The 286,392-nt window shown below is 45.8% G+C and overlaps 5 protein-coding genes and 2 pseudogenes across 28 annotated transcripts; 5 read left to right on the top strand and 2 right to left on the bottom strand.

Annotated features, from left to right (window-relative positions):
• Nucleotides 1-18,361: 18,361 nt before the first annotated feature.
• Nucleotides 18,362-19,382, top strand: LOC118540689 (large ribosomal subunit protein eL8 pseudogene; annotated as a pseudogene).
• Nucleotides 19,383-55,475: 36,093 nt separating this feature from the next.
• On the bottom strand, nt 55,476-112,048 carry IWS1 (interacts with SUPT6H, CTD assembly factor 1). Of its 15 annotated transcripts, none has more exons than XR_013447067.1 (21): nt 111,660-111,988; nt 109,547-109,665; nt 92,613-93,762; nt 91,224-91,416; nt 90,625-90,682; nt 85,304-85,401; nt 84,356-84,506; nt 83,801-83,883; nt 82,569-82,698; nt 81,570-81,687; nt 79,761-79,872; nt 78,919-78,975; nt 76,081-76,192; nt 67,654-67,839; nt 63,535-63,660; nt 60,882-62,839; nt 59,858-60,049; nt 59,223-59,304; nt 59,018-59,107; nt 58,394-58,608; nt 55,476-57,222 (listed from the first exon to the last, which is right to left on the bottom strand). XR_013447067.1 is itself a non-coding variant. In XM_078070647.1 (14 exons), the coding sequence occupies exons 1-14, from the start codon at nt 111,691-111,693 to the stop codon at nt 71,337-71,339; spliced, it is 2,547 nt and encodes an 848-aa protein (XP_077926773.1). In that variant the 5' UTR covers nt 111,694-111,987; the 3' UTR covers nt 71,100-71,336. The 15 variants fall into 15 exon arrangements, 6 of the variants coding, with proteins under 6 accessions (XP_077926773.1, XP_077926774.1, XP_035955851.2 ...); XR_013447073.1 differs by having other exon boundaries at nt 55,476-56,546; XR_013447069.1 differs by having other exon boundaries at nt 55,476-58,608; nt 59,858-59,989; nt 60,843-62,839.
• Nucleotides 67,016-67,436, top strand: LOC118540692 (small ribosomal subunit protein eS12 pseudogene; annotated as a pseudogene).
• A 35,714-nt stretch (nt 112,049-147,762) lies between the features above and the next one.
• Nucleotides 147,763-216,072, top strand: MYO7B (myosin VIIB). Its single transcript, XM_078070021.1, has 47 exons — nt 147,763-147,786; nt 148,186-148,299; nt 149,393-149,545; nt 150,996-151,180; nt 154,033-154,154; nt 157,710-157,852; nt 158,564-158,677; nt 160,495-160,648; nt 163,118-163,194; nt 164,588-164,707; nt 165,015-165,157; nt 167,266-167,476; nt 168,183-168,318; nt 172,836-172,999; nt 175,288-175,425; nt 176,986-177,138; nt 177,842-177,940; nt 179,792-179,886; nt 185,735-185,819; nt 187,362-187,580; nt 188,640-188,810; nt 189,591-189,800; nt 189,936-190,103; nt 192,963-193,040; nt 193,195-193,322; nt 198,273-198,399; nt 199,673-199,792; nt 199,993-200,166; nt 200,800-201,027; nt 202,286-202,453; nt 205,229-205,346; nt 205,436-205,562; nt 206,587-206,753; nt 207,632-207,813; nt 209,081-209,211; nt 209,479-209,636; nt 209,837-209,990; nt 210,479-210,634; nt 211,509-211,614; nt 212,705-212,818; nt 213,122-213,209; nt 213,748-213,854; nt 214,316-214,501; nt 214,809-214,925; nt 215,106-215,189; nt 215,392-215,511; nt 215,937-216,072. The coding sequence occupies exons 1-47, from the start codon at nt 147,763-147,765 to the stop codon at nt 216,036-216,038; spliced, it is 6,438 nt and encodes a 2,145-aa protein (XP_077926147.1). The 3' UTR covers nt 216,039-216,072.
• On the bottom strand, nt 212,376-283,185 carry LIMS2 (LIM zinc finger domain containing 2). Of its 9 annotated transcripts, XM_036099970.2 has the most exons (13): nt 283,047-283,185; nt 281,774-281,962; nt 273,530-273,687; nt 269,362-269,550; nt 234,993-235,152; nt 232,764-232,830; nt 232,384-232,504; nt 221,416-221,565; nt 220,621-220,771; nt 219,586-219,678; nt 218,929-218,977; nt 218,705-218,780; nt 212,376-218,087 (listed from the first exon to the last, which is right to left on the bottom strand). In XM_036099970.2, the coding sequence occupies exons 5-13, from the start codon at nt 235,146-235,148 to the stop codon at nt 217,940-217,942; spliced, it is 1,011 nt and encodes a 336-aa protein (XP_035955863.1). In that variant the 5' UTR covers nt 235,149-235,152; nt 269,362-269,550; nt 273,530-273,687; nt 281,774-281,962; nt 283,047-283,185; the 3' UTR covers nt 212,376-217,939. The 9 variants fall into 9 exon arrangements, with proteins under 9 accessions (XP_035955863.1, XP_035955864.1, XP_077926772.1 ...); XM_036099971.2 differs by lacking the exons at nt 269,362-269,550; nt 273,530-273,687 and adding an exon at nt 259,482-259,532; XM_078070646.1 differs by lacking the exons at nt 269,362-269,550; nt 273,530-273,687.
• Nucleotides 224,716-229,910, top strand: GPR17 (G protein-coupled receptor 17). Of its 2 annotated transcripts, none has more exons than XM_036099977.2 (2): nt 224,716-225,006; nt 228,557-229,910. In XM_036099977.2, the coding sequence occupies exon 2, from the start codon at nt 228,627-228,629 to the stop codon at nt 229,644-229,646; it is 1,020 nt and encodes a 339-aa protein (XP_035955870.1). In that variant the 5' UTR covers nt 224,716-225,006; nt 228,557-228,626; the 3' UTR covers nt 229,647-229,910. The 2 variants fall into 2 exon arrangements, with proteins under 2 accessions (XP_035955870.1, XP_035955869.1); XM_036099976.2 differs by having other exon boundaries at nt 224,720-225,006; nt 228,595-229,910.
• Nucleotides 282,947-285,766, top strand: SFT2D3 (SFT2 domain containing 3). Its single transcript, XM_036099978.2, has one exon. It carries the CDS (start codon nt 283,014-283,016, stop codon nt 283,653-283,655), a length of 642 nt encoding a protein of 213 aa, XP_035955871.2. The 5' UTR covers nt 282,947-283,013; the 3' UTR covers nt 283,656-285,766.
• Nucleotides 285,767-286,392: the final 626 nt, after the last annotated feature.

The following is a 286,392-nucleotide window of genomic DNA, read 5'->3' as shown; positions in this document are numbered from 1 at the left end:
CCAGGGGAATTCCACCAAACATTCAAAGAATTACTACCTACTCTTCTTGAACTGTTCTAAAAAAAAGGAAGAAGAAAGAAAGAAATGGACGGAAAACTTCCAATCTCCTTCTACAAGGCCAGCATTACCTTGATTCCAAAATCAGACAAAGACCCCACTGAAAAGGAGAATTACAGGCCAATGTTCCTGATGAACATGGGTGCAAAAATTCTCAACAAGATACTAGCAAATCGAATCCAACAGTACATTAAAAGAATTATTCACCACGATCAAGTGGGACTTATTCCTGGCTGCAGGTGTGGTTCAATATTCACAAATCAATCAATGTGATATACCACATTACTAAAAGAAAGGATAAGAACTATATGATCCTCTTAATAGATGCAGAAACATCATTTGACAATATACAGTAGCTATTCTTGATAAAAACCTTCAACAAAGTAGGGATAGATGGAACATACCTCAACATCATACAGGCCATATATGAAAGACCCACAACTAATATCATCCTCAATGGGGAAAAGCTGAGGGCCACTTTCACCATTACTTTTTAACACAGTACTGGAAGTCTTAGCCTCAGCAGACAACAAAAAGAAACAAAAGGCATCCAAGTCAACAAGGAAGAAGTCAAACTTCCACTATTTACAGACAACATGTTACTCCATGTAGAAACCCAACAAACTCCACCAAAAAATTGCTATAACTAATAAGTGAATTCAGCAAAGTCACAGGATATAAAACCAATGCACAGAAATCTGTTGCATTTGTATTCACTAAAAATGAAGCAGCAGAAAGAGAAATCAAGGAATTGGTCCCATTTACCATTACACCAAGAACCAGAAGATACCTAGGAATAAACTTAACCAAAGATGTAAAATATCTGAACTCTGAAAACTAGAGAACACTTATGAAAGAAATTGAAGAGGGCACAAAGAAATGGAAAAGCACATGGATTGGAAGAAGAAACATTGTTAAAATGTCTATACTCCCCAAAGCAATCTACACATTTAGTGCAATCCCTGTCAAAATACTACCAACATTTTTCACAGAGCTAGAACACATAATCCTAAAATTTGTATGGAACCACGAAAGACCCTGAATAGCCAAAGCAATCCTGAAAAGAAAAGCAAAGCTGGAGGCATCACAATTCTGGATTTAAAGCTTTATTACAAAGCTGTAGTTATCAAGACGGTATGGTACTGGCACAAAAACAGACACATAGATCAAGGGAACAGAATAGAAAACCCAGAAATGGACCCACAACTACATGGTCAACTAATATTGGACAAAGCAGGAAAGAATATTCAATGGAAAAAAGACAGTCTCTTCCACAAATGGTGTTGGGAAAACTGGTCAGCAACATGCAGAAGAATGAAACTGGACCACTTTATTACACCATATACAAAAATAAATTCAAAATGAATGAAAGACCTAAATATGAGATAGGAAGCCATCAAAATCCTAGAGGAGAACACAGGCAACAACCTCTTTGACCTCAGCCATAGCAGCTTCTTACTAGACATGTCACTGGAGGCAAGGGAAACAAAAGCAAAAATGAACTATTGGGACTTCATCAAGATAAAAAGCTTCTGCACAGTGAAGGAAACAATCAACTAAACTAAACTGTACAGTGAAGGAAACAATCAACCAACTATACTGGGCCTATGGGAGAAGATATTTGCAAATGACATATCTGATAAAAGGTTAGTAGCCAAAATCTATAAAGAATTTATCAAACTCAACTCCCCAAAAAACAAATAATCCAGTTTAAAAATGGGCAGAAGACATGAATAGACATTTTTCCAAAGAAGACATACAAATGGTCAACAGACACATGAAAAAATGCTCATTATCACTTATCATCAGAGCAATACAAATCAAAGCCACAATGAGGTACCACCTCACACCTGTCAGAATGGCTAAAGTTAACAACACAGGAAACAACAGATGTTGGCAAGGATGTAGAGAAAGAGGAACCCTCTTACATTGTTGGCAGGAATACAAACTGGTACAGCCACTCTAGAAAACAGTATGAAATTTCCTCAAAAAGCTAAAACTAGAACAACCCTGAGATCCAGCAATTGCACTATTAGGTATTTACCCAAAGGATACAAGAATACAGATTTGAAGGGGTACATGCACTCTAATATTTATAGAAGTATTATCAACAATAGCCAAACTATGGAAAGAGCCCAACTGTCCATCAATTGATGACAAATGGATAAAGAAGATGTGGTTTATATATATATAAAAACATGGAATGGAATGGAATAAAATGGAATATTACTTGGCCATCAAAAGAATGAAATCTTGCCATTTGCAATGACATGGATGGAGCTAGAGTGTATTATGCTAAGTGAAATAAGTCAGTCAGAGAAAGACAAACACCATATGATTTCAGTCATATGTGGAACTTAAGAAACAAAGCAGATGAACATGTGGGAAGGAAAAGAGAGAGAGAGAGAGAGGGAAGCAAACCATAAGAGACCCTTAAAGATAAAGAATAAACTGAGGGTTGGTGGAGGGAGGTGGGTAGTGGCTGGGCTAAATGGGTGATGGGTATTAAGGAGGGCACTTGTTATGATGAGCACTGGGTGTTGTATGTAAGTGATGAATCACTAAATAAAATTTTAAAAAAAGAAAAGGGAGAACTCTCAGAATTAAAAAATTAATCTGGCCATATATTATTTACACACAACCTAAAAACAAAAACACTGAAATATTGAAAATAAATAATACTAGAAATTCCACATCATCTGGAATGAAAAGAAAGCTAAGACAGTGATTTTAATAATGGATAAAATGGAAATCATAAACAACAAAGATGGATATTAAATACTGATGAAAGAATCAATCATGTAATCATCATATGTGCCTCTAAAAATATAACCTCAAAATATATAAACTAACAATTGACAGAAGTGCAAGGAGAAATAAACAATTATATTGCAGATTTTAAAAACTCTCTCAGAAACCAACAAATCAAACAGATCTAAAAAATAAGTAGCAAATAGAATATCTGGACAATAAAATTAGTAAGCTTGAGTGATTCTTTTTTAGCATACTAGGAACATTTATAAAAATATACTGGGCCATGAAGGAAACCTGAATAAATTCCAAGGGCTCAATATGATCCAGAACATATCCTCTAGCCAAAAGGCAATGCAAATATAAATTAACAAAAAAATGTTTTAAAATCTCTTATGTTTTCAAAGTAACATATTAGTAAAAAATCGTAAGAAAAATTAAGAAATAGTAAGACAAATGTCAAATTGTGAGACACAGCTAAAGCAAGGCATAGAGGGAAATTATATCTTTAAACATACTTATCAAGAAACAAAAGTTAACAGCAAGGATATATATATAATAATTATAATACATATATATAATACACATATATAATTATATAATATATAATATTATAATATATATTATATATATATCCTTCATAGCCCAAGAGAGAGGAGAGAGAGGAAGGGAGAGAGAGACAGGAGAGAGAGAGAGATGGAGAAAGAGAGAAAGACAGAGAGAGATGGAGAGAGAGAGATTGATTGACTAATTGATTTTAACAAATTGACTTGTGTGATTATGAAGGCCTGGCCAGTCCGAAATCCGATGGGATAGACTGCCAGGATGGAGACTCAGGGGAGAATTGCAGTTCTAGTCCAAAGATCATCTGCTGGCAGAATTCCTTCTTGCACAGGGGAGGTCAGTCTTTGTCCTATTAAGGCCTTCAGCTGATTGAATGAGGCTGACCCACATTATGGAGGGTAATCTGCTTTACTCAGTCTACCAATTTAAACATTATTCTCATCTAAAAGTGCTCTTCAAAGATTTTATTTATTTATTTGACAGAGAGAGCACAAGCAGGGGGAGAGGCAGGCAGAGGGAAAAGCAGACTCCCCGCTGAACAGGGAGCCTGATGTGGAGCTCGATCCCAGGACCCTGGGATCATGACCTGAGCCAGGGGCAGACACTTAACCAACTGAGCCACCCAGGTGCCCCTAAAAGGGCTCTTCAAAGAAAACATTCAGAATAATGTTTACTAAATATCTGGGCACTATAGTCCTGCTAACTTGACACATAAAATTAACCATCAGCAAAAGGTTGAACTGTGCCACCCCTCACCGGAATTCAATTGTTGAAATCTTAATTCCCCAGAACCTCAGAGGGTAACCTTATTTGGAAATAGGGTTATTGCAGATGTAATTACCTAAGATGAGGCAATACAGGAGTAGGACGGACCCCTAATATGACTGGTGTTCCTAAAAAGGGGGAAATTTGAATATAGACACACCAAGAGCGAAAACAATGTGAACACACAGGGAGAATGCTAGGTGAACATAAAGTCAGACATTGGGGTGATGTGCCTACAGGCCAAGGAACTCCAAAGATTGTCATCAAGCCACTTCTAACCCCTAGAACTGTGAGACAATACATTTATGTGTTTAGGCTGCCCAGTTTGTGGTACTTTGTTACAGTAGCAAACTAATATATACAGCAAGTGACACAAGAATTCTACTTAAGAAGCTGTAAAAAGTAACACAAACCCAAAGGAACAAGAAGGAAGGAACTATAAAGACAAAGGAGCAGAAATCAGTGTAATGACAGAAAGGGAAATGGTGAACTGGAGATGAGAAACAAAAACTAAAACTGGTGCACTGAAAAGATTACTTCTAGCAAGGGTAAAAGTGGGAAGTGCAGATCAAAAAGATAAGAATGAAGAGAGCCTATCTGAGGTTCCAGTTCAAGACAGCAATGGAGAAGGATGTTGAACTCACTCCTACCCATATATGCATTGAATCTACAGCTACATATGGAACAATTTCCTCTGGGGGGGAAAAATAAACACACACACACACACACACACACAAAACAGACCAAAAGCTAGCTGAGTGTCTCCTACACATCAGCCAAATAAGAAAAAAATTCACATCGAAGTGGGTAGGAGACGCTGAGACACAGTCTTGCCATAAACCCCACCCCTGGTGCTGCAACCCACAACTGGGAGGGAATGCAAAGCCCTGAACTTCTCCCTGAGGAGTGAAGAGTCTGAACTCCACACCAGGCATCCCAACTTTTAAGACCTACACCTGAGAGATGAGCCCCCAAAACATCTACCTTTGAAAGCCAATGGGGCTTGTGTCCATAAGACCCATAAGGCTATAGCAAACTGAGAAACAGTTCCTAAAAAGGCTCCCATGCACAAATTCATCTACCCCAGAGCCCAACACAAAGGCAGCTGAATGAAAAGTGCCCAAACTTTCTGTGAAAGAGGATTGTTTGCTTATCTTAAAGCACTGGCCTGAGGGGCAGATGTCTAATTAAACACATGCCTGGGGGTCTGCTGAAATACTCTCCAAAGACAGAGGCCAATGGGCACCATCTTTGCACTTTCCTTCTGCCTTGCTCCAGCTCACCAGTATCTCCCTGAAAGGAGCTTGTACCCTCATCTGGCACCTTGATTTTTGCAGCTGCTACCCAGAGGACACCTCTAGATCATGTGGCTCTGATGGCCAATGGGCCTTATGCTCACAGGTCCTACAGGACTGTAACAAAGTGGGAGACAGTTCTTCGCTAGTTACCTCCCCCAGGGCACAGCTCAGAGACAGCAGACTGAAATATACCCCCAGTCTTTCTGTGAAAGAGGCCCATTTACTCGTCTCAAAGCTTCAGCGTAAAAGCAGGCTTCTGGTTTGGCACATATCTAGGAACTACTGAGGTGCTCTCTAGGGATGGAGGCTGGTGGGTACCACCTTTTTGCTCTCCCTCTGGCTCATTCTGGGTTGTTGGTACCTGTGAGAGGCCTAATTGCTTATTTTTATAGCTGTGGCCTGAGGGCAGGCTTCTAATTAAACACATTTCTAGGGGCTGATTGCAATCCTCTCCAGAGACAAAGGAAGCCAGCCATGCCATCTTCATGTTCTCCCTCTGCTCAGCCCTGGGTTGTACATGTCTTTGAGAAAGGAAAGTGTGTACAAGTCTGGTGCCCTGGCTTTTGTGTCTGCTACCCAGAGGATATATCCCTTGGTAGCCTGGCTCTGGTGGCCAATGGGGCTTGTGCTCATGGGTTCAGTGGGAGAGTAGCAAAAAAAAAAAAAGAAGAAGAAGAAAAGAAAAAGAAAAAAAAAACAGCTTTTAACTGGCTATCACCCCAGGGCTCAGCACAAAGGAAGCAGATAGAAATGTCCATCCCCCTGAAAAAGGTATATTTGCATACTTTAAAAGTTGCTGCTCGAGGGTCTGGTTTCCAACAACCTGAATCTAGGTGCTGACTGAGATCCTTCCCTTTGGGACATTGACAGTCTTGGCACACCCTCAACTACTGGGACACACTAAAAAATAAAATAGGCTGCTTAGAAAATTACAGGGGTTTGAGAGACAACTAAGATCTAGGGCAGGGTTAAATGATAAGATTTATCTCCCACACCAAGCCACCCCTTCAAAGCTGGGAGAGGTTGCTCTTATATTTAATGCATAAAAAACAACAAAGAGTGGAGTAAAATGAAGAAACACAGGAATATGTTCCAAAAAAAGAACAAGATAAAACCTCAGAAAAGTAGATTAATGAAATGGAGATAAGTGACTCATCTGATAGAATTCAAAATAATGTTCATAAAGATGCTTACTGAACTTGGGGGCAAAAAATGGAAGAAGAGACAGAAATTTTTTTTAAAGTACCAAACAGAAGTCACAGAGCTAAAGAATACAATAACTGACCTGAAAAATAGCCTACAGGGGCTCAACTGTATACTAGATGATGCAGAAGAAAGGACCAGTGAAATCAAAGATGGGGTAAGGAACTCATATAATCAGAACAGGAAAAAGAAAAAAGAATGAAAAAGAGCAAAGATAGCTTAAGGGACCTATGGAACAACATCAAGTGGATCAACATTTGCATTATAGGTGTCCTAGAAGAAGAGAGCGATTGAGTCAGAAAACATATGTGAAAAAATAATAGCTAAAAACTTTCCCAGCCCGGGAAAGGAAACAGACATCCAGATCTAGGAAGCCTAGAGGTGTGAAAAAAAATAAACCCAAAGAGACCCACACCAAAATATATTACAATTAAAGTGTTGAAAGTTAATGACAGAATCTTAAAAGCAACAAGAGAAAAACAACTTGTTAAGTATAAGGGAGCCCCCAAAAAGCTATCAGCCGATTTTTCACCAGAAACTTTGCAGGCCAGAAAGGAATGGCATGATATATTCAAAGTGTTGAAAGTTAAAAATTGCCAACTAAGAATACTCTATCTGGCAAAGCTGTCCTTAGAATTAAAGGAGAGATAAAGAGTTTTCCAGATATGCAAATGCTAAAGGAATTCATCACCATTAAAGCAGACTTACAGGGACATTTTTGAAGTGAAAGGGACTTCTTTAACCTGAAACAAAAGGGCACTAATTAGTGAAACATTAGGAAAACGTATGAATGTAAAAATCTCACTGCTAAAGGTAAATATATGGTAAAATTTAGAATAATGTTGTAAAAGTGGAGAATTAATCACTTATCATGCTAGTATAAAGGTTAAAAGACAGAAGCAGTAAAAATACAACTTCAATAATTATTTAATTGACACACAAGATAAAAAAAAAGATATAAATTGTGGCCTCCCCCCCAAACATAAAATGTGGTAGGTGGGTGAGTAAAAATGTAGAGCTTTAGAATGCATTCAACTTTAAGTTGTTATCAACTTAAAATAGGTTGTTACAAATATAACTTGTTTTATGTAAGTTTTATGATACCCACAAAACCTACAGTAGATACATAAAAAATAAAGAGAAAAGACTCTAACATACCACTACAGAAAATCATCAAATTACAAAAGAAAAGAGCAGAAGAAGAAGAAAGGAACAAAGGAATTACAAAACAGTCAGAAAACAATTAACAAAATGGAAATAAGTACATAACTTTCAATAACTGCTTTGAATATAAATGAACTAAATTTTCCAATAAAAAGATATAGAGTGACTGAATGGAATAAAAAAAAACAAGATCCATCTACATGCTGCCTACAAGAAATTCATGTCAGCTTTAAGGATACACACACACAGACTAAAAATGAAGAGATGGAAAAATATATTCTATACAAATGGAAACCAAAAGAAAGATGAGGCAGCTACACTTATATCAGACAAATAGACTTTAAGACAAAAACTAATGAGGGGCGCCTGGGTAGCTCAGTCATTAAGTGTCTGCCTTCGGCTCAGGTCATGATCGCAGGGTCCTGGGATCGAGCCCCACATCGGGCTCCCTGCTCCACTAGAAGCCTGCTTCTCCCTCTCCCTCTCCCACTCCCCCTGCTTGTGTTCCTGCTCTTGCTATCTCTCTCTCTGTCAAATAAATAAATAAATAATCTTTAAAAAAAAAAAAAAAAGACAAAAACTAATGAGACAAAAAATGTCATTACATAAAAATAAAGGGGTCAATCCAACAAGAGGATAAACATCTGTAAATATTTATTCACCAACATCAGAGCACCTAAATATATAAAGCAAACATTAACAAACATAAAGAGAGAAATAATGCAATAATAGTAGGGAACTTTAATACCCCACTTTCATCAATGTGATAGATCCTCCAAATAGAATATCAATAAGAAAACATTGGCCTTAAATGAAATGTTAGACCAGGTGGATTTAACAGACATATAAAACATTCTATCCAAATGCAACAGAATACACAGTCTTCTCAAGTGCTCAAGTGCAGGATAGATCATATGTTAGGACGCAAAACAAGTCTTAATAAATTTAAGAAGATTGAAATCATATTAAGCATCTTTTTTGACCACAATGGTATGAGACTAGAAATCAATTACAAAAAGAACTCTGGAAAATTCACAAAAATGTGGATATTAAACAATATGCTTCTGAACAACCAAGGGGTCAAAGAAGAAATCAAAAGAGAAAGAAAAAAAAATACCTTGACTCAAATGAAAATGGAAAGACAACATACCAAACTTATGGAATGTAGCAAAAGCAGTTCTAAGAGGGAAGTTCATAGTGATAAATGCCTACTTCAACAAACAAGAAAGATCTCAACCAACCTAACTTTACACCTTAAAAACTAGAAAAAGAACAAAGCCCAAAGTTAGTAGAAGAAAGGCAATATGTTATCAGAGAGGAAATAAATGAAATAGAGACTAAAAAGACAATAGAAAAGATCAATGAAACTAAGAACTATTTCTTTGAAAAGATAAATTCAACAAATACTTAGCTAGACTGCCAAAGAAAAAGAGAGGACTCAAATAAATAAAAATAGAAATGAAAGAAGAGATGTTACAAAGGTTACCAAAGAAATACAAAGGATAAGAGACTACTGTGAACTATTAGATGCCACCAAATTGGACAATCTACAAGAAATGGATAAATTCCTAAAAACATACAACTTACAAAGACTAAATCATGAAGAAATAGAAAGTCTGAACATAACAACTACTGGTAAGAAGATTGAATCAATAATCAAAAGCCTCCCAATAAAGAAAAGTTCAGGACTAGATGGCTTCACCAGTGAATTCTACCAAACATTTAAAGAAGAATCAATACCAATCTTTCTCAAACTCTTCCAAAAACTAGAAAAGGAGAAAACACTTCCAAATTCGTTTTATGAGGTCAGCATTAGCCTGGTACTAAAACCAGACAAGGACAACACTAAAGAAGAAAATTACCAGCCATTATCCCTCATGAACATAGATGCAGAAATCTTCAACAAAATATTAGCAAGCCAAAGTCAATAATACATTAAAAGGATCATATACAGTGATCAAGTGGGATTTATTCCAGGGATGTAAGGATAGTTCAACATCTGCAAATCAGTCAATGTGATACACCACATTAGCAAAATGAAGGATCAAAATCATATGATCATCTCAAGAGATGCAAAAAAAGCATTTGACAAAATTCAACATCCATCTCATCAAAGTGGATATAGAGAAAATGTACTTCAACATAATAAAGGCCATATATGGCAAACCCACAGCCGATGTCACTCAGTGATAAAAATCTGAGAGCTTTTCCTCTAAGATCAGGAAAAAGACAAGGATGTCCATTCTCCCCACTTCCATTCTGTATAATACTGGAAGTCCTAGTCACAGAATTAAGTAAGAAAAAGAAATAAAAGGCACCCAATTTGGGAAAGGAAGAAGTAAAACTGTCACTATATGCAGGTGACCTGATATATATAGAAAACCCTAAAGACTCCACCAGAAAACTGTTAGAACTAATCAATGAATCTGTAAATTTGCAGAATACAAAATCAATATATAAAAATCTGTTGCATTTCTATGTACTATAGTGAGCTATCAGAAAGAGAAATTAAGAGAACAACCCCATTTACAATTGTACCAAAAAGAATATTTCTTAGGAATAAATATAACCAAGGAGGCAAAAGACCTGTACACTAAAAACTGTAAGACACTGATGAAAAAAAGCAAAGATACAAATAAGTGGAAGCTGTTCCATGCTTATGATTTAAAGAATTAATATTTTTAGAATGTCCATATTACCCAAAGCAATGTAGAGATTCAATGTTATTCTTATCAAAATTCAAATTATATTTTTCACAGAAATAGAAAAAAACAATCCTAAAATTTGTATAGAACCACAGAAGACCTTGAATTGCCAAAGCAATCTTGAGGAAGAAGAACAAAGCTGGAGATATCACACTTCCTGATTTCAAACTACATAACAAAGCTACAGTAATCAAAACAGTACATACATGGCATAAAAACAGATTAATGGAACAGAAAAGAGAGCCCAGAAATAAACCCATACATACATGATCAATTAATTTACAAGAAGGCCAGAATATAGAGTGGAAAAAGGACAATCTATTCAATAAATAGTATTGGGAAAACTGGAGAGCCACATGCACAAGAATGAAACTGGACCACTATCTTACACCATACACAAATATTAATTCACAATGGATTAAAGTCTTAAGTGTAAGACCTGAAACCATAAAACTCCTAGAAGAAAACATAGGCAGTAAACTCCTTGACATGAGTCTCTGTGATGATTTTTTTTGGGATTTGACACCAAAAGTAAAAGTAGCAAAACCAAAAATAAACAAGTGGGACTACATAAAATTAAAAAGCATCTGCACAGCAAAGGACATCATCAACAAAATGAAAAGGCAACTACTGAATAGGAGAAAGTATTTGCTAATCATATGTCTGATAAGGGATTAATAGCCAAAATATATAAAGAGCTTATACAACTCAACAGCAAAAAACCCAACCTGATTAAAAATAGGCAGAGGATCTGAATAGACCTTTTCTCAAAGAAGACATACAGATAGCCAACAGGTATGTGAAAAGGTGCTCAACATCACTAATCATCAGAGAAATACAAATCAAAACCACAATGAGATAACACCTCATACCTGTTAGAATGGCTAGTATCAAAAAGATAAGAACTAATAAGTATTGGCAAAGATGTGGAGAAAAGGGAACCCTGTGTACTGTTGGGTGGGAATGCAAATTGCTGCAGCCACTGTGGAAAACATCATGGAGGTCCTCAAAAATTAAAAATAGAAATACCATATGATCCAGTAATTCCACTTCTGGGTATTTATCTGAAGGAAAGAAAACACTAACTTGAAAAGATATCTGTACCTCCATGTTTTTTGCAGCATTATTTATAATAGCCAAGAGCTAAAAGCAACCACATTGTCCCTCGATGGATGAACGGATAAAGATGTGATACACACACACTCACTCACTCACTCACACAAAATGGAATATTATTCAGCTTTAAAAAGGAAATCTTGCCATTTGTGCAACAATGAATGGACCCTGAGGTTATTATGCTAAGTGACATGAGTCAGACAAAGAAAGACAAATACTATAGTTTCTCACTTATATATGCAACCTAACTAACTAACTAACTAAACAACCAACTAACCAACTAAATTCATAGATACAGATTGGTGGTGGCCAGAGGAGGAGATTTGGGGGTGGGAAAAATGGGTGAAGGGGGTCAAAAGGCACAAACTTCCAGCTATAAAATAAATAAGTCTTGAGGATGTAAGTGCAACATGGTGACTATGGTTAATAATATTGTATTGTATTTGTACTTTTAGAAAGTAGATCTTGAATGTTCTCCTATAGTTTGTAACTATATATGGTGATGGATGTTAACTAGACTTATTGTGGTGATCATTTTAAAATATATACAAATAGTAAATCATTATTTTGTACATCTGAAACTAATATAATGTTAAATGTCAATAAAAAAATAAAATAGAAAGGAGAGGGAATTAGGAACTGTTTTGCTAGAACCTAATAAACTCGAAAACATAAATGAAATAGATACATTCTTGAAAACACAAGAAGAAAATTGAAGTGGTGCTGAAAGCCATCCCTTCTTCCCTTCCAAACCTCAGACACATGTTGTTCTGTGTCTGTGAATTCTACCAAACTTTTAAAGAACAGGCAGTTCCCATCTTAAACAAATTCGTACTTCAAACTGAACAACAACAAAAAAACCAGCAGCAGCTGCCCAGATCATTTTATATGTAGTGCCACAGATCTCCCAGTTGGTGCCTAAGGCTTGCTGCCTGACCCTGAACCTTCATATCCTCATCTAAGAACTTGGGTTTATATCCACTATATCCCCAGTGGTTGTTAGGATAAAACAAAATAAAAATCTGCAGGGTGCCTGGAGGTATCAGTGACTCTTCCTTCCCCTTCTGTCCTTACTCTATGCAAAGTCTAGGACTGAGGGTCACAGCAACTAAAACTTCTTCAGAGATGGAAGAGATCTGCACAGGCTGAGTCATCTATGAAAGTGGGAGTGCAGTTCTCCAGTGGAAGCCAGCCATGAGCAGAGAATCCTGCTCTGGGGTTGATGGGCTGAGGGGTTGGGGTTTCTGCTTCCTGAGGAGTCCTCCACCCAGCTTAACCAGGAGGCAGAGCAGAGGTGGAAGGACAGATAGGAAACTGCTAGCTAAACTGAGGCCAAGAGGACCAGGGAGAGATGGGGGGAGGTGGCAGGATGGTGGGGCTGGTGAGCTGGTGGGCACAGGTTCAGGAATAGGTGGATCAAGTCCCGAGGGAGGCCAGGAGAGGCTGAGCAAGGAGATGGGCCCCAGGGAAGAGATGGCTTCCCAACTCCAGCTGTCTCAGGGGAGGCTGCAGGCTGAGGGCAGGGATGAGAGTAGCTGTATTGATCACCCTCACTTAGCTAACCTTGTGATGACAGTTGTCTCACAGCAACTGGGGCGGGGGGGGGGGGGAGTCAGCAACTGCTGACTCTCCTCATATTGATGAGGAGGAAAGAGGCTCAGAGGGACTCCCTAAGTTGTTCCTAATGGGGGAGTCGGGTGGAATCTGTGGTAGGCCTCAAAGTCCCTGTTCTGTCCCCTGTGACATGGAGCCAATTTGCAGGTGGAAATCATGTATGGTTGGGCAATGGCAGGACCTGGGCTCTGTCAATATTTGGAATAGGTCAATCATTAGCCAATTTCAGCCTTGCCCCTTGGCAGGCTCCACTGGAAGGTGCTGGGCTAGGCCTGGTCCTGGCTGTAGCCCTTCTGGGGACTCCATGGGGCTTGGCCAGGAATGGATATGGAAGGGCAGGCAGGTGACAGTGCCTGCCCTCTCTGTTCAGGGTATTTCCCCATGGTAGGTGGTTCCTCATCTGTTCCCACCCAGAGGGCTGCAGTCCTGTCTCAGGGGACAAACAAGCAGATGCTTAGGTCACTGAAACAGTTGAAAAAGTGAGTTTTAAAAGGATCTGTCAAGAATGAAAAAAAGGCATTGAAAGTAGTCATTGTGGGGGCATTTGGTTGGCTTGGTCGGTAGAACATGTGACTTTTGAGCTTGGGGTTGTAAATTTGAGCCCACGTTGGATGAAGAGATTATTTAAAAATAAAAATCTTAAGAAAAAAGAATGTAGTCATCATGGGAAAGTCAGAATTTTAATGGAATTTTTTGCACTTATTTTGTGGTTTAGTATTATTTTTATTTTAAATTATAAATGGGGGGAGTAGGAACATACCATAATCTTTCTAGTTCCCAGAAATTCTCAAGTCAGACTCTGTTCTGGACCTGTGCTAAGAAAGAGGGATTTTTCTAGGCCTTTATATGCACTGTTTGATTTAATCTTCTAAGTGATCTTAAAAGATGCACGCTGTTGCTCTTCCACTTTACCCAGATGAGGAAACTGAAGCTCAGAGAGGTTAAATACTTTCCAAATGCACATGGTAAGTATGGAGAGAATGAAGATCTGCCCCCAAATTTGTCTGACTCCAGGTGAGGATTCTTACTTAATGTCAGTCCTGGAGATACCTCAGCAGAGCAAGGAATTAACAGGACAGGTGAGGGCATCCTTAGGTTCTGGCAGAGGCTGGAGCCGAATGGGGCTGGCTATGGCAACACAGGGTCCTAAAGGCTGACACATAACTGTTGTGTGGTCTCCACAGAGTCCTGCTTTTATTATAAAGTGAGATGTAGGACAGGGTGATAGCAGCTTTCCCAAGACAAGTTATGTGTGCTACAGCTGGGTTGCAGTAACTGGATAGTAACAAGTCTAACTTGGCTCTAGAGAATCTATGTTGTTTGGGGGCTAGTTACTTCAGCCCACTGGGCCACAGTACTCATCAGTTGTCCCTCATTCGGAAGGCAAGCAAACCCAGATCACACAGCAAGTTGATGGGAGAGCTAAGCCTGAAGCCCAGGTCCCCTGGTTTCTAGCCTATGTCCTTTCCCCTCCCACCACCCTATGTTATGAGCACAAGGGCCAATGTGGGCACTGAGTTCCCACAGAACCCCTCATCAGGCAGGAGAGCATTGCACATGTTTTAAAAAATCATGCATATGGTTAAACAATCACATGGTGCAGAGGACTTCATATGAGTAGTCACAGTCTGGCATCTCATCTCTCCTCATTTCTTTCTTTCTCTCTATGCTGATTTGAGGAATTTCTATCGATCTGTCTTCAAGTTCACTAATTCTGTCTTCTGTGTCCAATCTCTGTGAAAGTTGTACAATGAGTTATTAATTTCAGATATCAAAGTTTTCAGTTCTAGAATGTCCACATGATTTTTATTTGCATATTCCATTTCTCTGTAGAAAATCTCCACCTTTCCACCCATTTGGCCCACTGGTTTCTCTATCTTCTTTAATATATTGTGGGTCTATTTGTGGGTCTACATATATTGGCTCCTTTCTTGATTATTGGTTACATTTTTTGCTTTTTTCCTGTCTCATAATTTTTATAGAATGCTGATAATTATTTAAAAAGGAATCATAGCAGCTGAAGATTGTATTTTTTTCCTATCAGAAAATGTTTCTCCTTTCTGGTTCAATCAAGAACTAAGCTGGTATCAGCTGGTCTTTCAGCAGACATTGCAGGCCAGAAAGGAGTGGCATGATACATTCAAAGTGCTGACAGAAAAAAAAAAAAATTACAACCAAGAATACTCTATCTAGCAAGGTTATTATTCAGAATAGAAGGAGAGATAAACAGGGTAGGGGCAAAAAAAAAAAAAAAAGAAGAAGAAGAAGAAGAAGGAGGAGGAGGAGAGATAAAGTATTTCCCTGACAAGCAAAAGTTAAAGTTCATCAACACTAAACCAGCCTTACAGAAGAAATGTTAAAGGGAATTCTTTACATGGAAAGAGAAGGCCATGAGTAGAAGTAAAAAAAATATGAAAGGAAAAAATTCATAGGTAAAAGCAAACATACAGTAAGGTGGTAGGTTAATCATTTATAAAGCCAGTATGGAGGTTAAAACACAAAAGTAGTAAAATCAATTATATCTACAAAAATTAGTCATGGGATACACAAAATAAAAAGATGAAAAACATGACACCATATATATAAAATGTTGATGGGGGAGTAAAATTTAGTTATTTTAGAGTGTGCTTAAACCACTTGGACCATCAACTTAATATAGACTGTTACACACATATAATGTTCTATATGGACCCAATGATAACCACAAATTAAAAAAAAATTACACAAAAAATAAAAAGAAAGGAATCCAAGTATAACACTAAAGAAAGCCATCAAGCCACAAGGGAAGAAAGCAACAGAAGAAGAAACAGAGAAGAACTACAAACACAGCCAGAAAACAATTAACAAAATGGTGATAATTACTTTAATTATAAATGGACTAAATAAGTGCTCAAGTCAAAAGTCATAGGGTCACTAAATGGCTAGAAACAAAAACAAAAACAAAAGTCATCTATATGTTGCCTGCAAGAGACTCACTTCAGACCTACACAACACAGATTGAAAATAAAGGAATAGAAAAATATATACCATACAAATAAAAAAGGCTGGGATAGCAATACTTATATGAGACAAAATAGACTTTAAAATAAAGACTATAGCAAGAGACAAGGGCACTACATAATGATTAAAGGGTCAATCCAACAAGAGGATATAACAATTGTAAATATCTATACATCCAAAGTAAGAGCACCTAATACATAAAGCAAATGTTAGCAGACATAAAGGAAGAAATCAACAGTAATACAACAATAGTAGGGGACTTTAACATCCCACTTACATCAATGGATAGATCATTCAGACAGAAAATCAACAAGGAAACAGTGGTTTTGAATAACACATTACACTAGATAGACTTGACAGATATATACAGAACATTCCACCCAAAACAAATAGAATATACGTTCTTTTCATGTACATATGGAGCATTCCCCAGGATTGATCACATTAGGCCACAAAACAAGTCTCAATACATTTAAGAAGACGGAAATCATATCAAACATCTTTTCCAACCACAACTGTATGAATCTAGAAATCAGTTACAAAAAAATCTGGAAAGAACCCAAAAACATGGAGGCTAAACAACATGCTACTAAATCATGAATGTGTCAACTAAGAAATCAAAGAGGAAACCAACAAATACATGGAGACAAATGAAAATAAAAACATAAGGGTCTAATATCTTGGACCAGCAAAAGCAGTTCTAAGAGGGGAGTTTATAGCATTACAGAACTAACTAAAAAACAAGAAAAATCTCAAATAAACACCTAAAGGAGTTGGGAAAGGAGAACAAACAAAGCTAGCAGAAGGAAGGGAACAATAAAGATAAGAGCAGAAATAATGAAATAAAAATTAAAAACACAATAAAAAAGAACAATGAAACCAAGAGCTGGTTCTTTGAAAAGATAAACAAAACTGATCCACTTTTAGCAAGATTTATCAAGAAAAAGAACTCAAAATCAGAAATGAAGGAGGAGAAATAGCAGACACCACAGAATCACAAGATTATAAGAGAATATTATGAAAAACCATATGCCAACAAATTGGACAACCTAGAAAAAAGGATAAATTCCTAGAAACACACCATCTTCCAAAACTGAATCAGGAAGAAATAGAAAATTTGAACAGATTAATTACTAGTAATCAAATTGAATCAGTAATTAAAAAAAAAACTCCCAACAAAAAAAAGTCCAGGAACAGAAGTCTTCACTGATGAATTCTACCAACTTTTAGAGTTAATACCTATTCTTCTTAAACTATTGCAAAAAAATAGCAGAGGAAGGAAAATGTCCAAATTTATTCTATGAGACTGGCCTTACCCTAATACCAAAACCAGACAAAGACATGACAAAAAAAGAAAACTACAGGCCAATATCTCTGATGAACATAGATGCAAAAATCCTCAACCAAATATTAATAAACCAAATTTAACAATACATTAAAAAAGTCATCCACCACAATCAAATGGGATTTATTCCAGGTTGCAAGAGTGGTTCAATATTCATAAATCAATCAATGTGATAGATCACATTAACAAAGAGAAAGGATAAAAACTGTATGATCATCTCAATAAATTCAGAAGAAACATTTGAAAAAATACAACATATATTCATGAAAAGAACTCTCAACAAAGTGAGTTTAGAGGGAACATACCTCAACATAGTAATGGCCATATATGAAAAACCCATAGTAACAACATAATTAATGGTGAATAACTGAAACCTTATTATCTACGATAAGGAACAAGACAAGGATGTCCATACTCAACACTTCTATTCAACATAGTATTAGCAGTCTTGGCTGCAGCAATCAGAATAATAATAATAATAATAATAATAATAATAATAATAATAATAAATAAAAGGCATCCATCCACATTGGTAAAGAAGGAGTAAAACTGTTGCTATTTGCAGATGACAGATGACATGATACTATATATAGAAAACCCTAAAGACTCCACCAAAAATCTATTAGAACGGATAAATGAATTCAGTAAATTTGCAGGACACAGAATTAATATACAGAAATCTGTTCCATTTCTATACACCAATAATGAGGTAGCAGAAAGAGAAATTAAGAAAACACTCTCATTTAAAATTACACCACTCTCTCCTCCAGCCATCCAATATGCCAAAAGGAAAGAAGGCTAAGGGGAAGAAGGTGGTCCCGGCCCCTGCTTTTCTGAAGAGCAGGAGGCTAAGAAGGTTGTCAGGCCCCTGTTTGAGAAAGGACCCAAGAATTTTGGCATTGGACAAGACATCCAGCCCAAAAGTTACCTCACCTTCATTGTCAAATGTCCCTGCTACATCCGGCTGCAGTGGCAAAGGGCTATTTTCTATAAATGTCTAAAAGTGCCTCCTTCGAGGGGTACCTGGGTGGCTCAGTCATTGGGTGTCTGCCTTTGGCTCGGGTCATGATCCCGGGGTCCTGGGATCAAGCCCGGCATTGGTCTCCCTGCTCCGTGGGAAGCCTGCTTCTCCCTCTCCCACTCCCCCTGCTTATGTTCCCTCTCTCACTGTGTCTCTGTCAAATAAATAAAATCTTAAAAAAATAGAATTAAAAAAAAATAAAAGTGCCTCCTTCGATTAACCAGTTCACCCAGGTCTTAGACTGCTAAACGGCTACTCAACTGCGTAAGCTGGCCCACAAATACAGACCAGAGACAAAGCAAGAGAGGAAGCAGAGATTGTTGGCCTAGACTGAGAAGAAAGCTGCTGGCAAAAGGGATGTCCTCACTAAGAGGCCACCTGTCCTTCAAGCTAGGCTTAATACTGTCACCACCTTGGTGGAAAACAAGAAGGTTCAGCTGGTAGTGATTGCACATGATGTGGATCCCATTGAGCTGGTTGTCTTCCTGCCTGCCCTGTGTCATAAGATGGGGGTTTCTTACTGCATTATCAAGGGGAAGGCCAGGCTGGGGTTTCTGGTCCACAAGAAGACCTTCAGCACTGTTGCCTTCACAAAGGCTAACTTGGAAGACAAAGGAGCTCTGGCTAAGCTGGTGGAAGTTATTAAGACCAATTACAATGACAGATATGGTGAGATCCACTGCCATTGGGGAAGCAATGTCTTAGGTCCGAAGTCAGTAGCTCGCGTTGCCAAGTTGGAAAAAGCAAAGGCTAAAGAACTGGCCATCAAACTGGACTGAGTGGTTGCTGTTGAATTTTCTGTATTTACCACAAAGACACAGATGTAGTGAAAAGAAGGGCCATATACACCCCAATGTTCATAGCAGCAATGTCCGCAATAGCCAAACTGTGGAAAGAGCTGAGATGCCCTTCAACAGATGAATGGATAAAGAAGATGTGGTCCATATACACAATGGAATATTACTCAGCCATCAGAAAGGATGAATACCCAACTTTTACATCAACATGGATGGGACTGGAGGAGATTATGCTAAGTGAAATAAGTCAAGCAGAGAGAGTCAATTATCATATGGTTTTACTTATTTGTGGAACAAAAGGAATAGCATGGAGGACATTAGAAGAAAGAAGGGAAAAATGAAGGGGGGGGGATTTGGAGGGGGAGACAACCCATGAGAGACTATGGACTCCGAGAAACAAACTGAGGGTTTTAGAGGGGAGGGGGGTGGGGGGATGGGTTAGCCCGGTGATGGGTATTAAAGAGGGCATGTACTGCATGGAGCACTGGGTGTTGTATGAAAACAATGAATCGTGGATCACTGCATCAAAAACTGGTGATGTATTGTATGGTGACTAACATAACATAATAAAATAAAATAAAATAAAATAATTTTCTGTACATAAAAGTAATGAAAATTCTCTTTAAAAAGATAATAAATAAAATTACACCAAAAAAATACCTAAGAATAAATTAAACCAAAGAGGTGAAAGACCTATACTCTGAAAACTATAAGACACTGATGAAAGAAATTGAAGATGAACAGAACAAACAGAAAGGTATGCCATGGCCATGGATTAGAAGAATTAATATAATTAAAATGTCCATACTACCCAAAGCAATATACAGATTCAATGCAATCCTTATCAATACAAACAGCATCTTTCACAGAACTGCAGCAAATAATTATAAAATTTGTATAGAGATTATTATGCTATACAAAATAAGTCAGTCAGAGAAAGACAGATACCATATGATTTCACTCATATGTGGAATTTAAGAAACAAAACAAATGGGAGGGGGAAAAAGAGAGAGAGGCAGACAAAGAAGCAGACTCTTAACTATAGAGAACAAACTGATGGTTACCAGAGGGGAGGTGGGTGTTGGATGGGTTAAATAGGTGATGGGGATTAAAGATTGCATTTGTTGTGGTGAGCACTGGGTGTTGTATGAAAATGTTGAATCACTATATTGTACCCTTGAAATTAATATTACTCTGATGTGAACTAACTGGAATTTAAGTAAAAACTTTTCTTTTCAGTAGGCTACATGCCCAGCACAGAGCCCAATGGGGGGCTTGAACTCACAACCCTGAGATCAAGACCTAAACTGAGATTGAGTCCAATGCTTAACACACTGAGCCACCCAGGTGCCCCTTAAGTAAAAACTTTTAAAAAATATTTTAAATATTAAAAAATTGTATGGAACCACAAAAGACCTTGAATAGCTAAAGCAATCTTGAGAAAGAAGAACAATGCTGGAGGCATCACAATCTCAGATTTCATGATATACTACAAAGCTATAGTAGTCAAAACAGTATGATACTAACACAAAAATAGACACATAGATCAATAGTACAGGAGAGTGCCAAAATGGATCCACATCTATATGATCAATTAATCTACAGCAAGGGAGGCAAGAATATTGTATAATAGGAAAAAGACAGTCTTTTCAATAAATGGTGTTGGAGAAACTAGACAATTACCTGCAAAAGAATGAACCTGAGGCACCTGGGGAGCTCAGTCAGTTAAGTGGCTGACTTTTGATCTCAGCTCAGGTCTTGATCTCAGGGTTTTGAGTTCAAGCCCCACATTGGGTTCCACCCTGGGCATGGAGCCTATTTAAAAAAAAATTTTTTTTAATTAAGAAAAAAAAAAAAGAAGAATGAACCTGGACCACTATCTTACACCATGCACAAAAATTTAATCAATGGATTAAAGACTTCAATGTAAGACCTGAAACCATAAAACTCCTAGAAGAAACATAGGTAATAAACTCCTTGGCATTGGTCTTAGTGATGTTTTTTTTTTGGATCTTACTGCAAAGGCAAAGGAAACAAAAGCAAAACTAAACAAATGAAACTACACTGAACTAAGAAGCTTTCACACAGTGAAGGAAATTATCAAAAAACGAAGAAGCAACCTACTGAATGGGAGAAGATATTTGCAAATCATACATTCGATAAGTGGTTAATATCCAAAATATACAAAGAACTTATATAACTCAATGCCAAATAAACAATCTGATTTTTAAAAAATGGGTGGAGAATCTGAATAGAAATTTTTCAAAAGAAGACATACAGATATCCAACAGACATATGAAAAGGTGTTCAACATCACTAATCATCAGGGAAATACAATAAAAACCACAATGAGATGTATCACACCTGTCAGAATGGCTATCATCAAAAAGACAAGAAATAGCAAGTGTTGGCGAGAATGTGGAGAAAAGGGAACCCTGGTTTATTGTTGGTGGGAATGTAAATAGGTGCAGCCACTATGGGAAACAGTATAAGGTTCCTCAAATTAAAATAGAATTACTATATGATCTAGGAATTCCACTACTGGGTATCTATCTGAAGAAAATGAAAACACTAATTTAAAAAAGATATATTCACCCTTATGTTCACTGCAGCATTATTTACAATGGCCAAGATATGGAAACAACTTAAGTGTCCACGAATGAAGATGATGTGGCATATACACACAATAGAATACCACTTGGCCATAAAAAAGAATGAAATCTTACTATGTGCAACAACACAGATGGACCTAGTAGGTATTATTCTAAGTGAAATAAGTCAGAGAAAGACAAATACTGCATGATTTCACTTATAGGTGGGATCTACAAAACGAACAAACAAACAAAATAAAACCCAGACTCATAAATATAGAGAACAGATTGGTGACTGCCAGGGGGAAAGGGGATTTGTAGAAGCGTGCAATGGAGAAGGGGATCAAGAAGTACAAACTTCCAGTTATAGAATGAATAAGTAATGGGGATATAATGTACAACATGGGGAATATAGTCAATAACATTGTATTAACTCTGTGGTGACAGATAGTAACTACTCTTACTTTGGAGATAATTTTGTAATGTATGCAAATGTCAAATCACTATGTTCTATGCCTGAACATAATATTATATATCCATCATATCTCAATAATAAAAAAATAACTATGCTGGATGAAGCTTGACCTCAGTTGTAGTTAGAATCAGACCCCATCTTGTTTCAAATGATGGTAAGACACTCTCAGCTTTGGACTGAGAGCCTGACGGGTCTGCTTTGTCCCCACCCTAAAGACGCAGAAAGTTGTTCTTCTTGGCAGTTTTAAACTCTGCTCTTCTGTTTCCTACCCCAGGCTGCTTCCAAACTTGTCAAATATTTTATGAAAGAGACTGGCACTTTGCTTGAGCTAAGCCCTTTTTCTGGATAGGAGTTTGTCTCCCAGATACCAAAGACTAAGGGAGATTAGGTTCTACCATTTAAAAACACTCCAGTGTCCTGGGAAGCCTCCAGATGCAGCAAATCAGCAAATTAATTGAAGGGGGTATAAAATGGCTGCCACATTTAAAAATTTTAATAGGAGAGAGGGAAGATGGTGATGGAGTAGGAGGACCCAAGACTCACCTTGTCCCATGAACACAGCTAGATAACTATCAAATCATCCTAAATACCCCGTAAATCAACCTGAAGACTGGCAAAACAAACTCCACAACTAAAGGGAGAGAAGAGGGGTGCCTGGGTGGTTCAGTCAATTAAGTGTCTGCCGTCAGCTCAGGTCATGATCCCAGGGTCCTGGGATTGAGCCCCACATTGGGCTCCCTGCTCAGTGGGGAGTCTCCTTCTTCTTCTCCCTTGGCCCCTCCCCCCCACACATGATCTCTCTTACTCTCTCTCAAATAAATAAATAAATAAATAAATAAAATCTTTATAAACAAACAAATAAATGGAGAGAAGAGGTCGCATTGAATAAGGTAGGAAGTGCAGGGACATGGTTTGGGAGCGAAACAGATTGTGGTTATTGAGGAGAGCAAGACAGAGACTAACACACAGGAGAGTACACAGAGAAAATGAATCCCCATAGAAATTGGCTTGGAATGTGAGTGGGCCCAAATGTCAACCAGTAGGCCTTAAACCTGGAGTTTTAAGGTCAGTGGGCTTGGTGCCTAGGAAGAGCCCAGAGGCACTGAGGCTGCTCTTGGAGAAGGCAGGGCAAAAAGCCTGTAGACATACAATGTGGAAACAGGAATCTGAACAGCACCTGGGACACACAGTGGGGAGGTTATTTGCTCATTTTGGACCATGTCCCGGAGAGGCAGTGTTCATGAAGAGATCCTTCCGGGAACAAAGGAACTGGTAGGTGCCATTTCCCACCCCCACCCCTCAGCATAAGCACAGGGCCATCTGTGGGAACCAGCACGGCACTGACACTCGCTACCTAACTTGCTTATACCAAGCCCTGACCGCCCCCACCCCGCCCCACACTCTGGTGGAACCACCCTTCCTAGTCATGCTTGCCTCAGTCCCAGCACCATGGGCCACCTCCTCCAGAAGACTGGTCCAAACCCTGCTCACACCACACATCCAGATTTCAGAGTTTTGTGGAGCCTTGGTCCTTGTGGTGGTGGTGACACATCTCATTTCACAAGTAGACTGGAGCACACCTAGTTAAAATGCACCACATTCAGGCCAGGGACAAAAAACTGCCCACAACAGGCAAAGAGAGCCTTTGCTGACAACTGGCCTGAAGGATAAAGCAGCCAGGACAAAACAGTGGAGTGCATGCAGCAAACATTGGAGACACTCCTGGAAGCACCAGGCCTGGGGAACAGGGAACACTACATGTCAGGGGCACAATAGGACCTCTTCTCCATAAGGCCATTACCCTCAAGAACAGAAGATGTAGCTGACTGTTCTAACACAGAGAAACATGCACAGAGACTTAAATAAAATGAGAAGACAGAGAAATTCATCCCAAATGCAAGAAGAGGACAAGGCCGCAGCCAGAGACTGAAGTGAAATAGATAGAAGTAACATACCTGATGGAGTGTTTAAAGCAATGATCATAAGAGAAATCCACTAGGCTTGAGAAGAGTGGAAGACATCAGTGAGGCCCTTAACATAGAGATAAAAAAGAACCAATCAGAGGTGAAGAGTGCAACAAATGAGATTAGAAACACATTTGATGGAATAAAAAGCAGGCTGAAAGAACCAGAAGAGCGCATTAATGACCTAGAAGACAGAGTAATGGAAAGTAATCAAGCTGAACAAAAGAGAGAAAAAAAATTATGCAAATATAAGAATAGACTCCATCAAATGTAATAACATTCACATTATCGGAGTCCCAGAAAAAAAGAGAGAGAAAGGGGGGCAGAAAAATTATTTCAAGAAATAAAAGCTGAAAACTTACCTAATCTGGGGAAGGAAACAGATATCCTAGATCCAGGAGGCACAGGGAACCCCCCAGGAAATCAACAAAAGCAGATCTATGCCAAGACATATTGTAATTAAATGGGCAAAATATAGTGATAAAGAAAAAAATTTTAAAGTAAATTTTTAAAAAGTAACATACAAGGGAAACCCTCTAAGGCTATTGTGGGATTTTTCAGCAGAAACTTTCCAAGCCAGAAGGGAATGGCATAATATATTCAAAGTGCTGAATGGGAAAAATCTACAGCCAAGAATACTCTATCCAGCAAGGCTATCAGTCAGAATAGAAGGAGAGATAAAGAGCTTACCAGAAAAACAAAAACTAAAGGAGTTCACAACCACTCAACTAGCTTTGCAAGAAATATTAAAGGGTTCTCTGAATGGAAAGGAAAGAGCAAAAGTGACAGTATGAAGGTAGGAAACACAAAAGCAGTTAAAATGAATATCTCTGTAAAAAAAACCAGTCAAGGAACTCACAAAATAAAAGGATGTAAAACATGACACCATATACCTAAAACTTAGGGAGGAGTAAAGAATGGGTTCAAACTTTTTTTTTTGAAATTTTTTTATTGTTATGTTAATCACCATACATTACATCATTAGTTTTTTATATAGTGTTCCATGATTCATTGTTTGTGCATAACACCCAGTGCTCCATGCAGAACATGCCCTCTTCAATACCCATCACCAGGCTAACCCATCCTCCCACTCCCCTCCCCTCTAGAACCCTCAGTTTGTTTTTCAGAGTCCATCGTCTCTCATGGTTCGTCTCCCCCTCTGATTCCCCCCCTTCATTCTTCCCCTCCTGCTATCTTCTTCTTCTTTTTTTTTTCTTAACATATATTGCATCATATATTGCATCATTTGTTTCAGAGGTACAGATCTGTGATTCAACAGTCTTGCACAATTCACAGCACTCACCATAGCACATACCCTCCCCAGGGTCTATCACCCAGCCACCCCATCCCTCCCACCCCACCCCCCACCCCAGCAACCCTCAGTTTGTTTCCTGAGATCAAGAGTTCCTCGTATCAGTGAGGTCATATGATACATGTCTTTCTATGATTGACTTATTTCACTCAGCATAACACCCTCCAGTTCCATCCACATCATTGCAAATGGCAAGATCTCATTCCTTTTGATGGCTGCATAATATTCCATTGTATATATATACCACATCTTCTTTATCCAGAATGGGTTCAAACTTAAATGACCATCAACTGAATTTAGACTCTTATTTGCAGAAGAAGTTATATAAAAACCTAATGGTAACAATCAAAAACCACTACTAAATATGCAAATAATGAAGAGAAAGAAATCCAAATATATCACTAAAGGAAACGAATAAATCATGAAAAAGAGAAAGAAAAAGGATCAGAGAAAATCTTCAGAAACAGCCACAAAACTAGTAATAAAATGGCAATATATATCTATCAATGATTACTTTGAATGTAAATGGACTAAACACTCCAATCAAAAGACATAGAGGGACAGAATAGATTAAAAAACAAGACTCATCAATATGCTGCCTAAAAGACACTCAGTACAGGGGATGGAGAAATATATACCATGCAAATGGATATCAAAAGCAAGCCAGAGTAGCAATACTAATATCAGAGAAAACAGACTTTCAAAGGCGTAAAAAGAGACAAATGACACTATATAATAATAAAGGGAACAATCCAATAAGAAGATATAGCAATTGTAAATATTTATGCACCCCAACATGGGAGCATCCAAATATGTAGAACAGTTAATAGCATAAAAAAATGAATCCATAATAATACAATAATATAGGGAATTTTAACACTCTGCTTTCATCAATGGACAGTTCATCTAAACAGAAAATCAACAAGGAAACAGTGGCTTTCAATGACACAGTGGACCAGATGGATTTAACAGATATATTCAGAATATTCCATCCTAAAAAGGCAGAATACACATTCTTTTCAAGTGCACATGGAATGTTCTCTAGAATAGATCACATACTAACCTACAAAACAAGCTTCAACAAATTCAAGAAGACTGAAATCATACCATGCATCTTTTCTTTTTTTTTTTTTAAGATTTTATTTATTTATTTTGAGAGAGCTAGAGAGAGAGAGAGAGAGCACAAGCAGGGGGAGGGGCAGAGGGAGAGGGAGAAGCAGACTCCCTGTTGAGTTTGGAGCCTGAATACCATGCATCTTTTCTGACCACAATGTTATGAAACCAGAAGTCAACCACAAGAAAAAATCTGGAAAGACCACAAATACATAGAGGTTAAATAACATGCTACTAAACAATGAAGAGGTCAACCAGGAAATGAAAGAAGAAATTAAAAAGTACATGGAAACAAGTGAAAGTGAAACACAATGGTCCAAAACCTTTGGGATGCAGCAGAAGTGGTGCTAAGAGGAACTTTTATAGCAATACAGGCCTACCTCAAGAAGTAAGATAAATCTCAAATACACAACCTAACCTTACACCTAAAGGAGCTAGAAAAGGAACAAAAAAATGAAGCCTAAAGCTAGCAGAAGGAAGGAAATAATAAAGATTAGAGCAGAAAAGAAAAAAAAAACAGAATAAAACAAAATTTTTAAAACCCACAATAGAGTAGATCAATGAAACCAGGAATTGATTCCTTGAAAAAAATCAATAAAATTGATAAGCCCCTAGCCAGACTTATCAAGAAAAAAAGAGAAAGGATTCAAATAAATAAAATCACAAATGAGAGAGGAGAAAAAACAACTAACACCACAGAAATACAATTATAAGAGATTATTATAATAAACTATATGCCAGTAAATTGCACAACATGAAAGAAATGGATAAATTCCTAGAAACATATAACCTACCAAAACTGAAACAGAAAGAAATAGAAAATTTAAAGAGACTGACATCCAGCAAAGAAATTGAATCAGTAATCAAAAAACTTCCAACAAAGTCCAGGGCCAGACGGCTTCACAGGCAAATTCTAACAAACATTTAAAGAAGAGTTAATACCTATTCTTCCCAAACTATTCCAAAAAATAGAAAGGGAAGGAAAACTTCCAAATTCATTCTATGAAGCCAACATTACCCTGATACCAAAACCAGATAAAGAAACCACACACACACACATACACACACACATGCACACATGCACCCCCCCACACACACACACAAGAGAATTACAGGACACTATCTCTGATGAACATAGATGTGAAAACCCTCAACAAAATACTAGCACACATAATCCAACAATACATTTAAAGATTTTTTAAAAAGATTTTATTTATTTATTTGAGAGAGTACGAGCAAGTGGGGTGGGTGGGAGCAGAGTGAGAGGGAGAAGCAGACTCCCCACTGAGCAGGAAGCCAGATGCGGGGCTTGATCCCAGAACCCCAGGATCATGATCTGAGCTGAAGGCAGTCGCTTAACCAACTGAACCATCCAGGTGCCCCCAACAATACATTTTTAAAAATCATTCACCACAATCATATGGGATTTATTTCTGGGTTGCAAAGATGGTTCAATATTCACAGATCAATCAATGTGATAAGAGAAAGGATAAGAACCATTAGATCATTTCAATAGACACAGAAAAAGCATTTGACAAAGTACAACATCCATTCGTGATAAAAACCTCAACAAAGTAGGTTTAAAGATGACATATCTCAACATAATAAAGGCCATATATGAAAAATCCACAGCTAACATGATCCTTAATGGGGAAAAACCTGAGAATTTTTCTCCTAAGGTCAGGAACAAGAGAAGGTGTCCACTCTTACCACTTTTATTCAACACAGTACTGGAATTCCTAGCCACAGCAAACAGACAACAAAAAGAAATAAAAGGCATCCAAATCAGTAAGGAAGAAGCACAACTGTCACTATTTGCAGATGATATGCTACAATATATACAAAACCCAAAAGACTCCACCAAAAAACTGCTAGAACTGATAAACAAATTTAGTAAAGCCACAGGATACAAAATCAGTATACAGAAATCTGTTGCATTTCTATATAGCCATAATGAAGCAGCAGAAAAAGAAATTAAGAAAACAATCCCATTTACATCTGTACCAAAAATAATAAGATATCTAGGAATAAGCCTAACCAAAGAGGGGAAAAATCTCTACTCTGAAAACTATAAAACACTGATGAAAAAAATTGAAAAGGACACAAAAAATGGAAAGACATTCTATGCTCATGGATTAGAAGAACAAGTATTGTTAAAATGTCTATACTACCCAATGCAATCTACACAATTAAAGCAATCCCTAACAAAATACCAACAACATTTGTCACAGAGTTAGAACAAACAATTCTAAAATTTGTATGGAACCAAAAAAGACCCCAAATAGCCAAATCAGTCTTGAAAAAAAAAAAAAGCAAACCTGGAGGCATCACAATTCCATACATTGGGTTATATTATAAAGCTGTAGTAATCAAAATAGTATGATACTGGCACAAAATAGACACATAGATCAGTGCAACAGATTAGAAAATGCAGAAATAAGCCCACAGACACATGAAAAGATGCTCATCATCACTTATCATCAGGGAAAGGCAAACAAAACTACAATGAGGTATCACCTCACACCTGTCAGAATGGCTAAAATTAACAACACAGGAATCAACAGATGTTGGTGAAGATGCAGAGAAAGGGGAACTCTCTTGCACTGTTGGTGGGAATGCAAACTGGTGCAGCCACTCTAGAAAACAGTATGGAGGTTCTTCAAAATGTTTAAAAAATAGAACTACCTATGATCCAACAACTGCACTACTAGGTATTTACCCAAAGTATACAAAAATACAGATTAGAAGGGATACATGTAACCCAATGTTTATAGCAGCATTATCAACAATAGCCAAATCATGGAAAGAGCCCAAACATCCATTGAGTGAAGAATGGATAAAGATGTTGTATATATATGCAATGAAATATTACTCAGCCATAAGAAAGAATGAAATCTTGCCATTTGCAATGCCGTGTATGGAGCTAGAGAGTATTATGCTAAACAAAAATCAGCAATGCAAGAAACAACAGATGTTGGCAAGGATATGGAGAAAAAGGAACCCTGGTGCACTGTTCGTGGGAATGCAAACAGTATGGAGGTTCTTCAAAAAGTTAAAAATAGAACTACCCTATGACCCAGCAATCTCACTACTGGCTATTTACCCAAAGAATTAAAAAAACAAACAAACGATTAATTCAAAGGAATACATGTACCCCTATGTTTATTGCAGTATTATTTACAATAGCCAAATTATGGAAGCAGCCTAAGTGTCCACTGATTGATAAATGGATAAAGAAGATGTGGTGTATATATATACACAATGGAATATTTAGTCAGCCATATAAAAGAATGAATTCTTGCCATTTGCAATGACATAGATGGAGCTAGAGAGTATAACGCTAAGTGAAATAAGTCTGAGAAAGACAAATACTATATTTCACACATGTTAAGTCTAAGAAACAAAAGAATGAGCGGGGGGGGGGGGTAGGGAAGAGTGAGAGACAAGCCAAGAAACAGACTCTTAATTATAGAGAACAAACTGATGATTACCAGAGGGGAGGTAGGTGGGGTGATGGGTGAGATAGGTGATGGGGATTAAGGGCATTTGTAATGAGCACCAGGTGATGTATGGATTTGTTGAATCACTATATTGTACACCTGAAAATAATGTAACACTGTGTGTTAACTGGAATTAAAAACTTTAAAAAATAAAAACATTAACAAACTTTTTTTTAATTTTTTTAGATTTTATTTATTTATTTGACAAAGAGAGAAAAGAGAGAGAGGGAACACAAGCAGGGGGAGTGGGACAGGGAGAAGCAGGCTTCCCGCCAAGCAGGGAGCCTGATGCCAGGTTCGATCCCAGGATCCTGGGATCATGACCTGAGCCAAAGGCAGATGATTAACAAATGAGCCACCCAGGGGCCCATTAACAAACTTTTTAAGGAGTTTTTGTTTTACAGAAAAATTGAATGGAAGATACAGAGAGTTCCCATATATTTCTCTCCCCTCTCCCAGTTTCCCCTCTTATTAACATCTTGCATTGGCATGGTACATTTGTTACAACTGATGAGTCAATATTTATACATTATTATTAACTAAAGTCCATGGTTTACATGAGAGCTCAATCTTTGGGTTGTACATTGTATGGGTCTTGACAAATGTATAATGACATGTATTCAACATTACAGTATCATAGAAAATAGTTTCACTGCCCTAAAAAATCCCCTGTGGTTCACCAACGCATCCCTCCTCCCTCCCTTCCTCTGAGCCTTAGCAACCACTAATGTTTTTACTGTCTCCATATTTTTGCCTCTCTCAAAATGTCATATACTTGGAATCATACAGTATGCAACCTTTTCAAATTGGCTTCTTTCACTAAGCAATATCCATTTAAGTTTCCTCCATTTATTTTTGTGGCTTGATAGCTCATTTCTTTTTATTAATGAAGAATATTTGATTGTCTGGATGTCCCATGGTTTGTTTATCCATTCACCTTTTGAAGGAATTCTTGGTTGCTTCCAAGTTTTGGTAATTATATATTTTATTTTATTTTTATAGAGGGGGAGAAAGTGTGGGCAGGGGCAGAGGGAGAGAGAGCATCTTAAGCAGATTCCATGCCCAAAACAGAGCTTGACTTGGAGCTTGATTTCACAACCCTGAGATCAAGACCTAAGCTGAGATCAAGAGTGAGATGCTTGGGCGCCTGGGTGGCTCAGTTGGTTGAGCGACTGCCTTCGGCTCAGGTCATGATCCTGGAGTCCCTGGATGGAGTCCCGCGTCGGGCTCCCTGCTCGGCAGGGAGCCTGCTTCTCCCTCTGACCCTCCCCCCCTCTCATGTGCTCTCTCTCATTCTCTCTCTCTCAAATAAATAAATAAAATCTTTAAAAAAAAAAAAAAAAAGAGTGAGATGCTTAACTGACTGAACCACCCAGGCATCCTTGTATGCAGCTGTATTTAGTAGCTTTATTTATAATTACCGAAACTGGGGCACTTGGGTGGCTCAGTCCATTAGGCCTCTGACTCTTGATGTGGGCTCAGGTCATAATCTCAGGGTTGTGAGTTCAAGCCCTATATTGGGCTGTACACTGGGCATGGAGCCTACTTTAAAAAAGAAAAATCTGCATGCAGGTTTTTCTGTGAATATAAGTTAACATTTGGGAAAATACCAAGGAACATGATTGCTGGATTGTATGGTAAGATTATGTTTAGTTTGTAAGAAATTGCCAAACTGTCTTAAAAAGTGGCTGTAACAGTTCACATTTCCAGCAACAACAAATGAGAATTCCTGTTGTTGCACATCCTCATCAGCATATGGCGTTGCCAGTGTTTTAGATTTTTGCCATTCTCATAGGTGCATAGTGGTATCTCACTGTTGTTTTAATTTGCAATTCCCTATTTACATATATCTTTCAAATGCTTATTTGCCATCTGTATATCTTCCTTGATGAGGTATTTGTTCAGATCTTTTGCCCTTTTTTTTTTTTTCAATTTTATTTATTTATTTGACAGAGAGAGACACAGCGAGAGAGGGAACACAAGCAGGGGGAGTGGGAGAGGGAGAAGCAGGCTTCCCGCGGAGCAGGGAGCCCGATGCGGGGCTCGACCCCAGGATCCCGGGATCATGACCTGAGCCGAAGGCAGACGCTTAACGACTGAGCCACCCAGGCGCCGCCCTTTTTAATATATATATATATATACATAGAGAGAGAGAGAGAGATTTTTCTCTCAGTCTGCAGCTTGTCTTTTCATTGTCGTGGCAGTGTCTCTTGCAGAGCAGTTTTTAATTTTAATGAAGTCTACGTTATTGGTTATTTTTTCCATGCTTTTGCTATTGTATTTGAAAAGTCATCCCAAACCCAAGTTCACCCAGATTTTCTTCTAAATTATCTTCTAGATATTTTATAGCTTTAAGTTTTTCATTTAGGTCTATGATCCATTTTGAATTAAGTTTTGTAAAAGATGTATGGTTGCAGCCAAGAATACTTTATCCAGCTAGGCTGTCATTGAAAATAGAAGGAGAGATAAAAAGCTTCCAGGACAAACAAAAACTGAAAGAATTTGCAATCACCAAACCAGTCCTACAAGAAATATTGAAAGGGGTTCTCTAAGCAAAGAGAGAGCCCAAAAGTAACATAGACCAGAGAGGAGCACAGACAATATAGAGTAACAGTCACCTTACAGGCAATATAATGGCACTAAATTCATATCTTTCAATAGTTACCTTGAATATAAGTGGGCTAAATGCCCCTATCAAAAGACACAGGGTATCAGATTCAATAAAAAAGCAAGACCCATCAATATGCTGTCTGCAAGAGACTCATTTTAGACCCCAAGACACCTCCAGATTGAAAGTGAGAGAGTGGAAAACCATTTATCATGCCAATGGACATCCAAAGAAAGCTGGGGTGGCAATCCTTACATCAGACAAAGTAGATTTTAAACCAAAGACTGGAATAAGAGATGAGGAAGGACACTATATCATACTTAAAGGGTCTATCCAACAAGCAGATCTAACAATTGTAAATATTTATGCCCCTAACATGGGAGCAGCCAATTAATAAAAGCTGATTAATAACAAAATCAAAGAAACACATCTACACTAATACAATAATAGTAGGGGACTTTAACAGCCCCCCCTCACTGCAGTGGACAGATAATCTAAGCAAAAGATCAACAAGGAAATAAGAGCTTTAAATGACACACTGGACCAGATGGACTTCATAGATATATTCAGAACATTCCATCCCAAAGCAACAGAATACACATTCTTCTCTAGTGCCCATGGATCATTCTCCAGAATAGATCACATCCTTGGTCACAAATCAGGTCTCAACTGGTACCAAAAGATTGGGATTAAAAAAAAAAAAAAGATTGGGATCATTCCCTGCATATTTTTGGACCACAATGCTTTGAAACTAGAACTCAATCACAAGAGGAAAATTGGAAAGAACTCAAATACATGGAGGCTAAAGAGCATCCTACTAAAGAATGAATGGGTCAACCAGGAAACTAAAGAAGAAATTTAAAAATTCATGGAAACAAATGAAAATGAAAACACAACTGTTCAAAACCTTTGGGATGCAGCAAAGGCAGTCCTAAGAGGGAAGTGTATAGCACTACAAGCCTTTCTCAAGAAACAAGAAAGGTCTCAAATACACAACCTAACCCTACACCTAAAGGAGATGGAGAAAGAACAGCAAATAAAGCCTAAACCCAGGAGGAGAAGAAAAATAATAAAGATCAGAGCAGAAATCAATGAAACAGAAACCAAAAGAACAGTAGAACAGATCAACAAAACTAGGAGCTGGTCCTTTGAAAGAATTAAGAAGATTGATAAACCCCTGGCCAGACTTATCAAAAAGAAAGGACCCAAATAAATAAAATCATGAATGAAAGAGGAGAGATCACAACCAACACCAAAGAAATACAAACAATTATAAGAATATATTATGAGCAACTATATGCCAAAAAATTAGACAATCTGGAAGAAATGGATGCATTCCTAGAGACGTATAAAGTACCAAAACTGAACCAGGAAGAAATAGAAAACCTGAAAAGACCCATAACCAGCAAAGAAATTGAAGCAGTAATCAAAAATCTCCCAACAAACAAGAGCCCACGGCCAGATGGCTTCCTAGGGGAATTCTACCAAACATTTAAAGAAGAATTAATACCTATTTCTTCTGAAACTGTTCCAAAAATAGAAATGGAAGGAAAACTTCCAAACTCTTTTTATGAGGCCAGCATTACCTTGACCCCAAAACCAGACAAAGACCCCATCAAAAAGGAGAATTACAGACCAATATCCCTGATGAATATGGATGAAAAATTCTCACCAAAATACTAGCCAATAGGATCTAACAGTACATAAAAGGATTATTCACCACAACCAAGTGGGATTTATCCCTGGGATGCAAGTTTGGTTCAACATCTGCAAATCAATCAATGTGATATAATACATTAATAAAAGAAAGAACAAGAACCACATGATCCTCTCGATAGATGCAGAAAAAGCATTTGACAAAGTACAGCATCCTTTCTTGATCAAAACTCTTCACAGTGTAGGGATAGAGGGTACATACCTCAATATCATAAAAGCCATCTATGAAAAACCCACAGTGAATATCATACTCAATGGGGAAAAACTGAGAGCTTTTCCCCCAAGGTCAGGATCACAGCAGGGATGTCCACTATCACCACTGCTCTTCAACATAAGTCCTATAAGTCCTAGCCTCAGCAATCAGACAACAAAAAGAAATAAAATGCATCTGAATTGGCAAAGAAGTCAAACTTTTTGCAGATGATATGATACTTTATGTGGAAAACCCAAAAGACTCCACCCCAGAACTGCTAGAACTCACACAGGAATTCCGTAAAGTCACAGGATATAAAATCAATGAACAGAAATCAGTTGCATTTCTATACACCAACAATGAGACAGAAGAAAGAGAAATTAAGGAGTCGATCCCATTTACAATTGCACCCAAAACCATACGATACCTAGGAATAAATCTAACCAAAGAGGCAAAGGATCTGTACTCAGAAAACTATAGAATACTCTTGAAAGAAATTGAGGAAGACACAAAGAAATGGAAGAACTTTCCATGCTCATGGATTGGAAGAACAAATATTGTTAAAATGTCTATGCTACCTAGAGCAATCTACACATTCAATGCAATCTCTATCAAAATACCATCAACTTTTTTTCACAGAAATGGAACAAATAATCCTAAAATTTGTATGGAATCAGAAAAGACCCCGAATAGCCAGAGGAATGTTGAAAAAGAAAACCAAAGCTAGTGGCATCACAATTCCGGACTTCAAGCTCTATTACAAAGCTGTAATCATCAAGACAGTATGGACTGGCACAAAAACAGACACACAAATCAATGGAACATAATAGAGAGCCCAGAAATGGACCCTCAACTCTATGGTCAACTAATCTTCGACAAAGCAAGAAAGAATAGCCAATGGAAAAAAGACAGTGTCTTCAACAAATGGTGTTGGGAAAATTGGACAGTCACATGCAGAAGAATGAAACTGGACCATTTCCTTAAACCATACACAAAAATAGACTCAAAATGGATGAAAGACCTAAATGTGAGACAGGAATCCATCAAAATCCTAGAGGAGAACACAGGCAGAAATCTCTGTGACCTCGGGTGCAGCAACTTCTTGCTAGACACCTCTCCAAAGGCAAGGGAAACAAAGGCAAAAATTAACTATTCGGACATCATCAAGATAAAAAGGTTTTGCACAGCAAAGAAAACAGTCAACAAAACCAAAAGACAACCAACAGAATGGGAAAAGGTATTTGCAAATGACATATCAGATAAAAGGCTAGTATCCAAAATCTATAAAGAACTTCTCGAAAGAAGACATCCAAATGGCCAACTGACACATGAAAAAATGCTCAACATCACTCAGCATCAGGGAAATACAAATCAAAACCACAATGAGATACCACCTCACACCAGTCAGAATGGCTAAGACTAACAAGTCAGGAAATGAGAGATGTTGGCAATGATTCAGAGAAAGGAGAACCCATTCCCATCTTGTAGGTGGGAATGCAAGCTGGTGTAGCCACTCTAGAAAATAGTATGGAGGTTCCTCAGAAAGTTGAAAATAGAGCTACCCTACAACCCAGCACTTACACCACTGGGTATTTACCCCAAAGATACAAATGTAGTGATCCAAAGGGGCACCTGCACTCCAATGTTTATAGCAGCAATGTCCACAATAGCCAAACTATGGAAAGAGCCCAGACATCCATCGACAGATGAATGAATAAAAAAGATGTGGTATATATATATACAATGGAATATAATGCAGCCACCAAAAAAAAAAAAAAATGAAATCTTGCCATTTGCAACAATGTGGATGGAACTAGACGGTATTATGCTAAGTGAAATAAGTCAATCAGAGAAAGACAATTATCATATGATCTCACTGATATGTCGAATTTAAGAAACAAGGCAGAGGATCATAGGGGAAGAGAGGAAAAAATGAAACAAGACAAAACCAGAGAGGGAGAAAAACCATAAGAGACTCTTAATCTCAGGAAACAAACTGAGGGTTGCTGGAGGAGAGGTGGGTGGGGGGATGGTGTGCCTGGGTGATGGACATTGGAGAGGGTATGTGTTGTGGTGAGCACTGTGTATTGCATAAGACTGATGAATCACAGGCCTGTACCCCTGAAAATAATGAAATAAATGGAAATCATATTTGTCTAAAAAAAAGATGTATGGTCTATCTCTATATTAATTTTTTTTATATATGGATGTCCGGTTGTTCCAAAACCATCTGTTGAAAAAGATTATCCTTTATCCATCCAATTGCATTTGCTCCTTTGTCTACAATAAATAAATTACAGTTATGTGGATCTATTTCTGGGCTCTTTACTCTCTTCCATTGATCTATTTGTCTATTCACTAATACAAAACTGTTTTGATTACTGTAGCTTTATAGTAATTACTGAAGTCAGATAGTGATGATCTCCAATTTTGTTCTTTTCTTCTAATGTTGTATAGGCTATTCTGAGTTTTTTGCCTCTCCATATAAATTTTAGAATCAGTTTCCCAATATCCATAAAATAACTTGCTAGGATTTTAATTGGGATTGTGCTGAAAGTATAGATCAAGTTGGTAAGAACTGACATCTTGGCAATATTGAATCTTCCTATTCATGTAATGGAATGTCTCTTCATTTATTCAGATCCTTAACTTCTTTCATGAGAATTTTATAGTTTTTCTCATATAGATCTTATACATATCTATATACTAGATGTATACCTAAATATTTCATTTTGGGAGGCATTAATGTCAATGATATTACGTTCTAAATTTGAAATTCCAGTTGTTCAGTGCTGGTATATAAGAAAGCAATTGACTTTTGTTTTGTTTTGTTTTGTTTTGTTTTGTTTTTTTTAAAGATTTTATTTATTTATTTGAGAGAGAGAGAATGAGAGAGAGCACATGAGAGGGGGTACGGTCAGAGGGAGAAGCAGACTCCCTGCCGAGCAGGGAGCCCGATGTGGGACTCGATCCAGGGACTCCAGGATCATGACCTGAGCCGAAGGCAGTCGCTTAACCAACTGAGCCACCCAGGCGCCCCAGCAATTGACTTTTGTACATTAACTTTATATCCTGCAATCTTGCTATAATTCTTTATTCATTCAAGGAGGGTTTTTTGTTCTTGTTGATTCTTTGGGATTTTCTAGATAGGCAATCATGTCATCTGTGAACAAAGAAAGTTTTACGTCTTCCTTCCCAATCTATATTTTCTTGTCCTATTGCATTAACTAGGACTTCCAGTATGATGTTGAATATGGGTAGTGAGATTGGACATCCTTGCCTGTTCCTGATCTTAGTCAGAAAGCATCATTTCCCAAAATCAAGTATAATGTTAGCTTTAGGTTTTTTGTAGATGTTCTTTATCAAGTTGAGGAAGTTCCCCTGTACTCCTAGTTTACGGTTGGATTTTGTAAAGTATTCCCACAACTAGTGATATGATCATGTGATTTTTCTTCTTTAGAATGTTGATGTGATGAATTGCATTAATTGATCTTGCAATGTTGAAGCAGGCTTGCATACTGAGAATCAATCCCTCTTGGTTGTGGTGTGTAATTCTTTTTATGCATTGTTGGATTTGATTTTCTAATATTTTGTTGAGAATTTTTGCATCTATTTCATGGGACATATTGGTCTGTAGTTTTCCATTCTTGTAATATCTTTTATATCATAAAACCAGTTGTGAAGCATTCCGTCTTCTATTTGGGGAATATATTGTATATACATGGTATAATTTATTCATTAAGTGAATGGTAGAATTCAGCAGTGAGCCCATCTGAGTTTGGTGCTTTCTGTTTTGGAAGATTGGTAATTATTGATTCAATTTCTTTTTGAATATTAGCCTGTTGGGATTATATATGTCTCTTTGTGTGAGTTTTAGCAGATTGCATCCTTCAAGGAATTGGTCCATTTCATCTAGGTTATCAAATTTGTGAGCATAGAGTTGTTCATAGCATTTCTTTATTATTCCTTTAATGACCTTGGGATCAGTAAGTATGGCCCCTCTTTCATTTTTGTATTAGTTATTTGTGTCTTCTCTCTTTTTTCCTTAGTTAACCTGTCCAGAGGTTATCAATTTTGTTGCAAGAACGAACTTTTGGTTGTGTTGATTTTCTTCATTGATTTCCTGTTCTCAATTTCATGGATTTCTGCTCTAATTTTTATTATTTCTTTTATTCTGCTTAATTTGTATTTGATTTGCTCTTCTTTTTGTAGTTTTGTAAGGTATGAAGACTCAGATTTTGTTTTATATCTTTCTTATTTTCTAATATATGCATTCAGTGCTCTAAATTTCCCTCTAATACTGTTCTTGATACCTAACAAATTTTGATAAGTTGAATTTTCGTTTTCATTTAGTTGAAAATATTTTAAACCTCCCTTGAGACTCTTTGACCCATGTGGTATTTAGCAGTACACTGTTAATCTCCAAATATTTTGGGGTTTTCCAGTTATCTTTCTGTTATTAACTTCTGGTTTAATTCTACCATACTCTGAAAGCAAACATTGTATGATTTCTATTCTTTTAAAGTCTATTTTTAAGGTGTGTTTTATGGCAAAGAATGTGGTCTAACTTAGTGGAAATTCCATGTGAGCTTGAGAAGAATGTATATTCTGCAGTCATTGGATGAAGTATTCTATAGATGTCAATTAGGTCCAGTTGATTAATGGTACTATTCATTTCAACTATGTCCTTACTGATTTTATGCCTACTGGATCTGTCAGTCACTAATAGAAGGAATTTGAAATCTCCAACTGTAAAAGTGAACTCATCTATTTCTTACTGCATGTTTATCAAGTTTTTGCTTCACATAATTTGACACTCTGTTGTTAGGTACAAACATGTTAAGTATTGTCATGCCTTTTTATTTATTTATTTTTATTTTTTTTTAAGATTTTATTTATTTATTTAACACAGAGAGAGAGAGCCAGAGAGACAAGTGGGGGAAATAGCAGAGGGAGAGGGAGAAGCAGACTCCCCGCTGAACAAGGAGCCCCATGCGGGGCTCGATCCCAGGACCCTGAGATCATGACCTGAGCTGAAGGCAGCCGCTTAACCGACTGAGCCACCCAGGCGCCCCTGTCATGTCTTTTTAAAGTATTGACCCTTTTATCATTATGTAAGCCTCTCTTTATCCCTCATAATTTTCTTTGCTCTAAAGTCTGCTTTGTCTGAAATTAATGTAACTACTCCAGCTTTCTTTTGACTAGTCTTGGCATGGTATATCTTTCTTTATCCCTTTACTTTTACTCTGTCTGTGTCTTTATCTATTAAGTAGACCTTGTCTGTTTTCTATTCATTGCCCTTGTTCTTTGTTTCTTTTTTCCTTATAATATTTTTCTGCCTTCTGTGATTTTAACTGAGCATTTTTATGTTTCCCTTTTTCTTCTCTCTTAGCATATCAATTAGACTTTCTTGGAAATATATGTATTTATTGCCATTTTATTACTTGTTTTGTTGTTGTTTCTGGAGATTTCTCTGATCCTTTGTTTTTGTCACTTTTGGTCTTTCCTTTCCACTCAAAGAGTCCTTTTTAATATTTCTTGCAGGCCTGATTTAGTGGTCATGAATTCCTTTAGTTTTTATTTGTCTAGGAAAACTTTTTTATTGTGTTTCCCTTTAGTTTGTAATATACATTTACATCTAACCCAAATCATCTTCCAAATAATACTATAGCACTTCATGGAGAGTGCGAATACCTTATAAGAGATTATTCTCAATTCCTCTCTCTCATCTTTTATAACATTTTAGTCATTCATTTCACTTATCCATAAGCTACAATCACTATTATTATTTGGAACAAATGGTTACCTGTTAGATCAATTAAGAATTTAAAAATTAAATAATTTTAATCTTTTAATATAGACAAGAAATAACAAGTGTTGGCAAGGATGTGGAGGAAAGGGAACCCTTGTGCACTATTGGTGGGAAAGTGAATTGGTACAGCCACTCTGGAAGCCAGTATGGAGGCTCCTCAAAAAATTAAAAATAGAAAAATTCAGAAATTCCACTGCTGGGTATTTACCAAGAAAACTATACATATATGTGTGTGTGTGTGTGTGTGTGTGTGTGTGTGTGTGTGTGTACATAACTCAGCCATAAAAAAGAACGAAATCTTGCCATCCATAAGAACATGGATGGACCTAGAGTGTATTTTTTTTTAAGATTTTATTTATTTATTTGTCAGAGAGAGAGAGAGCACAAGCAGGGGGAGCAGCAGGCAGAGGGAGGGAGCCTGGTATGGAACTCAATCCCAGGACCCTGGGATCATGACCTGAGCCGAAGGCAGAAGGCAGACATTTAACGACTGAGCCACCCAGGCGTCCCGGACCTAGAGTGTATTATCCTAATGAAATAAGTCAGAGAAACACAAATACCATATGACTTCACTTATATATGGAATCTAAAAAACAAAACACACACATGCACATAAAACAGAAACAGTATCATAAATACAGGGGACAAACTAGTGGTTGCCAGAGGGGAGGGAGTGGAGGGTGGGTAAAATGGTGAAGGGAATTGAGAGGCACAAACTTCCAGTTATAAAATAAATAAGTCATAGGGATGAAAAGCACAGCATAGGCAATATAGTCAATAATACTGTAATAACTTTGTATAGTGACAGATGGTGACTACCATGACTTATCATGAGCACTGCTTAACATATAGAATTGTCAAATCAGGGGCGCCTGGGTGGCTCAGTCGTTAAGCGTCTGCCTTCGGCTCAGGTCATGATCCCAGGGTCCTGGGATCGAGCCCCGCATCGGGCTCCCTGCTCTGCGGGAAGCCTGCTTCTCCCTCTCCACTCCCCCCTGCTTGTGTTCCCTCTCTCGCTGTCTCTCTCTGACAAATAAATAAATAAAATCTTTAAAAAAAAAAAAAAAAAAAAAGAATTGTCAAATCACTATGTTGTACATCTGAAACTAATATAATACTGTATGTCAATTATACTCCAATTTATTTTTTATTACTTTTTAAAGATTTTATACTCCAATTTTAAAAATAAAGTAAAATTTAAAAATTTCATTTTACCTTGATTTATTTCTTCCCTTTCTTTATGTAGATTTGAGGTTCTGACTTACATACTTTTCCTTCTCTCTGAAGAATTTAACATTTCTTGCAAGGCAAGTGTACTGGTGACAACTTCTGTCAATTTTTTTCTAAGGAAGTGTCTATTTTTCCTTCATCTTTCAAGGATAATTTGCTGAATATGGAATTCTAGATTGGTAGTTCTTTTCTTTCAACAGTTTAAATATTTCATACCACTCTCTTCTTGCTTGCATGGTTTCTGAAAAGAAATTTGATGTAATTCTTACTCTTATTTCTGTATAGGTAAGGTGTTTTTCCCCTCTGGCTTCTTTCAAGATTTTCTCTTTGTGTTTGATTTCTGTGGTTTGAAATGTTATGCCTAGATGTATATTTTTGGTATTTATTATCCTTGGTGTTCTGTGGTATCTGAAATTAATTTTGAATAATTCTCAATCATTATTACTGAAACGGTATCTTCCTTCCTTCCTTCCTTCCTTCTTTCTTCTTTCTTTCTTCTTTCTTTCTTCCTTCCTTCCTTCCTTCTTTCTTCTTTCTTTCTTTCTTTCTTTCTTTCTTTCTTTCTTTCTTTCTTTCTTTCTTTCTTTCTTTCTTTCTTTCTTTCTTCCTTTCTTGTTTTGGTATTCCCATTATGCATATGTTACACCTTTTGGAATTTTCTCACAGTTCTTGGATATTCTGTTCCATCTTTTTCATTCTTGTTTCTCTTTGCATTTCAGTTTTGGAAGTTTCTATTGATGTATCTTTAAGCTAATTGAATCTTTCCTGGGCTAGTCTATTGACGAGTTCATCAAAGGCATTCTTCATTTTTTATTACAGTGCTTTTTGATTTCTAGTATATCCATTTGCTTCTATCTTTCTGCTTATATTGCCCATTTGTTCTTGCACACTTTTTCCATTAAAGATCATAGCATATGAGTCATGTTGTTTTAAATCCCCAGTTTGGCAATTTCAGTATCTCTGCCATAACTGAGTCTTATTCTGATCCTTGCTCTGTCTCTTCAAAATGTATTATTTCTTGTCTTTTAGTACAACTTGTAATTTTTTTGTTGGAAGCCAACATGATGCACTGAATAAAAACGAACTGAGGTAAATAGGGTTTCATGTGAGGTTTTATGTTTATATGGCTATAGGTTAGGCTGTGTTTATTGTTTGTTATGGATATCAGAGGATAAAATTTCGTCTGGTATTTTTGTTTTTATCTCTTCTATTGTCTTTGAGCTTCTCTGGAGCCTTTTTCTTTTTTCTTTTTTTTTTTTTTTTTTAAAGATTTTTTATTTATTTATTTGAGAGAGAGAGCACATGAGAGGGGGGAGGGTCAGAGGGAGAAGCAGACTCCCTGCTGAGCAGGGAGCCCGATGCGGGACTCGATCCCCGGACTCCAGGATCATGACCTGAGCCGAAGGCAGTCGCTTAACCAACTGAGCCACCCAGGCGCCCCTGGAGCCTTTTTCTTAAGTTAGGTCTGAGACACGCAGTTCTTTTAGTTGTGTCCCCCTGTTATTATACAGGAGCCCTACTGATATGGATGTGAGGTGTGAAGAGAGGTAAGTGTTCTATAGTCCTATGATTAAGCCTCAATCTTTTAATGAGCCTGTGATCCTGGGCTGTGACCCCCACAAGTGCTTTTCAATTGTTTCCCTCTTAGGTGAGACAGGAAGGCTAGAGGAGGCTGGAGTTGGGTATTTCCCTTCCCCCAGGTCAGTTAAGCTCTGGTAAAAACAGTTTCTGTTCATCTGGTAAAACAGATGAACGGAATGCTCTGAGTGTATTTCAGAATGGCTGTTTTCCCCTCCCCCTGCCAGAAGCATGAGGGGATTTTTTTCTGTCTCTAACTGTGAGAACTTGGTAGTTCTTTTGAAGATAAAGCTCAGATAAGCATGGGCAACCTTGAAAGACTGGCCTTCTTGGAGTTTTTAACTCAAACTTGTCCACACCAAATTTCCAGCAAACCATCAATTACAGTTTAGGTTTTCCTACCCTGGTACTTGTTCCTGTGGAGTTCCTTAATCCTATAAGTTGTGATTGTCTTTATCTGCTTCTCTGTCTCGCAAATTTGAGTGGGGGGGTGGGGCGTGCAGCACTTGTGATCTTGAAACTCTGATGCATCTAAGAACAGTTGCTAATTTTCAGTTTGCTCATCTTTTTTTCCTGTGGTGAGGTTGGCAATGATGACTTTCAAGCTCCTTACATGGCAGACTGAAAACTAACAGTGTTTTTGAAGAGCAAACGTTTTTAATTCTTAAGAAGTCAAATTTATTGATTTTTTTTCTTTTTATAGTGTCTGCTTTTTGTGTCATGTCTAAAAATCCTTGCCAAACCCAAGTTCACTAAGATTTTCTCCTAGAAGTTTTATAGTTTTATCTCTTACATATAGATCTACAATCCATTTTGAGTTATTTTTTGCATATGGTGTAAGGTAAGGTCAAAGGCTTAATTTTTTGCATATTCAGTTCTTGAAAAGATTTCTTGTAAAGATTTCTTTCTTGAAAACATTATCCTTCCTCATTTAAGTGTCTCAGCATCTTTGGCAAAAGTCATATGTGTGTGTCTAGAGATTCTATTCTGTTCCTTTGATCTCTTTGTCTCTATGCCTGGACCCCAGTTTTGATTCTGGAGCTTTATAGTAAGTCTTTAAATGGTGTAATTAATGTTAGTTATCCAAAATTCAACATTCTTTTTCAAAGTTGTTTTGGGTAGTCTAAGTCCTTTCCGTTTCTATATAAATTTTAGAATCCCTTTGTCAAATTTTATTAAAAAGTCTGCTGATATTTTTATTGGTATTGCAATAAATTTATAGATCAACTGGGGGGGGGAATTTATACTTTAGAAATAGTGAGTCTTGGGGCGCCTGGGTGGCTCAGATGGTTAAGCGTCTGCCTTCGGCTCAGGTCATGATCCCAGGGTCCTGGGATCGAGTCCCACATCGGGCTCCCTGCTAGGCAGGGAGCCTGCTTCTCCCTCTGCCTCTGCCTCTCTTTCTCTCTCTCTCTCTCTGACTCTCATGAATAAATAAATAAAACATTTAAAAAAAAAAAAAAGAAAGAAATAGTGAGTCTTCTGAAACATGAACATAGTATATCTCTCAGTTTATTTAGGTCTTAGTTTTTCCCAGCAATCGAAGATTTCAATGTACAAGACTTACACATCTTTTGTCAAAGTTATTCATAAATATTCAATAATTTCAATACTATTTTAACAATGCATTTAAAAATTAAACTTCTAAGTGTTTGTTCCTAATATGAAGACATATGAGTGAATTTTGATTTTGATAGTGTCCTGCGACTATGCTAACTTACTCATTGTTCTTTTTTTTTTTTGTAGTTTTATATTTTTATTAGCACATATACAATGTGCACATAATACTGTCTATTCATTTTCTTTGATGTGCAGCCTCAAAGATTGGTGACTCTCATGGCCATCTGGGCTGCTCTTTCCACAATGGCTCTGTGGTTCTTGGAGGAGACATTGTGAGCAATCGCTGCACAGTAAGATTTGTTGCACATCAGCAGCACCTCAAGCTCCTTGACGTTGCAGACTAGAAACTTCTGGAAGCCACTGGGCCGCATGTGCTTTGCTTTCTTGTTTCTCCCATAACCAATGTGGGGCATCAAGATCTGGCTCTTCTTCTGCACAGCCTATTGTCAATGCCTCTGATTTCCAATAGTTGCACTTAATTTTGACATAGCAGTCTGACTGGTACCAGATGAACTTCTTGGTCCCCTTTTTAACTATCTTGGGCTTCATCGGAAGTCTGAGGGCAGCCATGATGCTGAGTAGAGATGGCTGCCACCTCGGCAGGCAGTACCGAGGAAGAGCTAAACTTACTCATTAGTTCTAAAAGTTCTTCTGTACATTCCATGAAACTTTCTACATAGGTAATCAGTGTTTTTGAATGAAGACCATTTTATCCTTCTTCTCCATAACATATAAGTGACTTCAAAAATCTTAACTTACAGTACTGGCTAGAATCTCCAGCACAATGTTGAATAGAAGTGAGAATAAATATCCTTGCACTAAACACTAAGATTAGTGAAAAGTATTCAGTATTCAGTCTTGCACCCTTAAGTAGGGTGTCAGCTATACGTTTTTTAATAGATGCTCTTTATCAGATTGAAAAGTTCCCTTCTTTCTCCTAATTTGCTGAGAGTTTATATTGGGAATATATGGTGGGTTTTGTCAAATGCTTTTTCTGCATACATGAGAATATCCTATGGTTGCTCTATTTTAGTCTTTTTCATTGATTTTGAAATTCCAACCACCCTTGCATTCCTAGGATAAACTCTACTCGTTCATAGTGTACTATCTTCCTACACATTGTTAGATTCAATTTATTGAAATTTTGATAGTTCATGAAAGATAATTTTCAGTTTTGTCTTCTTTTCATGTCTTTCTTTCTGGTTTTGGTACCAGTATAATGCTGTCTCACATAATAAGTTTGCAAGTGTTCCTTCCTCTTCAATTTTCTGATAAAGTGTGTGTAGAATTAACATTATTTCTTTCCTTAAATGTTTACTAGAATTCACTAGTAAAGACTTTTGAGTCTGGAGTTTTCTTCTTGAAAAGGCTTTTCGCTCCAAAGTCTATTTTAAAAAACAGATATAGAGCTATTCAGATTGTCTGTTTCTTCTTGAGTAAGCTTTGGTGGTTTGTATTTTACAAGGAATTTGTCTAAGTTGTCAAATTTATTGGCATAAAATTATTTGTAATATTCCCTTTCTATTCTTTTAGTATATACAAAATAGTGCCATTCCCTCTGTCATTTCTGACATTGTTGATCTGTGTCTTTTCTGTTTCCTGATCAGGCTCTTCTATATAAATGAGCCAAAGATAACTTCTGTACATTAACCCTATATTGTTTCTTTAAAGCATGCTGGGACCTGTTTGCTCAGGTGCCAAAGTCAAATTTTACACATCTGGTTGTTTTAAATATAGCCCAAATGAACAGATTTTTAGCTTTTAGAGCCTTCTACTTTGCATACCCCAGGATACAGCACCCAACATCTGCTAGCCACAGATAAAATACCCCTGGAAATCTCTGATCCAAATACCCTCCATTGTGCTGCTGAGCGACACCCTGTGGACACATAAGTCCTCTCTTCAATTCTCCTCCTCCTCAGGAATTCTCTTGCCCTCCCCCCTTCTGGCATGTGGTCCCTGTATAGAAGACTCTGGATGGCCTCATGCAATAAGGGAATTCCCCATATGCCACCCAGTGTTGCCCAAATAAAGCTCATTGTGTGCTATTGCTACTTCATGGTCATTTCTTTTTTCTTATTTAGCCCCTAAATCTCTTGAACTCAATATAATTGGTGATAAAAAAAAAAAAAAAAAAGGCAGGGGGTGGGTAGAATTTTGGAAATGATGAAGAAATTGATATGGGGTCCATCCAGTCAGTGGGACAATCAAATGGCAAAATGATCATGGACAGCCTTAGTGGTTGGGACTCAAATTTTGGAACACTGCCACATCATTTTGGTGTGGCATTGCTCTGTGTCATATTGTACTCTATATTTTTTGTAGTCTCTCCCAGTGCCTCATCAGCTTGGACAAATGGTGCCACCAGTATTTGAGTGAACCCATGCCATTGGAACAGAATTCTGAGCCCAGAGGCCCAGAGCAGCCCCAAGAGGGAGGTCAGTCCACCCACCTGGTCTTCCACTAGGCAAGCACTGGACAATATAAGACTTTCGGGTCTGAATAGTAAAAAAGTCAGAACACAGCCTCTGGAGAAAAGGTGGGCTAATTCCAACTCCATAACAGGCTATAACAAGAGGGACTCCCCACAGTGGACTGGTGATTTAGGGAACGCCTGAGATGGGAGAGGGGCAGGTAAAAGTGATGAGGCCAAAATGTCAGGCTGGGCTGGTCTCCTTAGCACAGTGTTGGGAAGTGCCTTTGTAAAGAGCTAGCATGCCTCTGCTGCTTGGATCTGCAGTAGCCAACAGTTGGGCTGAGCTGGCTAAAGCATTACTTAATGTGACTAAAAATGCAAGGAAGTTTATATTCCTGCCCCTCCCAGGACTCCAAAGGAGGTGGTTATCCTAGGTGCTCCAAACCTTGGGAGGAGACACTTGTTGGGCTCTGTTTGCCACTGCTTCTCACGGAGACACTGTCTCTTCAGAATGCCACTGGTGAGTAGGCAGGAGCTGGAACTCCTAGGGAAATGACCTAAGGGAGGGTTCCCGGGAAGATGACTGGTGCCCTCTAGAGGAAAAGGCCGCACAATACCACCAGGATAGTCAAAAAGGGGTCTGCTTCTAAAGAAACAGAATAAACTAACCTGGGAGGATTAGGGCAGTTAGTGGAGATGTTGGCATCTCAGAGTTAAGTACTCCTCATTCTGGTATTCCTGATAAGGGCTGGCTTTTGCCTCATGACCCTAAAGCAAAGCCTGCCAGTCAGTGGGCTTTGCCAATGCATACAGCTTTCCCTGTATTTTAAAAAATTACCTCCTTCTTAAATTTTAAAAGATGACTGACTACCCAACTACAGTATTTATACATGCATATTTGCATGGTGTCAAAACTATTTTTTCAAAGGAGAGGATTATGGTTAGCCAGGATAGTAATTAGCTGATAGAGAGGAAGTTAGAGTATAATGATAGGCAAGAGGCATACAGAAGGCTTCCAGGGTGCTGGCAATGTTCTATTTATTGATCTGGACAAAAATTCATTCAGCTGAACATTTGTGTTTCATACTTCCTTTTTTCTGTACATGTGTTATTTATTTTCCACAATAAGAAGGTTTAAAGGAAAAAATATGAACTAAGACTCACTGGATATTTGAAGAAAACCCTTGATGTGAAAGTAAAAAACCCAAATAAAGAAAGAGAAAAACAGACTCCAGAGGAAAGACAGAAATTCAGGAAATGAAAGAACTTAAAACGAAAAAGTTAACTTTGCCAAAGAGATTCTTTTAAAAATTACATCCTTAAGCAAAAAGAAAATGCAATTAAAAATGAAATAGAGACCCAATTTTAAAAATGGGCAAAACATCTAAATAGACACCTCATCATAGAAAATATACAAGTGGCAAATAAGCATATGAAAGGGTGCTGAACATATATGCCATTAGTGAATTTCAAATTAAAACAACGAGATACCATTACACACCTATTAGAATGGCTAGAATCCAAAGCACTGACCATACCAAATGCTATCAAGGATGTGGAGCAACAGGAAATTTCATTCATTGCTGGTGGGAATGCAAAATAGTGCAGCCACTTTGGAAGGTAGATTGGCAGTTTCTTACAAAGCTAATCATAGCCTTACCACATGATCTAGCAATTGTGCTCCTAGATATTTACCCAACTGATTTGAAAACTTATGTCCAAACAAAACCTACATAGACATATTTATAGCAGCTTTATTTATATTTGCCAAAAAATAGAAACAACTAAGATATCCTTCAATAGGTAAACATATAAACAAATTGTGCTATGACCATAAATTGAATATTATTTTGGTATTTGAAAATGAGCTATCAAGCCATCAGAAGATATGGATGAACCTTAAATGCTAATTGAAATAAGTCAGTCTGAAAATGCTACTTACTGTATGAGTCCAACTAAGGAGTTTAAATGGATGAAGCAAAAGGGATTTTTTAGGGCTGTGAAACTACACTACTACTATAATACTGAAATGATGGATACATGACACTATTCATTTGTCAAAACCCATAGGACTTTACAGTATCCAAATTTAAAAAATTGTTTAGGAGGTTGGGAAAATCCTATGATGGAATACAGACTGTGACCAAAAAAATCTAATGTATTACTAATGTATGAAACAACCTCACTGAAGGGGGTTGGAGTAAAGGTGCTGACCTACATAACTTTGGAAATGAGTGGAGTCTGTAAGACTAAAGGCAAAAAGGACTGCATGTAAGCACTATACTTTTGTTGATAAAGTTGTTTCCTATAGGTGAATGAGTTAGCAATTCTGATATTGCTCTCTATATATTCTAGAATTGAACAGTAAAGGGATGACAGGGAGTGAAAGCCAGATTCCTCACTGGTAGACTTGGAGTTTACAGATAAGGAAGAGGAAAGGTTAGAATAATCCATATGGCAATAGAGTAGAGAACACCAGTATGAACTCATGCGTAGCTTAACACGGATACAGATGGTTACATACAGAAATATTTAGAGATCTGTTTATACAGACAGGTTAGTACATGCACACATATATCCTTGCTCTGTCAGCAGAGAAGACCTAGATGCAACAACACCCCAGTAGCAACAAGCACACTTAATGCCCAGATCTTAGTTTCTAATACCATCCTCCAATAACAAGAACCAGAGATCTTTGGAGAAATGGGTGATTCTACAGCTGGAGTAAGAAATATCCAAGATGAGCTTGCAGCATCTTACAGTGCCAGAAAGGAAGGAATTGCTCATCACACACACACACACACACACACACAGATGGGGTTATGTCAAAGGGACACAGGAGCCAACTGAAAGAGCTCCCAATGGCCAAAGCCAGATCAGTTGAACAACAAAATAAAGTAGTACTGGATTACAACCCAAAATATAAAATAAATACTCTGAGAGTCTACATTGACATAAATGATTAGATAAATTAAAAATGGGGGATACAAATCTCCTATGCAGAAAAATTCCAAATAATTTCTGTAGATACTTTACCCTCAGGAAGTGGAGCATAATTCCCCACTCCTAAAGTGTGGGCTGGAGATAGTGATTTCCTGCCCAAAAGTACACTATAGAAAAGGGAGAAAGGAATAGCTTTATAGTGGAAAACATGACATACACTATGTCAGCCAGGTGATCAAGATGATAACATGTTGCCTTGATATGATGTGATGAAAATGGTGCTTTACCTCCATGGCCTTCTTCCTCAAAACCAGTAACAGCAGCCTAACCATGAGGAAAACACCAGACAAATTCCAGTACAGGAACAGTCTACAAACACCTGACCAGCACTCCTCAAAACTGTCAAGGTCATCAAAAACAAAGGAAGTTTGAGAAACTATCATAGTCAAGAGGAGCCTAAGAAGACATGATGACTAACTGTAATGTATCCTGGATGGGATTCTGAAGCAGAAAAGGAGATTAGATAAAAAACTAAGGAAATCTGAATAAAGTATGGACTTCAGTTAACAATAATGTATCAAAATTGGTTCATTAAATATAACAAATGTACCACACTAATGTAAGATGTAAATAAACTGGGTGTGGAGTATGCAGGAACTGTCTGTACTATCTTCTCAGTTTTTCTGTAAATCTAAAATGGTTTTTGAAAATAAAGTCTGTTTGTAAAAAATGAAAGAGAGGACAACAAAGAGAACTTAGAAATAAAAAAATAATTACCATGAGTAAAGAGTTGAAAAATAAAGTTGAGGAAATCTCAATGTCCATAAGAAGAAAAAATGCATAAACGCAGATGTCCAGCATCTAATAGGCATACCAGAAAGAGAGAACAGAAAAAAAAAAAAAAAAAAAAATGAAAGACTGGAAGTCACTGAAGAAATAATAGAAGAAAATGTCCCAGAACTGAGGAGATGTCTTCAAATTGAAAGAGCCCTTCAAGCACCAAGCAAATGAATAGAAAAGGACCTAGGGCACCTGGGTGGCTCAGTTGGTTAAGCATCTGCCTTTGGCTCAGGTCATGATCCCAGAGTCTGGGATTGAGCTCCCTGCTGAGCAGGAAGCCCGCTTCTCCCTCTTTCAAAAAAAAAAAAAAAAAGACCCACACCTATACACACTCTTGTGAACTTTCTGATTAGAGACAAATAATCCAGAAAACTTCTAGAGAGATTTTTTTAAAAGGTCACCTTTAAAAGAATAAGTAAATTTCTTTTTACCAACATCGGATACTAGAAAAGATTGACAAGATCTTCAAAAATTTGGGGGAAAATTATCTTGTATCTTGAACTCTAAAACCTGCCAAATAATGAATCAGATTTGAAGGCAAACTAAAGTCATTTTCAGATGTGCAGGTCTCAGTTTTCTTCCCAAGACCTTTTCTCAAAGAAGTTACTATACTCTTGCAAAACAACCCTTTAAGGACAAGAAATAATCCTATAAGAACAAGAAAAATGTGGGATCCAAGATACACTGGAACTTTCAAGGGAGGAGACAAGGGTATTATATAAAGCTTTCATATAAAGGAAGCAAATAGAATGATAACACAAACTTTTATTAGTACCAAAAGAATTACAATAAAAAAACAAAAAAATATCTGTCAAATCAATAAAGGTAAGTGAATTTAATTCATCAATTAAGAGAAAAAAAATTCAGATTAGATCACAAAGTAAAACCCAATATTGTGCTGCGCATAAAGCAAAATGACACCAAAAGCACGAGAAACAAAAGAAAAAATAAACTGAATTCCATTAAAATTAAAACCTTTTATGCTTCAAAGTGAAATGATAACACATAGAATGGGAGAACATTTTGGCAAATCATATATCTGATAAGCGACTGATATCTAGAGCATATAAAGAACTTTTATAACTCCATAGAAAGACAAAAAACCCAATTAAAAATGTGCAAATTATCTGAATAGACATTTCTCCAAAGAAGATATACAAATGGTCAATAAGTCTCAAATATTATTAGCTATCAGGAAAATGCAAATCAAAAGCATTAAAAAGATAGTAACAACTGTTGGCAAGGATACGGAAAAATTGAAGCCCTCATACATTGTTGGTGGGAATGTGAAATTGTACAGCCACTGTAGAAAACAGTATGGCAGTTCCTCAGTAGTTAAATTATATGAGCCAGAAATTCTACTCTTATATATCTATCCAAGAGACATAAAAATACATGTCCTTGTACATAATAACTTGTACACAAATGTTCATAATAACATTATTCAAAATAGCTCAAAAGTGGAAACAACCCAAATATCCATATACTCTTGAATAAATTAAATGTGATACAGCCATTTAATAGAGTATTTATTTGGCAATTAAAAAGGTGAAGTGCTGACACTTGCAAGTACAAAATACTTTATTTCTTATTTTGAAGTTTCTTTAAAAAATAATGAGTTGTTTAAAGCAGTATAATAATAATATATTGTGTGCTGTTATGGGTTGAGAATTATGTTCTTCAAAATTCATATGCTGGGGCACCTGGGTGGCTCAGTTGTTAAGCGTCTGCCTTCGGCTCAGGTCATGATCCCAGGGTCCTGGGATCGAGCCCCACATTGGGCTCACTGCTCGGCGGGAAGCCTGCTTCTCCCACCCCCACTCCCCCTGCTTGTGTTCCCTCTCTGGCTGTGTCTCTCTGTTAAATAAATAAATAAAATCTTAAAAAAAAAAAAATTCATATGTTGAAGTACTAATCCCCAGTACCTCCAGAGGTAACCTTATCTGGAAACAGGATCATTGCTGATGTAATTAGTTAAGTTAGGATGAGGTCTTAACTGGATGGAATAGAGTGGGTCTCTAATCCAATATAACTGGCATCCTTATAAAAAGGGGAAATTTATTATTTTTTTTTTTAAAGATTTTATTTGAGAGAGTGAGCAAGAGAGAGAGCACGAGCAGGGGAGGAGCAGAAAGAGAGGGAGAAGCAGTCTCCCAGTTGAGCAGGGAGCCCAACCTGGGGCTTGATCCCTGGACTCGGGGATCATGACCTGAGCCAAAGGCAGACACTTAACCAACTGAGCCACCCAAAAAAGGGGAAATTTAGACAAAGAAATGCACACAGGAAGAATGACATGTGAAGACTGAGTTATGCTGCCACAGCAAAGGAGCTACCATAAACTGGGAAAGAGTCCTGGACCAGATCCTTCCCTAGCACCTTCAGAGGGTATATGGCCCTGTCCACACTTTGATCTTGGACTTCCAGCTTCCAGAACTGTGAGATGATAAATTTCTATGGTTTAAGTAACTCAGCTTGAAGTACTTTGTTATGGCAGTCTTACCAAACTAATACATGGAATTAAGAACATGTAAAAATAAAATGTATAACAATAGCACAAAGGCTGGGGGAAGAGAAAAAGACATATACTGTTAGAGTGCCATGTGTCAGCAGACTGACATAAATTAGGAATCTATACTCTAAATCCTAAAGAAGTGCCTCAAAAAGGTTATAGCTAATAAATCAACAAAGAAGATAATGTGGAATTATAAAACTATATTCAATTAATCTAAAACAAGTGTCCCCCCCACACACAAAAAGAGGAAAAAGAATAGATGAGATAAATAGCTAGAAAATAAATAGCACTATGGTAGATTTAAACCTCATCACATCAACTATCACATTAAATGTGAAGGTCTAAATATTCAAATGAAAAGGGCAGAGATTGTCAGATTGGATGAAAAGTAAGGCTCAAATTGCCTACAAGAGGCCTACTTTAAACACAAAAAAAACTGGTGCGTCTGGGTGGCTCAGTCAGTTAAGCGTCTGCCTTCAGCTCAGGTCATGATCCCAGGATCCTGGGATCAAGCCCCTCGTTGGGCTCTCCACTCACCGACGAGCCTGCTTCTCCCTCTCCTTCTGTGATCTCTCTTGCTTTCACTCTCTCTCAAATAAATAAATTTCAAAAAATTAAAAATAAACACAAAGAAACAAATAGGGTAAAAGTAAAAGAATGGAAAAATACACACCACAATAATATTATCAAAAGAAAATTGGGTGACTATATTAATAACAGACAAAGTAGATTTCAAAGCAAAGAATATAACCAGGGATAAGAAGGACAATTTCATAATGACAAAGAGAAAAGCCAATTTGTCAAGACGACATAATAATCCTAAACATTAATGCCCTAATAATAGAGCTTCAAAATACATAAAGCAAAAATTTATGTAATAGAAAGAAATAAACACATCCACAATTATAGTCAGAGATTTCAATACCCCTCTCAATATTTGACAGAACAAGTAGAATAAAAATCAGTAGATATACAAAACTAGAACAACACTACCAACCTACTTGACCTAGTTGACATTTGTGGAACACTCCTCCAACCACAGCAAATACACATTGTATTCAAGTACACAAAAAATCCTTACCATAGTAGATCCTATTCTATGCCCATAAAACAACTCAAAACTGTAAAGTTATTTATACCATACTAAGTACGTTCTCTGACTACAATGGCGTTAAATTATAAGTAAATGACAAAAATGTGGAAAATTCCCAAATATTGGAAACTAAATAACACACTTCTAAATAACATGTGAGTCAAATAAATTAATTCAAAAGGAAATGAGAAAGTATTTTCACTTGAATGAAAATGAAAACACAATATATCAAAATATGTGGGATGCAGCTGAAACAGTGTTTAGAGGGAAATTTTTATAACACTAAACACCTCTATTGGAAAAGAAGAAAGATCCCAAATCTATGATTGCTGTTCTACCTTAGGAAACTAAAGAAGGATAAATGAAATACAAATTAAGAAGAATAAGGAAATAATAAAGATTACAACAGAAGCCAATTAAATAGAAAACAGAAAAACAACAGAGAAAAATAATAAAACCCCAAACTGGTATTTGAAAAGATCCATAAAACTGGTAACTGTCTAGACCACGAGTTGGAGGAATTTGGGGGTTGAGCACAGAAAAAGATATGAACACCAGGTGGCAGTAGCACATAGTGAACTTTATTTGGCTAACACCTGGACAGGTTGGCATGATGAGGGAAGTCCTTCACAGGATGAAACTGTCCACCCAGAAGGAGAAGAGGAAGAGCAGAGAGCATGCTTGTGTGTTTAGATGATGTCACTCAGTAGCAACACAGAGAGTCTCTAGAACATGGTGCTCTGAAGGGCAGTCTTTTATAGCTACTGGGTTTATTTTATCTATGGCTAGCAGATGTTAGGTGTAGTTTCCTGGGGTATACAAAGCAGATAGCCTGCAAATGGCTAAAAATCTGCTTATTTGAGCTATGTTCAAAACTCTTGCAAGAGTAAAATCTGAGTTTGGCATCCACAGGCTTTTGAGCTAATGGGTCACAGGCTGCTATTAATAAGCTAGACAACACAGGGCCAATCTACAAGAGGTTATCTTTGGCTCATAATGTAATAATCCATCCCTCGGGCCCATGTTGCTTTAAAATTTTAGTTATATGTAAATGCATTATGCCTCAGTTTTTGCCCATGATAAAGCATTTTAAAGCCCCAGAATCCTATGAGAGTAAAAACAAGGATTTCAAAGCCCATTTGCAGCCAGTCTGTCAGGAGAGTAAGTTAGAAAATTCTGATTTGTTCAATTTGTTTAATCTGTAAACTGTCATTAAAGGGACATGCCCCTTTATTGCATGTCCCTGGCTATCTTTAAAACACGTAGCAAGTTGTGTTAAGTGTATAGATCCCACTGCCTTCAGCAGCCAATAAGTAATCTAGGACTATGTGTTGATACACCGGTGGCCGTGGAGTCGACACTGGCAAGGACAGGAACTTAGGTAAGGAAAGGACACAGCAACAGAGTAGGGGTTGAAGTCAGGAGTCATCTGCACCCAGCAGTAGAGGAATCTGTCTTCTGGGTATTGTCCAAATCGTGTTGCCCGTCTGGGATGACGAGTTCAAACCCACAGGTGTCCGTTGCAGATCCAGACTTGTTCCTCAGTGCCTTTAGTGGAGCAAAGTACGTGGGTGGCGGACGGCAGTGCCTTTCTCCCCAGATGGTGGTAGGTGGTCTGCTTAGCTAAATGCTGGATGGTGAGCGGACACAGGCCAAGGACAGTCACAGGGTTGGTTCATGTCAGGTCTTCATCCCACATTTTGCTGAAGTTCTGATTAAATAGTTAGCCCATTAACCCCCAACCAGGAGTGGTAAAAATATAAATCTTAGGAAAATGTTTGTCAAGGGCATATGCTATTTCTAGAAGTATTATACTCAGCTCAGACCATTGGACGCTTTGGTCTCTCCCCCATACAGAAATTGGAGTATCTGAATATGGGCCATAGGTTGAGGCTGCCCACTGTTTGGCTCCTTTAAGCCCTGTGCTCACGCCATTGGTAAAGAGACCTTTGATTTTCTCATTTTGTGAGTGCTGGCCACTCTACCTCTAATCCCCACTGGGCAAGGGATGAGACCCTGCTGGGGACTTTGGAAAGTTAACCTAGTGGCAGGGTATGTGGCCATTCCCTCATGGAGTTGTGACACTCCACAGGGCCAGGTTAGGCTTGCTCCTGTGGATAGCATTTCCATCTTCATAACGTTGCAGCTTCAGTTTTGCAGAGAGCTTTTCTCCATTTCCCAGAGCATAAGAATCTCACTCCATCAGTAACCGGCTCTGCTCCAGTGTGGGCTTCCGTTCTGGTAAGCCCCCAGAATCCCGCCCATGTTGCCTCTCCAGGGTGAGCACTTTAGGCTGAGTCTGGGAGCTGATGGCATGAAAAGACCCTGGGTAAGCGCTTACTGGTCCGTTTGGTTCAGAGATTCCAGGAAGCAAATTTTGGGGTGGCTGAACCCTCCAGTTTTACGTCTTGCCTTCAGTTTATCTAGCACCTGTTACTATTGCTCAGGTCCCCAGTGGGAAGTGGAAAACTTATGGGGACTCAATAGATGGGGACCAGCAAATACTGGAGGTGAGGAAGACGTCGGCACCAGCATCCAAACATTCCTGCTAAATCTTGGGCCTCCTTTCTGACGTGGGGGGTTTGAGTGCTAGCAGTTTGTCTTTTACCAGAGCATTAGTCAGCTAGGGCTGCCCTAACAAAGTGCCACAAACTGGGGGGCTTTAACAATGGACATTTGTCTCACAGTTCTGGAGGCTGGAAATCCAAGATCAAGGTGTCAGCAGGGTTGGTTCTGTTCATGCTTCTCTCCTAGTTTCTGATGCTTTGCTGGCAAGCTTTGGTGTCCTTGGCTTATAGAAACATGACCTTGATCTTTGTCTTCACCTTCACAATGTGTTCTCCCTGTGTGTGTGTCTATTTCCCAATTTCCCCTTTCTGTGAGTACACCAGTCATACTAGAGATCTGCCCTACTTTAGTGTGACCTAATCCTAACTTAACTAATTACATCATCAATGACCCTATTTCCAAATAAGATCACATTCTGGGGTACTGGGGGTTAGAACATCAACGTCTGCATTTGGAGGGAACACAGTTCAATCCATAACCACTAGAGAGCCATGAGTAAAAGACCCTCCCTTCCCCTCCCCTTTCCTCTCTTGTCTCCCCACTCCATTTCTTTTCTCTTTCTCCTCTTCCTCTCCTCCCTCTCTCTCTCTTCCTCCAAAAGACGTCCAACTATTAGTGCCGGCTATAGAAACGGAAAACGATTTAAAGTGGGAGAGTGGACAAATGGGAATTTCAGAGTAGAGAGCAGGGGCAGTCACATGCCCTGGTGCTATTTAAGTATCTAGGGAGCCCCAAAGGCCTTCCCTGGGCATTCCTTCAATAGCTGGTGCCTCTGTGTAGAGGGCAGTCCTTGAAAGTCACGCCCTCAGGAGAGCTTCGTGAGTGGGAAGGAAAAGGTACAGAGCAGTGGGCCTGCTGGGCCCCCATTTGCTGTTCTGAAAGGGACCGTATACAGCCACATACACTCACCGAAGACAGTGGAAACTGTAGATTGCCTCTGTGTGGTAGGGAGATTTTTCACTCCTACCCTTTGAAATGTTTCTTTTTTAACCATGGGCAGGTTTCGCTTTCCGATTAAAAAAACAGTAATAATGTGAAAACCATGCAGGACGAAGTGGGTAAGGAACCAAGTCGTGGCTCTGGAGGCTGTGTGAGCTGCTCCCCACACTGCTGGAAGGCCTCTCCTGGATGCATTGGCATGGGTTACAAGAAACACAATGTTTTTTACTGTAAGGATAATTATCTTAATCCACCAGCCATGTCAACCAGCAGATTTGCCTTTGAATATTTTATCAATCTTCCCCCAAACCTGCTCTTTCTTAAAAGTTTCTTACCAGTATAGGCATTCAAAGGACTCTGAAGATAATGTCAAGATTTGTTAAATATTTTGAACAATGGCAAGTGCTCAATTTTGGAATAAGTATATGCCTTCTCAGAGTGGCTATATTCACAAGACGGATACCAATACTTGAGTGTCTACTGTGTACCAAGCAGTTCCCATGCATGATCTTATTTCTTTCTAACAACTGCTCTCTCAGGGGAGTAGGGGTGCCATCGTTATCCCCACAGGGACTAATCAGTAAAGTTACTTACGCAAAGTCAAAAAGTGTGCTGGAGGATCCAGGATTTGAGGCTAGGCCTGGGCAAACTCTGCAGTCTGAGCATGTAATCCTTATACTGTTCCTAGGTGAGGTAAAGGAAATATAAAGCCACATATCACCAAATCCAATGCTAAATTAAGCAGTGAGATTGAAAACACATAGGAAACCGAAAAATAATCACAATGAAGTAGCCTCACCTATTAAGCTACCTACTATGTGCTGGGCATCCTTCTGAGCACTTCTATCCCCATGACCTCTCTGTGCAGTGGGCATCAATGCCTTCAAGGAGGAGGAAATCAAGGTTTAGTGAGTTGAAGTGACTTTTGCCCTGGACCACATAGTCCATGGGTGGCAGAAGGGGAACAGGACTTGGGATCACGTGACCCCAAAGCACCCTCTTGCCACTTCCATTCTCATTCCCATTCTGCCACTGTAAGTGATCTCAATATGTCCCTGAGTGAGCAGATGAAAAGAATACCACCATGAAGAGTACCCCCCTTCCCCACACCAATAACATCATGGCCCTGCGCTACCTGAGCTGGGATGTGGTTTGAGGTAAAATTCATTCTTCCCCTCTGCCTCCCCAACCAGAACCTGGGATAGTGCTGACCAAGGAGAGGAGAATAAAGGTAGTGAGTAGCTGGAGCTCTCCACCTTACCTCAGCCCTATTCCCTGGATCCTCCCACATGTAGATTTGCCCTTTGTGCACCTGGGCACTTGGCAAAGGTCTGCAACCAAGACCCTCACCACCAGTGTGCTCTGTCCTAGCTACCATTCTGGAGTGAAGGGCTCCTGCAGGGGTAACGGTCAGGAGGCCTGGCTGTGTTTCACCTGGACACTTAGTGAGTACTGTGAGCTGGAGGAAAGGCTGGGCTGAAATGGGTCTCCATCAAGCTTCTGATTCCATTTCATGGATGAGGGCGATCATTGTGGCTGTGACTCCAGATAGGGCTGTGGAAGCCACTGGGAAAAAACAGCTGGGTTGAGTGAACATGCTTCTAACCGGCCATTTTGCTCAGACATCTACAGAAGAAAATGGTGCAAAGAGACCTCATGTTCTCGAATACTTTTTTTTAAGCTAAGAAAATGTCAAAAACTTCCCTGAATGGTTTAGACATATGTGTCTGATGATGTCACAACAAATGATCTGAAAACAACATAATACCCATCCAAAGATGTCAATACCGAGAAGATTCCTAGCATTCACGTCTGGCATTCCCAAAGGTTCCACCCCAAGTCTAGTGCTTATCTTTCTTGGCAGCAATTTAAAGAAATACTTAGTAGCTGATGTCTGTCAGCTCTGTGACTCCATTCAGAACTCCAGCCATATGCATCCAGACCAGCACGGGGCATCTCCCTTGCTCAGGGAGCCACAGGTACTTCAGACCACCTTCACTCTTCATCTTCACCACTCCCATGGGGCTTTCCCCTAGATGCTCTGTCCTCATTAATGGTACCCTATCCTCCCATTCACCCAGGCTTAGCCTCTTCCTTCTCTGACTCTGGCAGCAAATGAGGAACAAGCTCTAGCAGTTCTCTCTCCGAAGATCTTCCTATCTGTTGTCTCCCCTTCATTCTCAAAGTAACTATCCTACTCAAGAACTCCATCTCCCATCAGGGATACTACAACCACACAGTCGAACCCCCCCCACCCCGCTTCAATCATGAAATTTTTCCTTCAGATCAAAGCATATTCAGAAGCCCAATATAGTAGCAAAAGGAAGCTACTCTGGAAGGAGAAAAGAGAAAGGAATCAGGCACAGGTATGAACACCTGTGTCCTCTAAGGCCACCTTCTAAGTGTCATACACTCTTACCTCATCTCTTTTCACACTTCCTGGAATCTCTGCAGTTACCTGAATACACATGGTAGAGTTTCAATCCTTGGGATATAGTGTTTCTTCTGTTCACAATGTCTTCCCCGCTTGTCTGCCCAGCACATAGTTAAAGCTTGAAATCTGGAAGCAGAAAAAGCCAAGTTTGAACCTCAGCTCCAAGTACTAGCTCTGTGACCTTGGTCCTTTCTGAGCCTGTTTCTGCATCCCTAAGATAAAGGTAATATCAGCATTTATGTCATAAAACTGTTAACAGCCTTAAATGATACTATATTCATTGCTTAGTGGAGAGATGGCACACAGTAAGCACTCAATAAATGTTCACCATCATCCTTGCCCTCAGCCGTCAACTCAGCATGCCTCCTTCATGAAGTTTTTCTTGATCCTCTCCAGTTGCACCCCCAATAAACCCACTACAATGCATTTCTAGTTAAGTTTGCTTTTCTGTGTCCCTCCTCACATTGTGACCTAATTAAGGACAGAAGCTAGCTTGTTCATCTTTGGTCCTCTGTTATCCAGCATATCCAGTACCTATAGGGCTCAGTGTTTGTTGAATGAATTGATTAATGAATGAAGAACGGAGGTAGTAGGGGCCATTCATGCACCAAGTTTACAGAGTATGTACCATGTGACACTGTTCTGGTTGCTGGGGATACATCAATAAATAAAACGGATGGAGTTCCTGCCCTCATGGAGCTCCCACTCTAATGAGGAAGGTGCGCTCAATAACAAACAAGTAAATATATAGTAAGTTAGATGGTGCAAAGTGCTTCAGGGAGAAATAAAGTGAGGGGCAGGTGTTGCTTTCTCATATAAGAAAGAGGCAATGTGTCACCAATAAGGTGACATTTGAACAGAGACCAAACGAAGTGAGAGAGCAAGGTTGGTGGATATTTGAGGAGACAGAGCAGGAAAATGTGATCCAGACTGAGAACAGCTGGGTGCACATGGCCAGTGGGCACCTGAGTGGAGTGAGTGAAGGGAAGAGTGGCATGACATGAGACCAGAGTGGCTATGGGGGCTGTGGAGTACAGACCATGGACCACGTGGGGTTCAACCAGTCCTTAATGAAGATACAAGCTATACTAGTTGGTTACTTTCTTGGGTGTCTCAAAAATCCTGTAGCAGAAAGGAAAACTTTCCAAGCCTTAATCAGCCATGAGTGCAAATGAAGTTGTTTCATATTAATATCTGAATCTCAATGGCTTTGAGTGCTCATCTATGCAAATGTAGGGAGTCCTACCTCAAGGAAAATCCTTCCTCCTCAAATGTTCTAGGAATCCTAAGGGTGCACGTGATCCTAAATGGGTTGCTATGGCCGCTCAGGTCAAGCTTTTGCAGCTTCGGGCTTGATTATTCCACAGATACACCCCAAGAGGGGGGACCACTCTTGTCACCATGCCCTAAATTGGTTGGCCAGAGGAGCTGCCATTCCAGGACTCCACAGGGCTATGAGGTGAGAGTGTTCCTTTTGTGTACGGATGACCAGGGCTGTTCCACAGCAGAACTTTTTGAACTCCAGTGTTATAGCATCTATCAACACAGCTTTCAGTTCACACCTACAGGATCAGGACATACTGGGACCTTCAGTTTGACTCCAACATTCTATCCTCTTGAGAAGAGGGGCTTGCCCTGTCAGACTGGTCCTTCTCTTACAGGGAATTTTCTCTTGGGGTTCCCACAATCTCTGCAGGTGGGTCTCTGCCTGGGCCATGTCAGCCTATGCGTCCTATCAATAATCAAACCCAATAGTGGAGAGAATTCAAGACTTTTCCCCAGGATCCTCAGCCCTAACAAACATCAGTGACTGTAACATCTGAAGAAGGTTATCATCGAACTATTTAGCAGTATGGCTGAATCCCAGCCCTTCCCCAGCCATGACCCTCTGAGGCCCTTCATTAGGATATTAGCGTTATCAGTGTCCTGAGGTCTTCCATGTATTATTCAAGGTATGGTATCTTGAGTGATAACAGCAAAACCTGGAAAAGAATGGACACAGGTGTTCACTTCAGATGGTACAAGTTTAAACAAGGTCCAAGAACAGCTACAGATCAATGTAAAAACTCTAAGCATCTATTTAAATCCCGGTATTTCACCCAGAAAACACCACAGCATAACTGAAAGCTTTGGAGGCAGAAAGAATGGACTCTGGATCCATGGGTGGTTTGCTACTTACAGTGTGACTTTGGGCAGTCATTTCACTTTGAACACATTTTTCTCACTTATGGAAAGATAAATGGTGGCTTCTTGTGAAACCTAAATAGATGATTAACTGAACACCACAAAGACATGAGGCCCAGCTGTGGTTCCTCTCCCTTTCAGCAGAGACATGCACAGGATGGTCCTTATAATACCATCTAGGCTATGGGATCAACTTACAAGGTTTTGCTGTTTTGCTTTAAAATTTTTTAAAAAGAAAGTTGGTTGATATGAGATCAATTTCATTCTGAATTCTGCTCTAAGAATAACATGATTATGCTGAAAGTCTACCAAATTTGATCCCTTTTTAAGTATCATACTGAACAACACTATTTCTTAGGAAACCCCTGAATGGTTTTTTCCACCTCAAGGTTTTTTCTGACTTCCTCAATAAAAACAGAATAGCAACACTTAGGAATGGCCAGAAAATATAAGCCAAGAACTAAAAGTCTGAACAATAAGAACTATCACATACTTCATGTGGAAAAAATCCAGCTGAAAAGGTGGCCAGGATCAGAAACCAGGAGACCTGACCTTGAATTCTGGCTCTGCCACTCACCAGTTGGGTGGCACCTTGATCTCTGTGCATCATTATCTTCATCTGTAAAACAGAGACAGTAACATCTCATAGAATTAAGTATAGGGCGCCTGGGTGGCTCAGTTGGTTAAGCGACTGCCTTCGGCTCAGGTCATGATCCTGGAGTCCCAGGATCGAGTCCCGCATCGGGCTCCCTGCTCAGCAGGGAGTCTGCTTCTCCCACTGACCCTCCCCCTCTCATGCTCTCTCTCTCTCATTCTCTCTCTCAAATAAATAAATAAAATCTTAAAAAAAAAAAAAAAGAATTAAGTATAATCAATGTCAAAATGTGAAGTGCCAGGGGCACCTGGGTGGCTCAGTCATTAAGCGTCTGCCTTCGGCTCAGGTCATGATCCCAGAGTCCTGGGATCGAGTCCCGCATCGGGCTCCCTGCTCTGCGGAAGCCTGCTTCTCCCTCTCCCACTCCCCCTGCTTGTGTTCCTGCTCTCGCTATGTCTCTCTCTGTCAAAAAAATAAATAAAATCTTTAAAAAAAAAAAAAAAAAAAAAATGTGAAGTGCCATATGTTAGGTCAGCTCAACAAACTGAATGGTGACAATCAGATGGACATGGTCCTTGACCCCTGGGAGCTCACAGCCTCTTTGATTTGGTCCTTCCTCCCAACATGGGTTTCAGAAGAGACCAGCTTGGAACAGCTGTCCATAACTACATTGGTCAACTTACCAGATAAGTTCCTCAAAAGACCAGTGTTTACTGACCTCTGCTGGTCTCACACAGAACTGGTCTGGGGAACTCTATTTCTGTACTATCTCTAGCCAAAAAAGTAACTTCTTTCTCAAAACACATACAAAAAAAAAAAAAAAAATTACAAAGAAATCACTCATTCGCCAAACTCAAAGGGCAGGAAAGCATAAACTCTCTTCTCTTCTCTCCCAACTCTCAAACCATGAGCACTGATTTCCCTCACCCACAGAGATCCTCACATGTTGGGAGACCAAACTCTCTTTACTTTCAATCCACTGCGTTTTTTTTGTTTTTGTTTTTGTTTTTTAAGGATTTTTATTTATTTATTGAGAGCGAGAGAGAATCATAGAGAGAGAGCATGAGAGGGAGGAGGGTCAGAGGGAGAAGCAGGCTCCCCGCTGAGCAGGGAGCCCAATGCGGGACTCGATCCCAAGACTCCAGGATCATGACCTGAGCCGAAGGCAGTCGCTTAACCAACTGAGCCACCCAGGCGCCCAATCCACTGCGTTTTTAACATGTCATCATCGTAAAACATTTACAAAGTATTTTATTTAAAGCCTCACCCATTGCTCTCTAGTCAAATAAACCCAAGGAATAACTAGCTGTCTTAGGGCCTGATGCACTTTGAACCTCCCTTGGTGCACCCATAACTGCAGCCCCACCATGGAAAGAACCTACAGGTTCAGGGCCCCAGGCTTTGTAAGAACTGAGCTAGTCCTGGGGAGCACAGACCCAAACCCTCATCTCATAGAGTGAGTGGTGTTTTCACTGGTTGCTCCTTCAAACCCTGCTTTAAAGCAGCAAGAATGTTTTTATTTTATTTAAGGTTTATTTTAGAGAGAGAGAGAAGTGGCAGAGGGAGTCTCAAGGAGACCCTGCACTGAGCACAGAGCCTGACATGGGGCTTGATCTCACAACCCTGAGATCAGGACCTGAGCCAAAACCAAGAGCCGAACACTTAACCAACTGTGCCACCCAGGTGCCCCAAAGCAGCAAGAATTTTTTTTTAAAAATCTTTTAAGTAAATCCTTTTACAAACTATCACCCCCAAGTTTTTGTCAGATCTTTACATTTATGTACTCAGCTTGCTTAAAACGAGGCATACAGGTAATGCTGTGACATAGCCCACCACTTTTTTTTTTAAAGATTTTATTTAATTATTTGACAGAGAGAGACACAGTGAGAGAGGGAACACAAGCAGGGGGAGTGGGAGGGGGAGAAGCAGGCTTCCCGCGGAGCAGGGAGCCTGATGCGGGGCTCGATTCCAGGACCCTGGGATCATGACCTGAGCCAAAGGCAGATGCTTAACAAATGAGCCACCCAGGCACCCCACCACTTTCTTTAAAAACCAATGAACATATGAAATGCACATGTGGAGCTCAATGGTACCAAAATCAGCCAACTTAAGACAACTTGCTACAGAATCACATGCATTTTTGTACCATTTCTAGCTCATGTCAACACTAGACAATTCCACCTCTCAGGACTTCTCTAACATCTCAGCAATTCTTTTATATACAAGTAATCTACACTCACTTCACTACACACTACACTCTACCTGTGCGTCTCAGGCTGGAAGACATCTGCTACCACAAGAGGGGAATATCACAAGAACAGAGGCAGTATGGAGCTTGGCCTGACAATCTCTGCCTGTCTGAGGAAGAGTAGTATGCAGGTGGGTGGGGAGAAGGCAATTTGGAAACAATGGTTAATCTGATGCCCTCCCCCAAAATTGTATTTTACTAGTAAGGGGTCTCTCTGGCTCCCAGGGCACAATCTCAGCAAGCCAGGAGGTAGTCAGATGATATAATTAAAATGATGCAAGAAAAAACCCCTGTCAATTGAGAATTCTGTATCTGGCAAAACTATCCTCCAAAAATGAGGGAGAAATTAAGCCAGATAAACAAACACTATGGAAATTCACTCACTAGAAAAGCGCTACAAGAAATGCTAAAGGTGGTCCTCCAGGTTGAAAGGATACTAGTAACTCAAAGCCATACAAAAATGTGAATTTTTCCAGTAGAGGTAAATACATGGACAAATATAAAACCCAGTATTATAACTTCTTTTACAGGATTTAAAGTAGAAAAGCATAAAAAATAACTGTAAATCTATGTTAGTGGGTACACAATATATATATTCTGTATATACATATAGTGATTTGTGACATCGATAACATAAAGGCAGGCAGACTACAAAGTAGTTTTTGTATGTGATTGAAATTATTTAAAAATATTTATAACTTAGGATGTTAGAAGTAATTGCCATAACTACAAAGAAAATGTCTATAGAATAGACACTGAAGTGTTGCTCAAAGAAATGAGATTATACAGAAAGACATCCTGTGTTCATAGACTGGAAGACTTCATATTGTTAAAATGTCAATACTACCCACAGTGATCTATAGAACCAATGCAGTCCTTGTCAACATCCCAATGATGTTTCTTGAAGAAACAATAATCCATCCTAAAATTCATATGAAATCTCAAAGGACCCCAAACAGCCAAAACAATCTTGAAAAAGAACAAAGTTGTAGGACTCACAATTCTGGATTTCAAAATTTACAAAGCTATAGTAGTCAAAACAGTGTCATGCTCTTTCCCTGCCACCACCAAGCTGCTCAGAGGCAGGGTTTCAGGTACACTCAAGATTGGGCTCTACCCTAGCCCACCACCATGGCTGAGGAAGGCATTGCTGCTGAAGGTGTAATGGATGTTAATACTGCTTTGCAAGAGGTGCTGAAAACCACCCTCATCCACAATGGCCTAGCACATGAAATTCACAAAGCTGCCAAAGCCTTAGTCAGGCGCTAAACCCATCTTTGTGTGCTTGCATCCCACTGTGATGAGTTTATGTATGTCAAGTTGGTGGAGGCCCTTTGTGCTGAACACCAAAATCAATCTAATTAAGGTTGATGACAAGAAATGAGGGGAATGGGTAGGCCTCTATGAAGAGAGAGGGAAACCCCATAAAGTAGTTGGTTACAGTTGTGTGGTGGTTAAGGACTACGGCAAAGAGTCTCAGGCCAAGGATGTCATCCAGGAATACTTCAAAATCAAGAAATGGACAAATAAAAAACTTGGTTCTTGTTCCTAAAAGTGTCACGCTAGTGCAAAGACAGCCGGATAGACTGATGGAAGTGAGCCCAGAAATAAACCCTTGTATACATGGCCAAATGATGTTTGACAAGGGTATCAAGACCATTCAGTGGGAATAAAGAGTGAAAAGGCAATCCACAAAATAGAAAAATATCCGCAAATCATTCATCTGATTAGTTATTATCCAGAATATATACAGAACTCCAACAACTTACTTTAAAAATGGGCAAAATATTTGGGGCGCCTGGGTGGCTCAGTCGGTTCAGCGTCTGCCTTCGGCTCAGGTCATGATCCCGGGGTCCTGGGATCGAGCCTCGCATTGGGCACCCTGCTTGGCGGGAAGCCTGCTTCTCCCTCTCCTACTCCCCCTGCTTGTGTTCCTTCTCTCGCTGTGTCTCTCTCTGTCAAATAAATAAAATCTTTAATAAATAAATAAAAATGGGCAAAATATTTGAATAGGTAATTCTCCAAAGAAGGCATCAAAAGCACTAATAAGAATATGGAAAGATGTTCAATGTCACTAATCATCAGAAAAATACAAATCAAAACCACAATGACATACCATCTTGCACCCATTAGGACGGCTACTATCAAAAAAACAGGAACAAACCCAAAAATAACCCAAAAAGCAAAACATAAGTAAGTGCTGATGTGGCTGTGGACAAATCAGAACCCTTTGCACTATCGGTAGAAATATAAAATGGTGCAGCCATTTTGGAAAACAGCATGGCAGTTCCATAAATTAGAATCGCCATATGATCCAATAATTCTAGGTCTGGGTATATACTTGAAAGAACTCACAGCAGGGTCTCAAAGAAATATTTGCACACCCATATTCATGGCAGCATTTTTCACAACAGCCAAAAGGTAAAAGCAACCCAAATATCCATCAACAGATGATGCATGAATAAACAAACCGTGGTATATACATATAATACAGTATTATCCAGCCTTAAAATAGAAGGAAATTCTGACCCATGCTTCAAAATGAATAAAACTTGAGGACATGATGCTAAGTGAATACACCAGTCAAAAGGATAAACAATGTATGATTTCATTTACATGAGACAGAGTAGCCAAAACCAGAGACAAAGTAGTATGGTGACTGCCAGGGCTGGGGCAGGTTACTATCCAATGAGTAGTTTCATTTTTTAAGATGAAAAGATTTCTGTAGAGGAAAGGCCATTGATGGTTGCAAACAAAAGTGAGTGGACTTAATGCCACCAACTGTACACTTAAAAACTGTCCTTTAAGATGTCAAATTTTATGTGTATTTTATGTATTTATAATTAATGTAAAATAATTAAAATTAGTCCACAATTAATTTTAACTGGAAAAAAATGATTCTGCATCATTCCATTCAAGTGGTCAAAGTTACCACCACCAACACTGGAACAAACTAAAGGTCTTTGTGGAGAGAAATATGCTTAAATATTTGGGGACCAAGAGGCAAGCTGTCAGCAAGTTACTCACATGTATAAAGTAAATGCTACAAATGTGAACAATTGGTTAAATATAGGCAAAGGGTCTACGGGAGTTTATTCTACCATTCTTGCAACATAATTCTAAGTTAGAAATATTTCCAAAATTAAAAATTAAAAAAAAAGCCATTCTGTTAGGCCAGGTTTGAGAGTTTCTAACCCATGGACCAAGAATCATTTATATAGAAACAACCTTTTCTTCAACATAGTATTAAGAGAACCTTCCGCATCATTTTGAATTCCTCACTTACGATTATCACTTTACTATCTGGCACCATGTTTTACCCCATATCGGTGAAATAATCAGATAATTGGAACCTACCCCATCAAATGGCAAAATGCTATATCAGTAAGTTTAAATCTTTTTTAAAAAGCACGACTCTTACCTTTCTTGTTTAGAATTTTTAATGACCAGGGTAATCAACATCTGCTTCAATAGGTGGCTGTACTTTTATTGCTCTCACAAGCTTTTTTAAAGGCTATTTATATAAAGCAAAATGACTGCAGAAAATAATTGTTTCCACCTCCACCTAGAGATTAGTAATCACCTGGTAACATTTTCATGCACCTGCCTTTTACAGCTCACTGTCCCATCTGTGCTAAGCATGTTGAGTGTAAATGCAGGGGCGCCTGGGTGGCTCAGCTGGTTAAGCATCTGCCTTTGGCTCAGGTCATGATTCCGGAGTCCCAGGATGTAGCTCGCCACCCCCACCCCCACCTCAGCCCCGGCTCAGCAGGGAGTCTGCTTCTCCCTCTCCCCTCTGCTACCCCCACCTCATGCTCTCTCTCTAATAAATAAATAAAATCTTTTAAAAAAAGAAAGTAAATGCAGAGATTCTGAGAGATTCTGAGAGATTCTTTTGAGTGAGTGCATACACTTCATGCCATTTTGGCTGTTCAAAGGCTTTTATGGCAAGTATGATTTTCACGTTTTTTTGAAAATCAAGGTTGTCAAAAACCCTATTCCAATTTGTATGAGTAGAATTTCTATAATTAAAATGAATTATTAGTTCTTGGATTTTGTCATTTTGACTAACTGGAGATTTTTCATAATTAAATCTGCAGAGACTATTAAGGTAAGTTTAAAGTATCACAAAAATAGAACAGTATAGCCATAAATATAATTATCTCTAACCCAACTGCCCAGCTGCCATCAGTAACTGGTACAGTGATTTTCAGTTACATCCACATTTCCTCTAAGGCAGTATTTCAGCACCTTTTTTTTTTTCATTATAGCACACTTCCCATGAGAAAACATCAATGTAATTTAATTAAAATCAAGTAATTAAAATTTCCCTAACAAGAGAAATAGTTAAGAATTAAGATTTTGTCATTATTTCATTTCAACCCCAACTAGAATATTGCAATTCAATTCTGACACTAACCACCTGGGGTTAGCACTGGACTCAACAGGTTTAAGGGCTCAGTCCTCCACAAGACTGTTCCCATTTTGGATGCCAGCTGCCAGTGGGTCCATTACCACTTCTGACTGACTGGTTACAAATCTGGGGGTTCCCATGATCCCCTTAGGTTCAAGAATTTGCTAAAATGACTGACAGAACTCAGGAAAGCACTATGTTTATGATTAGTTTTATTACAAAGGACTCAAAGTAGGAGGACCAGCCAAATGAAGAGACAAAGGGTGAGTTCTGGGAGGAAACAGAGCTTCCATACCCTCTTTGTGGAATGAAGGCACATCATCTCAGCTTATAACTGTGCTCACCAATCTGGAAGCCCCAGTGAGCTTGAGTGTCCAGAGTTTTTAACTGGGGTTTCACTATTCAGGCACGACCAATTACATCATTGGGCACATGACTGAACTCAATCCCCTCACTCCAACCCATCAGGCCTGCCCAAAATCCCAACCCTTGAATTACTTGGTAGATCTTTCTGGTGACAGCCCCCATTCTAAAGCTGTCTAGGGGCCTACCAAGAGTCACCTCATTAGCATCACAAAAACATTCTTATCATCCAGGAAATGCCAAGGGTTTTAGAAGCTCCTTGTCAGGAACCCAAAACAGAGACCAAATTCCTTATTGTACCACAGTCAGGAAGGCTGAACATGGAAGATGGAAGGGTCACAAACCACTGAAATATCTAAGATTTTTTTTTCCCCTCACCAAGAACCAATTTTCACCCCCACTGAGAATACATCCTCTAAGACAATGAAGAGACAGCCCCCCAAAACCAGAATGAAACTTTATTGTGTAAAGTTTGTAGAAGTATGACTAGTATTCTTCTGTACAAAGTACACAACAAACAGTTTTAAATACAAGTGAGAGAAATGCGAATCCTATGACAACATCTGATATAAGCAGAACCATTTACAGATACACTAAAAAATTTTTTAAAATATCATCTTTCTCCAAAGAGTCCATTGCGCATTTCTTAGAGATGGGGACACATCCCAGGCAAGGTCACAATGGCATTTTATTGCCCTCGATGCTGATTTTCACTGCGTGTGCAGATCTGCTTTTTTTCCTGATATCTGTGAACTTTCTCATCTGTTTATCCAGTCGACTGATACCCTTCTTGGAGGTCCCCTGAAACTAAGAGTGGGGTAAAAATTAAAGAGCAAATTACTGAAATACACAAATCTAGTTTTGTCTTTCATGTTCTTTTATCTGAAAGTTAACAGTCAGAAGAGCTTCAATCTCTGTAATAATCACAATATGCTTTGGTGACCTCAGGAACAACAGATCAAGTGTACACACCAGTGTTAGCCATGTACACATATTAAACTCTCTCAATGAAGATTAACAGTTGTCTGTGTCTTATTTTAAAATTCTGCCTCAGTCCATAGAAACCTCCTAGATGAAAGGGGGAAAATTTAAACTATGATCACCCCAATTCCATTAAATTACATTTTGACTATATGCTTTTCCCTTTCTAAGGTCAAACATAGACCAGACCACTTGAGATATTCACCTCCCAACAGTGCTGGCATGAAGAATAGTGATCTTCGAAAGTCATCTGAGAAAAAGCCTTAAGCATAATGAATGAGGTGAGAGGTGAGTAAAGTGAACCCATTAAGTGCTGAAGCTCTAGTTTCAGACTTGGGGTGAATCCCCACTTTGACTTAGCAAGTTCTAGAACCCTGGGCAAATCAGGCCCCTGGTCTGTACTCCTTTCAAGACTGCTGGGAGAAGTAAATGAGATAATAGTGTCAAATACCAGCACACAGTGCTCAAAATAAATATCAGCTATTACTACTATTACTACTACTTTGGAACCAATTAGATTTATGTTAAATAAGTACACCTGATACAAAAAGAAAAGTAAATGAAATCTTTTGATCCAAGGGGCTTACTACTTCTTGCATCTCTTCCTGCTTGCCTTGTATGTTTAAAGGTTTGTTATTAGGTTATTTCTTTTATATAAATTTGAAATGACTATGGGTCTTGAAAAGATGCAGTCTCCAAGAAATTGACCTTTAGAAATGATGAAAAGGTCTGCCACTTACGTCAAAGACCAGGGGGAACTCTTCTTGTTGACTATAGTGTTACTGACAATTCCTATCTTTAAGAATGTTTAGTGGTTTAAAAAGAGACTGAGTTTTTCTACTTCTCCCCAGATGTTTACTACTGAACCACCTGTGAAGCTCAATTCCAAGACTGCTCAAAGAAGGTAGGGCTCAGGAGGAGACACTCTGGGGTTGGTTACCAGTGTGGTGACGTTCCTTTTGAGTTGAGAACCCTCCCAAGTCTTATCCCACCTCTAGACCCAGCATGCACCTCAGACAAGGGCAAAGAACCCTAAGTCAGTCTTGAACAAGAGTGATCATCCACCCTAGATTTTCTAAAACAATCCCAAGTCCAAATAGTCATGTCAATTTAACACTTGGCACTAGTACTCTGAGTTAGCATAAACATTCATTATCAGATGAGAAGCAGCTATGCTACCATCACCCTATCAAATCCCCAGATTTCCTGGACAGTCCTAAACATGTGACCTCCTTTCAGACAATGTGCCCTGATTCTTAGTACTTATAGTCAGTCCACATCAGAAGCCTTACCCGCTCAGATCTCCAATTACCCAACTCCCAGCAGCTTTACACACCAGCAGGAATGTCTCCCAGCACCCTAACCATGTGAGCCCTCTAGCCTCTGCAAAAGGGACACACCCAGGTAACGCTGATCCATTCTCATTTATATAACTTTTAAGACTTGTAGCTGGCAGACGCCTAGTTTCCCCAAATCGGAGAACACATAGGATATAGTACCTGACATGCCAAATTCAATAACCTCTCTCCTGATTCAACTCTGTACCACCTCCTTAGGACATTAAAAGTGTATGCTGCACTGTTTTATCAGTGAAAAAACAAAACAGCTTAAAAGATTAGCAAGATGGGTGTGCTTAAAAAAAATTATGGTACAACTGTATTTTGACAGAATATTAAGTCACTGAAGAATGTTTACTTAAATGAATTTTTATCATGTTAAGTAAAACATAAATCCAACAAGTATAAAACAACAATTTTGCATAAAACAAAAACACCAAACCACCAAACCACAAAACTAGTAATGTTTATGTACAATATAAAAGGGACAAAAAGGAAATAACCCAAAATGTTAATATTAAGGTGTGGTGGAATTACAAGCGACATTAATTTTATTTGTGCTTTCTGCATTTAAACGTTTGTATAAAAACATACATTGCATTTGTCATTTTACTGTTATCTTAAAAGCACTCCATGGAATAAATTAACATATAAACATACAATGTAGGGTAGGTTACTGCATTATTTAGGAGTGAAAAATCAGAAACCACAGAGGAATAAATAAACAAATTATATATTCACAAGATAGACTAGTATGCAGCCATTATAAATGATAAATGATAAGGTGGTTTAATGAGGGGAAGCGACCAAAATTATATACAGTATAATTTTATGAAAGTATCAGTAGAAAAAAAAGGGCAAAAACTGTAACAAACTGCTTTTGAATGGTGGGTGATTTCTCTTTCTAATCTCAAAATTTTCTGTAATTATAACCAGAAAAAAACAAGTTTGAAGCATTGCTGGAAATACATTTAACACATCAAACTGTTAACAGTGGGGACTTCGAGGAAGGGCTTTGGGAATGGGATTATTCTATAGTGTTTTATATTTACTTATGTACTTTCAAAAATAAAAATGACATTTAAAACAAAGAGAGTTTCATTTGAAAGCCATTTACTCACTCCAATCTTCTTCTGGAAAATACATTTTCTAATAATACTCATTAGTGTCTGCAATGTGGAAGCCCTGAGTGAATTCGTAAGGACTCTTCCTGAACAGGAAAACAGCGTCAGGTGGTTTAAGGACAACACCCTAAACTGTAACATGAAACCACCTGCCCCCAAAACATGCCTAGACTCGGGCCTAGATAAATACTGGCACATTATGATCTTGGGAGTGCTAGGATGAAGGAAAGGAAAGCAGCTTGAATTTCCCTCTTCTCCTGCTAGTCATCTCTCTGCTCTAGCTGGGCCACTTGTTCCCACCTACCCATCACCTAGTGGGAGAATGGGATCAGAACCAGCAACACTGGCAGACGGACACATGCCCTTCGGGACACAGGCTTCCAAAGAAGACTGGCCACTGAGAGTTTTTTATTACATTTTCTCTGCCTTACTGTAGTTCTCAATTCTCAAACGTAAGTGTGCTGGGGAAGAAAAAATACTACTAAGAGAGGGATAGCAAGAGGGGAAAAGACAGTGAGAAAAGTAAAGATAAAAAGAAAAGAGGGGCGGTCGAGGAAGAGCAGGGGTATCAAGGGATGTGGATATGGGTAAAAGTACAAAAAAGGGGAAGGAAGTATGAAAAAGTTCTTGGCACTGAAGTAATGCTCTTCTATCTCTCATTTATTCTCAGTAAGTAAGAAAGTGTGCTTTGTTCTGATTGCAGCTTAACAGCAAAAATGAACTGGCACAAAGGTGAGTGTCGTCCGTGAAAACAGCTGCCCAAGCAGGGGTCATGGAGAAGTGACAAAGGGAAGGAAACACACTCAGACTCTCATTAAGAGCACACTGCTACAAAGGTAGCGCTATTCATCTCAGAGCACAGCAGGGAGTGAGTGTGGCTTTAAGGAATGGTCCCAATGTTTTCATTTCCAACCATGTATTAAATATGTAATAATCAAATTTATCTCTTAAATATTCAGTGTAAGGCTTTATGCAATGGGTCCTCTCAAATGCACACTGATAAGCCACTGACAATGGAGGGAAAAGTCACCTCCCTTCCACCAAGAAGCTACTCATTACTTGTGTACATGCCTGTAATGCAGACCACTATGATTCTGGACCCTAAAAAAGCCTTTTTAATAAAAATGGGTAACAGGAAGATCAAAATGCTTATCGGGGAATTAATTATGAGTTTCCGGGGTACTAATAAAGGAAGGGACTTCCATTTCAATTTCTAAATATTCAATAGGACTCGAAAGTCACGAAGTGTTTGTTAAGGTCATTATTTCAGTAACTGTAAGTGGGCCGGGCCTTTTCTGGTTAAGAAAGCACACGCACACTTGTTTCCACTCTAGCTGCTGACAATTCAAGCTCATGCACAGAGCATGCTTCCTTGGGGATACCTCCCGGATACACTCTGGTAGGGCCAGGACTACAGGGGCATCCTGTTGCCTTCAATGCTGAACTTGACAGCACGGTGCACTTTGCTGAGTCGTTTCTGTTCTGCAAATCGCCTCTTATGCTTTTCCAATCGGCTTAGGCCCTTTTTAAGAATACCAGGCTAGAAAGAGTAGTTTGAATGGAGAATAAAAAAAGATTACTGAAGAGCAATGAAGATCACGGAGTAGTATTTACAATGATGACAGAGGAAGTGTTTACCCTATATATTTCACAACAGAATTACTTAAAACAGTTGAAGAGAAAGGGAGGGGTAGATTGAAGAAGCAGGGAGTACTGTTTCTCATGGTTCTAAAAAATGACTGCATGAGAACACTCTAGGCTTCAAGATTCAGTTGAAATAAAGGGATCGATAATGCTGCTTTAAGTCTGAAGTAAAGCTCACAAGCAATGAATGATCTGGCTAGCTAAGACACCAGAAAACAGCTCTCTTTAAATCAGATAAACCTCAAGAGCTGTTAAGAGTTATTACACATGAAGTAAAAGACAAAATAGTAACTTTCACTTGAGATCCACCTCGCTATTTCCCTGCCTGCTTACCCTGGATGACTCCATTTCCACATTCCACTTAGGTCTGACAACGTAGTCCTTGTTTGAGGGCATGGGGACCCTCGCACGGGCACAGAATCCAGGATCTCCAGGTCTGAGAGCCCTGAGAATGGGAAGAAGAGCATGCTATTATGTAGCCAACCACAGCTGGGTCAGCTGATTCAGCTGCCCAGGTATTTCAAACTTCCTCTGCCTCCCCAGGTTACCCAATCCACCCTCCTGCTGTAGCTGACTTCGCCATCACTCACATTACTCTAAAAATTCTTCAACTTCCCTCCCAAAACCAACTTCCTCTGCATTTTCAGGAGTCCTTTTAGCCTCTCCTCAGCTTCAGATATAATCAAGCCTCTCTCCTTTCCAGGGCTGGTTCCCACATCAGAACCCCAAATTCCAATTTCTCTGGCCTAGTGGAGTCCCTCACGGGCTCACTTGTGAGGTGAAAAATCTGGTAGCCAAAATGATCCCCCAAAACTGAGTATGCCCATAAAGTAGTTTTTGTGGTGTTCCATACGCAATACAATAATTTTTCCTTCTTTTTAAAAGTTGAGATAATCAGAGATTCACATGTAGTTTTAAGAAATAATAGAGAGAGAGCCAGTGTCTCTCCCAATGGTCAAAGATGCAAAACTATCCTACAAGAACTAGGACACTGACGTTGATATAAGTCCATCGGTTTTTATTTACATTTCCCCAGTTTTACCTGCATTCATTTGTGTTTCTGTGTTTATTAGTTCTATGCAATTTTATCACATGTGCAGGTTCGTGTATTCACCACAAGGGTCCTTCCTATTGCCCTTTTATAAAAACACATCCACCCTCCTACCCCATCTGCCAGCCCCTAACCCCTGGTGACTACGAATTCTGTTCTTCATTTCTATAATTTTAGCATGTCAAGAATGTTATATAAATGGAATACACTACATAATCTTTAGAAACTGGCTTTATCCACTAAACACAATGCCCATGAGGATCCATCCAAGTTGTTACATCTAACAATATTTTATTCCTTTTAATTGCTCAGCAGTACTCTATGGTACCAATGTACCATAGTTTGACTATTCACCTGCTGAAGGACATCTAGGTTGTTTCCAGTTCTGGACTATTATGAATAAAGCTGTACACTCATATATAGGTTTTTTGCACAAACATAAGTGTTCATTTCTCTGGAAAAAATGCCCAGGAGTGCAAGTGCTGGGTCATATGGTGGTTGCATGTTTAACTTTATATGCAACTGCCAAACTGTTTTCCAGAGTAGCTGTATCATTTTACTTACAGCAAGGTATGAATGAGGTTTCTCAACATCCTTGCCAGCATTTGATGGTGTGACATACAGTTACTTTTATGTACAAATTTGAGACTAAATTAAGACTAGCATCCTTTAAAAGTAAAGCCTATTTGTAAATGTCTGGGTATTCCAATCACTCAACCTTTAGGTAACTATTCACCCTACCAGTAAATGAAGAGTGGGTATACAGTGTCTGTGTGGGGGACGGCTGGAGTGGGAGAGAAGGATAAAAAATTCTAAATAATTTCTATTCCCTTGTACAGAGTGCAATCTTTTTTTAAGAGAGAGACAGTGTGACAGAGAGCGAGGGAGTGGGGAGGGGAGAGGGGGGAATCTTAAGCAGGCTCCACCCCCAGTGCACAGCCCGATCTCACAACCCTGAGATCATGACCTGAGCCAAAATCTAGAGTCAGACGCTTAACTGATTGAGCCACCCAGGCACCCGAGTTTAATCTATTCTTAATATCAAATACATGAATAAATTAAGTGGCTAGCCAAAGAAAATTCTCATAACTTATTCTCCCCTAAAGCTGCCACCTGTCCCATCATCAAACCTATCCGTAAACCAACAACACTGGCGCCCTCTACCTCCTCTCCCTCTCTCTTGCAATCTGGGTGCTGCCTGACTGCCAACACTCACTGCACAAACTCCTCTGTAGCCTCTGCAATGGCCCATGCCCTTTGCCACTGCCCCTCTCCAGCATGGCCTCATTCTCTAGGGTCTCCTCCAACATGCAGGACAACACCCACTCACTTACCTTCACTGGTTACACCCAGTGGTGTGGTTTATTTCTTACTCTATACTTTCTCGATTCCATAATCGTTTCTGTGGAAATAACTATCAAATCTATTATGTTTCTAGCCCCAAATCCAAGTTTTAGACCCATGATATTTATAGGACTATTTCATTAGGCATCTCACATTTACTAATGCCCAAAGCAGAATGCACCTATGTCCAAAAAATCTACTCTTCTTCTCCACTTGAGCAAATGGTAATACCACTGTCTTGGTTACTTGGGGTAAAATTTTGATTGGTGTCTTCAACGTTAGCCAAACTCCTCGCCCACGGAGTCACCAACTCTTGGCAATTTTGCTCCTGCTAAGTCTCCTAACCTTCCGCTTCCCCATTACCACCTCAGTTTCACTACCTTCAGCTCCTCTGCACTCTAACCCACCCTACACCACAATGCCACCAGCACCAGCGTTCCAAATAAATCTGGAACTTCACATCTATGCCCACTTTCCAAGGAATCACAAAGAGAAGTGACAATTCCTCATCTTGATTTAAAGCCGTTCAAAATCTAGCCCACATCTATATTCTCAAACTCATCTTCCACCATCTCAATCTTTACTGAAGGAACTATTTCTAAATCTTATATCCTCCAGAGAACCACCTTATTTGTGGATATTCAATAAATGTTAAACTAAAAACCATCCCCCACCAACATAAACATAACATTGTTTCATTTGCCATTTTTCTTACAGCAGCAAGCAGAAGATTTTCTATTTGAAGTCTAAGAAGAACAATTAATAAAAAATCTTACTTCTCTTCTCCTGTCAGCACCTTTTCCAGGTCTCTTCGGGGTGTCTGACCGCCAGTGCTGTGAAAAAAGTAATCAATTACCAGGAACGTTAGAACCTTATAACTAAGAAAAAAAAAACAGAGAAGTGAAATATCAAACTTGGACCAAAACTAGGTCCTTTACACTGAATCTGGGAAAATTACTCCAAATCTTGTAGAAGTATGACTTCTTTTAATGATTGTTTGCATACCAGGTTTCATCATGGGTGAGCAGTAACTGCCATTTTTGTAACTTATAACCCTGCCAACCTGGATGCAACTGTATCCGGTTTGCTGATACAAACAACCAGCAACAATCTTTTTTCTCCTAAGAATCTGAAAATGGGCCTGAGAAAGTTTTTCTTGCAACTGGCTGGAACAACACAAGCAACCTCTGAAACTGTGGCAGAGACCATAATCTGCCAGATCAAACCAAAAAAGGAGGGAGTGTGGGCCCTCACTGTACAGTACCACATTTAAACTAAAAGGGTATGAATACACAGACATACCAAGCTGAAAGAAAAGACAAAATCCTATCACTTTGCAGGATTCTTTTTTTTTTTTTTAAGATTTTATTTATGTATTTGACAGAGAGAGACACAGCGAGAGAGGGAACACAAGTATGGGGAGAGGGAGAGGGAGAAGCAGGCCTCCCGCCTAGCAGGGAGCCCGATGTGGGGCTTGTTCCCAGGACCCTGGGACCATGACCTGAGCCGGAGGCAGACGCTTAACGACCAAGCCACCCAGGCGCCCCGCTTTGCAGGATTCTTAATGACCTTATTTACAAAACAACTGAGTTATGAGAACAATATTTACTCCTCATACCTGTTCATTCTCCGTCGTTGAGGCATTTGTTCTAGATCTCTCTGCTCTCTTTCTTCTCTTGTCATACCTTTGTAGTTTGAAGTAAGACCAAATATAGGCCGAGACCATTCATCTGTAACAAGGAAAAATCAATTGTTTAGACTAGAAAGTAGCATTTCTGCTACCGTTCTCTGAAATAATCACACCCTAGTGTGATGTAATATTCCAGGCATTTAGAATATACTTTCCCTAAAGATACCATTATTTCAGGACCATTTTAGGATAAACACAGCATGTAATACCAGTATCATAACCATCTTCAGCTGATTCAGAAAATTCAGTGTCTTAAAGTCATTTAAGCCTTCACCACAGAGGTTTAAAGAAAGTAGTATCTGACTCACTTTGACAGTCATCAGCTAACTGTGTTGGTATTTCATAGACAGCCTAATTTGTAAATTTACTCTACTGAAAACAGAAAATCTTGAACTTCTTCTAGCTTCCTATTCTAACCAAAAACAAGCTCGCTTATTTCTTGTCAAATGGTCTAAATCTTCAAGAATTGCATTTTAACAGTGCAGCGCAGAGTCTAGATTTCATTAAGTCTAAGGAAGCTGCTACAGTGATGTGACCATGAACCAAAGTACAACATGCCCACTGTTTAGTCAGTAAAAGTCCATGGGTGACAACGGATGTTTTTGTTCTCAAACATAATGTAGCTTACTGCTGCATTTAATACACCATCAAAACAAGCAAGAACCTTCACAGACAGAATATTAGGTGTTATCAAATAAGGAAGCAGGGAGTCTCAGGGAGTCTACATATCTTTACACATATAGTCTACCGACCCCACTATTAGATTCAGAATTACTGTTACAGTAAGTCATGGGTATTGGTGGGAATATTCTGCCTCTCTCAGATTAGGGCAAAATGAGAGTTGAGAACCACTGCATAAAAGCATTAGAAGTTTATCATATAATAGCGCACTGCAGATTAACAAGATCAAAAACGTTAATACTTCTCTGGTTCATAAAAAAAATAAATTTCTCTAAAAAATTTTGATAATCTCAAAAATCAGTAGAAAAATAATTACTGTATTCACATATAGGAGTATTTTTTGATATACCCTTGAAGTTTAAAAAATTCCTTTGCAACATGGAGCACAGGAAGAATTAAGAATGACGAAAACATACATGGTTTTCATTCTTAAAACTAAAGGATTTCATAAATGATACAGTAATTGATTAGATTAATTCCAGTTAGACTCCTGGATTTCTCGGTTATCTTTAAGTAAGAACATGCAGAACACTCTGGAGACCACTATAAAAGTAACAACAATAGCACTAGCGGCTAACATTTCTTGAGGCCTTACTATGTGCTAGGCCCTGTGCTTTACATATATCCTCTCATTTAATCTTTACAATTCAAAGTGAACACATCATTATTTTACAGAGGAGGAAACCAAGGCTTAGAGCTTAAATCACTTGCCTAAAGATACGCAGTAGGGTAGGTGGTGAATTCAGGATTCGAACCCAGGTATGACTGACTCTAGGGCCTGTACACTAACCCCGTCTCTGTACATGCTCTTGATCCAGGATTAGAAAACTTTTCACTTGCTATCCTTAATACTGATAGCATACTTAAATATGCTGAGGAACATTTTAAGTCTAAGGCTAAAAAAGCTGGTACCCACAAAAAATTGCCAAAAAAAATTTCTATTCTACTTCATGAACTCATTTTAAATGAATACTGGTAAAAATATAGTTTGTTTTTATACATACATGTCTTTCTGATATACACAAACACAACAAACAAAAAGCAAAATGTACATACTGATTAATTTCCCTGCCATATCCTTGTTGGACCTTGATTCCTTGGGGTGTTTATAGAGATACATCACTGCTCGTCCAATCCCACTATGCTTCAGGGTCTCCTGGCTCACACTAGGTAGCTGGGGAACACAAACACATACATACACATTAATCACTCAAAAGCTGGGAGTCCTGCCAATCTATTCTAGAGGACCTCCAACACCTGGTTCTTTCACAATAGAATAATGAAAATTCCATTTTCAGGATCTGCAGACATTGAACACAAAGATACTCTGTGTTCACACCAAGAGTTGAGAGTTCAGTATTACACCGAGTCAAAGTAAAACTTAACAATGTGGAAAGTGTAAACTAACCATACTCAGAGGTTAGCAGTTTAATCCAAGCGTCAGTACAGGCCTCTGAATCAAATAGACCTAAGTCTGAACCCAACCATAGCCATCTGCTAGGTATGTGACCTTGGACAAGTCATTTAACTTCTCTGAGTCTTCATTTCCTCATCTGTAGAATGAAAACAATACACCTACCTTGCAGGTTTGTTGTGAGGAATAAATGAAGCAATACATGTATAAACACCTAGCACACAGGAAGTTCCTTGGGAATTCCTTCAGAAGTTAAGTAGCCTGCCCAAGGTGTCACAGCCACATAAAGGTGGCCCAGCTCAAGATTCACAATAAGTTTATCTGAATCTGAAGTTGGTGCCTTTTCTACTTCAAGTGCCTCCCTAAAACATGTCCACTGCTGTACGCTTCATCTCAGATAAATAATAGCAACTCCAAGATCTTTTTCCTTCAATACTATAGTTACATGAAATTTTATAAGGCCTTCCTTTTTATGCTCATTTTATTTGGTATGTTTCTAATAGACATACATAATGAAACCCCTCTTCTGGCAGACTACGGCAGAGAGAATGTGTACGTACATGGTGACACAGAGGCTGTGATGATACAAACCACATCAGATAATTAATGAAGAACATATACTCAGATTATTTGCCTCTAACCTCTTGCAGAATCTTCAACAGCTCCTCTCGAATCTTTAATGCTGGCAAACTCCTATCTGGTAGAGGGGAGAGCCATTCTTTGATGGCAGACATCACACCACTGTCGATAAATGTTTCTTTAAGGTCCTGTCTATAGTTAATTTAAAAAAAAAAAAAAAAAAGTCAAGTCTATGAACCTTGGTTCTACCATAGCTTCCTCTGGATTTTCTTATATATTTAGTGGTATTTCAAAAAACTGCTTCTCAAGGTACTCATATACATTATTTACTGAGTACCTATTCATGTTTCAAAAGCAATATAAAATTTAGTTCCTACTTAAAAAAAAAAAAACAAACAGATTTGACAGGCAAAGATCATTTGTTAAAAACTTGAATTATACAAGATAGGTTAATGCTGATATGCATGGTACAGACAGTTAAGAATAAAGAGCTCCAATTATTACAACTAAAAAAAGTAATCTTTAATCTCTCAGAATAGAGATTCTCAAACTGGCTTAGGTGATAGAGAACCCAGAATTGTGCTATTCTTTGCAGGATACCTAACTTGGTTAGGTTCAAGGAGAAATCAGTTGCTCAGGAATATGAGTAAACCAATGAAAGAGCCTAGTATTAAGATCTATCAAAAAAAGGTCCTTATCCCAGAAGACCAGTGACATATTTCATGATATAACTGGTCATATAAGCCTCCTACAATACATGCTTCAAGTAGTCCCCCCAGAATTTGCTCTGGTGCTCAATCACACTAGGAAAGAGATGCAATTTTACCAGACTCAAGAGAGTCGATAACAAAAGTAGTGGTTTACATACTTTTCTTTCCTTAGTGTCAGTTTGCTGTTTGTTTTGTTGTTTGTAACAGGCATCAATCAAGGTTTAAGAAAAATTTGTGAGGGGGCACCTGGGTGGCTCAGTCGGTTAAGCACCAACTCTTGATTTCAGCTCAGGTCATCTCAGGGTTGTGAGATCAAGCCCTGCATCGGGCTCCAAGCTGGGCATGGAGCCTGCTTAAGATTCTCTCTCCCTCTGCCCCTCACCCACCTCTTAAAAAAAAAATTAATTTAATTTAATAAAAAGAAAAATTTGTGAGGAAGTAACATAATTTAGGAAATTCTATCATTATTTTTCTGTGAACTGATAAGCAGCAGTCATTACATGACATCTCTAGAACACCAGTACATAGTTTGAATATTATTCTATTAAAAGGAAAAAACTTTTTCAAGGAAACAGAATACTTACTTCTTAAGGTGCATGACCACAGTAGGTAATAATGTTAATTTTTTCAGTGCTGGCTTTTTTTGATTGTTCAACTGTCTGTCTTCCTATCCAGGAAGAAAAAGATTTTTTTAAAAAAGCAATACTTATTGTTAATAATGAATTGTAACCACTAAAGCAGCAGTGTCCCTGAGTAACAATTTTTTCTACAACAAAGGATAACCAAAAAATGAACTTTTTGTAGAACCCCAAATTCTGTCTGTGTTAATCAAACCCACAAAACTATTAGATTAGCTTAAAAAATTACTAATTTAGAGGAACAATGTTATTGTTACTAAAGAAGAGTTTCAATATTTACTTGGGTGCTTTTTCCTACTTTAATTATAGAAAATGTCAAATTCTACCAAGATAGAAAACAAACTAATATACTCCTATCACATACATTTCCACAATTAAACACCCATGACCAGTCTTATTTCAGCTATGTCTCCAGATACTTTTCCTTTCCCTTCCTTTAAAAGGCCACACAACCAATTAAGTAAGGAAAGAAAAGAGGAAGCAACCAGTGACCCATCTCACCTCAGCAGCTTCATTCATCTTGACAATCATGGCACTCACTACATCGTCAGCGTCACTAATAAAAGTGCCACCATCACGGTTACGCCTGCGCTTGCCACTCATGCTCTTTTTCCGCTGCAGCATCATCTCAAAATCCGACAGAAAGTCCATACTAAGCAGCAACACAAAATCAAGTGAAATACAAATTCCCTTTTAAATACATATTTCCTTTTGTCACAGTTAAGAACCACCCACTTTCTTAATTCTAACTCCACGAAATGCTACTTTCTTCCCAAGTGCAAATACTTACAACTTGGCACCTTTGCAGATATCAGACTTCTCTGAACACAGCTTCCAATCATCTCAACAAAAGTATGTGAAATTCAGTCAAGTAATATTTTGTAGTTAGAACTCTGCCTCATTGTCCCTGGGACCCCAAAGTCAGCTTTTCTCTCAAAAAATGTATTTTTATGTTATTTTTCAGTAACTCAAGAAGAGCTTACTCAGTGAGGGTAACACCATAGAACCCCACAAATTAAGAAGCTGAGCACAGGGCAAATGAATGAAAAATAGTAAGAGTGAATATATTTTCAGACAGAAAATACTATACTCTACTATAGAGAAGTAGAAGGGAGAAAAAAGGAACAGAGTCTTTGCTACACTTAGTAAGGAACCAAAATAAGTAAAAACAAAGTCTGATAGTCTCTACCTTCATTTTTAAAGTACTCTAACAAATTCCTTTTTTTATGATCTTTAAAATTTTTTAATTTAAATTCAATTAGTTAACATATATTATTAGTTTCAGAAGTAGAGTTTAGTGATTCATCAGTCTTATATAATACCCAGTGCTCATTACATCACATGCCTTCCTTAATGCCCATCACCCAGTTACCCCATCCCTCCACCCCCTCCCCTCCAGCAACCCTCAGTTTTTAACAAATTCCTTTTTAAAAAATAAAGCAAACTTACTGTTTTCCTCTCTTTATGTTATCATCAGAATCTGAATCTTCTGCTTCTTTTACCTGTGTTTCACTTTTTTCTTCTTCTAAATCTTCTTGGTTAAAACCCTACAGGCCAGGTAAATTTGCCAGGGTTATCACAACTTCCTTACAGATTTTCTTCGGTATAACTGCTCTTAATTTTTTTTTTTTTTTCATTTTTAAAGTAATACATTCACAAAGAACAAAAATTAAATAGGTATCAAAAGGTATACAGCAAAAAAGCTCCCTCCCACCAGGCCACTAGTGTTACTAGTTTTCTTATGTCTCCTTCCAGAAATAGCCTACATTTACACACATATTTCTACACATATGTATTTCTTTTCCCCTTTTATTATACAAATGACAGCATACTCTATACACTGGGTACAGTATATACTGGTCTGCACTTCCCACATTTAACAAAAGAATATGGAGATCAATTCATATTGGCATAAAGAATCCTCATTCATTTTAAGGCTTTAGACTATTTCACACTAGGACTGTAACCATAATTTGTATATTTTGCCACTGACATTTAGGTATACATATTTGAAATTTTGTGAAATATTTGCTAAACTTTTCATAGAGGTTATACTAATTAACTCTCTTTCCAGCAAAGCATAAGTACACCTGTTTCTCCAACTTCTCACTACTACAGGTTATCAAACATTGATTATTTGCCAATCTCTGGACCGAAAACTAAAAGGCATTTTTCTTTATATTCTCTTAAGAGTAAGGGTGGGTATTTTGTTCATGTTTAAAGGTCATTTTTAATTCTTTCTCTATGGAACTCCCAATATCCTACGTCCATTTTCCTGTTGGATCTTTGTCTTATTGGTATGGAAAGTCTCCTTAAAACTCTGGAAAATTAGCCCTTTGTGACAGGGACTGCACAGTCCTCACATATGTACAGTTTCATTTTGTTTATGGTAATGTTTTCTGCATAATTTTTTATTTTTATGTAATTAAAATGGTCACTCTTGGGGTGCCTGGGTGGCTCAGTCGTTAAGCATCTGCCTTCGGCTCAGGTCATGATCCCAAAGTCCTGGGATCGAGCCCCGCATCGGGCTCCCTGCTCCTCGGGAAGCCTGCTTCTCCCTCTCCCACTCCCCCGGCTTGTGTTCCCTCTCTCGCTGTGTCTCTGTCAAATAAATAAATAAAATCTTTAAAAAAAAAAAAAAAAAAAGGTCAGTCTTTTCTTTATAGCTTCTTCCATGTTGTACTTAGATCATTCCAATAGCTCACCTAGTATGTCGTTTTTCTCACTGAACTAAACCTATAATCAAGCTGATGTTAACTCTCTAGAGAAACACATTTTATTCTTGTAAAAATGCTGCTGAACTGAGTATGAACTCCATGAGGGCAATGTCCAAACAATCTCTGGCATACAGGCTCCCAAATATTTGTTGAATGAGTTATTCAACTCATATTACTCCTATTTTCCTGAGGTTCACTTTGTTATTTTTCTACCATCTTGAATCAGAATCTAAATTCACTAGTTTCACTCTCTTTAGTAATTAAAGTACTATTTCTTTTTCAATGCAAGAACTGTCTGACAAGGAAGTCTTAAATTTCTGGGTGGCGAGGATATTTTGCTGATTTTGTAATGAATTTCTAATTTCACTGCTCTGCATTCAGAAAATGTTGTTTATACTTTGTAATTTTTGCAAAAGCTTGGTTTAAAATTTATATGGGAATGTAAAAAAAGAAAGCCAAGGCAATCTTGAGGAATAACAAGCTTAGAGGACATAAACCACCAAATATCCACAGTTCTGTATTAATACTGCAAGGATAAAGAGACTAAAAGAACAGACAAGAAACTGCTAAAACAGACTGGAAATTACATGGACACTTCATTTATGACAAACATGGCACTAGAGAGGAGCAAGAAAGGATGACCTGGGTGAACTGGATATTCCAAATGGGGGAAAAAATTTTTTTAAACATTTTAATTTTAAATAACTCTATATACCCAACGTGGGGCTTGAACTTACAGTCCCAAGATGAAGAGTTGCATGCTCCACCAACTGAGCCAACTAGGAACTCCTTGACTGCTATCTCATACATACCCATTACAGGGGGATTGTACAACTAAATGTGAAATAAGCTTCTAGAGGATCATTCAAGAGAGTATCTTTATGACCTTAGGAATAAGCAAAAATTTGTGGGAATTCAAAAAGTTTCACCATAAAGGAAAAGGTGGATAAAGTTGATCTATAGTAAAATTAAAAACTTTTGTTCATCACAAGACTCCATTAAGAAAGTGAAAAGGAAAGCCAAAGAACAGAAAATAATTTTAACTTTTATAATCCCCAATCTTTTCTTTTGTATTCTTATTTGCATTTGTTTCCAGATTACATAAAAAGAGACTCTTCTGTGGCTTTTTGGTCTGCTTGTTCTATTGGTTACCTTCCACTCAGATAATAGATTTGTCCATTTCTCTTTGCAGTTCTGTCAATTTTTGTTTGTATATATGTATTTCAGCCACATTAGTATATATATACAATTCTAAAACCTTTTTATCAATATAAAATGACCCTCTTTTTTAAAAAATATTTATTTATTTGCGAGAGAGAGAATCTCAAGCAGACTCTGCATTGAGCACAGAGCCTAAGGGGGGGCCCGATCTCATGATCCTGAGATCATAACCTGACCGAAACCAAGAGTCGGATGCTTAACCAACTGTGCCACCCGAGCACCCCTTAAGTGACCCTCTTTATCTCAAATGTTTTTCTGCCTCAAAGTCTCATATTCATATAGCTGTGCCCGTTTTTTGATTACTGTTCACACACAGTTATCTTTTTCCATCCTTTTATTTTCACCTTTTCTTTATCTTCTTTCAGATGAATCATGAAATGAGTAAACAGTTACATTTTAAAATCCAATCTGACCATCTTTGTCCTTTAATTAGAGCACTTGATACACTTCAATTTAATGTAATCGGAGATATTATCAAAGCTTAAATCTGCTATCTTACCATATACTACTTTCTAATTATTCCCTGTTCTATACCTCTTTCTTTTTCTCTTGCCTTCTTTTGGACTGATAGCTTTTATTTATTTATTTTTTAAAGATTTTATTTATTTATCTGACAGACACCGAGACAGCGAGAGAGGGAACACAAACGGGGGGAGAGTGAGAGGGAGAAGCAGGCTTCCCACTGAACAGGGAGCCCAACACGGGACTCGATCCCAGGACCTTGGGATCATGACCTGAGCTGAAGGCAGACGCTTAACGACTGAGCCACTCAGGCACCACCCCCCCTTTTTTTTGGATTAATAGCTTTTATTATTCTGCTTTTCCCCCTCTACTGGTTGCAGGCTACATATTCCCATTGTCTTTTCAGTGGCCACTGTAGAGATTACAATGCAAAGTCTACTAATGTCCTTTTACACACATTTGCAAAGACCATGTATACTCCCCATTTATTACTGCTGTCATGTTTTAATTCTATACGTATTTCAATCCACACCAGACATGACTTTTTTTGTAGCATCAATACTCATTTAGACTTACCCACATTACTTCTGTTGCTTTTTTCTTCCTAAATCCCTGATTTTCTACCTGAGATTTTCTTTCTGCCTTTAAGACTATCTCTATCAACTGGTATATTGGTAACATGAATTAGGAGGAAATCTTCATTCTTGACAAGTGTTTTTGCTGAATGGAACAGAACACTAAGTTTGCAGTTACTGGATTCTACGGTTTCTGTTAAGAAGTCAGCTGTTAATCTGATTTTGCCTCTCTGAATGTAATATTTCCCCCCCCCCGGCTACTTTTAAGATTTCCCTGTCTTCTCTGGCTTCTTGCAATTTTACTATGATGTACTTAGGTATAGATTTTCACTGTATCATTGCATTTATCCTGCTTATAATTTGTACAACTTCTAGAAACTCTCGCTTTACATATCATTTCTTTAAATGCTTCTGCTACATATATTTTTCCCTCTCCTGAGATTCCAATTCACTATGTTAAACCTTCTCATGTATAATTTATATTTTATTTTTACATATCTCAATTCTTCATTCTAAATAGCTCCTTCTAACCTATCTTCCAGTTCACTCATTTTCTTTTCGAATGAATCTAATCTGTTGTTAAACTCACCCACCAAATTTTTAATTTGTTACTATAATTTTACAGTTCCAGAATTTCTACTTGGTTCTCTTCCAAATCTACCTTTTTAAAAATTGTTTGCTCTGGGGCGCCTGCCTGGCTCAGTTGGTAGACCATGCAACTCCTGATCTCAGGGTTGTGAGTTCAAGCCCCATGCTCGGTATAGAGATTACTTAAAAATAAAATCTTAAAATAAATTTTTTTTAATTAAAAAAAAAAAGAAAATTGTTTGCTCTGACAAAATTTCTCATCTTTCATCTCCCTGAACAGTTTTTTTGTTTTTTAAGGAAATATCTAAAATTACTGTAGCTAGAACCTCTAGGTCTGTTTCTATTATCTGTTGTCACTATTGTTTCTTTTTAACATTATCTATGATTGTGTACCACACTGTGTATCTGATAAACTACAGAAATAATCTGAGGCCTGTGATAACCTTTGTCCTAAAGGGATTTGTTTGCATACTCCAGGTGCCTGAGAGCACTAGCCAATGAGTTAAGAGACACTGTGATCGAATCTCTGGGACTGAGGTTCTCTGGGTTGTTAGAAGACTCAAAACTGGCCTAAAATCTGAGCAGAGACTATTATCACTTCCACGTCATCCTTAATCCAAGGAGTCCTAAATCAGAGCATTAGGTTTTCAGGGTCTCCAAACCTCAGCAGGCTCTGACCTTCAAATTTTGTCTCTTGAGTCCTGAGGCTGTCAAAAATATGACCAGCCTCTCAGCCTAAAACAGGCAAACATTCCAGAAAAAGCAGTTCTAAATGCTGAGCTTACCTCCTTAGATATCTGTCTGTTGCTGGGGTTTGGCTTAGTCATTCTTTGCTACCTTGTTCCTCTGCTGGTGAGATTTTTAAACCTTTGCCTGGCTTTTCTAGTTGTCGTTAGCAGAAGGGTTGGTCCAAATTACCTAGCCTGCCATTGCTAGAATTACAAGTTTCGTAAGTATTGTGAATCTTTCCCTTTAGCATTATAATGTACCTTCCATCATTTCTTAATATGTCCCCCCAATTAATTCAATTTTGCCTTTTATGCCTTTGTACACACTTTTATTTCATTTTCTGAATCCTCTGTTCTAGATTTTTCTACTGAATACATTATAATTGTTAATTTCTACTTATTGGAATTACCTATTTGGGAACCACTGCCACACAAACAAAAAAGCATAGTCAAAGAGGAAATAGCTCCTTTATACTTACTGTAAATTCTTCTTCCTCTTCATCACCAGATTCTCCAAATATGTCTGCAATAAGATTTCTAGAAGAGAAGGAAATCATTTGCTTTCTTCTCATTTGCACTATAAAATCTTTTTCTAATAAGGTACAATTTATGTATAGTAAAATGTGCAGATCTTAAGCATCCATTTCAGTGGGTTTTGAGAAAAGTACCTTTTTGAGAAAAGGTAATGTAACCATTACCCTAATCAAAATATAGAACAATTTGATCTCCCCAGAGAGGTCAGTTGTGGCCCTTTCTAGTCAGTCCCCTACAGGAACATCCTAGAGCCAACCACCATTCTGATTTCCATCACCGCAGATTAATTTTGCCTACTCCTGAACCTCACATTAGTAGACTCAGACACGTCCTCTTCACTTCTTTCACTTAATACTGTTGAGATTCATCTATGTTATAGTGTGCAGCAATAGTTCAGGATTCCTGAATCCCCCAAAATCATGCAATTAGGCAGGTATTACCTCTCATTATGAAATTTTAATACAAGTTTAAAAAACTTAAAAGACAAACCCCTCTCTACCACCTCATATGAACCCTTGAAAACTCATGTTATACTGTCACTTACTCTTCTTCATTCCCCGACTCACTATCACTCCCAAACAGATCCTTCTCTTCATTTTTCTTATCAGACAACTCTTCTTTCCCTACTTCTTCTTCACTGTCAGATGCTAGAGTCTTCTCTCTTTTGCCTGATTTGTCTGATATAACATCACTGTCAGAGTCATCTGCATCAGAGACAACACGACTCTTCTTTGCTGCTGTCAAAAAAGGTGCAAAATATCATTAATCTTATTTATCACGGTCATGATATTACTAAGAGGAACAGGTGCTTTAAAATGGCAATACTCGGCAAAAATCAAAGGGCTCCTAACACACAGCTTAGAATAATTAAAAATAAATAACCAGGGGCACCTGGCTGTCTCAATCAGACCATGTGACTCTTGATCTCCAGGTCGTGAGTTTGAGCCCCACACTGGGTATAGAGATTACTTAAATAAAAACTTTATTAAAAAAAATAATAATAACTAAAAGGTTCAGAGTCATCTTATAATTATGTTATTGTTTAGGAAAAAGTGACTAGAAGTTGAAGAACAAAATCATATTAAAAATGGACACCAAGAGCTACCTCTCCTTTGGTGGAATGGAGAAAATAAGACTACACTGATGTACAGAATTAGAGTCCCTTCTATTCTGCCGAGTATTAGCAGAACTGAAAAGGCTTAGATACACTTTTGTGGAATCCCCATACGCCCCCATCACTGCTGGTCAGTTTGGAATTTCTTATCTCCCTTAGTAAACTGGATGGCACATGTGTGATGGTCTTTTTTCTTCTTCTGTAACAACTGTCAGGTTATAAGGGAATAGGTCTCCCCACACTACCAAGGAAGTTTCATAAAAAACTAATCAAGTAAAAATTATTATCCATGAAAACAGGGTCCCAGGTAACAAAGACTAGAACATGCTACAGAGACAGAGTCTCTAAATACAGTCCCCCTCACAAACTTCATCGTATTTGGGTATTCAACCATGTTTCCCAAAAGACAGTTACCCAAAAAGACTTGGGAACGTAGTCACTATCTAGATGGAAACTACTGCACTGACTGTCACACCTGCAGCTAACTCTGGATACAGTTGGGTTTTCATGTAAACATATTTCTTTGAAATATTACCCTTCCCCCACAAAAAACTAAATCTTTCATATTCCCATTGAAACTCCCATTAGTTTACTATTTTGAACTAGTCAGATCTTAATACTCCTAGAACAAATCAAAGCAAATTTAATACTAAGATCAGCCACTGAAAACAAAGCAGAACTAGTGTCCTGGTAATATTTTAGAAGATCAAGTTGAATGAAGAGAATATAGATCTAACATTTCAGAAACACAGTGCTTCACAGTTACAAGCTTAGACAATAATTAAAACTACGCATAAACAGTCCAAAACAATGCCTTACATGCTTTCTCTTCATCTTCACTATCAGAAAGGACAGCAGCTTTTCGCTTCGCTACTTTCTCCTCCTCCCCCACCTTTTCTTCATCTTCATCACTGTCAATTTTTGGCCTTTTGGGTTCTTCTTCCTCGCTGTCAGAACTCTGGATCCTTTTTCTGTCTACATGGCTATCTGAATGAAAGGAGTCATTTTGCATTTCTATATCCTCTCCCTTATTCTCCCCATCACTGTCATCATCTGACTCTGGCTTCTGTTTGTGTCTGGAGGCATCCTCAGTTTCAGAATCACTGGCAGGTCCCTTCTGAGGCTCCTCACTCTCAGAGTCACTGACTCGGGGCTTGGGAAGCTCCTCATTTTCTGAATCACTGGCCTGGTTCCTTGGGGGCTCCTCACTTTCCGAATCGCTAATCTGGGGTTTGGGAAGCTCCTCATTTTCTGAGTCACTGGCTTGATGCCTTGGGGGACCCTCACTTTCTGAGTCACTGATACGGGGTTTGGGAAGCTCCTCATTTTCTGAGTCACTGGCTTGGTGCCTTGGCGGGTCCTCACTTTCTGAGTCACTGATACGGGGTTTGGGAAGCTCCTCATTTTCAGAGTCACTGGCCTGAGTCCTCTGAGGCTCCTCACTTTCCGAGTCACTGACCCGAGGCTTAGGAAGCTCCTCACTTTCAGAATCACTAATTCGAGGTTTGGGAAGCTCCTCGTTTTCAGAATCACTGGCTTGGTGCCGTGGAGGTTCCTCACTTTCAGAGTCACTGATTTGAGGTTTTAGAGCATCCTCTGTTTCAGAGTCACTGGCAGGACTTTTGGGGAGCTCTTCCATTTCTGAATCACTGGCAGGATGCTTTCTAACGTCTTCATTTTCTGAGTCACTTGCATGCCCATTAAGAAGTTCCTCATTTTCAGAGTCACTGGCAGGTAACTTCCTGGTCTCCTCACTCTCAGAGTCGCTCCCATGCTGATTAGTGTCCTCATTTTCAGAATCACTTGCAGGAGGCTCTGCGTGCTCTTCAGATTCAGAGTCACTGTCCTTCTGCCTTTGAAGCTCCTCACTTTCAGAGTCACTGGCATTAAGATTTGAGGGGTCATCATTCTCAGAATCGGTCACATGGTGCCTTTTGTTGAGGCCATCCTCTCGATCACTAGGTTCATTCTGAAAAATCAAGGGTGAAAAAATTAGGAAAGTGCAAAAATTTTTGGTGGTGAAATGTTAAAATTTCTCAACAATTTTTTAAAATGTAGGAATATGCACACTTCAATATAAAATTGTTGTTTTATACTTATATGGAAACATGCCACTTTAAAAAAGATCATCTACCTGTAAAATGGCTAACATGGTTTGGATTCCAAAATGGGAAAAGATAACCAATCTTCACCAAAACAAATCTGTAAAGTATACCCCCAGATTATTATATAGGAGACTTATATCTTGAAGAGCTGGACTTAAAAAACAAAACTCTAATGTTCTCACATAATTCTAGCTCCTAAATATATTTTTCAAAGAAATACAAGCAAACAGGTACCCAAGTTCTTTTTAAAAGAAACATTCTTGGGTTTTATAAAGTTAAAGTTATTTTAAGGAAAAGAACTATGAAACTATAAGGCCAAATGATATACGGGACACATTCTCCCAGGCAAATCTAAACAAACAAGGAGAGGGATAGCTCACATGTACGAAGTACCTATTAAGAGCCCAATGCCATTAGGCTCTCTCCTGTTAGTTCATTTACTCCTCATAACAGTACTTTTCATGATAACAAAACTGAGGCTTAGAGCAGTCTCAGTCATACATCTAATAAGCCTGGGACAAAAGTTTAAGTTTTAGGGAAACTAGTTGACCCTTCAACAACATTGAGGGGGTGGAATCTTTAGGGGCACTGACCCCCCCCCACAGTTGAAAATCATGTATAACTATTGACTTCCCAAAAACTTACACTACTAATTAGCCTCCTGTTGACTGGAAGCCTTACCAATAACATAACATGTCAACTAACACATATTTTGTATGTTATATGTATTATATACTATATTCTTACAATAAAGTAAGCTAGAAAAAAGTGCTATTAAGAAAGTCATAACAGAAAATACATTTACAGTACTGTACTGTATTTATTGGGGAAAAAAAATCCACAAATAAGTAGGCCTGCGCAGTTCAAACCCATATTGTTCAAGGGCCAACTATACTTTAAAGTGAGGAATAATTAACTCAACAAGCTATGTGCAAGTGCTGGAAGTTAAGGCTGAACATGTCTCAATGCCTGATCCTAAGAAGCTGCTTTCTAATGAGCCAGACAAATGTATCATAACAACATAAACTAATATGCACTATCATGAAGGTATGCATGTTATTTTGAAAGCCAACAGGAAGTGATCTATATGAGACTGAGCTATAAAAGGTGTGTAGACAACAGGTATTTGCAACTAGTTTGTGATAAAAGAGTTAAAAAAAATTAACAAGATTACTGAGGAGGGAAGGTGGGACATACAGGCACCAGCAGAAGAACTAAAGCAGGAGGCAAAAGGGAAAATTGTAACTGGCTTTTGGAATGCTGTCCATGACACACCCATAACATAATTCTAACAGCATGTTCGTGTGTGGCTCAATTTACTTTTACTGCAAACAACAGAAACCATCTCTGGCTATCTTCAGAAAAAAGAACAATATTCCCAGAATCAAAGTGGAATGAATGACTAAAGACTCAGAAAGGGTAGGAACCAAGGCAGCTCAGAGTTTAGAAAAGGGAACTCAAGGACCTTTCTACTAGAGCACTATCAATACCATGACTCACTCTAACCATGCTAAATTTCTGTGTCTAGGATCTAAATTTTAAACTCCCAGGACAGGTGATCTAAATGGCCAGATCAGATGTCATGACTCAGTATTCACTGGGTTATACAGCCAGAGCATGGACAGAGCACTGGGAGCCACTGCCAGAGAGGAAGAGAAATCATGAACTAGACAGTCATCCCAAAACTTATCTGCTATATTCTACCCTGGATTTCCAGACACATGGTGTATACATTCTAAAACAAGCAACCATGGTGCGCCTGGGTGACTCGGGAGGTTAAGCGTCTGCCTTCGGCTCAGGTCATGATCCCAGGGTCTGGGATCCAGGGTCTGGGATCCAGCCCCTTGTCGAGCTCCTGCTCAGCGGGGACTCTCCTCCCTCTCCCTCCCGCCTCTCCCTCCCCCCTCTTGCTCTCTCTCTCAAATAAATAAATAAATCTTTAAAAATAAATAAATAAAACAAGCAACCATGACAAAGACATTACATATGGTCAGGATTGTGAAACTTAGGAATTCTCATCAATTTTTGAGGAATTTCATAAAAACTGGGTATCTATTCATTATGTGTGATATGGTGAAGACAAAAAGGTAAGAAATCACTGCTAAGCACACTAAGAAAGTGCTTGTCAACAGACTCAAGTTGAAGAATGCACTTAGGCAGTGACACCACAGGACTCAGGAAAAGTGTATTAGAAGTCATACAGTTACACTTAAAAGTTATCAGAACAATATTCAAAACTTTTAGGCTGGTTTCAACAATTAGTTTAAACTGCAAACTTAAAAAACCCAAAATACAGTTTTTTAAAAAGTCAGATATGAGTATAACAAATCAATTGTAGGAACTGCCATTTAAATGCCATGTTCTTACTAATTTAAAAAATTCCCTAATTGTTAACTGTCAAAGAAACTGACCACTCTGAGGTTTTTTAGAATCTTTAAAAATGTCTATAATGCCTCGTACCTCCCTCTTATAATCGTTCACATTGTAGATACAAATAAATACTGGTTACCCGTTAAGGAATGATCTGGTTGTTTGGCTCAGCATACAAACAGAAACCACACTCCATATGGACCAGGGCCACAATACACGTACCCAGAGATGATTAACATTTAAGAGTTACAAAGTAAATAATAAAACTGACATAAAGCAAGTATTAATTTGTAAATTTCAAAGTGTATAAATGTCAAATAGAAATCCTTGTAAAGAACCAAACTCAGGACACTTGTTTCTTCCTAATCCATTAAAAGAGTCAAACAAAACTGTTGAACTTGCATACTAACCTACCATTATAAATTGGTAAAACATTCAATACCAAGTCACACAGTTAAATGCCATGAAGACATTTCTACAGGAGATTTCAAAAATATGTTTCACTGGACCTTAGTTCCAGAAGATGTATTTGAAAACCTCACCTTGGAAGTTGTCAATATGTATCATCTTTCCTAGCATATGAAAGAATCTAAGAAATCCAGCAACAAAATTACATAATGCTATTATACACAATGCTGTTTATCCAGTGTAGCTCCTGGAGTGGACTTTGAAAAACTCCAATTTTACAGCAAGCATACACATAATAAAATGAAGCTATATACAAGCATTCTTTGTCAAAACCTGGTTGACCTTAGAATCAGATAGTCAAAAATAAAAGCACTCCTGATGAGTAGCAGAAAAAGCAAGCTGCACACAAAGCTTAAGAGTTCATAATGATGAAGCAAACTCCTACTCCTGCCTACTACCTCTCCAGGCTCATTTCTGCCCTCTCTCCAATATCAACCCTGTGCACTGCACCAGCAGTTCCCAAACTTCCCAAATGATTCTATCTGCATTAGAATCATTTGGGGAGCTATTGATGAAAAAGCTCCAGATATTAATCCAGTAAGTCTGAAGAAGAGGTCACAGAATCTGCATTTTGACATCTAATCCAAGTGATTCTAACCACACATTAAAATTCTACTGCAGACACATGGAACTACTACTTCATTACCTCCATGCCTTTACAAATGCTGTTCCTTTTGCCTCGAATTCTTTCCCCCATCTTGCCTTTTTCATACCTCAAAACTGGGCAAAAATAGCCTCTTCCTGAGGACTCTTCCATTTTCCTCTCTAGACAGAATGGATTGTGTACAACATAACGTTAACAGTTAACAACACAGACTCTAGAATTGGAAAAATCTGGGGTCCAAACCCTAGCTCAGCCACCTTCTATTGTCATCTAGGAAAATTTTCTTAATTTCTCTAAGCCTCAGTGTTCTCAATCTCATGGAGTTAGGGATAGTACCAATACCTTAGAGGGATGTTTTGAGGATCATATGTATGAAAAGTAGTTAGCATAGTGCCTGTGAGCACTCAATAAATGCTATTAGCCATTCGTAACAAAATATCTTATTACTAATTAATTGCAAAACATTCACCCTTTAAGACTCAGCTCAAACACATCATCTGAAAAGGCTGAGCTGGTTTACCATTCCTTCATACCCCCATAGCATCTTGTACCTCTACCTCACTGAAAGGTGATGTTTATTTTTTTTTTTTTAAGATTTTATTTATTTATTTGACAGAGAGATAGAGAGCGCAAGCAGGGGGAGCAGCAGGCAGAGGGAGAGGGAGAAGCAGGCTCTCTGCTGAGCAAGGAGCCCAATGTGGGGCTTGATCCCAGGACCCTGGGATCATGACCTGAGCCACCTAGGCGCCCCGAAAGGTGATGTTTACACAATTATCTTTATAATACACTGACCTTAAGATCAGAGACCATTTTTTTAAAAAATGTATCTTTTACCTTTAGTATACAGAAGACACTTAAATTCACCAAAATGAAACAAAACCCCGTAAGACAATGCTTAACGGCAAAGAACCAACACAAAATAACGTTTTCTCCTCAATTTCGTAGACTCAATGGCAAAGCCTGAGACCTAACACAAAGAAAAGAAAGTGTAGATGGAACTAAAAGAACTGGCAAGAAATACGGTAAACAAGGACAGCAGTGCCAAAAGAATATTCTAGTTGCTCTAATGTAGTCTCTGTAGGAATGCTTCCCTTATATTAGGACAAACTCTTGTGGAAAGATCCAAGCAAGAGCAGACTGCAATTCAAAATGAGGCTGGGCTAATGGGACTATCCCCAACTTCAACAGTAGATGGATGTGGGCCCACTCTGCTTTGCCTACAGTTAGAAAACAATGAGAAGCCAGGCTCCATTTCCAAACAACCTCTATGTCAATAGTCCCACATACTATTTTCTTGTGTGAGACCCTCTTCTACCTTCTACACAGATGAAATCTACAGGCTTCTGGATTTTAAAATACGTATTTCCTCCAATATATTTTCCATGGAACAAAAACCAGCTGACCATAAACCACAAAGCTAATTTCATGCTGTCCAAGAAAATATTCAAGTAAAACAACAAAAATTAGAACTGGCAACTAGTTATAACCAGTCACATTCGTACTCAAATTGCTTTATTAAAAATGTATGGTTTTGGTGATAACTATTGAAAAAGATTTTTTTAAAAGCTTTCCCCTTTTCACTATCTGCCTGACCACAAAAGATATGTGAAGATTCTGAGTTTTCAACATGCACTACAAAGAACAAATACATCTGATGAAAATCCCACTGATGTTTATATCCCTTTTAGGAACCTAGTCAAAAAGATGTTAATAAGTCACAGTTGAATTCTATCAAACATTTAAAGAAGAATTAATACCAATCCTTCTCCAACTTTTCTAAAAAGTAGAAGACGAAGCTGAGGGAACACTTCCAAACTCATTTTATGAATCCATCATTACCCTAATAACAAAACCAGACAAAGATACTACAAGAAAAGAAAATTACCGGCCAATATCTCTGATGAACACAAGTGAAAAAATCCTCAACAAAACAGTAAACCGGGGTGCCTGGGTGGCTCAGTCGTTAGGCATCTGCCTTCGGCTCAGGTCATGATCCCAGGGTCCTGGGATCAAGCCCCACATCGGGCTCCCTGCTCCACCAGAAGCCTGCTTCTCCCTCTCCCACTGCCCCTGCTTGTGTTCCCTCTCTCACTGTGTCTCTCTCTGTCAAATAAATAAATAAAATCTTTAAAAAAAAAATTAGTAAACCAAATTCAACAGTACACCATGACTAAATGGTATTTATTCCAGTAATGCAAGGATAACTCAACAAATCAATCAATGCATTACATCACATTAACAAAATGAAGGCTAAAAATCATCATCTCAATAGATGCAGAAAAAGCATTTGACACAATCCAACATCCACTTATGATAAAACACCTCTCAACAAACTGGTAAAGAGGGAACTTATCTCAACATGATAGAAGCCATATATGACAAGCCCACAGATGACATCATAGTCAATGGGGAGAGCTAAAAGCTTTTCCTTTAAGATCAGGAAAAAGACAACATTCTCAACACTTTTATTCAACACAGTGGTGGCAGTCCTAGCTGCAGCAATTAGGCAAGAAAAAGAAATAAAGGCATCCAAATCAGAGGGGAAGAAGCAAAACTGTCATTATTTGCAGACATCATGTTATATATAGAAGACCACCAAAAACTGTTAGAACTAATCAATGCATTCAATAGTTTCAGGATACAAAATCAATATACAAAAATCTGTTGCATTTTTATACACTTACAACAAAACCTCAAAAAAAAGAAAATAAGAGGGGTGCCTGGGTGGCTCAGTCGTTAAGTGGCTTCGGCTCAGGTCATGATCCCAGGGTCCTGGGATCCAGCCCCGCATCGGGCTCCCCGCTCCATGGGAAGCCTGCTTCTCCCTCTCCCACTCCCACTGCTTGTGTTCCCTCTCTCACAGTGTCTCTCTCTGTCAGATAAATAAAATCTTTAAAAAAAGAAAATAAGAAAATAATCTCATTAATAATACATCAAAAAGAATAAAATACCTAGGAATAAACTTAACCAAAGAGGTGAAAGAGAACTAATCCAAGATGGTGGAAGAGTAGGAGACCTTAGTTTCATCTGGTCCCAGGAATTCAGCTAGATAGCTATCAAATCATTCTAAACACCTGTGAACTCAACCAGAGATCTAAGAAAATAGCTACAACTCTACAAATAGAAAAGCTACCGCTTTCTGCAAGGTAGGAGGTGCGGAAAAGTGAATCCTAGGGGACATATGGGAAGATAAACTGTGGGGGCGGGGGGGGGCTGCTCTGTAAGCTGGCCACTGGAAAGTGACATAGCAGGGAAGCATAAAGTCAGAACGTTTATAAGTCTGCTCTGGTGAGGGACTGCCCTGCCTGAAAGGCGCTCAGGTGGTGAAGAGGGTTGGAATCCTAGGTGGGACAGTATGGTCTCAGGATCCTTGGGGTCACAGGAAGACCAGGGGTGCCTGAGTGCAGCAGAGTTCCCAGGCATCAAAGCGGGGGAAACCGGCTGTAAACAGTGAGCCCAGGAGTGGGCTCTCAGCTCAGGGTTGCCATAAATCACAAACCTAGGCACAGTCAGGCAACTGCTCTCTGAGCTGGGGCCCAGCAAGTGGCAGAACCCCCGAGAGGCCCCCTTCCTCCCTTGGGAGGAACGGCATGCATGTGTGCCGCAGGAGTCTGCAGGGTTTGGAGATTCCAAACATGGTCACATGCCTGAGATAGAAACAGTCATAGGCTAGGTGAGCACAAGTGCGGAAGGAAACCAAGGAGACAGGAGTGATTGACTGCTTTTCCCTGGGGGCTCTGAGAAGTGGGATCCCAAGGTTTTTGGCTATGGGGCTGGAGATTGGGAGGCCGCCATTTTCATTCTCAGCCTCTAAAGCAGCACAGAAAGCCTTCAGGGAACAAAAGCCACATAGAGCAATCCAGAGCTGCTTACTTATTAGCCTGGCCCCCTGGCAAGGACAGTGCAATTCTGTCCGGGCAAAGACACTTGAGAATCAAGGCAACAGACCCCACCCACACACAAGAAGATCAGCAAGAACACCTGGCTAAGACCAAGTTTACCCATCACAGAGAACTGCAAAACTCCAGCACTAGCAGAAAATTGTATATAGAATTCATGGGTTTTTTCCCCATGATTCTTTAGTCTTTCAAATTTTTTTTCTCTTTCCTTTTTCAGCCAATTTCTTATTTTATCAATTCTTTTTAAAAATATTTTGTAATTTTCATTTTTACAGCTACATCATTGTAATTAATTTTGTTTTTGTATATATATTTTTCTTTCTTTACAATTTTGGGATGCAGTTCTTTTTTTTTTTTTTTTTAAAGATTTTATTTACTTATTTGACAGAGAGAGACACAGCGAGAGAGGGAACACAAGCAGGGGGAGTGGGAGAGGGAGAAGCAGGCTTCCCGCCGAGCAGGGAGCCCGATGTGGGACTTGATCCCAGGACCCTGGGATCATGACCTGAGCCGAAGGCAGACGCTTAACGACTGAGCCACCCAGGCGCCCTGGGATGCAGTTCTTCTAACAGACCAAAACAACCCAGAATCTAGTGTATGGCTCAGTTCTCTTCACCTATCTGATCATACTCTCCCTTTTTTTCTTCTTTTTTTTTTGTTTTGTTAAAGTCTTTTTAAATCTTCATCTTTACATTCTATCCTTCCAATGTATTTAATTTTAATTTTGTATATATAAAAGTTTTTCTTTCTTTACAATTTTGAGATGTAGTTTCTTCTAACAAACCGACCAAAATACACTCAGGATATAGTGTATTGTTCTATTCTGTTCACCTGTCTGTTTATATTCCTTCTGTTTTTCTCTCTTTTTATCTTTTAATTTTCATTTTACAGTTACATTCTATCCTTTCATTGTATTTAATTTTATTTTTGTACATATATAAGTTTTTCTTTCTTTACAATTTTGGGATCTCATTTTCTAACAAACAGACCAAAATACATACAGGATCCAGTGTATTGCTCTATTCTGTTCACTTGTCTAATTATATTCTCTTTTATTTATTTATTTTTTTTTCCCCCAGTTTCAGGTCTCTTTTGATTTGTTTAGGGTATACTTCCCTGAGGTCATTGTTGCCATTTTAGTATTTTGTTCCCTCATTCATTTAGCCTTCTCTGGACAGAATGACAAGACAGAAAAACTCACCTCAAAAAAGAACAAGAGGCAGAACTGACTGCCAGGGACCTAATCAGTCTGGATATAAGATGTTGGAACTAGAGTTCAGAAGAACAATTACAAAGATACTAGCTGGGCTTAGGAAAAAAGCATAGAAGACACTAGAGTATCCCTTTCTGGAGAAATAAAAGAACTAAAATCTAATCAAGTCGAAATAAGAGACTATTAATGAGATGTAATAAAAAAAATGGAGGCTCTCACTGCTAAGATAAATGAGGCAGAAGAGAGAATTAGTGATACAGAAGACCAAATGATGGAGAATAAAGAAGCTGAGAAAAAGAGAGATAAACAACTACTGGATAACGAGGGGAGAATTCGAGAGATAAGTGATGCCATAAAGCGAAACAATATTAGAATAATTGGGATCCTGGAAGAGAAAAGAGAGAGAGGGGCAGAAGATATACTGGAACAAATTACAGCAAAGAACTTCCCAAATCTGCGGAAGGAAACAGGCATTCAAGTCCAGGAGGCACAGAGAACCCCCCTCAAAATCAATAAAAATTGGTCAATGCCTCGACATATAATTGTGAAACTTGCAATCTCAGAGACAAAGAGGAAATCCTGAAAGCAGCTCGGGACAAGAGGTCCGTAACCTACAACGGTAGAAACATTACACTGGCAGCAGACCTATACCAGAGACCTGGCAGGCCAGAAAGGACTGGCATGATATATTTAGGGTGCTAAATGAGGTAAATATGCAGCCAAGAATACTTTACCCAGCAAGGAGGTCATTCAAAATAGGAGAGATAAAAAGCTTCCAGGTCAAACAAACGAAAAGAATTTGTGATCACTAAACCAGCCCTGCAAGTAATATTAAAAGGGATCCTTTAGGGGAAGAGATAGCCCAAAAGTAACATAGACCAGAAAGGAACAGAGACAATATACAGAAACAGTGACTTGTAAAATGGCACTAAATTCGTATCTTTAAATAGTTACTCTGCATGTAAATGAGCTAAATGACCCAATCAAAAGACACAGGGTATCAGATTCGATAAAAAAGGAAGACCATCTATATGCTGTATGCAAGAGACTCATTTTAGACCCAAAGACACCTCCAGATTTAAAGTGAGGGGGGTGGAAAACCATTTATCATGCTAATGGACATCAAAAGAAAGCTGGGGTGGCAATCCTTATATCAGACAAATTAGATTTTAAACCAAAGACTGTAATAAGAGATAAGACTATAGAAAACACACATTAAAGTGGCAGACTGCAACTCTATCAAAAACATTAGATTGTGGGGGCGCCTGGGTGGCTCAGTCGTTAAGCGTCTGCCTTCGGCTCAGGTCATGATCCCAGGGTCCTGGGATCGAGCCCCGCATCGGGCTCCCTGCTCCGCGGGAAGCCTGCTTCTCCCTCTCCCACTCCCCCTGCTTGTGTTCCCTCTCTCGCTGTGTCTCTGTCAAATAAATAAATAAAATCTTTAAAAAAAAAAACAAAAAACATTAGATTGTGAATGGATTAAACAAGTCAGTCAAGAGACAGAAACCAGAGGGGCACCTGGTGGCTCAGTCAGTTAAGTGCTGGACTCCTGATTTCAGATCAAGTCATGATCTCAGGGTTGTGAGATCGAGCCCTCCATCGGGCTCTGCACTGGGCGTCGAGCCTGCTTAAGATTCTCTCTCTCCCTCTCCCTCTGCCCCTCCCCACCCAAAAAGAGACAGAAACCAGATTAAAAAAAATACATATCCAACTATATGCTGAGTACAGGAGACACACTGTGGATGCAAAGACAGATTATACATTCTTCTCAAGTGCACATGAAACATTCTCCAGGACAGACCATACACTAGGCCATAAAACAAACCTCAATAAATTTAAAAGGATAGATATTATACAAAGCATGTTCTCAGACCATAATACGATTAATTAGAATAGGAAAAATGGTAACAATCTGAATATGAAATTAATAAAACAATTCCACTCACTAAACATCAAAGAGAAAAACACAGGAATAAAATTTTTTTAAAATGCAGCATTTGTATACTGAAAATTACAATGAATTGTTGAAAGAAACTGAAGACCTAAATAAATGAATAAATACCCTATATTCAGGGATCAGTAGCTTCACATTGTCAAGATAATGACACTACCCAAACTCATCTATAGATTCACTGCAATCCCTACTAGGACCCCAGCTAACTTCCTTGCAGAAATGGACAAGCTGATTCTAAAATACATATGTAATTGCAAGGGACCCAGAAGAGGTAAAACAATGTTGGAAAAGAACAAGTAGCACTCCCACTCCTTGATATCAAAACTTACTCAAGATACTATGGCACTGGTGTAAGTACAGACACAGATATGAATCAATTAGAACTGAAGATACAAAAATAAACCGTTAACATCTATGGCCAACTGATAGAGAAATCAGAACCTTCATACACTACTACTGGGAATGTAAAATGGTGCAGCCACTGCGGAAAACAGCCTGAGAGTTCCTCAAACAATTAAGAATAAAGTTACCATATGACCCAGTAATTCCACTCCTAGGCACATACCCAAGAGAAATAACATGTCCACACAAAAACTTCTATGTAAATGTTTATAGAAGCATTTCTTATAACAGCCAAAAGGCAAAAACTTAAATGTCCATCAACTGACAAATGGATAAACAAATGTGGTTTATCCACACAATGGAATATTACCCCAAAAAGAAATAAGTACTGATACATGCTACAACATATATGGGTATGGTGTATACATATATCCAACATATATGGTTTACAATGACTAAACCTTGAAAACATTAAGTGAACGAACCAGTCACAAAAGACCACATATTATGTAATTCCATTCACATGGAGTGTCCAGAAGGATGGGAAGGGGGGAAGGGTGTGAGTGATAAGCAGGTCATAGCTAAAGAGTTTCTTTTTGAAGTGACGAAAAGATTCTAAAATTGACTATGGTGATGGTTGCACTACTGTGAATATACTAAAGATGACTGACCTGCACATTTTAAATGGGCGAACTGTAGGGTATGTAAGTTTATCTCAATAAAGCGGTTTTTAAAAAAAGACAAGTGATAATTTTCAAGATCAGATGGTGTAGAAAAATCCATAATGAACAAGATATCAAGATTTTAAAAATACAGTATTACTGATTTTTCCTTTTGTAGGCTCCAATATGGACCAGCAAAGCACTGTTACTTATCTTGACTTTCCGTATTTTATATTTTTAATTTTAATTTTAAAAATATTATCTTGAATCAAAAACTAATGATGTAATGTATGGTGATTAACATAACAATAAAAAATTAAAAAAAAATTTAAAAAATTATCTTGAGTTTTTTCAAAACTTTCCTTAGAGATCTAAACAAATACATGCAGAGTGAATACTATTAAGTGAAATGGATTTTTTCAGAAACCAGCCTAAACTCTAAAATGCTAATGGGAAAAACCTTTTTTGCATTATTGGAGAACCATGTTTTGCGTACCATCTTGTGGTAGGCAAAATAATGCCTCTCCAAAAGATGTCCACATCCTAATCCCCAGAACTTGTGCATGTTAACTTTACATGCAAAAGGGGCTGTGCAGATGTAATTAAGGAACCTGAGATAAGAAGATTATCCTGGATTATCTGAGTAGGCCCAATATAACTATGAGGGTCCTTATAAGAGGGAGACGGACTCTGGAAAGCAGTATGGAGGATCCTCAAAAAGTTGAAAACAGAGCTATCCTACGACCCAGCAATTGCACTACTGGGTATTTACCCCAAAGATACAAATGTAGTGATCTGAAGGGGTATGTGCACCCCAACGTTTACAGCAGCAATGTCCACAATAGCCAAACTATGGAAAGTGCCAAGATGTCCATCAACAGATGAATGGATAAAGATGTGATACATACACACACACACACACACAGACACTGAGAGGAATATTATGCAGCCATCAAAAAAAAAAAAAAAAAAAAAAAACGAAACAAAATCTTGCCATTTGCAACAACACGGATGGAACTAGAGGGTATTATGCTAAGCAAAATACGTCAATCAGAGAAAGACAATTATCTTGAAAACATTAAGTGAACGAACTTAATTTTAATTTTAATTTTAAAAATATTGATATATATAAAATATATGATCTCACTGATATGAGGAATTTGAGAAACAAGATAGAGGATCATAGGGGAAGGGAGGGAAAAATGAAACAAGATAAAACCAGAGAGGGAGACAAACAACAAGAGACTTCGTAATCTCTGGAAACAAACTGAGAGTTGCTGGAGTGGAGGGGGGTGGGAGGGATGGGGTGGCTGGGTGATAGACATTGGGGAGGGTATGTACTATGGTGAGCACTGTCAATTATATAAGACTGATAAATCACAGACCTGTACCCCTGAAACAAATAATACATTATATGTTAATAAAAAATAAAAAATAAAAAATAAAAAGAGGGGGCAGGAGGATCAGAGTAAGAGACAGAGATGTGACCGCAGAGGTCAGAGAGATTTGAAGATGCTATGGTGCTGGCTTTGATGATGAAGGAACCACAAGCCAACGAATGCAACTGATCTACAGAGCTGGAGAAGGCAAGGAAATGGATTCTCCTTTAGAGAAGGAACATGGCCCTGGTAATAACTTGATTTTAACCCATTAACCCCTTGAGACCCATTTTAGACTTCCAATTTCCTTAGAATTATAAGATAATAAATCTCTTTTGTTTTAAGCCACCTGATTTGTGTCAAACTGTTATGGCAGCAAAAGGAAACTAATACACATTTTTTAGGTTTTGGGCCTGTCATCAGAATTGTTCAATTTAATACAAACGGTACTCTTTTAACATCCCACTATCTTCTAGAAAATATTTTTCATAGGAAAACAATCCAAAATTTCTCTTGAGAAGCCATTTTAAACAGCCAAAAGAGCATTAATGCAGCACTCAACACTTAATAAGGGTAAAATTGGCATTCTCAAACTACACCCTAGTAGTTTAAAAAATTAGGATAATCCTCCTGGAAGGGATTATCTATGGAAAGAATAAAAATATGTTCACAGCAGACTTCATTTTTAATATCGAAACACTCTAAAGGTCAACAATCAGGAAAGTGTTGAACAATTAATGGTGCATCCATTTTATGAAATATTATATAAGCAATAAAATTATGCTTAGTGAAACTCTTTAATGACATAGAGAAATTCTTAGGTACAACCTTAAGTGAACAGATAAAAAACATTATATAGATACAAAATATACAGTAAAATCTCAAGTAACTTAAAATGTACACACACATTATATATATGAGACAATAAAAATGCAGGACAAAAAATATAAAAAGTTAACAGTCATTTGTGATAACAGTATACCGATTTTAATTTTCTTCTTTAAGCTTTTAATACAGTTTCCAAATTTTCAGCATGCACATTTATTTAGAATCCACCTCATTACAAAAAAGTAGTTGAAGATGCTTAAAGGTAAGCCTACATTACATTTACAACTGAATCATGAAGCCCTGAGTCAATCATCTCATGCTATTTTCCTAAGTGGAAACATTAATAAAGCCCTACACACTAATAAACTGTAACAATGTTTACATTATCAAGTAATTTCTACCTATCAATTAATACATTATTAGAATTTAGTCTAAATACTTAAGAGCATACAAAAAACTGAGCGGCATCAAAATAACTAAAAGATATGTCTTTCTCCCAGTCCATTTAGCCTCCAATCTCATGTGCCCCCTCCTTACTCCCCTCTTGCCGCAGTGGCTCCTTGGCGTTCCTTGAACACATCAAGCACACTCACACCTTAGGGTCTTTGCCTGGAATAGTGTGTGTGTGTGTGTGTGTGTGTGTGTGTGTGTGTGTGTTCTTCTACACAGCCACAGGGCTATTCCACATCAAGCACACTCACACCTTAGGGTCTTTGCCTGGAATAGTGTGTGTGTGTGTGTGTGTGTGTGTGTGTTCTTCTACACAGCCACAGGGCTATTCCTTTACCTCCCTTCACGCCTTGATCAAAAGTCACTTTCTTAATAAGGCCTATGTGTACCTCCCTATTTAACAACAGAACCTGCCCTCTATTCTGGCACCCTTCAACCTTTTCTAACTTTCTTCTTTCTCCACAGCACTTATCATCTCCTAACAAACTACACAATTTTTAAAAAATACTGTTTAATGTCTTTCTCCCCCTTATGAAAAATAAATCCAAGTAGAGAAGCACTTTGGTGATGGTGAGACCTCATCTAGTCCTGGATAGTTCAAAAGAACCCAACACATAGCAGATGCTCAATAAATATTTGTTGGATGTCTAAACACACTCATGACATGTCAAAGAACAGAATCAATAATACAATCTCTAATTGTATCTCCTACTTAAAATTGGACAATTTTCTGTTCCCGTGTAATCAAACAAAATATATGAGACATGAACTTCTTAAAAGAAAAATCTCATCATCTTCATCATTCCTATGGGTTTCAGTTTGTTTACCAAAAACGTATAGCTGAATTACCGGAAAAATGTCCCAATTTTATTTTGTTAACACTGTGTAGTACAGACTGTGAAACCAGGGAAGCAAATTAAATAGTTTTTAAAATGTTTATTAGGCCAAATATGTTGAAATGCTGTACACAAGATCCAACATTACTCTGTATTATTAATCAAAAACAGCTTTTTAAATTCTATTTAATGTCATTACATACATTATATACACTGGAACAGTTCAGACTGAGAAAGCCAAATCCTGATAAGAATTCTGATAGGTGATAATCCCCATAACTTTCTATCCCAACTGATATTTCTTCAGCTTGCAAATGCTCATTGCCCCTATCAGACATCATTTTGGGATGGGGAGACCTACTCAAATATCAAAGGGCCTGGCCCATTTTCTGAATCAATATGCACATTTGAAAACTGCCTACTATCTGAAGAGGGACCCAATCAGAAATTCTTTCCCTGTGATTTCCTAAGAAACCAGACTACCCCTGTTTATTTTTAAAGCAGTTCTCTATTAATTTAAAATCCTTTACTCCCAGGGTTTGAAGCCTACAACATGTGACAGGATCTCTACAACTCCTAAATCAAAACACGTCTCACAGAATGCAAGGGAAAAGCCTCCCCAAAGATGTTGTTTAGCCAATACCTCTGAATGACGTTCTACACTTCCAGTGTCTGATCCAGAGTGCTGCTCATTTACATCATCCTCAACGTCTGACCCTGAATCCCGTTCATCCTGTACTGGGGTAGCGCCACCATCATCTGCTTAAAAATAAAACAAAAACCCACTTAAGGTGTAAGATGGATGACATCTACAACTGAAATGAACACAATGAATCAAGAATAATGTAAGAGCAAAGGTTACCACTGATGAAGCATGACTAATGATGCTAATGGTGTAAATAAGACAACGGTATAACGCTTATATATAAATACCAACAATCAGAACACATATTGTGACATATGTGGCAGCAAAAATACGTCATAAAAGAAATGTGAAGCTTAAGAAACATCACTAAGGACCAAGTCAACAACCTCTAAATAATAGTGTGCTCTTTAACTATTTCAACTTTACGTTAACACCTGAGTCTATTCTCTCCACACCACTTACCACCTTCTAATGTACTACATGACTTACCAAGTTATTTTGTTTAATGTGGGTCTTTTCTCACTTGAATGAAAGAGCCAAAAGAGCAAGGATTTTGGTTCACTGCTGATTCCCTGGAGCCCAGAACACTGCCTGGCACAGTACAGTAAATATCTGTTTATGAATGAAGAGCACAAGGAACTCCAGTACAGAAATAGTATAAACTTAAAATAAAGCATATACTGTACTGTTACAAAACGGTAAAAATGAATTGCTACCTACCTTTAACCAATACTTTAAAAATATAAAGTAAAATTGTATTTTGAGAGGGATTTAGGGCTGTTGGAGCATATGGCAAGACATGGTTAGAAGTTTAATAAAAATAAATGAAGCAGTCAACTACACAAAACCAAAAAGTTGTATAAGCATGAAATCACTATCATACTAACGAGCTACTCTACTTGGCTAAGAAGTAAAGAATATTTATACAAATTACAAATAATTCTGATGTAATGAATAAATATGCTGCAATAGTGAGAGTATGGGGGAGAAGAGGCTAAAATCCTGTCCTAGCACAAAAAGGAATCATTATGGAATGCCTAAAAATGATGCAACAAGAGCGAGCATAAATTAAGAATATGAAGGTAAAAATAAAAAAAAAACTGCTATAAGAATGAAAAGTCAGGGAACTGTTATTTTTTCAAGTCTTCCAGCACTTAACCCATAGACATGTATTACATATATTTATTTGAAAAATAATTTAATAATTTAGAAAGAACTATTTTGAAATCTATTTTGAAAATATCAGGCAAACATTCTAAGCAAAACAGCAGTGCATGCCTGGAAACGCGTTTTGTAGTCATCACTATTCGCTATCATATAGCGAATCGAAGTGAACCCAAAAACAGAAAAGAGATTAACATTCAGACATTTAGGCACTCCGGACAGAGAATACTTCATGGAAGTAGGACACAAAGTGAAAGGAAATGTAAAGTTCTTCCCCACTAGGTCATGCCTTATTCGTCCTTGTATCTCTGGTGCCTAGTACAGTGTTAGCAAAGGGGGTGCCCAGTGTTTACTGAATAAACAGGAAACAAAGATTAAGAGGAAAGGTCTCAAGATGAAGGAAAGGCACAAAATCACCAGTGCCAGAGCACACGCCTTACTCTAAAATATTTATGCAACTCAAACAAGGGTCCTACGTTTTCTTTACTTGAAAACCACTGTTACCGGCGAGATTAAACCAGCCCTAACTCCGTGTGAAAAGTCTAGGAAAGATACCGCACCCCCTACTGAACCGCTCCCTTGAATTCTCGCAAAACACTCGCAACTCCAGGGAAAAAAAAAAAAAAATCCGTAACTGGAAAGACCTTCCCTAGGACTTTACACATAGAAGCACTTAAAATGTGGAAGTGGCTTCCCAGTTTCAGCAAAAAACTTCGCCGATTCAGAAGACGGCTCTCCGTCTAGAATCCCCTCTCCAAGGTTCTAACTTTGGGGCCGCAGCGGGTCAGCGGGCTCTTCGCGCTCCGCTTCTCAGTCCACGGAGGGCCCAGTCGGGGGAGGGAACGTCTCCGGGGCCTCCCTCCCCTACCCCGCGAGGATGAGAGGCCAAGCCCCGCTGAATAACTGCTCCGCCCCCCAAGCCCTGTCCCCCAAGTCCCTGCCCCACCTGACTGGTCGCCGCTGTAATATTCCGAATCCATGGCAGGCGGGCTCTCGGCGGGGAGTGTCCGCGCCCCGCGCCACCCCCGTCACCTCCTTCCTGGCGATGTGACCCCCCGATGGCGCGGCCCGATGCTCAGAAGCTCCCGCTCGACTAGAGGGTTTCGAGAGTGCGGAGAGTAAAACAGCAGCTGCGGCAGGCACAAACACTTCGACCTAAAAGCCCCGGCACAAGAGGCCGTACCTGGCAAGCGGGCAGGCGTGTGGATCCGCGCTCTACTTCCCAGAAGCACCTCTGGGGCGAAAATGGCGTCTGCCCACGACCCTCAAAAGAATGCAGCGCGCAGGCGCCGTCCCCTATCATCTGGCCAATGAGAAGACGCAACGGCAATGACGCACAGCGTGGCCGGAAAAGAGACTACTGGGTAAATTGAGCGGGAGCTCTAGCTTCAGTTAAATACCTTCTTTTGCAGGAGCCGGTTATGTTCCCCACGGAGATGATAACGTTACTTTATTGGTTCTCTGCCCGTGCGCCTTGTTGGAAGATCTTCTTGAATTATGCTTCTGGAAAATGAAGACCCGCTACAACTACATTTTCATTATACGGCAAATTAAGTATGCTTCCCGTCATGCAGCTAGGCGCTTGATTCCCGCCCTTAGTACGGGACGGAAGTGGCGCACTGCTCTCTGGGGCTTGTAGTTCGAAGCTCTGGCAACTCTGGTGCGTTACTAACTGGCGTGATTGAAAGGGTCCCCTTTCAAGGCATTTTTCTTCCTTTTTTTAATCTTTTTAAAATAACAACTTGAGGCGCCTGGGTGGATCAGTCGGTTAAGCGTCGGACTGCTTCGGCTCAGGTCTTGCAGGGTTGTGAGTTCAAGCCCCACCTTGGGGCTGTGAGTTCAAGCCCAAGCATGGAGCCTACTTAAAAATAATAATGACTTAATTCCCATCTTAAGAAACCATTTGGTCAGTAATACGGAGTAGAAGTTTTTACTTCCAAAAGGGTCCCCTTATGAAAGACATTGTTAAACTTTACTTGAGCCCTGTGTCCCTGGTGAAGAGCAATGGTTAAGAAACCTCGTGACCTATCAGTTATCTTTGAAGGGCTTTCTGTAAAGAACCACCCTTCTGCCTATGACTTAGATAAAACTCACTCTCGACCCTTTTGTTAGCCTGTAACATAGGCCAGGCAAAGAAGACCTTTTGCCTTGTGTCTGAGCCTGCTCCTAAGGGCCACTCAGACCCTGCAACTTCCTGTTCTTTGTTTCATGAATAATTGGCTGAGATTAGAAGTCTGCCCTCCACACTGAAACTAGCTAGACACAGAGATAAACATTTTCCGTTCACCTGACTGACTGAAACTTCTTCTGATTGCAAATCATCCCACTTTCCTCCCTATGAAAGCCTAAGGCAAAAACAACCTCGGCAGGCACTCTGATCTTCATATCTGGAGAGCTCTCCCTATTACAATCTAAATAAAATCCATTTCCTTACTTGTTTGCTTTTGTCTCAGACAAAGCAGAGAATGTTCTTGCCTTTTGATTAGAGGAGGGCCAGTAGAGGTAAGCAAAGATTCCCCAGGATGCGTAGACCTGCATACATTGGGCCTTTTGTTAGCAAAGCATAGACTGGATTTCTAGGTATGCCTAGCCTGTTGTAAGGCCTCATTTGGTGCTCTGGAAAGTCCACCTCCTACCTTGGGCTTGAAAGATGTGGATTCTCTGATGCCATCTCTGCTATAAATTCTCAAAGTGCCCTTAGTCAAGACACATCCTTGCTTTGATATTCCTTGAACCCTTTGTTAGCCAGTCAGAATATGCTCGCAGAACCCAGTTCTAGGTTCCAGAAATGGGCATGGGAAGGGAAGGAAGAGAGAGGGGTGGTTTCTCTCTAGAAATTCTTATTTTCTTGTAAGAGAGTCCCTCCTTCTCCTGTGTAATAGAAACAGCTTTGAAATCTAAGCCTGCCCCCTACTGTGGGAATGACATCTCAGGCTGTTACAAGAATCATAAGAACAAGGAATTAACAGTGCCTGAAACCAAAGGTATAAAATTAAAATATTAACTTCCCTTCATTTGATAGAGGAAACCCTAGGATCTATGCTCTCTTCTAAAGAGAGTGGGTGAGAGTACACCTGTGTAAATAAGGCAAGATGAATAGGGGAGAAGTCCAGGAAGAGAGATTCAGTAGAGGGAACCCAATGCAAATCCTGCCATAAAGAGCTTGTAATTTCACTGGAGGTACAAGACCAACAGCCATGAAAGTGATTGGGCTAAACAATGCAATTGCAAGAGGATAATTACTGAATTTTTTTTTAAAGATTTTTTTTTATTTATTTGACAGAGAGAGAGAGAGAGTGAGAGAGGGAACACAAGCAGGGGGAGTGGGAGAGGGAGAAGCAGGCCCCCCGCGGAGCAGGGAGCCCGAAGCGGGGCTCGATCCCAGGACCCTGGGATCATGACCTGAGCCAAAGGCAGACGCTTAACGACTGAGCCACCCAGGCACCCCTAATTACTGAATTTTAACATAAAGATTCTAACTGTTCCAGTGGTTGGAAGAATGGAGAGACAGAAGCCAACTGAACATGCAGCAATGTGCTGAGACCCAGAAGGCTGCAAAGAAGCATCAGATCTAGTTTTTGTACTCAGGAAGCCAACTATGTACTTAGTGAGACAGGACACACCTTTTGAATTAAATAAACAGAGTCTTAGTTAAAGTAGTATGCTTGTCAATGCAAATACAGGTCCCAGAGAGTTACCCGCAGCTTTTTCACCAACTGGCTGTCCCTTAGAGCCCCCAATAGAGAAATGCTAGAGCAGCACAGATACGCCTTTCTGAGTCTCAGCTGCCTTGCATTTTAAGGACTGGCGTCTCTCCAATCTCCATGCCCTACTCCAGCCCCAGCACAGTTGGTCCATGCTGGTGGAGGTGGAGAGGCACCCAAAAGGGAGGCTGTTTTTCCCACAAAAGATACTAAGGACAGAGAAGAGATGAAGGGAGGGAGGGCTTGCAGCAGTTCACTTTTTCCCTTAACTGATAACCCAAAGACAGTTCCCTAAGTGAATGCAAGATTTATTCAGCCAGCCTTTTGAGAGATTGTACCTTGCCAAAAACGTGTCCGGGAATGAGAGGTCACACCATATAAGGAACAGCCTGGCACTGGCAGAGCTGCAACCTGGGGCTCAGAGATCTGGGTTCAGGGCCAACCTCTGGGGTTGTTGTGCTTGCTGAGCTGGGATGAGCTACTGTCCTCCTACATGAGTCTCAGTTTCCCTGTATGTCAAATGAGAGAGTTGAATCAGAAGATTTGAAGGCCCCTTAGTTTCATTATGCTGTATCACAGAAACCCAGGCTCCCAAGTCTGATCCTCCTTCTTACACTTGAGCCACTAGGGGGCCCTGCTAGTGAAAAAACAAATGGAACAAGTAGTCCTAAGCTTGCACCCCTGTGCTCTTTCTCACACATCCCAGCCTCACAACTCACTGGGACACATGCAAAATTTGTCCCGCCTAGTTGTTTGTAATACTGAAAACTGAGACTCACTTGAAAGCCATTAATAGTGGATAATCAATCACTAAACAACAGTATCATGGCATAGCACACTAATATAATTGAAGTGGATCTTTAGTTCTCACAGGGATATCCAGATTAAGTGAAAAAAAAAAAACCTACAGAATACTATAAATGGTATAATTTTATTTATGTGAACAACTAAAACAGCATACAAAAACCCAGCCTAATAATTCCTTAGTAAATATGGAGAGAAAAAGACTTTCCAACAAAGATTGAAAAGCCAAAAGCCATAAAAACCTGAAACATTTGACATTAAAATAAAAACTTTAAAAAAGTAATGAAATGAAAACTTAAATGTGTGCATGGCAAAAACAACACATTATTAGCCCAACCAAAATATAAATGATTAGGAGAAGAATTTTTTTTTCAACTCATTAGAGACCAAGGGCTAATCTCCCTAGAGAACACTATAGAAGAAATCAATGAGAAGACCAATAACTCAGGCACCTGGGTGGCTCAGTCGGTTAAGCATCTGGCTTCGGCTCAGGTCATGATCCCAGGGTCCTGGGATGGAGCCCCGCATAGGCCTCCTTGCTCAGCGGGGAGCTTGCTTCTCCCTCTCCCTCCGCCTCTCCCCCAACTCCTGCTCAGGCTCACGCACGCACTCTCTTTCACTCTCTGTCAAATAAATAAATAAAATCTTTTAAAAAAAGAAAATTGATAACAGAAAAATGGGTAACTAATATGACAATTCACAGAAGAGAAAATATCAGTGGCTCTAAGATACATGAAAAGATATTCACCCTAAAAGAAGATAAAAAATTAAAATCATATTGAGATATTATTTTTCACTTCTCAGATTGCAAAAATCTGGTAACATTCTACTGGTAAGGCCATAGAGAAAGAGGCCCTCTCAGTGCTGTGGGGGTATATTGGTACAGTCCTCTACAAACACAATTTGGAAATATTTATAAAAATTACAAATGCATATGGTCTTTGGCCCAGCACATGGGCCAATTTCACTTCAGCAAATGTATCCTACAAATACACTTGACCAGGTACAAATTACATATCTACAAAATTATTCATTGCAGCACTACTTGCAAAATATTGGAAATAACCGAAATATCCAAACAGGAATGATCACAAAATTATGATACATTTGTATAATGGAATGTTATGTAGCTGTAACAAAAAATGAGGAAACTCTCTTATATATTGATACAAAAGATATCTAAGCTGGATTCAGTGAAAAAATGCAAAATGCAGAACAGTGTTAGAGTATCCCATCTTTTGTGACAAGGGGAGGATAACATATATTTGTTGTTTCTTGTAACTATATTCTAAAAATTTGAAAAATAGTATAAAAAATGTATTTGTTGTCTGTTGGGGGAGGGAGGGAGAGGATGGGAATAAGCCGTTAAGTTTTTCTATAACACATAGTCCTTACTCTTGGTCCACATGATAGCGTCTATCTGATTCTATTTAATGTTGTCATGTCATATCAAATGATACAGCCCACTAATAGGTAGCCCACAATTTGAAAACTGGGAGTGCCAGTCTTTACTTGCCCATGGTGTGGAAGCCACCCAGGTCAATTTGCTATGATTGGGCTTCATCTCCAGTCCCGATGATCCAAGCAAAGATGTCTTTGTGGACTCACTCTGGTCTCACCTTGTAGAGAAACTGTAGATGTGTGCCTGGCCCTGAGCAAAGCCCCACTTCAATATGTAATTATGTGTGTGGTTGAATAATTATTCAAGTTACAAAAGAATTCTTTGTTTTTGTTTTGTTTTAGTTTGGTTTGGTTTTGGTTTGGGGTTTGGGTTTTTTTGTGGTGAGCTCCACATCACTGAACGTGTGTAAGCAGAGACTGCCAGTGTGTCAGAAAGGAATTCAGCTTTGGAACCATGGTTGCACCAAGTGACTTTCACATTTTTTTTAAACTATTTTTAAAAATTGTGGCAAAATACATATAACATAAAACTTGCCTTTTTAGTCATTTTTAAGTGCACGATTTAGTGGTATTAATTACATTCAGAATGTTATGCAACCATCACCCCTATCTATTTCCAAATTTTTCATCACCCCAAACAGAAACTCTGTATCCATTAAGCAATAATTGCCCATTTTCCCTTCCCCCACAGGCCCTGGTAGCTTCTAACCTTTCTTCTCAGTGAATTTGGTTATTCTAGATATCCCATGTAAGTGGGATCATATAATATTTTTCTTCTTATAACTGGTTTATTTCACTTAGCATATTTTCAGGGTTCATCAGTGTTGTAGCATGTGTCAGGACTTCATTCTTTTTTACAGCTAAATAATATTCCATTGTATGTCTATACCACATTTTACAAAATCCATTTTTCTGTTGATGGACACTTGAATAGTTTCCACCTTTTGGCTACTGTGAATATAGATAGCAAAGTTGCAGGAGACAAAATCAACACACAAACATTAATTTTATTTATGTACACTAGTAGTGAACAATCTGAAAAGAAAATTAAGATGACAGTCCCATTTACAATAGCATCAAAAAGAATTAAGTACCTGGGAATAAACTTAACCAAAGAAGTGCAAGACTTGTGCACTGAAAACTATAAAACATTGCCAAAAGGAATTAAAGAAGATATAAATAAATGAAAAGATATCTCACGTTCATGGATCAGAAGACTTAATGTTGTTAAGATGGGTAATACTACCCAAGATGCTCTTCAGACTCAATGCAATTCTATCAGAATCTCAATGACATTTTTATTTTGCAGAAATGGAAAAACCCATCCAAAAATTCATAGTAAATTTCAAGGAATTCCTGAAGAGTCAAAAATAATCTTGAATAAGAACAAAGTTGGAGGACTCACACTTCTTAATTTCAAAATTAACTACAAAACTACATTAATCAAAACAGTTTAGCATTGGCATAAGGATAGACATATAGACCAATAGAATACAATTAAGAGTCCAGAAATAAACCTTCACAACTATGGTCAATAGATTTTTTGACAAGGGTGCCAAGACCATTCAATGGGAAAAGAACAGTCTCTTTAATAAATGGTGCTGGGAAAACTGGATATCCACATACAAAAAAAAAAAAAAAAAAAATGAAGCTGGTCTCTTATCTTACACCACCAAAAATTAACTTAAAAAGGATTAGAGACCTAAATGTAAGAGCTAAAGCCATAAACTTTCAGAAGAAAACATAGAAGCAACTCTACATGACGTTCTATTTAGCAATGGTTTCTTGAATATGACACCAAAATCATAGGTAACAAAAGAGAAAATAAAGTGGACTTCCTTCAAACTAAAACCTTTTGTGCCTCAAAGGATCACTATCAAGAGTGAAAAGAGGGGCGCCTGGGTGGCTCAGTTGGTTAAGCGTCCAACTCTTGATTTTGGCTCAGGTCATGATCTCAGGGTCCTGAGATGGAGCCCCCATGTCGAGCCATGCATCGGCTCCGCGCTCAGAGGGGAGTCTGCTTCTCTTCTCCTCTGCTTGACACCCTGCTCGCACACTCACTCTCTCTCTCAAACAAACAAATCTTTTCTAAAAAAGTGAAAAGACAACCCACAGAATGGAAGAACATCACATATCTGATAAGGGCTTCTTGAATACATGAAGAACTTCTACAACTCAGTAACAAGAGGGCAAACAAACCAATTTTAAATATGGGCAAAGGACTCAAATAGACATTTTTCCAAAGAAGATCTACAAGTGGCTACTAAGCATACAAAAAGATGCTCAGCATCATTAGTCATTTTTAAAAAATGCAAATCAAAACCACAATGGGATACCACTTCATACCAACTAGAATGCCCATAATCAAAATGGTGGAAACTAACAAGTGTTGAGGACCTGGAGAAATTGAAATCATACAGTTGCTGGTGGGAATGTAAAATTGCGCAGCCACTGTGAAAAAGTTTGGCAGTTCCTCAAAAAGTTAAACATAGGATTCCGATATGACCCAACAATTCCACTCTTTGATATACATCCCAATGAAAATGGGGGCTCAAATGGAGTCTTTGTTTTTTAATACACTTTTAATTTTGGAATAATTTTAGAATTACAGAAAATTTGCAAAGATAGTGTAGTTTCATATATCCAGTGTCCCTGTGTCCCAGTGTCCCTGATGTTAACATCTTATATTGCCAGTTGTCATCACATTTGTCAAAATCAAGAAACCAACATTGGCATATACTATTAACAAAACTGTAGACTTTATTTAGATTTTGACTGTCTTTCTACAAATGCCCTTTTTCTGTCCCAGGACCCCATCCAGAATGCCACACTGCATTTAACTGTCATTTCTCCTTAGTTTCCTCTGGTCTGTGACAGTTTCTCAAACTTCCCTTGTCTTTCATGATCTTGACAGTTCTGAGGCATCCTTGACAGATATTTGGAGGAATGTCCCTCAGTTTGGTTTGCCTGATGTTTTTCTCATGATTAGACTGGGGTTGTGGCTTTGGGCAAGAATACTGCAGAGTAAAGCACCCTCCTTACCACAGCCTAGGGACATGTCTTATTGCAGGCGATGTTAAACTTGGTCACTTCGTAGATGAGGAACAATCAGTCTGCTAGGGCTGCTGTAATGAATACCACAGACTGGGCAGCTTAACCAACAGGGATTTGTTTCCTCACAGTTCTGGAAGCTGGAAGTCCATTATTAATATGGCCTCAAGGGTGGTTTCTCCTAAGGAGTCTCTCCCTGACTTGTAGATGGCCAGCTTCTCCCTCCCTCTTCACATGGTCTTTCCTTTGTGCATATCTGCAACCTCTTCTTTTCTTATAAGGACATGGGTCAGATTGAATTAGGGCCCAGCCGAATGACCTCATTTCACCTTAATTACCTCTTTAAAGGTCGTATCTCCAAATGCAGCACATGGCGAGGTACTGGGAGGATAGAAATTCAAAATATGAAATTTGACACACCTTTCAGCCCATAATACTTGGAGTTAGTTAGGGTAGTATCTTCTAGGTTTCTCTAATGTTAAGTTACTATTTCTCATTTTCCATTCTTTTTTTTTTTTTTAAAGATTTTATTTATTTATTTGAGAGAGAGAGAGAATGAGAGACAGAGAGCAGGAGAGGGAGGAGGGTCAGAGGGAGAAGCAGACTCCCTGCTGAGCAGGGAGCCCGATGCGGGACTCGATCCCAGGACTCCAGAATCATGACCCGAGCCGAAAGCAGTTGCTCAACCAACTGAGCCACCAGGTGCCCCTCATTTTCCATTCTTTATTCTTTGGAAGCAAGTCACGAAGTCCAGCCCACAGGGGAGATATGTGGAATTCTTTTATTAAAAACAAATAAGTAAACAGAAGATATCCTGGCAAGTTCCTTCCATCTCTCCTGTGTCTGTGGCATGGGGGCTGTGTGAGTCCCCCGTACCCTAAAACCCAGAATGATTTGCTGCAGAGCAGGGCTCAGTAAACACCCACCAAGCAAGTGACTAAGTGACTGTGTCAGGGAAAGCGTTGTACAACAGGCCACCTTGATTGAGATCCTGGCCTTCCTTTTGGCTCCAAACTCTGTTTGAAGATAGTTGATATTCTTGGGTCTAGGTTTAACAGGAAATGTAAAGCTGGAAAAATAATTTTTTTTAAAGATTTTATTTATTTGAGACGGAGACAGCACAAGTGGGGAGAGGGACAGAGGGAGAGGGAGAAGCAGACTCCCCACTGAGCATGGAGCCCGATGCGGGGCTTGACCCCAGGACCCCAAGATCATGACCTGAGCTGAAGTCAGACACTTAACCAACTGAGCCACCCAGGCACCCCTGGAAAGATAATTATATCAAGAGCAGATTCAGGAGAAATTTTGTTACTAGGGGTTGTAATCTCTACTTTTAGGGACTAGGCAAAAAAAAAAAAAAAAAAAAAAAAAGGTTGACTGACATTTTTTTCCAGGGCTCTGGGTAGTGAACACATACCAGCAACAAGAGCAAATCTTGCCCTGCCCTACCTACACAATTTGTTTCCAGCTGGCCTGCAGTTCCCTCAGCCAGCAGGTGTGGGTGACAGCTCCCCTGCATCTAGTCAGCTTCAGATACTAGAACACATGGGACTGACACCACTGCTCCCTGCCCAAAAGAGGCAGCAGTTTCAATTGGACATAACAAGCTAACATTCCTGGGACAATTACGGTTAAGATGGTATAGCTACTGGAAGCTCATTCATTACTCAGATTTATGGGTGGTTGTTTTTTTCTTTAAAGATTTTATTTATTTATTTGAGAGAGAGATGAGAGAGAGAGAGAGAGAGAAAGTGAGAGAGAGCACACAAGTAGGGGGGAGGGGAAGAGGGAGAGGGAGAAGCAGGCTCCCCACTAAGCGGGGAGCCAGATGCAGGGCTCGATCCCAGGACCCTGGGATCATGACCTGAGCTGAAGGCAGCCACGTAACTGACTGAGCCACCCAGGTTCCCCAAGTTTATGGGTTTGAATCCTGGCTCTGTCATATTCTAGCTGTATGACCTTGGACAAATTACTTAACCTCTCTGTGCTTCAATGTCCTCATCTATGAGTTGGGGATAATAGTATTTAACTCATAGAGTTGTTATGAGGATTAAATGTGTTTATATATAAATAATGGTTCCAGGGAAATAATATATATGATAGTTATTATTTTTATTAGGCACTGTGAAGATACAAAGAAATCTAACATGTGATTCTTGTCTTGAGAAGTTTATAGCCCATCAGGAAGTCCTACTTCAAAAAAAATACATGCTAAGGGGTAAATTATGTGATTTGAGTAACAAGTGCCATAGGTATTAAAGGCTAGAGTAAACTATAGCAGTCAGGGCCATCTTCCTGGAAGAAGAGTATTTGAGTTGGTATTTAAAATACAAAAGAAGATTTGGATGGGAGAAGGATCATGTTTTAATCATGGTAGGTTAACTATTATAACAACAACAAATTTCAGCGGCTTGACACAAAAATTTATTTCTTGCTCCTGTAAATAGGGTCAGTGAGGTCAGTGGTAGGGTAGAGATGGTACTCTGCTCCCAGGGGTCATTCAGGAACCCAGGCTCTTTCTGTATTGTGGCTTCACCTTAGGGCCTCGGAATCCACTGTTGGATGCTCTGCATGTCACCAGCAGAGGGAAGAAGAGAGCACAGGACATCACAGGGGCTGGAAGTGGAGCGTAGTACTTATCTTCATTTCGTGGCCACTCCTGTGAGTGAGGTTGGAAAGAGTATCTTAGCTATGGGACCAGAAGGAAAAGAAACTGGGCTTGATGCACACAGAGCATTGCAGTCAAGGGTAAAAACTCTATCCTGATGCTTCTCTTCTCAGAAAGGAAGCCCTTCACAAGGCACCCCTCACCCTCAACCTCTTCCAAGAGTGGGACAAGATATCATTACCATCATCATAGTCAGCATCATCAACATCATTTCCCTGGTTCCCTGGTTTATTGAACTGCCACATAATCAAGTTTTGCCTTCTCCTCCCATTACCTCAACCTCCCCAGGGCAATCAAATTAGTCACCAGGATGCCATTTGACCCTGATCATGGCAGAGGTCCCCTGTTTATGACCAGTGGTCCAGGTTTAAATACCAGGACCCAACACTGAGATTTATCCCTTGGATTTCCCACAGCACTCCAGAGGGGAAGAAAGGACTCTTTCATTTTGTGTCGCTGCTCTGGCCCTCCTGCTGCCTTGGCTAAACCCCTGCGTGGATCCCTCGGATGGGTTATAGTGATAAAGCACAATCAGAAATGAGTCATTTCCTCCATGACTGAGAAAGTGGATGCCTCCCTGGCTCATCAGGACTTTGGATCCAAGCTCTGCCCGGTCTAGCAATGTCTATCTCATAGTTGCTGATCCAAGGAGGATGAAGTACTTGGGCTGGCCTGAAGACAGTCATTTCCTTGGCATGTCCCCTGGGGGCACCAGTCCGATAGTCCCTTCTCTGCACCCTCCGTATCTTCTGAGCATATCTTCCTGCCATTCAAGGAGGCCATGTGCAGCATCACCTCTTCCAAGAGGATGTCCCCTTCTGGCCTTTGATGTTCTCCTCTTTCAGCCTCAGCTGCACCTGGACCTACTGGGAATGGTTTTGTCCCTCAGGAGACATTTGGCAATATTTGGACACATTTTGATTGCACCACTGGGGGAGTGCATCATAATGGGTAGAGGCCTAGGCAGCTGCTAAACATCCTACAGTGCATAGGACAGCTCTTCCCAAACCCCCAACAAAGAATAATCCAGCCCAAAATGTCAGTAGTGCCAAGATTGAGAAACCCTGAACTACACAGATAAAATGTGTCCTGTGATACACATTCCTGTCCTGTGCATAAATGTGTTGGCAGGAAGGCATTTAAGCCCCGCCCCGCCCCTTCCCAGATACTCCTCTGCCCTCGGAACCTCAGAGACCTCTGCCCTCAGAAGTGAAAGGCTCTTCTGATCCCCGGCCAGGGCGAGCAAGTTGGGGAAGCACCTTCCCTGAAAATTACTAAAAACACGATGTCTCCTCCGTCCCTGGGGGCTGGGGGAGGAGGGAGTCCAGGTTTGTGTGCGGGTTGGTGTGGCGTAAAGTAGGATGAGCCCAGGCCTTGGAGTCAGGTCGACCTCCATTCAAATCTTGTCCCTGCCATTTCTAGCTGTGTGACGTAAGCAAGTTTCTTAACCTCTTTGGTTTTCACTTCCTCACTATGAAATGAGGCTAAGCACCCCTAATTTGTGGGTTTTGATGAGGATGTGAGATGGCACCTGCAAAGAGCCCAGCACCTACAAACACTCGTTGAGTGCTAGTTCTCTGAGACTGGGAATTCTCACACTCTCTGAAGAGTGGCTCAGTCACAGAGACCTACGGGGCTGGCTGTGCCGTTTTACAGTGTTAATGGATAACTCGGCAGTTGTAGCCCAGAGGGGAAGGTTAGGGCCACCAGGAAACAAGTTGCTCTAGGATGTGTTGGTAGAGGTGAAACGAAGAGCAACTGTTTTCGTTGCTATGGTGATACAATGGGCTGGATGATTGGGCAGAAATGGAATGAAACATAAGTTGTCCTATGGAAGCATTTTGGCTCAGCTCAGAAACATTTATTTTTTAAGATTTTATTTATTTATTTAAGAGAGAGAGAGAGAGAGAGAGAAAGCACACACAAGCAGAGGGGAGGGGCAGAGGGAGAGGGAGAAGCATGTTCCCCTTCAAGCCCAAAGGCAGGGCTAGATCCCAGGAACCCCAAGATCACGACCTGAGCCAAAGTCAGACGCTTAACCGACTGAGCCACCCAGGCGCCCCTCAGAAACATATTTTTAAAGGTTAACAGAATATTTGCATCTTGAGGAGAATTGTGGCAGTCACATTAGGCTGCAGGAAAGCCAAGTTTGGTCACAGGTGTGACGGGGAAGAGCCTGCCCTGACTGCTGTCAGCCCCTCTCCCTGATTTCCAGGGCTTGGGGTACCTCAGCAATGGAACACCTGAGGCTGCAGGAGCAGTGTCCCTCAGGGTGTCCTCCTGCGAGCCCTGCCAACTCACACAGCAGCCAGGCCAGGTCCTTGCAGTAACAACATGCACACCTTTTGCTGGCAGGGAGGACTTGACGTACCACTCAAGAGAAGTTAGCAACTAAACACTCATGCCCCTTGCTTCAGTAAGTTCCCTTCTGGAACTTTCTTGTAGCGTCATAATGCAAAGAGAGCTGTGAGCACAGATTTGTTCATTGCAGTGTTGTGGATAATAGCAAAGGATTGGGTGCCTCCTGACGTCCATCCAGGGAGGGCGATTGCACAAATGATGGGGCATTTGTAGGAGGGACTAGAACACTGTCGTTAAAGACTGGTGGTTAGAGTTTGGTAGGGTGTAAGAAAATGCTTATGATATAAATGTGAAATGTAAAAAACAAAGTGGGAAACAAGTTTGTTTGTAGGTATCCAAAATGTGTTTCTGTCAAATTTTGTTTAAGACGGGCTCTGGCTAGAGATATCTTACAAATTTCTTTAATCTGCACACATATTCTATTCTGTTATTTATTTTGCACAAGGGCAGAGGAAGAGGACTGTTGAGGACTCAGCCTGGGGCCAGGGGTCCCAGAGCAAGGGGCTCACCATTTGTGGGAGCTGCCAGGAACAGCTGTGCCAATCCTCTGAGAGTGAGATGGTATCTTTCCAAACCAGAGAAGCCATGTGCCACAGGAGACCCCCTAAAACAAGTGTTGGCCCAGAAACTGGCTGAGATTTTAGGGAGCGAGAGGCCAGCTGGTGCCAAGGTAGGACTTGGGCAAGCACTCACAGGGAGCGGGTGTGGGGCTGGCTGAAAGTCTCAGATTACATGCTTCCTCCAAATGGCCCTTTGTTAAGTCATCCCCCAGCTCAGTCCCTGCCTCTGGCATGGGCTGCATGCTCATAAGAAAGAAACTCCTTCAAGCTGTTTCAGCAGAAGGGTTCAGCAGAAGGAAGTTGGGACTGCAAGGAACCCCCACGGAAGCACAGGCTGCTACTGGGCAATGGTGGCCTCTGCGTCCATCTGGGACCGTCTCCAGCTCTACAGCTCATCTACTTTACCCTTCTCTCTCCCACCAGTGCTTGCTTGTTTCCTGTCCCCAAAAGAGGTCAAGGTCAGGGTTGCTGCTCTGCTGGAGCCTCGATTCTATCTAAAAGAGGACAGCTGCTTCCCACACCTCGGCCTGCATTTCCCAAGTTCCTCCCAAGCCCTGGGCCCGGGAAGAAACCTAACTGGCTCTAGTTGGGCCAACCGTGAGCACCATCAAGCCAGGTCTCTCTTCACTCATGCTGAGCAGCTACCTCCTGTGGACTTACCTTCCACCTGCCTTCAGAGCCCTCACCCTCATACTTCCACGGATGGCCCGTCCCTTCCAGCAGGGCCTCCCCCAGGGTGCACCACCTGAAGGGTCTGTATTTGCCTCATCACAGAAACCCCCCTTCATTCGAGTCCCAGCCCAAGCCAGCTGCCTCTGCTTCCAGGGACCCTGCTGGAAATCTAGTTGCCCCGATGGCCTTTGGCTCTGATACAGGCTTCCTAGCATCTCCTGTGTGTGTGCCCCAATTAGGACATGGGGTGTTTGGGAGCGGAGGTCCTGCATGGGCTTCCTTGGGTCCCCATGATGCCTGGGAATATGCTGAACTCCCTGGATGATCAGCTGGTTGTCACCATAGGGCTTGGCTGGTGGCCAGCAATAGGTTCGTGGAGAGCAGACTCTGATGGCCGTGGGGACTCTGCTGAAGAGGCCAGGGTTAAAGATCAGGCTGCTGTGAAGCTCTGCTGGCTAGGGCTGCAGCAGCCATGTGGGAGTGGATGTGCCTGGAGCCCAAGGACAAAGTCCTGTAATAAATTACATGGGCCCAGACTGCTGGGCCATTTCCTCTTGGGGCCCTTCTGCCTCTTCCGCCTCTCCCTTACTCTCTGACACACCCAGAGCCCTGGCACTGCCTCCTTGCCCTGCTCTTTCAGAGTGCCTGGGGTGGAGGGGAAGGGAGTCAGCGAGACGCCCGTCCTGAGAAGGTAAGGGAGCACCAGAGGCTTCTTGGCCTGCCAGATGCACCCGGGCCTTTGGGATGGGACTAGAGAGTCACCGTCCAAGCTGGCTGGATGGAAGGTGGGAGGCATAGATCTGGGGAAGCACTGCAGGGCTCACCTGGAAACAAGGTGGGAAAGGCCTGTGAAGCAGAGAGCCGGAGATTCCTTTCAGGAGCCGGGAAACCAGGAACTCCAGCCCAGAAACTTGTTCCATCAGCACAGGGCCGGCCTGGAGGGCCGAGGAGGAGGAGGAGACACTGCCCTGGCCCTCTGCTGTAGGAAGGCAGACTCACTGGCACAGGGGATGGCCAGGGTCAGGGCTACCCTAGCCAGCAGGCTTCTCCTAGCAAGGGACTCACCAAGCAATCATGGGACGTGAGGGACAGCCTGGGTGCCGACGATCTGGTGCCTGGCAGATGTCAGCTCCGCCATATGTGCCATCTTACTGTGTCCTCACAGCACACTGGTGTTAGTACCTCCAATTTATGGACAAGGGAGACTGAGGACTGTGGAAGTTGGGGTGCCCACAGAAAGAAGCAGAGTCGAGACTGGACTCCAAAGCCCAGGCTCCTCTGTCTCACCTGTGTACCTTCTTGGACAACTGCGGGCAATTGTGTTAATCGCCTCTGAAAGGCCTAGGCCCCTGGGTGAGGCAGGACCCTTCCTCCCTGGCCTCAAAGCCTCCTGGAGTGGAGGATTGGGTTGCTGGGGGACAGGGTGTTTGGGGGAGGGACTCTGCCATGGGTTTCCATGAGTGGCCTCACTTGAGCTGCCAGCATGGTGGGCATCCATCCCCATTTCACAGATGAGGAAATTTGAGATGCAGAACTGGGAGGGTCTGGCCGCTGGCAGGTGTGGGACCCCATCCTAAATCTCCTAAATTGTGTGTGTTTGTTTCCCCACGACCAGGCCTCCCTCTAAGGCCATACTCTGTAACTCTGGACTTGAATTTTGTTCTGACCCATAAAATCCCTGAACTCCATTCAAGATTTTAGTTAAAAAAAGAAACAACACAATTCTTCATGTGGCCCTCCAGGCTTGGAACACACAGCCACAGTAAAACTGTTAAGAACCATTCAGCTCAATAGTGCTTTTGGTAGGAATCCTTCCCCATTGCCCAGGACCTGCTGGGCACCCTGCTGTCTGGTCTTCGGGTGCCCCTTCCCAGAGGACCTGTCCATGTGTGTCTTGGGTCTTGCTGCATCCTCACTTGGGCATGGGGCCAGGCGCTCAGAGTGTGCAGCTCTGTGGGGAGGTGGCTCGGCAGGATGAACACTCCCAGTTACCTAGATGCATTTATATCACTGTGTGCTTTTCATGTCTTCCACAAAGGCTCTTGCTTCCATGTTGTCACTCAGGGCACGCGACAAGCTGCAGGGAAGAAGAGCAAGAATTGTATGTTTTTCACAAAAGAGGACATGGAGATACAGGAGGGTAAAATTCTTTGCCCCAGGCCACTGGCTATGAGCACCTTGAGGGCACAGGCTGGATCTCCTCAGGATTTCTCTGTCCCCCACACCCACCCAGGGCATGGCAGAGAAGGGGCACTTGGGGAAGGAGGTGAAGGGCCAGGTGGGCTGTGTACTTGGGGAAGGAGGTGAAGGGACAAGTGGGCTGTATAGGAAAAGATGGTTCAATGACCAGGTGGAGAGCTGGGATGTTCCAGGCTAAGGAAAGGGCATCACAAAGTTGCAGAGGAAAGAAAGTACAAGTCCGTCTTGGGCGCTGCTGCCTGCTAGCAGGAACCAAGTGCGGGACTAGGGAAGCAGTAGATTCTCCTTCCGTGCTGTTAGAGATGTTCTCTTCTGCACTGTCCAGTACAGTAGCCACTAGCCACATGTGGCTACTGAGCACTTCAAGTGTGGCTGGGGTGACTGAGGAACTGAATTTTTAATTTTTTAAAAATATTTTATTTATTTATTTGAGAGAGACAGACAGACAGAGATAGTGAGAGAGAGCAGGAGCAGGGAGGAAAGGGAGAAGCAGGCTTCCCGCTGAGCAGGGAGCCCGATGTGGGGCTCGATCCCAGGACTCTGGGATCATGACCTGAGCCAAAGGCAGACGCTCAACGACTGAGCCACCCAGGCACCCCCTGAATTTTTAATTTTAACTAAAATGAATTTTTTTTGAGGTTATAGATGTTAACTAAATTTATTACAGTAATCATTTCACAATATATACGTATATCAAGTCATTATGCTGGACACTTAAGCTTAATATAGTGTTGTATGTCAATTATATCTCAATAAAACTGCAAGGGAGAAAAAACACTATGGATATTGTTGTAAAGATCTTATGGCATTAAAATACAGAATCTAACACCGTTTCAAAAGAAGTCTACCTATGATCAGAGGAATTCCATGCTTAGATCATGTATTAACAGGTTAAAGGAGAGAAAAATATATGGTCCAGTGGCTGGGAGTGGAGGGGTTGTAAAGAGTGACGGGGCCACAAGACAGGGCTCCCAGAGCCCTCAAAGGGCACTGCGATATTAAATAGGGAGTTGGCAATAGCCCTCTTGCAGGCTGGATGCACGAAGAATTAGGGATCAGCTCCAACCTAAGAGGAGCAAGGTAACTCCATGCCTAAATTTTGGGGGCTTGGTATATTCCCCCAAAACCCTGCCACCCCAGTAGCGTTAACTCCAGAGCTGGGGCAATGTGGCCAGAGGTCAGAAGGAGCCTCGGCAGCTATCGTATGATTGCTGAAGACTAGGGTGGGAGAAACGGCAGGGGCAGGGCAATAGGACATCACTGCCGACTCTGTTCTAACCCCCTAGTTGTCAAGGAGTGTTGGTCTTGAAGTCACCCAGCACTAGCAAGATCTGCTGAGGAGGGGTCTCCGAAAGGTGGTGCCCCCCGACACTTTTGGTAATGAGCAAACATTTTCTTTGCTGAGAATCTGTGTTCAATTAAGGAAAGTCTCATCTTGTGATGCCGAAGAGTGACAGGGGTGTAGGCATTAGGGTGTTCTGTAGCAATTGCTGGTCTCCTTCCGGCCAGCCTTCAGATCATCGAATTTCATGATAAACTTCCATTTAATCTGATGCTGCTGTTTTCACCTTGGGCTGGCGAGGCCTTGGAAGGCAGACCGTACGATGTAGGTTACAGTCTAGGGATATGAGTTGGTCAAATGAAAGCATGAATCTAAGATGTTGTCTTGTTAAGAATCTCAAAAGCAGGCATTCTTCATGAAATGGTTCAGGGAAAATCTTCCCAAGAGCAGAAGAAAGTAAGTCAGAGCTAACTAAAATGCATTTAACATAAATCGCTACATATGGCTAGTGGCTACCATATTGGACAATGCAGTCCTAGAGAGTGCAGCATGTCGGACTAAGGAGAGGGCTGAGGTGGAATAAACAAGGATTTCCCAGCCAGACGAGCAGGGGTTCAAATCCCGACTCAGTCACCTACCAGGTGTGGGACCTGAAGCCCCAGTTTCTTCACCTGTCAAATGGAACCATATCACGCACCTTGCAGCATTGTTGTACAGATTAAATTAATGAGCTACTATTGGAAAACTCTCAGCATGGAGCCTAAGTACAGTCTGAGGCCCTCCTTTGTTCTGGGGGCCAAGGACAGAGTGCTCAAGGTAGGCAAAGGAACCGTAGCGCAGTGGAACAGAGCGACATGCCCAGATACATGTATCTGTAAATCTCCCTCTCATAGATCACCTGCCTTATTCAAAAAGTAAACAAAAGAGAGTCGTTTGAGGCAGCTTACAGAGATACCTATAATGCAACAGAATCAAAAATAAAATAAATGAGACAGCAAGATGAAGAGAAAAGTAAGGTAGGAAAGTACCATTCAGCTAGAGAAAGGTTAGTAAAGGAAGGCCCAGTATATTTGCTAAACATAGCCACCAAGTTTACTCTGAGATTCCTGGTAGGCAATGCAAAAACAAAATAGAAGCAGTGGCAAGTTTAAACATGTCCTTGTTAAGAACATGCCAGTTTCTGGGAAGAAGCCCATCTTTCCTGATGGGATGTCATAAAGGGAATACCAAGCAAGGAAATGCCATTGGCAAAAATAGCAAAGTCAAGAGGGCTTCTCAAGGGCCCTCTCTTCCAAGTTGTCCCTGGGCAGGCTGAGGGCACTCTGCCAAACCAAAGCTAGGGAGAAGCTATTCTCTGGGCGAAGGTAAACCACGAGTTTCAGTACAGGACAAGAATGCCCTTCCTGAGGACTGGCCAGAGTCTTCTGGGAACGGAGAAGGTAGACATCAGTGAGGATGGGTGAGGACAGTCAGGGAAACTACAAGGGGACACTTAAGCCAGGTCTGAGTGGGTCAGAGATGAGGCTGTAGAGGTGAGCACTTCACCTGCCCCTGCAGGGAGCCCTAAAGCACCTGAATCCAGGCGTGTGTGTTAGGTGTGAGTGGGGGAGGGATAAACTTAGTTTAAGGTGCTCATCATACCGCATTGTGGAGGACCAGCACCCCGGCTGAATTCCCTGCAGCTGCACTGCCCCTCTGGAGAGGGAGCAGAGCCCTACTGGAAGGAGAAATTCTCCCAGTAGAGCTTCTTCAGCAAGGCCACCCTGCCATCATTGACTTCCCCAGGAGGCTCTAGGAACCAGACCCTAAGGAAGCAAGGTCTCTCAGCACTACATCAGCACACAATGCACGGTTTCTGGCAGTGGGGGGAGCCAGGCCCTGTGCCCACTAGGGGAGGATGGGATGGAGGACTATAGCTTCACATACTCAGCCTGGCCTTACCTGGGCAAAAGAGAAGGGAGCCCTGGTGAGGACCCAGGAGCATCATGTGTCTGAGCCAGGGGCTACCTCTCAGGGACGTCTATCTCCTGAACTGCCAGTCACATGGTATTCATGGGAATGGCACCCCACAGACATCGCCCCAAATGCCAGGCAATCCTGTGTGGGGTGGGACTCCCTTTCAATGGAGGGGGCATCCCTCTGGGCTGCAGAGAGGGGCTGAGCCATCCCGGCTGGATCAGGACACACGGAGGAGCTCAGAATCTGGGTTGACAGGCCCGGTCCCAGCGTGGGCTGCCAAACCCAGCACCAGGGAGAACTCCCACCTCAGTAGTGCCAGTCAGCCCCTCCCATTCCTTCCTGTCCCTGAGCTTGGTGGCTGATTCTTGCAGATGGTCGTCCCTGTGAGAAAGGGGTGGGATTTCAGGCACCCAGAAAAGCCCATAGACAACAAAATAAATAAAAATATATGGACAGGGAAAAGCCAAACATGACTGAAAGGAGCAAATTGTGAAGGAAAAATCTTTCTCCACCTCCATCCCTCTACACCCACCCCAGTCCTCAGCTCCAGAAAAAAACACTGGTAATGGTTCCATATAATTACTCTAAAAAAGATGTATCTCCTTCTTTATATATATGCACCTTCTATATGTTTACACAAAAATGGCATAATACTATAAAAGTTAACTTGCTTTTATTACATACTCCTATATCAGCATATATATTAGATCAAAGCATCCAAAACCACCAATATGTGACTATGTTGAGTGTCTGCAGTGGGATGATCTAGCCAGGTCCCCTATCACCTTCTGGGCTGGGCTGCCTTCCCCTGAGTGGTAGCTGTTCTCACCCATGCCCCACCGTGCAGCCTTTGTTCCCCTTGGGGTGACAGATTGCACATCAGGCACCCTTGGCTCTGGAGGAGTTGGCTGGTGACACGGGTAACTTCCAAGCCTCTCAGTCCCTCCCCCAGCCCCAGCCCCAGACACTCTTTCTGCACCACTTCCCTGGGCAATGCTTTGTCAGCCCTCCAGGGTAGCGTCCCCCTCTAGACTAGCTTCCCATAGACCAGCATCTCAGTGTGGGTTTTGCTTCTCAGACTCCAGCCTCCTCCTGTGTGCCTCATACACCACATGGCATGCAGCCCCTCCTGGTCCCAGCAATATTTGGATTCTCTCCCCACTCACCTTTCAGCATTTTCCTACCCCTTCCCCCATGCTCTACTTCAGTGATGCCCAGAAGCGCATGATTGTGGTATGTGTAGCTTTAGACATCCTGCAGCTCTGAGAAGGACTTTGGGAACCAGCAGCTCACCCTTTTCCCCCCAGATGATCGTCACTCCCATTCTTGTGCCTGAGGTTAGGTAGACCCTGGGGCCAGTGCAGGACACTGACCCCAGTGGACTCAGCAACACACTGACCTGCCACAGGGCTGGACAAGGGAACCTGAGCTAAGAAGAAAGCATCTCACTAACAAGAGGCAGGAACTTGTGAATACCCCAGGGCTTTCCCTCAGGGGCAACGCCATACCTGCTTTCCTGGGATGGGGAGCAGGGCTGTTTCCATCTTCCGGGTGGCCATCCATCCATCTACCCACCCACCCACTCATCCTTCTATCCATTCATTCAGCAAGCATATTGCGAGCCCTTACTGGAATGAGTAGTGCACAGTTCTGTTCTTAAGATTCTCACCAGTGTGGGAGAGACACACACACTGACGCTTAAAAACGGGGATAAGTGCTGAGATAGGAAATTATAGCTGCACCATGAGAGGGTGACTGTGTGTGGATACAGACATGCGTGTGTACATGTTCCTGCCAAACTCACATCAGATCAAGTGCACGCACACCCAAGTGAGAGAGAATATGGGCTATTTCCAGAACTGCATGAAATTCATGGCTCCCTGTGGGAGAAGAGGTGAGATACAAGGCTGAAAAGCTAGGCAGGCCATGATCTTGAACGACCTGACTGCCATAAAGATATGGTACACTCTGGGGTGCCTGGTGGCTCATTCAGTTAAGCATCTGACTCTTAATTTCAGCTCAGGTCTTGATCTCAGTGTCCAGGGTCCAAGCCCCACATTGCAGCCTGAAACAGTGTGGAGCCTACTTAAAAACAAGCCAAAAAAAAAGATATGGCACGCTCCTAGCTGTGGAGAGGCATGACGTGCCAATTATTTGCATCTTTTAGGGATCACTTAGTTGGTGGAATGAAGAATAATTTCTAGAGAGACCAGAAGCAGCAAGTCTACCTGTAAGGCTTCCAGTCTCCCAAGGGAAGCATGATAGAGGACTAAGGGATGGGCAAGACAGGAAAGAGCCTCTAGTTTTTCCTTTCTTTCAATGTCTTTTATCTGGCTTTGGTATTAGGGTAATGCTGGCCTCATAGTATGAGTTAGGAAGTGTTTTCTTTGTTTCTGTTTCCTGGGAGATATTGTAGAGAATGGGTCCCATTTCTTCCTTAGATGTTTGGTGGAATTCATTGGGGAAACCATCTAGGGCTGGTGCTTTCTTAATTATTGATTCAATTTCTTTAATAGGTATAGACTTATTCAGATTGTCTATTTCTTCTTGTGTGAATTTTTGCAGTTTTTGTCTTTTAGGGAATTGGTCTATTTCGTCTAAGTTACCAAATTTGTAGGGATCTAGTTGCTCATAATATTCCTTTTTTATCGTTTTAATGTCCATGAGATCAAGTTAATTATTCTTGGGATGTTCCTCTTTCATTTCTGATATTAGAAATTTGCATCTTCTCTCTTTTTTTCTTGGTTAGCTTGGCTAGAGGTTTATCAGTTTTATTGATGTTTTCAAAGAACTAGATTTTGGTTTCATTGATTTTCTCTATTGATTTCCTGTTTTCAGATTTGTGATCTCTGTTCTAATTTTTATTGTTCCTTTTCTTCTGCTTGCTTTAGGATTATATTGCTCTTCTTTCTCCAGTTTCCTAGGGTGGAAGCTTAGATTATTAATTTTAGATCTTTTTTCTTTTTTCTTTTCTAAAATATTTAAGTTTTTTAAAGATTTTTATTTATTTATTTGAGAGAGAGAGAGAGAGAGAGCTGAGCAGGGGGAGCGGCAGAGGGAGAGGGAGAAGCAGACTCCCTGCTGAGCAGGGAGCCTGACGTGGAACTGGATCCCAGGACCCTGGGATCATGATCTGAGCTGAAGGCAGACACTTAACCCACTGAGCCACCCAGATGCCCCTGAAAGATTTTGTTTTTAAGTAATCTCTATACCCAATGTGGGGCTCAAACTCACAATCCCAAGATCAAGAGTCACATGCTCCACTGATTGAGCCAGCCAGGCACCCCTTAGATCTTTCTTCTTTTTTAACATAGTCTTTCAACGTTATAAATTTCCCTCTAAGCACATCTTTCACTATATTCCACTAATTTCGATAAGTTGTATTTTCATTTTCATTTCGTTGAAAACATTTAAAATTTTTTTCTTGAGACTTCTTTGATTCATGTGTTAATTAGAAATGTTTCTTAATCTCCAAACATTTTGGGATTTTTCTGCTATTTTGATTTTTAGTTTAATTCCATCATGGTCTGAGAGCAGACATGGTATGATTTCTATTCTTTTAAATTTGATGTTTATGGCTCAGAATGTGGGTCTATCTTGGTGACTGTTCCACATGAATTTGGGAAGAATATATATTCTGCTGTTGTTGGATGAAGTATTCTACCAATGGCAACTACATTCAATTGATTAATGACACTATTGAATTTGACAATGTCCTTACTGATTTTCTGCCTGCCAGACTGTCAGTTACTGACAGTGTTAAAGTCTCCAACTATAATAGTGGATGCATTTTTTTCACCTTGTAGTTCTACCAATTTTTGCCTCATATATTTTGATGCTCTGTTGTTAGGTGCATACATGTTAAGTAATGTCATGTCTTCTCTGGGAATTGGCCCTCTGGGCCAATTTATTGTTTATTGTTATGTAATGTCCCTCTTAATTCTCCTTGCCCAGGAGTCTGCTCTGTCTGAAATGACTTTAGTTACTCCAGCTTTCTTTTGATTAGGATTAGCATGATATATCTTTATCTCTTTACTTTTAATATGTGTCTTTACTTTTAAAGTGGTTTTCTTGTAGACAACATATAGTTGGAAGCCTTAAGTTTTAACAGATGAAATCTTCAGATCATTTAGTGATCATTTAGAGATGACTCAAGTGTTTTCTTCACAGTTGCTAGTTTCATTCACTGAGAGAAAGAACGCATGGGAACGAGCAGGTGTGGGAACAGAAGAGATGAGTTGCTGTGGTCACGCTGAGTTTAATGTGCCCACCTATATGCTGGACATATCTAGAAAATAGAGCCTTGGTGGATCTGGAGTTCAGGATGGAGATGGGGGGTTGGAGACATTGATTTTGGACTTGGAAGTGCTTTGATCCTGACAGTGGCCCTAGGAGAGGGGGGACATGCACAAGGGGAGTGTGCAGCCTGAAAGAGAATAGAATGAGGGCTACCAGATCAGTGAGAATTCTTTGGTTTCAATGATAGAATCCAAATGGCTTAGCTCAAATAATCAAGTACAAAAAGACAGAGGCAGAATTTCTGTCTTTGTCTCCTTCCCTCCCAGCTACCAACTTTATTCTCTCAAATCATCTATTTTCAGGACACTAGGACAAAAGCCCCTGCCAGTTCTGGAATCACATTTCAAAACTTTATGGCTAGAGAGGAAAGCCAATCCCTAGTTCCAATCAGAACATCTCAGGGAAAGCCTGTGGTTGGCCCTTGCTTGGGTCACAGGCTGACTCTGGATTACTGTGATTTATGTCTTTTATGGTCCTCATTAGAAACACAGTTTGGACAAAGGAAGGAGAATTTCCCCAAAAGGGAACAGAGGAAGGCATTTCAAGCAGACAAAAACAATCAGCATCTCCCTCAGACAGGAAGAGGTCAAGGTAAGGGAAAGGGCCCTAGGAGGAGATGAAGGGTGCCCCCAGAGCCAAAGGGAAGGTGGGGAAGGGCATGAAGGGTGAGAGAGTACAGGAAGCATGGGGGTGGAGGGACAACTCCTTCAAGGAGATCTGCAGTGGAGCAAAAGCAGGAGGAGGGCAATAGCTGGAGGGGGTCATGAGGCCAAGAAAATTCATTTTTAGGTGAGACCTGAGTTTATCTCTATGCAGAGAGGAAAGGCCAGAACTGTGAGAATGGGTGTAGATATAAGAGTGAGGGGTAATTGTATTAGTTATCTATTGCTACATAGCAAACGATTCCAAAATCCTGCAGCTTAAAACGACAAGTATTTATTATCTCATGCACTTTCCAAGTGTCAGAAATCCAAGAGCAGCTTAGCTGGGCAGTTCTTCGCCAAGGACTGTCTTGAGGTTTGCATTCATTTTCTAGGACTGCCATAACAAAATGCCACAGAACAAGCAGCTTAAACAACAGATATTTATGGCAGGGTTGTTTTTTTTCCAAGGCGTCTCTCCTTGGCTTACAGACAGCTGCCCTCTCACTGCTTTGTCCTCATATGGTCATCCCTCTACTCACACACACCTCTGGTGTCTCTCCCTCTTTCCACAAGGACATCAGTCTGGTTGGATTAGGCCCCACCCTAATAGCTTTGATTTAACTTCATCACCTCTTTAAGGGCCTCCTCTTCAAATAGAGTTCAATTCTGAGGGACTGGCGGTTAGGACTTCAGCATATGAATGGGGGGAGGGGTGCACAATTTAGCCTGTAACAGTTGGCTGGAGCTGTGGGCATCTATGACCTTGACCAGGGCCGGAAGATCTGCTTCCAAGGTTACTGGCTATTTTTGACTGGAGACCCAGCTCCTCCCCACATGGGCCCATCCCTAGGGCTGCTTGTCCTCATGACATGGCAGCAAGGTTCCCCAAGCTGAGCGATCTTAGAGAGACCAAGGGAGAAGCCACAAAGTCTTCTATGAACTGGTCTCAGAAGCTTCACCTCATCCCTTCACCTTATTCTATTTGTTAGAAGTGAGTCAGTAAGTTCACACTCAAGGACAGGAGAATGAGTCTCCATCTTTTTTAAAAAAACATTTTTATTTATTTATTTATTTGTCAGAGAGAGAGCACAAGCAGGGGGAGCAGCAGGCAGAGGGAGAAGCAGGCTCCCCACTAAGCAAGGAGCCCCATGTGGGACTCGATCCCAGGACCCTCGGATCATGACCTGAGCCGAACGCAGATGCTTAACTGACTGAACCACCCAGGCATCCCGAGTCTCCATCTTTTGAAGGGAAGAGTGTTAAAGAATTTGTGGACATATATTAACCACTACAGTATTTGATAAAGCAAAAGCCCCAATGGAGGAGGCCAAAGAGGGCAGGGCTGGAAGGGTTAATGGGGGCCTTCAGGGCATCCCTTCCCCTGGGCAGTCCCCTATGTGCTCACAGGTAAAAGGAAAGGAGTAGGCAGAGCTGGAGGCTGAGGGTCATTTCTCTTTTTTTTCAGTGATGCAGATCAAGGTTTTCTGCAGAGTGAGTAGTGGGAGGGAGTTTTGAAATGGGGGCGGGGGGTTGCAGAAAGAGCTGACCAGGGCCCATGGGAGGGTCTCAGGCATTTCTAAAGTCCTAGAAGAGGTACAGGCCATGAAACTGCCCTGGCCTGTCTTTGAGGTGGTGTGACACGTCCCTGGTGTGCTTGGCTCAGGGCTGGGACTTCGCAAGGTGAGAGCAGGAGTCCTACTTCCCTGGAGTATGGTAGACGAGAGGGGTGCATGTGTCATGCAGTTTATTGTACTTTATATTTGTATTATGTTTATAGGTATTATAAAACCACTTTGTTCCAGGGACGCCTGGGTGGCTCAGTCAGTTAAGCGGCTGCCTTCAGCTCAGGTCATGATCCCAGTGCTCTGGGATCGAGTCCCGCATCGGGCTCCTTGCTCAGCAGGGAGCCTGCTTCTCCCTCTGCCTGCAGCTACCCCTGCTTGTACTCTCGCTCACTCTCTCTCGCCCACGCTCTCTCTCTCTAACAAATAAATAAAATCTTTAAAAAAAAAAAAAATAAAAAATAAAACCACTTTGTTCCAAAAAAAGATGTAAGGCACTGTCCAGGCTGTCTGGGAAGGAAATGAAGCTAGGATGCAGGCTGACAGACCGGGAGAAACAAAGGGGCCAAGGGGTCATAATGAAGCAAAGGAACGGTTCCTCATGGGGGAGGGCATGGTGCTGGGCTGGGGTGTGACCGGAGGACATGGCTTCTGAGGTGGAGCAATTCTGGGACATGAGAAGACCAGGGCCAGTGGCGGGGAAGTGGACGTCACTGGAGTCTGGAAGTCAGAGGAGTGGGAGTCCAGGATGGGCAGGGCGGTACCTTGGGGCACATCCTGGTGTCTGGAGAGGGATGATGTGATGTACATGGAGGTCAGATGCCATGGGTGAGGGGGCAGAGGGCAACAGAGCCAGAGCCCATGGGTGGGCCTCAAATTTCTACCTGGGGCGGGGAAGCAAGGAGCCAGAGCAGCAGTGGGGAGCCAGAGGCAGGTCGGTGTCCCTCTGCGTCTTTCCCACCCATCTCTCCCTGGTTATATGAGGCGGGGAGATGGACCAGCCTCCCTTGGGAGAACTGCTGGGAGCCAGGATTCAGGTGACAGTTTCTTTGCCTTTTTCTTTTTTAAGATTTTATTTATTTATTTGACAAAGAGAGACACAGCGAGAGAGGGAACACAAGCAGGGGGAGTGGGAGAGGGAGAAGCAGGCTTCCCGTGAGCAGGGAGCCCGATGTGGGGCTCGATCCCAGGACCCGAAGGCAGACGCTTAACGACTGAGCCACTCAGGTGCCCCATCTTCACACTTTTATACAGACCCTTAAACTTTTCCAAAGCAGAGGCAGCAGGGCCAGGTGCATGGATTTTGGAGTTGGGCAGAAGAATCCCCTTCTCCTCTGACCAGTTGAATAGTTTGGGCAAAGTCTCTATTTATTGGCCTCTGTTGTTCCACCCATAAAATGGGGATAGCAGCATCTCCTCCTGGAACAGTGTCTGCTCCATGGGAAGTCCTCTCCTGAGGGCAGCTGCTAGTTGTTGGAATGTCAAGATTTCTACCACCTAAATGGGAATAAACAGATTCCAAAGCTTTGCCTGACTGGCTCCACCTTAGCTGCAGGTGTCCCGGTGATGGGCGGGTCACCTGGGCCTACTTCTCCATGAGAAAGGAGTGGAAATGTGGCCTCAAGTGTCAGCAGCCTCATGCCTGGGAATGGTAATCCCTCAGGATCCTCAGGAGTGCTTGTCCAGGAAGCGGGGAAGGACATCCCAGAGAAGGGCTGGAGGCACAAACAAACATTTCATGAGTGCTTCCTGTGTGTTTCTGACCTCACAGAGACCCTGCAAAACTCCAGCCATTTCATTTTCAGGAAAGAGCATGCTACATCACTTGCAGGACCTGCTTCAGCTCTCGCAGCTGGTAGATGGCAAGCCACACTTTCCAGTCCCTGCACCCCACCCCCACCCCCATGCCCGCCACCTCCCCAGGCCCCTGTGGGGACACGCTCCCATGGGGTCAGTGCAGGGCGGGGAAGCCCAGGGCCCTGAGCACCAGTGGGAAGGTTGGGCTGCAGTGCCCCTGAGGACACCTTTCTTAGATTCTCAGCCTCTGTCTACCCCCAAACATCCCAGCCCAGGAGAACAGGGACAGGACCAGGACAGGAGGTACCATGCTCCTTTGGGGTTAGAGAGAAAAATGTAAGCTCAGACCTTACAAAGGAATCTACAATCTGATTTTGACCTTTGCACTGTAGGTGCTCAACAATATGGAAGACTTAGATTGTCATTAAACATATAAATGCCCATACACTAAATTCAAATTGGAATAAGAAAATTCTTTGTCCACCAGAACAGAGTAGCAAAAGGCTCTTTGTCACGTTCACCTGCTGCTTACAGCCCTACTTTTCTCTTACCTCCCCACTCACTCTGCTCAGCCCAAACACGCTGACCCCAACATCGTTTGCACTTTTCCCTCTGACTTCGCTACAGTTGCACCATCCTTGGAGAAGGTCCTCCCTTCCTTCCACTGTGAGTTCTTACTCATGTTTTGAAGTCAGTGTCAAAGCCTCTCCAAGGGCGTCATTCACAGTTTCATGAACAAGTATTTCCTGGGGGCAGGCCTGTGCTAGATGCAGGGAGCGCAGTGATGAACGAAACAGAGCCAGCACACCTCACACTGCTCACTACAGAGGAGGGTAAAGTGCCTGGGCTCCAGGTCAGGATAGCTGCAGGCAGGGCCCCCCGACCTCCCTCCCCGGCCTGATGCAGCTAATCAGGCCTGCTAGAGTGCCCCCAGACCTCACGGGAGGCAGCCAGGTGCTAGGGGCAGGTTTAAAAGGAGGCAGTTCAGGGTTGGATTCCCAGCTGTGCTGCTAACTAACCGGGTCACCCGCCCTCTGTGGGGTCCCATGTAAGAAATGGGGGAAGACCTGTGTTTGGGGTGCTATGAGGTTCAGATAAAGGACATCACATGTCTCTAGCTACACTGGCTGTTTACCTCAGCATTCCCCATGGTGTGTGGGTGATGACTGGTTTTCACGGATGTCTGAGCACATAAAATTTATGCTTCCGGATGACAGGGACTGTGTCTTAAGTATGTTCAAAACCACCCACACTCCCTATGTCAAGCCCAGTACTGAGTGCAAAATAGATGACCAGTAAAGATGAGATAAGATGGAAGAAACCGAGAAAGCACCTTCTCACACTTGGATGGGACTGTGACTTATTCACCCATGTATTCAAGAGTCATCACTTCTTGAGCCCGGTGCTCAGGGACATGCTGACACACTCGTGGCCCCTGCCCTCCGGGGGCTCCAAGGCAGGGCCATGAGGACTGACATTCTGCTTTCTCTCTGCACGCAGGCTGGGAAGAGCTGCTGCCGCAAGATGTCGACCTTCCGGCTGGTAAGAATCGCACCTATCCCACCTAGGGTTTATCTGGAAAGTTACTAAAGGCTAAGTCAAGTCATTCAGTGAGAGGCAATGAGGGCCCACAAGGAAAACATCCGAGGCAAGGGAGCACAAGGAACAAGACAACAGATTACATTGGGAGCACAAGGAACAAGACAGATTACATGGGGAGCACAAGGAACAAGACAGATTACATGGGGAGCACAAGGAACAAGAAAGATTACATTGGGAGCACAAGGAACAAGACAGATTACGATACCTAAGAAAACGAGTTTGGCCAAGCTCTGGGCCTGGGCAGGCAGCCGCACTTGTGCTGTGATCCCTCACTTAGACCTAGGGCTCAGATGCTTTGACAAAGGGATTGCTCTTGTCTTGTCTTGTCTCATTGCAACAGTTTCAAGGAGCTTACTCGGAGTGGATGGAAATCAAATACTAGGCCCGATGTCCACTGCGGGCTCTGCACCATCTTCCCTCAGCTGTATCACCGTGGCCAAGAGATGGCTCCATGTGGGAGCAAATGCTGAGACCCTGCCCTGCACTGGGGTTGGGGTGGGGGACACAGGCCTCCGGGCAGCTGGGGTGGTGCATGCAGGACGAGAGAACTTGAGGGCCCAGAGGAGAGCCCCCACCCCAACCCACCCTGAATTCTAGCCCAAACCCGGGAAAGCCAGATGGTGGAAATTCCTTTTTGATAAGAAAATGCCCCAAATATTCTTCTTCTGCATGCAAAGCCACAAAGTGGCCATTGTTTCCTCCAGCTGCTGGATCCACACTGCTGAATGGGGGCAGCATCCCCCAGCAACCAAGGGCTCCTGAAACCAAGCCCTCCAACCATCTGAGTTAAAGAAGGGTGGCTAGGCCCACCTCTTCCACTATGGGAAGAGAAAGACATCACAGGTGGGCAGCCGGTATCAGGGCACAGTGCCTATTTCGGCAAGTAGGCCAACAGTCCACCCTTTTTGGGAGACATTAGTGTGAAGGACCAGGTCTCCAGGAACCAGATTGTTCATGGCTTCAGGTCTTTGAGCTTCCTTGCAGTAATTTCGGTCTCAGGCTGGGGCACTCCCACCTTCTCTCCAGCAAGAGCTCTTCCTGCAGCTAGCTGTCAGGTATTTCCCACCACGAAGAACAGCGAGGACTCTCAGGACTCCGAGGATCTCCCCTGCAACTCCTCCTCTGTTTCTTAAATCTCAGTAGAGACTCTGACTTTCTTTGCAGCTGATAGCTGCTGCTATTTCTCTTCTCCTGCATTCTTTTCCTGATTTGGCTGCTCTTGCACAGGTTTTCCTGCTGATGGTGGTCACAAAGAAGCTCTATTTTCTGCTACCTGGTTTCTCAGTTGTTTCCTAGGAGAGCTTTGGCCAAATAGAGGGAACAAAAGTCACATTCTTTGATTTCTTCTTCCAGCCCGGGTCGGGCTCACGCCTCCTCACTAAGTCTGGATCAGAAATGGTGTCTCTCCTTTTCATCTCTGGTTAATGTCAAGTTTGCTGTGAGATGCCCATCATCTACCTTTGACTTTTCATCTTCACGCTGTGGTGAGCTACCAGCCATTTCAGCTGCTCACTGCAATTCCATCGTCGTTGTAAGAAAGCTTCTCCTGGGTCTCTGGTGTTTCTGATGTGATTTGATTAGTTCACTTAGCCCAGTACATTGCTCATGCTGGTTTTCTGTATCCTACAGCAACTGTTCCTTGCTTTAATTTAGTTTTCATTTTAAATGGTATGACACACCATTTAAAGAATCAGTCCCCCACTTCCTTTTCCTCAGAAGTGACCACTATCAAACCTTCTAGTTGGTTCTTTGATATTTCCCTCCATGTTTAGAAAGAACATGCTTGCAGTGCTATTTGAGTTTTTGGCTTCAGGCATCATCTATTACTGACTTCCCACCATGTAAGAAAGGTCTTAGCTCCTTGAGCCTACCCCCATCCTGGGCACTCAGAAGTATACTACCTGTGTCTCTGTCCTCCCCAAATTGTTAAACCTAGCTTTGATCAGATTTGTATACAGGGTTTACTTATTTTATCTAAGTAAATGCTACTCCCAGTTGAGCCAGTGGTGTACTCCTAGCACTGTGCTTTCCTTTGCTGGGCTTTATCATTGTCTTCTCTCCACCTGTTTAGTTTTCTGTGTATTTATCATGCCTTTAACCCCCAGCTTTCTCCCACATATGTCAGTCTACTCTCAAAATGTTCTGATTCATAGGGAGTTCAGCCAGTCTCATCCTCAGAAGGAAATCTCTCCCAGAGTTGCTGACTTGCAATACCTCAACTATATCTTCTACTTCTGAGGCACACATTTTTTAAAATTTATTTTATTTTATTTTATTTTATTATGTTATGTTAGTCACCATACATTACATCATTAGTTTTTGAAGTAGTGTTCCATGATTCATTGTTTGCATATAATACCCAGTGCTCCATGCAGCTAACCCATCCCTCCACCCCCCTTTCTCTCTAAAACCCTGTTTGTTTCTTAGAGTCCATAGTCTCTCATGGTTCATCTCCCCCTCCGATTTCTGCCCCCTTCATTTTTCCCTTCCTTCTCCTAATGTCCCCCATGCTATTCCTTATGTTCCACAAATAAGTGAAACCATATGATAATTGAGTTTCTCTGCTTGACTTATTTCACTTAGCATAATCTCCTCCAGTCCCATCCATGTTGATGCAAAATTTGGGTATTCATCCTTTCTGATGGCTGAGTAATATTCCATTGTATATATGGACATCTTCTTTATCCATTCGTCTGTTGAAGGGCATCTCAGCTCTTTCCTCAGTTTGGCTATTGTGGACATTGCTGCTATGAACATTGAGGTGCATGTGGCCCTTCTTTTCACTACATCTGTGTCTTTGGGGTAAATACCCAGTAGTGCAATTGCTGGGTCATAGGGTAGCTCTATTTTTAATTTTTTGAAGAACCTCCTCACTGTTTTCCAAAGTGACTGTACCAACTTGCATTCCCACGAACAGTGTAAGAGGGTTCCCCTTTCACCACAACCTCTCCAACATTTGTTGTTTCTTGCTGAGGCATACATCTTGACATCATCTTGGGGTCTCCTTCACAGCCACCCTGAATATGCCTTTTGCCTCTCCTTTATACTGAATCCCTTTTCCTGGAACCAAGGTCTTTCTCTTGGTTTACTCCCTCATTTTGATCTAGCAGATCCTATAATACCTTGCTGAGAAAGGGCACATAGGAGGTAAATGTTTTTTAACAACTTTCATGTCTAATTTATGCTTGGTCAAGTGTGAATGTCAGCTGGGCATAGGGTTCCATTACTGGATAGAATTTTCCCTAAGAATTGTGAAGATGTCTATTCCACGTTGTCTTCTGGCTTCCAGCATTGCTGTTGAGAAGTCTGATACCATTCTAATTTTTAAGCCTTTGTATAAAACTTATTTTTTCTCTCTGAAAGCTTTCATGATTTTCTCTTTGTCCCAAGTATTTTGAAACTTCATGATCATGTGTGTTGGTGTGAATCTATTTTCATTCCTTGTACTATCCACTGAAGTTTGTTCCCCAATTTTTTTTTCCAGAAGGCTAATGGGAATAATATTACATCTTCAAAAATGCTTGTTACCTTTATATTCCAGTGAATGACAATTTGGGTAAAAAATTATTTGATTTCTTTTTCTTTTTTTTCCATTGTGGTAAAAAACACACAACATTAAATTTACCGTCTTAACAAATTTTTTTTTTTTTAAGATTTTATTTGTTCATTTGACAGAGAGATAGAGAGAGAGCACAAGTAGGCAGAGAGGCAAAGGGAGAGGGAGAAGCAGGCTCTCTGCTGAGCAGGGAACCCGATGCAGGGCTCGATCCCAGGACCCCGGGATCATGACCTAAGCCGAAGGCAGACGCTTAACGACTGAGCCACCCAGGCACCCCTGTCTTAACAATTTTTAAGCATACAGTTCAGTATTAAGTATATTCACATTGTTGTGAACGGATCTGAGAACTTTTTATCTTGCAAACTTGGAATTCGGTGCTCATTAAACACTGTTTTCCCTTCCTTCTGCAGCCTTTGGCAACCACCTTTCTACCTTCTGTTTCTATGATTTTAACTACTTCAGGTATTTTTTTTTTTCACATGCTGTGTGATTCCATTTATATAACATTTAAAAATAGATAAAACTATTCTATGGGGGCACCTGGGTGGCTCAGTTGGTTAAGCGACTGCCTTCGGCTCAGGTCATGATCCTGGAGTCCCTGGATCGAGTCCCGCGTCGGGCTCCCTGCTCGGCGGGGAGTCTGCTTCTCCCTCTGACCCTCCCCCCTCTCATGTGCTTGCTCTCTCTCATTCTGTCTCTCTCAAATAAATAAATAAAAAATCTTAAAAAAAAAAAAACTATTCTATGGTGTTAAAAGTCAAAGTAATGGCTACATTGGAGGAGGAGAAAGGGTGTGGCAGAGCAACTGGGAAGGAAGAGGTGGGGAACCTCTGGGATGCTGGTTATGCTCTATTTTTTTACCTTGATGACAGTAATTATGATAATTCCTCAAGCTGTATTCTTATGATGTGTGCACTTTTCTCTTATATGTATGACATTTAAAAGACTTTTCAAACCTTTAGTATGTTAATTTTTGTATATTTTTATTATCAACTTTCTTACTCACCTTTTGACAAATGGACCACCCAGGTTGATTTAACTTGATAAACTAAAAGGTAAAACTTCTGAACCTTCCCTTTCCTTTTCCATAACAATTTTTGTAGCATTGGAAGAGGAAAACTTGAAGACAAAAACAAGTGGATAGGAAACTGAGCCCTTTTTTCCTTTTGGTCCTATTGACCCTTAAGATTTTAAGTAACTGAGAAGAGCTGGGATTTGTACCAGAGTCAACCAAGCTAACCATCGTGGTAGATGGGGAGGAATTTTTTTGGATACTGATTAATACTGCATCAGGGTTCCAGTCTAAGCACATCTCTTCCATTAACAGCCGTAGGGTACCTTTTTGAAAAGAGGACTCAGAAAGTTGATTAACTTGGCGAAATCCAAAGCAAAACATCAGAACTTTTGCTTTTCCATTTTCCTATGAATTTCTCTTGATCTTTAGCGGCACCTAAACTGGCACCATCCTCTAGCATCTTCTTACACCCTAAAGATGGGAACGCCCCCTTCTAAATAGAAGGCAGAGAGTTTGAGCATAGGACACTCTGCAGAAGCCCTCTCTGATGCACTAAGCCCCGAGGGTATCAATGCATATCCCTACTTTAGATACTTCTTATGAGTGAAATAATGCAGCATTTGTCCTTTTGTGACTGGCTTATCTCACTTAGCATAATGTCCTGGAGGTCCATCCACATTGTACCATATGATAGGATTCCTTTTTTTTTTTTTAAGGCTGCATGATATTCCATTGTATGTATATATCATATTTTGTTTATTTGCTTATCTGTCAATGGACCCTTGGGTTGCTTTCACATCTGGCTATTGTGAATAATGCTGCAATGCATGGGAGTACAAATATGTCTTCAAGATCTTTTTTTGAATTTCTTTGGATGTATACTCAGAGGTGGGATTGCTAGGTCATAGGGTAGTTCTATTTTTAATTTTTTGAGGAACTTCCATATTGTTTTCCCCAGTGGCTGCACCAGTTTACAATCCCACCAACAGTGTATAAAAGTTCCAATGTCTCTACATCCTCTCTAACACTTGTTGTTTTCTGCTCTTTTGATAGTGGCCATCCTAATAAGTGGGTTGCTCTTTTCTTGAGATCTTTGTAGGAGTGGTTCAGCCCTCACATAGGATTTGACTTTGTCCTGAATTTTCTCCTTATAAGTGAACTTATCTTTTTGTCTGCCTACATCCTCAAAATTATTTCTTTGTTTTTTAAGTTCAATAACCTTCACTAGTCTATGTCCTAGAGCTGATTTTTCTTTGTCTTTATTTCCTGGGACCCAGTGTGCTTTCAATCCACAGATGCAAGGCTTCTTTTATTTCTGGAAAGTTGTCTTGAATTATAACTTTAAATAATCTTCCTGGGTTTTATTTCTAGTTACCTTCTTCGGGCACTTATGTGTATTTTTGTCCATCTTCCTTATCTATCTTTTTCTTCCTAATCCTCACTTTAAACATTTGTGTGTCCTTCTTCTCACTCTCTCCTCCTGTCTTCAGTGATCTTCACTGTGCTTTTAGTATAGTAGTGCTTGTTCCTCTGCTGTTTCCAATTCTGTTTTCGTTTCTGGTCCATGTTTATCTCTTTTCTTCCGATTCTTTCTCGAGCTTTGCCAATTCACATCTCATCCTTTTCAGTTGTCTCAGCATCTGATTTCTGAGCTCTTGCTCCTGCTCTACTCTTCAATAAGGTTTTGGAAGCCATGGTGAAATACTTGACCACAACTTTCCACTGTTGCATGGCAGTTTTGTTGGTTGGTTGGTTGGTTTTTCCCTGGTGAGAATAATTCACCTCCTCCTTTCCTCATTTTGGATTTCAGTATCTTTGTATGTAGACCTGTGCTGATTCCTTTTGGATTACTCCTCTTTGAATGGAGTGAGCTTTCTTGGATCAGAAGGAAGTTCATGTGGGTCAATGCCATGTTGCAGGCTAGCAGAAACCTAGTGAGAGTTTGGTCTTTGCTTCTCCCCACCCAAAGGGTTTGGGTGCTATAGAGCTATTCACAGGGCAAAGACTTTTTCCAACTCACAGTGGGACTGTTTTCCTACAAATATGGCTTGTCTGTTTCCTAGAACCAAGCAAGGCCAGGGAATCTTCCCCTGCTACCTCCCACCTCCCACTACCATCCCGGCAAGAGCAAGAGAGGGCAGGGAAGGAGGGAAGGAAGAAGGAGGAGAAGGAAAGATGAAGAGGAGCAGGAGGAAGGGGTGTGGGGGAGACCGCACCCCAGCCACCTTGGGGGGTCCTGGTTGGAAGCGACAGCCCCCAGGAGAGGGTAAGTCTTGAGCAGGAAGGGGAATGTGGAGCAGGCATCTGACCACTGTCTTTTCTCTGCTCTCCAGGGTGACCATGTGTGGCTGAGCCCCCTCTCTGCCAACAAGACCAGTGTGGCCATCGGGTGCATTGTCAAGGAAACAAAGCCTGGCAAGATCTTGGTTGAAGATGATGAAGGCAAGGTCAGTGTGGCCAGGCTGTCTAGGGGCTCAGGGCCCACCCCTACCCCCATCCCTCCAGGGCCCTGAGCCCCTCTCCTCTTCTGGTGCTGCTCCCCAACACCAGGGGTTCCAGACCCCAAGTGGGGGGATCCTACCTGGCAGGACAGACCACAGTGGGGTCTTGTCATGGTAAACATCACGGGTCTGTCTTGGGGAGTGTTTCTATAATCAAAGAGCAGGGAGCAAGTTGGTAGTTGGAAAACTTGGCCAATTAGGGGAGCAAGAAGGAGTGAAGTGAGGAAGGGTCTGTGGCAGAGAGGAGATGGCGGCAGAAAGCAGGTTTGCAAAGTAAAGAGGGTGAGCTGGAAGGACAAAAAGGAGAAATGGAGAGGTGTTCGAGAAAGATACATGGCGAAGAGGCCCCAGAATGTGAGGAGGAAGGGGATGAGGCTCAGCTCATGCTGAACAAAACAGCCCAGGTGAGAGAGAAGTGGGAAGCTGTGGTGGCCTGCAGGGCTGCAGCTCAGCCACCTGGGGTTGGGGGAGCAAGCCCGGCCAAGCACAGTGCCCTGGGGAAGGGCGTGCAGTGTGAGGGGTCCAGCTGGTCCCTTTAGTCCTCCTCGTGCTGACCTCTTTGCTGAGGTGCTACAGCATGGGGCATGTGGAAATTTGGCCTCGAGGGAGAAGATTCTAGGCTGTGACCTGTGAGCTCCATATTAGGGAAGCCAGGAAAAGATGAACAATAATATCTTCTATTTGCAAAATGATGTTTTACAGTTTAAAAAGCACTTTTACTTGCATGCTCTTATTCTAACAATCTGTGAGGCCCCCAGCTGCAAACTGTCCCTGATCCTAATCACAGCCAAATCTGACTTCTGGCTACAAGTTCCTCTGACCCTGGTCTGAAACGTGCCATTAGCCCCAGCTATACACTGACCCGTGGCTCTGGACACATTCTTTCTCCGACCCCAATCTGCCCTGATCCTGCCTCAGGTTTCCCTTGACCTCTGCCAGAGACTAGTCAAGCCACCAGGTCAGCTGATCTCCTGGGAACTTGGAGAAGAAGAGCAGCGGGTTGGCTGCCCTTCAGGGGAGTCTGTGTCCTTTGTTCCAGGAACACTGGATCCGAGCAGAGGACCTTGACACCCTCAGCCCCATGCACCCCAACTCGGTACAAGGCGTGGATGACATGATCCGCCTGGGGGAGCTGAACGAGGCAGGCATGGTGCACAACCTCCTGATCCGCTATCAGAAGCACAAGATCTATGTGAGTCCCCCATTCCCACCCCCCAGTTCAGGGGGTTCGGTCCACAGGCACTGACCTCCTGGCTGGGGGGGGCGGAAAAAAAACAGGCAGTGTGGGTTTGGAGCCAGGCACAGCTGGTTCAGTCCCCACTGCCCATGCCCTCAGTACATGAGATGGGCAAGGAACAAGGAACTTAACGCTTCTCCATCTCTGCTCCCTGATCCAAAATGAGTAGGGTGACAATACTTTTGAGGTCTCAGAAAGCTGATGTGTAGCATGCCAGCACAGTGCCTGGCACACAGTAGGTGCTCAGTTAGTACTATGGCTCAGTGGAAGGCCTGCTCTGATGGCCAAATGGACCGGAGGCCGTGGGGGTAGGCATTGTCTGCCTGGCCCCTTCCTAGGCATGTGGCAGAGACAGAGTCACCAGGCAGAAGACCCCTGTCCCCCTGTGAAATGAGTCCTGTGATGGCCAGAAGGGCTGTGTGGGTAGATGTGGGTCCTTCTCCCAAAGCCTGGCAGTGGATGGGAGGTTCACCCCAGCCCTAAGGCTCGCATCCCTGTTCCAATGCAGATATTCCCAGGAGAGGCAGCATTCAAAACTGATGCCAGCCCTGCCCTAACTGGGTGTGGCCTAGGAAGTCACTGCCTGCCTGGGGTCTCTCCTGGTGAGAGGTGGCTGGGGTGGCTCTGGGCAGCCTTTCTAGAACGATCAAAGCAGTGGGAGAATGAGCAGCGGACCCCAAAGAGAGGGGAGGGCTGGTCAGGAGAGTGAGGAGGCCCTGCAGGAGAGAAGGGACAGGGCACGCTGAGTCCACTCTGCCTGAATGTGAGTCAGAGCTCCTGGGACTGATAACGCCAATAAGCTAAAATGAGCTTATCCTTTATCCTTTCCAAAGAGCTTATGCTTGCATTCTTTTATCTGATTGTCACAGTCCTTGGAGTCAGAGAGATTGAACTCTCCATTCTTAAAATGAAAACTAGGATGTGGATAATCATGTGACTTGACGAGGTGGCTATCCCTGTGTCACCCCCAGAGGGGCAGTCGGGCACCTCGGGGGCTCCAGATGAGCAGGTGGTCCTGACCAGGGATCCTAGGAGGGATCAGTGGAGGCTACTGTTGCTGGCCAGCCTCACGGAGTCCCCTGTGGGAGGCAGGTGAAGACTCATAAAGTCAGCCTATTTTTATTGAGCCTTCTAAATACCAGACAGAATGTTAAACATTTAACATAGAGCACCTCACTTAATCTTTGCCCCCAGCTCTCATTCATAGTAAACACCCCCATCTTTCCAAAGGGAGGATCTGAGCAGCTGAGCGTCTTGTCTCCCCGGCCCAGAATCAGACCTCACTTCCCCGCCAGGCTCAGCCAGGCCTGGTAGCCCTCAGTGGGTTGCACCCCAGGCCAAGGTCAGGCCCGGGCAGTGTGGGCCTTCAGAGCAGAGGGCACTAACCATCTGCTCCCGTCCCCAGACCTACACAGGCTCCATCCTGGTGGCCGTGAACCCATTCCAGGTGCTGCCCCTCTACACCCCGGAGCAGGCGCAGCTGTATTACAATCGCCACATGGGCGAACTCCCCCCACACGTCTTTGCCATCGCCAACAACTGCTACTTCAACATGAAGAGGAACAACAGGGACCAGTGCTGCATTATCAGGTGGGGGTCAGGCTCCCCACATTCCTGGGGGGGTCAGATGGGCCGGGCACGGCCTTGAATGTCTAGCAAAGCAGGGAGCACCTCCTCTCCCTAAACCTCTCCCAACGAGCCCCCGGCTGGCCTGTTTTATTTAGGGGCTCCCCTTCAGCGGCAAATACCCCAGCTGGCCTGCCCCTGGCCCCTACTGCCCCTCCAGCCTGACAAGTCCCTCCAGGGCTTCCTTCCTGCAGAACCTGCTCTTCCACTGTATTAGCAGAGCCTGGACTGCCCTGCCCTCAGTGAATATTTCCTGAGACAAGGAAGGAAAAATGGGATAGACACATTGAATGGCACCCAGAATAGATGCTAGGGGGCTCAGGGGTCAAACAGGAGAGGTCTCACTAAAAAAAAAAAAAAAAAAAAAAAAAAATCTCTGGGCAGGCCTCGGGTGAGGACAGGGGTAGCAGCAGGTGCAGGGGCCGGCTCTCAGGTTGCTGGGGCCCAGGAGGGACATGTCCTCCTCCAGTCCAGATCCTGACCCTGCTTCAAAGACCCCCTGCCTGGCCTGGCCTGGCCTCCCTGCTTCCTGCACAGGCCCTCCTGGTAAGGAAGGAAGGGAGGGAGAGGGAAAGGAAGGAGGGGGTGGAATTTGCCTCCAGGGCACATTGCTTGGCGCTATAGTAGAGTCGTTCATTCATTCCTTCATTCATTCATTCACTCATTTGAGGTCCCACAGTGCTCCAGTTGTACGCCCCGCATTGTACTACCGTGGGGAGACAGCAGCAAATGAAAGGGACTAAAATCCCTGCCTCATGGAGCTTACATTCTAGAAGGGGAGACACACAGGCAATAAATAAGCCAATTTTTCAGGCAGGTAATGAAAGCTTTGAAGAACAGCACTGCAGGGCAAGAGGAAAGACCATGATGGGGCTGCTGCTGTAGGTGGAGGGCAGACGAAGCATGGCCTCTCTGCACGGGATGATGGCACAGAGACCAGAATGAAGTCCTATAGCATAGATGATCGCATTTACTGTCCTCAGCAACCCTCTGAAGTAGATACTCTTATTCCTGTTTTACTGTTGCGGGCGGCGTGGTACTTAGCACCAGGGAGGCTGAGATCCTTTCCCAGACACACAGCTGTTAAGTAGGGAACCCAGGGCACTGGAAAGAAGACGGAGAAGTGTCCTGGGGTGACTTCCACTTCTTGGGAAGTGAATGGAGTTATACGCCAAGGAGGGTGGGTGCTCTGTCTCCCTCCCGGGCTCTGCCTCTCCACTCCGTGTGCTCCCAATGTGCCCCGCCACCCACCCCCCCACCCCAGGAATGGGAGGACCAGCCTCACTGCAAGAGGCTTCCCGAGCAGAGCTGGGCCCCAGGCTGGCCTGGAAGCTCACTGGGCCAGCCTTCACCTCCAGGACAGCAGTGGCTCAAGAAGAGGGCAGAGCACCCTTATCTGTGGCTTTTTGCATGAACAGAACATCACTCTGAGTCAAACTGCCTTCTCTTCCTGCCCTCGCCTCCCCCAAGGCCATAAGAAAAGCCATAAGCAAGTCACCTCCGCTCTGCCCTCAGTATCCTGTCTCTACCTCAGAGGGTTGTTTGGGGAACTTATGTTCGAGGCAGGCGGTGGAGATTTGTTGATTGGACTGACTTGGCTGGCATAGTAATTGTGAACATTTTTGATCAAAACTTTTCTTAAAATGAATACTGTCAGATGAAACAGTATTTGTCTGGGATTTGCTTCAAAATAGTACAGCATGGGAAACAAAATGGGCCAGGAGTTGAAGCTGGAAATGGGACTGTGGGAGCTCATAATGCAAACCGTAAGGTGCAGGAATCTCCTGGGGATCTTGTGAAAATGCAGATTCTGACTGAGCAGAGCTGGGTAGGCCTAGGAGTCTGCATTTCTAACCAGGTGACAGGCATTGCTTTTATTAGTAAGACACTATTCAGCCTCCATTTGTAATGTTTGACATCTCCCATAATGAAAAATAATTTACCCAAAAGTGACATGCAAGCCTCAATAATAATACAGTAATCACTACAAACCCGAGTGTGTGCGATATGCCAGACATGAGTATATTTTTAACTTCATTAAACTCCCTAAGGAACTTCTAAAAACTAGTTTTCATACCTCACCATTATGAAATTAATGTATCTTCAATATGAAAATTTTATAAAATTTCAGAAAAATATTCTCAGAAAAAATTCCTAGATACTTTTGGAAGAAAAAGCTTCCCCTATCCACTTAGTTAAAATTCTACTGAATAGTAGGGACATTTGTCACTTTACTGTGCCTAATAAGCATTGTCCATGTAATTGAGAGCTCTGTATAGACTTGGTTCTAATGGCTGCATGATGTTCTCTGACCAGAGGGACCATAACTAATCGTCCCCCTTTATGTTACTTCTGATTTTCCTCAATTGTTGGTTGTTTTTAAGATTTTATTTTTTTTTACATAATTTCTACACCCAGCGTGGGGCTCAAACCTACAACCCGGAGTCGCAGTCTCCCCTCTGGCCCACATAAACTCACGGCTCATAAAGAGGATGTTACATCAAAATATTGCATCGTCTGGTCCTGTTCATTCATCTGTAGTTACTGAGCCCTGGGCCAGTGACACTGGAATAAACCAGATACAACCACGCTCAAGGGGCTCACATCCAAGGCAGGGCAGAAAAGAGGAACACAGCAATAACTTATACAAAGTAGACAGCTGAGACCCACAGGGGAAATGCGGTGGGACTTGTGCACAGGGAGGGGGAGTTCCCATTCAGACCTGAAAGCGGGCTTGTGGGGGGTTTGCAGACCAGCCTAGGGTATTGAAGACATGGCTGTTTGACAGACTGACGCCCTGAGGGTCCTCTTTGCAGTGGGGAGTCTGGGGCAGGGAAGACGGAGACCACCAAGCTCATCCTGCAGTTCCTGGCCACCGTCAGCGGCCAGCATTCGTGGATTGAGCAGCAGGTCCTGGAGGCCAATCCCATCCTGGAAGGTGAGTGGTCACCCTCAGGAGCAGCCCCCCTCCCCTGGCCCTGCAGGGCTGGAACCTTCCTACCAGGAGGTGCCCGTGGGGAGGGAGAGGATCGTACCCTTTCTGCGACTTCTCGGATCCCTCAGGACAGGAAAAACGAGCACGGGGTGGATGGTAGTGTGGGGGTTCCCGGGAAGCACGAAGGGACAAAACTGATGACCCTACAAGCTTTCACTAAGTGTGTTTTCCACAGGATCAAGACAAGTATTCCTTTTAAATAAGGACCCTGAGATGAAATTGGTTTGGGAAATGCTGGGTGTGTCCACTTGGGTCACCTGTGAGGCAGTTGATAAGCTGGTGTTAAGACTGCAAGAGGTCAGCTGAGGGCTACCCCTGAGCAAGACGAAGGGGGAAGTGGCAGGAACAAGCAGGAAAAGCATCCTGACTGGAGTACCTGTAGGACACTCAGGAAAGGGAAGAGTGGAATTGGCAGGATGAGGTTCAAGCTGTGTGCAGATCTGTCGGGGTCTTGGCTAGCCCAAGGGGGAGCTCAGAGCAGAGTGCCCATTAAAGGAGGCCTGCATTGGGTGCAATGCCAGGCCCATGCCCCCTCGCTCAGTCTCTGGTGGGGGCAGCCCAGAAATGTGTGACTTGGACCCCCAGTGACCAGCCACGGTCAGCGCGTTTTCTCTGTTTCTTTATAACACAGGTATGCTTTACATACAGTACAAGTTCACCTTTTTCAATATACAGTATGAGTTTTGACAAACTCATACAGTCATAGAATGCCCATCTTAGTCATGTATGGAATGTTCCTATCAGCCCCAAACTTCCCTTCCCTTGTAGTCAACTCCCTTCCCAACCCCAACCTTTGGCAACCACTGATTTGTCCATTTTCCCCTCGATACAGCTAACCCTTGAGCAATGAGGGTTTGAATTGTGCAGGTCCACTTACATGTGGACTTTTTTCGATAAATTCTTTTCTCTAGATTATTGTGAGAAGACAGTACACGATACATACAACATACAAAATGTGTTAATTGACTATGTTATCAGTAAGGCTTCCAGTCAACAATGGGCTATCAGTAGTTAAGTTCTGAGGAGTCAAAAGTTATACACAGGTTTTCAACTGCACGGGGAGTGAGCACCGTTAACCCCCACATTGTTCAAGGGTCAACTGTAGTTTTATCTTCTCCAGAAGCTTATATAAATGAAATCCTATGGTGTGCCGTCTTTTGGGTCTGCCTACTCTTGTTAGCATGATGCATCTGGGATTTTTCATGCCGTTGTCTGCATCAGTAATTCATTTCTTTTATCGACGTAGAAGTGTCACAGTTGGTCTATTCACCAGCTGAAGGACACCCGGGTTGTTTATAGTTTTTAGTGATTATGAATAAAGCTTTACAGACAGTTGCGTACAGGTTTTGGTGTGAACATGTGTTTTTCTCCTGAATAAACATGTTAGGCATGAAATTGTTGGGTCAAATGGTGAGCCATTTACCTTTGTCACAAACTGTCAAAATGTTTCCCAAAGTGGCTGTACCATCTTGCATTCCCAGCAGCAAAATATGAGAGTCCTGGTCGCTCCACGTCCTCGCCAGCACTTGGTACTGCCAGGGTGTTGGTTTGCTACCGCAGGGGGCGCGGAGTGGTGTCTCACCATAGCCTTAATTCAAGTTTCCCTAACAGCTAATGGCGTCTTTTCATGGGCTTATTTCCTATCTGGGTATCTTCTCTGTGTCTATTCAAACCTTTTGCCCATTTTTAAATTGAGTTGATTCCTTATTAACGATTTATGAGTTCTTTATATCTTCTGGATACAAGCCCCTTATAAGATATGTGTTTTGCAAATATTTTGCCCCAGTCTGTAGTTTGTCCCTTCATTCTTTCAACAGGGTCTTTTATAGGCCAGAAGTTTTTGATTTCCATAAAGTTCAATTTATTTTTGTTTCTGTTATTGATCATGCCTTTGGTGTCGTATTTAAGAAATCTTTGGGGCACCTGGGTGGCTCAGTCGGTTAAGCATTCAGCTCTTGATTTTGGCTCGGGTCATGATCTCAGGGTCGTGAGATCAAACTCCGTGTCCCGCTCCGCTAAATTCTCTCTCTCCCTCTGCCCCTCCCCCTTCCCTCTCTAAAAAAAAAAGAAATCTTTGCCTAATCCAGAGATTTTCTTTTATGTTTTCTTCTAGATGTGGTGCAGTTTTAGCTTTTACATTTAGGTCCATGATCTATTTTGTGTTGATTTTTTCTATGGTGCAAGGTATAAGTCGAGTTTCTGCTTTTTTCTCATTTTTCCCTTCCCTTTCTTTTCTTCTTTTCTTTCAGAAGGCTATCCAATAATTTCAGCCCCATTTGTCAAAAAGACTATTCTTTCTCCATTGAGTGGCCTTTGCACCTTTGTCTAAAATCAGTTGGCCATCCATGTGTGGGTCTGTTTCTGGATTCTCTGTTTTGTTCTGTTGCTCTCTGAATACCCTTCTGCCAATGCCACACTGTCTGGATTTCTGTAGCTTAGTTCTATAGCTTAGTCAGTTTTTCAATCACGACCCCCAGTTTTGTTCTTCCTTTTCAAAATTGGCCATCGTAGGTGCTTTACCTTTCCATATACATTTCAGAATCAGCTTGCCGATTTCTACCCAAAGGGGCCTACGTCAGGCTCTTTCTTGAAGAGAGATCTGCCACTGGGTTCAACAATATGAAGTAGGTTTCCCAAGCATAGCTAGCCCCTATAGGAGCCTCTGCTGTCTGTCAGGATACCTCAAGGCGGACACCAAGGAACCCTTTTCCTTTTCTCATGGGACTAATGCTGTATGGTAGTATTGTCAGCTTGCATCCCAACCCACCACTGGATCATGAAATCAGTCTTTTAGGACAAATTAAATTGCATAGAATAGAAAATACCCCAGTGCATTGTTCTTGGTCAGAACCAGTACTGAATATTTTCTTTTACTAATGTGTGCAGGTGAGGGTGTGTATGCAGTAAGATGCAATGCAAAGGGTCTTTCTTATTGTGGCTCGAATCAGCTTGCAGAAACAGCTCTATGAAATGCACTTTGGATCATGCTGCAATCCAGATGCCTTCTGCTCTGACCTCCTCTGAGCCTAGTCCCTGCCAGCTGTTGCTATTCTCCCTGCAAGCTTGCCCTCTCAAAGCCAGCCCCAGCTTCAGCCTGAGCAATCTTTCTAAAATACAAATCTGTTCCCACACTCCCTCAGAAGCTTTCCTGCCTCCCCCATCACCCACAGACTAATTCTAAACTTCTTAGCCTGGCATTCAAGGCTCTATGCTACTAACTAGTTCCATCTATCTTCCACTGCTTTCCTCCTGTATTTTATGCTCCAGCCAAACATCCCCCCTGCAAATACACCCCATGCTTACTGACATCTCCGCCTTTACTTGCACTTTGTCTTCCTCTCGGCATACTCTTGGCTGTCACCACTTTCTAGTGCAACACTACCCATCCTTCAACTCTGGGCTCAGCCACCTCCTCTCAGAAGCCTTCCCAGATGATCCCACTCAAAGTAAATTTTCTCTTCTCTGCTCCCATCATGGGCATCACCCTCTGGCCCTCAGCCTTCGGAAATGCCAAGACAATCCGAAATGATAACTCAAGCCGCTTTGGGAAGTATATCGACATCCACTTCAACCCTAGTGGGGTGATCGAGGGTGCACGCATCGAGCAATTTCTGCTGGAGAAGTCCCGGGTCTGCCGGCAGGTGAGGCCTCCCTCTGCTGCACTGGTCCTGGGGAAACCTCCACCCATCCTGGGACTGGGAGCCAGGGAATGAGGAGGCTTCCAAGAGAGGCTCCCTCCCATCACTCTCACACCTCCCCAGGGACCTCCCCAAACCTCCATTGGTCTTAGTTTGCTGCCACTGAACCCTGGCCTTACCCTGAGATGGCCAAGGACCCCTAGAATGGGATAATGATGGTCCTTTCCCAGTATTCAAGAAAAAGAAATGATGACATTTTCTGTTTTGAATTTTCCATCCATATCATGTTCTACATTCTTTGGTGCTTACTACCCACCTCTACCAGAATTAATTTTAAGGCCAGGACAGTCACCAGCTAAGGAACTGGATCCTGGCATCACTCCCAGCTTGCAATTTAGGCAAGATGTCTTCAGGGCTGGGAAGAGCAGTGGAGATGCAGGGAAGCACCTGGGAGCCATGTGTTTGCTGGGCTTGGTGGGTGGCCTCTAGCACAGGACTGTGGGCATGAGCTGGCCTTGGAGGCCCAGAATGAGGACATCCACAGAGCCAAACGACCCTTGGGTCAATGCCAGAGCCACATCTGGTTGACAGACCTTGGAGCAGAAGCTGGGACAGGGCTGGAGGCGGGGGTGGGGGGGGTGGGGGGGGCAGTCCTGAAGCCCGGCAGCCTCAGGGGAATGTTTACCAGGCTCTCTGCAACACCTTCCCCACCAGGCCCCGGAGGAGCGGAACTACCACATCTTCTACTCCATGCTCATGGGGATGAGCGCTGAGGAGAAGCAGCTGTTGAGCCTGGGGACGCCCTCCGAGTACCACTACCTGACAATGGTGAGGCCTGCGCCGCCCGCCCCTGTCCTCCCCGCCCCTCCTCTCTCTGGTTCACCTCTCCCCGCCCCGCCCCTGCCCTCCTCGCCCCGCCTCTCTCCGGTCCACCTCTCCCCCCCCCCCGCCCCTGCTCTCCTCGCCCCTCCTCTCTCCGGTCCACCTCTCCCGCCCCGCCCCTGCTCTCCTCGCCCCCCGCCCCGCCCCTGCCCTCCTCGACCCCCGCCCCGCCCCTGCCCTCCTCGACCCCCCGCCCCGCCCCTGCTCTCCTCGCCCCACCTCTCGCTGCTCCACCTCTCCCCGTCCTTCCCTTGCCCTCTCCACCCCGCCTTTATCGGGTCCACCTCTCTCCCGTCCACCTCTCTCCGCCCCGCCCCCGCCCTCCTCGTCCCGCCTCTCTCCACCCAGCACTGCCTTCCCCTGTCCCTACCCTCCCGGTCCCGCCTCTCCCCTCCCGCTCTCTGCGCAGCACCGCCCTGCCCCGCCTCTCCCCGCCCCCCCTCCCCCCCCCCGCCGCGTCTCTCAATAGCGAAAGGAGAAAGAGGAGGGCTGGTTCCTGCTCCGCCTGTGGTTTACAGCCCCAGAAAAGCCCTGAGGCAGGGATTGAGGGTTGCCCTTTTCCATCTTCCACTCCACCCTTCTTCTGTTCTTAACAACGCTCAGAGACTTACCCTTGTCCGTGTGCTTCCTTATTCTCTGCTGAACGCATAGTCCTACCCCACACACCTCAGCTTTCTCTGGATCCTGCAGACCGAGGTTCCAGTAGGTGACGGAGAGTCGTAACCACGCTTCTCCTTCCTCGATTTCATTCCAAACGCCCATCCTTGTAGGTGCCTGTAGAACTTGAACTCTAGCAAAGCGGGGACCTTGCTCTTGCTCTGGGCTGCATCCCCGCGCCAGCTCAAGGTTGTTGAAAAGGGGATGGTGGAGTTCCACCTTTTGAATCTCTCCTGCCTAACCCTTCCTGTGTTCACTGCCTGGAGGCCTTCCTCATTTCTTCCTGGATCCTGGTGGTAGTTTTCTCCCGCATCCTCCCTGTCGCCAGACTTGACCCCTAACTTACCATCCCTTCTGCCGACCTTCCACGGTGCAAGGCTGACAGATCACGTCTTGGACTACAATTCTGCAGGGGCTCCCTGCGGCTCCTTGGCATGCTTTCCAAGTGCCTCCGGACCCCACCTTCCTTGCAAGCCCTGTCCCTGTCTCCACCTCCCAGCCTAGCTCCGCTGTTCACTGCCTAGACCGCCGGCTCCCTATGCTGCTCAGGTTCCACCTCCAGGAAGCTTTTCCCTGCTTCCCGGTAGGGCTGCTCCCGGCCCCCTTTGGTCTCAGCACCTGGAACAGCATATGACACCATCATTTGCTTCCTTCCTCCCTTCTTGGATGCACAGCACCCCAGGCAGGGCCAGGTCTCTCCGTTTACGGAATTCCCAGCGAGTAGCACAGGGCCTGGCACACAGGGAGCCCTGGAAGGTGTTTGTTAAAGGAATGAACTCCCAGGATTCCCCAGAGAGGGTAAGGCAGGCATTACGGGGGATGGGTGACAAATAGAGGCCCGGAGACGCTGAATGATGCCAGCGCCGGCTGCAAAGCCCAGGCACGCTGTGTCTATGTCATCGTGATTCCACCTCCCGCAGTACTTTTGTGCATTTTCGGAGCTCCGGCCTCCAGGTGGCCTCTCAGAGTCCGCCCGGGGCCTATGAAGTGTCACTTATTAGGGGCCCTTGCCTGAGTCCCTGACACATCTCTGCCTTGCTAGCCCTACGATGGAGGAGGTGGGGTGGGGGGTGGCCCCCAGAATGCTGACGTGGCCGATCCTCCAGGGAAACTGCACCTCCTGTGAGGGCGTCAATGACGCCAAGGACTACGCCCACGTCCGCTCCGCCATGAAGATCCTCATGTTCTCTGATTCGGAGAATTGGGACCTCAGCAAGCTGCTGGCGGCCATCCTCCACCTGGGCAACGTGAAGTTTATGGGTAATGCTGTTTCCACCCAAACTGCACCCCCTGGGGAGGAAGAGGAGGGGGGACCGGGACAGGAGGAGGAAGAAATCTCTGGGAGTTCTCACCTCAAGAGCCTGCCAAGATCACATGGTCTAACCCTGTCCTGGAAAAATTCATTGAAAATTATAGCTACGATTTTGGAGGTCTCACGGGGTTCAAGGGAAGATGTCAAAGCTTAAGGCTGTCCAAAGATGAAAACTCTGATCATCCCCCTGTTGTAGCAGGGACCCTAAAGGGCTACCCCCTTAGGTTAAGGGTGACCGAGTAAACAAAGCCATGCATGAACTTGCAAACCCATTTGTAAGCATCCAGGTGGTCTGGGCATCAGGGTGTCCTGGCCTGTTAGTGCCTCCAAGCATCTGATGGAAGTTCCTCTCTGGAGGAAAATAGCATCAACCTAGATTACACATTATTCCTTCGGACAGTTTTTCAAATTTAACACCCAACATGCAGCCAAAGATAAGTAGGAACGAGGAAATAAGACATCATGAGCAAACACCAGCAGAAATAATAGACAATAGAAATAGAGCCACAAAGATTTCAGATGTTGGGATTATTGGACACAAACCACAAAGCATCTACGTGTGGCTGTGTTCAAGAAAAGAAAAAGCCAAGCTTGAAAATTTAGACAGGGAACTGAAAATGGAAAATGTGGCGTTATAGATTTTAAAAGGAGCCACATAGAAATTCTAAAATATAAAATAAATAAATAAATAAAAACCAAAATGAAGAACTCAATGGATGTTTTAACAGCCAGGTTTTTTTTTTTTTTTTAATTTTTATTTATTTATTAGAGAGAGAGAGAGAGTGAGCGTGAGCTGGGGGAGAGAGAGAAGGAGAAGCAGACTCCCCGCTGAGCAGGGAGCCTAATGTGGGGCTGGATCCCAGGACCCTGAAATCATGACCTGAGCCGAAGGCAGACGCTTAACCGACTGAGCCACCCAGGTGCCCCAAAAAGCCAGTTTTATACACATGGAGAGGGGATGTGTGAGTGGAGGAAAAGTCAGGACACAGCATAGAGACACAGAAGGGTGGAAAACATAAGAGAGAGTAGGAGATGTGGAGGACAAGTGAGAAACAGTAACATACTTTTAATTGACATGCTAAAAGACGAGAGAAAGAATGGGGCAAAGGCAATATTGGAAGGAACAATGGCTGATTCTAGAATTCACGAAGGACACCAATTCACAGAGCAGTGAGGAAAGGACAGACTTTTCAGTAAACTGTTCCATGAACTTGAACCCCCTCTCGCACCACATAAGGAAATCTCCAGGTGAGTTGTCACTGTGCCCATAGGATCTATCAACTGAACTGGGCACTTCTGCAGGTGACAGGTGGGCGCTGACTTGCACACAGGGGGCACTGGAACATGGAAGAGTATTACAAATGTGATGTTGAGGGTGAAACCAGGCTGATCTACAAGATCAGACATTCAATTAGATCACCCTTAACACAAAATTTAAAAACAGCTGAAATTAAATGCTGTTTCAGATCAATATTTAGGTAGTAAAAGGATAATGGAAAGCAAGGAAGTGGTTTCCATGAGTGAGTGGGGAGGAACGCAGGTCTTAGCAGGAAAGGACTGTGAGGGCTTCAGGTGTGGGCCAGGCTCTGTATCTTGGCTGTAGTAGTGGTTTCACGGTGTTAACTGAGTCATTATTTATTATAATGACAGTAGGGCTGCTCCCGGCCCCCTTTGGTCTCAGCACCTGGAACAGCATATGACACCATCATTTGCTTCCTGCCTCCCTTCTTGGATGCACAGCACCCCAGGCAGGGCCAGGTCTCTCCATTTATGGAATTCCCAGCAAGTAGCACAGGGCCTTTGGGTTCTATATACTTTTTTTATCTATATGCTTTATTTTATAATTTATTCAAGTTTAAAAAAGAAAAAATATATGCACAGGAACAACACTGCCCCTGTCCCCAGGCCTGGCAGCCCCCCTGAGCGGAGGTGGCTGGAAGATGGGGACTGAACTGGAGAGACCAGTCGGGAGACTCTTGCAGTAGGGCTGGGCCTGGCCTATAGCTGTGCCCTGTTAATGTCCGCTTGTGTGACTGACTGAAGGAAGGCAGGCCTAGGTTTCCGTGGACAGCAGAGTAGAGTGAAGGGGGCCGATGCTCATCCTGTTCCTTAGTAGACCCCACCCCGCCTGCACCAGCACCAGCCTTCATTTCCTCAAACTTCCCTTTGAGGCAGAGCCACGATCTCGCTGAGCAGAGGGGGAAGCAGTCTGTTACATTCCTTCACAGCGAAGGGGCTGGTAATCCCCAGGGACCTTGTCTCCCGAAGAGAAGGTCTGGGAGAAGCAGTGCCTCCCACCCAGCGACAGGTGCCTATAATAGCTGGATCTGGGGCTGCCCCCGGCTCAGGCCCTCCTGGGGCCCCTGTCCCATCCCTTCAGGCCGCTTCACCGCTCTCTCCCCTGCTTCTCTCCCCAGCTGCAGTCTTCGAGAACCTGGATTCCTCTGACGTGATGGACACGCCGGCCTTTCCCACTGTGCTCAAGTTACTGGAGGTAGCTCTGCCATTGTGACGTCGAGCTTCCATGTCTGTGAGGGGCCCCAGGGGCCTGGGCTCATAGCCCCCCAACCCCTGGTTGTCATTAACCCTTCCCAGGCTCCCACTCCTGCCCCCCACCCCTCTCCCCAGGCTCTCAACTCAACCCCTGCACCCATCTGGGCACTGCAGGCATTGGGGGTGGGAAGCAGGATGGGAAGCCATGTGAGCTAATCTTTAACAAAGCAACGAAATGATCAGTCTGGCTTTAACACATTTCTTCTCTTTTCTTGTGTCACCCCCCCCCCCCCGCCCCCTGTTCTTCAGTGGCCTTCACTCAGCATCCTCACTCCCCACCCCACGCAGTCCCCAAGCTCTCCCCACACGGCCACATAACCCAGGGCCCTTACGCTGGACCCTTCCCTACCTCCCTTCAACAAGTCCCCACCTTCTCCGTGAGTTGTGCTATTCTGGGGAAGTGGAATGTGCTCATACCATTAGCCCTCCAGGTTAGTACAGAGACCAAATGGAGCCTGGACTTGGAGGAAGAACAGCAGGCACTGGGTGGAGAAATATCTTTGCCCTGGGGACATTATAATGTCTTCCACATCACACCCCATTGACAGTTCTGGTGGGAAGTTGATAGCATCAGAAGCAAACAAGCAAGGAGGCCTGGGTGGCTCAGCCGGTTAAGCGTCTGCCTTCGGCTCAGGTCATGATCCCAGGGTCCTGGGATCGAGTCCCACATCGGGCTCCCTGCTCCGCGAGGAGCCTGCTTCTCCCTCTGCCTCTGTCTCTCATGAATAAATAAATAAAATCTTAAAAAAAAAAAAAAAAAAGAAGCAAACAAGCAAAGCAATCACATTTTGCTGCTAATGTTCTTTATTTGATTCAGGGTTCTTTGGGTTCTTGCTGGCTCAGTGTTCCCTGCATGGTGAGAGGGACTGGCCCATCCAGAATCCTCTTGCTCCCTTAGGCCGAAGCAGGAGTGGCTTCGGTTGGGGCATATCCAGAGGCCAATGGCCTGGCCTCAGAGCCCTCCCCGCCCATTGTTTTCCCAGGTCTGCTTATGGCCCCAGCCCCTTCCCCAGCCCCTGGAAGACTAGCACAGAGCTGGTAAACCAAGCAGCCAGCATGCCCAGGACCCACCCAGCTTGTGCATCCTTCCTGAACACTCTTGACATCCTGGTGCTTAGACTGGAACTGGGCCAGGGCCTGCCCAGGACGCTGACTCCAGCTTCCATCTGGCCTGGCCCTGCTGGATGGCCCCACAGGCATCTCCCACCCTCAGGCCTTGGGCATAGGGTGTTTGGTCACAAGAGAGAACAAGACGTGACCTAAGTAGGTCCGAGCCCCGGAGCCAGGCCCTGCCCCCCAATAGCTGTGATGCCAGTTGCCACCTGCCTTTCCAGGTGGAGTACCAGGCACTCCAGGACTGTCTGGTCAAGCATTCCATCATCATCCGAGGGGAGTTTGTCACCAGGCCCTTGAACATCACCCAGGCTGCAGACCGGAGGGACGCCTTTGTCAAGGTACAGAGCTGTGGGAGAAGGGGTCCATGTGTCTCTCTGTTGAACACAGCTCCTTGCCCTGCTGGGGGAGAGCAGGCAAGAGCAGAGATGGCTGGGCAAGTCCTGACTCTGCCAGTCACCTGTCTGGTGACAGTGGGCTTCCCAGCCTCTCTGGGCTTCAGCTTCTTGCCTTTAAAGTAGGGAGAGTGCCCCTCAGTAGGTCCATGAGATCCAGTGTGCGTGCAGCCTTTGCAGGTGAGCTTAGAGATCAGGGGCCGCCTTCCTCTTATGCTTCAAAGCCCATGGGCTTTACCCCATGTCTCCTCAGGGCATCTATGGGCACCTCTTCCTGTGGATTGTCAAGAAGATCAACACTGCAATTTTCACTCCACCTGCCCAGGACCCCAAAAATGTGCGAAGAGCCATCGGCCTCCTGGACATATTTGGCTTTGAAAATTTCCAGAACAATAGGTATGAAGATCTCAGTTCACCTGCTGTCAGAGAATGGGGGAGATCAGCTTAGCTCCTCTCTAACTGAGCAAGCTGGAGGGTAACCATTCCTCCCCCAACGAGACCGGGAGCAGGGACCCCTCCTACCTTTTCCCAGATGCGATTCTGCTCTGCAGGCCTGAATCTGTCTGCAGCGAGACAGTCTGTGCACCTCCCCTGACACCCCACACAGCTAGCTACAAGCATCCCCAAGCGCCAGGCTGAAGTCCCAGCATTTGTCACCTCTCTTGAGCCGTCTGCTCTCCTAAGGAATTAAAGTGAATGATCACATGAGGCTGGGGTGAAAATGGAAATCAGCAGCATTGATTCAACTGCATCTCTAGATGAGCTATCGTGCTAGGCAATGGGGGAAAGTAGGGGACATGTGACCATCCCTGACTTTGGAGTTTGGCAAGGGTAAGGCAAGGCAGGACACCCCTGACCCTGTGTCCCAGTGTCCCAGCACCCCAGACTGGAGGCCCAGGAGCCAGAGCAGGAGGCAGGTCAGAAAACTGATGCCTAGCTGGGACTGATGAAGGCTGGGGAGGGGGGTGGACAGGGTGCTGAGAGAGTCAGGCAGTGGAGCCAAATGAGGACGAGTGATGCCCTGGGGCATTATCAGGTGGCAGGAGAACAACAGATGAGGACAACGAGGACCTCAGGACAAGCAAGCAGGGACACTCTGGGATTGCTGCCTCCCCAGTCAGCTGGGAGGGCAGGGCGAAGGCCTGCTCCCTGTGCGCCGGGGGGATGGGCAGGGCTGGCAGAACTAAGCCCAGTGTAGGGCAGCTCTCAGGCACAGGAAACTCAAGTGTGATTCAGATCATTGGTTTCTGTCCCCAAGAGGGACAGGCTGAGCAGACCACGCACATTGGACACCTTGGAGGTGGATGAATTATTGGTTAAGGGGGATCCGGTCATTTATACCGGGGCCCCTCCTTGGAGGAGCCACAAGCTGTGTTTACTACAGAGCTGCAGTCCCCTCCTGCAGGTGGCCACTGAGCGCTCTCCAGGCAGCGTGCTGGGAGTGGGGGACACGGTGGACCTGTCCCCTCACCTCTTGGGTTAACAGGGGTTGAACGACCAGTCTCACGTATGATGAGGATTTGCGTAAATGGGCAACCCATCCTGAGGAAGAAAGGCCTAAGTGAGAGCCAAGGGTTGAACAAAACTAGGCGGGTAATGAGGAAAGAGAGGAGGGTGGCAGCAAACGTGTGACCACTCAGAGGCAGGGAAGAAGCGGGTGCCTTCACAGCATCGAGGGAAGGAGGCTACGGTGACCCAGGCCACTCCCTGGGAGATGCAGGAAGGCTTTGTACTATGTCTCTGTCTGAGGGGATCTGAAAACAGCGGAGAAACCTGGGACGATTGGAAGCAGGGGGACAATGGGGCTGCTGGCCAAAGAGCTCCCCCTAGTGGCACATGGAGATGGGGGGATGCAGGGAGAGCCCCTGGAGGCCACCCCTGGGTTTCCCGGGGTGGGGGGGGAATAAAGGAGTCTGGACACAGGCCTCTGCCATGGGAGTGGAAGGGAGTACACAGGTCAGGGTGCTGTGATGGAGAAAGCAGGGACCAGACTTTGGCAGCTGATTGGAACTGGGGAGGAGGCAGGGAGAGGTGTCAAGCGTGACCCCTTGGTTCTTGACCAAGGTGACTTGAGCCAGGGGTGATGAATGGAGGGATCATTTCCGAGGTGGGGTGCCCAGGAGGAAGAGCAGCTGGAGGATGGGGCGGGAGTAAGCAGTGTGTCTGACTGATACAAAGGAGCCCAGCAGGCATCACCGTTACCGGGTCTCCAGAAGCTCATCTCATCACCCAGGCCTCTTGCCCCTGGGGCTGGGGCTGCTACGGGACACCTGGTCCCCTAAGGAAGGTCTCTTGATGACATTCTCTTAGTCTGTTTGCCACGGGCTGGAGGAGGTGATGGTGGCAGAGACAGAGGGAAGAGGCAGTACACGTGTGTGGGGATGTGCATCCTCGGGCATGCACGTGAGGCTGGATGCAAATGGTTGGGGGCCCGCGGTTCCTGCCAGCGGCGACAGGGACAGGGCTAACCGTGCTCCACGTCTGGGTGTGCATTCCCTCCACAGCTTTGAGCAGCTCTGCATCAACTTTGCCAACGAGCACCTGCAGCAGTTCTTCGTGCAGCACGTGTTCACCATGGAGCAGGAGGAGTACCTCTCGGAGAACATTGCCTGGGACTACATCCACTACAACGACAATCGGCCCACCCTGGACCTGCTGGCCCTCAAGCCCATGAGCATCATCTCCCTCCTGGACGAAGAGAGCCACTTCCCACAGGTAAACCCCTGAGCCTGCCGACCCTCAGGTGGAGACCCCCGCTCATGGCTCTTGCCCTTGAGGTTGGGAAACTCCCCTAGGGTAGCCCATGGGTCCCTGGGTTGCCAAAACCTCTGCCAGGCGTTAGCAGACCAGCCCCAGCCTAAGCAACCTCCTCGCCTGCTAGGTCCACCTCCTACAGGGAGGCTCACTGACCACCCCCCCACTCCCCTCCCCCTCCCCAGAAGCAGGACCTGCAGTCACTGATTATCTACTCCAAGAACTCACCCCAGGAGGGGCTTGCTAAGCACCCGCGGGCCAAGGGCTGCAAGGTGCAAGAGATGGAAATGTTTGCCTGCTCGCCCTCAAGGAACTCCGCCTGTCCTTAGGGAGGTAGATTTTCAAAGCAGTCTGTAAGAGCTCGGAGTCCAGAGAAGGGTGAATCCAGGGTCAGCGTCCCTGGATAATTGTAAGGAAGGGTGGAGCAGGAGAGCTGGCAGGTGGAGGGTGGCAGACCCCATCTCTGCTCCCAGCTCGGTCCTCGCTCACTGTGACCAGCCACCAATCCCTGGGCAGCAGTTTCCCATCTGTAGAAGGGTCCTCAGCCATTCTGAGCCCAGTTGCTTTGCCCCTGTGAGGGAGCCTGTGAGCCCTGTGGATGTGTCAGCTGACCTCCCCATGGCTGGATTCTGGGACGTCGGCCCATAGAGTGTCTGTGCTCTTCCAGGGGACAGATACCACCATGCTGCAAAAACTGAACAATGTCCATGCCAACAACAAGGCCTTCTTGCAGCCCAGGAACATCCACGATGCCAGATTTGGCATCACCCACTTTGCGGGCGAGGTGTACTACCAGACAGAAGGTAGGTGCAGCTCCTCTCTATTTCCCCTTCCTTCCAAATCTGGATCATTCCAGGAAGGCCATGGGAAGAAAGCCGAGAGAACAAGGTCATTTTGCAGAGCAAGCAATGGGAAAGAGGGAATGGAATGGACCATGCATGGTTTGTTTTGTTTTTTAGTGTTAGCTCTATTGAGATATCATTCACATACCATATTATCTCCCATTTTAACTGTATAACTCAATGGTCTTTAGTATATTCACAGAGTTGTATAATCATTGCCGTAAGTTTACAACATTTTCATCACTCCAAAATGAAACCTCCCATTAGCCATCAATCTGCATTTTCCCCCAATCCTGGGCAACCACTAATTTCTGTCCCTATGGATTTACCTATTCTGGACATTTCATACAAATGGAACCATGCAATGTGTGGTCTTTGTGGCTGGCTTCTTTCATTTAGCATAATGTTTTTAAGGTTCGTCCATGTCATAGCATGTGTCAGGAAATTGTTTCTTTATATTGCAGTATGATCATGTTCCACTGTGTGAATATAGCACATTTCATTTATCCCTTTATCACTTGATGAACATTTGGGTTGTTTCCACCTTTTGGCTGTTATGAATAATGCTGCCATGAACGCTCATGTGCAAGTTTTTATGTAGACAAATGTTTTCACTTCTTTGTGGTATGTACTGGGTCATATGGTAATTCTACATTTAGCTTTTTGAGTAACCACCCAACTGTTTTCCAAAGTGGCTGCACTAACTCACATTCCCACCAGCAACAAATGAAGGCTCTAATTTTTCCACATCCTCACCAACACTTGCTATTATCTGTTTTTTTTATTTTAGCCATCCCAGTGGCTTTGAAGTGGTCTCTCAGTATAATGTTGGTTTGTGTTTCCCTGATGCGTAATGATGTTAAGCATCTTTTCATGTGCTTATTGCTCATTTGTATATCATCTTTGGAGAAATGTCTGTTCAAACTCTTTGCCCATGTTTTAATTAGTTGTCTTTTTTTCGTTGAGTTGTAAGAGTTCTTTATATATTCTGGATATAAGTACCTTATCAGATATGTAATTTGCAAATATTTTCTCCTGCTCTCTGGGTCATCTTTTCACTTCTTGATAGTGTCTTTTGAAGCACAAAAGTGTTTCATTTTGATAAAGTCCAAGTATCTTTTTCTTCTTTTGTTGCTCATGCTTTTGGTGTCATGACTAAGAAATCATTGTCTGACCCAAGATTTACCTCTGTGTATTCTTCCAAGAGTTTTTTTAGTTTTAACTTTTCATTTAGGTCTTTGATTCATTTTGAGTTAATTTTTATTTATGCTATGATAAGCTCAGGCATGGTTTTGACTGGAGAAATAAAGGTCTGGGGTGGTTAAACCTTTTGGTGTGCTTAGAAAAATAAGAAAGGTAGTCAGTGTGCAGCTGTGGTCAGGACAATGAGTCAGGCGGCTGTAGCAGCTCTCTCTGTGGCTCATATGGAGAAATGAGGAGGAGCTCTGGTCTGTTTAACTGGAAACTCAAAGTCAGGGATGATCCATGCATATTTTTCAGTTGGAGAGACAAGGCAGTAGGAGGGCTGACATTTTCGCATAGAAGAGGTGAGGTGTTAGGAGGTCAGGGGATCTTTTCTGTTGTACAATGAGAAGGTGGTGGCTCCTTCATAGTCCCCACCTGACCCTGGCTTTGGGGCTCTTCAGAAAGGGAGAGACCAGAGCCAGTGGGACCTACAGGGTCCCAGAACACAAGACACTGAGTCCATCCCAACCTCCATGGACAATTCAAGGCTAAGTTTTATTATTTGAAGTGACATGAAACTATTGTTGTGTATGCTAAGATTAAGACAGCTTCTTTGTAGACTTTCTGAATTTCTAAAATTCTATTAATGTTCATTAAAGCTGAGCTTACTAGTTTTTCTTTGGGTGCCATGCTGTGCTGATGAGCTAAGCCCCACTTACTCTGCCTACTGGGGGGTTGAGTCTGGGGTGCCTCAATGCAACCCTCCCTTTGAGAACACCCTGGGTTGGGGAGGCTCTGCCTAAGCCTGGAGAAGCACAGAGTGCCACCAAGTGTCTGCTCACCCTCCATCTGCAGAGGGCAGCCTCCCCAGCATGTAGCTGGGAGAAGGGTTTGTGTGCACAGCACATGCTCGCTCCAGTCACCCCCAGTTCTGTGAGGCCTCATGGTGCCCCTGGAGCTCCTGGTACAGTGCCTTCCCCCTCATAGGCACTGGGGGGAGAGGTGGGGAAAATCAGCTTCCTTCCCCCCGTCTCAGTCTCCCTAACCCCACACCAGGCTGTGTAGGTTTGCACAGAGCATCCCCCTAAAAGGTGGGGTGACTTAAAGGGGTAGAGTGGGGGAGGAAATTCAGGGTTGTGCCCTTGCGGGGTCATCCCTAGAAGTCCTAGGAGTGTAGCCATACAGCAGGCCCCTAGCCCTCACCAGCCTGGCTTTGAGAAGCAGCTCTTCTTCATCACCTTCTCGGTGACCCTGTGTCCCACTTTAGGGCAAGTCCATTCTTACCCATGGCCAGAGCCATGCCTGTGTTAGCAGCTGGCTAAGGCTGCCAAACCAAAGCTCCCCAGGTGGGAATAAAGATGCATTTCCTCACGGTTCTGGAGGCCCCAAGTTCCAGATTAAGGTGTCAGTGTGGTTGGTTCCTTCTGATGTCTCTGACATCTTTAGTGTCTCTGTGCATCTGTGTCCTAATCTCTTCTTATAGGACACCAGTCACACTGGATTACTGCCACCCAAATAGCCTCATTTTAACTTAATCGCCTCTGTAAAGGCCCCATCTCCACATATAGTCACAGTCTGAGGTACTGAGGGTTAGAATTTCAACGTATGGATTTGAGGGGGATGCAACTCAGCCCATAACACTGCCCCTCCTCAATTTCTGGATTCTCAGTCTTCAGGCTGGAGGGGCCCCTGGCCCTAGCAGGACGTTCCAGGACCCCAGAACAGGGCTGGTGGAGGGGCTACGGGCTCCCAAGCCCTCAGGTCGTCCTTAGCAATCACAGACCCGCTTGGTTCCTAAACCTACTGTTAGAGAGCACACACGCGCACGCGCACACATGCACACGCGGCCTAAGGGCACACATTCACGCCCAAGACCTGTGCAGTGTAAACTCATAATGAGGAGGGAAATGTGCCCTAAGGACCTCCTAATCAGCAAGCCACCACCCTGTCCTTGAGCCAGTAAGACAAGTGGTGTGAATGCTAGCCTCCTTCCATTTTGGGCTCCCAGGAAAAGCAGAGTAACTGCCACCCCTCACTAGTTTCACAGGAGGTTGGAAGTAACCACCCCCCCACCCCAGACCCCGGCTGGGGGTGTATGCAGATGCTCCCAGAGTTGCATCTGGACTCAGGGACGAGGGCAGGAGTGGCCATGCCTCCCTCTCTGGACTGCAAGCTGCCTGAACATGACCAGGCTGCCAGATTTTCAGGACTTCTTGGTGGGGGCGGGAGGCTTCCTCACTCTGTCCTTTAACTTCTTTTCTTTTTAGCTCTTTTATATATGAATAAGCAGTTGCCCGCATCAGACTTGCTCAAGGTCACCCAGAAATTTAGTGGGCCAGAGCCCTGATGAGAACCCCCAGGCATCTCGCTGCAGGGAAATCTAAACTGTATCCTGAAGGGATGCACCGTCTGCCATCTGCTGTGGCCGCTGGTCGGCTTCAGAGTGTACTTGGCAGTTCCAGTCATGGCTGGGGCTGGAGGTGTCGAGGGACCTGAGCCACTCCTGTCCATGGTGCACCAAGGGGGGGCCGTGGCTGGCAAAGCAGAGGGAAAGTCTTCAGACGACCCCCTGACCTGAGCAGTAGGGCCCCTAAGAAAGGTCCCACAGAGGCCAGGGGAGCCCTGAGGAGGGCCCTGGGGAGCCTCCGGGAATAGACAATGCTTGAGCTGGTCTTGAAGAATGAGCCGGAGCTGGCCGGGCTGGATAAGCAGGGAAGAGTGTCCAGCAGCGGCTGGTGGGGGCTGGAGGTGGTGGGAGAGCTGGGGCCTCTGGGGTGCTTTGGGCACCAGTGGAGTGCAGGACCACAGGGGCCCCGGGAGTTGAGGAAGGGCGAGATGAGGAAGGCGTGCTCTGGTGGCAGGATAGCAGAGAAAGGGTTCAGGCAGGGTGACACGGCAGTGTGTGGCTTTAGGACAGTCCCGGCCCCGGGGCCATGAACCGGGAAGGGTGGGACAGAGAGCAGAGGGGTGGGCTGGGATCAAAGGAACGATTCAGGCAGACGGAATGGCAGCGGCTTAGACAGGGGCTGGTGGTGGGGTTGGCAGGTGCGGGGGTTGGAAGGTTTAGATGTGGGTGTGGCACACTGGTGCTGGGCAGAGCCGAGTGCAGGCCTGGGTGCAGGAGCTCTCCAACTGGACAGGGAGGTCAAGGGAGGCGTGGAGAGGGCAGCTTCAGTGGGGGCGCCTCCGGGCATCCTGGGGTGACCAGAGTCCCCACCCTGTTGTCCCCCCTTCCCCCGTGGTCAGAGAAGATGGCTGACTGGGCTTGCGGGTGGGCTCTGCTTCCCCCACAGGCTTCCTGGAGAAGAATCGAGACGTGCTGAGCACAGATATCCTCACCCTGGTCTACTCCTCCAAAAACAAGTTCCTGAGGGAGATATTCAAGCTGGAGTCAGCAGGGACCAAGCTGGGCCATGGTACCATCATCCGGGCAAAGGCAGGGAGCCAGCTCTTCAAGGTGGGCTCCGATGGGTGGCCCTGCCAATGCCTCCTTGGTCTCTCAGCCCTTAGGGCCTCAGGGGTCAGACATGCACGCACAGGGAAGACCTATCACCTGGGGTCTCAGTTGTTTAGTCAGGGCCCATAAGTGAGTGCAAACCAGGAGTGGGGTGTTGCTGTTGCTGTTGCTGCGTGGATGGCAGTAAGAGGACAGGTGCACATGGATATGCCTGCTTCTGAGTGCGTGGTGGTCCGGGGGGGCCACATCTGCTTTTGTTAATATTATTTTTCTATATTGGTCTCTGTGCATATGTTATGTGTGTGTGTGGTGTGTGTATTGTGTGGTATGTGTGTACAGTGCGTGTGTTTTGTGTGGTGTCTGTGGGGGGTACATGGGGTGTATGTGGTATGTGTGGTATTTGGTGTGCATGGGGGGTGGGATGTGTGGGGTGCATTCTGTGTGATGTATGTGGTGTGTGTGGTGTGTGTATGTGGTATGGGATAGTGTGGTATGTGTGGGGGTGTGTGTGCTATGGTACATATGGTATATGTGTGTGTGGTATGGGGTATAGGGGGTGTATGTGGGATGTGTGAGATGCATGTGTGGTATGGTGTTTGTGGTGTATGTGTGTGCTAGGGGGTATGCGACGTGTGTATGTGACATGTGATGCGTGGTGTGTGTGTGTGTGATACGGTATGTGTGATGTGTGTGTGTGTGTGTGGTACGGGGTGTGTGGTATGTATGGGGGGGTGTGTGTGCTGTGGTGTGTATGGTATGTATGTGTGATGTGTGTGGTAAGTGTATGGTATGTGGTGTGTGTGTGTGTGGTACGGGGTGTGTGGTATGTATGGGGGGGGTGTGTGTGCTATGGTGTGTATGGTATGTATGTGTGATGTGTGTGGTAAGTGTATGGTATGTGGTGTGTGTGTGTGTGGTACGGGGTGTGTGGTATGTATGGGGGGGTGTGTGTGCTATGGTGTGTATGGTATGTATGTGTGATGTGTGTGGTATGTGTATGGTATGTGGTGTGTGTGTGTGTGTGTGTGTGGTAAGGGGTGTGTGTTGTGTGGTGTGGCAGCAGCAGTGCTAAAGGCTGCTGGCCAGGAAGGTGGGCAGCAGAGAGTCCCCAGTGCTCCTCAGGGCAGCCTAGGATTTCCTGGCAAGGTGAGGGTCTGCCCACCCCCTCCCTGCCAAGCCTCCACCCCTTAAGAATGACTGTTCCAGAAAAGCCCCATGAATCGTCTAATGAGGAGCTCCCCTACCCCTGGGCAGGGAGATGGGGCCTGCTGAGTGGCTCGGGAACTTGGGGTGTAGGCAGAGGAAACTGCCCTCTGTGCCAGGCATTCAGCACTGGCCACACTGAGGTGCCCTTGACCTTTCATCACGCCCCACCTGACCTCTGCAGGAGGCCTCTCCTGAGACCTCGGTGCCCAGGACCCACCATGTGCAGGACCATGTGCAGAGCCGGCCTGGGGAGGCACCAAGGAGCCGTGAGGCTGGGCAGGAATTGCCCAGGTCTGGAACCAGGTGCAGCCAGCTGGACCCCCTGTATCACTGAGCCAGGCTAAACTCTCCACAGCTGAGGCCAGAGTACAGGCTTGTCCTGGCTCTGTGGGGCCCCCAGAGCATGTCCCGGGGATTTCAGGGAACAAGATGACAGCAAGGGAAATGCACATTATTTTACAAACCAGGACAACAAGAAAATGCTGCCCATTGTTACTATAAGGTGCCAGTGATTGCATCCTCTTCTCAGAAGTGTTAAGACTCGTGTCACCAGTTGATGCAATTTGGCAGTACATGCCTTTGCTCGGGGGCATTTGACTTGGGAAGGGTTTGGTCAGGGAGCATCACCCAAGATGAGCATTGCACAAAACACACACTGAGCCTGCTGGGGGCTTGCGCTTGTTTCCTCTTGCATCCATGATATTGTTACATCTATTTTAAAACTATATACATGTACTACAATGTTTACAATGTGCACTATAAAACATTTTTTAAAAACATACAAAACCAATAGGAAAACTGAAAACTTAGAAGGGTAGAGGTAAAAAGTGAATGTTGCCAGTTCTCACATTCTTTCCCACTCTGTGTATCATCTCGTACACCCCACTTGGGGGACCCCACCCCTAGACAGTATACCTTGCCCCATCTTACTCACCAGAACCTATGATGGGCCAGTGCGTGAAGGGCTGCAAGAATGCAGCCCCGCCCATCTGTGGGACCTTGGCAGAAGCCCTCATCTGGGTCAGCTGTGCCCCAGGCCGAGCTCCCCAGCCCCCCACTTGTGCCTGTGCTTCTGCCTGCAGTCCGCAGACTCCAGCAAGCAGCCCTCCACGTTGGCAGGCCAGTTCAAGAAGTCCCTGGACCAGCTGATGAAAATCCTGACCAGCTGCCAGCCCTACTTCATCCGCTGCATCAAACCCAATGAGTACAAAAAGCCACTGGTAATGAGGGGAGGCTGGGGTCACGCACGGGGGGGCATCTATTAGATGAGTCTGATGGCATCTAGGGTAACGTCACTCCCTTCATCAGGGAGTGGTCAGCATTAGAGCTATCTGCCCCCATTTTAGAGATGGGGACACTGAAGTAAGGTACCAGTCTAGGCCATTCAAAGATCGGTGACTGGCAGGACGTTGGATAACCCAGGGCTCTGTTGTCTCGGGCCTGCTATTCACCAGCTATGTGCACTTGGCCAGGTGCTTTACTTCTTTGAGCCTGTTTTCTCCTCTGTAAAGTCAGAATCGTGCCTGCCGTGTGGCGGGGCAGGGGGCAGCAAGTACATGTTTTTGGCAAGTCTGCATGTGTAAACCCCGCTCAATAAGGGGCAGCAACCAGTACTAGGATGTTAATTAATTGTATTGTATTTTTTGAATAGAATAAAATTATAGGAAATTGGGACTGGCCTAGGAAATCCAGAATGTATCTTACTTAGAGGCACAATGCCTATATTTAGATAATAACTGTATTCCCAGAGGCTCTCTGCCCACACCCACACCCCCCACTTGCAGAGCTGTGAGACAGGTGGGCGGGGCCCGAGGCTGATGTTCCTGTTTCTCCAGCACGCCTGGCACATCTCTCAGAGACCCCGACTGCTATGTGGGGTGGGGGGTGGGGGGGGAGCCAGGCAGCCTCAGGGTTTAAACCTGGCTCAGCCACTTGGGAGTGTGGCCCTGAGCCTCAGCCATCCGTCTTAAAACTGGAGCTAAAGTCCTCCACCATGTAGGGCTGTTGTAAAAATTAAATGAGAAACACTGAGCTCACAGGAAATGCTCAATAAATGGGAACCAATTAGTTGCCCAAGACTAATGGCCATAAACAGTTGTTTCTGTGGCCCTCAGTGTTTCCAGGTGGGTAACTGCCTGCTGGTGGGCTTGCCAGATTTGAGGCTGTGCCCCTAGTCCCTAGACATTCCTGGCTCGGAGGCTGAGGGGAGGTTCTCTAGAGGCTAAGCTGTGTAGAGTCCGGGGCCATGGCTGAGACCCCATACCCTTGCGCAAAGCATCAGGCCCATAGTCCTCTCTGTTGGCCACGCCCATCTCTGGGTGGGAGGGGGAGGCGGAGAGACTAAGCTGGCTAGAATATTTTCTGACTCTCGGTGGGAAATGTATTTCTTCATTCCACTAGACTGTGGGAGGCAGAATGGTGCCGGAAGAGCTGCAGGGGCGCCCACCCCAACACAGGCAAGGCCAGGAGGAAACATTTTAACGTGACATATGCAAATAACTTTTATATTCATAGTACTCTGCATATCCTGAGAATGAGGGGAGTATTTAGTGTTCTTGTGGATGTCACAGTTTGTATATTATCGACTTTTATCTCCTCGGAAACACTTTCGGGACTTTTCAGTGACTTCAGAACAAATACCTGTCTTCCAAAGAGACTTTTGGTCAAACCAAGCGTTGTTGAGTTGTCTTGTATCTGGGGATGGCGGCACGGCTGGGGGTCGGGCGGGCTGCCCGCGTGCAGCGGCTCAGGAAGCGGGCCTCCCACCTCTGCGCCCGCAGCTCTTCGACCGCGAGCTGTGCATCCGGCAGCTGCGCTACTCCGGCATGATGGAGACCGTGCACATCCGCAAGTCCGGCTTCCCCATCCGGTACACGTTCGAGGAGTTCTCCCGGAGGTTCGGCGTGGTGCTGCCCAACGCTGTGCGCCTGCAGGTGCCTGTTAGCCTCCGCCTCAGCACGCGGGCCCTAAGAGGCAGCAGTGGTCAGCCTCAGCACCCCTGCTACCTCCCGGTGCCCCACCCCCCAGTTCCAAGGGGGTCCTCCAGCTGCCCTCCTGCGGCTGAGGACCTCTTCCCAGGCTCCAAGCTTTGAAATGACCCTTGTTCCTCCCTTCCTCTCATCTCCTCCAGCCCCGTGTCTCACTCCCTGGGGGCCCTGGAAGTGAGGGAGGGGGTGGCTCACACTAGGTCACACTCACTGGATGAGGCTGGTGGCTGAATATGTTGGTTCTAGGAGGTGTCTGCACTTTAAAGCAAATACTTCCATGGTAGCATGCTGGGGAGATGATGTGTGGCTGGATTGCTACTGGGGGCAGGAGGTCCTTCCCATCCTTCCTCAAACACTCAGCCATCCTAAACTTTGGGCTGTCCAAGTACCCAACAGCCTCACTGAGGCTCCAGGCCTGCGAAGCATGGTGGCCTTGAGGTTCCAGGTCCTGGGTGCTCCCCTGGGCCCCATCCTTGTTTGGAATTGCTTGAGCCTGTGTCCTGACTGAGCAGCACTGATGGTGAAACCCAGGGGAGGAGGAAGACTTGAATCCCAGAAAGCCTTTGAGAAGGGACCCTCCCTCTCCCCCCACCCCGGGGGGAGGGGCTGCTCCAACTCCACCAAGCCACTTCTGTTTTCTCCTTGGCAGCTTCGAGACAAGGCTCGCCAGATGACTCTGCGCATTGCCGAAATGTGGCTGGGGACAGACAAAGAATGGAAAGTGGGAAAGACCAAAATTTTCCTGAAGGTGAGCCCCTGAACGTGCTGGTCCTCAGTCTCCTCCTTGGGGCTGGTCCCATGCCCACCAGGTGGCATCCCCTCACCCACCCTGAGCCAATGCCATGGGAGCCTGCTCCAGGTATGGCCCCCACCCTGAGGCACCCTGGTTGTAGAAAGCCATGCTGGGGGGGGGGGGAAGGGAGGCAGGGGGAATGTGGGGAGGGCTCAGACCAGCCTGCAGAAGCCCAGGAGGCTTCTCAGAGTGGAGCATCTAAGGCAAGACCTGAGGATAAGGAGGAGCTGCCCCAAGTCACCAGGCAGAAGCAAGAAGGAGCTCAGGGTAGGCTCCCACTGTCCCTGAGAATAGGCCTCCTCCTCCATGCCAGGAGCCACAGTCTGAAGTCAGATCTGGGGAAGCTTCACCTCTTCAGAGCCCTGGGGAGCTAGTGCTTCAGTGGAAGGAATCAGTGTGCTGATTACCCCTCACCTTAGAAGAGCTTGTCCTTGGGCAGGCATGTGCAAGCAGCACCACCGCCCACCACCCACCTCCATCCCCCACAACTTACAGGAAGGCCCAAGGTCACACAGAGACAGCTTGTGGCTGACAGCCTCTAGCCCCTGAGCCTGGCCTTTGGGCCCTCCAGGACTACAAGTTGGGTCAAGAGCCACGGAGGACAGAACCTCCATGTCCCCTAGCCTTGTAAGCTGTGGGTGGGTGAGCAAAGAGAGAAAGAGGAGGGAGAAGAGAAGATCAGTGCTGGAAGCATACTCTGCCAGCCCACCCAAGCCCCACCCCATCCCCATAGCCCCTTCCTAAGTCCTTCACTCCCTCTGCTTCCACACAGTCTGCTCACTCATCCTCATCTGTTCCCAGAGGGACTTCCCTGCCCTGACCCTCTAGTCAGTCCATCTGTTCATCTGTCCATGCATTAGCCAGGCCTGTGCTGGGGTTCTGGACTTAGTCAAGAGGGAAAAGGCAGAAGGGCTTCGGATTCCACTGGGGAGGTGAAGCTGTCAAATGGAAGACATCGGGGAAGTCCCAGGGTGCTGTCCAGGAAGCTGGGATAGACGTTGAGGGCCACAGGGGTATAAAGGGTGAGGTCAGTACGGGCATGTGGTCGAGGAGAGGAGGAGGAGAGTGCCCATCCCTCCACTTCTCCCCTCCCTGGCTGTTCCTTGAGGCCACCATCAGAGGTCTGGTGTATCTCTGTGTCCCCAGTGCCCACCTGGGCACATGAAGAGGCTCAGCACTTGCTTGATGCAAGACTGATGGAGGTGGGAGAGGCCACCAAACCCCTGCCTCTCCTCACCACTCACCAAAGCACCAAGCTGCTTTCTGTTCAACAAAGATGGTCCTTGCCCTGCAGGGACTAGGATGGCAAGCCCAAGGGAACAGTGATCCAGGTGAAGCACAAAGGCAGGCCAAAGAAAATCACAGCTCAGGGGCAAATAGGGCGCATCAACTCACTTTGAATCCTACTCAAAGGCTGGGGGAAACATGTTTCCATTGAAACAAGCATGAGTCTGTACTACAAGTTGGGTGACATTTCACATGAATTTTGGAAAATAAAACATAGCTTCAGAGAAACTTTTTGCCCCCTTATTGGGTTCTCCAGAGCAGAAATAAAATTTGCCGGATTGAATGAACAAGAAGAAAGAACTAAAATGGGAAGTTCTTAGACTGGGAACTGGGGGTATAGTTGCAGCTCCTGTCTCTGAGCCACATCAGGATCAATTTGAGGGCTACTTCCCCTGCTTGCCCTCCTGGGAGCACATAAGGGAAAAGTCTGAAAGACCCTTCTGTAGATAGGGCCCTGGCCCCAGGTGGGGTGTGGACATGAGTGGAGGCGTCTACATGCTGGGATCTCCTCTGTTCCAGGATAACCAGGACACTCTGCTGGAGGTACAGAGGAGCCAGGCCCTGGACAAGGCAGCAGTCAACATCCAGAGAGTCCTGCGAGGCTACAAATGGAGGTGCTGGCCCTGCCCAAGCCCCTCCCAGCCCACACACCCACATCTATTCATGGGCTTATCTGTCACATGTATATATCCTCTTTGGTGAAACATCTGTGCTTGTTATTTGCCCAGTTTCTGATCGGATTCTTTGTTAAGTTCTTGGGGGTTTTTTGGGTTGTTTTTTTTTTAAGATTTTATTTATTTATTTGCCAGGGAGAGAGAGAGGGAGAATACAAGCAGGGGGAGTGGCAGGCAGAGGGAGAAGCAGGCTCCTCGCTGAGCAAGGAGCCTGATGTAGGACTCGATCCCAGGACCCTGAGATCATGACCTGAGCCGAAGGCAGATGCTTAACCATCTGAGCCACCCAGGCGCCCCTCTTTGTTGAGTTTTGAGAATTACTTATATATTCTAGATACTAGTCCTTTGTTAGATGTGTGGTTTGCAAATATCTCCTCCCAGTCTGTAGTTTTTCCTCAAGTCCTCTTAAGAGGGTCTTTGCAGAGCAAAATTTTTAGTTTTGATGGAGTCCAGTTTATCAAATTTCCCTTCGTGGTGCATGCTTTTGGTGTCACATCTAAGATCTCTGCCTGAAGGTTTTCTCCAGTCTTATTTTCTAGAAGGCTCTATAGTTTTACAGTTGCATTTAGATCCATTCTCATTTTGAGTTAAATCTTGTATAGTGTGTGAGACTTAGGCTATGGTTCTTTTAAAATTTTTCCCCCAGTGGATGTTGCTACAGCATCGTTCATTGAAAAATCCATCCTTCTTTCAATGAATTGATTTTGCACCTGTGTCGAAAATCAGTTGGGCATATTGCAAGTTTGTTTCTGCATTCTCTGTTCTGTTGCAGTGATCCATGTGTCTGTTCCTCTGCCAGGGCCACTGTCTTGTTGATTGTAGTTACATAATAAGTCTTGAAGTTGTGTAGACTGATTCCTCCTACTTTGTTTTTCAAAATTGTTTTAGCTGTTCTGGGTCCTTTGTCTTTCTATATACATCTTAGAAAGACCTTATCCATATCTACAAAAAATTCTTGCTGGGATTTTGATAGTAATTAATGTTATATATCAATTTGAGGAGAATTGACATCTCTACTATGTTAAGTTTTCTAATCCATGAATTCCGTTTATTTAGGTCTTCTTTGATGTCTTTCACCAATGTTTTTTAGTTTTTGGTATACATGTTCTGTATATGTTTTTTTAGGTTTATACCTAGATTGCGTTTTTTTTTTTTTGAGAGATTATAAATGGTACTGTATTTTTAATTTTGACATTGATGTGTTCATAGCTAGTCTAAAAATATTAATTGATTTGTGTGTGTTGACTTTGTTTCCTGCAACCTTGCTGAAGTCACTCACTTTTTATGGATTTCTTGAAATTTTCTATGTAGATAATTACATTATCTGCAAATAGGGAGAGTCTTATTTCCTCCTTTCCAATCTTTATGTCTTTTATTTACTTTTCTTGCTTTATTGCACTGGCTAGAACTTCCATTTACCTTCTCTCATTTGTAATATAATTTTCCTTAAATGTTTCCTCTACATACATTTAGTTTCTAAGTGTTTGGAGATTTTCCTGTTATCATACTGTTATTGATTTCTAGTTTGATTCCATTGTGGTTGGAGACACACTCTGTATGAGTTAAATCTTTTTAATGTACTCACATTTCCCTTATGGCCCAGGATATGGACTATCTTGTTATGTGTTCTAAGGGTGCTTGAAAAGATGAGAAAGGGGTGCTGAAGTTTCCAAGCATAATTGTGGATTTGCCCGTTTTTCATTTTAGTTCTATCATTTTTTGCTTCATATATTTTTCAGCTGTGTTGTTTGGTACATACACATTTAGGATTGCTATATCTTCTTGGTGGATTTATCCTTTTATCATCATGTAATGTCCCCCTTCGTCTCTGGTTATTTTCTTTGCTCTGAAGTCTACTTTATCTGATAATAATACAGCCACTTCTGTTTTATCTTGGTTACTATTTGCAAGATATATATCTTTCATCCTTTTACTTTCAACCTGTATTTCAAGTCATAGACAGTCTTGCTTTTAAATCTATTAAGCCAATCTCTGGTTTTTAGTTGGTGTAGTTATGCTTTTTATGCTTAATGTAATTATTTATACATTAGACCTTGAGTCTGCCATTTTATTTTTTGTTTTCTGTTCTCTGTTTTTCATTTCTCTGTTTTCTTTTTCCTGCCTTACTGTGGATTACCTAAACATTTTTTAAAATTCCATTTTCATTTATTTATAGTATTTTAGAGTGTATTTCTTTTTATAGCTTTTCTTAGCTGTTGCTCTACTATTACATTATATATACACAAATTATGACAGTCTACCAGTGTCATCATTTTACCACTTTGAGAAGCATAGAAACTTTATCTCCCTTTATGTCCGTGTACCTTCTCCCATTTGTAATATAATTTTCCTTAAATGTTTCCTCTACATACATTTAGAACAACATTAGTGTTACAAATTTTGCTTCAATCATCAAACATGATTTAGAAAACTCAAGAGGAGAGGAAAGCCTATTGTATTTGCCCATATTGTTGCTTACTATTTCTTTCTTCCTTTCTGACATTCCAAGGTTTCTTTTATCATTTCCTTTCTCTTTAAAGAACTTCCTTTAGTTATTATTTTAGGATAGGTCTATTGGCAATTCTCTTAGTGTTTTTAGTTTTCCTTCATCTGAGAATGTCTTTATTTCCCCTTCATCTCTGAAAGATATTTTCAGTAACATAAAATTCTGGGTTAACAGCTCTTTTCTCTCAGTCCTTGGAAAATAATTGTGCCACTTACTCCTGGGCTCCATGGTTTGTGAGGAGAAATCTGAATTATTTTGCCCCAAAAGTAATGTATTGTTTCTCTCTTGTTACTTTCAAGATTTTTTGCCTTTAGTTTTCCGAAGTTTGACCATGAGGTATCTTGATGTGGACTTTGTTGAATTTATCCTGTCTGAAGTTTGCTCAGCTTCTTGAATCTGTATGTTTATATCTTTTGCTACATTTATGAGCTTTTAAGCCATTATTTCTTATAATGCTTTTTCAGCACTGCCTCTTTCTCCTTTCTTCCTAAGACTCCAATGACAAAAAAAAAAAAAAAAATTTAGATACAGTCCTACTGGTGCCTGAGGCTCCATTCACTTTATTTTGGTCTCTTTTCTTTCTGTTTTTCAGGTTGGGTAATTTCTACCATTCTATCTTCAAGCTCACTGATTCTTTCCTCTTTTCTCTCCATCTGTTGCCAAACCCATCCACTGAGGGTTTTTATTATTATTATTATTTCAGTTATTATATTTTTCAGTTCCATTTGGTTCTACTTTATGTCTTTTACTTCTTTACTGAGACTTTGTATTTTCTCATTTGTTTCAAGTGTGTTTATAACTGCTCATTGAAGCATTTTTATAATGGCTAACATTTCTGTCAGTGTTGGCATATGTTGCTTGTCTTTTCTCATTCAAGTTAATATTTTCCTGGTTCTTACTTAATATGATAAGAGATTTTAGATTGAAATGTGGACAATTGGGTTATTATATTATAAGAACTCTGGGTCTTGTTTAAATGTTCTGTTTTAGCTGGCTTCCTCTGACACCACTCTAGCAGGGGGAGGTGGGGGTGCCATCCATTTACTGTCAGATGGGGGGAGAATCCAAGTTCTCCACATGGCTTCTACTGACTCTCAAGGCAGGTAGAGGTCCCTTTTTACTGCTGGCTGGGAGTGGGAGTTCTAGCTTCCCAGTAGGCCTCCACTGATATCACCCTGGCTGGGAGGGCCATAAGTGCCTTATTACTACCCCAATATGGCCTTTACTGATACCATAGCGGGAGAGTGACATTCTTATCACTGGGGGCTGGTGAAAGACCTGCCTCTGCACTGGGTCTCCTCTGACACCACTCCAGCATGGAGAGGAGGAGCACCACATTACTGCCAAGTGGTTGTGGAAGTCCAGGATTCCCCAGTGGTCTCCATTGACACTGTGAGAGATGGGCTCATTACTACTCATCAAGGATGGCTTCCCACTTAGCCTTCTCTGACACGACCCTGGCAAGGGCAGAAATCTAGGCTCCCCACTTGGCATTTTTTGGTATAAGTGGGGCTAGGACCACAGTTGTTTTGTGGTTTTTCACTGGAGTAGAGTGGCTTTTATTTAAAAGTTTTGTCTTGCTAAGCTTCCCCTTCCCTAAGCCTTTTGGTAGAAAGAGAAGGCTTTCCTTGGGGCTTTTCTGTTCTGTCCCCATTGTCCTTTCTGGATTGCTGACTTCTTCAGCTCCTACTCTGGGGAATATGAGGTAAAAAGAAAACCCAGAGAAGTTAGCACTGTGTCACTCCTTGGATCTGAGATCCATAACCGGCCTGCCTTCTTCTCTCCACGTTTCAGAGTCTTCTTATGTTTGTTTCATATAAATGTACAGGGTTTTTAGTTGTAGTCAGCAGGAGAAATAGGAAAAAGTATGCCTACTCCGTCTTCCCAGAAGTGATCATCATTGATAATTGATAGTGTTCTGTTCTTCTGGACAATACAGTTAGACTAGAATATTAAAGAAAAGATAAAAAAAATAGGATTTCTCAACTTCAACTCTGTTGTCATTTTGGATTAGATAAATCTTTGTTGTGAGGGCTGTCCTGGGCATTATGGGATGTTTAGTAGCATTCCTGGCCTCTACTCATGAGATGCCAGTAGCATCCTCCTCCCCCATCCCCCAGTCATAGCAACCCAAAATATCTCTAGACACTGCCAAATGTGCCCCGGGGCTGGGGGCAAAATCACCCCCATTTGAGAACCACTGGTATAAGTATTAGAAAGGAGACAGATTATCTTTATTTTAGATAATTATTTACTTCAGCTTCATATTAGAATCATCTGGGGAGATATTTATACTGTGTGTGTGTGTGTATATATATACCAAAAAACATTAGATAGAGCAAGAGAGATAGAGATTCTCCAGACCCATCAGCAAGGATTCTCACTTAATCAGAATGGGTAGGACCCGGACATCAATAAATATTGAACTTCTCCAGATGATTTTTTTAATATGGTTGAGATCTACTGTCCTAAGCCTAAGAAAATATCCTGAAAAATTATTAGCAGTGATAAGGAAACTCAGATAAGTGTGAGATAAAGGATACATCTATATGTACCAAGCTCGCTTCCCCAGAGGTCATGTTTCAGGTTACCCTCTCCATATTCAGCCCACTTTCCACCCTACAGAGGGGAGCTGTCTGATGGAGCTGCCAAGCTACCAGGACCTGGGGGGCTGCCCTCCTGCCTTGACCTGCCTCCAGAGAGGAGCCCTGGTCCTGGGATTCTGACCTAGTTCCCAGCAGATACCTGGGCTACTGGCCAGAGGATCAGGAAAAGTTTGGCAAGGAGTAAAAAGTTGGAAATGAGTTTTATCCTTTCATAGATCTTTGGAAGGAGTGAGGAAAAATTTCCTGATTGCTCTAAAAACTGGACTGTCCTAATTCACAAATTTGAGTAGTTGGCAATAGATTAAAGTTAACATGTGTGTCTTTGGTTTGTAAAGGCTTCTGGGATGGGACGCCTGGGTGGCTCAGTCGGTTAAGCGTCTGCCTTCGGCTCAGGTCGTGATCCCAGGGTCCTGGGATCGAGTCCCGCATCGGGCTCCCTGCTCCGCGGGGAGCCTGCTTCTCCCTCTGCCTCTGTCTCTCTCTCTCTCTCTGTCTCTCATGAATAAATAAATAAAATCTTAAAAAAAAAAAAAAGGCTTTTGGGAAAGAAATAATGTATGTGTTCATTTTCCCCAACATTTCATTATCCCTCTTCCCTTCAAATCATTTTCCCCCCAAAGGCTTTGAAATGTCTGAGGTTGTTACACACACATTCGGACTTGCATTTCCCTTCTAGGAGGGAGTTCCTGAGGCAGAGGCGGGCAGCCGTGACCCTCCAGGCTGGGTGGAGAGGCTACTACAGCAGGCGGAACTTCAAGCAGGTGAGAGAACTCACTAGGGAGGCTGCTCCAGCTGAAAGTTGGTTCATGTGAATATGAGAGCTCAGGCAGGGAGGATCAGATCACTAACTCATCACAACAGACTTCAAACGACCAGCCCTCAGCCCGCCACACACTGTTTAGCATCATCTCAGGTCACACGGTTTGCGGGCTTCAGTGTGTTCTCTTACAGAATTTTGGGCATCTCCAGAGCTAGAATGAGATGGCCTGCTCTGAAATCACATAATGATTGTCTTTTCTCAATTTGCAGCCAACAAAGTAGGTTGATGGATTATTCTCTCTTTCAAGCTCTTCTGATTTTTTTCTTGACCACAGGCACTGCTAATGAGTGTCTGCTCAACAAATGAACCAGAGCAACCTTAACCACGCTCTATTGGGCCTCACTTGACCACTTGCCTTTGTCACTGATGTGACTGTGGTTGGGACATGCAGTGGTCACATCAGCAAACCAAGGCCAGAAAACCAGGCTCAAGAAACTAGAACCAGATGAGCTATGAGAGGCTACAGTTCTGTGGAGGAGAGTGAAGACCCCTGGTTACTGGGCTGTGGGATGATACTTTGGGGCCAGAGAAATACCAAGAGGAGCCTTTGAGGGTCTGGACAGGAGAGGCTGAAGGGCAGGGAACAGGGGAACAGCAACAAGATGCACATCCTTGCATTTTGAAATTTGACCCCAGGCCTGTCCATGTACTGTGCTCACAAGGATGTAATAGCAGCTGACATGGACTGAAAGGCTACTTAGAACCGTTCCTTTGCATGCATTGTTTTATTTATTGTTAAACCAACCCCATGTGTCAATAAGGTCGAGGCATAGAGAGATTAAATAATTTTCCCAGGAGCACACAGCTAGTAATCAGTAGAGCTGGGATTTGGATGCAGGTCTGTATAACTTCCAAGCTTATAGGATGAAGCATGACCCCACACCCCCAGCACCCAATGGGTTGGTCTTTGAGAAGCCAGCAAGACTCGTCCAGGGGATCACGGACTGCTGTGCCCCAAAGCATGTTTGCAGCATAGAAGTGGGTGTTTATCAATTTATTATTTCCTCTTTATTTTAAAGATCCCAGAGATTAGCTTAATGAAGCCAGCCATAGACCTCCACACAGGTGCACTAGCTTCTGACAATTTGGCTGGACTTAGCTTTAGGTGTGATAAGCAAGGCCCCTGGAATCCCATCACCCATGTGACATCCAAACCAGTTCTCTAATCACTGGCCACCAGGAGAGCACTTTATTGTCTATGCCATTTAACAATACTTATTTAGCACTTATTTGCATGCCAAGGACTGTTCTAAGTGCTTTGCAAGTAATAACTCACTTAATATGCTCATGCTTGTAGGTGCATAAAATTTTAGCACTAGCGCTTTGCCAAGAAGCAGATAACTGTGAAGCTAATTTGTGAGGTCTCCTGGGGTGTATGACTTGCCTCTCTTTCTCTCTGTCCCTTTGGGAAGGCCTTCTCCATGCTCTTTGCCCTGCTGGGCCCAGGCCTCCTTTTGAGCATCTGTCCCTCTTGCCTCCACAGATCCTCCTGGGTTTTGAGCGCCTGCAGGCCATTGTCCGGAGCCAGCTGCTGGCAAAGCAGTACCAGACCATGTGGCAGAGGATGGTCCAGTTGCAGGCACTATGCAGGGGCTACCTTGTGCGCCAGCAAGTCCAGGCCAAGAGGAAGGCAGTGGTGGTCATACAGGCGCATGCCAGGGGCATGGCTGCCCGGCGGAACTTCCGGCAGCAGAAAGCCAGTGTAGGTGGTCAGTGCCCTCTTAGGCCGGTGAGGGCTGACTGGGGCCCATAGCAGGAAGGCAGTCAGGAGGGATGAGCAGCGACATAGAGCTCTCACCAGACACTCCTATCTCCTCCACGTCCAAAGTTATGACTGCAGCAGGTCCTCAGGCCGTCTGGGACATCTAGGTCACCCCCAGGAGCATGCGGGATGTGACATAGAAGAGGCATCGTGTCAGCAGGATGGTCTTATGCCTGAAACCTGGAAACTGAACGCCTTGATCCCTCCCTGAACGACATAGGAAACCAGGGCCAGATGAGCTATGGGGGACCACAGCTCCGTGGAGGAGGGCAAAGGCCCCTGGGTGACTGGGCCGTGGCATGACACTTCTAGGGTAGAGAAATTCCAAGAGGAGTCTGTGAGTGTCTGGGCAGGAGAGGCTGACGGGCAGGGAGCAGGGCAGTGGCGCAAGGTGCACATCCCTGAATTTTGAAATTTCACTCTCGTGATTCCCTTTCCTCTAGCGAGCACCCGAGAATCAACCTCTTTCCTCAGTACTCGCTCATTTGGAAACTGATAAGGAAAAGGCTAGGATGAAGTCTACGCCTGCTCTAGGGATGAAAGTTGGGTCTGCTGAGCACATTACTAGTGCAGTGGCCAGGACAAGTAAGACATCAGACCCTCAGACACGTCCACAGCAGGCTTCTGCTCCCGGGTAGCCCCAGACCACAAATCAGCCTCACCTGTGCGCTAGTTAGTACAGGCCCAGGGACCTGTCCTAGTGGAGCCTTGGTGCACTTTGAGTGAAGGGACTAGGTGGGCAGCTAGGTTCTGGGGGCCCCTGGGGTTTGAGGCAGTAGCTCAGGGACCATGTCAGGCAGCCTTCCTTCTCTGGACCTCTGATTCTCCATGGGAAATGAAAAGCCCAGGGTGGTTGATCTCTAGTCATGCTAGTTATTAAATTCTAGGATTTTAGAGGAAAACTTACTGATTTGAACAAATCACATCAGGAGGAGGTTCAGTGAGGTGCTTGCCTCCGCCGGGCCTGTGGTAACCTTGCTCCATGGGGCATATATGCAGGGGCCTCTGGCCATCCCCGCTGAAGAGCAGAAGAGCCAAAGTGCTCTCCCCACCCGGAAACGGCAGTCCATCTACGACACTGTCACGGACACGGAGATGGTGGAGCAAGTGTTCGGTTTCCTCCCTTCCATGGTCGGTGGGCAGGAGGGCCAGGCCCCACAGCGCTTTGAGGTAAGATGGGCCCTGTCATTCAGGGGTCCGGCCTGGCAGGGGATGGAGGACGCCGCTCAGTGCCTGACCGCAGTCAGCCTCCAGGCTCACTGAGAAGTCAAGGCTCGGCTGGGGGGTTAGGGGAGCTGACAGAAGAGGTGGTGAAGTGTGTCCTGCGGTCCTGGGTGAGCAAGCAAGGAAAAGGGGTGCATGAGTTTCTGTGGCCAGACCCTTTCAAGTTAAGCAGGTTTCTTACCTAGGAGACTTCCTAGAACCTTTAACGTGCAAATGCTGTGGGGCTTTCAACCAGGCAGCATTTCCCACAGCGTGTTTGACCCCCTCTCAGAGCACCCGGCCGCAGCTGCTCTGCAGTATGTGATGTGGGGGCTGATGAACGCTGAAAGCTAAGGGGCACTGGCAGCGGGGTCTGACGGAGGGAGTGGGGGCAGGAGGGGAGGGGAGGGCCGGACTGGAGCAGGTCCCCGGGCTTTCACCACACTCAGCTCTGGGCCCTGAGACCCAGTGACCGAGACACACACACACACACACACACACACACACACGCCGTGCAGTCGGGGCAGCTGAGACCACTTCTGCAAGAGGAACTGCCCAGCAGGGGCCCACTGACCTGGTGAGGTGGTGGAAGAGGTCTCAGACACAAGGGGGCGTGGTTCATGCCGCACCCAGCCGATAATCAGACAGACCTGTCTTGGGGCTCCCTGGCCCCCAGAGAGGCACACCCTGCTGGCTAGCATCTGAAGGGACAGCTGACCCCTGACCCTCCCTCTCACTGGCACGTAGGACCTGGAAGCAGGGACCCAGAAGCTGCCCGAGGTTGACCTGGACACCGTCCCCATGGTGGAGGAGTCTGAGGACGACACGGACGGCCTGGCCGAATACACCTTCCCCAGGTTTGCTGCAACCTACTTCCAGAAATCGGCCAGCCACACGCACATCCGGCGGCCCCTGCGCTACCCACTGCTCTACCATGAGGATGAAGCCGACTGCTCGGTACCCAGTGGTTCTCTGGCTTCTAGTGGCTCAGGCCTCCCCCTGGGTCAGAGGCAATGAGGAAGGGAAGGGATCGCTGTGGGCCCCGGACTGCTAGCTGCGTTCCAGCTGAGCCCCCTGTCTCCGTTTCCCCAGGCCGCCCTGGCCGTGTGGAGCATCATCCTGAGGTTCATGGGTGACCTTCCAGAGCCAGTGCTTTTTGCCAGGAACGGCCTGCATGGCAGCTCAGTGATGCGGCAGATCCACGACACCCTGGGCAGAAAGAACAGCACCCAGTCTCCACAGCACTGTGGGTCTACACAGGTGCGTGGTGTGAGGGGGCCGGGGCAGGGCAGGGCCCCGTGGAAGCTGGACCTGAAGTGGGCAAGATGTGGAGTGAGCATCAGCACTAAACCTGACTCGCGCTCAGGAACTCATGAGTCAGGCATGATGCCCAGGAGTTTCTGAGTGATAACAGTCAGTATCAAAATGGGCCTTCCAGGCTCTGGGTTGTAGGTTTGACTTCAACGGGATTCAAACGCACAGAACAGTGGTAACAACCGGTGTTGTTACTGACAGATGGCATGCTGTGTGCCAGTTCCCTCTTCAGTTAATCCCCAGGGGAGCCAACCCTATGAAGTAGGGATTAGTAAGTTTATTACAGCGAAAGAAGCCGAGAAGTGAAGCGACTTGTCCCCAGATCACAGTGAGTGAGTGTGACAGAACTGGGCTTTGAATCCATTCTAGTGAATTCAAAGACCCCGTTCTTGGCCTGTGCTCTATCCTGCCCTCTGATGGAAGGTTCATTCACATTCACTTTTGGTCAGAAGTCCTTCCCAAGGCCTCAGTTTCATGATGTCATCTTAATGGAACTCACCAAGAATCGTTCAAGGGAATTACACAGCAGTGACAGCACTAGGACCGCCAGCAGCAGGACCCCCAGGACGGCCTATAATTCTGACACCAGTCCCAATGTGTGGGGGTTTTCCCCACACCAAGCAGTTCTCCAACACCAGCTGGGTGTGCCACAATTCCACTCACCTGGAACGCTATCGACCTGGAGGCAGTGTCCGATCCCGGACTAAGGGTTCAGTCCTACAAGACGACCCCCCACTTCAGATACCAGTCGCAAGTCCGGGTTGCCACCTGTGTTTCTGACCCACAGGCTACAAATCAGGGGTTCCCATGACCCCCTCCTTGGGTTTGATTAATTTGCTAGAGCAACTCACAGAATTCAGGGAAATACTTTAATTACTAGATTACCAGTTTATTATAAAAGGATATAACCAAGAACAGCCAGATGGAAGAGATGCATAGAGCAAGGTTTGGGGAAAGGAAGGTGGCGCTTGCATCCCCTCTCCCAGCGTGCCACTCTCCTGAAATTTCCACGCGTTCACCAACCCGAAGCTCTCTGAACTCCATCCTTTTGGGTTTTTAGGGAGGCTTCATTACATAGGCAGGAAGAATAAATCATTGGCCCTTGGTGATCAATCTCTAGCCCCTCTCCACTCCCCAGAGGTGGAGGTGGGAGGGAGGGGACTGGAAGTTCCAATCCCCCAATCACAGGGTTGGTTCCGCTGACAACCAGCACCCATTCTTAGGTGTTTCTCAGCCTGCCTCATTTGCAGGAAATTCCAAGGGTTTCAGGAGCTCTGTGCCGGGAATGGGAATGAAGACCAAATATTTATTTCTTACTATAAATCACAATATCACAGCACCCCATACATCCAGTGTCTGGGACTCCGCTCAGACACCTGCAGGGCCCTGTGTGCAGACTAACTGCATAGAAATCTAAGGAAGTCTGCAGCTTGAGATCACATGGCCAGACTTGGTCCAGGAGTTATGTGGGAAGTTGCCCAAGTTAAGCCCTGACCCCGGATCTCTAGAAACATTGGCTTTGCAGAACATATTCGTTATCTATTGCTGGGTAACAAATTACCTCCCCCCCCCCCCCCAATTTAACAGCTTGAAACAGTACACGTATTCTTTCACACAGTTTCTGAGGGTGAAGAGTGGCTTAGCTGGTTGTCTTGGCTCAGGGTCTGTCCTAAGATTGCAGTCAGGCCACGGACAGGGCTGCTATCTCTCCAGGCTGGACCAGGGCTCCAGTACTTACTTCCAAGATGGCTCCCTAACATAGCTGCTGGCAGGAGGCCTCAGGTCTTGCCTCTCCACAAGGCTGCCCCAGCGTTCTCACAGTTGGACTTCCTCAGACTAAGTGAACTAAGAGAGGAAGCTGCAATGCCTAGTCTCATAAGTCACATACTGTGGTGGGTAGAAATGCCGGAGGACGCGGATCACTGGGGGCCACTCAGGACCCTGGGTGGTGGTCCAGCCACTCTGCACCTCTGGAGGGTGAGCACAGGGAGAAGCAGGACTGGCCTCCCAGAAGTCACATCTCAAGTTTTTCTTCCTACGCACATTTATTAAGCACCTGCTGTGTGCCTCCCACAGGAGCAGTGAGCAGAGCCAGCCTTGCCCACCCTCACCTGCCAGCTAGGGTATTTTGCAGTCTATCCCTGTGTGGCAAACCAGTTCTACCCCAAACCCCAACCCCACTGATCCCAACCCAAGCCCAGTTCCACACTGAGCTCTAATTTTGGCAGCAACTTCTCATGATGCCCTCAGGACAAGGTGGGACTCCTGCCTCAGGAGACCAACAGATCCTAATAGCTGGGGACAAGCCCCACCACCCCACCCAGCGCAGGCCTTGAAGCTTAGATTCTTCTGATCCTCTGGCAGAGCTCCGAGCTCCCACCTTACAGGGGGCAGAGGGTATTCCAAATCATGAAATTTTCACTGAGCATGACCAGGGCCCAGGGCTGTCCTGGGCACCTGGGCTCAGAGCCGGCCCTACCTTGGAGGGCTTTACTGGCAAGAGGTAAGGCTTTGGAATTAGAATGGTCCTGAGCCCTCCCCGAGAGCTGGTTATGTGAGTAGTTTTAGGAAGTCTCTCACCTCCCCTTGCCTCTGTTTCCTGACCCAGAAGGGAAGAGGAGGATGCACATCTCTAAGTGTTGCAAAGCTCAGCCAAGATGCAGGGCTGCACGCGGCTTTGTAAATTGGGCCAGGAAATGGCTGGGAGAGGTGGACATTAGCTCTGTCTAGGTGACTGTGGGGTCAGCAGCATCATCAAAGTACCGTCCTGGCACAACTTCCCTCAGGAATTGTCTCCATCTGCAGAGGCCCAGCCGCAGGGACAGAGGGAGCAAGGATATCTCCTCCATGAAGCTAAAGCGGTCCTCCAGGATCACAGGCCAGGTGAGCCCAGGGTAAGGGGGCTTTAGTCTGCTTCCAGCCCTGCTGTTGGCCTGCGACAGGATCCCAAGCTTTTGCTTCCCTCCTTGCACCTGTTTTCCTCCTTTGCAAATGGGGAGCATCACAGCTCTCCTGACCGCCTCCTTTGGGTTTCAAGGTAACCAGCCAGCTGAATATTGGAGAGGAAGCATTTGAGCCTGATGGCCCTATCACAGACCAACCCATGTCCAACCTGGAGAAGGTGCACTTCATTGTGGGCTATGCTATCCTGCGGCCTAACCTCAGGTCAGTCCCCATTCCCACCTCACCTCCATGTAGAACATCAGAACCCCTCACTGGCTCTCAGTCCATGGCCACAGCCTCCTCCTCTGCCTGCCCCCTAAGACAGCCTGTCCTCTCCCTGCTCCCTGTCCTGGGGCCTACAGCCTAGGCCTGAGTACAATAGATATCATAACCATTAAGAGTTCTCCACTTGGCTCTGTGTTAAAACCCATGGGTAAAGCGAGTTTTAGGAGAACAGGTTTATCATGGGGTAGTGATTCATTTTATAATAGGCTTTTATGCAGGGCCCTGTAAATGAGTAAATTCCTCATTTATATTATATATGTATTGCTTTACAGGAACTGTCTTTTCTTTTTTTTTTTTTAAAGATTTTATTTATTTATTTGACAGAGAGAGAGAGAGAGACAGTAAGAGAGGGAATACAAGCGGGGGTGGGGGGTGGGAGAGGGAGAAGCAGGCTCCCCACAGAGCAGGGAGCCCGATGTGGGCTCGATCCCAGGACCCTGGGACCATGACCTGAGCCGAAGGCAGCTGCTTAATGACTGAGCCACCCAGGGGCCCCAGGAATTGTCTTTTCATATAAATTTTAAGAAATATGTATACTGCTTTGAAAAACAGACTACTATATTTTAGGGGTTTAAATATTTTGGGTTATTTTTTTTTTACCAAATTTGGGAAATTTTGGCCATTAGTTTTTCAGATACTTTTTTCTATTTTATTCTCTCTCTCTCTCTTGTCTTTTGAATTCTAATTAAACATATGTAAGAGTCTTCTTCGATATCATCCCTTAGGTCCCTAAGGGTCTGTTCCTCTTTCTTTTCTTTCCTCTCTGTTCTTTAGATTGGATAATTTCTATTGATCTATCTTCAGATTAACTGGTCTTTGTCTTAACTACCCTAGTCTGCTGCTATACCCAGATAACATTTTTTTTTTTTTAATTTCAGATGTTATATGTTTTAGTTCTAGAGTTTGCACTTGGTTCTTTTTATAGTTTCTATTTCTCTGCCAAGATTTCCTGTTCACTCATTCACTATGAGCATAGTGTCCTTTGTGTCCTTGAGCAGTGATGGTAGTTTTAAAACCTTTTCTGCTAAATCCAATATCTAAGTCATCTTGGGGTCAGTTCCCATTGACTGCCTTTCCTCTTGAGAATGGTCGTGTTTTTCTGTTTCCTCACACATCTAGTACTGGACTGTTATTCCCTCATAATTATATTACTTTTGGGTTATATCCGAGACACTGAGGATGATATGTTTAGAGACTCTGAATCTGTTATATTCTTTCGAAGAGTGTTGACTTTTGTTTTTTTTTGTTTTTTTTTTGTTTTTTTAAAGATTTTATTTATTTATTTCACAGAGAGAGACACAGCGAAAGAGGGAACACAAGCAGAGGGAGTGGGAGCGGGAGAAGCAGGCTTCCCGCGGAGCAGGGAGCCCGATGTGGGGCTCGATCCCAGGACCCTGGGATCATGACCTGAGCCGAAGGCAGATGCTTAACGACTGAGCCACTCAGGCGCCCCTGACTTTTGTTTTGACAGGCAGTTACCTTGGCTGGATTCAAACTTTGTCTCCCTGTAGTGAGCAGCAGATGGAATCCATGGTCAGTTATTTTAGCCTTTGCTGGGATTCCTGGAGTCTGCCCCACACATGTGTAGATCAGGGGCCAGCCAGAAATTTAGGAAGATTTTATATGCAAAATTGAGAACTCTTCTTTTCTGGTTCTCTTCTTTCCAGGATTTCCCTTCTCACTTTCAACTGCTGGGTTTGGGCACCCCAAACTCTGTCCTCTGGTTGTTCAAGCCAATAAGGCTGTAGGGTTTCTACCCCAGTTTTAGCTGCCTGTGTGACACCAACCTGGCAACTCTTCTAACTTAGTTCTATTGGTAGTTCTCTCATGTTAATCCTCACTGGCCGCCATATCCTCCAAGATGGCAGGCATGTATAAGCTGTGTCCAAATGAGATGCACTGTGGGTTCTTCAGATACCTCTAAAGGCACTTACACACCGTGCTGTCCTCTAGCTGGGGCTGACACTTTCAGTGATCCACTGAGACTTGCTCTCAAATCTAGCCCCTAATTGAACATACCACAGCCTCTTAGTGCTGGGCTCTTCTGGAAGAGCCTGTTTGTGTGGGATCCCATCAAGATGCCTGAGTCCCAGCTTCTCCTATGGCATCCTCTTAGTCAACAGAAAGCCCTTCCATGCTTGCCGCACCAAGTGTAACTCCCGGCTCCTGTCTGTTCTCTCTCCCATCAGGGGTAGCTTAGAATTAGGGGGGAATCAGATGCTAGTCTCTTGTTCATAGAGGCCCCTAACTTGTGTCTCTGGGGCATACATAAGTCAAGTACTCTTAAGAACTCTGTCATTGTGCCCCATACCAGTACCCTGGAGTAGACCAATGGGCTTCTGGGGTTCAGTATACCTCAGATAGGGAGTGAGATGGATCTCTCTCTGGCAGACAGCCCCATCTCTATTAACAGTTTTCCTGGGGTCTCCCCAGCTCTGCATCACTTGGAGGGAATAGAGATGGGCCAAAGATTTCTCTACTTCCATGAAGTCCCTTTCAGGAATCGCCTTTCAAATTTTTCATCTTCTCTTATGCAGGAGATGTCAGTAGCTAGACTGGTTCTGCCATCTGATAAATTCTACAAGAATGTATCTCTTTAGAGTGTTGAGCATTATCATCTGTTTGTCCTTGGCTCTGGGGTCTTAGTCAGATTCCAAGACAAAGCAAATGGCCACTCCACATCCAGCCACCCATTCAATAAATGGTTTTTTTTTTTTTTCAAGTTTTTATTTAAATTCCAGTTAGTTAACATACAGTGTAATATTAATTTCAGGTGTAGAGTTTAGCAATTCATCATGTATATACAACACCCGGTGCTCATCACAACAACTACACTCTTTAATACCTATCACCCATCTAGCCCATCCTCCCACCCACCTCCCCTCTAGCAACATTCCATTTGTTCTCTATAGTTGAGTCTGTTTTCTGTTTTGCCTTTCTTTTTCTTCCCCCTCTGTTCATCTGTTTTGTTTCTTAAATTCCACATATTGATTAAATTAAATGGTATTTGTCTTTGACTAACTTATTTTGCTTAGCATAGTACTCTCTAGCTCCATTCATGTTGTTGCAAATTGCAATAAGCATTTATCAAGTACCTGCTCAGGGCCCGGCCTTATCCTGAGGGTTGGGGATGCAGAGAAGAGGGCAACAGGTCTCTGTCCTCTGGGAGCTCATTCTTCAGTGGGGAGCATGGGAGAAGCCAGATACCCACAATAACTGCTTATGCTAAGATGGGGGTCCAGTGAGAGAACGAAGGACTAGTCATAATGCCCTCCTAGGCTGGGTGGGGTGGGAAGGAGGAAGGGTGTTCACCAGACAAAGGGAGAAGGTGAACAGGGTCACAGAATCCTGAAATAGCCTGAGGGTCTGGAATTCCAAGTGGTCTGTCACTGCTGGGGCATGGAGTTTGAATTCAATTCTAGGAACAGTAAGGAAAAGTTTTAAGAAAGAGAAGACCAGGGTGCTTGGGTGGCTCCGTTGGTTAAGCGACTGCCTTCGGCTCAGGTCATGATCCCAGGGTCCTGGGATCGAGCCCCACATCAGGCTCCATGCTCGGCAGGGGGTCTGCTTCTCCCTCTCCCTCTGCAGCTTCCACTGCTTGTGCTCTCCTGCTCTCTCTCTCTCTGTGTCAAATAAATAAATAAATAAAATATTTAAAAAAAAAAAAAAAAGAAAGGGAAGGGAAGACCATGATTATATTTGAATTCCAGAAAGGTCTTCCTGGCAATGACATGGAGGGATAGAGCCAGGGGGTGGGAGGCCAGGAGAGGGCTGCTGCAGAGGTCCCAAGAAAGCTGATGAGGGATGGCCTAGGGAGCGGGAACAGAGAAAGGGGGACAGAGAAAATATCCAGGAGACAGATGGTAGGTGGCTGGCTGATGGGAGGAGTCATGAGGGCTTCCAGACTTCCAATTTGAGTGAAATGGTTGATGGTGGTACCTGTAGAGACTGCCAAAAGAGGAAGTGGCTAGAGCTGACTGTACTGGCCCATGAGAGCGATGGTAAACATCTCTTCCCAACTCTGTGTTCAGTGACATCGTGTTAGTAGCTTGAAACTGGCATTGGTGGGAATATTTACACCATAGAAATTGGCAAATGCAACAAATCAGAGCTTTTTCCCTAGGAGAGTTGGTTGTTAAACATTGAGAATCATCACCACTGAGTAATTAGGAGAAAGATGCTGGCCTCTGGATATGTTGAGGTTGGAGGGGCTAACAGGACCCTTGTATAAGATGATAGAGGCTTGGGTCAGCAGGAGGGACCCAGGAGAGCCCCCTCCCCAAGAGAAGGCAGAGAAGAGAGGCTCATGAGCCTGTACGAATGGGAACTGGTCAGGAGGGGAGGAGTCGAGGGATTCTCCATGGAATCTCCACTCCTCTCTGTAGTTGGAGGGATGGCTGCGTTGAGGGGTGGGGGAGGGACTGAGCCTCAAGGTGATGGAGAAGGCTGGAGATGACAGTGAACTTGAGGAAAGGATCAGATTGGGTTGGGTGGGGCCACTGGGGGCAGGGCCTGACTGGAGACCCCTGGGCACTCCCTGCAGCCGCACCCCTCAGCTGGAGGGCCAGGGTGTTGTGAACAGAGCGGGTGAAGGAGGGAGCAAAGGCCCAAGGGATGAGGTAGAAAATGAGGTCCAGTGAGAGTGGGTGCATAGAGCCCTGGAAAAACATTGGAGGTGGCACAGTCCTGGGAGATGACAGGGTCCAGGGTGGGCCAGGGATGTTGCAGGGGAGCCCAGCAAAGGCAGTTGGAGTTGAGGAGACTGGAGGTCACCATGTGTACACAGCCCCACCCAGGGGCACAGAAGGAGCTGTGTGCCCAGGCACCTCTGTCTCCTCACCCAGAGCCAGCCCCCAGCCTGGCCTCCCAGCGGTGTGTGTCTTTCAGGGATGAGATTTACTGCCAGATCTGCAAGCAGCTGTCAGAGAACTTCAAAACAAGCAGCTTGGCCCGGGGCTGGATCCTGCTCAGCCTTTGCCTGGGCTGCTTCCCACCCTCCGAGAGGTTCATGAAGGTGGGGAGGACCCAGGGCAGGGGCTGAAGGGGGGTGGGTTACAGCAAGCATGGCTTGGCTCTGGGCTCTCGAGCAGGTCCAGAAATCCCAGCCCTGCAGGCCACGGTGGGCAGCTGTGCCTTCTGGGCCTCAGTTTCCCCATCTTTAAAAGAAGACTCTGGACCTGGCTCCTTCCTGCCCCTATTCAGGTCTGGGCTCAGGCACCAAGACAGCTATTCTGAGGAGACAGTGAGGTGGTCGGTGATATGTGCGTTGAAAAGACAGAAGTGTCCCAGGAGTGGGCACTGACTGGGGACTGCCTACCGCGTCTCCCTCTAGTCCTCAGAACTAAACCTGGAGGCGGGGTGTTGACAGGTGCTCCCGAGTGCTTGAAGCCCCAGGCCTTGCTGTCTAATAGAGCTTTGGTTCTGACTGTAAGAGTAATGTGTGGGAAATGCAGCCAGTCTAAAAAGAGAACAAAAGCCATCCCCACACCCAGAGGGACCTTCTGTTGTCCCCGGCCTTTTGTGGTGTTACAGTCGTACTTGTGATCAGACAAGAGACAATCTCACTTCCTCTCATGTCCCTTCAGGGACAGCAGGAGGCGTGGTCATGGGGCCGTCTGCCCTGGGCACCCGGGCCACTCTAGACACCAGCAAACTCTTCCAGGCTGCATCTCCTCACAAAATCTCTCTGTGAGGCAAAAAGATTTTCAACAGATTTTGTCAGACATGTTTTAAATATTGACTCTCCTGCATTTTTCACCTACCTCCGTAAGTGTCTTCTCATGGGGTAAACTTTTCCCAAATGCCATCTATATATGGCTATCCCAGGGAGTATTTAACTTGCTGATGGACATTTAGGGCCCATCTTCCAGTTGCTCACCACCATACACACCATATATAGAGACAGGTCTGAATTATTGGGTCAAAAAGTATGCACATTTTTCAACTATGCACTACTTCAAACATAGTGACAAATTGGTCCTCAGAAATGCTGTGCCAATTTATATTCCTTCTCATGGTGTGAGAGAGTGCCCATCTCAACAGACTTTTGCCAACACTGAATATTATGATTTTATTTTTATTTTTTCCAGATTTAAATTTAAAGTGTACAATGTAGTGATTTTATATAGGTATATATTGCAAAATTATTACCACAATAAGGTCAGTTACCACATTCATCACCTCGCTTAGTTACAATGAGTATTATGACTTTTAGAATCTGTCTGGGCAGGAAGTGGAAAGTGGCCTCCGTTCTCAGTGTCTTCCCCCTTCCCTCCCTCGCCCACCAGTATCTGCTGAACTTCATTGAAAAAGGGCCAGCTGCCTACGGGCCCTTCTGTGCAGAGCGCCTGCAACGCACCTATGCCAACCGAGTGCGCACAGAGCCCCCCACCTGGCTGGAGCTGCAGGTAGGGGCCAGCAAGGGTGGGAGACCACCAGTGTGGGATGCCGCCAGCCCCCATGGCTCCTCCAGCACCTGCCAGCAGGAAGCACGTCCTCTGGGCCCCTCCACCTCTCGTGGTGCCTTCTGCGCCTGTGGTCCCTGTGGGTCATGCCTGGGCTCAGCCTCCCTATGCAAGGGAGGGCCTGAGTCTTCCTCTGTCCCCAGGCAGTCAAGTCCAAGAAGCACATCCCGATCCATGTTGTCTTGGTGACTGGAGAGAGCCTGACTGTCATGGTCGACTCTGCCTCGACATCTCGGGAAGTCTGCCTACACATTGCCCACAAGCAGGGCCTCAGCGACCACCTGGGCTTTTCTCTGCAGGTGGCTGTGTACGACAAGGTACCGCCAGGTGCCCCATCCATCTCCCACCTCCCTCGTACATGCAGGCCAGCTCAAGCCCTCCTACCACGTTAACCTGGCCACTGCTGCCCCCGCCAGAGAGTGCACACACACACACACACGCACACACACAGGTAACCTGTCCTCCTGCCCGAACGCCCGCAAACTCAGCCCAGTGGCTGCACCTTGGCCCCAGTGTCACACACATCTTGTAGGTCCCTTGCCACACCTGAGCAGCCCACGCATAGACCAGGCACTCACACATCTTGCTAGAAGCCCCGTTGTGCCAGGGAGCCCCAGATCGGAGGGTCACACCAGCACAGCCCCACCTGAACCTCACATCCTCTCCCAGCCTCTCCCACATACCCTCATGCCCGCAGCCTCCGACTCAGACATGCTCATGCCAGTCAGCCAATCCAAGTGTTACAACCCCTGCATGCCAGCCTTGGACACCAATCCCTGCCTCCTTTGGGATGGGGCCTGTAGGGAGGCCATGCCCCCATGTGGGGAAAGCCCTCGGGCTCCCGGAGGACCGGCCGAGCACACCCTTCCACCTGTCTGAGGGTGGGTGTCCCCTGCGGGGCCTGGCACACAGCAGTCGCTAACCCCTGCTGCCCCTGATTCTGGCCTCAGTTCTGGTCCCTGGGCAGCGGGCGCGACCACGTGATGGATGCGGTCGCCCAGTGTGAGCAGCTGGCCCGGGAGAGGGGCGAGAACGAGCGCCAGGCGCCCTGGCGCATCTACTTCCGGAAGGAGTTCTTCACCCCCTGGCATGACTCCCAGGAGGACTCCGTCAGTACCCAGCTCATTTACCGCCAAGTGCTGCACGGGGTCTGGTCTGGCGAGTACAGCTTTGAGAAGGTGAGGGGACCCCACTGCCCCCAGAGCCCCGAGACGGACCCGTCAGCCAGCCTGGGGGAGCACCGTGTTCCAGGGCAGGTCGGGGCTGCGGCCATCAGGGAGCACCCCACGGAACGGGATGTGAGGAACGTGGAGAAGGGAGAGGCCAGGAACGTGTTCTCAGAGTGCAGGTCCCCAGGCCCCTCTGCTGGGTGTGCAAGCTGTCCCCTCCCAGCCTTGGCCCACAGGTTTGTTCAGGCTTCTGGGGTCCGATGCACCAGCAGCAGGCGGGGGAGGCCTTCCCTCAGCCCCAGGCCCACCTGGCTTCCCCACGACAGCTGTTCGTGGGGCAATAGGAAGGCGGCCTTAGAGCCCTCGTGCTCAAGTTCCAGTCCCACCTGTGCCACTTCCTGGCAGTGGGACCTCGGAGCGTTATGTCCCCTCTGAGGCTCAGGCCCTCTGGAAAGTGCAGAGAGGAGCCAGAGCTGTAAGGCTGTGAGCATACGGGGAGGGGGTCGTGCACCTGGTCCCCGGAGCTGCACTACCCCTGTGCTTGCAGACCTTCCCGGGCCTGAGGCAGGAGGATACTGCTCTCAGGCTTGGAGCTGGCTGCAGCAAGCCTGGAGGCCTGCCTGAAATGGGGCAGTGGACAGGGAGAGACAGGGGCACAGAGACAGACCCCAGAGAGGCAGGCAGCTAGGTAGCTCTGCAGGCTTTGGTCTCCCAGAGAGCAGAGAGCTGCCCGGCACCCATGGGGCCCTGAAGCAGGGAGCCCTAGCCCCATGCTGGGCCATGCTGGCGCCTCACACAGGATCCTGCCCGAATGGATCCTTGCAGAAGCCACACAGGGCTGGCCACTGGTCACCCGTGACAAGTGGGCACTGGGTAAGACAGGGTAAAGGCCTTGCCCACATTTACCCTACTCAGACAGCAGTGTTGGGGTTCCACCCAGGCCTCAGAGCTCCCTCCCTGACACTCACTGTCTACCTGAGAGTTGGGAGAGTGGCTCGGGCAGAGGACCTGCGGGGCTCGGGCTGAGGCTGCCGGGAAGTTCCAGCCTGCCAGCAGGACAACAGCCTCCTGGGGCCTATTGGGCACACCGTGGTTCCAGTGTGCTGGGGACGGGGCAGGTCCAGTCTAACAGGTGACAGGACAGGTGGCTGCTCACGTTCCTGGCTCTTGCCTGAGGGCTGGTCGTCTCCCCTGTGCTGGGACAAGAGCCAGGACGAGGCAGGGACGTCAGAGCCCCTCCCCCCGTGTCCGTTCCCGGGTTGTGCAGGAGGAAGAGCTGGTGCAGCTGCTGGCCCAGCACTGCTACGTGCAGCTCGGCGCCTCGGCGGGGAGTGAGGCTGTCCAGGAGCTGCTGCCCAGCTGCATCCCCTCCAAGCTGTACAGGACCAGGCCGCCGGAGAGGTGGGCTAGCCTCGTCACTGCCGCCCACGCCAAGGTCAGCCTCCACAGAGACTGGGCACTTGGGCTCTGTGGCCTCCTTTGGGGCGGGGGGGGCGGCCTCAGTGTGTAGGGGGTTGGAGGCCTCCCACTGGGGCACGGGAGACTTTGACTTGCCAGCTAGCCTAGCTCTATCTCTTGAGATTTAAACAATCTCGTTCAGTCCCGCTCCCTATCACAGGCCCACTCTACCGTCCCTCCTCCCTTCCAGTCGGCATCTCGGGCGAGTTGGGGCAGCTCATCCCCGTGCTCACCTCCACCGCAGGGTCTGGCTGGGCATCCACAGCTGCCAACTGCACACCACGCCTGTGCCCTCAGTACTGGCTCTGCACAGCAGGGAGGGCTGCCCGTCCTCTCCCCCTGCTTGGTCAGCCTGCGCCATGTGAACACGGCTCTTCCCGGGGGGCTTGTGCTTCCACCTCCCCACCAACACGCGCCGGTGTCCTCAGGATCACCCACACCAGTGGGGGTTTCCGCTGCTCCCTGAACGTCAGCCCACGAGGGGATGGCAAAGACGCACAGTCCCCCTGCCTCCCTTCCCCCGCCACAGGGGCAGCCCTCCCCAAACCTGCCCCCCATCAGAGCCTCCTTCCTCCCAGGGTGCTGAGCTCAGCAGCGTGGCCTGAGGTTCCAGGCACGGCTCACTGTTCACTGCTGCTGCTACTGCAGGAGAGCTGTGCGTGCGGGGTGGGGAGGGGGGGTCCCCTTGGTTAATACCTGCGCCCACCTCAATTATCCCCGTGGCTCTATGGACCAAGAAAGGGCAGGATGGGGAGCGGGGAAGAAGACAGCACTCTGCCTACTTGTTAGGGACTGACAACCCAGTGGCAGGGAGATGAACCCCAGGTGAGTGGTTCAGACAGCAGGGGCCATCCAAGTTCTGAGGACAGTGAGGACGGCCAACCAACATAGTCTCCATTCTGCCACACGAAAAGGGGGTGCCCCAAGGGGGCCCATGGACAATGGTCCTGTGCACCTATGGTTTGGAAAATACAGCTTTCTATGTCCTGCTCTTAGGGAGTCACAGTGCATTACCACTTATGAAAGGCTCTGACAAGTCCTGCAGTAGAGAAGCCTGATTCTTTTACCCAACATTTCCCAGACATATTGACCACCAAACATTTTTCTATGAGATGCTCATTAGCATCTCTTGGAAGCAGTTCTTGGTGATAGGCATTTGGGGAAGCAAAGCCCACTTGGTCACTTTTGGTGTTTCCCAGCCCGAGTGGATGTATTCACAGGAGAGAGAGACCATGGGTTTTAGGGCTCATAGGAGGGAGGACCAGAGGCACAAGTGAACCCAAATGAACATGAGTAAGAAGTGGCTTTGTAATTTGGGAAGGGAGAGTTGGGGTGAGGGTAAAAGAATTAGGAAATATTACCCAACCACTTTTTTCCAAAGTGAACATAGTTACACAGATTTTTTTTCATTAAACCACTTGAAAACATGTACATTGCCAAATACATCAGAAAATATAGACAAATACAAAGAGAAAAGCAAAATCACCAATAATATCATATCAATGAGATCATCCATCTTAACATTGTGGTATAGATCCTTCCAGACTGTATTAATGTGTACACAACAGAGATATAAATATGATTAGAGAGAAAGAAATAACACACCTTTTAAAAAATAAACGTGGGATCAGATCATACAGCAACTTTCAACCTGCTTCTTCACTTAACCATGTAGCTTGGGGCCATATTTCCATGTCACTAAATACTAATCTTCATGTTGATTTTTTTTCCCTTTTATCCTCTTTCTTTTTTTCCCCTTTTTTTCTTTTTTTCATGCTCATTTTTAATAGCTGCATAGTACTGCAGTAATGAATTATAATTTACTGATTCTTATTGATGTATGGTAAGGTCATTCTCCATTTTTCACTATTAAAACAACAGGGTGAACCACTTTGTAGATACAACTTTTATACACTCCACAGTTATTCACCAGGATAGATTCCTAGAGAGGAGATTTCAGAGTGTATGAACTTTCCACGATTCTTGATACGTGATGCCCATTGCCAGATCACCCCTCAGATATGAGGCATCAATTTATATTGCACAATCCAGGGTATGAATGTTACCTAACCACTTTTTAAACTGGCAACAAAATAACATTTTATTCAATGAATAGTAAGAAGAAAGTTCAGTTGGACACTATACAGCCAGCTAGGGACCCAGAGCAGTGGAGACGGGGAGGGGGGCGGGGAGGTGGAGAAGAAGCCAGGAAAGAGGGAGGGAGGAAAGTCGACTGGGGGCAGGTTGAGATGAAGGTCCCTGAGAGTGGCCCCCAGAGAGGCAGAACTCCGGAGAAGACAGACCGAGGTACCAAGGACACAGAGATGCACACCAAGACAGGCCTCCTGCACGGAGCAAGACGCAAGCCCATAAGGCACACACGTGTTGGTAGGAGCAGGCCCAAGCAGGCATGCAAGGACAAGCCCACCTCATAGCTTTCCATGAGGCAACGAGGCGCAGCCTTATCTACAGCCCTCTGGCACCCTGATGCTAAAGAGGAAGCAAGCCTTCCTCCCCTCTCAAAACCACCCGTGAGTGGTCCTCTGCCAGGGCAGGTAAAATAGGGCTGCCCCAGCCCACCGGAGCCTCCCCACCAGCCCTCGACGGCACTGACCTGTCTTTAGGTAGAAGCTTCACAGAACGATCCAGCAAATGAACACCGTGGGCACTGGGCCACTCGCTCGCTAAGGGGAAGCCGGGGCCGAGGGCGTGGGAGATGAGTGATGGAAGTGACCCACTGTGCCCCCTGCAGGCATGGTACACCCAGAAGCAGGCAAAGCCACTGGCCGTGCAGGAGCGGGTGGTGGACGCCGCCCGCCTGCAGTGGCCACTGCTCTTCTCCCGGCTCTTTGAGGTCACCACACTCTCCGGTAATGGGATCTGATGGCGGTGAGGGGGTACAGGCAGGGCCCCCCGTGGGGCCAGCCTAAGCTTCACACCCCTGTCTCCCCCTGGCCAGGCCCCCGGCTGCCCAAGACTCAGCTGATCTTGGCAGTTAACTGGAAGGGGATATACTTCCTGGACCAGAAGGAGAAGATGCTCCTAGAACTCTCTTTCCCAGAGGTCATGAGTCTGATCACCAACAGGTGGGTGTCCCGAGGGAAGATGCCCCAAATCTCTCTTTACGCTCAACCTTAGTCCTTGGGGGCTCCAGGAGAAACAGGGATAGAGGGAGGCACGTTGTCCCTGGCACCTGGCTGGGGTGCAGGCATGAGGATGGCCACTGGACTTGGGACCCCACCCTCTCCTGCCACTGGGTTGGCACCACCCCGTTAAGTATTGCGTCTGCACTTGAGGCATTGTTCTCTCGGGCTTCTCTTTAAAACCCAAATCTACGTGGAAGGGGCCACAAAAGCTTGCAGCCTTTTGGATGGGCATTCATGAACAGGCTCCTTCCCTTCTCGTGGGCAAGAACTGGTCCCGTGGAAGGTATGGACCATTTGAGAGAGGAAGTAAGGGATGGAGGCTGGGTGTGGGGCAGAGCGGCCTTGCAGGCCAGGCTGGGCCTCAGATACCACCCCCTCCATGGCTCTGCATGCCTCCTGTCTTCTGAGAGTGCCTCCCAGCCCTTTGGGAAGGCCTGCCTATGCCCTGCCGGAGCCCCCCTTCGTTGAATCATACCCCAGTGTGCCATGACCATGATAATCATTACCAGTGTGTGCGGGGCGCACAATGGCCACCACTTCTTGGGCTGACCATGCTAGGCACTTGTCCCCACGGCATGCAGGTGAGTAAACTAAGACCGGAGGTAGCTAACCCAAGCTCACCAAGACAAGTGCCTCATCTCAACTCCAACGTTCTTTGCCGTGTCTCTGTGGTGGCCCTGCACACCAGCCACCTCATGACCCACCAGAGCTGAGCCCACACACTGGGGCTTGGCACCCCACTGCCTTGGGAGCCCAAGGGACCCTGAGCTCTGGCTGTCATTTGCCCACCGCACACAATAGTGCCTGGGACATGGGCCGACCTAAGCTCAGACCTTGGCCCTACCAGTGCCTCTGGTCAAGTCATCTGTAAGTCAGGAGGGTCACCCCCTCTGAGGCTGTCAAGGGGCTGGAATGGGGAGGGGGGGAGAGGCCGTTGGTCATATGGCATCCATTGTCCCCTCAGGGAGGCCCAGGGTGGGCAGAGGCTGGTACTCTCCACGCTGCATCAAGAGGAGTACGAGTTCATGTCCCCCAGCAGTGTGGCCATCGCCGAGCTGGTAGCCATGTTTCTGGAGGGCTTGAAGGAGAGGTCCGTGTTCGCCATGGCCCTGCAGGACAGGAAGGCCACAGGTGCCCAGCCAGGCGGGGAGGGGTGGATCGTGTGGTCAGTGGGAGGGTGGCTGGCTCATCCCCATGTCTCAGTGGCCCATGTGGCAGGACTCCAGGAGGGACCTGAGCAGAGAGAGGGAAAGAGGGCCACCAAGCACGGTGGGGGGCAGCTTTGGGCAAAGCCCTCCCTTCTACAAAATGAGGGGCTAAAGGAGGTGGTCTCAAAGCCCCCAAGGCGAAGCTAGCTGAGGAAGCTCAGGGAAAGGCCCACTCCCTCCCCCTGAGCTTTGGGTACCATCCCCACAGCCACCCTGTTTCCCATTCACAGACAAGGCACCAGAAGCTCGGGGAAGGGAAGCAGTTTGTCCAGGGTCACACAGCTCAGGGTGGGGACTGAGCCCTAGCGGTGTAGTTGTTGGCCACACTCCAGCAAGAGCTGAGCACTCCTGGGAATTCGGTGGTGCGGTTACTACAGGGGCCTCAGGAGGGGGCGGGGAGGCTCCCTGGGACGGAGAGGAAGGGCTGTGCGTGCCAGGAAGAAACATCATCCCTGGTGCCCATTCCGCCCCCAAACCGCCCAAGAAGGAGGGATTATTGTCTCCTCACAGAGGACGAAACAAGCTCAGGAGGCCTCACAGCGCTGAGAGCAGGTCCTCTGAGGCTGGGGCTGCAGCCAGAGCTCCCTGGCCCCTGCCTGAAGGGGGGTTGGGGGGGGCGGCTGTGTGCCTGGCAATCCCGCCACGACTCAGCCTCACGGTGGCTATGGGCCCACCACTCTGTCTTGCTTTCCTCACCCACCAAAGGAGACAAGCCACGAAATACCAGCACAGTCTCTGGTCTCTGCCTAGCCCTTGGTAAGTGGTGGCTTTTCTGCCCCTGTGTGTGACCTGAAATTGCAGATGACACCACCCTCCTGCCCTTCAAGAAGGGGGACCTGCTGATCCTGACAAAGAAGCAGGGGCTGTTGGCCTCTGAGAACTGGACCCTGGGCCAGAATGACAGGACGGGCAAGACGGGACTGGTGCCCACGGCCTGCGTCTATGCCATCCCAACGGTCACCAAGCCCTCGGCCCAGCTGCTGGTAACTCATATGCTCATATGTCCTCAGGCCAGGCACCCGTGGACACAGGAGGAAGGGCCTGCTTGCTAGCTCAGGGGCTCGTGCCCCACCTTGCAGAGGGCCAGGAGGTCTGCTCTGCGGGCCCTGTCATCCCTCTAGGGCAACCACGAAGTGGGCACAGTGTCTGTGCACGGCGCTTGGCACCTCGTGGATGTCCCCGCTCCAGTGTGTCCTGGGAGCAAACCCATCCTTTCCCACTGTCAGCCTCTTTTTTTTCTTTTTTTAAAGATTTTATTTATTTATTTGACAGAGAGAGAGAGAGAGAGCGAGAGCAAGAACACAAGCAGGGGGAGTGGGAGAGGGAGAAGCAGGCTTCCCGCTGAGCAGGGAGCCCGATGCCAGGCTCGATCCCAGGACCCTGGGATCATGACCTGAGCCGAAGGCAGAGGCCCAACGACTGAGCGACCCAGGCGCCCCTGTCAGCCTCATTTAAACCTGACCCAAGGGGGTGCCTGGGTGGCTCAGTGGGTTAAGCATCTGCTTTCGGCTCGGGTCATGATCCTAGAGTTCTGGGATCGAGCCCCGCATCGAGCCCTGCATTGGGCTCCCAGCTTGGCGGGGAGCCTGCTTCTCCCTCTTCCCCTGCTCGTGCTCTCTTGCTCGCTATCTCTCTCTGTCTTTCAAGTAAATAAATAAAATCTTTAAAAAGTAAAAAATAAGAAATAAACCTGACCCAAGGGGGCCCAGGTCTCCGCCCACCCCAGCCCCCCAAAACTGGCCCCACGGGACAGAAGGCATTCCAGTGCTCGCATATTGAGCGCCAACTGTGTGCCCCGTGCACTACAGCGCTGGGCACAATAGCGACTCTCCCGTCTAGGAGCATGTGGGCAAACTGCCAATTGATGGCTAGTATTCAAAGTGCCACCAAACAGAAGCACTGGTGGTTCTAGGAGCCAATGATAGGGTAGGGGCGCATGCTGTCCGGAAGGCATCCCTGAGGAAGTGACATTGTGCTGGGGCCTGAGGGAGGTAGGGAACCAGGCAGGCAGGGTCCGTGAGAGGTGCCCTGGGGCAGGGGAGCCTGGTGGGTCAGAGACGCCCTCCTAAGGGAAAGGAACAGGCTTGGACATGTTGAGTCGCGGGTCGTGGGTCACACAGAAGGTGACATGGGAGGGCCTGTGCAGCCCTGTGGTCAGTCCCTCCCATGGCACTGGAGCAACCAGGCTAGGAAGGAGCCCATGGGAAGAGCCTTGTGGGCAGTGGAACCCCCGGGCCTGTGCCCCCACAGAGCTTGCTGGCCATGTCACCGGAGAAGCGGAAGCTGGCAGTCCAGGACGGGCATCCCCCAGAGCCACTGCCCGAGGAGCAGCCCAAGGACAAGCCACACACCCTGGAGGAATTCTCCTACGAGTTTTTTAGGTGCCCACTCAGGCCCCCACCGGGCCCTGCCAGCCCCCCTGTGCTCCCTGTAACCTCAGGTTATAGGCAGGTGCTGTGTCCACCAGGCCTCCCCGGGGGGAAAGGAGACCCTTTGACTCTCCCGCGGCCACCCTGGGAGGGCAGGGGGAGTGAGCCTGGGTCTCTGCCCCAACAGTGCACACACGGTAGGCGGGTGGGGAATGGAAGGAGAAGCATGGGCAGAGAAGGCTTGAGAAGGGCCCTCACAGCAGCCTCCATCCCTGACAGGGCCCCAGAGAAGGAGACAGTCAGCAGGGCCATGTTCCCCCTGACCCGGACGCGGGGCCACCTGTGGGCCCACTCATCCGAGCCCCTGCGGCAGCCTCTGCTCAGACGTGTCCACGCCAACGCCGAGCTCCGGGACCTCGCCTGTCAGATCTTCATCGATATCCTTCCCCAGCCGGCCTGCCCCCTGCCCCAGCTCTGTGCCGGCCCCACGGCCGCCCTGTGAAGGACACAGGCCCCACGGAGCACAGGGCAGAGGCAATATGCAACTTACGGGGCCGGTCACGAGTCAGCGTGGGGTCAGGGCCAGGCTCGGAGGTAACAGGCGGCCATGCCGGCACGTTCTCCTTGACGGCCACACCCATCCTCAGGTACATGGGTGACTACCCTTCGCGACAGGCCTGGACCTCCGTGGAGCTCACCGACCAGATCTTCTCGTCGGCCCTCCAGGACTCAGCCCTGCAGGATGAGGTCTACTGCCAGATCCTGAAGCAGCTGACACACAACACCAAGAGGTCTGCGAGGGACAGGATGGGGCCAGAGGGCACCAGGCTCCATGCCCAGGCCCCCGCAGTCTTCACCCTAGCCTCCAGAGGCTGTCCCCAGTGTTCAGCTCATGGGGGCTGCCCAGCCTGCCCAGGCGCTGACAGTCCCAGTGGGAAGGCGGGGACCCTCATCTGTCCTGCTGACCTCTTGGGGGTGGTCAGAGCAGGGAGGGAAGCGGACCTGCCTTGGTCCCTCCCTTCTCCCACCCTTTCTCCTCTGTGCCCCGGGCATGCTATGGGCTCTCTAAACCTCAGTGCCCCCCTCCATAAAATGGGCACAATGGTATCCCCACCCCATTTTATGCGTGTGAAAGCCTTTTGAGGCATCAGGTCACTGGGCAGCAGGCTTCCCCGTCCATGGCCTCAGGAAAGCCTCACATGCCGTGTCCCCGAGGTGGCTGGCAGGCCCGGGCCTTTAGGGGGGCCCTTTCTGGGCTGACCGGCGCCGCCACGTCCAGGTACAGCGAGGAGCGTGGCTGGCAGCTGCTGTGGCTCTGCACCGGCCTCTTCCCGCCTGGCAAGGCCCTGCTGCCCCACGCTCAGAAGTTCGTGGACACGCGGAAGAAGACGCTGCTGGCCCCCGACTGCAGCCGCCGCATCCAGAGGATCCTGAGGTGAGCCTGCCAGTTCCCACTCGCTCAGGAGCCTCCGCCTGTGGATGCGGGCGGGCCCATCCAGAGCTCGTGCCCAGAGGGACACTTGTCAGGGGAGCCAGATTCTGTGTCCTCTCCAGGAGCTGGTGTCCATTTAAGGCCCCCAGCAAACTGGGCAGAAGCTGGAGAGTGAGGCTCCAAAGGTCTCAGAGAGGCCCGGACGGTCCGTGGGGGTTGCCGGCAGGCTCAGTCTTAGCCATGAGCTCTCGCTACCCTCAACGGCTGCCTGGCCCGGGGCACAGAGGGAACTGCCTGGAGGCCAGAGTATGACCTCGATGCCCCAAGCCACCCATCGCCCACCTAGTCCAGGCAAGAGTGGCCAAGACCGGAGGCCAGCCCTCCCACTGTGGAGCAGTTCTCCCTTGGCTCTGTCTTGATTCTCATCCACACCACCTGCCCTGTCTGGCTCGGCTTCCTATGGCTGTGGGAGAGGGTGGGTTGGCCATGGTCATGGAGGGCGAGGTGGGTGCCCTCAGGGAGGCCCTGCAGGGGTCCTTGACTCCTGCCTGTTGCCCCTGCTGTGTGAGAACGAGAACCCAACTGTCCCTGGGCCCAGGAGGCTCTGGTCAGCCCAGGTCCCCTTCCCGTGTGTGTCCCAGGCATTTCCAGCCTCCTCAGAGCTGCGGGGCACCTGGGAAGTGAGTCCAGGCTGGCCTCTGGGCCTGGTGCTGAGCACCCCGGGCAGGGGCAGCGCCCGAGTCCTACGTCCTCCACTGGGGTTGCAGAGTTATTTATTCTTTGTGTCTGGCACAGAGTTTCGCTTGTAGGTGGTGGCTGGGGCCTGGGCTGGGCTGGGGGTAAGCAGGGTGGCCTGCTCAGCCTTGTCCTGCTCTAGGACGGGGCCCCGGAAGCAGCCCCCACACCCGGTGGAGGTGGAGGCCATGGAGCAGAACATCTCCCGCATCTGCCACAAGATCTACTTCCCCAACGACACCAGCGAGGTGAGCCCCTGCCCTCCCCGCCTGAGGGACTGGCTTCCCAGGTTCCTGGGCTGCAGCCCCCAGCAAAGCCCCTCCGCACCAGTTACCCATGGAGGGCCAAAAGGAGCAGACTGACGCTGTTTTCAGAGTTAGAGTGGGCCTCTCAGCTTCACCGGCTCCTACCCGGCCCATCAGACGTTAACTGAGTTGCCCTGCGCCCTCAGGTGCTCAAGGCCAGCACAGGGAGGGTCTACCCTGCAGGGGGTGCTGCTAGTGTGGCGGGAGGTCCCACAGGTCTAGGGGGCACTCCTGGCCAAGGTGCAGGAGAGAGGAGGCCACAGGGTGGGCAGCGAAGCCGAGTGCCGGGGCATGGAGCCGCCATGGGCTTCTGACCCTGCCCTGGGCGTGGGGGGAAGAGGTGCTGCCCTTAGGCGTGCCTGTGGACCAAACCCCTGTTGGCTTCTGGGGCGGCGAAGGACAGAGGGGAGACATGAGGCCCCAGCTGTGTGGAGAGGGCCCCAGCCACATGGCAGCAGTGAGGTGCAGAGGGGGGCCGCAGACCATGCTCCTTTGCAGTCGTTCCCAGCAGTCTTTACGGTCTTGGGGACAGTGGGTCCCACAGGGAAAGTTCCCACAGTCTGGCTGCAGGGCTCTCAAAGCAAGTTCAAAAGGCCGAGCCCCCTGGGCCCCAAGACAGACAACTCTGACCGAACAACATAAGCATCCGGCCAGTTTTCTAGAAGGGAAGGCTTCTTCTCAGGCTATGGCACATCTAGCCAACATTTTTTTTTTTTTTAAGATTTATTTATTTATTTTAGAGAGAAAGAGCTCATGTGCGAGCACACAGGACCGGGGGGAAGGGCAGAGAAACGGGGGGAGAGAGAGAGAGAGAGAGAGAGAGAATCCCAAGCAGACTCCCTGCTGAGCATGGAGTCAGGTGGAGCTCTGTCTCAGGACCCTGAGATCATGGCCTGAGTTAAAATCACAAGCTGGACGCTCAACGGACTGAGCCACCCAGGCACCCCTCCCGCCAGTCTTAAGGAGAAACAGCACCAGGCTGTGAGGCTGTGAGCCTCGTCCTGAGACGTTCACCCACTGCCTCTCCGCCCAGATGCTGGAGGTGGGCACCTACAGCCGGGTGCGGGACGTATGCCAGAGCGTCGTCACCAGGCTGCAGCTGGCCTCCTGGGAAGGCTGCAGCCTCTTCATCAAGATCGCTGACAAGGTGCAGTCGGCTGGGCGGGCCAGGGGTGGCGGGAAAGGCTGGCGTGTGTCTGGTGTATGTGGCAGTCTCCCCCGTGTACTGGGCCAGGCCCCTCACTGCACACGGGCTGTCAGGATGAAGGGAGGTGAGCTTATGGGGCAGCGCGATGTGGGGGCAAGTGAGAGCCAACTCTGAGCAGCGCCCAGCCTCCCAGGCCATAGGTGGCCTGGCCGGACCCAGGCCCTCGGCGCCCCCAGGAGGGCTCTCCCCTGGCAGCCCTTCTACCTGCACACGTCCCTCTGCCTTCCTCCCCACCCACCCCAGGTCATCAGCCAGAAGGAGGGAGACTTCTTCTTTGACTCCTTGCGGCAAGTGTCTGATTGGGTGAAGAAAAACAAACCCCAGAAAGAAGGTAAGGGGAGCAGGGTGGGGGCAAGGAAGGAGGGATGTGGCTGGGATGGAGGGGGCGGTGGGGGGAAGGGACAGTCTGCCTTCCTGGGCCAGGGTCAGAAGGTTCCCCTGGCACCTCTTACATGGCCCCCGCCCATTCATTCATTCATGCCCCCTTATATCCCCTGGGTCATGGGTGTGGCTAGACCTGGGGCCAGGGCACGGGGCCAGGCCCAGCACAGATGGCTGGGCTGCAGGCGATGAAGGCTATGTGGGGGCCTGACCCCCTGGAGGGGGTGGTCTCTACACTACTCCTGAAGGATGAGGATGAGTCGGGGGTCAGGGAGGAAGAGGGGATGAGGCTTTCCAGCAGGAGAGGCCGCAAGAGGAAACAGCAGTGATGGGGGGGGAGGGGGTTGCAGCAAGGCGCGGGTGCTGCAGGCCCTGTGTTCCGACGGGGGTTGCAGAACGCCCTGGCCACAAGAGGGGGAGGGGAGCACAGGTCCAAGCATCTGCTGGGCCAGAGGACAGCCTTGGTGCTCACTGCCCCCCCTGTCCAGGGGCCCCCGTGGTGCTCCCCTACCAGGTGTACTTCATGCGGAAACTGTGGCTCAACGTGACCCCGGGGAAGGACGTAAATGCAGACACCATACTTCACTACCACCAGGTACCCGGGCAGGCTCCCTCCTGGGGGGTATTTGGGTCTGCCTTCACTCCATCCCACACCTGCCCCGAGAGGTGGTAGAGGATGCAGCAGGTCAGCAGCTGCCTTGCTCCGGGGCAACCCCCCCCTACCTCCAGGGGCTTCTGGAGGCCCTTGAGGCCCCATGTGGTGTGCGGGCTGAGCCCCTGAGGGTTCCGAAGCCAGGAGCAGAGGGACAGCCTTTGGGGACAGTGACTGTACCAGGGGCTGCAGTGTGATTGCTGGGAAGGGGCGGGGGGAGCGGAGGGTCCTGACTGCACAGGGGAGGGGCGGCCACCACTCCACGGTGAGACGTCCGGGAGCCCTGCCCTGCCCTGCCAGAAACCCTCCCCTCTGCCCCCTGGCTGGGGGTGAGCTAACACCTCTGCCACTTGAGCACGAAGGGTCGGGGGCCGCTGCCTGAAGCCACCGTGTCCATCACTCAGGAGCTGCCCAAGTACCTCCGTGGGTTCCACAAGTGTGCACGGGAGGATGCTGTCCACCTGGCAGGCCTCATCTACAAGGCCCAGTTTGACAATGACCGGTCCCAGCTAGCTAGTATCCCCAAGATCCTGCGGGAACTTGTGCCTGAGAACCTCACACGTCTAATGTCCTCGGAGGAATGGAGAAAGGTCCTTGATGCGGCTGGGGAGGGGGCCCTGGGGTACATGGGGGCTGGGCCCCACCTGGGTAAGATGAGCACATTCTGGGCATGGAGGGTATGCTGGGTCTGCGAGTGTCAGCCCTTCCCCATGCTGTCCACAGCACCTCAGAGATGGGTTCTCTGTGTGCAGATGACACACATGGCTCTCAGTGGCCTCCAGACTGGCCACAGGCACACAGGTGCTACTTTGGACTGGGGCCTCAGGGACCCTGTGTGGAGGGCCTGCTCAGGCCCTGGCCCCCACTCAGGCCCTCACTGGCCCTTACCTCCCCCAGAACATCCTTCTGGCCTATGACAAGCACAAGGACAAGACAGTACAGGAGGCCAAAGTGGCCTTCCTCAAGTGGATCTGCCGGTGGCCCACGTTTGGGTCTGCCTTCTTCGAGGTGAAGGTAGGCTTCACCCGGCTCTGGCCCCAGCGGCCCCAGCTCCTCTTTCAACTCACATCTAGGGTGGGCCTGGCCACCTGGTTTGGAAGGAGCATGTGTGCATGCGTGTGCATGTGTGTGCCTCAGGGAGGTGGCCCCCTGGGCTCCTTGGCTGGGCTATGACCACGGTGCCCCCCTCCCCAGCAAACCTCGGAGCCCTCCTACCCGGACATCATCCTCATCGCCATCAACCGGCACGGGGTTCTGCTTATCCACCCCAAGACCAAGGTAGCAGCAGGGCCCGGGCAGGGCTGGGGAAGCTGCCAGGGTCCCATACCCCCGCAGAGGTCGTACACCCCTGCCCTTCTGTCCCCCGCTCACACGGCCCCGTGGGCTCTGGAGGACCCCTGAGCAGCAGCTCAAACTCAGGGCCCCTAGGCCCCCTGGGCTTCAGCTGGGTCCTACCCGCCCTGCCCACTCTGCCCCCCAGGAACTGCTCACCACCTACCCCTTCACCAAGATCTCCAGCTGGAGCAGTGGCAGCACCTACTTCCACATGGCGCTGGGGAGCCTGGCCCGGGGCAGCCGCTTGCTGTGTGAGACCTCTCTGGTGAGCCCCAGCCCTGGGGGCCTCCTGGGCATCCCAGGTCCCTTCCCCCAACCCAGACACACAGCACACAGAGGCACCAGGGACTACGTTTCCCTAACCCTGACCCCAGACTGCCACCAGGGAAGTGGCTCATGATGAGGGCCAGGCTTCCTGTGCCCAGGCTGGACTAGGCCAGGCCGGGCCAGCAGAGTCTGGGAAGGAGGAGCAGCAAGAAAAAGGCTGGGAGTGTCATCCAGGGACTGTGGTGGCAAGGTCTGGTGCGGGCCCCCTGTGGTCCTGGGCCACTCTGAGGAGGGAAGAGGACTGTTCTCAGTAGCAGGAGCCCTGCTCACCTCTTCACCTCCCTGTCCAATGTGTCCTTGAGGCAGAAGCAGGGCACCGCCGCTGCCCCTCACAGCCTCCGACCCCACCCTTCCCCTGTCCAGGGCTACAAGATGGATGACCTGCTGACCTCGTACGTGCAGCAGCTCCTGAGCACCATGAACAAGCAGCGGGGCTCCCAGGCCCCAGCCCAGGCCGATCCTTAGCACCGGGAGCTGGCCTGCCCACTCACTCACCCTTTCCAATCGGGAGTCCTGGTGGCACTTCCCTAAGGCCCTCTTCCTGGCCCAGAGCCTGCCCTCTGCAGGCAGCCTTTCATACTGCCCTCTCTCCAGAACACACCCACATCCCTCAGCCCACCAGGTAGGCCTCCTCTCCTGAGGGGCTGACCATGGAGGCCAAAGTGGGGAGCCCAGGGCGGGGCCGGGAGTGTCAGGCCTCCAGGTTGATGAGTGGATGGCTGAAAGGACTCCCCCAAGAATGTTCAATAAAAATTCTTGAAGCAGTGTGCAATGTGTTAGAGAAGGCGGGGGGGCGGGGAGGGATGGTCAGGTGGGCAGGAGGCCTAGGAGGCACCGGCCAGCAAAAGGTCTCTTCCAGAAAAAGCAAAAAGCATTGTGACTTCTCTGGGGACGCCTGGATGACAACTCCATTCTCCGTGAATGACTTCATTGGTCTCTCCCTCCTCCCTTCATCTGCTTTCCCCCTCCTTCCCGCCTCTTCCTATGAGGCCCCTTTGCGCACCTTTCTCCTTCCCCCACAAGGCACTGGGACACATAACTGCTCCCAGGAGGGCCTGGTGCAGGTGCCCGCTCTCTGGCTGCTGGCTTCACGCGAAGGCCAGCCTGTGCCCAGGTGGGAGCAGAGCTGGACGCACAGCCTTAGTGGCCTGGGTTCATCGCCACCATGCTGGTGGGCTCCATCCTACCCATCCTACCCACCTGGCCAGCCTTCATGGACTGAAGGTTTCTGGCTGGACTGGTCTCCAAGGCCCGACGGCAGCCTGGCCCTGCCAGCAAGAGCTGGGTCCTAGTCCTGTTCGGTGTCTATGTCTCTAAGCGTTAAACGACCCCGAAGCAGTATGTCCACGGGGGCTGCGGCCTCACCTGCTCACTTCCACGCCAAAACCCACGCCGGCCATGTGGTTGTGTAAGTAAGCCTTCAGTCATCATGCAAGTGCCAGTTCCTGTGCTGGCCCTGGAGGGTCAGAGTGAGTCAGAAGGCTACTACCTTCTGGCCCCTGTCAGCTACACCCAGAGAATCAGCACGTGCCCTCGGGGCGGGGGGGGGGGTAAGCAGCAGGGAGCCCGAGGTGCTGAGGGCACCACAGAGGAGCTTCAGGGAGCCACAGTGGCCCCTGGCCCAGGGTGGAGTGGCCAAGGCCAGATTTCAGGAAGGAGGCCTCCTGAGTGATGGCGGGAGGGGGGGTCCTTGTCCCTCCGAGGATGATTTGTGGGGTGCGGTGGCAGTTTAAGCACAAGGATCCTACTTGGTTAGGTGAGTGTGTGGCCAAGGGTCAAAAGGTGGTTCCCCAGAAGCCCCCCTGCTCATGGCCAGGATCACGGGGCTGGAGCAGCTGCCTGGCTGTGGCCTCCCCAGGGCCATGTGTGCACAGTGGGACCACTATGGGGTGGAGGCTGGCCAAGCTCCCACAGAAGGATGTGAGCTGCTGGGTGCCCCTGCAGGAATGGGACAGGTCTGGATGAGCAGGGCTGGGAGCAGTGGCCCACGATCAGGGCCAGGTGACCCCAGGCCCTGATTCACTCGCGGAGGACCTGGAGCTAAGGCTTGTGGGCACAGGCCGTCACAGGCTCAAGGGCCCTGCGTCTGCCCCATGCCTGCACAGAAGGAGAGGAGCCCACAGCAAGGGAGAGAAGAGAGGCCTGGGGAGGAGGGACTAGGGGCAAAAGAAGGGGTGGTGAGCAAAGAGAGCAGGGGAGCGAGGTGGGGGAGGGAAAGAAGGGGAGGGAAAGAAGGGGAGTGGCAGAGGGAAGGAAGGAGGGGGAGGCCACAGACAGGGAGCAGAGATGAGGAGTGGCGGCAGCGAAGGGCAGGGGGTGCCAGCAGGAAGGGATGGGGTGGAGGCGGAGGGCAGGCAGGAGGCCGCTCAGGCAGAGTTGAGGCCCACGGACTTGGGCTGGGCCTTGCGCGCGGCCAGTTCCGACAGCTTCTTCAGCCGCTTCTTCAGCTCCAGCGGGAACTTCTCATAGCATCTCTTACACACAGGCTTCATGTCGAACTCCACAAACTTGTTCCTGCGGAGGAGGTCCAGCAGTCAGGAGAGCCCCCGGGCCCCACCAACTCAGCCTGCAGAGGCGGAGCAGGGGGCTTCCCCTGGCCTCTGGCCCACAGCAGTCCAGGTGCCAGGGTGAGCTTCTGGCCAGGGGTCACGGGTGACAAGGAATCAGGCCTCCAGGCCTCCTTTCCCTCCCAGAAGCTTCGGTACTCCAGAACTGTCCACGACTCCCTGCTGTCCTCAGAAACCTGGGCTCCACCTCACCTCACAGCTCCAGCCATTCTGCACCTCCTGTGGTTCTGACCCCTTTGCCTTCAAACATGCTGTTCCCTGAGCTGGAATGCCCCTCCCTCCTCAGAGCCCAGTGTCTTCACTGGTGTGGTGGAGGCTCACATCGCTCCCCCTCTCCCCCTGCCCTGGGGGCCCCTCGATCTGCCTCCGAGGGGCTGGGGCTGCCCTTGCTGCCACTGCATCCCCAGGGCCTGACCACAGCAGGGACCCAGGGAAAGCCTGATGAAGAGCCCCTGGGCAGCCTACCCAAATCTGAGCTCCCGTGACAGGCTCCAGGAGGAGGCAGAGGCAGTGCAGGTCCCTCTCCGCCCACCCTGGACACCCCAGGAGGCCGGCACCACTTACTTCAGGGTGAGCTTGCTGTTGCAGGTGGAACAGGAGAAGCAATGCACGCACCAGGCCTTGTTGAGCGCTGACACCACTGTGGGGGTGGGGGCAGGCAGGCTGAGCAGGCCCAGGCTGGCTCAGGACCGGCCGGGCCTGCAGCGGCAGGACCCACATGCCAGAGGGCCAGCCTCAGGCACGCGAGGGTGGGGGGGGTGGGGGGGGCAGGGACAGAGGAGCCTTACCATCACCCTCGATCACATGGCTGCAGTTATAGCAGACGTCCCCAAAGAGCTGCGGACAGAGCAGGTGTCAAACTTGTGGCAGGCTGCCACCTGGCCTCCATCCCACCCCAAACAGCTGCTCTCAAGCACCCTCCTGAGACTCCTGGGCCCCTCCTGCCAGGGTGCGGTCTCAGGCCCGAGGTGAGGGCACCCCTGGCCCGTCAGAATCACCACCCTGGGACAGACAGCAGCTTGAGGCATTGCTCCCAGGAAGGCCCCGTTGCTCCTGCTGGCGTCGGTGAGAGGGACGCGCCACAGCCGTACCCCCTGACTTCTGGACCACAACAACTGGGCAGCTCTGCCAGACTGGCAGGAGGGGGAAGGACGGCAGCATATGCCACCCCCACGAGCCCAGGACCTCACACAGCCCTCTCATTCAGTTCCCACAGCAGGTCTGGGCCAGGGTCTCAAATGGCACTGAGCACACAGCCCAGCCTCCACACCCACCACGGGCTCTGGAGGGGCTGTCCTCGTCCTCTCCTGCCCAGCTGGGTGCCTGCAGCATTCCGACCACTGACGCCATCACCTCCCTGAGGACTCCCCTCGGCCCCACAGCCGCGCTCCAGCCCCGAGCCTCCGCAGGCCCTGCCCGTCCACGCTCTGCCCCCCGGGCCCTACCTGGTTGTAGTGGGTCTCACAGTAGGCCAGGCCCTTCTTCTCGTAGTGCCGGTGCCCCAGGAATGGCTTCTCACACTTGGCGCAGACAAAGTGCTGAGAGGAGAGGGGACAGGCAGGGCAGCTCAGGGCTGGAGCAGCCCCCCCCGCCCCAGGAGACAGGGGATGGGGTGCCTCACCGGCCTCACCGCTGGGCAGTGGGGCTGCCACCTCCACGGACCGCCCATGAGTCAGCAGACCCCAGTCCTTGCCCGGTGCACAGTGACACGCATCCCCATCCCCTCCAGGGCTGCTCCCCACCTCAGCAACCTCGGCCCAAGCTGTCAGGTGCTGGCGAGGTGCCTGGTGCACCGTGCGCCCTCCCCGCTGGGGCTGCTCTGTTATAAGCAGGGTGCCCCCCCCCACCGAAGGCTGCATGTGTCTGCTTCCCGTGAGCATCCCCTGCAGGCCCCGGGTCACTGAGCGGCATCTTCCAGTTCCTATGGTGTGTGGGGGTTCGCCCTCCTCGGGGGGGCCAGGGACCAGGGCCTGCATCAGAACCCAAGACAGAGCCTCTGGGACACAGACCTAGTCAGGGCATCAGGGAACACAAGCCTCCCTGCCAATGAGGGTCTGTAAGACCATTAGAGCCCACAGTGTAGAGGTGAATGTTCCAGGTAACGCAGGCGGACACACCTGAGGAGCTCAGCCGGCAGGTGCGCCCAGCCTCCATGTCTCCGGGAGGCTGTGCACAGCCAGTTCTGCCAACCATAATCCCACGGGGTGTCTCAGGGAGACTGTCCCCAAGGTTTTCTCATGACTTTGGAATCCTCCAGAAGGCCAGGACGGGGAGGAAAGAAGGTGGGCACGGCTGCCTGACCGTGGCCTGTGCCCTCAGGTCTCCTGGCTCCCGTGGAGGCCAGGCACAAGGAGGGGCAGCACCCAGGAGGAAGGTCCCTGCCGGGAGCAAGCCACATGGCCTGGGGTGGGAGCGTGGAGGCGCTGCAGGGCCAGACTCCCAATATAACAGTGAGCAGCCCCCGCCCTGGCCTCGCTCACCTCCACATGCCACTGCTTGCCCAGTGCGTTGACCACACGGCCCTCAATGGGCCGGCGACAGGCCCCACAGATGGGGACGCCCATCTTGTCATGGCAGGGCAAGCAATAGAGCTCACCCTTCAGCTCTCGGGCCTCTGCAGTCAGCTCCTTCCTGGAAGACAGAGAGGAGCCCCAGGTGACATCCCTGCCCCTCTGCAGGGCCTGCGCTGGCGCTGGTGGGTCCCACCAGCCCCTCCAGCCCCAGGGAGCAGCTTCCAGAGAAGCCCCGCTCCAGTCCAACACAGTGCCCAGGGCAGGCGGCTCTTTGATCTCTGGGCTCTTCGGGGACTTCCTGTGCCCCAGACAGGCCCCGGGGCACAAGATTCCTGCACAGGCCTCGCAGAAGGCAGTCTGTGTTGTGCATTGTCAGGCCCTCTGAGAAGCAGATCTGTTCTCTGGCTCCTCCGCACCAGACTGGGTGTCTGGGGCAGGGATGAGGGAATGCTCTGGAGCTTCTTTCCCCTCTCCTCCCTCTCCAACAGCAGCACCAACCCCTCCTCCTTGCCCTGGCCCTCCAAGCCTTTGATTCCTCCCTCCCAGCTTCCAGGGGCCCAGCCCTCCCTCATCCAGCGGGGCCTCATGCAAGGGCTCCCTGAACAGGGGCCTGGAGAGAGGCGTTTCCTGCAGCGATGCCCTCTACGTCCGCCCTGCACCCCCTCTCCGATTGTCCACCCGCCCGTCCCATCACTGCCCCAGGTGGGGGTCCCACCCGGCTCACCACCTGCCCCCGGCACAGGGACCCAGCCGTGCACGTACCCACAGTGGGTGCAACTGAAGTGGTCTGGGTGGTAGGCATCATTCTTAAACATAAGGGGCTGCTCATCAATGACCAGATGGCACCGCTGGCAGACATACTTGCCCAGGCCCTTGGCCTTCTCCCGATTGTGGCAAGGCCGGCACAGGTGCCTGTGGGAAGTGAGGCAGGTGTTAGGGGCCAACTGCCCGCTCCCTCTCTCCCTCCCCAGACAGCATGGTCCACCTCCTGGGAGAAGAGACCCCCTGGACTCCTGCCTGCAGCTTTAACAATGCCCATAAGCCTCCAGAGGCCCAGCGAGTGGTCCAGAAAAGCTAGCTAAATAATCCCGTGGCCAGGAAGGCTGCAGACGTGCCCTCTCAAAAGGGGACTCCTGCACTGGAAAATGACTAGAAAGAAATACACCAGAATGTTGGTGCTTGCCATCTTTGGATGGCAGAGGAAACGTGATAGTTTTCTTCTCCCCACTTTTTCTGAGCCTAGGACATCATATGGAATAGAGTAGACATTTCACTGCCATTTGCTGAAAAATTAATTTTATTTTTCAAATGTCTCTGAACATGGGTGCGTAACTGAATAGTGACTGTTAGCTCGAAAACCCCGCTGTGCCCAGCAGAGCAGCCAAGGAGGCCCAGGTCTGTCTGGCCTGCACACCCCCTTCCTTTGGGGTCTGTCACACAAAGAGAGACCCGTACATCTACAGGCTTTCTGTCTCCAAAGACAAGTACAGCTGTGTCAGACGGAGGCCTCCAAACCCAGGAACTATCATTACAGAGTCTTTTTTGTAAAGACCTCAGAGTAATTTCTGATGCTACTCCCTGCATTGGGCAACAGCTGTGGTCTCTACTGAGAGAGAAATCAACATGGTTTCTGTTTCTGTGCCTCAAAGGTGGCAGGAATTTCGATTCAGGGTCCCCAAGCGAAGATGTACAAAGGCCCCAGTCCATTACTCCCATCCCCCACCTGCCACCCCAGTCTGTAAGCTATCCTGCTGCCTCCGGGCCCTCCCTTCCTGCCTTCCCAGCCGCCCATCCACAGGGAGCCTCTCTACAGGGACCTGATACCCACAGTCAGCCTCTTTTATAGGCTGATCAAGGAATCTAGTTAAGAGATTAACTGTCAGACTCAGGATCCTCATCCATCCAGATGGGCAGATCCTAGATGCCAGGGAGGCCAGCTCACTGCCCATGGCGACGACCACAAGGTCTGCCACCTCACCGGGGTCTGGACTCCCTGCAGCTTAACACTGCTGTCTGCTTGCTTTATTTGTGTCTTCTCTCCCCAGCGGGTGGGAAGGCCCAGGGGCCCAAATGAGTGCCCGGTAACCTTGTTAAGCTGCTGACTGGCTCCAGGCTGTGTCCCACACAGGGTAGCAGCTCAGGCTGAGTCTCTGGTAGGTGAGTGAATGAATGATTGTAGAAGAGAGGAGGGTGAGAGACAGTGGGTACCATCTCCCATGACAATACAGCCAGGACTGGGAGCCCGTCCCCTCACCGGGGCCACCTGACTCCACCTACCCACGGGACACAGACGTGGCCTGTCGCTGCAGTCTTCGTCTCCCTGACTAAGGCTTTGCCCCATCGGTCCCCAGATCCCTGTCCCCACCCGCTCACCTGGACACCCAGACCCCCTGCCACAGCAGGCCCAAGCAGAGCTGCTCCCACAGCCGCCAGATCACTGTGGCTCACCCTGTCCACACCACACCTGCCACCTGCTTGTGTCTCTGTCACAGACACGGCATTTATTCCCTATGACCCCACTCCCAATTTTGGTGACTACTCTTAGCATTACAACAACACTCAAGCCATATGGAATAACTTTCATTTCAAAGCTATAGAACTTAGCACAACTCCTCAGAACTCTGCTGCAATGATCGATGCCTCACAGCTACCATCTGCAATCACACAACAACAGAAGTAGCCAGGCGGACACCCTCATATCAAATCCGTGTGAGCCGGTCCTTCCGGACCTCCACGCGGGGCAGCACAGGGGAGGGGCTGGGCCCTGGTCACTCACCTGCGAACCCCACTGGCTCCCAGCCAACACCAAAGTGAGGAGCCCAGTGCCCCACGAGGAATCCCAGATGGGAAACATCTTTTCTTTTTAAGATTCTATTTATTTATTTGTGGGGGGAGGGGAGCAGACTTCCCACTGAGCAGGGAGCCTGACGCGAGATTCGATCCCAGGACCCTGAGACCATGACCTGAGCCAAAGGCAGACACTTAACTGACTGAGCCCCCCAGGCACATGGGGAAACGTCTTTTCAACAGACCAGATCCCAGCACCAGATCTAAAGGCAATCTGCAGAATTCTTTTCTAGGTAGAATGAAGATGGTACCTAAGAATTCCGGCATCAAGGTGCAACAGAAAACCAGAACGAACCAGGACATTAACACACACAAATCGTAAGTTTTGGAGTGACACGTGCTTGGGTTCAAATCCTGGCTCTGCCACTTCCTGGCAAGTTACTTCACCTCTCTGAGCCTGCTTCCTCATCTGTAGAATGGGCAATACTCCCAACTGCACAGGACTGTGTGAAAAACAGATTTAAGATAGTACACATGGTAGTTACTTTCCAATGATAGCTATGTACATTTTTTTAATGTTTTAACTAAAAACTGCAAAGGTCTTTTGAGATTGGGCGTGGTGATTTGGTTCCCTGTGTTACTGGATATATCATTTGGGGAAAGATGGGGGGAAATGAACTTTGCTTGCTCGGTCTCAGGAGTAGCCACCGTCCACATCCCAACCCCCCCAGCCTCGAGCCACCCCCAGGAAGAGTCTTGGGGACTGCTAGGCAGTGGGCAGCAGTGGCCGTCTTCACAGGCCTCCTGTCCAGGGGAGGAGCCCGCCCAGGTAAGGGCCAGGCCTCGCGGGCTGAGCGGCGTCCCCACAGACACAGACAGCGCCCCATTATGAGGAGGCCTGCAGCTGTGCCCCGCTCAAGAGAAAGGCCACGATTTATTCCGCACGCCCGAACGGAGCCTCATTATACGGGGCAAGACACAAGGACCCTACAGCAAGTGTCCTGAAAGAGTCCCCTCTCATTCGACCAAACAAGGCTCCTCAGCCTCCCAGCCTCCCCATTCACAAGACCCCCTCTACAGTCCCTGAGCAGGCTTGGGAGCCCAGGCCCGTTGCCATGGCGGCCAGCCCCTCCCTGCCCCCCATTGGTAGGAAATTACCCTGTGCTGAAACGTCCTCTTGTCTCTGTCAGTCCCGGCCAGTCCCCCCACTCCGCCCAGCCCGCGCCCACTCCACGGCTTCCAACACAGTGACACACTCGGCCTCTGTGACGCTCAGTGGCCAAGCTGGGGGGGCCGGGGGGGGCACGCGGGCTGGGACACACTGGAATATTCACGACGCAGTGGCAGCAGAGGCAGCCGTAGGAGTGGCCCACCGCACAAGGAACCTCTCGGAATGAAGCGGCCTTTCAGGGCCAGAGGGGCTGCGGTCTCCCCTCCTCTCCTTAAATAGCCAGCCCTTGGACCACAGCTGCACGGAGCCCACCGGCAGCGCCACCACCCACTGGCCACAGCCCACCTGCCACCCCGCAGCCCTTCTGCCCTCGCACCTGGACCCAGCTGTGAGAGGTAAGGACCAGAGCCCGGTCAGGGCAGGCAGGGGGTTCAGGAGCCAAGCAGAGGCAAACACAGAGCGCGGGCAGGGATGGGGTGTCCCTGTCCCGGAGACACTCTCTGGGATAGTGGTACAACCTATTTATCGAAGGCTGCCCTGGTCTGAATGACAGCGGGCCCACCAGGTGGTATTCCTGTCCCAGGGTCGGGGGCTTATGGAGGGCGAGTGCCCCACGCACAGTCCCGCGGCTGCAATGACAGTCAGCTGGAATCAGCACCCATGCTCTCCACCACTAGGCCACCCGGAGCCAGAAGAAGGAGCAGGGAAGAAGAGGTGTCAGCCCATGCGAGGGAACTGCCATGCCCACCCACCACAGCCTTGCCACCTTGGGCCTCTTCCTGTGGCCCACTCCTCCCCCTCCCCGAGGCCCAAGACCTGCCCCCTGATGCTTGCCTGACCCACAGCCCCAGACCCCCCGATGTCCCTGCCCAGGCGCCCTCCATGTGCGCACGCCGCGCTGCTCTGAGCAGCACCACGGACGAGCCAGCGAGGGCAGGCCGAGGCTTGCATGTCTAGGGTACGCATAGTGAAGCAGGGACCCATTTCGGGGCAAAAGTCAGTATCAAAACTCCTACAATCGGAGGAGTAAAGAAACCTCAACAAACCAGAAACAAACCTAGAAGCATTTCAAAATTGAGTCTAGATCCCAGAGAGAGCACTGTGCATGAGGCTTTCAGCGGTGGTGGGACACGGGGGGCAGCTGTGCGGGAGGCAGTCAGCCAGCTGCTGGCCCAACCGCCAACTGGGCAGCCAGGCAGGCCCCACAATCGATTTAATGCTCTGAGGTCACCATCTTGAAACTCCTACTTTTTGGACAAGGGGGCCCACATTTTCATTTTGCACTGGGTGCCAAAAATTACATCACCGGTCCTGGGGCAGACCCCAAGGAGGTGCCACTGAGCCTGAGACGCAATTCCAGCCCAAGCCCTGAGGCCGAGCCACACTCCCAGCTCTGGCACCCAGCCCCCAGCAGCCCCCAGAGGCAAGGCAGTGTTCTGGGAGGTGCTGGGTGTCCCTGCTAGGTGTCCCTGAGCTGACTTCCAAATCTAGGGCCACTGTCCCTGGCCAAATGACCTTAGGCAAGTTAGCCGATTTTAAGCCCCGACTTCTTAATCCCTAATCCGTAAAAGGAGGCTCCTGAGGCCTGCCTCTTAAGAGCGGCAGCTTGGATAACCAGTACCCGTGAGCAGCCCTCAGGGAGGGGCCAGGTGATAACTGCACTGAGGGGCAGAGTCCAGGCGTGAGGGGCAGCCCAGAGCAGGGGGATCCCAGCCCCGGCTTCCACACCACCCTTCCCTCCCTTGGCCCCATCCCCTCTCCCAGCAGCCAGGGCTGCCCTGGCACAACCCCTCGAGTCACATGCACCTGGAAACAGTAGGAAAATAACCTCTGTATCGGATCTCAGGCTTCCTAACCCGCTCTGGAGCAGGGGAGATCATTGAGGCAAGGGAACTTCCCTGGATCCTTTCAATAACTAAAATGTGACCTTATTGGGAAAGTAACCCCCTTTACTTGAGGATGGTGACTGGCCAGATGCCCTCTGCCACGCACCCGCACTGCCCCTGGCTCTGTCCTGCTCAGGCAGCCAGCCCTCACCCTTCCAGGTGTGTGCTGCCGGGGGCAGGGGGGTGCCTACAGGACCCCAGTGGTGGTTGATGAAGCCTGATGGGGAGGGTCAAGCTGCTGCCCGGCCTGACAGCCCAGCATACCCACGATCTGGACCACCTGCCCTGCTCTGTCTTCTAGAGGAGTGTGTGCCGGGCCCTCCCCGCATGCCTCTGTTCTTCATCCACGCCTGGGGATGGCCCCCAGCCTCCTCCTCCTCCTCCTCGAGGGGCTGCTGTGCTATCAGAACTGCCACCATGCTTCCTGGGGGAAGCGAGGCCAGGACACGCTTGCAGAGAACTCGTTCCAGCTCCCCGACTGCTCAGTACAGAGCCAGGCTCAGCCGGGACATCAGCCCTGACCATGCCACCACCACAGCCTGTGTGTGTGAGGGTCTGCCGGGCATGAGAATAAGGGGCTGGCGGCAGCTCAGGGATGCAGGATGCGCGGGGTCAGGGTGGAGGCTGCGCTGGCCCTGACGCCCGGCCGTCTTCTGCCCTCGCCTCCCACTCCCAGTGCTGGTGAGGGAGGCAGGGTATTTGGGAGCTTCGCTCTCCTTTTTGGATCTCTTGAGCTGACCAAAATCAACACAGGAGTCTGCTCCCCTCTCAGGGAGGGAGCAGGGAACACCCACCCAGAGCCGGGGTTCGCCAGCTACAAATGGTCCCTCGGGTGTGGGTAAACCGGGCTAGGGAGGCCAGGCAGACACAGGCGGCTTCCCTGGGCCCCAGGCCTCTCTGGGGCTGCCGGACTCGGTGGGAAAACCATAGCCAGTCTCACTACCTCTGGGAAAAATAGCTCTTCCTCTCCTAGAAAAGAATCTGCCTCCTGGTTGTTAAACCACTCCGGGTGGTAAAATCCCCCCTACTGGCCTGGGGCCCAAGTGCAGGGCTTTCTAAAATACAGCTCTCCACACGTTAGGATGGCCAGAATGGAGTTGGTAGGCTGAGTCCAGAAAGCTTGAGAGATGTTGGGATCCTCTGAGCTCCCAGGAAACTGCCCACCACTATATAGCTGGTGAGGCCCTCCTGGGTGGCAGGGGCTGGCAGGAGAGGGGCATAAAGCAGTGACACACTTGGCACTGCAGTTGGTGGGAAGTGCCACAAGGCCTGGGAGGGACGGGCCAAGAAGGGTGCCAGGACTCCGGGTGAGCAGGGTTCACCCTGCAAGGGCGAGGCTCTGCACACCAAGCTCTAGGAATAGGTGATCTAGGGGCGTCTGGGTGGCTCAGTCGGTTAGGCGTCCAACTCTTTTGATTTCGGCTCAGGTCATGATCTCAGGGTCCTGGGATCGAGCCCCGCGTTGGGCTCCGTGCTCAGCAGGGAGTCTGCTTGAGGACTCTCTCTCCCTCTGCCCCTCCCCCCACTTGGGCTCTCTCCTCTCTCTCTCAAATAAATAAATCAATAAGAAAGAGAAAAAGAGAGAGAGAAGGAGAAAGGAAGGAAGGAAGGAAGGAAGGAAGGAAGAAAAAGGGAGGGAGGGAGAGAGGAAGGAAGAAAGAAAGGGGTGATCTACCCACCCACCCACCCATTGGGAGTGGAGCTCAAGGGCCCCTCGAACCACCCCCTGCCATTTAGAAAGCACACCTGGGGAGCACGGCAGAAAACACGGGGCCCGTCACTCCATCCCAGAGCCCAGACAGATGGGATCCACCCCCCACTCTCCCCGCGGTCTGAGTGGACTTTGGGGACGACGTGCAGCCCAGGGCCCGGGCTCCTGTGTGCCCAGCCGGGGATGCAGGAGCCAGTGGGAAGCTGGCCCCAGCAGCAGACTGGCAAGCTCCAGGCCCTGGCTTCATTTTTGCTTTTTGCTGAGCTTCAGAAAGCCTCTGACACATACCCTCCCCCAGATGAACACAGGGGGTGCCCCAAGGCGATGCCGAGCTAAAACGTTTCACAGGTCCCAGGCTCTGGAACCTGTCTGCTTGTTTCCTCCAGGCCCATCCCCCGGCTCTGCTTCCGGCTGAAGCATGAATGGCCTGGAGGTGGCTTCCCCAGGTCTGACCGCCAACTCCTCCCTGGCCACCGCAGAGCAATGTGGCCAGGAGACGCCACTGGAGAACGTCCTCTTCGCCTCCTTCTACCTCCTGGATTTCCTCCTGGCTTTTGTTGGCAATGCCCTGGCCCTGTGGCTTTTCATCCGGGACCACAAGTCAGGCACCCCCGCCAACGTATTCTTGATGCACCTGGCTGTGGCCGACTTGTCCTGTGTGCTGGTCCTGCCCACCCGCCTCGTCTACCACTTCTCTGGGAACCACTGGCCGTTTGGGGAAATCCCGTGCCGACTCACCGGCTTCCTCTTCTACCTCAACATGTATGCCAGCATCTACTTCCTCACTTGCATCAGCGCTGACCGCTTCCTGGCCATCGTGCACCCCGTCAAGTCCCTCAAGCTCCGCAGGCCCCTCTACGCACACCTGGCCTGCGCCTTCCTCTGGGTGGTGGTGGCCGTGGCCATGGCCCCGCTGCTGGTGAGCCCACAGACCGTGCAGACCAACCACACCGTCATCTGCCTGCAGCTGTACCGGGAGAAGGCCTCCCACCATGCCCTCGTGTCCCTGGCCGTGGCCTTCACCTTCCCTTTTGTCACCACCGTCACCTGCTACTTGCTGATCATCCGCAGCCTGCGGCAGGGCCCCCGCGTGGAGAAGCGCCTCAAGAACAAGGCGGTCCGCATGATCGCCATGGTGCTCACCATCTTCCTGGTCTGCTTCGTGCCCTACCACGTCCACCGCTCCGTCTACGTGCTGCACTACCATGGCAACAGCACCTCGTGCGCCGCCCAGCGCATCCTGGCCCTGGGAAACCGCGTCACCTCCTGCCTCACCAGCCTCAACGGGGCGCTGGACCCAGTCATGTACTTCTTTGTGGCCGAGAAGTTCCGCGATGCCCTGTGCAACCTGATCTGTGGCAAAAGGCTCTCAGGCCCGCCCCCCAGCTTTGAAGGGAAAACCAATGAGAGCTCACTGAGTGCCAGGTCAGAGCTGTGAGCCCCGGGATGCCATACCTGGGGCCCACCGCCGTACACTGTCTTCAGAAAGACACCCCCCCCCCCGCCAGGGCGCATGCCACCCAGACTCATGAAGGAGAAGTCCACCTTCTCCCAGCAAGCCACTGCCACTCTCTCCAAGGGCGGAACTCAGCACCCAGCACCCGGTTCTGTCTTATCTGATGCGCAAATCCCTAAAAAAGGACACCCCTTGACGGGACCAATCGGCCACTCCCTCTGCAGAGACTGTGCTGGCCCTGCTCACTTGCAGTTACTAGATACTCAATGACTTCACCCCGTGGCAAGGGGGGGCAAGGAGGCCAGAGGAACGTTCCTGAACAATGAGTGTCTTTCTTTCCCAAGGGCTGCTTGCTAGACTCCCAACCTCCTTCCCACCACAAGAATCATAAGGCAGCAGGGTTCTGCAGAAAGAGCCCCGAAGGCAGCGACGAATGACTCAAGAGAAGGGGGGGTGCGGGAATCCAGGTGGAGGGGGACGGGGTTTGAGTTCCCTGGGTGGCACTTTTGCCAGATGACCCCTGAGTTTAGGGGACGTGGACTGTAACTTATAACTGAGTGTTGTAAGTACATTTCGGGCTGGCCACCAGGTGACATCCAACAAACGCGGCCTGTGGGCTCATCATCTCAATGCTGGGTCCGTGATCCCTGCATGTGGCCCGACAATCCCCACAGCTTCTCGGCAGCTGCCTGATCCCTCTTGAGTCGGTCAAGCATACGGCATGGGTGGGCAGATGGGGGGAGCCGGGCTTTGTCCCTGCCTCCGGACATCTCCAGCAGGGAGCCCGCACCTGGCATGGGACCCTGTCTCGCACTAACCCAGACCAGCAGGGGTGTCCTTAGCCCTGCCCCCTCCCAAGAGGCTCTCCCAGCTGTGGAGGGCCAACCTTCCACGCTAGCAGGTTCCTTTTTGTACCTGATCACACTGATCATAAACATAACTCTACTTGAAGATTCTGAAGGTTATTGTGTTCGGCTGACATTACTCCCTTCCCAGAACTTATCTTCGCTTCCACCCAAGAGTGACAAAGAGGACGTGAAGACAGGCTAGGCCAGGCAGCTCATGCTTTTGCCTCTGGTTCTGACAGCCCTGCGCAGGTCTGCCCCACGTGGACGCTCAAGTTCTGCATCATGGGCCTCAGAGGGCTGGCCCCGGGCCAGGAGGGTCTGAGCAGGGGCCACACTTCCTTCACAGCAGCCCTTTCCTTCCTTGAGCGCTTCCAGCCTCCCAGGGGTGGGGGCTCAGTGTGAGCTGTAGCTCAGGAGGAGAGAGGCCTTGCTCAGGCCCACACCCGGCGGGCCACCCCTGATCAGCACGGGGCCCCTGTGACACCATCTGCCCTCCACAGCCCCTCATGTAGACAACAACACGGGCTCCTGCCCAGGGGCCTACAGACACCAAGACCGACACCAAGCAACACGGAGCAATCCCTACAGGCAGCATCCAGAGCAAGGGGTGCAGTGGCAGAGAACAGAGAAGCGACAAGGTTGGAGAGGGCGGGGGAGTCAGACACCTAGGGTGGGCGGCGATCATCTGGCACGGGGAGACCTGCTGGTCAGCCAAGGAGAAACCAGAGTTTGGTTGGGGCCTATTGTATTTGGGATGCCCAGTGGACACCACGAGGCTGAGAACCCGAGGGAAAGGTCTGGGGTGGAGGTGTACATCTGAATTGTCCAGCACATGCATGCCAATCAGAGCTCTGGGACTTTGGACAGAGATGAGGCCCACGTGCCGAGCCCCCAACGAGCCAACATGGAGAGACGGGTGGAGAGAGGTAAGTCAGAAGAGGAGAGGACCCAGCACAGGCAGGAGGCGGAGGAAACCAGGAGAACACAGGGTCCTGGGCGCCTGGAGAGCAGGCATTTCAGCAAGAAGGAAAAGCTGCCGGGAAGCCTGCCGAGAGGCCAAGAGAGGACCAGCAGTGACCCGTGGGTCTGGCAAGCAGAGGGAGGTCGTGGGGGCCGAGCAGACTGGCAGTGGGGGGCACATGAGAGGAGCCAGCGAGGGCGCTGGGACAGGCTGCAGACAACCGCGGTGGGAGGACAGCTCTGGGAGAAAGAGCACAGACTGCAGCTGGGAGCCCCGCTAGAGAGGAGGGTGGGAAGGAGCGGGACCTCGGGAGGAGCAGGGACAGGGCCTCCGTGGTGCTGGTGCGTGGGGACTGACCCAGGGAGGCACCAGGGCAGGGAGCAGGAGAGCCTTCCCCTCAGGGAAGTGGGAGGGGACGTCCTGGCTTTGGGAGGGTGGCGGGCAGAGAGGCCATGCAGGGAGAAACGAGCCCATCTTCCTGGAAGGCGGGGACTTAGTCTACCAAGGAACCCTAGCCGGGGTGCCCTGCATGTCAGAGTCAATTTGGGCCCCCCTGGCTGAGTGATCTCTCTCCAGCAGCATTTAGCCAGGGGTACATGGAAGGAGGTAGGTGGTTGGGCTCAGCGGCGAGGGGTGGCCAGGCAGTAGTGATGACCCAAAGCTCTTTGTCCATCCACTGCATCTGATGGTCCCTGCTCCGGCCACCTTCGTCCTCGCTGCCTACTGTCAGCCTGCTCCTGGGAGCATCCCCAGGCCCGGGGCAGGCCCTACTCTCTCCGGCCCCAGCCCTCACCTGTAAACCAAGGGTCTCTTAGCGGCCTTGCCAGTGGGCACAGGCCACAGGGCCCGGTGCTCACTAGGCAGTGCCTGGGTGAGGGCCCTCCTCCCACCCAGCCCCGGCCCACCTCACCTGCCTGCGTTCTTCACGAAGCCCAGGTCAGCCAGCTCCACGTCACACAGCTCACAGCGGAAGCACCCCGGGTGCCAGTTGTTGTTCATAGCCTTGATGACGCGGCCGATGATGAACTCACCTGGAAGACATTGGTCCCTGCTCACTAAGGCAGGCGTGCGCTCCCCTCCCAGCCCCCTCCCAGCCCCCTCCCAAGCCCTGCGCCCACTGGCACTCGCCTGAGCTCAGCCTGGTCCCGGGGCTCCCCTCCCAGAGCTTGGGGAGGTGATGCCTGCAGAGAGCTGGTGCTCGGAGAGGGGGTCAGGGAAGAGCACCTGTGCTCCCACCCACCTGCCCAACCCCCCAGGCGTGCAGAGGAGTGTGCTGCATCCAGCCCTTACCGCAGGATCCGCAGCACGGAGCAAACAGCATTTGGAAGTCGTGTTCGCAGTACTTCCGGCCTTCGAACTGCAAATGGGCCAGCAGAGAAAATTCAAGCAAACGCCCATTATTGCCCCCAGCTGGCCGGTCTTTGTTGGATCAGGACCCGCCCTCGGGGAGGCTAGAGAAGCACCCCAATTTGTGCAACTGCTACTGGCAGGAAGCGGGGTGCAGCACCTAACCCTCCTTCCAGAGAAGGCTTCTGGAGGAGGTGGTAAGGAGCTGGAAGACCGCAGGGGTGGAGGTGCTGAGAGGAAGGCATCCCAGAGCAGCAGGGGCAAGGCCTGGAGATGGGAGGGAATCGGCCGGAATTGGCCCTTTCCACAGGCGGGTGTGCAAAGTGAGGGGTCTCCGAGAAGCTGGGAACTGGGCAAGGCCAGTCTTCCAAAAGCCGAGGCTATTTGCACAAGATCTTGGCCCTGCTGGTGCTGGGAGCGAGCCGAGGGCTGGGATCAAGTCTGATTTATAAATGTCACTTGGCCCTATTTCCTGTGTGTCTTCTCTGTGTGAGAAGGCATTTCCCCCAGAGGCCACCAGAGACCCGGAGAGGGAAGACAGAAAGAGGGACACAGGAAAAACATGGGGCCCTGAGGGAGAACCCCAAGCCCTGCAGCCAGCAGGAGCCACTCCGGGCACCAGCCATCATCCCCATGTACCTGGGCATGATGGCCCTTGCACTAGCCCCAAGTGTGGCCAAACCCTGTCCCTGCTTTCTTCTCCCTTGACAATTTTCTTTTCTTATCAAAAAGGTCGGTTTGCCCTCTTCTCTGAAACGAGCGTCTTATTGGGCTACAACTGAATACAGCCCTACCCAGTGGCCCGTAGAGGTGGCAGGGCGTGAAATTCATTCAGCAACGACTATTTCCTGAGCACCTACTGTGCTCCAGGCTTTGTTCTAGCACATGGCCACTGCAAACAGAGCTCGGCCTCCCCTCCCCGTGCCTCTACAGTGCGCCAGCATTTCCCAGGAGGCTGGAAGGCTCCGACGGCCAGGAGGAGCTCACACACCGCACGGCCGCCCATCTGTCGATCCCATCAGCTGTACCTTCCAAGTCTCTCCAGCCTCTGAGCCCCGGTCACCACCTCCACTGCGCCTCCCACTGGTGCGCTGGTAAATGACGACCAACCAGCCCTTTGGAAGGCAGGGTCCGATCTGTAGCATTTAACAGTTTCTAAGGTGTGACTATTCCTGCCACGGACGATGTCAAGCTCCCAACAGGACAGCAGCATGGAGTTCAGCTATGTGCGGCAGCCATCAGGGTACGGTTTCCACCACCCAGGTATAATAGACAAATAACCTCGAAGGCATAGATGATAGGAAAACGTAATAAAGTAATTGGGAAGTGGTGAGTTTTGAGTATGTGTTACCCTTGTTTTCAATAAAATTTTATCTCCCTGTACATTTATATAACTTAATTTTTACTAAGAGTTATGTTTGCCCACGAGCTGGCAAGTTTATTGAAAATTTAAACAATCTGCTCTTATGAGCCACTATGGCCCGATCTAGACCACTTCACTTGATCTGGATTTTTTCAGTAATCCAGCTTCTGGCCCCACCTGTTCTCCAGCTTCTGTGCCTGCCCACATTAGTCTCTCCCCAGCACAGCAAGGAGAGCGGTCCTTTTCAGATGTCAGACAGACTGCCTCCTGCTGCACCTCAAATTCCCTGCATGCTCTGACCTCAGGGCCTTTGCACTTGACTGTTCTCTCTACTGAGTGCTCTTCCTACAGATGTGTGCATGGCTCCCTCACTTCCTTCAGGTCTGCTCAAACATCACCTTCCCTGACCACCCACCCTCCTCACCCTGAGAGCCTCTATACCCAGAGCACTGAGCACCATCTGATATACCATATATTTATTCTGTTCACTGTCTGATCCCAAAGGAGGGTATGTGCCACCAGGGCAGGGTGTTTGCAACCGGTGGCCTCCCAGAGTCTACCCAGAGGAGGCTGGATGAATGGTGACTCTCCTTCAGCACCCATAGCCACCAGGGGGGCCCTGTTCACACCTCATACGTGAGGATGTGCCCCCAAAGCGCAGCAAGCCTAAGACCTGGCATGACTGCCCATCAGTCACCAGTCAGGACCACGGCTGGGCACAGCCCACAGGCTCTTAGAACGCAGGCTCTGAGCTGGTGGGGGATTTGGGCTCCAATACGGCAGTCCGGCCGGGGGTCCTGGGTCCTCACCTCGTAGAAGAGCCCCTCGGGGAAGGGCCGGAAGCACTGGGCACACACGAAGCAGTGCTCGTGGTACAGCTCTCCGTTGCTGTTGACGATCCGCTCGGCAGGGGCGAAGCGCGCCTGGCAGCGCTGGCATACCGCGTTGGCCAAGGCGCTGGACATGTTGCTGCGGGAAGAAGGAACGAGAAGGTCAGGACTGCGGAGGGGCAAAGACAAGCAAGCCTGGAGGGCTGCACTCAAGGGGCATGCTTCCCTCCTTAAAAAGCTAAAATGTTCCCCAGCGTAAGGAAAATCGCTGTTCTCGCCCTGATGACAGTCTTGGCGCTGTGGGGACTCAGCACCACGCAGTCGGGGCCAAGCTGCCTGGCACCGGCTCGGCTCAGCCTGCACAGCTACCCTGCAAATCCGCCGAAGGTTCTGTGCACCACGGGCATCCTAAGTGCCAGCGCACACCAGGGGCTACAGTATGTATTCCCAGACGACAACTCTACTAGGCCAACACAGCATCCCCATTTTACAGATGGACAAGCCAAGGCCTGCAGAGAGTTAGTGTCCTTCCCGAGGGCCACAGTGGGTGGAGGCAAAGCCTGGATTAGAAACCAGCACCCCTCCAGACTCTAAAGCCCCCATCTTTCCGCCACGCCCTGCAGCCCCCAGGCACTTCCATGGAGCATCAGACGCGGCCGGGCCATAGCCGGGCACACACCGGTCAGAGCAGCGAGGGCTCAAGAGCGGCACTCTCACAGTGGCCTGGGCTGTACCTCACTCTCTGGGTCTAGACTCCCAGCCATGGAAAGACCATGAGATGGGTGAGAGGCCAGTTAGATGAGGGACACGTGTCGGCACTCAGCTCATGCCTGGCCCACAGTAAGCCCCCACGAAGGACGGTGCAGCAGTTGCCAACGTCTCTGCTTGGTTCCCAGGCTGCTCAGTCTTCATCATGCTGGCCCATGTGTTGGGGTGTCTGTGGCCACCTCAGCTCCCTCTCGTGCCTCCTATCGCCTCGTCTCAGGGAACCAGAGTCTCTCAGGTATAGAATTCACCCAGGCACAAATCAGTAGCTCTGTAATCCACTCGTTTAATCCCTGAGGCAACCCTCCCCTCCAGATGAGAGACCTAAGGCTCAGAGAGGTTAGGCAACTTGCCCAAGCTCACACAGCAGATGACAGAGTCCAGATTTGAACCCAGATTGGTCGGACTGCAATGGCTCTTTCCTCTGCACCAGGAGTTAGTTGCAAATCACCTGCCCCCAAAGAAACATATAACCACCCTACCATGGAGAAGGTGAGAGTGTGACTCTTTGGGATAGGAGCAGGCTGGGAGCAAACCTCCTCATCCAGGGTGGGCAACGCCGTCCCTGGGGTAAGTGGCAGGCTTCCTTTTGGGAGGAGTAGAGTCCAAACTGAACCACAAGGGGAAATGCCCACACTGCGCCAGACGCATGCTGAGGGGCCCCGAGGCGTGGCCCGGAAGAGCTGTGTCGTCGGACTGGCAGCCTCTATGACCTTCCAACATGCTGATGCCCGATGCCTTTTGTTATACGGGTAGCAAACAGTCTCAAGTGTCACCCCCGACAGATGGGTGGTGGCTGCCTGGATATCTGGGCAAAGCAGGACAGTCAGGCTCAGCAAGGAGAGATGCAACCAGCTGGCAATGTCAGGTAGGCACATAGAGTGACTGGACACAAGCTGCCTGCTCCTGAGAATGTCTTTCCAGGCTGTCCTGCCTGCTGGGGTATGAATCCCATCCCTCCCTGGCTGCCCCAGCATTGAGAGGAGTTCTCGAGTGAGTGAAGCTCTGGCTGGGGTGCTCAGGTGTCCGTCCTAAGCAGGATGAGCGCAGGAGGTGGGAGAGGGCTCTGCCGGCCCGGGGTCCGGGTGTGGGCTAGGGACAGTGGGTCTAACAGGGCTGCTGGCGCACACATTGGCTGAAGCTGGGCTGGGGGCCCCAAGCAGGACGCCCTCTCTGTTCAGCCTGGGAAACCATGTGGCAGGGAGGGGCAGGGCCAGAGGGCTCTTCAGAAGCCTTGCCAGGCACTGCTGCATGTCTCAGCCTGCCCTCAGGTGTGTCTTGGGGACCAAAACCACCTTCTCTGTCCACGTACTGGCCACCGGTGCAAGGAAGTAGGAAGGTGGCAGGAAGAGTCAGGCAGAGCCCAAGATGCAAGGGAGGGTCTGCACGAAGCAGCCACCCCCGCCCAACACACACCCTGCGCCCTCCCCAACACCCTCCACAAGGTGGGCCAGACGCGGCTGACGAGCTACTGCCTAAGCCGCCACGGAGGGCTGGGCTCACCCGTCAACACAGGCATGCTTTCCCACTGGAGAGCCCTGTGAGTCTAGTGGCCTTGTCCTCCCACAACACACACCCAAGGTGGTGGAAGGAAGTTCCAACTCCCGGCTGTGCACAAGACCTTGCTGGTCTTGGAGAAGTGAGAAATCAACAGGAAATCCTGTGACTCTGGATCTGGAATTCCCCACTCAAAGGAACCAGAAAATGAAGCCAAAACAAGGATTCAAGTCCAGCCCCCAGGCTTTTGGATTGCGGCTTAAACCCAGAGCCCTGGGTCCTAACAAGTGAGTGCCGGCAGAGCCCCTGTGCCTCCCAAGGCCCCTTGCCCTCTGGCCCCCAGTGGGGCTGATGCAACTCCCACCTCCACTCGCTACCGCTGCCGAAGGCTGCCTTCTCTGCCAAACCCACACCTCCTAGGTGGCCCACCCGCACAGCCACTGTCACTCGCTTGCTGCTAGCCCAGACACTTGACCAGCCTTCAACCGTTCCGCCCTTGTAAGTAGACCCTCTGTTCAACTCTCCCCTGTGATTCCATCTCACGGTGACTGCGTTCCTGGCCAGGGCCCTAAAAGATACCACCCCCACAGCAGCCTGCCACTCCCTACCTTCCTGTTCATCTTCACCTGGTCCCCTAAGCAGAGCAGCTGGTCTTTAACTGGTCTGTGTCTAGCTCCCCGGCTGGGTCCCTGGGCACCTCGGACTGAGGATTTTGCCATCTGTCCCCTACATGCCTTGCACAAACCCTGGCAGAGGAAGGTGGGGTGTGGAGGGGACCACACACTGGCCGCCCCAGCCCAAGTCCTGGGGGGCAGCAGCACCCCCAAGGCACTCCTGGGACTGTATCCCCACGCCACCCTGCTCAGGCCAACGGACAACACTCCAACCCACTGGCCTAAGACAGACGGATGGACAGACACGCAAATGTGCCTCACAACTAAACCATGTCGCCGTCAGAGAAATGCCAGCCATCTCCTGCAGGAGGCGATGACACAAGAGGGGGCTCCGGGCTCACGCCTCCATGTTGAATCCTGATAGCGCCCGCCATCAGCTGGGGGACCTGGAGAAGGGTAGCAGCTTCTCTGGGCCTCATCTGCAGAGAGGTGCGCCCGGGTACCAATCACCGCCTCACGGAGCCGGGGTGAAGAGCTCACAGCGTGCAGTGCCGTGAGCCCAGCGCCAGGCAGGCTAAGCACTGGGTAGAGACCTCTGGTTTCCCTGCAACTCTGGGAGCCTCCAGAGCACCTCCTCCCCAGCCCAGTGCTGGGGAAGGCCTGCAGCTTGCCTGCGCTCCCTGCCAGAGGGCAAAGGGTGGGAGACATGGACATTCCACATCCTCCTTCACACATTCCAGCCAAGAATGGGGAGCACAAAGTCAGCCTAGTTATTCCCCCAAGGAGACCCCACCATCCTGCCCCAGCCGGATGACACTCACGCTGCCGAGGACATGGCCGGTGACCAGAGGGTGTACAAGAGCACGCCGTCTCATGCCTCTTCTCCAGCCCTTCCCAGCACCTCAAAACACTCTCAATCCTGAAAGCACGATACAAGCCAGTTTGTGAGCTCATGCAAGATGTCACTGGCTGATGTCACCGAACTTTACAATGACTGGGGTGGGGTGGGGGGGCCCTCTCTGCTCCCACTGCTTGTGAGGAGAGGTTGCTGGTTCCAGATAAGGAAACTGAAGTACAGAGAGGATCAGGAAGCTGCTAAGGGTCACACAGGATGGACCATGTTCTCTCCTGTCCCCTCAGCTCGTGGTGGCTTTACACAGGCACAGCCATTCAAGACTCTCCGTTGTTTGTTTGGGTTTTTTTAACAACCCTAGACCCTGGGGTGCCTGTGTGGCTCAGTCGGTTAAGTGTCTGCCTTCGGCTCAGGTCATGATCCTGGGGTCCTGGGATCGAGTCCCGCATCGGGCCCCCTGCTCCGCGGGGAAGCCTGCTTCTCCTTCTGCCTCTCCCCCTGCTCGTGCTCTCTCTTTCTTTCTCAAATAAATAAATAAGATCTTTTAAAAAAAAGAAAGAAGAACAACCCTAGACCCTGCCCCACTCCAGCCTCACACCCATCTGAGCCTAGAGAGAGAGGGGGAGGGCCTGGCAACAGGCAGGGGCCACCACACGGGTCCGTTCACACTTAAGAATGAGGCAGTGTTACCGAGGCCACACCGCCTGAGCAGCGATCAGTCCGACGCGGGAGCTGCACGGCCGGGCAGACCAGGCTGCCCACCTGGCTCAGGTGCGGCCGTGTGCTCTGCCTCAGGGCACTCCCTGAACCTGGGCCTCCTCATCTGTAAAATGGACTAGCAACAGCTACCTCGGGGGCCGCCTGGGAGGATTCAGTGAGGTGACACCTGCGAGCGCGGCCCATAACAGCCCCATAACTGGCAGCCAGTCGCCGTCCCCCCCACCCCGCACCCCCCGCGCCTTCATCTGACACATCTTTACTGAGAACCTGGTCTGTGGCCGGGGCCCCCTCCCTGCCACCCCCTCATGAGGGTACCCGGCTGCACGCAGGAAACAAGAATCGACACCAAGCCAGGCCCGCCCTCAGCCTCGGGAACACTGGAAAATTACATGCTGCCTCGGGCTGCTGCACACAAGGCACTGACCGTCCGAAACATCTTCCCAGCCTGTCTGGAGCCTGTGGGACACGGCTTCTCCCGCAGCCCCAGCCGTACCTCTCTGCTCGGGCAGCTTCACTGACTCGGAAGCAGGCGCGCTTTAAAACCGTCCCGCGGATGACAGAGGGCTGAGGGACGGCACAGGCCAGCAGTTCACAGAAAAATAAAGACAAGTAGCACATAAACACATGTGCCTGCATGCAGGGGACTTTCCTGAAGCCTGATTTTCATGACCACGCCCACGTGCCCTCCTTGCATCTTGGCCTTGTCTATACCGTGAAATCTTTCTCCAGCATGGCCTCTGGCCTCTCACTGCCCTGGGAGCCATACCACACCCTCACTCCACGAGTGTCCAAGGACATCCAGAGGCCTACCGGTGAGGGGTCCCCTTCCAGCACTGCCACGCTCAGGTGAGTTTCTTGGCGCCCTGAGCCTCAGGCTCCCCACCTGAGCAATGGGCTTGTCCGGTCCCCATCCTGGTGCATAAGGGGACTGCCATCCCGGGTGTGCAACAGGGGCGGCTCAGCAGCCTGTGTTCCCCGCTCCGCCCCCACCCCCGCCCCCCACCAATGCTCTGCTCCTTGCTCTGTCCTTTGCCCCAGATGTCTCTGGTAGCTCAGTCCTAATTACCTCTCCAGTAGGCTGTTCTGACCATGGGGACACAGTGAGCTCAGAGCAGGCTGGATTTTCCCCACGTAGCATTAGCCCCCTGGACTTCCTTTCTTCCCTGGGTCCTCCAGGTCCCCCCTCGCCTCTGTCACTGCTACTCCCTGTCTCTTCCCTGACTCCCCACCCCCTCCTCCCAACCTCAGGTCCTCTCCCACTGTTCCTCCCCCACCTCCTCCTCTGGGGCTGCACCCGTCATTTCCATGCCAATGACCCTAAGTTCACAGCCCTCATCACTCTCTCCCCAACTTTCTACTAGAAGTTTCCACCCCGATGGCCCCTGGGGCCCAGCCCCCAGCCCCTGACACCCGCACTAGTGGCTCCACCACCATCTCCATGCCCTCCCGGACCCTCCCCACCCCAAGTTAACTCATCTCCTCAGATGCCCTGAGCTGCACCCTGAGCCCACAGGCTCCCCTTCCTGCCCCAAAGGAGGCTTTCATCAATTGTCTACACTGGTAATTCTCCATGAGATAAAGCAGTTCAGATTTTAGAGTCAGTCCAAACTGGCTTCAAATCACAGCGTAGGCATTTTTGGATGGGTGAGGATGGGTGATGTCCAGCAGGTCCCTCCACCACTCAGTTTGCTCATCTCTAAAGTGGCAATGAAACGATCCCAGTCTGAACGCAGTAATGGGATTTCCATGGGACAACCTAACTCTAACACCCCATTCTCAGCGTCCTGCCCAAGAATGTTGATCCCAGGTGACATCAAGCCCACCAGACGAATCGCACCCTACCCCCAACCTTATCACCAACCCCGGCGCTGTCCCCACGCCCCGGGCGGACGGGCTCCTGCCGTCGGAAGGGCCAAGCCGGGTGTCCGAGGAAAGGCCGGCAGCCACAGCTTTCCGGCCATTGTCCCCGCCGACCCCGCCCGGCCCTGGCCACCTACCCCGGCGCGGCGGGCGGCGGGCTCTGCCGGTGCTGGCGCCGCCGGTAGAGCCCCGACGCGGCGAGGGCTCCCAGCCGGGCTGCCATGGTGCGGGCCTCCTCCTCCGGTTGCGGGGCGGCCCTGCTCCGACGGACCCGCGACCACCCCGGCCTCGGGCGTCAGAGGCGGTGGCGAGAGCGGCAGGGCGCCCGGCAGCCACCTCCGGCCAAGCCCCGCGCCGGCGACGGGACAGGCCAGCATGCAGGGGGCGCCTCTCCCCCCACTCCCTCTGGACAGGAGCTCACGTTACACACTGCGATCTCCAAAGGGCAGCGGAGTCAACTCCAAATAGAAAGGATATTGTTCGCGCGGCGGGGGCAGCACAGTGAAATGAGAGGCTGGCGGGGCTGGGTCCAGGCTGGGGAGGTGACTCGCTGGGAAGGTCCCAAACAGCACTGAGGTGAGGTCAATAGTGGCAGGCCAGGATGCCTGGAGGTCCCGGCTCAGAGGAGCCTGAGAGGGAACCCTAAGCCCCCTGACATGCTGATGATGGACTCTTGGCTGAGGAGGGCAGTATGGGACTGATCTGGTTTAGGAATCCTAGAAAACAGTTAAGAAGCTGGTGAGGAAGTCCCACACACATGCCCACCTTCTGCCTTGTTCCCTTCCCTGAGAGCCTGCGCTGCAAATGCCACCTGGAAACCCAGACCAGGGCAGCCTTGGTCCCCTGGATCCGACCAACAAATTGCCAAGCACCCAAAAGAGGTCCATGCTGTCAAAGCTCAGAGAACAGGTTATCCCCCAACTTGTCGGGAAAAGCAGAAGCAGCAGAGTTTGATAGAAGACCGCCAGGAAGGCATGATTTCCATGCATTTTTACCTAAAGAGATCAGCAGGGTTATTGTGATCCAAGTGCAAACACCCAAGGTCAGCGTCTGAGTTGTGGCCACGGCTGGCGGAGCGGGCACTCTGGTCAGCAGTAAAATAAGGATCCAGAGCACTCACAGAGATTTTTAACACTGATTCCATTTCCCTGAAAAACCTTTCTAGTAAAGTCAGAAAATATGAGCAGTATCTTCCTCTGCCTTTCAAAAGAAAAAAACAGTAGCTATCATTCTGAACAGCGGGGTCCTCCTACACTGGGGTGGAGGGAAACTTTGGAGAGGATCCATTGGCACTCAGATGCCGGGCCCACATACCAAAAAGCATACCTCATCCAGCAAATCCAAACTCATTAACCATCCTGGGGGTCAGCTCCAAAACACAGCCAGATGACCACAAGCATTGGGTGCAATATAACTTATAAATGCAGCTCGATTCCAAAAGTACCAAGCACTGATCAATTCAACAAATATTTTTTTAAAGGTGGCTGTAGGGGCAAAAGGGCATAGAGAGGCTGGGGTTGGAGGAGCCAACAAGGACAAAGATCACCTCCTACTCTCTGATGTGGATAGCTGAATGCTTAAGAAAGCTAACTAGAAAGTTTTGTTATAGCATCTTGAAGTCAATGCCCCAGGGCCTGGGCCCCTCCTACCAGCCCCACTCAGCCCCTCCCATGGGGAAATTCTGAACTCTGGAACCCAGAACTCACCAAGAGCCACAATTTCATTTAAGAAGGGAACATTTATTTAGGGTTTCTGCAATTGCAGGTAAACCAGAGACAGAGGCTATAGCCACAAGTGTTTTGTGCATCATAATTTGTAAATGAAGTTCAAGTCCAAGGTTACCGAGCACTAATCAATTCAACAAATATTTACTATAAAAGGAAGTACCAGGGGCTAGAAATTGAGAAAGGAAATTAGAGTCTGATTGAGCCCAAATCCCAAATCTCTGTACAGCCTTGTGGCCCAGCCCCCCAGTTCTGCACCCTGTCTTGCAGAAGTGGGTGTCAGAGCCATGCAGGTGTCCCCAGCCAGCACTCTGGCTCCAGAGGACAAAGTTGTAGAAACATAATAAGAATGATATCAGTATAAATGGCAGAGTAAGAACCTTTGAAATTTTGTCCCTCCATAAAAACAATGAAAAAACTAGCAAAAATTTTTTGGAACTCTGTCAAATAACCACAGTTTTGCAGTAACCCAGGGGCATTTGGTCAAGAATTTTGGTAAGAAGAGTGAGCTTTGTGGTGTTTTAACTAATCCTAGCCCATGACCCCTATACCATAATTCCATGGCTGCCTTGAAAAATAACATCCCACATTCCCAGTAATTAAGAAGCAGACAGAGCTGGAGCTCCTTCAAAACTTCATTCTCTGGAAGACTCCATTTGAAAGTCTTGTCTTTTTGTGACCTCACTCACACATACCCAATGCTAAAAGCCTCTCTTAGGGGGTATTTTCCAAATAGCCTACTATGGTAGTTGCCTATGGTATCATAGCTATCATCGCCATGGGCAACGGACAACAGTGAGAGCAACAACAGACTAATCAAAAGCTTAAAGGGAAAAACTGAGGAATGGGATGTCCTTAGGGGCTTTGAAAAGGACCAACACATTCCTGGGACTCTAGAAGGCCACGCAAAAGCCCAGGACTGCTTGCATGCTCAGGGAAGAACTAAGAAGGTCCTAAGCTCTCACTTCTGACTGACCTTCAGGCTTGTGTAAGCAGGAGTGAAGGCTAAGGCAGAGTTGTAAACTGCCCAGTTGAATGCTGAAGGTGGGCCCCAACATACGCTTTGTGCCCTCAGCAAAGATTGAAAGGCTTATTGCTTTCAGGCATTGAGGGAAATCTTTGTCCAGCCATTAGCTGGCCACTAAACTAACCAAGCAGAGACTTCAGTGGTCACAAATGACAGAGATACAGACTTTACAGAATTAGATCAGAAAAGTCACTAAACGGGCACCGGGGTGGCTTAGTCAGGTAAATGTCTCCTTTGGCTCAAGTCATGATCTCAGGGTCCTGGGATCAAGCCCCACATCGGGCTCTCCACTCAGCAGCAAGTCTGCTTCTCCCTCTCCCTCTGTGATCTCTCTCACTCACTCTCTCTAATAAATAAAATCTTTAAAAAAATAAAATAGAAATTAAACTTTAAAAAAAAAAATTTAAAAAGAAGTCACTAAACAAACAAACAAGTAGCAACAACAAACTGAGGAGTGGGGGAGAATCTGATCTCAGAATTGCCACATATTATTTGAAATGTCCAGTTCTCAGCAAAAAATTATAAGACATACAAAGAAATGAAAAAGTGTGACCCTTCCACAGAAAAAAAGAGCAATCAACAGAAACTGTCCCTGAGGAAGCCCAAATATTAGACTTAACTAGACTTTAGATCAGCTATTTTAATTATGTTCAAAGAACTAAAGGAAACCATGTCTAAAAAACTAAAGGAAAGTATGAGAATGATATCTCACCAAATGGAGAATATTGATAAAGAGATAGAAATTATTAAATGGGACCAAATAGAAATTCTGCAGTTGAAAAGAAATACTAAAACGAGTCCTTCAGGATGAAATTAAAAGACACTAGGCAATAATTTGAATCCACATGAAGAAATAAAAAGCAGCAAAGTATATTTAACCTTGACATAGTAAAGGTAACTATATAGATAAAAATAAAAGACAATATAAATGTACTTTTTATTTATCAACCCATTTTTCCCATCTGATTTAAAAACAACAACATAATGAAATAATTTAATACAAAAGAAGGCAATAATAGTGTAGGAGTTGAGAAACAAAAAAGACATAAGATATATATAAAAGATAGTAAATGGTAAATGTAAAATAATTACATTAAATGTAAATGGATTAAACTCTCCAATTAAAAGTCAAATTAGCAAATGGAATTTTTTAAAAAAACATGATCTACCTATATGATTTCTATAAGAGATTCACTTTAGACAAAAACACAAATAGTTTGAAAGTAAAAGTATGGAAAAGATATACCATGCCAACAGCAGCTAAAAAAGAACTGGAGTGGCTATCTATACTAACTTCAGACAAAATAGACTTTAAGACAAAAATTGTTACAAGAGCAATAAAGGAACTTTTATAGGGATAAAAGCATCAATCCATCAAAAATAAATAACAAGTATAAACATATATGCACCTAATAATGAACTCAAAATACTTGGAACAAAAATTGGTAGAATGAGAGAAAAATAGATAATTTAGCAATAATAGACATGCCAATACTCCACTTTTTTTTTAAAGATTTTTACTTATTTATTTGAGAGAGAGAGAGAGAGCATAAGCGGGGGGAGGGGCAGAGGGGCAAAGGGAGAGGGAGAAGCAGACTCCCTGCTGAGCAGGGAGCCCAATGTGGGACTTGATCCCAGGACCCTGAGATCACAGGACCCTGAGATCATAACCTGAGCCGAAGGCATACGTTTAACTGACTGAGCCACCCAGATGCCCCAAAACTCAACTTTCTTAATGGATAGACTAAATTACACAAAAGCTAAGCAAGGATATAGAAGGCATAAACTACACCTAAAAGACATCTATAGGACACTCCACCCATCAATAGTAGAACATACATTCTCAAGTGTACATGGAACATTCTCCAGGGTAGACCATATGCCAGGCCATAAGAAGAGCCTCATGAAACTTAAAAGGATTGAGATCATGGAAAGCATATTCTCAGATCACAGTGGAATAAAATCACTAATCAATAATAAAAGGAAATTTAGGAAATTTACAAATATGTGGAAATTAAACAATATACTCCTAAAGAACTGCTGAGTCAAAGAAGAAAACAAGGGAATTTGGAAAAGACCTTGAAATGAAAACACAACACACCAAAATTTATGAGATGCAGCTCAAGCAGTGTTTGAGGAAAATTTATATTTGTAAATAGGTGTATGGTTTTAACTATAGTTATTTATAGTTGTATAATAGGGGTGCCAGGCTGGCTCTGTCAGTAGAGCATGTGACTCTTGATCTTGGGGTCATGAGTTCAAACCCCACGTTCGGCATGGAGCCTACTTTAAAAAAATAGTTGTATAATAGTCAAATAGTTGTATAGTACAAAATAGCTTTATAGTTATATATTTTTTAAAAATCTCAAATTAATAACTTAACCTTCCACCGTAAGAAACCAGAAACAGAAGAGTAAACTAAACTCAAAGCAAGCATAGGGGAGGAAACAATAAAGATTAGAGCAGAAATAAGTGAAACAGAGTTTAGAAAAAAAACTTACTAGCCAGGTGCACCAAAACAGTCTGGTACTGGTACAAGGACAGACACATATATCAATGGAATAGGATTGAGAGTCCAGAAATAATCCCACACATCCATGATCAATTGATTTTCAATGAGACTGCCAAGACAATTTAATGAGGAGAAATAGTTTTGTCAAAAAATGATACTATGACCATTGGGTAGCCACATGCAAAAGAATGGTTTTAAACCCTTACTTCAGGCCATGTATATAAACTGACTCACAGTGGGTTGAAATCCAAAATATAAGAGTTAAAAGTATAAACTCTTAGAAGAAAACATAGGTATAAATCTCCATGACCTTGGATTAGGTAACACTTCCCTCGATATGACACCAAAAATTCAAGCAATCAAAGAATAAATAGATAAATTGGATTTCATCAAAATTTGAAACTTTTGTGCATTAAAGGACACTATCGAGAAAGTTAGAAGACAATCCACAGAATAGGAGAAAATATTTGCAAATTATATATCTGGTAAGTGTCTACATAAAAAACTCTTAAAATCCAACAATAAAAAGACAACCCAATTTAAAAATAGGGAATGAATCTGAATAAACATTTCTCCAAAGAAGATAGACCAGTGACCAATAAGTACATGGAAAGATGCCCAACATGACAAATTGTTACGAAAATGAAAATCAAAACCACAATGTGGGGCGCCTGGGTGGTTCAGTCGGTTAAGCATCTGCCTTCCGCTTAGGTCATGATCCTGGAGTCCTGGGATCAAGCTCTGAGTCCAGCTCCCTGCTCAGCAGAGAACCTGCTTCTCCCTCTTCTCCCTACTCATGCTCTCTCTAACTATCTCTGTCACTATCTCTGTCCCTCTCTCTCTAATAAATAAATAAAATCTAAAAAAAAGCACACACACACACAATGTGCTACCACTTCACACTCACTGAAACAAACAATAAGTGTCAGTGAGGGTGTGGAGAAAATTAGAACCCTCCCCATTTCTTGGTGGGAATGTAAGGTACGCAGTTACTCAGAAAACAGCTTGGCAATTCCTCAAAAAATTTCACATAGAATTATCATATTATCTAGCCATTCCACTCCGAAGTATATGCTCAAGAGACTGGAAAATATATATAGAAATGTTCACAGCAACATTATTCATAAAAGCCAAAATGTGGAAACAATTCAAATGTCCACCACAAATGAACACATAGACAAAAGGTGGTATAGCCATGCAATGGAATATTATTTGCACCCCCCCAAAAGAGGAATGAAGTACTGATTCATACTACAACATAAATGCCCCTTAAAAATATTATGCTAAATGAAAGAAGCCAGGCCAAAAAAAGCCACATAATATATAGTTCCATTTATAGGAAATATCCAGAACAAGCAAATCTATAGAGACAGACAGCAGATTAATGGCTGCCAGGAGCTAGGGATTGACTGCACATGGGCATGGGGTGTCTTTTGGGGGTGATGAAAATGTTCAAGAATTAGTGGTGATGGTTGTTGCACAAATGGTGAATGTATTTAAAATCAACTGAATTGTACTCCCTGAAATAGTTATGGTATGTGAATTATATCACCAATGTCTAAAAAGCACACGTGTAGTAAAGAATACTACATAGCTTACTAGAGGCAGGGACCGAGGCCAGGGCCACCAGCAAGTTGTGAGGGAGGGCTGCCACCCTCTTGTGGCTGAGCAGTGACTGCCATCCCCAGGGCAGCCCGCAACACCACCGGGAACAGCCTCTCCACCAGAGCCAGCTTCCCCCACCCACACCTCCCGCCTTGGCTCACCAGGAGGCTGGGTCCTTCGGTACGCCTCAGATGAATGACATTTTCCAACCTTCTTACCCCATATGAAATCTGATTTTGAACGATTTTATCTTCATTTAAAACTCCAGCATCAGTGTGGACACATCTTTGGTGTTACATACATACATTCAGTCATGTCATCTTAGGGACACATTATCCTCTCGTGTAAGTATCTCATTAACATATTCACCTTATTAGGTCATCTTGAGCAAATTTTCATCATCAGGAATTTATTTTTTTAAAGATTTTATTTATTTATTCGGCAGAGAGAGACACAGCGAGAGAGGGAACACAAGCAGGGGGAGTGGGAAAGGAAGAAGCAGGCTTCCTGCTGAGCAGGGAGCCCGACGCGGGGCTCGATCCCAGGACCCTGGGATCATGACCTGAGCCGAAGGCAGACGCTTAACGACTGAGCCACCCAGGCGCCCCCATCATCAGGAATTTAACAGATTTGAATAAACAGAACAAGGAGAGTTAAGGTGCCTCCCTCTGTCCACCCTACTCGGAAATGAAGACCTAAGGAACACACACGTCCGAATGCACACGTGACAGATGGAGCAGAGCCAACCAGTGTAGCTTGAGAGGGGGGACAGCCACGGTGCGTGGAAAGCCCGGCCCCTCTCCACGGAGCGGGGGAGTGGGGGGCAGGCCAACTCGCCCCAGGCCCCACGTGCTCACTGCTGAATTTTCAGGAATTTCGTGAACTGGTTAGCGTCATGTTGGTAGTGTGAAGTGAGCTGAGGTGGGGGGTATTTTCAGCCTGGGATTGGACCCACTACAGATCAGGCCCTCCGTCTGCCACGGCACTGCACTCGCAGGGTCGGAGTCAACTCCGGAAGCAGAGGGTAAGGGAGGAGGTGAGCGGTCACCGGGGGTACCGGGCCTGGCCTGGGGCTCAGGGACCAGCTGTGCGGCACTCGTCATCTGCTTCACACGGCTCCATGCGCTGCTCTGAGGGCCCTGGCTGCCACCCTAGCTACACCTCAGCTCTGCCGCCAAGGGGGCCGCTGGGCATGCTCCTGAGGAAGGTGGGGAGCGAGCGGTTGAGAGCACTGTGGAGGGCGGGGATGCGGGTGGATGTGAGGACAGGGATCTATCTAGCAGCCCCACTCGGCACAGTCCCCAGCTCGGGATCTGGCGCGCGGCAGCCTCTGCAGACGACGGGTCACGTGGTGGGAGGGACCCCACCCTACAGCAGGCCAAGCCACTGAGCTCACCGGCTGTGGGCGCCATGTCCCAGGCTGCACTTGGAGGAGTGCCTCCTGACAGGCTGGATCCCCGAGCAGGGACGTGCCCTGCCTGGGTCCTAACATCCTCCCTGTGGATCAGTGGTGATGTCAAAGGTCCCTTCAGCTGGGACAAAGCCTTGGGTGTTTTTAAGATCCAGAGTCTTCGGGCCGCACGCCAGGGCTGAGTTTCCATCCCACAGCATGGCCCCTCCCTAACCACACCCATGCTCAAGACCTCGCTTACCCTTCTCCCCCGCTCAGTCCTCTCCCAGGCTTCAGACCCTCTTATCCAGCCGCCTCCCAGTGCTTCCTCTTGGACTTGTCACAGCTCTTCAAATCCTTCGTGGCCCAAACTAGCCCCGCGCCCACGCCTGCCACCACGACTGGGCATCCTCCTGGATTCCATCCTCTCGGTCAGGTCCTCCAACTGCAGCTCCCAGACCCCCTGATCCAGCTCCTCTTCCCCATCCCCAAGGCTGCTGAGGAGGAGCCCCCCTTGTTGTGGGCCTCCTACACCACCTCTACCTCAGCAGCACCCAGAGGTGTGTTTCCAAAGTGCACCGCCGTGTACATCACTCTAGGCCCCCTCACTGGCTCTCGACTGCCCTCCCTCTGGCCTTGCCCACTCTGGTCCCGTGGGGAGCTGGCACTTCACGAAGTTGGCAGGGAGAGCCCCAGGGGTGTGTGAGGTGTACGACGAGAGGGCTGTTGCCAAAGGTCGGCCTGGTTCTAGGTCGCGCGCGCGGATGCGCGGAGAACCAGGATCCCGGTGTGAGTACTATCCCGGCGTCTCATGGGGGCAGTGGATATGCAGAGGTCAAGGTGGCACGCAACGGAGTACAAATGAAACTCCACAGCTTCTGGGACAGGAAAAACCTCGCCCACCCCAATGGTCGGGTCGGACGTCCGTTCCTCAGCTGGCCCGGCCCCACACCTGTGCTGGAGGGGGAGGCGAGCCAGTCCTGGCCTGGGCACTGCATGTGGCAGGCTGACTTCAAGGGAGGGTGTCAGTCTATGCTCCCAGACGGCTCACAGCTGCGAAAAGCAAATGAGCAGGAAAAGACACCACGAGAAAAGAAGCAAGCCACCAAAATATTCCCAAGGGCATCTCTGAGGAGTGGAACTGTGGGTGTTTTCTTTCTTTTTCTGTTCCTGGGTTTTTTCTAACTCTCTGAGATGAGCAGTGTTACTTTCACAAGGAAAAACTCTATCCAGTGTTTTCCAAGGTGCACTCTGGTCCCTGCTTCATTTGATGACCGTTATTTCTCTGGACCCCTGCAGCAAGGCAGGCTGGTCCCTGCACCCACCACCTCCCTGCCTTCCCAGCTGGTCCCTGCACCCACCACCTCCCTGCCTTCCCAGCTTCTCTTGCTGGGCTGTCGGCCGGCTGACCTGATGGTCTCCATCTGCCTGGAAGGCCCAAGGGACTCAGGGGCCACAGGACCCCTGCCCAGGGAACAGAGGTACCTCAGTCTCTGCTCTGCCTCAGCCCTGCAGGCTGTCAGGGTGGAAGCTGCCGCCAAAGCTGGCAGCGTGTGGCTCTGCCTTATTAGGGGGTTTGCTGTGCCTGAGTCTCCGCATCGCACACGTCCCACCCCCCCTCAACACTGGTCTGCACTGCTCCTGGCGCTGTCCCTGTTTCACTCTCTCCCTTCGCTGCCTCGAAAGCTCACAGGTGGGCAACCAGGCAGCTGGCAGGGGAGCCCTGCAGGCAGCGGGAAAGCCGGGGGCTGCCAAGCACACCAAAAGGGTGAGCACCGGAAGGCCGGTCGTGTCCGCAGACTCAGGCCATGATGGGAGTGGGCAGCCAAGTGCATCGGAAGCACAGGACTCACTGGGTCACAGGATACGTGCCATTTTGGGTGGTCCCAGCTGTCCTCCTACTCCAGGCCAGTGTGGCCCTGCCCTCCTGGTGACCACTCTACACATAGCCCAGGTTTAGGGCCACCACCCTGCCCTCTGTAGCTGCTCCCCATTCCTGGGCACTGCCTCTCAGAGCCCTTTTCCCTAGCAAAACCACAGGGTTTTCTTAGTCCACAAGCCACAAGTCAAAGAGCATCCTCCTGCCAGGACTTGGCTGGAAGGGGGCTGCTGGGCCTCAGAGACCATCCCCTCCCACCTAGCCGTGAGTCATGCACTTGTACCCAGCCATGTTCCAGAAAGGACTGCAGAGGCCAACACTTGCCAGACACTAGTGCACATGTGACCGGCCTCCTGAGTCACTCAGCCTCTGTGGCCTCAGTTACCTCATCTGTGAAATGGCAACAGGGCCTGAGAGCCCCAGCTGGGCCAGGCCTGGGGGAATGCCCTGCCCCCACCTCACCCCAAACAGCTTGTGCTTGGGCAGAGTTCTAGCCAGGCCTTCACATAGACCCTTTACCATTTCTAAATTTTTACCATTCCTGGCTTATAGAGGAAGAAACAGAGGCTCCAAAAATGAGATCTCTGCAGGATCACACAGCTGGGGGTCAGGGAAGCTGATAGAAGCCAACAGTCCGGTTTTAAACCTTGCTTAGTTGGTTGTGACCTTGGGCGAGTGCCCGACCCCTCTGAGCCCCGGTTCTCCGTTAGTGAGGGGTTAACTCTGTCCATCTTGGAGGGGTAGGCGGTGGGGTGGGCAGGAGCTTCACCTGCCCCTGCCGGACACCGGCGGGGGATAGGGGCACCCCGGTCCTGACAGGCAGGGCTACCCTGGCAGCCAGCCGTGGTCGAGGGGCCGGGCAGGAGGCGCGGCAGGTGGATCAGCCAGCTTCCCGGGAGAAGAGGGCAGGGGTCGGGGCGGGGGTCCGGTCCCGCAGTCCCGCCCAGACAGGCGCCCTCCCGGCCCTTGGCGTGGGTGGGGGGCTGTTACCTTCCCGTCATGGTGGCCGCGCGCGTTGAGCCCGGGGTCGCCTCGGGACCCCCTCTGACGCCTCAGCAGCCAGAAGAGCACCAGCCAGCAGGTCCCGGGCGCGGAGCAGGGAGACGCCCAAAAAAGGCCAAGAGCGGCTCCGCCCGCAGCCCAGCCCAGACCGCGAGGTGGGGGTGGAGGGGGGCGGGGGTGGGGTCCGCCCCGCCCGCGAGGTTGCGGGGGGAGTTGAAGTGGGGGCGGAGGGGTGGGCCCCGCCACTCGCGCCGTCCTAGCTCTGGGGACACCGAGCTTGGCCTGCGGCGGGCGCGGGTCACGTCCTCCCCGCCCGGGCTTCGCTCGCCACCTCCCCGGATTCCGGGCATAGTTTTCCTTTTAAAGGGAGTGAAGTTATAATAACCGCGAACGAGCCCCCCAGTCCCGCCGGGACACCCTGCCTGGCGCTCCCCCTCCGCTGTCCCGGGCTGCCCAGGAACGTGAACACGGGCGGGGGACAGGGGATTGGAGGACATAGAGGGACGATGTAGAGACCACCTCCCCGCTGGCTCCAAGCCCTGAGTTCCCACGGCAGCCCCGAATCAGAAAGGGGGTCACCTTCACGCTTTCATTCCTCAAACAGACGCTTCTGGGAACAGACTCCCTCCCCGGGCGGGGCACTTGGGGACCCCTGGTCCGCGGGGTCCCGCCCCCAGGGAGGCCAAGGTCGAACGACGTCCCTTCAAGTCGTGAGCCCAACGGCATACTGAGATGCCAGATCAGTGCCCTCCCGGGCAAATAACCGTTTCATCCAAGTATGCGAGTAACCCCTCACCAAGCAAAAGGTACTTTACAATGAGAAAACCAAACGCCCAAGTTGGGGAGGAGAACCAAGCACTCCTCTCTATGATGAAGCACCACTGACAAGTTAGAGAGGAGCTGTTTAAAGTGACCCTGTGATACAAAACCATTTAGGGAATCTCTTCTGGGAAAATCATTTCACAAACAAAACAAAAAACCCTCAGTCTCTCGGCCTATGGGCAGGTATTTCTAGCTGGGCTGTGGAGCGTAGCTTATGATTGGAAGCAGCCCAAATATCACACTGTGAGGCCAGGACTGAGCAGCCTGATACGGTAACCCTGCTGAACATCATATTACTTCTAGCTTGGCAACAGATGAAGACTATCTAGAAATGACAGTGCAAGGTAGCAACCCACACGTAAGCGATGGAATTCAGAGTGACGTGCGGACTTACACCTACAGAAATGAGCTGGGAAAAGGCTTCTGCTCCTAAGTCGCTGGTATCTTGAAACCGGTGCAGTTGGCACTTCTTAGTTCTTTTGCAGCTGTGTCTTAGCTGATAGTGTTTAACTGTAATTCGATGGTTGACTAAGCTTCAAGTATGGATGATTTCTTGGTTCATCTGCCTCTTTAAGAAAAATGCTTTTCAGGGCGCCTGGGTGGCTCAGTTGGTTAAGCGACTGCCTTCGGCTCAGGTCATGATCCTGGAGTCCCGGGATCGAGTCCCACATCAGGCTCCCTGCTCAGCAGGGAGTCTGCTTCTCCCTCTGACCCTCCTCCCTCTCATGCTCTCTGTCTCTCATTGTCTCTCTCGCAAATAAATAAAATCTTAAAAAAAAAAAAAAAAGAAAAATGCTTTTCACAGTTGCTGATGCTAGAGGCTGCGCACCAGAAATGGGCTGCCCAGCTGGGGGTTCATTGAATATTGGGGTTCTTTAGGAACCAAGAAGGATGAAAAGTAGAAAGGAGAACACCAAAGGGACCTGTTCCCTGCCTCAAGGGAAAGCCTGCGAGCCTCCTCTAGTATGCTTGCTGAGCACAGGAGGATGTGCCTGTGGCCAAACCAGAGCCCTCTGCTGCTGACCCAGCCCCTCAGCATGCCTCATCCTTGGGCCACGGGCAAGCCCAGCAAGAGCTCAGTGGCGTCTGTGGGCATCGCTCAGCTCTGCTGGAGATATGGAGGATCCAAGGCACCATGGGCCAGCCTCCTACAGGGCAGCCAGAGGTCAAACTGGCAGGAAAGAGCTGCAGTTGTCCAGCAGTGGTCATTCACACATTCACTCACTCGGACTCATTCATTCAAGAGCAACTATGCTATTCGGGGCACTGGGGGCAAAGCAGGGAACCAGAGGACATGGGGTGGGGGACGAACAGTAAACAAAACATAGACATGACTTTAGGCAGGGACAGTGCTGCAAAGAAAAGGATAACATGGGGGGGGGGGCTTCTGAGGAGTGTCATCTGAGCTAAAACCAGAATGAGGAAAAAAGCCAGCCGGGGGAACAGCAAGGGCAGTGGCCCTGAGGTGGGACAGGCTTGGGTAGCTCAAAGGTCAGAAATAAGGCCGTGTATCTGGAGAACAGGGAGGCAGGGGGCATGGGAAATAAGGGAGAGGGGCCAGGGGGCCAGAGCACGAGGGCCACCCTAGCGTTTGGATTCCACCCTTAGAAAGGTGGGAGATTCTAAGCAAGAATAGACACAACACCCTCTGGGGCTCAGGGGGCTGTGAGCACCCTGTTCACAGGGCATTTCCGTCGTTGCCCCACACCACCCTTTCACTCCCCCTCTCCAGCTGACAACCACACCTGAGTCAGCCCAGTGCCCAGGGGTGCGAAGGCAGGGGTGAGGGCTCAGGGCCAAGGGAGGGGCAGGGCTTCCCTTGACCAGACTGGCCTTATTAGTAGCACAAAGGCCACCTCAAGTGGCCTCCTCCCGTGTCTAGGGCCAAACCCCCTCCCCCATGTGACAATGGGGACCAAGAAGGCCTTGCAGCCCTGAGGAAATCTCAGGGTCTCTCGCCATGGCCCAGGCCCCAGCAGGAGCCAGTGTGCCTTCCCAGCACGCAGGACCAGTGTCATGCTTGTTTAATGATGGCCCATGTGACACGAGGGCACCCCAACAGTTCTGCCCAAAGGGTCTCTCCCCCCGGATCTGGTTTAGGCATCTCCCTCTCAGGGCACTGGGAATGGCCCAACTGGGCCACTGTTAAGCAGTAGTGCATAACTGGAATTAACCAGTTCCTTCAAGTCCAAACTTAATTCCGGAAGTGGTCTGTGAGAATCCCCAGGGAGGGGCCGGGAAGCGCCTGGACCGCCCAGAGGAAAGCTGGACCGCTCTAGCTGGAGGCTGGCCGAAAATGAATAGCGGGCAGCACACCCACCTCTATGTACCCCCAGAGAGCAGAGCATTTGCTGCTTTAACAACTAACTGTTTCTACTGTAAAATGTGAGCATGCCCTCAGAACCGAGATCTACTCTTACACACGTCATCTGACCAGCCCAAAATGACCTTACTTCTTCCTGGCCCAAGCAGAGCTCGGTGAAAGAAGTTTGATTACGATTAAGGCAGAATCATAATCCACTAATTCTTTTAACATTTGCAGAACAAACGACAAGAGACTCAGAGGTTTTCTTAGTCTGTGGAGAACACAGAACCCTTCTCGAGAGTCTGGTTTACCCAAGTTTAGAACAGGGCCACGGAGCTCACAACTGCTTTGCAAAGACTGGCTGGCCTTGGCCTTCGAAAAGGAAAAGAACATTTCTCTCTTACCTTAGCTCTGGGACAGGCTTGATGCAACTTACAGGTCTGGAACAAGAGAGGCCTAGAACAACCCCAAAGAGCATTCAGAAATGCCACATTCTTGCACCTTAAAGCATCACAGCGTGCGTCATCCAACAAGAATCACCTGTGCCCCGTGACCACAGAGTTCTTTCCCTGCAGGGTCTCCAGCCTCTCTCTGCTCCTAAGCACACCTCTCTTCTACTTGCTGGGGTTTATTTTGCTTCCTCTTTCCCATTAGAATAGCCAACCCACCAGTCTTCCCATCAGAGTATCTCCAACCTCCGTGCAGAATAAAGACGAGCTGTGCCCCCTACCATGCTCCCCAGCCCTAAACTGTCCAGACTTGGCCTCACCTGTGGAAGGCCTAGCAAGGTAAGCTGACTTCCCCCATTCACAGGCCACCTAAGGGTGTGTGAGGCTAAACCTGGAGGCAGACCACTCTGGGGCTGTTCCCTTACCCCAACATTAGCAACATTAGCATGAGCACTTAGAGGACATAAAGGGAATGGCGGGGAGAACCAGGGACCGGGCCCCATGCACATCTCGAGAGCAAAAAGCACCACTCGGACGCCACGCAGTGTCTCTACCTCAGGGGGCTGAGTCGCCACTCCTCCTCCTTCTGCGGCTTCCTTCCCTGAGCACCGCCAGCCACTTCTCTGGCGGAAATGGCACGGCCACTTGGAGAAGGACTGGGCAGCAGCTGGGTGTGTCCAGCTGCCACGGGTGCCCAGATATTCCAGCCTCACCTCTCACTGGGCAGGAGGCTCGGCTGGAGCTGGAGGCTGGGCCGGGGGCACCTTGGGGTCAGGAGAGGGTGGAGGAAGCCAGGAAGGAAGGCCGGCCTCCCTGGGGAGGTGCCTGCGGGGCGGGCCACTGACAGCCCATTCCCCTGCAGGCTGGGCAGCCAGGACGACAGAACAAAGGAGCGACAGCCACCCGCCGCATTCAGAGAGACCAACAAAGGGGCAACCAGCCGCCAAGGGGGCACCTGTTTGGTGGCCGCTAAAATGAGCATTTACTGGGGCGCCTGGGTGGCTCAGTCATTAAGCATCTGCCTTTGGCTCAGGTCATGATCCCAGGGTCCTGGGATCGAGCCCCGCATCGGGCTACCTGCTCAGCGGGAAGCCTGCTTCTCCCTCTCCCACTCCCCCTGCTTGTGTTCCCTCTCTCGCTGTGTCTCTCTCTGTCAAATAAATAAATAAAATCTAAAAAATAAAACAATTTTTTTAAAAATGAGCATTTACTAAACTCCTGAGCTCATGAGCCCCTTGGGGAAGCCTGATGTTTTACAGCATGTACACAGGCCAAAACCGAGCCCTACAAGGGCACAGAGAAAAGAAAATCCGCAACTACTTTGAATGACCCAAGAACACTTACTAAGACACCTTCTTGCCAGTTATTATTTTCCCTGAGAGGAGAGAAATCTCAGGACTATTGACATGATTTTAAGTTAATTATTTTCTAATCTTTTGCTATAAAAATTTCATTGTACTGGGAAATGCCCAGAAATAGAAAGAAGAAAGTTAGGACACCAGGGTGGCTCGGTCGGTGAAGTGTCTGCCAGAGGCTCAGGTCATGATCCCAGAGTCCTGGGATGGAGTCCCAGTCGTCGTTGGGCTCTCTGCTCAGCAGGGAGCCTGCTTCTCCCTCTCCTGCTGCTCCCCCTGCTTGTGCTCTCTGTCTTTCAAATAAATAAATAAAATCTTCAGAAAGAAAGAAAATAGAATTTAGTTTCACCAACAAAGATGGGTGCCAACAATATTTTGATTCCAGTCTTATCTGCATGGGGGTATTGTGTGCACAATTGTGATCCTTTTGTGTTTGCAATCTCACATTATCTGTTCATGGTAGATGCCCACCCCGTGTAGCACTTATCGGAGTTGCCCGGCCAGACAGCTCCAGGGCATCATTCACACTGTGCTGCACGTAACACTGTCCCTAGGTCTCCTCCAACCTGTGCTACTTGCGGGGGAGGGGGCCGACATTCACGGGCACTATGTATACAGTCTGTAGATTCCACTTTTGAGGATAACTGGTTTTGTTTTTTTTAATTTATTTATTTCTTTTTTACAGATTTTTATTTATTCATTTGTCAGAGGAGAACACAAGCAGGGGGAGAGGCAGGGAGAGGGAGAAGCAGGCTTCCCGCAGAGCAGGGAGCCTGATGCGGGACTCGATCCCAGGACCCCAGGATCGTGACCTGGGCCAAAGGCACTTAACCGACTGAGCCAGCCAGGCATCCCTGGTTTTGTTTTTCAATCAAATTTTATACCCCTTGAGGTTGAAACTGTTTATGCAACACGGCACCCAACTAAAGGCTGGCTAGATACACAAAAAGCACCCAACTCCTTGTTGGAACCAGTGATGTTATGCTGGATTGCCATGTTGTTTAAAATAACCTGCTTCCATGTTATAAATATGCTATACACCAGAATGTAAACTCTCCAAGACAGACTCTTGCCTCGTTCACTGCTCTATCCACTGGACCAAGAACAGGGCTCTACTCAGAGAAACTGCTCAGTAAATATTGGTTAGGACGTCATTTTAAACATTCTTGTTTCATACTCCTATGAGCTGCCTGAAGGTACAGTGCATATCACTCCTATTGCTCTAGCATCTCAAATATCGTTTTACTCAACACAGCTAGTTCTGAACTGAATTTGTATAAATAAAAAAGTTATTACACCCCAGGAATCCGTAATATGAAGAAACCTTTATGGAAAGAATTCTTTTAAAAACAGAATCTGGGAGCGCCTGGGTGGCTCAATCGGTTAAGGTTAAGCGTCTGCCTTCAGCTCAGGTCATGATCTCAGGGTTCTGGTATCGAGCCCCACATCCGGCTCCCTGCTCGCTGGGGAGCCTGCTTCTCCCTCTCCCTCTGCCCCTCCCCCTTCTTGTGCTCGCTCTCTCTCTCTCAAAAATAAATAAAATCTTAAAAAAAAAACAGAATCTGTTTGAAAGGGCAACTAGTGCTCAAACTTGTCTTCCATATTTCAGACTTTTGTAGTTGTATGCTAATCCAAAGCTTGCCCCAGGAGAGACAGGTCTGGGGACCCCTGAGGCCCAGTGTCTTTGACCAGCACGGGTGTTGTTCCATTAAACGTGCATGTGCAAACGGAGGCTCGGGGCCTCTGACAAGCACCACCGAGCTAAGCCACAGGTCCATTGGCACATCCATCAGTTAGGTTCCAGTCCATTAGGGTGAAGTCCAAGCCTGCACGGGCACAGCAGAGATCAACCACACGTCTTTTCCCCTGGGGACACCCCAAGTTGGCAACATGAACACACTCGGAGCCCAAGGATTCTGCTGGGTGGGAAGAGATTCGTGGGAGAACAGGGGCCTCCAGCTAATGTTCTTCTGTGAAGCTGAGACATGAAACAAGCTGAAAAACCCACAGTTAGTGTGGCATGTGGTTTGAAGAGCACAGACAGTGACGGCAACCACTTGGGTTCAAAGACGGTCTTGCACTTACTAACCGTTATCATCTTAGGTAGCTGCTTCACTGCTCTGCGCCTCAGTCTCCTTATCTATAAAATAGAGTAGATAATAATAGTAACTCTTTCATAAAGATTTGTGGGGATTAAATAAACTCATCTATGCAAGCAATTCTCAAACTTCTTGGACTTTGTTTTATACTCTTAAAAAAGGACTGAGGATACCAAAGGGATTTTATTTACATGGGCTACATCTATCAGTATTTACCATATTGGAAATTAAAATGAAACATTTTCTTAGCTATTAATTCATTTAAAAATCAATAAGAAAATTATGACATATTAACATAATAATGTATCTTTAGGAAAACTATTTTCCCAAAAAAAAAAATAATTATGGAGACATCTGTACCCAACCACAATAAAGCAGCAGGAACCAGACAAAATATATGAAACAGACAAAATATGTAAAACTAATGTGTTCAAGATATTGACCATCAGGCAGCAAAGGACAATGATCATAAGAAACAGGAAACAAACAACTGGTCCCAGCTCAGTGCTTCGAGGGCATTTCCAGATCTTCGTCCACGGAAGCGGAAGCCAGGTAGAGGTGAATGGACTCCCTTAATCAAAGAAATGGAGCTGAGAGTCCAGGGGACTGGGGCAGCTAGACTTTGCAGGACTGGTGCTCGAAAAGAGAAGGCTGCACAGAGAGAGAGCTCCAAAGATCTCTAGGGGACCCCCCTCCAGTCTTCAGCTGCGTACTGATAAGCACATGCGTGTGCTCCTGGCCAGGAAAGAGACACCTGGAAGAATCATATAAGCATATAAGTCTTACACTCCTTTAGATAGTTTATTCCTAAGTATTCTATTATTTTTTGATGTGATTCTAAGCGGAGTTGTTTTCTTAATTTCCTTTTCAGATTTTTCATAGTTAATGTATAGAAATATAACGAAAGTTCATATATTAATCGTGTGGCCTACAAAGCTGCTGAACTTCTTTATTGTTTCTAATAGTTTCATAAGGGATTTCCTAAACTTTTCCACACACCAGATGTCACCTGCTAATACAGACGGTTTTACTTCTTCTCTTCCAATCTTGAGGACTTCTATTTATTTTTCAGCCTATTTTCCCTGGCTAGAACATCCAGCACGCTGCTGAATAGAAGCCTTGCTCCTAATCTTAGGCTGAAAGTAGTCTTTCACCATTAAATATATTAGCTGAGGATTTTTCATAAATTCCTTTATCATGTTGAGGAATGTCCCTTCCATTCTTGGTTGTTTGCATGTTTTATTATGAAAGGGTGTTGGATTTTGTCAAATGCTTTCCCTATATCAGAAAGATCGAAAGATCATATCACCTTTGTTCTTCATTTGATTAATGATTGATGTTCATCTATTATTCCAACCTTCCATTCCTGGGATAAACCCCACTTGGTCATCGTGTGTAATCCTTTGTGTATGTTGCTGGATTTGGTTTGCTAATGTTTAGTTGAGCATTTTTGTATATATTCACAAGAGATGTTGGTCTGTAGTTTTCTTTTTTGTGATGTCCTTCTTCAGTTCTGGAATCAAGTCCTTGATCTCATGGTATGAGTTGGGAAGTGTTCCCTCCTCTTCTATTTTTGGGAAAGTTTGTGAAGGATTGGTGTTAATTCTTTAAACATTTGGCAGAATTCTCTAGTGAAGACTCTGCTAGGTCCTGGGTTTCCCTTTGTGGGTAGTTTTTCAATTACTAATTTAATCTCTTTATTTGTTACAGGTCTATTCAGATTTTGTTCCTTCTTGAGTTTGTTTTGGTAGTTTATGTATTTCTATGAATTTGTCCATTTTGTCCAGATTATCTAGTTTGCTGGTATAGAATTGTTCATGGTATTCTCTTACAGTCTTTTTTTACTTCTGTAAGATTGATAGGAATGTCCTTTCTTTCATTTCTGGTTTTAGTTATTTGAGTGTTCTCTTTTTTTCTTAGTCAGTTCAGCTAAAGGTTTGTCAATTTTGTGGATCTTTTCAAAGAACCATCTTTTGGTTTTATTGATATTTTTCTATTTTTTTCTCTTTTCTATTTATTTCTACTCTAACCTATATTGTTTCCTTTCTTCTGCTTGCTTTGGATTCAGTTTGTTCATCTGTTTCTAATTTCTTAAGGTAAAAAGTTAGGTTCTTGATTTGAGATCTTTCTTCTTTTTCAATGTAGACTTTTATAGGTATAAATTGCTCTCTTAGCACTGCTTTCCCTGCATCCCGTAGCTCCTGTATGTTTGTCTTCATTTTCATTAATTTCAACATATTTTCTCATTTCTTTTTTGATTTATTCTTTGACCCATTTGTTCTTTAGGAATGTATTACTTAATTTCTGCATATTTTACAAATTTCCCAAATTTACAGTCTGTTATTGATTTCAAATTTCATTCCACTGTGGTCAGAGAACTTTGTGTATTATCAATCATCTTCAATTTATTGAGCTTTGTTTTCATGGTCTAATATGATCTATCCTGGAGAATGTGTCATGTGCGCATGAGAAGGAATGTATGTTCTGCTGTTGTTGGGTGGAGTGGTCTAGAGAGGTCTCCTTCCCTTTTCTGTGTTATTGTTATACGTACTATATCCATCTACATTGTAAACCTCAGAATACATTGTTTTAATTATAACTTTACATAATCTGACGTCTTTTAAAAGTCTGTGAGATGAAATTGAAGTGAGATGAAATTGCAGTAAATGAAATTATACATTTATAGAGTTTATTATATTAACCTCCTTATTTAGCATTTCTGATTCTATTTCTTGTAGACTTGAGTTACCATTTGGTGTCATTACCTTACTCCAAAATAGCTGTGTTCCCATCTACCACCCTTGTGCTATTATTGTCAAATAACATTTTTACAAAATGTAGACACATATTATGTTTCTATATGTAAAAAGCCTAGCTATATATGTATATACATATATCTTAGGTAATTACTTTTTAAATCAGTTAAGAGAGAAGAAATATGCAATTATACTGTCTTTTGTAATTAACTGACATTGTTTTTCATGTGGATTTGAATTATTATCTGGTGTTATTTGCTTTCAGTCTGAGGAATTTTAGTGTTTCTTCTAAGTCAGGCCTGTCAGCAATAAGTTCTTTCAGTTTCCCTCTGTCTTTAGTTCTTAAAAGATAGCTTTGCTGGATATAGAATTATTGGTTGACAGGTTTTTAGTTTAAGCACTTTGAATATGTCATACCCTGTCTTTTGGCCTCCATTGTTTCTAAAGCTTTTATTTATTTATTATTTATTTATTTATTTATTTATTTATTTATTTATTTTAGAGAGGGAAAGGGGGGGGGGGTGCAAAGGGAGAAGGAGAATCTTAAGTGGCTCCACAGCATGGAGCCTGACGCAGGGCTCAATCTCACAACGCTGAGATCATGACCTGAGCTGAAATCAAAAGTTGAATGCTTAATCTACTGAGTCACCCAGGTGCCCCTGGCCTCCATTGTTTCTGGTGAGACGTCAGCTGTCACTCTTAATGCACTTTCCTTATATGTGATGAATTGTTTTTCTCTTGCTGCTTTTAAGATTTTATCTTTGGCTTTCAACATTGTGACTATGATGATGTTTATCCTAGTTGAAGTTCATTCTTCTTGGATGTAGAGATTAATGCTTTTCATCAAATTTAGGAAATATTCATCCACAACTCCTTCTAATAATTGTTATGCCCCTTGCTATCTCTTCTCTCCATTATGCATATGTTGATGCATTTAATGGTGTCTCCGATTTCTCCTAGGCTCTGATCATTTTTCTTCTTTTTCTCTCCCCATTTTACAGATTGCATTATTTTTATTACTCTGTCTTCAAAGTCACTGATTCTTTCTTCTGGCAACTCAAATCTGTTGAAACTCCCAGTAACTTTTTTCATTTTAGTTATTGTACTTTTCATCTCCAGATTTTTTATTTGGTTCTTCTTTATAATTTCTATCTCTTTGTTGATATTCTCTATCTCATGAGATATTGTCACCAATTCTTCCTTTAATTCTTTAAGTATGGTTTCCATTAGTTCTTCAAGAATATTTACAATGGCTGCTTTGAAGTATGTGTCTACTAAGTCCAACATCTGGGCCCCTTCAAAAGCAGTTTGTTTGGGTTGTTTTCCTGTGTATGTGCCACAATTTCCTCTTTTATTGCATGTCTCAAAATTGTTTTTGTTGAAAACTGACATTTTAGCTATATACTCTAGCAACTCTGGATACTAATTCCCCACATCCCCCAGGGGTTGATGTTGTTGCTTGCTTGGTCATTTATTTATTTAGTGACTTGCTGAACCAACTCTGTAAAGCCTATTTCCCCTGCAGTGTGCAGCTTCTGATGTCCCTACTCAGATTTTGTCTTGCTTTTATCTCTTAGCCTGGCTTCCTACTGGTCATCCCTGGGTTAGCATAAGCCATTATTGGTCAAAAATTTTTTCTCTTTACCATTGAAAGTGTGTGTGTCTTAGATGCTGCTATCACAGTTAGAGGAATTTTTTTATTTGTTGGTTGGTTGCTTGGCTAATTGGTTTTTGCCCACGTTCAGCCAGAGACCAGGAGCTTGGATTTTCCCAATCCAATCACTCCCCAAAATGCTCAACCTTGGCCATGCACACAGTCTTCCAGACTCCAAGGGATATGTGTGATTGTATGTTAAAGCCCAGCTTCCTAGACATTGCCCCTGCATCGGAGCAGCTTATTGTTCAACCAGTGTTTGGTCAGAAGTTGCACTTAAGGCCGTTGTATCAGCAAGTCTTCCTCTCTGTGTTGATGGGTCTTTGTGCAGCCTGGGAATTGTTTCCAAGTCTACTCCATGTCCTGCTGTGATTTCTTCTCAGTGGGTGAATGCTTTATATACAAACTTTCTGACACCCAGGGTTGACAGTGATCTGAGGAGCACTCTTCTTGGCTATCTCCTTCCCTGGTTCTCTCTGTTAAATTTCTGGTTGCTCTGCCATTTTGCTTGTTGCCACTAGTATAATGGAGCTATAAGCACTGTCTTAACTGCTGTTGACCAAAATCTCCATAGTTTTCAACAACACCCTTAGCCAGAATTTCCCACCTTGTGTTCCAAAATAAAGTTAGCCCCCCTCAGTCAGAACTGAGAGCTCTTAATCTTTATGGCCTGACTCTCCCCTGGACAGAATCTCTGCACCCTTCACAGGATCTAGACCGGGGGACAGCAACCCTCTTATCCCAGAGTAACACTTCTATAAAAGTGGTCTCTAGGGTGATGGTGCTCCTGTCTTCTTGGCTTGCCCCTCCTGCTGTGGAGCCTCCCCCTATAATCCAGCATGGTAGGGATTGAGGTCCCAGAATTCCTGGCTCACTGAGCTGTAGCAGGGCTTCTACTCTACAGGTTGAGTCTGGGAGGGGGAAGCCTTCCTCTTTTGGCTGCCCCAAGTAGAGTACCTGGAGTAGCATTTCTGTAAGATGGAGCTGGCAGGGGAAGAATGGGCTAGAATGGGCTGTGATTCAGTTGTTACATACTTCTTATTGAGATTTAGTAGATTTTCTTGAATGACTGTTTCTCCACTTGCTATATGCACTTAGAATAATTTCCAGGGCTTTAAATTATTGTTTTAATGATTTTCTCCCATTAAATGGTTGTTTTGTTGGGGATCGAGTCCACCGTGCCCTTTACTCCAATATTCCAGAAACAGATCCACCTCTGTAATTTCTTTTACCTACTTTTCATCTAGCAGTATCAACTGCATAAGCTTTATTGATCCCTCAGCCATTAGATGCACTTCTCTAGTCAAGGTTGCTGATAATTTACCCTGTAAGATGGTCTAACAGTTTTTATTTCATATCTAATTTTAAAGCTCTGAGAAACAAATTTTGTCTCTTGAATTATTTAAATTATTAAATTATTTAAATCATTCAATTCCTTTTTCTTTAAATTCTGAATTAATGGTCTTAAAGTGATAGTGCAACAGGGGCACCTGGGTGGTACAGTCAGTTAAGCATCCAACTCTTGGTTTCAGCTCAGGTCATGATCTCATGGTCATGAGATCAAACCCCACATCAGGCTCTGTGCTCAGCTTGGAGTCTGCTTGAAATTCTCTCTCCCTCTCTGTCTGCCCTTCTCGCTCATGTGCTCTCTCTCTCTCTCTAAAATAAATAAATAAATCTTCAAAAAATAAAAAATAAGGTGATAATGCTACTGAACTGGAACAGTATTACTTGAAAATATTGAAAATTATTTGAAAATATGCATAACATACAATAAGCTAAAGTAAATTTTTAACATGTGAAAGACAAAATGCATGGGACAATTAAGAAGACTATTTTATTCAGTCTATTGCACTAGGGAGAAGGTTCATTAGTAAGGAGCACCTCCAAGCAGAAGGGTCCTAGGACTTCACAGAAGCAGGTGAAGAAGGGAGTTGTGAGAAAGGGTGGAGGGTCCAATCTGCAAGCACAGGATGATCCTTCACAATTAGCCATCTCTCAGAACGTAAAAGAGTTGGGAGTTTCTCTGCTTTCCAGGAGCACAGGGCTCAAAGAAAATTCAGTGTGATTATTCCCTTCAAATGTCAGTTGCTGTTGAACAACTCAGAGGCAATCATAAGCCTCCTGAGTGTATGAAGCAGAGCCTAAGAAATTCTATCTGAATGGACTCTTAAATACAGGGAACAAACTGGTGGTGGCCAGAGGGGAGGTGGGAGAGGATGGGTGAAATAGGTGAAGGGGATTAAGAGGTACAAACTTCCAGTTATAAAATAAATAAGTCATGGAGATAAAAAGCACAGCATACAAAATAGTCAATAATATTGTAATAGTGTTGTATGGTAACAGTTGGTGATTACACTTACCGTGATGAGCACTGAGCAATGTATAGAATTATTGAATCAATTCTAACCTGAAACAAATCAAACCTGAAACTAATATATATAAAAAGGCGGGGAGAGCATCTGGATGGCTCAGCTAGTTAAGTGTATGACTCTTGGTTTCAGCTCAGGTCATGATCTCAGGGTCGTGAGATCAAGCCCCGCATCAGGCTCCACACTCAGCAGGCAGCCTGCTTGAGATTCTCTCCCTCTGCCCCTGCCCGTGCTCTCTCTCTCTCAAATAAATAAATAAATCTTTTAAAAAATGAAACTAATATAATATCATTTGCCAATTATACTCCAATAAAAAGAGATAATGAAAAAGAAAACTTGTATCCCGTGGATTCCTGTTGGTGTGGTTCCGGTAAAACCAGTTGAACCATCTTTTGGAAGGTGGCGGCAAAGGTCAGGTGGCAGGGTCCTGGAGATCAGACATCTTAAAAGAGGGATGGGCCTAAATAGGAAAGGGAAATATTAATATAAAAGCTTTTTATAAGTAAAGTACCAGGAGTTGAACCCTGAAAATATCTAATCCAGTAAATTCAAAGAAGTTGGTGGAGGAAAATATTTTCAGTTATGCAGCAGCACTGCTTACTGAGTTTCTGAAAACTCCCACGCTAGATGTCAATGCTCTTAGTGATGTTGTTACTAGCCTTGGTTGCCTCTCATAGCAGGCATGTGTGACCCAAGCCTTTCACCCACTTGTCCAGGGAAGTCTAGCTCATGAAGGGTCTGCTGTAGTGGGGAGTCCTTCCAGGTTTATAACAAGTCACCAGGCTTCAGCTCGCAGGGTTTCTCCAGAGCCTGGGGAAATGGTCAGATGACCTAGAGATCCAAAACAGATCTGGGTGGTCAAGCTTTGGTCTTGGTGATGCCAAGTCAGGTGGGAAAGAGAGAAACTGTAAACATTCATCAGGAGAGTTGTGGCCAGATGTTGATGGAAACTGAAGGAACTGAAAATTTAGTAAGGACTGACAATTTGGGAAAGGTTAGCAGGATCCAGTCCAAAGTGCAGGTAGGTATCAAAACCGATTCTTCCACACTGTCTGAGAAGTCAACTAAATCTCTACCAGACAAGACAGAGTTTGCATCTCCATCAGTTACCTGCAATTTACAAAAGATGCCAAGTGGCTCAAAGACAATGAAGAGGGCTAGACTCTGAATACCTAGAAGAATGTACTATGAAATGTGTATAGTTTTCTATTGAAACAACTTTTTTCCTTCATCTCCCCACTTTTGATCAAAAACTAATCTCAAAGAAAGACTAGTCTTGACCACAAAATAAGGCTGGCCTCATTAGATTTGACCTGGTTACTTTCACAGGTGCAGCAAGAATGGTCATTTAGGGGCGCCTGGGTGGATCAGCTGGTTAAGCGTCCAACTCTTGGTTTCGGCTCAGGTCATGATCTCAGGGTCATGAGATCAAGCCCCGTGTCGGCTTCCAAGCTCAGCTTGGAGTCTGCTTGAAATTCTTTTCCCTCCTCCTCCCTCCTTCTCTGCTCCTCCCCCTACTCACACACACACTCTCTCTCTCTCAAATAAATAAAATCTTAAAAAAAAAAAAAATGGATGGTCATTTACCACAGGCCTTCCTGAGTTTGCTCTGCTGTCAGTTTTCCGTAAGAAACCTCAGGTTGTGCTTTTAAAAGCTTCTTGGTGTGCTCGTTCAGTGCAGACCCGGTACCTCTTTTGTGAAGCAGCAGCTGAGGAGACTCCGGCACTCACCATGGCTGACAAAAAGCCCAGGGAGTCAAGACTGAGAACAATGATCATATTAATTTGAAGGTGGCAGGGCAGGATGGTTCTGTGGTGCAGTTTAAGATTAAGAGGGAGACAACACTTAGTAAACTGATGAAACCCTATTGTGAATGACAAGGTTTGTCAGTGAGGCAGATCAGATTCCAATTTGATGGGCAGCCAGTCAATGAAACAGACACAGCTGCACAGCGGGAGATGGACGATGAAGATGCAGTTGATGTGTTCCAGCAGCAGACAGAGGTGTCCACTAAAAAAGGAACCTGCTATTTCACTCCAGACCTCTGTTCCTCCAGACCAAGAAGACATTCTCAACGAGAAAACCACAATCTGGTCCCACCACATCCTGACCACTACAGTAGCATTTTCTTAATTCTTTCATTTTCCCCTTCCCCATTCCTTTATTGTACATAGAGTAACCGTGTGTGTGCACAAGCATACTGCATATTTTTTTAATCTAAATGGCTAATGGTATGTTTGGATCCACCTCAAAAGGAGATGGGATGGGGAAAATACTGGTTCTGTGAAAATAGCCCCTTCTCTCCATTAGTGGCATGCTCAGTCAGCTCTTATCTTTATATTCCACTAAGCTATTTTGCTCTCACTGTTTAACAAAAACGAACAACATAAAAATCCTTGCATACCTTGTTTGGTTGGAGAATTTTAATGTTTTACATTTATCATTGTAAAACCAAGGACAATTTGATAACTTTTTTGTACGTAGCTATTACATGTAGGGCTATCTATGTTTAAGTAGGGATAAATTACTCTAAAAGAAATGAATCCTAGATAGCTTTCCCTTCAAGTCAAGTGTCTTGTTTAAATAAACTTCTTATTTAAAAAAAAGAAAGAATAAAAATAGAGGTGGGCGCCTGGGTGGCTCAGTCGGTTAAGCGTCTGCCTTCAGCTCAGGTCATGATCGAGCCCTGTGTCGGGCTCCCTGCTTATCCCTCTCCTCGTCACTTGTGCTCTCTCTCACTGTCTCTGTCATTATCTCTCAAATAAATAAATATTCTTTTAAAAAGAATAAAAATAAAGGGGCGCCTGGGTGGCTCAGTCAGTTAAGTGACTGCTCTTGATCTCAGCTCAGGTCTTGATCTCAGTCGTGAGTTCAAGCTCTGCATTGGACTCCACACTGGGTGTGGCGCCTACTTAAAAAAAATAATAATAATAAAAATTTAAAAATAAAATAAAAGCTTCCTGAAGCTAGGAAACCAAGCAAAGAATCTGCCAGTACCCACAGAGTTGAGGGAATTCTTCTCTTTTCAAGATTCCCAAAATATCCTAAAGCTCTTGGGCCTGCCAAGGGATGACCTTCCTTACTCACCTACAAGGCCAGGAGACCTGTAAGCCAGGAACGAGGCCAGTGTTCCAAACAGAGTTTTGTAAGCAGGGGCTCCATGAAGTCAACCTTAGCTTCTTAAAAGTGTCTGGTCATGTCTGATTAGATGATCATTTTCAAATATGGCATTCCAGGCAACACTTTGGGTCCATAGCCACTGTTTCCAATTACTTCCTGTTAACGAGGACAGATTATTACTGAATTTATGACAATAACTTACATTGCTAAGAAAATAAGAGCACTCAGTAAGAGTTTCAAATCTGGAGGGGTCAGGTAGGAAAAAAAAGATGTCATTTACAAATGGTAGATTTCTATTTGTAAAATCATAATCTACTAAGTTGTTATAAGTTGCAGATAACTTAAAAGAAAAATGAGTTCATTATATAGACAAAATAATTATATACATAATTAACCCTATTTTCAAAGAAGAATAGGTAAGAACAAATGTTTTGTGGTTTTCTAGGTATCCTCTAGGAAATTCAAAGACAAGTTTAGGCACAGAAGATACCCTGATGGAGCATAATTCCCAGATAGAACATTCCAGGTGAGACCTTGGAAATTTTATCTTATTTAATTTATTTTTATCCTTAGCATTCAATATTGGGAAGGCAAAAATCAGAGTTATCAGATTTAAATACTTAAGATAGGAATCAAATCATGGAGTGCCTGAGAAACAATATTTGGCTATTCATTTTAGAGTGAAAATAAAACATTAAAACATTTTTAGAAATAAACCTTCAAGATAATATGATTGCAAAGAACCTTGGCCCACATTCCTAAATGAGAAACTTCGTTTTCCCAAATAATCAAAGACATAATAGTCAGTATAAGCCAGAGAAGGCTATTCTGGTGAGATAAATCCTTTTTGTTGCCTAGGTACATTATTTTTTTTTTTTTAAAGATTTTTATTTATTTATTTGACAGAGAGAGACACAGTGAGAGAGGGAACACAAGCAGGGGGAGTGGGAGAGGGAGAAGCAGGCTTCCCGCTGAGCAGGGAGCCCGATGCGGGGCTCGATCCCAGGACCCTGGGATCATGACCTGAGCCGAAGGCAGACGCTTAACGACTGAGCCACCCAGGCGCCCCTGCCTAGGTACATTAAATAACAGAATAAATAATCGTGTATTTTGTAGGTGAGGGCATAAACAGTAAAAAAAGGCAACAAGCCCATCAAAGTGAGAAAACTTTGCTAAGATTTTAATTTTTCAAACTTGAGTATTATAAAAATAGGTACAATTCATTTCCAAATTTTGTCTTTCATTTCACTCTTTTATATTCTGGAACAAACAGACACTTTAGACCAATCTCAGGCTATCTGTTCAGGCTGCTATAACAAAATACCATGGACTGAGTGGCTTATAAGCAACAGACATCTATTTTTCACAGTTCTGGAGACAGGAAGTCCGAGATCAGGATGCCAGCATGGTAGGGTGGGGGGCCCCTTCTGGGTCACAGACTTCCCTATCCTCATATGGTGCCAGGGGCTAGGGAATCTCCCTGGAGCCTATTTTATTTTATTTATCTTTTAACATCACAACACTAAGAGAAAACTTTTATTTTGGTGTTTTTTTCAGTCCTCAAATATATATGTATATATGTGAATATGGCGGGGGGGATGTGAGAAATAGGGGAAGGGAACAAAGAGTACACTTACCGTGATGAGCACGGAGTAATGTATACAATTGTTGAATCACTATATGGTACACCTGAAACTAATATAACCCTGTATGTTAATTATACTTCAATTAAAAAAAAGAAAGAAAGAAAGAAAGGAAGGAAAGAAAGGAAAGGAAAGGGAAGGAAAGGGAAGGAAAGGGAAGGAAGGAAGGAAGGAAGGAAGGAAGGAAGGAAGGAAGGAAGGAAGGAAGGAAGAAAAAAGGAAAGAAAGAAAGAAGAAAGAAAGAAAGAAAGAAAGAAAGAAAGAAAGAAAGAAAGAAAAGAAAGAAAGAAAGAAAGAAAGAAAGAAAGAAAGAAAGAAAGAAAGAAAAAAGAAAAGAAAGAAAGGGGCGCCTAAGTGGCTCAGTCGGTTAAGGGTCCAGCTCTTGGTTTTGGCTCAGGTCATAATCTCAGGGCCCTGCATCAGGCTCCACACTCAATGGGGAGTCTGCCTGAGGATTCTCTCCCTTTCCTCTACCCCTCCCCCTTTCTCTCTCTCTCTCAAAGAAATAAATAAATCTGTAAAAAAGAATAAAACCACTGGAGTCTCTTTTATAAGAGCACTAACCCCATTCATGACTTACCCACCTCCCAAAGCCCTATGTCCTAATATCATCATTTTTGGAGATTAGGATTTCAATGTAGGAATGTTGGGGGGACACATTCAGACCATAGCATAGGGAGTCCTCATGGTCAGAACTAATTTTATAACATTATTGAGATGTTCTTAACGTGAAGTGTGTTCATTGTTGCTATCGCCGGATGAATCAGTAAGTAAGCACTTGAAGGTTTTCTTGGTTTCAATTGCCAATATAGTAAATATCAATAGTTAGAACCACAAAGAAAGCTTTTGGGGTCTTCAATAAGCTTGAAGAGTGCAGAAAGGGGATGGAGAACCACACCACTTCTTTGGGACAAAACTACTGTTTTCCTTGAGAAACAGAAATGTACGCTCAGTTGTGTTTCTCCAAAACTCTTTCTCTTACGTGTAATGAAAACCACATACTAGTGATCATTTTAACCAAAGTAGCTAACTTCCGGTTCACAGAGATAGTAGACGGGGGGGATCACTGTGCTGTCTGTCATGCACCAGCACTTTGCCACAGACGGACTAGAAGAACTCACGAACAGCCTCACACCTCCTTTACGCACTTCTCAAAGTGGCCGAAATGAGCATGTTTGTTACAGGCCCAAAGACATGGCCCTCTGGAGCAAATACAAATAAGAAGCAGAAGAATGTAAAATTTAAATTATGCCTAGTAGCCAATGATTCAGCATTCTCTGACTTGGAGATGATCCAGGTATCTATCTAGTGAATGGCCATTAATTAACCCAGTGTAGTATAACTCCAAGGATTTAAATTATACAAACATCTTGGCAATTATCTTCAAGTGGACATACCAGGAAACACAATTACTGTTGGAATAAAGTTTGTCATAATGATAATCTCACTTGGTTAAATACAAACATATATGTTTCATAATCTTAAACAGGTAGTATAAATAATGTTAGCTTATTTGATCACCAAATATGCATAAGCTTAGAAATATACCCAAGTAGGGCGCCTGGGTGGCTCAGTTGGTTAAGCGACTGCCTTCGGCTCAGGTCATGATCCTGGAGTTCCTGGATCGAGTCCCGCATCGGGCTCCCTGCTCGGCAGGGAGCCTGCTTCTCCCTCTGACCCTCCCCCCTCTCATGTGCTCTCTCTCTCATTCTCTCTGTCTCAAATAAATAAATAAAATCTTTAAAAAAAAAAAAAAAAAAGAAATATACCCAAGTAGATAAAAAATATAATCTTGTATAACACTTAATGCACAGAGAAGACACAGATGTTTTTTATTAAACCAAAAATACTAAATTAGTTTAAAAATATTAAACTCACCTCATTTGCCTAAATAGTGTGAACTTGTTCTTTAAATATTTCTGAGTTAATTTCTATAAATTTTTTTCTCACTTTTTGCTCTTTGAAAGTATTAAAAATTCAGTTTCCTTAACTTCTAGGAATCCTTAACAATATCCCATTTATATAAGGTGCTTATTTATCTCTAAGCCAATCAGAACAAAGCTCCTTTAATTTAGGTGATTTTATAATCTAATTTGGCAATACCATCATGAGGTAGAAAAATATCACACACTCACACAATGAGAAATAAAGGCCTCTCTGAATCACAGAGACATACATCAACATGCAGACAGACACAGACAGATTGCTTATAGCTCCATTTCTAAAATTTCAGCCCTGGTCAACAGTAAACACAGGTTAACAGAATTCACTGCTCCATGTCAAGAACTGTTCTCTTCCCAGTGGGTTTGAATCCTTAACTGATTTCAGCTCAAAGTAGACAAACAGAAAACAGTAACAAACAAGATTCACTATCATCTTTTACACAACAAAGACAAGATCTCTGTAACCTAAATGGTCAGACCATGAAACCAAAAGAAGCCAGCTCCAGAAATCAAGTGAGCACTCAAAAAGAATCAAAACAGAATCCTTACCATGCTATTGATTGACAAGAGTCCAAGGTGCAGGACCAGAAGTCTGACATAGCATTGGTCTCAGATCACCAGCCAGAAAGAGAACAGTGCATCACATGGGTGAGGTAAGCAGGGATCCCACCACAAGCTTTGCTCCTATACAAGTCATGGCATCAAAACTATCAAAGATAAAATGCACCAACAATTAAGGAAATGGTTTTACTCAGAATATTGCCCTAGGAAGAATGTTCATTAATGAGGAATATCTCAAAAAGGAAGGAGTCTGGTGTTTTATAGAGGCAGGTAGACAAAGGGTCATGAGGGATGAGCAGTGGAGGTGAGTCCTGTCTGAGAGTATGTGAGGACAGGGTGGTCTTTTACCAGACATGAAGTGTGGGAGGGGGAGGGGATTCTCAATTGTCACTGCTTTCCAGGAGCATGGGGCACAGATAAAGTTCAATGTGGCACGCATCTAGGTCAGCTTCATATCTTCCGCTCTTGTCATATTTTCATTGCTAATTTATAGTGTTACCCAGTTCTATGGAGTCAATCCCTCTCTTTCATGAGTCTGAAAACTCTGTGACATGTCAGTTTCATTTTTTTCAGCCTCTTTAGATGTAGATGGTGCAACTGTGGACTGAAAAAGCAAGTCTTCTAATCTATTTTTAAGCCAAATATCCATCTTAAAATATTAAAAAATAGGGGCGCCTGGTTGGTCAGTTGGTTGAGCATCTGCCTTCAGCTCAGGTCAGGATCCCGGGGTCCTGGGATTGAGTCCCGCATCGGGCTCTCTGCTCAGCGGGGAGCCTGCTTCTCCCTCTGCCTCTGCCACTTTCCCTGCTTGTGCTCTCTCTGTTAAATAAATAAAATAAAATCTTAAAAAAAGATTTTATTTATTTGAGACACAGAGAGAGAACATGAGCTGGGGTAGCAGCAGAGGGAGAGGGAGAAGCAGGCTCCCTGCTGAGCAGGGAGCCCCATGCGGGACTCGATCCCAGGACCCCGGGATCCTGACCTGAGCCAAAGGCAGATGCTCAACCAACTGACCAACCAGGCGTCCCTAAATAAATAAAATCTTTAAAAACAGATATAAATATATACATATACATATATATGTATATATGTATAATACAAATAAATTTTATTTACCTTAGAATAAAATGTTAAATGCTAAAATAGTAACAGCTTTAGATTAAAAAAAAAAAAAAAGTAAATGTAGACCTAGCTGCAGTGATCAGACAAGAAAAATAAAGGCATCCAAATTGGCAAGGAGGAAGTAAAACTATCACTATTTGTAGATGACATGATACTACATATAGAAAACTCTAAAGACTCCACCAAGAAACTATTAGAACTGATAAATGAATTCAATAAGGTTGCAGGATACAAAATTAATATATCAAAATCTATTGCATTTCTATACACTCATAATGAAGTAGCAGAAAGAGAAATTAAGAAAACAATCAATTTACAATGGCACCCAAAAGAATAAAATACCTAAAAATAACAATATAAAATATCTGGGAATAAATTTAGCCAAGATTGTGAAAGACTTCTCCTCTGAAAACTCTTAAGACATCAGTGAAAGAAATTAAAGATGACCAAACAAATGGAAAGACATTCCATGTTCATGGGTTGGAAGAACAAATATTGTTAAAATGTCCATATTACCCAAAGCAATCCATAGATCCAATGCAATCCCTACCAAAATACCAATAGCATTTTTAACACAACTAGAACAAATAATCCTAAAATTTGTATGGAAACCCCAAAAGACCCCAAATAGTGAAAGCAATCTTGAGAAAGATAAAGCTGGAGGCATCACAATCCCAGATTTCAAGAGATATTACAGAGCTACAGTAACCAAAACAGTCTGGTACTGGCACAAAAACACAACATAGATCAATGGAACAGAATAGAGTCCAGAAATAATCCCACGCTTATATGGTCAATTAATCTATAACAAAGGAGGCAAGAATATACAATGGGGTAATATCAGTCTTTTCAATAAATGGTGTTGGGAAAACTGGACAGCTACATGCAAAAAAATGAAACTGGACCACTTTTTACACCATACACAAAAATAAACTCAAAATGAATTAAAGACCGAAATGTGATCTGAAAGAAAAAAAAAAAAAGACTGAAATGTGAGACCATAAAACTCCTAAAAGAAAACAGAGGCAGTAATCTCTTGGACATCAGCCTTAGCAACATATTTATGAATATGTGTCCTCAAGCAAGGGAAACAAAAGAAAAAATAACTATAAACAAAATAAAAAGCTTTTGCACAGTGAAGGAAACCATCAGCAAAATGAAAAGGAAAACTACTGAATGGGAGAAGATATTTTCAAATTGTATATCCTATAAGAGGTTAATATCCAAAATATATAAAGAACTTATATGACTCAACACCAAAAAAAACACACAATCTGAATAAAAAATAAGCAGAGGGGGCACCTGGGTGGTGCAGTCGGTTAAGCATCTGACTCTTGGTTTCGGTTCAGGTCTGATCTCAGGGTCATGAGATCTAGCCCCTCATGGGGTTCCCCACTCAGCCCGGAGTCTGCTAGACTCCTTCTCCCTCTGCCCCTCTCCACTGTGCTCTCTCTCAAATAAATAAATAAATCTTTAAAAAAAAATGGGCAGAGGACCTGAATAGACATTTTTCCAAAGAAGACATATAGATGGCCAACAGACACATGAAAAGATGCTCAGTATCACTAAGCAGCAGGGAAACCCAAACCAAAACTACAATGAGATACTACCTCACACCTGTCAGAATGGCGAATATAAAAAAAGAAAAGAAAAAAACCAAGAAATAACAAATGTTGGCAAGGATGTGGAAAAAAGGGAACTTTTGTGCAGTGTTGTTGGGAATGTAAACTGGTTGCACTGCTGTGGAAAACAGTATGGAGGTTCTTCAAAAAATTAAAAATAGAAATACCGTGTGATCCAGTAATGCCACTAACAGGTATTTACCAAAAGAAAACAAAAACACTAATTTGAAAACCTATATGCACTCTTATGTTTACTTCAGGATCATTTACAATTGCCATAATATGGAAGCAACCCAAGTGCTTCCAACAAATGAATGGATAAAGATGTGGTGTATATATATACAATGGAATATTACTCAGCCATTAAAAAAGAATGAAATCTTGCCTTTTGCAACACATGGATGGACCCAGAGGATATTATGCTAAGTGAAATAAATCAGAGAAAGATAAATACCATATGATTTCACTTATATGTGGAATCTAGAAAAGAAAACCAACCAACAAACCAACACACAAACAGACTCTTAAAATACAGAGAACAAACTGATGGTTACCAGAGGGGCAGTGGATGAGGAGATAGGTGAAAGACATAAAGGGGATTAAAAGGCATAAACTTTCAGTTATAAAATAAGTCATGGAGATGAAAAGTACAACATAGGGAATATACTCAATAGTATTGCAATAGCGTTGTATGGTGACAGATGGTACCATGTTGAGCACTGAGTAACGGATAGAATTGTCGAATCAGTATGTTGTACACCTGAAACTAATAGAACATTGTATGTGAATTATACTTCAATAATAATTTTTAAAAAGAGGAAAGGCCCAATGAACATACGGACGTAATAAGCAATAAAACGAATATGTATAAAGAAGTGTGTGGGAGGGGCGTTTTTAGGTGGCTCAGTGGGTTAAGCATCCAACTGTTGATTTCGGCTCAGGTCATGATCTCAGGGTCCTGGGATCAAGTCCCTCATCGGGCCCCATGCTAAGCGGGAAGTCTGCTTCTCCCTCTCCCCCTGCCCCTCCCCCAGCTCATGTACTCTGTCTTCTGTTCTCTCTCTAAAATAAATCAATCTTGGGATGCCTGGGTGGCTCAGTCAGTTAAGTGTCTGCCTTCGGCTCAGGTCCTGGGATCAAGTCCCGCATCGGGCTCCTTGGTCAACGGAGAGCCTGCTTCTCCCTCTGCTGCTCCCCCTGCTTGTGCTCTCTCTCTCTGATAAAGAAAATCTATAAATAAATAAATAAATAAATCTTTAGGAAAAAAAGAAGTATGGGATACCATTTTTAGTGGAAAGGTCCCACCACTAACACCACACTCCCTAATGTCTATTTCCTGTTTCATTTTTCTTCATAGTGAAACCAACTTCTAACATACTATATGTATTATCTAACATATTATAAATTTTCTATTTTCTGTTTGTTTATTTTTTTTAAAGATCTTATTTATTTGACAGAGAGAGAGACAGCAAGAGAGGGAACACAAGCAGGGGGGAGTGGGAGAGGGAGAAGCAGGCCTCCCGCAGAGCAGGGAGCCTGATGCGGGGCTCGATCCCAGGACCTTGGGATCATGACCTGAGCCGAAGGCAGACGCTTAAGGACTGAGCCACCCAGGTGCCCCTTTCTATTTGTTTATTAACAGCTTCTCTCTACTAGAATGTAAGTTCCTTGAAGGCAAAGACTGTTTATATGATGATTATTAATTCTCAGAACTTAGAATAAAGACTGCACTCTAATAGTAGGCTCTCAGTAAGTATTTTTTGAATGAGTATCAGATTGTCAAAACTTAAAAGAATGATAATACCTAGTATTGCTGACATTTTAGAGAAATGGACATTTTCATAAACTATTTTGTAGATAAACTGATGAATTTTCTGCTGAACATATTTGCTGTATATAAAAAATGTAAAATGTATAAGTTTTTGAAAAAAATTTTAATAACATTGCAAAATAAAAAGACAATGTATACTTTCATTTTTTAAAAAGATTTTATTTATTTATTTCTCAGAGAGAGAGAGGCAGGCAGACAGAGATGCAGGCTCCCTGCTGAGCAAGGAGCCCAACATGGGACTCAATTCCAAGGACCCCGGGATCATGACCTGAGCCAAAGGCAGACACTTAACCGACTGAGCCACCCAGGTGCCCCTGACAATGTGTACTTTTAAAAAGAGCAAGTTCAACACACAAGATCTGCTATGTTCACTGTTTGGCCCATAGAAAGGCCTCCCCAGCTGAGCTTGTGTAGTTCCCCTCAGCCCCCCTCTGGGAGTAGGCAGTGCCTGCCTCACTGCCCCCAGGTCCCCAAACAAGGGCGCCAGTGCCCAAGGGCCGCCGCCCCTCACCCCCAGCCCCCGGCAGGCAACAGCACAGACACCCTTAGGTTAAGCAGGCCAAACACCACAAGGCTTTGCTGAACCGTGAGAAATCCCGTGATGGGTCCTTCAGTTACGCACTGACCGAGGGAGCTCCTGTGTGAGATGGCCTGTTTCCTTGGCTTCCCCCAGGAAGCTTAAGGAGACACACCAAAGGGAGGGTCCCTATTAAAGCAGCCCCTGTGCTGGGGGCAGGCCACAGGGTCTGCAGAGCTAAGCGCGCAGTGCCCTCAGATGGGATGCTCAGCTAGAGCCCCCTTGTGGGGGAGCAAGCTGTCCCAGCCAGCCATTCTGCCTTTCACCAATACCCACCAACGCCGGTAGCAATGCCAGGTCATGATGATGACCAAAATGCCCCCCGCGTTTCCAGCATGCTCCAAGCTGCCCTATCGAATACAGCAGCCGTCGGCCACATGTAGCTACTATAAATATAGTATGATCATATTCATATAACTAGATATGAATTAAAACAAATTACAAAATATTATATTTTATGTATTATCACAAAAATATGTGTAAGTCATAACACAATATTATAAATAATGAATTAATTAAGATTAAAAATTCAGTTCATCAGTCTCATCAGCTGTCTTCCAGGCACTCGGAGCTACATGGGGTTTAGTGGCTCTGGAATTAGCACAGGTCCGGAGCATTTCCACAATTACAGCAAAAGGGTCTATGGGACAACACACTCCTAGAGGCTCTGCTTGACACGAGGCTCAATCCCACGACCCTGAGATCATGACCTGAGCCGAAATCAAGAGTTGGTCGTGGGGCGCCTGGGTGGCTCAGTCGGTTAAGCATCTGCTTTCAGCTCAGGTCATGATCTCGGGGTCCTGGGATCGAGTCCCGCATCGGGCTCCCTGCTCAGCGGGGAGTCTGTTTCTCCCTCTCCCCCTGCTCTTCTCTGTCTCTGTCAAATAAAATCTTAAAAAAAAAAAAAAAAAAAAGTTGATCGCTCAACTGACTGAGCCACCCAAGCACCCCTAAAAATTAAATTAAACTCCAAGTACATCATATAAGTGGAATCCTACATTATTTGCCATTTTGTGACTGGCCTACTTCACCTAGCACAATGTCAAAGTTCATCCATGTTATAGTATGTTAGAATTTCTTTCCTTTTTTTTTTTTTTTTTTTTAAAGATTTTATTTATTTATTTGACAGAGAGAATGAGAGAGAGAGCACATGAGAGGGGGGAGGGTCAGAGGGAGAAGCAGACTCCCCGCCGAGCAGGGAGCCCGATGCGGGACTCGATCCAGGGACTCCAGGATCATGACCTGAGCTGAAGGCAGTCGCTTAACCAACTGAGCCACCCAGGCGCCCGAATTTCTTTCCTTTTTAACACTGAATATTATTTCATTGTCTGTATACACTACATTTTGCTTCCCCATTCATCTGTAGATGGACAGTTGGGTTGCTCTCACCTCTCAGCTGTTGTTAATAATACTGCTATAGGGGCACATGGCTGGCTCAGTCAGAAGAGCGTGCAACTGGGCGCCTGGGTGGCTCAGTTGGTTAAGCGACTGCCTTCGGCTCAGGTCATGATCTGGAGTCCCTGGATCGAGTCCCGCATCGGGCTCCCTGCTCAGCAGGGAGTCTGCTTCTCTCTCTGACCCTCCCCCCTCTCATGTACTCGCTCTCTCTCATTCTCTCTCTCTCAAATAAATGAATAAAATCTTTAAAAAAAAAAAAAAAGAAGAGCGTGCAACTTTTGATCTCAGGGTTGTGAGTTTGAGCCCCATGTTGGGTGGAGAGGTTAAATAAAAACTTTTAAAAAAATAATGCTGCTATAAACATGGGTTTACAAGTATCTCAAGACACTGCTTTCAGTTCTTTTGGGTATATACCCAGAAGTGGAATTATTGGATCATATGGTAATTTTATTTTTGATTTTTTAAGGAACCACCATATTGTTTTCCAGAGCAGCTGTACCATCTTATCTTCCTACCAATGGTGCAGGTTACAATTGCTCCACTTCCCGTTCAACACTTGTTATTGTCTGTGTTTTGTTTGACAGTAGCCATCCTAATGGTTTTGCCTGTGGTAAGTGATCAGGATGATCACTATTATTACAAGTGTGAAAGAATTTCAATCTAAAATGGAACCAGAGGATATGAAATGGATGTGCCCTCAAGAAAACTAAAGAACTGAAAAGCTGATTTCCTGTAAATCCTCAATTTACAGAAGATGGAAACTTATCTCCTGACCAATGAACATCCACCAAGAATCTCTCCCTGGGGTGCCTGGGTGGCTCAGTTGGTGAAGCGTCTGACTCTTGGTTTCAGCTCAGGTCATGATCTCAGGGTTGTGGGATCAAGCCACACGTCAGGCTCCGAGCTCAGCGTGGAGTCTGCTTGGGATTCTCTCTCCCTCTGCCCCTTCCCCCACTCATGCACACATGCTCTAAAATAAATTTTTAAAATCTTAAAAAAAAAAAAAAAATCTCTCCCTATCCAGAGGCTAATGAACTTACCATCTGGACTCTAGCTGAATTCCCCCATCTTTGCACTCCTTGTCATAAATACAGCTCCCCACCCCCCAAATCCTCAATGGGAGTCACCTGTAGCTTGCTACAGTTTGCACTTCCCAAACTGTAGTTCCCCTGCTATTCCCAAATAAATTCAATTTCTGGTAATTCAAGCTTGGCTCAGTTTACCTCTTCAGGGTGCCGCAAGTGAGATAACAATTGAAATGTATGTTGAAAAAGAACACTGTATGTCAGGATCCAACCAAGAATAAAGTATTAAACGGAATTTAATGGGGAAAAGTGGTTACACAGGTTAACAGGAATGCTGAGAAACCAGAGAGAGACAACAGCAGAAAGCCATGAACACCTACCTCTTCCTAGGGTAGAGGACAAAGGAAGGTCACCTGCCCACTGGCTCACATCAGGTCATGCCGTCATGGGGAAGCCAGTACCAAGGTAATGAGGAGAGCCAAAAGGAAATACCCTGGCTTCTCTGTGGCAGTGCCCCCAAAGCCAGGTGACAGATGATTACTGGAAACAGCCTGCAGAGACAGGCACTGCCTCCCATCCCCAGGACAAAAGAAGGAACGGTCTTCTGGGGCAAGGAAGCCAAAGACCTGTACAACAGTAGACTGCTGTACAATTTACCTGTATTGCACTTTACATTACAAAAGGACTCCCGTGCCATCACATTTAAGTTCACAAGAGGCATTTAGAAAGTCTAGCAAAAAAGGTGTTTCAATCGATGGCTTCAGGCAGGATCTACAAAGCCTTTCAAGCACCTTTACTACACTGGAATTGACAGCTTCGTGCATTCGCAGCAGGTCCTTTCAGGTCCTAGGAAAAGGGACATGAAAGAGACCCTGTGCTTGAGTTGCTGACAGATACATAAATTTTCACAACTGGGAAAGGTGAGAACATCAGAAGTAGCTGGAAGTGTGGCTCCATCTAAATGTCCAGGAGTAGGAACTAGCCAGGCCCAAACAAGTGAGCACAGAAGCCCCGGAGGAGACCTGTCAGGGTGTGACCTACGTGAAGAACCCCAAAGAGGCTCTGAGTAAGAGCAGGATCCCTGGGAGCCACCTCAGGATATATCAGGAATTGACTGGGAGTGCCGGCAAGGTTATCAGTGATCTGCCCATGAGTCATTGGACCCAGAGATGTCAGGAGCACAAAAAGGTGAACCAAAAATATAAGACAGGGGCACCAACAAGTCTTGGACATGCGGCTTGAAGGAGTCAAGAATATTGACAGGCCTTTGCTGAAACGAGGAACAGAAAACAAACAAGCTGGTGGGGGGGGGGCGTAACTCCTTTATCAACTCCGGTAGCCTTTCCAAAGAAACCACGTAAGTCCCGCCAATCTGAACTTTTTAAAAAATTAAGTTTATTGAGAGAAACTGTAGATTAGCATACAGTTTTAAGAAATAATAGGGAGATTCCCCCAATGGCGACATCTTGGAAAACTACAGTACAGTATCACAACCAGGACACCAATACCCATAAACTCAAAATACAGAACTGTTCCATCACCACGACAAGGGTCCCTCCTGTAACCTTTTATAGCCACACCCACCCCGTCCCCCAACTAACTTTTAATGCCGACATAACTAAACCAGGCCGTAACAGCGCCCATCAGGAATAAGGCCGAGCGCCAGGAGGGTCAATGTAAACCCAGGGGACAGGCAAACCCCCAAGCCCACCTGCTGCTAGCCGAGCCACCACAAGTCTGCAGAGGAGCGGCCCCGCCCCTTCCGCACGGGCCGCAGGCCCCGCCCCTCCCTCCACAGCCGACCAGCAGCCGCCGAGGGCCGAGCCGCTTCCGCCAGCGACTGAGGAAAACCGGAAGTGGGCAGCAGCCCTCCCCTCCCGCGGCCGATCCGGCCAGCATGGCGGACCTCCACCGCCAGCTGCAGGAGTACCTGGCGCAGGGTAAAGCCGGCGGGCTGGCGGCCGCGGAGCCGCTGCTCGCTGCGGAAAAGACGGAAGAGCCCGCGGCGGGGGCGTGGCTGGGCCGCGTGGGTCTGCGCTGGACGTGGGCGCGGAGCCCTGCGGAGCCAACGGTGGGGACAGGCCCAGCGTGCTTGCCTAGTGTGACGCGCGCGCAGCGGCTGGCGGCAAGCGGCGTGTGCCTGCTGCTGGCCGCGCTCTGCTTCGGCCTGGCCGCGCTCTACGCCCCCGTACTGCTGCTGCGCGCCCGGAAGTTCGCACTGCTCTGGTCGCTGGGCTCGGCGCTGGCGCTAGCGGGCGGGACGCTCCTGCGGGGCGGCGCGGCGTGCGGGCGCCTGCTGCGCGGCGAGGAGACGCCGTCGCGGCCCGCGCTGCTCTACGTGGTCGCGCTGGGCGCCACGCTGTACGCGGCCCTCGGGCTGCGCAGTACGTTGCTCACGGCGCTGGGTGCCTGCGTGCAGGTGGCCGCGCTGCTGACCGTGCTGTTCGGGCTTCTGCCCTGGGGTGCAGGCACGGCGCTGCGCGTAGCGCTCGGACGCCTGGGCCCGGGCGCCGGCCTCGCTAAGGTGCTGCCAGTGTGAGAAGCCCAGGGCACGCGCCGTCAGACCAGGACGCGCTGTCCAGACATGACGCGGAGCCCGGCCCCGGGACCTGCCGGCCCCCGGAATGCGCCGTCGGGGGACCACCGGGAGCCAGCCCCGGGCGCATCGCGGACCGAGCCGAGGACTGCACCCGCCGGTTTCCCGATCGCGCTGGGTAAAGGCTGCTCTGTATTGTGCCAGCGAACCCGTCAACGTCTTTGAGCGGCCGTTCTAAAACTGAGACTCGAGCCGGTTCGGAAGCTCTTCGGTTTCAGCGTTTTTCCGCCTTACTCGGTAGCATGTGCTGTGAAACGAGATGTTGTTGACTTGGTGATATGCTGTGAAAAACTTAATGGTAAATTGGTTTTGCGTTAACCGTGGTTTTAGATTGAGCGCAGTAAAAAAAAAGAATGGCTCCTCAGTTTTAATTAGCTGCTCTTGTGACTTTCCTCAGACTTGTTTTACCTTTTGTCGGTTAAAAAAATCCAGTGGTAGATTGAAGTAACGTAGCTACAATACGCTTTTGTTTTCTTTGGCTTTTAGAAATTTTTTCTTCATTCAATGAGTGGATTCTTAAGGGTATCAAATTAAACACTAAATTTAGCCACCGGGTTTTATATAAGTACTTTAGTTAAGACGGCTTACCTCGGTTTTTCCTTTTTTTAGTGAAATTGTAAATATGGTGCCTTACAAAATTAAAGGAAGATTGGTTCTGTATTAGACCAGGAAAGCAATGGACCAAAAAGGGAAATGTCTGCCCCAAGAAGCAGGACATTTCAGTGCTGTGAGAGGTTCCTGGGCAGAACTGGCTGGGCTGGGGACTCCTGCTGGACGAGAGAATTCTACATCCAAAGTTCTATATTTGACGGAAACCATGGATTCCTACAAGGCCATTACCTGCTTTTTAAACTATAATTTACATTTTGTAGGCTGATTCTAATGCAGTGTAAGATTCCTTTCATATCTGTCAAGTTTCCTTTTAGGTTCAGCATTTACTCTTGTCTCTGACCTAATTGTATATGCTAATGTATTGCCAGAAAGTTTGGACTGGATATTCTGATGAGTCCAAAAAACTACATATTTTGTCAGTAGCTATATTAACTAGAAAGTAGATGTATTTAGAATTTTCAAATTCTATGTCAGTGGTTCTTAGTTCACATCGGAATTACCTGAAGAGCAAAACCTCAGATCAATTCAATCAGAATCTCTGGAGCGGTGGAGGGCGGACCCAGACGTATTATTTAGAGCTTTCCGGATGATTCCATGTTCAGCTAGGTTGAGAACCACTTTTCTGTGCACCTAATTGCACAATTTGAAAATAATTATTTTCTGGGGCTGGATTCCACTGTTGCCTAAACAGGTGTGTCAGGCAGCAATAGAGCATTGCCTCTTTGTTCAACCTCACTTAATTTATATTCCTAGATCCTGCTCAGTGTCCTAAGCCCTGCCCCAACTTCATGAGGCCCCCCACCCCAGTATTCTCTAAGAATTACTGCCTTGTTCCCTTATCAGTAAACAGGGTTACCTACCTCAAGAGGAACAACCAAGAAGGTGTTTGTAGTAAAAGCAAATGTACTGTTTTTAGGGAGTGACTTATTTTTGTAACTGGAAAAACTTGGGCCATTGACTGCTCCTTCTGTTCTCAATTTCTCTAGAATTTGCACAACTGAGTATTTTAGTGTTTAGTACATTTTTATGTTGATGCTGTTATATTTTTTAAATCGTTTTCCCAACATTTTCTCAAAAATTCAAACACTAAAAATCTAGCCATTTGTAAAATTCAAAGCACAATACCTTGTATGTATTTTGGTAGTGATGTTTTAAAATATTTTAAGTATTTAATAAATTACAGTGTAGAGAGTTCAGGTTTTTTCTAAAGGAATTCTTTCTCAAAATATGATCTGGTTATCTGCTTGCTGAGATACTGTGTTTTTAAAGCTGAGGCCTAAAATGTTAAGATGATAAATTTCTTACCACATCTATCTTAGAAAAAGTCTAATCTTGGTATGGGTTCGGTCCCTGGATCCCATTTTACCTTAATCAGAATTTGATTACAACTTCTTTTTAAGCTGTGCCAATGGAGGGCAAATAAAGAAAGAATATTCTGCAAACTTGAAGCATTCTTGAGCCTCCTAATCATGCGTTTATACTGACATGCTGATAAATTAATTTCAAAACAAAGTGAAAATGATTCACTTGTAGTCTGTAGGTTTTACTACCCTAAAAAGCCACGTGTGTGGTTGACATTTTCTCACTCTGCAGAAATAACTTTGCTTTTACAATGTTTTACATTGAGAACTAATTAAGAGGTTTTTATATGCTATCCAACTATGCCAGCATCCCTTGTCTTAAGCAACTGCGAGACTTCGAACACCACTACATTTGCCAGGTGAACCTGTCTCCAGTGCCAAAGATGTTAGGGTGGCCACAGAAGTATCCTTTGAATAATAAAAGTTTTCTTACAAAAACAAAATAAGGGTCAGTAGAGAAAATACACGGTTATCAAACTGAACTTCTGGCTTCTAAACTGGGCCAAATGTTACATTTATTTAAAACTAAAGGAATTTGTTGGAACTTCCTGGCTTTAAACTAGAACTATCCATGGCCTTAAACACTGGTATAGAAGGTTTTGCAGAATTGTTTTAGGAGATATTTGGTCCATTCCTTCTCAACTTAAATTGTGACATGATTTAATCAGAAGGGTGCTGCATATAGTTAATTTCTGGTTTATGTCCGG

The sequence above is a fragment of the Halichoerus grypus genome, chromosome 4 (assembly GCF_964656455.1).
Source record: "Halichoerus grypus chromosome 4, mHalGry1.hap1.1, whole genome shotgun sequence".
NCBI classification, from domain to species: Eukaryota; Metazoa; Chordata; class Mammalia; order Carnivora; family Phocidae; genus Halichoerus; species Halichoerus grypus.
The sequence above is the reverse complement of the archived record's forward strand: the minus strand, read 5'-3'. Positions and strand labels throughout refer to the sequence as shown.

Excerpts from the sequence above, each read along its gene's own strand:
- IWS1 (XM_078070647.1), bottom strand. The coding sequence starts at position 111,693 with ATGGATTCGGAATATTACAGCGGCGACCAGTCAG. Across the intron at positions 81,688-82,568 it reads TGTTGAAGATTCTGCAAGAG|CTACCTAGTGTGAGCCAGGA; the intron begins GTTAGAGGCAAA and ends TGTGTTCCCCAG. Across the intron at positions 79,873-81,569 it reads TATGGCAGGGAAATTAATCA|ATGAATGGTCTCGGCCTATA; the intron begins GTATGTACATTT and ends TCCTTGTTACAG.
- MYO7B (XM_078070021.1), top strand. The coding sequence starts at position 147,763 with ATGTTGCAGGCTAGCAGAAACCTA. Across the intron at positions 173,000-175,287 it reads CAGGGAGCCAGCTCTTCAAG|TCCGCAGACTCCAGCAAGCA; the intron begins GTGGGCTCCGAT and ends TTCTGCCTGCAG. Across the intron at positions 215,190-215,391 it reads TTATCCACCCCAAGACCAAG|GAACTGCTCACCACCTACCC; the intron begins GTAGCAGCAGGG and ends TCTGCCCCCCAG.
- GPR17 (XM_036099977.2), top strand. The coding sequence starts at position 228,627 with ATGAATGGCCTGGAGGTGGCTTCCCCAGGTCTGACCGCCAACTCCTCC.
- LIMS2 (XM_036099968.2), bottom strand. The coding sequence starts at position 241,545 with ATGGCAGCCCGGCTGGGAGCCCTCGCCGCGTCGGGGCTCTACCGGCGG. Across the intron at positions 220,772-221,415 it reads TTCAGTTGCACCCACTGTGG|GAAGGAGCTGACTGCAGAGG; the intron begins GTACGTGCACGG and ends TCTGTCTTCCAG. Across the intron at positions 218,781-218,928 it reads CCATGTGATCGAGGGTGATG|TGGTGTCAGCGCTCAACAAG; the intron begins GTAAGGCTCCTC and ends CCACCCCCACAG.
- SFT2D3 (XM_036099978.2), top strand. The coding sequence starts at position 283,014 with ATGGCGGACCTCCACCGCCAGCTGCAGGAGTACCTGGCGCAGGGTAAA.